Source organism: Cherax quadricarinatus, chromosome 19, assembly GCF_038502225.1.
Source record: "Cherax quadricarinatus isolate ZL_2023a chromosome 19, ASM3850222v1, whole genome shotgun sequence".
NCBI classification, from domain to species: Eukaryota; Metazoa; Arthropoda; class Malacostraca; order Decapoda; family Parastacidae; genus Cherax; species Cherax quadricarinatus.
This window is the reverse complement of record NC_091310.1, coordinates 46689830-46954829: the sequence shown is the minus strand read 5'-3', so window position 1 is coordinate 46954829 and position 265000 is coordinate 46689830. Positions and strand designations below refer to the sequence as shown.

At 40.5% G+C, this 265000-nt stretch overlaps 5 protein-coding genes across 20 annotated transcripts in view; 1 reads left to right on the top strand and 4 right to left on the bottom strand.

Annotated features, from left to right (window-relative positions):
* The window catches only part of LOC128688146 (serine-rich adhesin for platelets-like), a 134938-nt gene extending 78378 nt beyond the window's left edge, over window positions 1–56560 (bottom strand). For 6 of the 9 annotated variants that reach the window (XM_070086784.1, XM_070086788.1, XM_070086787.1 and 3 more), the window contains exons 1-10: window positions 56412–56560; window positions 48841–48980; window positions 44053–44190; window positions 30380–30486; window positions 27379–27455; window positions 23502–23682; window positions 22360–22514; window positions 11133–11385; window positions 8195–8297; window positions 626–735 (exon numbers count right to left, since the gene is read on the bottom strand). In XM_070086784.1, coding sequence (XP_069942885.1) covers window positions 626–735; window positions 8195–8297; window positions 11133–11385; window positions 22360–22514; window positions 23502–23682; window positions 27379–27455; window positions 30380–30486; window positions 44053–44190; window positions 48841–48965 — 1249 coding nt within the window. In that variant the 5' untranslated portion in view covers window positions 48966–48980; window positions 56412–56560. Of the gene's footprint in view, window positions 1–625; window positions 736–8194; window positions 8298–11132; window positions 11386–22359; window positions 22515–23501; window positions 23683–27378; window positions 27456–30379; window positions 30487–44052; window positions 44191–45338; window positions 45399–48840; window positions 48981–56411 lie in introns of those variants that run through there. The other 3 variants (XM_070086786.1, XM_070086792.1, XM_070086791.1) reach the window with 2 other exon arrangements.
* Window positions 56561–70655: 14095 nt separating this feature from the next.
* Window positions 70656–130537, bottom strand: LOC128688402 (uncharacterized). Of its 2 annotated transcripts, XM_053776259.2 has the most exons (6): window positions 130380–130521; window positions 127353–127488; window positions 96615–96866; window positions 93615–93723; window positions 93081–93502; window positions 70656–71333 (listed from the first exon to the last, which is right to left on the bottom strand). In XM_053776259.2, the coding sequence occupies exons 3-6, from the start codon at window positions 96845–96847 to the stop codon at window positions 70985–70987; spliced, it is 1113 nt and encodes a 370-aa protein (XP_053632234.1). In that variant the 5' UTR covers window positions 96848–96866; window positions 127353–127488; window positions 130380–130521; the 3' UTR covers window positions 70656–70984. The 2 variants fall into 2 exon arrangements, with proteins under 2 accessions (XP_053632234.1, XP_053632233.1); XM_053776258.1 differs by lacking the exon at window positions 127353–127488 and having other exon boundaries at window positions 130380–130537.
* Window positions 130538–130893: 356 nt separating this feature from the next.
* IntS4 (integrator complex subunit 4) lies at window positions 130894–166613 on the top strand. 2 transcript variants are annotated; one of them, XM_053776257.2, is made up of 14 exons: window positions 130922–131049; window positions 131207–131321; window positions 138593–138745; window positions 139806–139934; window positions 140680–140856; window positions 142466–142600; window positions 145628–145741; window positions 147381–147599; window positions 151946–152120; window positions 153220–153353; window positions 154214–154408; window positions 155484–155630; window positions 156104–156226; window positions 163940–166613. In XM_053776257.2, exons 4-14 carry the CDS (start codon window positions 139839–139841, stop codon window positions 165035–165037), a joined length of 2613 nt encoding a protein of 870 aa, XP_053632232.1. In that variant the 5' UTR covers window positions 130922–131049; window positions 131207–131321; window positions 138593–138745; window positions 139806–139838; the 3' UTR covers window positions 165038–166613. The 2 variants fall into 2 exon arrangements, with proteins under 2 accessions (XP_053632230.1, XP_053632232.1); XM_053776255.2 differs by lacking the exon at window positions 131207–131321 and having other exon boundaries at window positions 130894–131049.
* A 7565-nt stretch (window positions 166614–174178) lies between these two features.
* PIG-U (phosphatidylinositol glycan anchor biosynthesis class U) lies at window positions 174179–211910 on the bottom strand. 4 transcript variants are annotated; one of them, XM_070086782.1, is made up of 9 exons: window positions 211761–211898; window positions 208574–208729; window positions 198717–198819; window positions 189268–189364; window positions 183591–183795; window positions 181828–182053; window positions 181113–181381; window positions 176255–176397; window positions 174179–174898 (listed from the first exon to the last, which is right to left on the bottom strand). In XM_070086782.1, the coding sequence occupies exons 2-9, from the start codon at window positions 208698–208700 to the stop codon at window positions 174788–174790; spliced, it is 1281 nt and encodes a 426-aa protein (XP_069942883.1). In that variant the 5' UTR covers window positions 208701–208729; window positions 211761–211898; the 3' UTR covers window positions 174179–174787. The 4 variants fall into 4 exon arrangements, with proteins under 4 accessions (XP_069942883.1, XP_069942882.1, XP_069942881.1 ...); XM_070086781.1 differs by having other exon boundaries at window positions 211740–211890; XM_070086780.1 differs by lacking the exon at window positions 208574–208729 and having other exon boundaries at window positions 198717–198814; window positions 211761–211910.
* Window positions 211911–225610: 13700 nt separating this feature from the next.
* LOC128688398 (uncharacterized) overlaps window positions 225611–265000 on the bottom strand; it is a 216221-nt gene continuing 176831 nt past the window's right edge. For all 3 annotated transcript variants that reach the window (XM_053776251.2, XM_053776252.2, XM_070086779.1), the window contains exons 2-7: window positions 237153–238233; window positions 236745–236885; window positions 235193–235315; window positions 231869–232044; window positions 231038–231143; window positions 225611–227908 (exon numbers count right to left, since the gene is read on the bottom strand). In XM_053776251.2, the coding sequence (XP_053632226.2) occupies window positions 227066–227908; window positions 231038–231143; window positions 231869–232044; window positions 235193–235315; window positions 236745–236885; window positions 237153–237410 (1647 nt within the window). In that variant the 5' untranslated portion in view covers window positions 237411–238233 and the 3' untranslated portion in view covers window positions 225611–227065. The remainder of the gene's footprint in view (window positions 227909–231037; window positions 231144–231868; window positions 232045–235192; window positions 235316–236744; window positions 236886–237152; window positions 238234–265000) is intronic.

Genomic DNA, 265000 nt, shown 5'->3' with positions numbered 1-265000 from the left:
GAAAAATAAAACAGTTTATGGTAAACCTTAAGAGCTCATATATATAATTATATATTGTATATAACTCTATTAACCCTTAAACGGTCCAAACGTATATATATGTTCTCTCGCGTAGCGCCCCGAATTTTTTGAGAAAAAAAAAAAAAGTTTTTTTTTAATAGGAAAAAAGGGTATATGGTACCCAGGCGTCCCCAATTTTTTTCATATGGCGCTCAGTGAGAGCGCACACCCATTCTCTCATGTCTAGGCAACTCAGGCTTATCATGCCAATATTGAATGAATGACAAAGGAAACGTATATGTATATGTTTGGGGCGCTACGCAAGAGAACTTATATATACATTCACTACCGTACTGCCCCAACTTTTTTGAGAAAAAAAAACATTGTTGTTTTTTAATAGGAAAAAAGAGTATATGGTACCCAGGCATCCCCACTTATTTTAATATGGCACACAGTGAGTGCTCACACCCATTCTCTCATGACTAGGTGACTCAGGCTTATCGTGGCAATGTTAAATGTATGACACATAAAACGTATATATATGTTTAGGGCACTAGCGGTAAAAACGTATATGTACGTTTGGACCGTTTACGGGTTAAGGGTTAAAGTAATCTGCATGACCTACCTTTCATATTCTTTACAGAAAAATCAAACTTGTCAGCATCAACCGAATGTCCAGTTTCTTCTGAATAACGTAGGAGATCAGTTTTGCAACGAATCTTCTTTCCTTCAGGTCTGAAAAAGTAGAATAATTAGGGTAAGTATAAAAAATAAACAATCCATTTTTCAATACCTATGTCCATTTTGGATGGCAAATATCCAAAAAACTAAATTAGAAATCACTAGCTGTACATAAAAACTGCCTTACCCTATTTGACTAAAACTTGTTCAAAAATTTCAGCTTCAAGAAAGAATAATAGAGACTAATCTTTCTTTCAACACACCAGCCGTATCCCACCGAGGCGGGGTGGCCCAAAAGGAAAAACAAAAGTTTCTCCTTTCACATTTAGTAATATATACAGGAGAAGGGGTTACTAGCCCCTTGCTCCTGGCATTTTAGTCGCCTGTAAGTAGTAAAAATAAACAACCATTTTCAATACCTATGTCATTTGTGAGTGGCAAATATCCAAAAACAAATTATGAAATCACTATTGACATAAAAAACTCTGCACTTACCATTGGCTTGTTAAAACTTGTCAGAAGAATTTCAGCTGTCTACAACTGACATAATAGAGACTAATAATATAATAATATAATTTTTTTGTTTCAACAAACCAGCCGTATCCCACCACGGCAGGGTGGCCCAAAAAGAAAAACGAAAGTTTCTCTTTTTAAATTTGGTAATTTATACAGGAGAAGGGGTTACTAGCCACTTGCTCCTAGCATTTTAGTTGCATCTTATAACATGCATGGCTTGTGGAGGAAGAACTCTGTTCCACTTCCTCATGGAGATAAGAGGAAATAAACAAGAACAAGAACTAAAAAGAAAATAGAAGAAAACCCAGAGGGGTATGTATATATATGCTTGTACATGTACGTGTAGTGTGACCTAAGTGTAAGTAGAAGTAACAAGACGTACCTGAAATCATGCATGTTCATGAGACAAAAAAAAGGACACCAGCAATCCTAGCATCATGTAAAACAATTACAGGCTTTCGTTTTACACTCACTTGGCAGGACAGTGGTACCTTCCTGGGCGGCTGCTGTCTACCAACCTACTACCTATAAATAATATAATTATAATATAATAATAATAACAATAATAATAATAATAATAATAATAATAATAATAATAATTTTTTTTTAACAAGTCGGCCGTCTCCTACCGAGGCAGGGTGACCCAAAAAAAGAAAGAAAACCCCCAAAAAGAAAATACTTTCATCATCATTCAACACTTTCACCTCACTCACACATAATCACTGTTTTTGCAGAGGTGCTCAGAATACAACAGTTTAGAAGCATATATGTATAAAGATACACAACATATCCCTCCAAACTGCCAATATCCCAAACCCCTCCTTTAAAGTGCAAACATTGTACTTCCCATTTCCAGGACTCAAGTCCGGCTATATGAAAATAACCAGTTTCCCTGAATCCCTTCACTAAATATTACCCTGTTCACACTCCAACAGCTCGTCAGGTCCCAAATACCATTCATCTCCATTCACTCCTATCTAACACGCTCACACACGCTAGCTGGAAGTCCAAGCCCCTCGCCCACAAAACCTCTTTTGCCTCCTCCCTCCAACCTTCCCCTACAGATTTATATGCTCTCCATGTCATTCTACTTTCATCCATTCTCTCTAAATGACCAAACCACCTCAACAACCCCTCTTCAGCCCTCTCACTAATACTTTTATTAACTCCACACCTTCTCCTAATTTCCACACTCCGAATTTTCTGCATAACAGTTACACCACACATTGCCCTTAGAAAGGACATCTTCACTGCCTCCAACCGCCTCCTCATTGCAGCATTTACAACCCAAGCTTCACACCCATATAAGAGTGTTGGTACTATTATACTTTCATACATTCTCTTCTTTGCCTCCACAGATAACGTTTTTTGTCTCCACATATACCTCAACGTACCAGTCACCTTTTTTCCTTTATCAATTCTATGATTAACCTCATCCTCCATAAATCCATCCGCTGACACGTCAACTCCCAAATATCTGAAAACATTCACTTCTACCATACTCCTCCTCCCCAATTTGATATCCAATTTTTCTTTATCTAAATCATTTGATACCCTCATCACCTAATAATAATAATAATAATAATAATAATAATAATATAGACAGACTTGAGTCCTGGAAATGGGAAGTACAATGCCTGCACTCTAAAGGAGGGGTTTGGGATATTGGCAGTTTGGAGGGATATGTTGTGTATCTTTATACGTATATGCTTCTAAGCTGTTGTGTTCTGAGCACCTCTGCAAAAACAGTGATTATGTGTGAGGTGAAAGTGTTGAATGATGATGAAAGTATTTTTTTGGGGGGGATTTTCTTTCTTTTTGGGTCACCCTGCCTCGGTGGGAGACGGACGACTTGTTAAAAAAAAAAAAATAAATAAATATCTTTATTTCTACATGTACATGTACAAGGTATACAGGCCTAGCTGACATCAATGACATACTGCTATATAGAAAGCCGCTTGTTATGCAGAGCATTTTGGGCAAATTAAGTCAGTTTTGTCCCAGAATGTGACCCATACCAGCCGATTAACTCCCAGGTACCCATTTTACTGATGAGGAACATAGACAACTGGTGTAATGAAACATGCCCAATGTTTCTACCCTTGCCGGGAACTGAATCCAGACCCTCGCCAAGTGAAGTGAGAGCTTTAGCCACCACTAGTCACAAATGTCCAAGTTAAGGAGCAAAGTAAATATAACTGTCTATAGTTCACAATCTAATTTCTATATTGAAATTTGATTAAAGACCTTTCCTTTACAAAATAGCATTTTCAAAGTTCACTAAGTTTTTTTGTGTTTTGTTTTTTACTTGTGCAAATTGTAAGAAAGAGATTATAAAAGTCACAGCACAGTGGCTGGAACAATTTACAACTGACCCACAAGTTGGACATGAAACTAAATGACATTTCTATCCATCGTGGACCATTATCAAGCTGAAAGTGAGAAAGAAAAGATAAGCTAAGTCAGGTGACATCTGTACCCAAACAATATAAAAAACAGAAGATAACTATGCAGGAATAACAATTGGATAAACATATGCAAGTAGCTCAAGATGTTACATAAGAATAGAGAAACACTGCAATAGGCCTACTTACCCATGCTTGCCAGGTTCTACTCTCTACCAACAGTTACATGAGAATAGAGGAGCACTGCAGAAGGCCTACTGCCCCATGCTAGGTAGACTTTACTCACATCCAAAATGTGTGTGCTTAGGAGTGATTTGTAAAGAAAAGTATATTTATTTATGAAATGGAATTAGGCCAGAAATATCTGAGAGAGTTAGAGTTAAGAAAGGGGTAGCAATAATGTTGAAGAATCATTAAGGAAGGAAAAAGAGGGAATATAAATGAATAAATTCAAGGATTCCTAGGCAGCAGGTTGATAGACAGCAACCGCTCAGGGAGGTACTGCCGTCCTTCCAAGTTAGTGTGAAACGGAAACCTGTAATTGTTTTACATGACGGTAGGATTGCTGGTGTCTTTCTTCTGTCTCTTAAACATATAAGGTTTCAGGTACATCTTGCTACTTCTACTTACACTTAGGTCACACTACACATACATGTACAAGCATATATATATATACTAGGTTTTCTTCTATTTTCCTACTAGTTTTTGTTCTTGTTTATTTCCTCTCATTTCCATGGGGAAGTGGAACAGAATTCTGCCTCTGTAAGCCATGCGTGTCATAAGAGGTGACTTTTTAAAATGCCAGGAGCAAGGGGCTAGTAACCCCTTCTCCTGTATACATTGCTAAATTTAAAAAGAAAAGCTTTCGTTTTTCTTTTTAGATCACCCTGCCGTGGTGAGATATGGCCAGTTTGCAAAAAAAAAAAAAAAAAAAAAAAAAAAAAAAAAAAAAAAAAAAATCAAGAATTATGTGGATTGAGATAAGGGTCGGATGCAAAATGTGAGTTATAATAAGTGTGTATCAACCTAGAGAAGAGAGAAGTGTAGAGTAAAGAGATTCTGGGAGATTTTGAGTGGTTAGGAACTTTTGAATCAAATGAGAGTAATTGTGGTAGGGGTCCTAAAGACTAAAGTGGGAGAAATGGTTAGAGAAGGTATGGTAGGTAAGTTGGAGGTGTCAGGTGTAAATGATACTAGGGGGGATGTCTGTGATTGAACTTTGTCCAGAAAGGGGCTTGGCAAAGGGTAATATATTCTTTTCTTTCAACATACCGGCCGTATCCCACCGAGGCGGGGTGGCCCAAAAGGAGAAACGAAAGTTTTTCCTTGTACATTTAGTAATATATACAGGAGAAGGGGTTACTAGCCCCTTGGTCCCAGCATGTTAGTCGCCTCTTACAACACGCATGGCTTACGGAGGAAGAATTCTGTTCCACTTCCCCATGGAGATAAGAGGAAATAAACAAAAATAAGAACTAGAAAAAAAAACAGAAGAAAACCCAGAGGGGTCTGTATACATATATGTGCTTGTACATGTATGTGTAGTGTGACCTAAGTGTAAGTAGAAGTAGCAAGATGTACCTGAAATCTTGCATGTTCATGAGACAGAAAAAAGGACACCAGCAATCCCACCATCATGTAAAACAATTACAGGCTTTCGTTTTACACTCACTTGGCAGGACGGTAGTACCTCCCTGGGCGGTTGCTGTCTACCAACCTACTACCTAGGAAAAGTAATATTCTTTCTTTCTTTCAACACACCGGCTGTATCCCACCGAGGCGGGGTGGCCCAAAAGAAAAAACCAAAGTTTCTCCTTTCAAATTTAGTAATATATACAGGAGAAGGGGTTACTAGCCCCTTGCTCCCGGCATTTTAGACGCCTCTTACAACACGCATGGCCTATGGAGGAAGAATTCTGTTCCACTTCCCCATGGAGATAAGAGGAAATAAACAAGAACAAGAACTAGAAAGAAAATAGAAGAAAACCCAGAGGGCTATGTATATATACGCTTGTACATGTATGTGTAGTGTGACCTGAGTGTAAGTAGAAGTAGCAAGACGTACCTGAAATTTTGCATGTCCATGAGACAGAAAAAAGGACACCAGCAATCCTACCATCATGTAAAACAATTACAGGCTTTCGTTTTACACTCACTTGGCAGGACGGTAGTACCTCCCTGGGCGGTTGCTGTCTACCAACCTACTACCTAGGAAAAGTAATATATATTTTAATAAAAAAAAAAAAAAAAAAAGGATAAGTATACAAGATATGATAGAGAACAAATGACAGTAGTTTGTTGGACTATGTATTGGTAGATAAAAGACTGATGGGTAGACTCCAGGATGTGCATGTTCATAGAGGGGTCACAGATATATCAGATAATTTTTTAGTTGTAGCTACAGTGAGACTAAAAGGCAGATGGGATATGAGGAGAATGGAATCAGCAGGTAAGAGAGAGCTGAAGGTTTATAATCTAGAGAAGGAGGCATTTAAGTTAAGATATAAACAACTGGTAGAAGAAAGATGGGATAGTGAGAGTATTGGCAATGAGGCTATAGAGGTATGGGATAGATTTAACAATGTAGTGTTAGAGTATTCAGCAGACATCTGTGGTTACAGAAAAGTGGGTGTGGAAGGGAAGAAGAGAGATTGGTGGAATGATAAATAGTTAGCATATGAATAAATGATAAATAGTTAGCATATGAAAGGTTTTTACAAAGTAGAAGTGATACAAGGAGAGAGGAGCATATGGAGATAAAAAGAGAGGTTAAGAGTGTGGTGAAGCAATGTAAAAGGAGAGTAAATGAGAGAGTGGGTGAGATGCTATCAACAAATTTTGCTGAGAATAAGAAAAAGTTTTGGAGTGAGATTAATAAGTTGAGAAAGCCTAGGGAATGAATGGATCTGACAGTTAAAAATAGGAGAGGAGAGTTATTAGATGGAAAGTTAAGAGGTATTGGGAAGATGGAGGGAATATTTTGAGGAACTGTTAAATGTTGATGAAGATAGGGAAGCTGTGGTTTCATGCATTGCGCAGGGAGGTATAACATCATGTAGGAGTGAGGAAGAACCAGTTGTGATTGTGGGGGTGTCTGAGGCAGTGGGTAGAATGAAAGGGGGTAAAGCAGCTAGGATTGATGGGATAAATACAGAAATGTTAAAAGTGGCTGGGGATATAGTTTTGGAATGGTTGGTGCTTTTATTTAATAAATGTATGGAAGAGGGGAAGGTTCCTAGGGATTGGTAGCAAGCATGCATAGTTCCTTTGTATAAAGGTAAAGGGGACCTTTTGTCCCCTTTGCCTTTATACAAAGAGGTTTTGTGTGCAAGAGCCCCTGGACATGCAGCAGACATATGAGCATGTTAGATAGGAGTGAATGGAGACAAATAGTTTTTGGGGAATGATGAGCTGTTGATGTGTGAGCAAGGTAATATTTTGTGAAGGGATTCAGGGAAACTTGTTAGCCAGACTTGACTCCTGGAGGTGGGAAGTACAATGCCTGCACTTTAAAGGAGGGGTTTGGGATACTGGCTGTTTGGAGTGACATCTAAACCGTTATATCTGGGCACCTCTGCAAAGAGAGTGATTATGTGTGAATGATGGTGAAGGTGCTTGTTTCTTTTTTGGGTCACCCTGCCTAGGTGAGAGACAGCCGCAGTGTTATAAAAAAAAAAATAAAGCCTGTTGTACATACCTGGTAAAGTGTATGGCAGAGTTATATTGAAAGAATTAAGAGTAAGAGCAGGATTGCAGATGAGCAAGGAGGCTTTAGGAAGAGTAGGGGATATGTAGACCAAGTGCTTTTAGTGAAACATACAGGTGAACAGGATTTAGATAAGGGTAAAGATGTTTTCGTTGCATTTATGGATTTGGAAAAGACATATGATAGGGTGGATGAGGGGCATATGTTGCAAATGTATGGAATAGGTGGTAGGTTACTGAAAGCAGTGAAGAATTTTTATGAAGATAGTGAGGAAGATGGACCACTATCTAATGCAAATTCCTGATCAGTCAGGATATAATATCTATGTGGGCCAGTGGGCCTCTAGCACAGACTGGTTGCTTAAGTGGTCAACAAGAAAGTGATGCCTAAGGCTGGCTTGTGAGAGTAGAACACTTCAAACAAGTCATATGTATATCAAAGGTGAAAGTGATGCAGCGATTCATGTTATTAACTGAGGAAAGTTGAAGTACAGTAGAATCTCCATATCTGCAGATTCAGTTACCATGGTTTCATTTATCCCTGGTTTACTGTGGCCCAAAAATAACCCTTAATTTTGCTTAATAATGGCCCCAAAGTGCAAAAGTAGTGATGATGCCAGTTCTCCAAAGCCCAAGAGAAGCCATGAATTGCTTCCTATCAGTGAAAAAGTGGTAATTCTCGACTTATTGTGAATAATTTATGAATTAAACTTTATCATAGGTATGTATGTAAATGAAAAACACCCTATATATACAGTTCGCTATTATCCACAGTTTCGGGTACCCATGGTAGGTACTGGAACGTATCCCCAACAGATATGGGGGGACTACTGTATACTGGAAAACCAATATGGTTAAAACCTTTATTTTAAGATAGCTGAACTTACGCCATATAATACATATCCCATTTCCCTGCTGTTGTTCCATGGGTACGGCGGGTACAGCACTTCTTCCAGCCATTGTCTAGCTTAACAGTCACAAGGTTAGATGCTGTAAAAAACACTGTAATGTATTATTAAATTCCTGGTATTATAACAAATGCCATGATAAAATTTAATTATTTTTTAGAATAAATGCACCAAATTGCTTTTTAACTTCAGAATTCTATCCAACAAGGTATAGAATGTAAGCAAGTTATTTTATCCCCTATCTACATGGTATTTGCACAGAACAGCAATCTATTTAATCAGGATGTGATTCTACAAATGCTGATAAGAAAGAATACTGCAATTAGCCAGCATCTGAAGGCCAGGAAGATATATGATGAGAGTGGCCCTTTGTAAAGGAGCCTGCCATGCAGACATAATATTTATTAAAAACAGAATTATTCTTTGATTTAATGCTCAATTTTATAATGCATTTGAAGAGTAATATCTGTCCACTCCCTGCAAGAAAGCTACTGAATGGGTAATGATGTATTCCATTCTTTGGGCAACTCTACCATAGTGGGAAATAACTAATGTGGGAAATTTAATGGGTAAAAAAAAAAAAATGTATATATAAAGAACATAAAGGCACAATACAGCATATAAAGGCACAATGCTCCTATATGGGTGTGAAGCATGGGTAGCGAATGTTGCAACAAGGAGAAGGCTGTAGGCAGTGGAGATGTCATGTCTGACGGAAATGTGTGGTGTGAATATAATGCAGAGAATTCGTAGTTTGGAAATTAGGAGGAGGTACAGGATTACCAAAACTATTATTCAGAGGGCTGAGGAGGGGTTGAGGAGGTGGTTCAGACGTGTAGAGAGGATGGAACAACATGGAATGACTTCGAGAGTGTATAAACCTGTAGTGGAAGGAAAGCGGGGTAGGGGTCGCCCTAGGAAAGGTTGGAGGGAGGGGGTAAAGGAGGTTTTGAGTGCGAGGGGCTTGGACTTCTAGCAAGCATGTGTGAGAGTGTTAGATAGGAGCAAATGGAGGCAAATGTTTTTAGGACTTGATGTGCTGTTGGAGTGTGAGTACAGTAACATTTATGAAGGGATTCAGGGAAATGTGCAGGCCGAACTTGACTCCTGGAGCTGGGAAGTACAGTGGCTGCACTCTGAAGGAGAGGTCTTAATGCTGCAGTTTTATAACTGTAGTGTAAGTGCACCTCTGGCAAGACAGTGATGGAGTGAATGATGGTGAAAGTTCTTCTTTTTTGGGCCACTCTGCCTTGGTGGGAGATGGGTGATGTGTTAATAATAAAAAAAAATAAGGGCACAATATTGTGACTGGAACAATACATAAATAACACGCACTTAAGAAACTGAAACTTATGATGACATTTTGGTCCTACTTGGACCATTAACTAGTCACACAGAGAAGCACAAAAAAGAGCCCTTTCCTTTTCGTTTCTCTGTGTAACTAGTTAATGGTCCAAGTCGGACCGAAATGTCATAAGTTTCAGTCTTCTAAATGCAGGTTATTTGTGTATCTGTATTGATATATATACATGAAATACTTGCACTCTATTGTCTTTTTTTAGTTAGCTCAATGGACATTAATATTTTAATTTGTTATAAATATTTAACTCTTTCACTGCCTCTCACATAGATCTGTGTCACTGAGACCAGAGTCACTTACATAGATCTATGTCTTAATTAAGGTGCCCTCAAATATGCTGTGATTAGCAAATTTGGGCACAGACGTGAAAAAGTGGGTCTTTGCAGTGACTATGCACAGCACATGTGTCCCATGTTGTGTGTGATGGAAACAGTGAATCTCTGACCTTGTGTTTGGATTAAAATGCAGACTTGAGGAGTTTTCGTGTTGTTTTAATGGGTTTAATGGTAGACCTTAAAATAGAGGAAATATTTGATTTTTGGTGACTTTTCTAAGGAAGGGTACAGGTCCTGCAAATCATTTCCCCTGATCTGTCTGATGAGTTGTTATTAGGGTTGCTTCAGTTATTTGAAAGACCCAATTGATGACCAATCATCCTTGGTTATTGCATTAGCCAAGAAATGGGGTAAAACTTCAATATTTTGTGTGATGATGAATTCAAAATGGTGAGCATTACATAAGAGAGGCTTGGGGATGTGATTAATGAACAGACGAAATGCTGGTTTAGTGGCTGGAATGCCTACAGTGTTTATTTTGAACTCCTGTTTTTAAATTAGCATTCGTGAATTTTGTGTCAAACTGGCCAAATTCCCAACTTCTGGGCACTTTACAGGTTCTGATAGTTTAATGGGCATGTTCTTGTGCTCAGTTGATATCAACTGCTATCAACTGTTATTGTCTAAACTGTCATATATGAGCGCCTCTGCCAAGGCAGTGATTATGTATGAGTGATGGCGAAAGTGTTGAATGATCATGAAAGTTTTTTTCTTTCTTTTTGGGTCACCCTGCCTCGGTGGGAGACAGCTGACATATTAAAAAAAACAAACTGCTAGGACAGAAGGCAGCATACTAGTGAAACTTCCAGAAACTGGATTAGTTTGAGCAATGGAATTGCCATAAAATATACCTCAAAGAGGACGGAATTGCAATTATGTAACAAGCTACCTAACCTCCAACTTCACACCTGAGTAATTCCTTAAGTTTTCCATCAAATTTTTAATTTTTGGTATGATTACCTTCAAAAAAAAAGATTCTCTACCATTTCAGAAGAAATTTTTTATTAACCATGACACTGTCGGCACTTCTAATTCTGGAGTTGCAACAGTGAAAGTTTTAAGTTTACATTAAACAAGAAAAGGCATAGTAATAAAAATAATATTTATATGGGAGACCATTTTGTATTTCAATTTTTTTTTCCTTAACACTTTTTTTTTGCTAACCATTATTAAACCTAAACATAATCCCATTATACAACCAAAGAAGTGATTATTTACTCACAGAGAGATAATTCTGAGATATCACATGTAGCAGCATCAGGAGTCTCACTGGAAAGTGAAAAATCAGTTTGTTTCAACAATGGTCCCTCTTCCTCAGTGCCAAATGCAGTGTCTCGGCTTCTCTTTCTGGAGCTTGGTGTCCTCTTGGCTTGTGCAGAGTTAGCTGGGTGCTGGAGTCTTGGGGATGATGCGGTCACGTGAGAAGTTTTTGAATACTTAGGTGATGTTGGAGTATCTTCTTTTCTTCCATGAAACTAGGAAAAAATTATATGTAGTGGCTATGAAAAACAAAATTTTATACAGTACATTCAATTTCTGACTTTCAAGCAGTCTACAATAGACTAGAAGGAAAAAAATTTAATTAAGATCCCCATAATATGGTGAAAATAAATATAAATATTCCATTATTTTAACACACCTGCTGTCTCCCACCAAAGCAGGGTGACCTGTAATAGAAGCGAAAGTTTTTCTTTTTTTTACATTTAGCAATTTATAAAGAAGGGGTTACTAGCCTCTTGCTCCCAGCATTTTAGTAGCCTCTTATGACATGCATGGCTTACAGAGGAAGGATTTTTCTCTACTTCCCCATGGGGTATAAATAAATTCCATATACAGTGGACCCTCAGTTAACGCCTTTAATCCGTTTCAGAGAGCTAGGTTTTAACCGATTTAGCCTTTAACCAAATTCATTTTCCCCATAAGAAATAATGGAAATCCAATTAATCCGTTCCTGCTGTCAGGAGCTTGACAGAATAGTACTTCAATACGATGCTATTATCAACTCTACGGCATATTTATCTATCACAACAGATCTAATATGACATAATAAGCAATACATATTAATAACATAGAAACATGATATATACTCCAGAATGAATAAAATATGTCATAATGTATGTGAGGATAAGTGATGGAAGATTTGTTGTTGGGTTTATAATGGCCACTGAGAGAAGCCGTATAGGTTTCTGCCACCACCACTATCCACAAACAATATATGATTTTTTTTTTTTTTTTTTTCAACAAGTTGGTCGTCTCCCACCGAGGCAGGGTGACCCAAAAAAAGAAAGAAAATCCCCAAAAAGAAAATACTTTCATCATCATTCAACACTTTCACCACACTCACACATTATCACTGCTTTTGCAGAGGTGCCCAGAATACAACAGTTTAGAAGCATATATGTATAAAGATACACAACATATCCCTCCAAACTGCCAATATCCCAAACCACTCCTTTAAAGTGCAGGCACTGTAATTCCCATTTCCAGGACTCAAGTCCGACTATATGAAAATAACCGGTTTCCCTGAATCCCTTCACTAATATGATTGTAATTTATAAATAAGAAATATTTACATTTTAATTTATAAATAAGAAATATTTACATTATAATTTATAGGTAGTAGGTTGGTAGACAGCAACCTCCCAGGGAGGTACTACCGTCCTGCCAAGTGAGTGTAAAACGAAAGCCTGTAATTGTTTTACATGATGGTAGGATTGCTGGTGTCCTTTTTTCTGTTTCATAAACATGCAAGATTTCAGGTACGTCTTGCTACTTCTACTTACACTTAGGTCACACTACACATACATGTACAAGCATATATATATATACATACCCCTCTGGGTTTTCTTCTATTTTCTTTCTAGTTCTTATTCTTGTCTATTTCCTCTTATCTCCATGGGGAAGTGGAACAGAATTCTTCATCCGTAAGCCATGCGTGTTGTAAGAGGTGACTAAAATGCTGGGAGCAAGGGGCTAGTAACCCCTTCTCTTGTATATATTACTAAATTTAAAAGGCGAAACTTTCGTTTTTCCTTTTGGGCCACCCCACCTCAGTGGGATACGGCAGGTGCGTTGAAAGAAAGAAAGAAAGATTTACATTTTAATTTATAAATAAATAAGCTTATTCAGGTATACACAAATACAGTTATGTACATAGATTATCATACATAGCAGCATATGTGTAAAGTACCTAGGATAACCCAAAAAGTCAGAGTGACTTATGTATTTCCATTGAGGTCCTTTTATATTTACACTTTTATATTTACACTTACCTTGGAGGAGATGTTAGTTTAATTAGTTTGATGGAGGAGATGCTGGCAGAAGTTTAGAGTGGTGGAAGATACATAGCAGGCCGGCGTATGTTCAGTTGCCCGATACACATTCAACAACATTGGAGAGTTACTTTCGTGTCGTTTTTCTATCGCTTACTCGCTTAACTTACTTGCTACACTGTTAATTCTACATTTTATCGCTGGCTGGCACTATAGCTCTTATTGATACCTGCTGCTTCAGTATTATACATATTGTAGAATCACTGAATCAGTGCAGAAGGCACATTCACCCCTCTCTCTTCCTCCTCCACTTTGGTACTTTGATACGAGTTTTTTCTTGAATTTTATTGTGTTTCTTTCCCTCTTTATCACAGGGCTGGCACTAGAAACTTTCTTTGGGCCCATGGTGGCTTATTTAGCAGTTACAAGCACTAAAAAAATGGAATAATACAAAATATATCGCATGTATGCATGGAATCATCGAATCATCCTCAGTGGCTTGTAAACAATGGCACACTGGCTGGTACACGGGGTGACTGGCCAGGCCCACTCAGGGCGCTGTGCGGACACGTTCAGGATGAAAGCTCCTAGCTGAGTTTTTAGGTGTTATCCGAGCCAATTTTTTTATGTCAAAGCAAGGCGTTATCCGATTTTGGCGCTATCCGATGCAGGCATTAACTGAGGGTCCACTGTACTGTATAAATGCAGAATACATCTAATGCCTGATCTCTGCAAATTTGCTTTTATTGATCTCATGAATTTGTAGCACTGGGCTATTCATGCAAATAACTTTTTTGTTAGAGGCTCAAGTGTCTAACAATTAAAATATTTTTTAATCTTTTAACTGTCTAACCTTTGATCTACATTTTACTGCTAGCCCCCATGACGTCGATCAACGAACTATTTTTCCTGCCTTCAAATTTGGCACCAGAGGCCTGATAGGCCTAGGGAGTATAGAATGGGTCTTAACACTCAGTGTGTGCAGTATTGACAAAATCTGGAATCACTTAGTACCCTGTGGGAGCACTAGTTGAACTGAGCACCAGGTAGAGCAAACAGCATGGCAAACCCCAGGGATTCACTACTGCCATGTTGTATGAAGACTCCTTTTTTGAGGAAAGTGATGTTGACCCATGTTTAGTGGCTTTGAGATGAGTGTGGCCACAAGTGGTTGGGGAAATATCAAAAACTTAGACAATAGCCTATGTGCAACATTTATGCCACATCCTTTCAATTTAATGCAACTGGTAGTCATCCTGCCAGAATGTCCTATCCCTTATGCCCTAAGTAGAGAAAGAGAGAGACAATTCTGCAACATGTGTAATACATGCTCAGCTGGCTGGCTCTATCTCTATCTATTTCAGTCTATCTCTGTCTGCCTGTCTCTCTCTGTCTCAGAGAGAGCCGCTCATGAACCAGAATCAAGTACTAAGTAAGTATATTTAGGCACAGATACACATAAGTACAGTTATCATATATAGTGTAAATTACCCAGGATAACCCAAAAAAGCCAGACAAAGTGCTGTACTGTACTTGTAGATGTGAGGCATAAGCATGACTGTGGCAAGGAATATACACTTCTGCCACACTGGCCATTTCCCAATGAGGCAGGGTGACCCAAAAAGAAAGAAAAACCCACAAAGAAAAATACTTTTATTATCATTCAACACTTTCACCATCACTCATACATAATCACTGTCTTTGCAGAGGCGCCCAGATACGAAAGTTTAGAAGTCCTTCTAAACTGCCAATATCCCAAACCCTTCCTTTAAAGTGCAGGCATTGTACTTCCCATTTCTAGGACTCAAGTCCGGCTAACTGGGCTCCCTGACTCCCTTCACAAAATATTACCCTGCTCAAACTCCAACAGCTTGTCAGGTCTCAAAAACCATTCGTCTCTATTCACTCCTCTTTAACACGCTCACGAATGATTGCTGGAAGTCCAAGCCCCTTGGCAACAAAACCTTCTTTACCCCCTCCCTCCAACCTTTTCAAGGACAACCCCTACCCCACCTTCCTTCCTCTTACAGATTTATACACTCTTCATGTCATTCTATTTGTTCCATTCTTTCTAAATGACCAAACCACCTCAACAACCCCTCTTTGGTCCTCTGACTAGTACTTTTATTAACTCCACATCTCCTCCTAATTTCCACACTCTGAATTCTCTGTATAATATTTACACCACACACTGCCCTTAGACACAACATCTCCACTGCCTCCAGCCACCTCCTTGCTGCAGCATTTACAACCCAAGCTTCACACCCATATAAGAATGTTGGTACCACTATACTTTCATACATTCCCTTCTTTGCCTCCATAGATAACGTTTTTTTGTGTCCACAGATGCCTCAACGCACCACTCACCTTTTTTCCTTCATCAATTCTATGGTTAATCTCATCTTTCACAAACCAATCCACTGACAAGTCAACTCCCAAATACCTGAAATCATTCACTGCTTCCATACTCCTCCTCTCCAATTTGACATCCAATTTTTCTTTATCTAAATCGTTTGATACCCTCATCACCTTACTCTTATCTATGTTCACTTTCAACTTTCTACCTTTACACACCCTCTGTCACAGTTGTATCCTTCTAATTGTACAGATGTGATTATTCTGCAAGTTTATGTGTGTGGAACAGTGAAAACAAATAAAAAACATATGGCAAGGTTCAATGGGAGAAGTGCAGAAACAGCAATGTTGAGTGACTGCACCATCAGCTAAGTAGAGTGATACTGTCTGACACTGTGCTTCAAGGAGTTTCATATACTCTAGCACTTATAAAAACATTGCTGCGATCTATAAGTAATTTGTATATATTTCTAGACAAATGGCATGTGGCCAAGGCAGGCAAACATGTTCTCCTGTGTGTTTGTGACTGATTACTATTTCCGTAACTAATACTAATGTCAGAACAATGACTGGCTATGATATCACAAGATCTACTATAACTGTATTTTTTTTTTTAACACATTGGCCGTCACTGCCTCGGTGGGAAACGGCCGACGTGTTAAAAAAAAAAACTAAGATGGCAGAGTAAGAATTGTTAATAACTGGAATGCAGGACTTGTAGTATTTTAACCCCTTAACTGTCTAAACATAGATCTATGTTTACTCGCCCAGCACTCCAAATATTTTTGAAAAAAAAAAAAAAAAAAAAAAAAAAATTGTAAATGAAGAGGACTTTTTTTTACATAAAGCAATGTAAAAAAAAAATCTAGAGTCAGTGCTTAGAGAGATATAAAAGGCTGCAAAGTCGACACTTGTCGCTCACATGACGGCAACATGAAGCGCTGCCACTTACAGACACATTGCTAATATACCTTTTTTTCTCATATATTTTTTAATTTGTATAATTTTTGTTTCAAGGAAGTAGGTTGGTAGACAGCAACCGCCCTGGGAGGTACTACTGTTCTGCCAAGTGAGTGTAAAACGGAAGCCTGTAATTGTTTTACATGATGGTAGGATTGCTGGTGTCTTTTTATTCTGTCTCACACACATGCAAGATTTCAGGTACATCTTCCTACTTCTACTTACACTTAGGTCACACTACACATACATGTACAAACATATACATACACACCCCTCTAGGTTTTCTTCTATTTTCTTTCTAGTTCTTGTTCTTGTTTATTTCCTCTTACCTCCATGGGGAAGTGGAACAGAATTCTTCCTCCGTAAGCCATGCGTGTTGTAAGAGGTGACTAAAATGCCAGGGGCAAGGGGCTAGTAACCTCTTCTCCTGTATATATTACTAAATGTAAAAGGAGAAACTTTTGTTTTTCCTTTTGGGCCACCCCGCCTTGGTGGGATATGGCCAGTGTGTTGAAAGAAAGAAATTTTTATGTCCTGATAATTACAATTTGTAGCAGTTCTTCTGATTTCATAGTTAATCTTTGTTCTGACACTAATATTGTGATGTAGTTCAGCTGGGCTTGTGAGGTCTCTAGGGAGACCTAATTATATGGTCACCTTGCCTTGGCAAGTGGTTAAGCAGCCACGCATTTTCGGCTTAAGTCTCAGCATCACAGCATGGCCGCAGCATAGCAGCACTGCTACAGCATCGCAGCACGGTCCCAGCATCTCAGCATGGCCGTATCACAGCAGCACACAGCACGGCCACAGCATAATATAGTTCAGAGGACAGTTCACCACAGGAACTAAGCCACAGGTCCCAAGACCTATACAGCACAAGTACTGCTCCAAGCCAGTACTCTGCCCAATGTCTCCAACAGTCTCCTCCCGAGACTTCAGCAGCCTTCTCCCGAGCCCTGCAGCCCAGCAGCAGCTCCTCCTGAGCTATGCACACAGCAGCAGCTCCGCTCGAAGTCTCTCGATCATGCTCTTCCTTGGGCTTATATGGTGGTCCAAGAACCCTCCACAATGAGGTGTGCACCATGTGTACGACCTGATGCTGAGATCTGATGGCAGTGACGAACAAAGGAGGTGAGACTTAAGCCGAAAAGGCGTGCCTGCTTAGCCACTTGCCAAGGCAAGGTGACCATATAATTAGGTCTCCCTAGAGACCTCACAAGCCCAGCTGAACTATATCACAATATTAGGTACTGAAATAGTACTCAAATAGTCACAAACACAGTGACAGGTTAACATTTTCACCTGCCTTAGTCACATACTATTGTCTAGAAATATGTACATAGTATTTATAGGTCCCAGCAATGTTTTGGATACACGGGAGTATATAATTAATAATAATAATAATAATAATAATAATAATAATAATAATAATAATACCACTTAGGTAGTAGGTTGGTAGACAGCAACCGCCCAGGGAGGTACTACCGTCCTGCCAAGTGAGTGTAAAATGAAAGCCTGTAATTGTTTTACATGATGGTAGGATTGCTGGTGTCCTTTTTTCTGTCTCATGAACATGCAAGATTTCAGGTACATCTTGCTACTTCTACTTACACTTATGTCACACTACACATACATGTACAAACATATATATACACACACCCCTCTGGGTTTTCTTTTATTTTCTTTCTAGTTTTTGTTCTTGTTTATTTCCTCTTATCTCCATGGGGAAGTGGAACAGAATTCTTCCTCCGTAAGCCATGCGTGTTGTAAGAGGTGACTAAAATGCCAGGAGCAAGGGTCTAGTAACCCCTTCTCCTGTATAAATTACTAAATTTCAAAAGAGAAACTTTCGTTTTTCTTTTTGGGCCACCCTGCCTTGGTGGGATACGGCCGGTTTGTTTAAAAAAAATAATAATAATAATAATAATAAGTTCCCTTGTGATGAATGGTTTGAAAAATCGACAAGTTGAAGATTGAGACACTTATGCAACATATGAGAATCTTTATTCAGGAAACATTTCACCACACAGTGGCTTCATCAGTCCAATACAAAGCAGAAAAGTGTAAGGAGGGGAGAAGTTTGAGGTAATCAGTCCCTCAGCCTGGAGTCGATGTGATCAGTCCATCAATCTTGTAGAATGTACAGCATAGGGATGTAGACGTGGCTTATATACTGTAGTCAGGTGAGGTGAAGCAGGAGGAGGCGGGGTCATAGTGGTACCATCCACTAGTCGAAGTAGGTCTTCGTCCAAAGGTTGGACAAGTGTTGAAGAATTCTTTGTAACAAGATCCCATGATGCTGCACACAACTGTCAGACACTGCAGCATCATGGGATCTTGTTACAAAGAATTCTTCAACACTTGTCCAACCTTTGGACGAAGACCTACTTCGACTAGTGGATGGTACCACTATGACCCCGCCTCCTCCTGCTTCGCCTCACCTGACTACAGTATATAAGCCACGTCTACAGCCCTATGCTGTACATTCTCCAAGATTGATGGACTGATCACATCGACTCCAGGCTGAGGGACTGATTACCTCAAACTCCTCCTCTCCTTACACCTTTCTACTTTGTATTGGACTGATGAAGGCACTGTGTGGCAAAACGTTTCCTGAATAAAGATTCCCATATGTTGCATAAGTGTCTGAATCTTCAGTAAGTTTCCTTGAAGCATGATGTAAGACGTGTGTCACTCGTCTTATCTTATCACTCCACTAATGACAGTGGTGACATTTGATGAGCATCTTATCACTCCACTAATGATGGTGGTGACATTTGATGAGCGTACACTGCCTACACTTTATTTGTTTTCACTGTTAAGCATAAACATGTCTGTCTGTCTAGCTCTCTGTCTATCTGTCTGTCTAGCTTTCTATCTAGCTCTCTGTCTGTCTGTCTATGTGTCTGTCTTTCTGTCTGCCTATGTGTCTTTCTTTCTTTCTGTCTGCTTGTCTCTCTTGTCTCAGAGAGTTGCTCATGAACCAACAGAGATTACACACGATCACTATCTACAAGCATAGTAGAGCACTTTGTTTGGATTTTTGGGGTTATCCTAGGTAATTTACACTCTGTATAATTGTATTTACATATGTGTTCCTGTGAGATAGAGACAGAGATAGAGATAAAGAGACAGATGGAGATAGATACAGACAGATAGATGGAGATAGAGACAGCCAATCAGCCAGCCGCCAGCCAGCCTGTCGAACACGTATTACATGTTCCAGAATTGTTTCTTTTTACTTAGGGCACAGGTTATAGGACATTCTGGCAGGATGACACTGCCGGAGTACCAAAATCGAAAGGGTGTTGCACAAATGTCGCACATGGGTTATTATCAAAGATTTTGATATTTCTGTGACCACTTGTGGCCACATCAACCTCAAAGCCACTAAACTTGGGGTCAACATCACTTTCCTCTTAAAAGGGAAGTGTTAATATGACCTGATATCAGTGAATCCTTGGTGTGTGCGTGCTGCACTGTTTGCTCTAGCTGGCACTCAATTGAATTGGTGCTTCCACAAGGTACTAAGTGGTCCCAGATTTTTTTAATACTGCGCACACCGAGGACTAAGACCCATTCTATGCTGACCAGGCATCTTAGGCCAATTGTACCAAATTTGGAGGCAGGAAAAATAAAACATAGATCTATGTTTGGAGTGCTAGCGGTAAGAACGTAGATCTACATTTGGACAGTTAAGGGATTAAGACTGTATTTTGTGGTAGTGGAAGGCTAAGTGTACTCATGGATCATTGAATTAGACAACACACATAAAAACTTACAACAGTGACATTCCTTGAATAGAGAAATTAAAACCTAACAAATCCCCAGGCCCTGATGAATTGTTTGCAAGGGTTTTAGAGAAATGTAAAGAGGAACTTTGTAAACCTTTGGCTAATCTTTTCAACATATCACTACAAACTGGCATAGTGCCTGATAAGTGGAAAATGGCAAATGTAATACCTATTTACAAGACAGGTAACAGGTCTTGAGCTTCGAACTATAAACCAATAAACCTTACCTCCATAGTGGGAAAATTTATGGAATCAATAATTGCCGAGGCAATTCGTAGCCATCTTGATAGGCATAAATTGATAAATGAATCTTACCATGGTTTTACAAAGGGGTGTTCCTGTCTTACGAATTTACTAAATTTTTTCGCTAAGGTGTCTGAGGAGGTAGATCATGGTAATGAAGATGATACTGTGTATATAGACTTCAGTAAGGCTTTTGATGGAGTTCCACATCAGAGACTTTTTACTGGACTGGGTAGAGGCATGGTTGACAAATAGGCAGCAAAGAGTTTTCTTAAATGGAGAGAAATCAGAATGAGGGCACATCACAAGCGGTGTTCCACAGGGGTCAGTGTTGCACCCCCTGTTGTTCACAATTTACATAAACGACATAGATGAAGGAATAAATAGCGACATAAGCAAATTTGCTGATGACACCAAAATAGGCCATCCAATTCATTCTACTGAGGACATTAGTGCACTCCAGGATGATTTGAACAGATTGATGCAGTGGTCGGAGAAATGGCAGATGCAGTTTAATATAGACAAATGCAAAGTGCTAAATGTTGGACAAGACAATAACCATGCCACTTATATACTAAATAGTGTAGATCTTAATACTACTAACTGCAAAAAGGATTTAGGAGTTCTGGTTAGCAGTAATCTGAAACCAAGACAACAGTGCATAAGCATTCGCAATAAAGCTAACAGAATCCTTGGCTTCATATCAAGAAGTATAAATAATAGAAATCCTCAGGTTGTTCTTCAGCTCTGTATATCCTTGGTTAGGCCTCATTTAGATTACGCTGCACAGTTCTGGTCACCATATTACAGAATGGATATAAATGCACTGGAAAACATACAGAGGAGGATGACAAAGCTGATCCCATGTATCAGAAATCTTCCTTATGAGGATAGACTGAGGGCCATGAATCTGCACTCTCTAGAAAGGCGTAGAATTAGGGGGGATATGACTGAGGTGTATAAATGGAAAACAGGAATAAATAAAGGGGATGTAAATAGCGTGCTGAAAATATCCAGCCAAGACAGGACTCGCAACAATGGTTTCAAGCTGGAAAAGTTCAGATTCCCGAAGGACATAGGAAAGCACTGGTTTGGTAATAGAGTTGTGGATGAGTGGAAGAAACTCCCGAGTACCGTCACAGAAGCTATAACCTTGTGTAGTTTTAAAAATAAGTTGGATAAATACATGAGTGGGTATGGGTGGGTGTGAGTTGGACTTGACTAGCTTGTGCTACCAGGTCTGGTGCCATGCTCCTTCCTTAAGTGGAAGTGACCTGACTAGGTGGTCATTGTTCTAGGCCGGGGGGTGGCATGGACCTGCTTTGCATGGGTCAGTAAGCCTGTTGCAGTGTTCCTTCTTTCTTATGTTCTTAAAAAATGCATGATAGTAAGAATGGATTGCCTGGAAATTCAAACTTATGGTACGAGATGAAAAGTAATGTGAATAGCCAGACCCAAGCCAGAAGTGAGCACAATACGTACAAGTAAGAAAGATAATGACATACAGTGGAACTTCGGTATGCGACCTTAATTCATTCCAGAAGGCTGTTCGAGTGCCACTCCGTTTGAGTATCGACCAAGTTCTTCCCAATCAATTTTCTGTTTGGCTGGCTGTTATCACTATCGTCATAGGCCCCATGGTGACTTATTTGAAGAAGAAACATGAAATAGTTTACAGCAAAGTTCTGGCAGGCCACATTTGTGTGGTCGAGTGCTGAGCTTTGTTCGAGTAGGGAGCTGGTCATATACCGAGGTTCCACTGTACTATGCAAAAAAAATATTTTAATAAAATAAAAAACTGAATGAATTAATTTTTTCCCCTTACCTCATGTTTGCGCTTTTTCTTTAATGACTGAAAAAGCTCTTCAACAGCAGCTTTTCTCTTTGGTTTCCTCTTTTGGTCGATTATCTCTACATCAAAGATACTTTTTTTAATAGGTGTTGTTTCTAAGTCTGGCAGCTCCTCCTCTGAAAGATTCACTACAACTTATGATTGTAAATCTTTAAATCTGCCTATTTAAAATCTTATTTAATTAATAAAAATAAATATATTTTGCTTATTTACTCTTGCCAACAATAGCAATGTGCACATGAACCATTTGAAATTTTTTTTATTTAACATTTTAATTTGTTCTCTGAAACTATAATATATATCAATCTGCAGTCTTTTTAACATAAATAGCATTAAGTTGAATAATATGCTTACCTTGTTTTTATTTCTTATTTCATTAACCCTTAATCTGTCCAAACGTAGATCTACGTTTGCACGCGTAATGCTCTGAACGTAGATCTACGTTTTTTTGTTTCTTATGAAGAAAATCAACGTCGGAGCGCTATGCGCACAAATGTAGATCTACGTTTGGACAGTTTAAGGGTTAATGAATAACTATAAACATGATTTTCATATTCTCTGTTATCAATACTTAAACATCTTACGCTCAACATCTTAGCTATAGCTCTAAAATTAAAATTTCCTAAATTATCCCTCCCTTAACTGCAATTCCTAATGTTTGCATACATACCAAATGCTTTAACCACTATTAAATGATGTACAGTATTAAGGTCTGCATCTAACAATTCTCAGCTTAAGGAGAAGGAAATGTGCACCTGGGACCATCTAGTTTAACTGATCCTAAGACAGTACCTAACAGCCTTAATATGACTTTTAGTCCAGATTTTGTTTCTGATTATGCTTGCCTCTCTCAGTAGATTATAAATACTCTAACTTTCAGAACATGTAAGACTTGACCTGACCTTGACCATCTCTTAATCTTCCTATGCCATGACTATCTTGCTTTCTCCACTTTTCTTGATAATAGTCCAGGACAGTTATGTTGTGAATTATTCCAGAAATGTTATTGCAACTTATTCTGCTTAAAACTGATTATAAATTGTAGGACAATCAAAATGCTATACAAGCAGAGAATGCTAATAAAACCCTCTAAAAAGATGAATAATAATACCAACCTTTAATGCTATCTGTTGAGTGCTGATCTGGCTCTGGGCTTGAAGACCGTGAATCTGAAGAACTGGCAGTGGTAGCTGCTGGCGAGAGGAGCATCACCACCTCATCATGGGGTCCCAACTGTTTGCCCGGGCTGCAGCTACTGCTGCCAGGTTCCATGTCTTCACCTGTCTCATTTGTTCCCTGAGAAGACCATTAAATGCTCTTTAAAACTATGTAAGATAGATAAAATTATTAAAAGAATGATGTCATATCATACACACCAAAAATTATGCAGAAACTAGTTGCAGCAATGGATGCTGACCTCAAGCTTGGAGTGCCAGCCTTTGGCATAAATTAACATTGCAGATGCCATCACCTACGTCGAAAGTGCATGGAACAAAGTATCCCAATCAACATGAAATGCCAACTGGGGAAAGTTGTGGCCTAATGTGGTGAATACTTCCACAGGGTTTCCATCAGCTGAGAGCCAGGTCCAGGAAAATGTTCAGCTGGTAAGAAGATTGCCAGTGAGGGCTTTGAAGATATGCAGGAAGATGTGAGTGAACTGTTAGAAGATGATGAAGAAGAAAGAAGTCTAGAGAAAATGTTGGCAGAGCTCAATTCCCATATACAAGGGAGGCAGATAACAGATGAAAATGAGGAAGAAGAACCTGAACATTGCAACAGCTATGTGAGCAGTTCCATATTGCTGGTCAAGTAGCAGACATTTTCAGAGAAGAGGACCCTAACAAATCTAGAAGCACTGATCTGAAAAGAGGTCTGAGGAGCTGCTGTTGCCTTACTATCAACTGTATAAAGTACTGCAGGGTAAAACAGACCAGAAATGCATTACAGAATCCCTCAGTACACTAGTACAGTCATCAACATCAGTGCAAGACCCCTCAGCCAATGCTCCACAACCTTCCATGTCAACCCAGCAGTGCTACACCATCCCCCTCCTCACATTTTAACATCAACATACACCAACAACCAGAATTTAAGGCAAGAAATATTATTTATGTAACCTTTCACAGCTATAAATATTGGATTAATTATAACACATCACTACACTGACATACAGTTACATTATTATCACTAGTTTTACAATTTTCAGACCTAAAACAAATTGGGCTGGCTTTTATGGGGTCTAGGAAATGAAACTCTATTTTTCCTACATGTTCTTCAGTTCATTATACAAGATTCTTTTTATTACATGCCAATTTTTGGAATGTAGCTACTGTGCTAACCAATGGTCACCTATGTTTAGAAGCAAGATGATCTGATTCTAGTTTCCTCCATACACATTCACAATTTCCCCCAGCTGTTACATAAAGTACCTGCCATTCTAAAGCACTGGCTTCCACTTTTCTTCATCCCATATAACCCTTTCACTAAAAAAAACCCATACCATGGGCGGGGATAGAACCCGCGATCAGAGAGTCTCAAAACTCCAGACCGTTGCGTTAGCCACTGGACCCCCCCCGTGGTATGGTTTGTTTGCAATCTTGTCTTTACGATTTCATGAGTCAACCCTTTCACTATTGTAACCCCCCAAAATTAAAAGTGTTATCAGTGTCATGATTTAAAAAAAATAAGAATTTTTTCTTCTGAAATGGTAGATTTTTTTTCTGAAGGTAATGATAGCTAAAAGAGAAACTTTCGTTTTTCTTTTTGGGCCACCCTGCCTTGGTGGGATATGGCTGGTTTGTTGAAAAAAAAATGATACCTAAAAAATTAAATAGATGAAACTTATGGAATTACATAAGGACAAAGTTGGCAGTTTGAGCACAATTTACACTGGTGATTTCACTCACTTTGAGCCCTATTTAAAGCCAATTCCAATGCTCAATTTAACCAAATTCTGAGTTATTTCCATTCTATCAACTGAGCACAAGAAACAACACATTCAACTATCAGAATAACCTATAAAGTGCACAGAAGTCAGTAATTCGGCCAGTTTTATATGAAATTACAAATTTCAATTTAAAAAGAGTCCAAAATAAACATTTCACATTCACGTCACTAAAGCAGCCTATCTTCTGTTAATTAGTCACAGCCATAAGCCTCTCCTCACTTAACCCCTTCAAGGTCCAAGGCCAAAATCTGAAGTGGTGCCCCAGTGTCCAAGAATTTAAAAAAAAAAAATTTGTCATTTTTTCTTATGAAATGGTAGAGAATCTTTTTGTGAAGGTAATAAAACAAAAAGTATGAAATTTGATGGAAAATTGACGAAATTATGTTCTCGCGAATTTTGATGTGTCAGCGATATTTACAAAATCGGCGATTTTGCCGAATTTGACTCCCATTTTAAGCCAATTACATTATTCCAGTCGACCAAATTCTTAGCTATTTCACTAGTATTACTTCTATTCTATCAATTGAGCACAAGAAATCGCCAAGTCAACTGTTTCAACTACAAAATAAAGTGATCGGAAATTGGTAATTTGGCCAATTTAACACAAAGTTCGAAATATTCCAATTTCAAAATAGGGTCCAGAATAAACAATGTAGGTATTCCTGGCACTAAACTAACATTTCCTCTGTTCATTAGTTATATTTTGAGGCTTTACAAATAAATTCCATTTTGATTTTTTATTCACATAGTGAATTTTTATTCACACCAAAAAATAGAAGATTTACTGTTATGCCATATTGTAATAATTGTATAAATATCATCACCACTCAGTTTCAAGCCATTTCCAGTGCTAAAACCAATCAAAATCATCTCTATTTCTGTAATATGTCTTCTGTTCTATCAAATGAGACTAAGAAATCGCAAATACAACTATAAAAAACATACGAAAAAACACTGCAAAGTCGCTGTTTTAATCGAAAATCATGGTCTCAGTTTTTTCTCTCATTATACACAGTGTGCTGCAGGATTTGTTTTATGTGGTGCACACATATCACATAGATGTATTCGCTCATATCTAGGCCCAAACGTACCACTCACAGTTTATCAGAGTGAGCTGAGCTCACGGTGTAGATCTACAGTTTGGACCCTGAACGTAAAGCCGTAGATCTAGGGGACGGACCCTGAAAGGGTTAATGATGGAGTTCCATTCCTAAGACCATGTCGGTAAACAAACTCGTTGCTAAGTGAGGGGCATACTATAATGGTAGTGGGTTTGGGTCAACCATCGTTGATATTGCTTTAATGTCACCTTTGAACCATTTATAACATTTCTGGTATATTTTTAAATGTTTACACAGTAGTTTACTGTATATTTTAATAAACAGAATAGAGGAAATTAGCTCTAATATACATTATTTAGGTGTGCATACTGGTCAGAGAGCTCATCGTAAGTCCGAGTCATCGGTAAACGAGTATGTCGCAAAGTGAGGAGAGGCTATATTATGGAAAAGGACAATTATGTTCACTATGCCAAGTATATAATATCAAATAATATTAAGTTCCATTTTTATCTACTAAAAATATTCTGGATAATTAGGATTTTTTAAATATATGAAACAAATGTCACCTAATTTTGTAAAAATTATGTATGTTCTTGTTTGTCTGCTCGCTTGTTGCGCTCCTGCCATAAGGAATATGACACCATAGAATGGGTCATCATATGACAAAAACCTGAATCAGGTGATTTTTTTTTCCTGACAAATTTAAAAGCAACAAAGATTTCTATTCCTGTAGATGTATATAGATGGAAGAGGTGCCTGGGAGCCTCAAGCAGTCTAAAACAATAATAAAAAGTTAGAGAAAAATTTAAGAGTGAGAAATCATAACCAAATGAATGTAGCAGCCTATTATTCTAAACAGTGTACTGTAATGATTAAGTTTTCCACATCCCTATAAGAAAATAATAAAATAACTGTTGAAAGCTAATTTAATACATGAGGTAAAACATAAACCATATTTATTAAAAAACAAATCAACTTTACCTTCGGCTCAAACTTTGTGAGTGCTCCGGAGCGCACAACTTTGGTAACTCCATCAAAGAACAACACCTCATATTGATCTGAAAATATCCATATATCACCTTCAACCATTTACCACATCCATTTACTGTAAGAGAAATATACATAAATTTTTCATCACTATATAAAAATAATAAAATTATTACACTGTATTTTAAGTTAGATCTTTGAGTAGCTTTAACCCTTAAATTGTCCAAACGTAGATCTACGTTTGTGTGCGTAGCGCTCCGACCTTGATTTTCTCCATAAGAAACAATGTAAAAAAAGTAGATCTACATTCGGAGCACTACATGAGCAAACATAGATCTACGTTTGGACAGTTTAAGGGTTAAAAGTAAGGTGGATAGGTACATGAGTGGGTGTATTTGGATGTGAGCTGGACTTGCCTATCATGGATCAACAGACTTGTTGCTGTACTCCATGATTATTTCTTAAGAAACACTCTATTAGGGAATATAAAGGAAAGTTTATATTGAATGTAAGTAGAAGTTGGCAAGATTTGTAAACAATTCTGATGGCGTGGAATATATTTAACATGCTTCCATTTCAGCCCTATAGACAAGAACAGTAGTACCTTCCTAGATGGTTGCTGTCTACTACCTGCCTATGTAGCTATCAATATTTTATTGAACATGTCAACATCTCCCATCAAGCTATGGTGACCCCCCCCCCAAACAAAAACAAAAAAAAAGTCATCACTCAGTTTATAACTATCTTGCCACAAGATCTGGAGTCTACCTGGAGGGTGTTTCAGGAGTCAATGCCCCCGTGGCCTGATCCATGACCAGGCCACATGAAGGATCAGGGCCTGATCAACCAGGCTGTTACTGCTGGCCACACACAATCCAATATATGAACCACAGCCCAGTTGGTCAGACAATGACTTTATGTATCTGTCTGGTTTCCTCTTGAAGACAGATAGGAGTCTAATGATAATCCTCCTTACGTATGATGGGAAGCTGTTGAACAGTCTTGGGCCCTGACACTTATTTTGTTTTCTTTCCATGTACTCACGGTACCCCTGCTTTTCATTGGGGGTATGTTGCACTGACTGCCACGTCTTTAGCATTCATAGGGAATGATTTGTGTGTGCAAATTTGGGACCAGTTTCTTTAGGATTTTCCAGGTGTAAATTACGATGCACCTTACTCACCTGCACTCCAAGGAATAAAGGTCTAGGGCCTTCAAATGTCCTGGTAACTGAGAGTGCAGACACCATAATTCAAATGATCCTCCAAAATACAACATCCATGCCTCTTCCTGTGAATGCAGGGACTGTTCATCCCACCTCAAAGACTCAAATTCAGCTAACCAGTTGCCTCCAAATCCCTTCATAAATGTGATCTTGCTCACACCCTAACAGCATGTCAAGCCAACTCCTTCCCTCCAACCTTACCATTATACAACCACTTGGCCACACTGTTCTGCTCCAACCACTCTAAATGCCCATAACTCCACATCCAGGGGCTTTTAACAACATATATCAGGCCTATCTTGGAGTATGCAGGACTAGTATGGAAAACACACCTGAGGAAGCATGTTAAGAAACTGGAGAAAGTGCAGAAGTACACAACTAGGCTTGTTTCTGAGTTAAGAGGCATGCCTTATGAAGGGAGGCTAATGGAACTAAATCTAATGACATGGGAGGATATAAGAACCAGGGGAGATAAGATAAGAACATACAAAATACTCGGGGCTCTTTGAGAGATGAGAAATGGAAACTTGGGAACACAGCTAGTTAAAGATACAGATGAGCCACAGAGATGACAAAGTATTTCTCCAGTCTCAGGGTGGTCAAAAAATGGAATGATCTTGGTGAAGAAGCAGTGAAGGCAGGCTCTACACACAGCTTTAAGTGTAGGTACAATAAGACCCATGAGGCTAGGAGGGAAGTGAATCTGGCAAGCAGCAAGTTGAAAGACTGGGCCAGGAACTGAGACTCGACCCCTGCAGCCACATATAGGTGAGTATTGTCTTCTGTGAATATATTATCAGAAAAGGTGGCCCTGCTGCTGATCTGTTAAAACTCTCCACTCTGTGGCACCACCCATAGGATGAATCAAAGACCAACTGGACAGTTACACTAAACATGGTACCGGTATATCCTACAAGCACTAGGAATCTCTGGCTCCATGCTACGCCTCTTGACAGACTACCTTCAGTGTTGATCCCTTAGGGTAGCTCTTAATAGATTATTATTATTACACTGATGGGCAACCCTAAACTAGTAGGGGCCATACAGCACCTGGGGAAATGGAAGGTATCAGATTCGATTAAAGGAATTGGAGCACAGGTCCAATTTCTTTGATCAAGAGCCTCTACCCAGCATCAAGGAACCTCACTTGAAAGGAACTCTCTTAATGGAGAAGAGTCCAAATCATCATAACCAGTGTACTATGCATAAGTAGATGACGGCAGTCTAATATTTACTATGTACAAAAATTAAATCCTGTTTTCTTGTCTGTACAACTATTTTTAAAACCATTCTCAGCCACTTGTTACAACAGGTCAAGTAGTGACAGTATAAAATGCTTATGCTATCACTCAGAATGCTACTACATTATTATCTTTTCCACCAATAATTATTATCTCCATAGAGAAGTGGAAAAGAATCCTTCATCCATAATCAACACATGCTGTAAGAGGCAACTAAAATGCCAGGAACAAAGGGTTAGAAACCCCTTCTCCTGTATAAATTACTAAGTGAAATAAATGGACAAATGTGCAACTAATAAGAAATATGCTGCAAGCTACATCTTGCTCAACAGGAGCTTCGTCAAGCCAAAACAAACAATAGTCTATGAACATAGGATATATAAAGAAAGTTCAATGCACTGGATCTTTACACTGGGATGATATAGCTCCTGGTGGGCAAAATGTAGGCTCAGTATATGTCACATTAGGTGTTCATGTCCATTTATTTAATTACTGTCACCAGTTTTACCAAAAAATCATCAGTACTTACCATCTCCTAATACTTTAACAACTCTAGCTTGGTAGCGCTTGCCATCAGCTGCCCAGCGCGCTGTTACTCGATCTCCAACACGAAACTGACAGTTCTTTTTATCCTTTCTGTAATGGAATGATAAAATTCAGAGGATAAAAATAAATACAACATTTCTCGATAAATTTATTACAATAAAATAAACTCTAAATCATATAATTATCTACTGTTTTATTAATTTATAATAATACATCATTTTCCACTACCTATCAAGAAGGCTAACAAAGAACCTCTGAAATACTGTTAAAGGTTATGTTGATAAGGCACTTGTAAGTAAACCATGGTAATGTCTCAATAACCTTTAGGTTTGAGTGCTCACTTCAGGTAGCGAGGTGTTCTCACATTTATATCAGTTGGATCAGCAAAGCTGATACAATGTCTAGCCCTTAAAATTTCTATTACAAAGACTGAATTTATTAAATCCTTGCAAAACTGCTCAGTGAAAAGTCTGAAGAGCAGGACAACAATAAATACTTTACCGTATATGTCTTCATCTTGTAACAATCTCGAGTGGCTTTGTTGGTAAAGTTAATACTGTGAGTGTGGAAGCAGTCTCATGGCTGAAGGATTTGAGAAGGGAAAAACATGATTTGCAGAGTAGTGTCTACTTTGAAATTAGTGGATGGAGGAGCGAGTCTCCACCACTCTTTGCAATAAAGGACCCATATAGGTCTACTGCTTCCCATAAACATAATGATAATCTTTCGCAGGGCCTCTGTTCATGCCACCTTGAACAGCTCTGAGTAAGCCACATGAATAAAGTGCTTTTTAGTGGTTTGGGCCTGTAGAGAGGCTGGAGAGGAATAGGTGACAAAGAACACGAAAAAAAAGTCCAGGGTGGAAGGTACGAGAGAAAGGGGTCATCCCTGGAATGGTTGGAGGGAGGAAGTAAAAGAGGCTTTGAGTTTTAGGGGCTTGAGCACCCAGCAGGCTTGTGTGAGCATGCTGGATGGGAGTGAGTGGAGAGAAGTGGTTTTTAATGGACATCCTGTTGGAGTGTGAGCAATGTAATTTTTCTGAAGGGACTCAGGAAAACTGGTTAGCTTGAGTCCTGGAGGTGAGATAGGCAGTGCCTCCACTCTGAAGGAGTGGAGATGTTACAGACAGAGGTTAATCTGTCTGTGATGTAAGTAAATGCCTGGAAAGACAGCGAGTGAAGGAATGATGGTTAAATGTGTTTTCTTCTATGGGTCATCCTACCTTGATGGGAGAGAGCCGAGTTAAAAAAAAAAGTAACAACAACAACAATAGGAATAGCAACAACAACAACAACAACAACAACAACAATAATAATAATAATAATAATAATAATAATAATAATAATAATAATAATAATAATAATAATAATAATAATGGCTGTTTGGAGTGACATCTAAACTGTCATATCTGGGTGCCTCTGCAAAGACAGTGATTTTGTGTGAATGATGGTGAAAGTATTTTTTTTCTTTCTAACTGCCTTGGTGGGAGATGGCTAATATGTTGATAAAAAATAATAATAATAATAGCTGGGAGCAAGAAGCTAGTTACTCTTTCTCTATAAATTACTAAATGTAAAAAGAAGAAGAAGCTCTTCTTTTTCAGGTCACCATACCTAGGTGGGAGACAGATGGTGTGTAAAAAAACAACAGCAATAATAATACTTCCCGGTAAAAGTAGGTCTTAGACAGGGATGTGTAATGTCACCATGGTTGTTTAATATATTTATAGATGGGGTTGTGAAAGAAGTAAATGCTAGGGTGTTCAGGAGAGGGGTGGGATTAAATTATGGGGAATCAAATTCAAAATGGGAATTGACACAGTTACTTTTTGCTGATGATACTGTGCTTATGGGAGATTCTAAAGAAAAATTGCAAAGGTTAGTGGATGAGTTTGAGAATGTGTGTAAAGGCAGAAAGTTGAAAGTGAACATAGAAAAGAGTAAGGTGATGAGGGTATCAAATGATTTAGATAAAGAAAAATTGGATATCAAATTGGGGAGGAGTAGTATGGAAGTAGTGAATGTTTTCAGATACTTGGGAGTTGACGTGTCGGCGGATGGATTTATGAAGGATGAGGTTAATCATAGAATTGATGAGGGAAAAAAGGTGAGTGGTGCGTTGAGGTATATGTGGAGTCAAAAAACGTTATCTATGGAGGCAAAGAAGGGAATGTATGAAAGTATAGTAGTACCAACACTCTTATATGGATGTGAAGCTTGGGTGGTAAATGCAGCAGCGAGGAGACGGTTGGAGGCAGTGGAGATGTCCTGTCTAAGGGCAATATGTGGTGTAAATATTATGCAGAAAATTCGAAGTGTGGAAATTAGGAGAAGGTGTGGAGTTAATAAAAGCATTAGTCAGAGGGCAGAAGAGGGGTTGTTGAGGTGGTTTGGTCATTTAGAGAGAATGGATCAAAGTAGAATGACATGGAAAGCATATAAATCTATAGGGGAAGGAAAGAGGGGTAGGGGTCGTCCTCGAAAGGGTTGGAAAGAGGGGGTAAAGGAGGTTTTGTGGGCGAGGGGCTTGGACTTCCAGCAAGCGTGCATGAGCGTGTTAGATAGGAGTGAATGGAGACGAATGATACTTGGGACCTGACGATCTGTTGGAGTGTGAGCAGGGTAATATTTAGTGAAGGGATTCAGGGAAACCGGTTATTTTCATATAGTCGGACTTGAGTCCTGGAAATGGGAAGTACAATGCCTGCACTCTAAAGGAGGGGTTTGGGATATTGGCAGTTTGGAGGGATATGTTGTGTATCTTTATATGTATATGCTTCTAAACTGTTGTATTCTGAGCACCTCTGCAAAAGCAGTGATAATGTGTGAGTGTGGTGAAAGTGTTGAATGATGATGAAAGTATTTTCTTTTTGGGGATTTTCTTTCTTTTTTTGGGTCACCCTGCCTCGGTGGGAGACGACCGACTTGTTGAAAAAAAAAAAAAAAAAAAAATAATAATAATAATATGTAGATAGTAGGTTGGTAGACAGCAACCGCCCAGGGAGGTACTACCGTCCTGCCAAGTGAGTGTAAAACGAAAGCCTGTAATTGTTTTATATGATGGTAGGATTGCTGGTGTTTTTTTTTCTGTCTCATAAACATGCAAGATTTCAGGTACGTCTTGCTACTTCTACTTACACTTAGGTCACACTACACATACATGTACAAGCATATACAGTGGACCCCTGCATAACGATCAGCTCCCAACTCGACCAATTATGTAAGTGTATTTTTGTAAGTGCTTTTGTAGATGTATTTTTAGGGGTCTGAAAAGGACTAATCTAATTCACAATATTTCTTATGGGAACAAATTCGGTCTATAACGGCACCCAAACAGACTTCTGGATTGAAATAATATCGTTATGTGGGGGTCCACTGTACGTATATACACAAACCCCTCTGGGCTTTCTGCTATTTTCTTTCTAGTTCTTGTTCTTGTTTATTTCCTCTTATCTCCATGGGGAAGTGGAACAGAATTCTTCCTCAGTAAGTCATGCGTGTTGTAAGAGGCGACTAAAATGCCGTGAGCAAGGGGCTAGTAACCCCTTTTCCTGCATAAATTACTAAATTTAAAATGAGAAACTTTTGTTTGTCTTTTTGGGCCACCCTGCCTCGGTAGGATATACAACATATCCCTCCAAACTGCCAATATCCCAAACCCCTCCTTTAAAGTGCAGGCACCGTACTTCCCATTTCCAGTGCGAAAGTCCGGATATATAAAAATAATTGGTTTCCCTGAATCCCTTCACTAAATATTACCCTGCTCACACTCCAACAGATCGTCAGGTCCCAAATACCATTCGTTTCCATTCACTCCTATCTAACATGCCCATGCATGCTTGCTGGAAGTCCAAGCCCCTCACCCACAAAACCTCCTTTGCTCCCTCCCTCCAACCTTATCGAGGACGACCCCTACCCCTTCTTCCTTTCCCTACAGATTTATACACTCTCCATGTCATTCTACTTCGATCCATTCTCTCTAAATGACCAAACCACCTCAACAACCCCTCTTCAGCCCTCTGACTAATGCTTTTATTAACTCCACACCTTCTCCTAACTTCCACACTCTGCATTCTCTGCATAATATTTACACAAAATATTGCCCTTAGACAGGACATCTCCACCGCTTCCAACCGCCTCCTCGATGCAGCATTTACAACCCAAGCTTCACACCCTTATAAGAGTGTTGGTACCACTATACTTTCATACATTAACTTCTTTGCCTCCATAGATAATGTTTTTTGTCTCCACATATACCTCAATGCACCACTCACCTTTTTTCCTTCATCAATTCTATGGTTAGCCTCATCCTTCATAACTCCATCCGCTGACACGTCAACTCCCAAATATCCGAAAACATTCACTTCTTCCATACTCCTCTCCGATTTGATATCCAATTTTTTTTATCTAAATCATTTGATACCCTCATCACCTTACTGTTTTCTATGTTCACTTTCAATTTTCTACCTTTACACACACTCCCAAACTCGTCAACTAACCTTTGCAACTCTTCTTTAGAATCTCCCATAAGCACAGTATCATCAGCAAAAAATAACTGTGTCAATTCCCATTTTGTATTTGATTTCCCATAATTTAATCCCACCCCTCTCCCTAACACCCTAGCATTTACTTCTTTTACAGCCCCATCTACAAATATATTAAACAACCATGGTGACATTACACATCCCTAAGACCTACTTTACTGGGACATAATCTTCCTCTCTTCTACACACCCTAACCTGAGCCTCACTATCCTCATAAAAACTCTTTACAGCCTTTAGTAACTTAATACCTATTCCATATGTACTTGCAACATCTGCCACATTGCTCCACTATCCACTCTATCATATATCCATAAATGCAATGAAAACTTCCCTCCTTGCTCATTCGCAATCCTACATATTGTCTTACCTCTAATTCTTAGAATAATAACCATACCATACACTTTTCCTGGTATACTCAGTAAACTTTCTTTCTTTCTTTCTTTCAACACACCAGCTGTATCCCACCGAGGCAGGGCGGCCCAAAACGAAAAACCAAATTTTCTCCTTTTTTTTTTTTTTTTTTTTTTTTTTTTTTCAACAAGTCGGCCGTCTCCCACCGAGGCAGGGTGACCCAAAAAAGAAAGAAAATCCCCAAAAAGAAAATACTTTCATCATCATTAAACACTTTTTCCTCACTCGCACATAATCACTGTTTTTGCAGAGGTGCCCAGAATACAACAGTTTAGAAGCATATATATACATATAAAAATACACAACATATCCCTCCAAACTGTTAATATCCCAAACCCCTCCTTTAAAGTGCAGGCATTGTACTTCCCATTTCCAGGACTCAAGTCCGGCTATATAAAAATTACCAGTTTCCCTGAATCCCTTCACTAAATACATATTACCTTGCTCACACTCCAACAGCTCGTCAGGTCCCAAACACCATTTGTCTCCATTCACTCCTATCTAACATGCTCACGTATGCATGTTGAAAGTCCATACCCCTCGCCCACAAAACCTCCTCTACTCCCTCCCTCCAACCTTTTAAAGGACGACCCCTACCCTGCCTTCCTTCTCCTACAGATTTATACACTCTCAAGACATTCTACTGTGTTCCATTCTTTCTAAATGACCAAACCCCCTCAACAAACCCTCTACAGCCCTCTGACTAATACTTTTATTAACTCCACACCTTCTCCTAATTTCCACACTCCGAATTTTCTACATAATATTTACACCACACATTGCCCTTAGACAGGACATCTCCACTGCCTCCAACCGCCTCCTCGCTGCAGCATTTACAACCCAAACTTCACACCCATATAAGAGTGTTGGTACTACTATACTTTCATACATTCCCTTCTTTGCCTCCATAGATAACATTTTTTCCCTCCACATATACCTCAATGCACCACTCACCTTTTTTCCTCCATCAGTTCTATGATTAACCTCATCCTTCATAAATCCATCCACTGACACGTCAACTCCCAAGACACATTCACTTCTTCCATACTCCTCCTCCCTAATTTGATATCCAATTTTTCTTTATCTAAATCATTTGATACTCTCATCACCTTACTCTTTTCTATGTTCACTTTCAACTTTCTACCTTTACACACACACCCAAATTCGTCCACTAACCTTTGCAATTTTTCTTTAGAATCTTCCAGTATCATCAGCAAAAAGTAACTGTGTCACTTCCCATTTTGTAATTAATTCCCCATAATTTAATCCCACCCCTCTCCCGAACACCCTCGCATTTACTTCTCTTACAACCCCATCTATAAATATATTAAACAACCATGGTGACATTACACATCCCTGTCTAAGACCTACTATTACCGGGAAGTAGTCTCCCTCTCTTCTTCACACCTTAACCTGAGCCTCACTATCCTCATAAAAACTCTTTACAGCATTTTGTAACTTACCACCTATTCCATATACTTGCAACATCTGCCACATTGCTCCCTATCCACTCTATCATATGCCTTTTCTAAATTCATAAATGCAATAAAAACTTCCGTACCTTTATCTAAATACTGTTCTCATATATGCTTCAGTGTAAACACGTGATCTACACATCCCCTACCCACTCTAAAACCTTGCTCATCCACAATTCTACATTCTGTCTTACCTCTAATTCTTTCAATAATAACCCTACACTTTTCCTGGTATACTTTGTAAACTTATTCCTCTATAATTTTTACAATCTCTTTTGTCCCCATTCCCTTTATATAAAGTGACTATACACGCTCTCCGCCAAACCCTAGGTACCTTCCCCTCTTTCATACATTTATTAAACAAAAATATGTACCAACCACTCCAACACTATGTACCCCCCCTGCTTTTAACATTTCTGTCATGATCCCGTCAGTTCCAGCTGCTTTACCCCCTTTCATTCTCCGTAATGCCTCACGCACCTCTCCCACACTCACATCCTGCTCTTCTTCACTCCTAAAAGATGGTATACCTCCCTGGGCAGTGCATGACATTACCGCCTCTGTTTCTTCCTTAACATTTAAAAGTTCCTCAAAATATTCTCGCCATCTACCCAATACCTCCATCTCCCCATCTACTAACTCCCCTACTCTGTTTTTAACTGACAAATCCATATTTTCCCTAGGCTTTCTTAACTTGTTTAACTCACTCCAAAATTTTTTCTTATTTTCATTAAAATTTCTTGACAGTGCCTCTCCCACTCTATCATCTGCTCTCCTTTTGCACTCTCTCACCACTCTCTTTACCTTTCTTTTACTCTCCATATACTCTGCTCTTCTTATAACACTTCTGCTTTGTAAAAACCTCTCATAAGCTACCTTTTTCTCTTTTATCACACCCTTTACTTCATCATTCCACCAATCACTCCTCTTTCCTCCTGCCCCCACCCTCCTATAACCACAAACTTCTGCCCCACATTCTAATACTGCATTTTTAAAACTATTCCAACCCTCTTCAACCCCCCCACTACTCATCTTTGCACTAGCCCACCTTTCTGCCAATAGTCGCTTATATCTCACCCGAACTTCCTCCTCCCTTAGTTTATACACTTTCACCTCCCTCTTACTTGTTGTCGCCACCTTCCTGTTTTCCCATCTACCTCTTACTCTAACTGTAGCTACAACTAAATAATTATTATTTTTATTTTATTATCACACCGGCCGATTCCCACCAAGGCAGGGTGGCCCGAAAAAGAAAAACTTTCACCATCATTCACTCCATCACTGTCTTGCCAGAAGGGTGCTTTACACTACAGTTTTTAAACTGCAACATTAACACCCCTCCTTCAGAGTGCAGGCACTGTACTTCCCATCTCCAGGACTCAAGTCCGGCCTGCCGGTTTCCCTGAATCCCTTCATAAATGTTACTTTGCTCACACTCCAACAGCACGTCAAGTATTAAAAACCATTTGTCTCCATTCACTCCTATCAAACACGCTCACGCATGCCTGCTGGAAGTCCAAGCCCCTCGCACACAAAACCTCCTTTACCCCCTCCCTCCAACCCTTCCTAGGCCGACCCCTACCCCGCCTTCCTTCCACTACAGACTGATACACTCTTGAAGTCATTCTGTTTCGCTCCATTCTCTCTACATGTCCGAACCACCTCAACAACCCTTCCTCAGCCCTCTGGACAACAGTTTTGGTAATCCCGCACCTCCTCCTAACTTCCAAACTACGAATTCTCTGCATTATATTCACACCACACATTGCCCTCAGACATGACATCTCCACTGCCTCCAGCCTTCTCCTCGCTGCAACATTCATCACCCACGCTTCACACCCATATAAGAGCGTTGGTAAAACTATACTCTCATACATTCCCCTCTTTGCCTCCAAGGACAAAGTTCTTTGTCTCCACAGACTCCTAAGTGCACCACTCACTCTTTTTCCCTCATCAATTCTATGATTCACCTCATCTTTCATAGACCCATCCGCTGACACGTCCACTCCCAAATATCTGAATACGTTCACCTCCTCCATACTCTCTCCCTCCAATCTGATATTCAATCTTTCATCACCTAATCTTTTTGTTATCCTCATAACCATACTCTTTCCTGTATTCACCTTTAATTTTCTTCTTTTGCACACCCTACCAAATTCATCCACCAATCTCTGCAACTTCTCTTCAGAATCTCCCAAGAGCACAGTGTCATCAGCAAAGAGCAGCTGTGACAACTCCCACTTTGTGTGTGATTCTTTATCATTTAACTCCACGCCTCTTGCCAAGACCCTCGCATTTACTTCTCTTACAACCCCATCTATAAATATATTAAACAACCACGGTGACATCACACATCCTTGTCTAAGGCCTACTTTTACTGGGAAAAAATTCCCCTCTTTCCTACATACTCTAACTTGAGCCTCACTATCCTCGTAAAAACTCTTCACTGCTTTCAGTAACCTACCTCCTACACCATACACTTGCAACATCTGCCACATTGCCCCCCTATCCACCCTGTCATACGCCTTTTCCAAATCCATAAATGCCACAAAGACCTCTTTAGCCTTATCTAAATACTGTTCACTTATATGTTTCACTGTAAACACCTGGTCCACACACCCCCTACCTTTCCTAAAGCCTCCTTGTTCATCTGCTATCCTATTCTCCGTCTTACTCTTAATTCTTTCAATTATAACTCTACCATACACTTTACCAGGTACACTCAACAGACTTATCCCCCTATAATTTTTGCACTCTCTTTTATCCCCTTTGCCTTTATACAAAGGAACTATGCATGCTCTCTGCCAATCCCTAGGTACCTTACCCTCTTCCATACATTTATTAAATAATTGCACCAACCACTCCAAAACTATATCCCCACCTGCTTTTAACATTTCTATCTTTATCCCATCAATCCCGGCTGCCTTACCCCCTTTCATTTTACCTACTGCCTCACGAACTTCCCCCACACTCACAACTGACTCTTCCTCACTCCTACAAGATGTTATTCCTCCTTGCCCTATACACGAAATCACAGCTTCCCTATCTTCATCAACATTTAACAATTCCTCAAAATATTCCTTCCATCTTCCCAATACCTCTAACTCTCCATTTAATAACTCTCCTCTCCTATTTTTAACTGACAAATCCATTTGTTCTCTAGGCTTTCTTAACTTGTTAATCTCACTCCAAAACTTTTTCTTATTTTCAACAAAATTTGTTGATAACATCTCACCCACTCTCTCATTTGCTCTCTTTTTACATTGCTTCACCACTCTCTTAACTTCTCTCTTTTTCTCCATATACTCTTCCCTCCTTGCATCACTTCTACTTTGTAAAAACTTCTCATATGCTAACTTTTTCTCCCTTACTACTCTCTTTACATCATCATTCCACCAATCGCTCCTCTTCCCTCCTGCACCCACTTTCCTGTAACCACAAACTTCTGCTGAACACTCTAACACTACATTTTTAAACCTACCCCATACCTCTTCGACCCCATTGCCTATGCTCTCATTAGCCCATCTATCCTCCAATAGCTGTTTATATCTTACCCTAACTGCCTCCTCTTTTAGTTTATAAACCTTTACCTCTCTCTTCCCTGATGCTTCTATTCTCCTTGTATCCCATCTACCTTTTACTCTCAGTGTAGCTACAACTAGAAAGTGATCTGATATATCTGTGGCCCCTCTATAAACATGTACATCCTGAAGTCTACTCAACAGTCTTTTATCTACCAATACATAATCCAACAAACTACTGTCATTTCGCCCTACATCATATCGTGTATACTTATTTATCCTCTTTTTCTTAAAATATGTATTACCTATAACTAAACCCCTTTCTATACAAAGTTCAATCAAAGGGCTCCCATTATCATTTACACCTGGCACCCCAAACTTACCTACCACACCCTCTCTAAAAGTTTCTCCTACTTTAGCATTCAAGTCCCCTACCACAATTACTCTCTCACTTGGTTCAAAGGCTCCTATACATTCACTTAACATCTCCCAAAATCTCTCTCTCTCCTCTGCATTCCTCTCTTCTCCAGGTGCATACACGCTTATTATGACCCACTTCTCGCATCCAACCTTTACTTTAATCCACATAATTCTTGAATTTACACATTCATATTCTCTTTTCTCCTTCCATAACTGATCATTTAACATTACTGCTACCCCTTCCTTTGCTCTAACTCTCTCAGATACTCCAGATTTAATCCCATTTATTTCCCCCCACTGAAACTCTCCTACCCCCTTCAGCTTTGTTTCGCTTAGGGCCAGGACATCCAACTTCTTTTCATTCATAACATCAGCAATCATCTGTTTCTTGTCATCCGCACTACATCCACGCACATTTAAGCAACCCAGTTTTATAAAGTTTTTCTTCTTCTCTTTTTTAGTAATTGTATACAGGAGAAGGGGTTACTAGCCCATTGCTCCCGGCATTTTAGTCGCCTCATACGACACGCATGGCTTACGGAGGAAAGATTCTTTTCCACTTCCACTTCCTAAATAATGATCCGATATATCAGTTGCCCCTCTATAAACATGTACATCCTGGACCCTACCCATCAACCTTTTATCCACCAATACATAATCTAATAAACTACTTTCATTACGTGCTACATCATACCTTGTATATTTATTTAATCTCTTTTTCATAAAATATGTATTACTTATTACCAAATTTCTTTCTACACATAGCTCAATTAAAGGCTCCCCATTTACATTTACCCCTGGCACCCCAAATTTACCTACTACTCCCTCCATAACATTTTTACCCACTTTAGCATTAAAATCCCCAACCACTATTACTCTCACACTTGATTCAAAACTCCCCACGCATTCACTCAACATTTCCCAAAATCTCTCTCTCTCCTCTACACTTCTCTCTTCTCCAGGTGCATACACGCTTATTATAACCCACTTTTCACATCCAATCTTTATTTTACTCCACATAATCCTTGAATTAATACATTTATAGTCCCTCTTTTCCTGCCATAGCTTATCCTTCAACATTATTGCTACTCCTTCTTTAGCTCTAACTCTATTTGAAACCCCTGACCTAATCCCATTTATTCCTCTCCACTGAAACTCTCCCACCCCCTTCAGCTTTGTTTCACTTAAAGCCAGGACATCCAGCTTCTTCTCATTCATAACATCCACAATCATCTCTTTCTTATCATCTGCACAACATCCACGCACATTCAGACTTCCCACTTTGACAATTTTCTTCTTCTTATTCTTTTTATTCTTTTTAGTAATCTTTACAGGAAAAGGGGTTACTAGCCCATTGTTCCCGGCATTTTAGTTGACTTTTACAACACGCATGGCTTACGGAGGAAAGATTCTTATTCCACTTCCCCATGGATATAAAAGGAAAATTAATAAGACCAAGAACTATTAAGATAAAATCAAAGAAAACTCAGATGAGTGTGTATAAATAAATGTGTACATGTATGTGTAGTGTGACCTAAGTGTAAGTAGAAGTAGCAAGACATGCCTGTAATCTTGCATATTTATGAGACAGACAAAAGACATCAGCAATCCTACCATCATGTAAAACAATCACAGGCTTCGTTTTACACTCACTTGGCAGGACGGTAGTACCTCCCTGGGTGGTTGCTGTCTACCAACCTACTCCTTTTACATTTAGTAATATATAGAGGAGAAGGGGTTACTAGCCCCTTGCTCCTGGCATTTTAGTCGCCTCTTACAACATGCATGGCTTATGGAGGAAGAACTCTGTTCCACTTCCCCATGGAGGTAAGAGGAAATAAACAAGAACTAAAAAGAAAATAGAAGAAAACCCAAAGGGGTATGTATATATATGCTTGTACATGTATGTGTAGTGTGACCTAAGTGTAAGTAGAAGTATCAAGACGTACCTGAAATCTTGCATGTGTATGAGACAGAAAAAAAAAGACACCAGCAATCCTAACATTGTGTAAAACAATTACAGGCTTCAGTTTTACACTCACTTGGCAGGACGGTAGTACCTCCCTGGGCGGTTGCTGTCTACCAACCTACTACCTAGGACTCAGTAAACTTATTCCTCTATAATTTTCCCCCTGCTTTTAACATTTCTGTCATGATCCCCTCAGTTCCAGCTGCTTTATCTCCTTTCATTCTATGTAATGCCTCACGCACGTCCCCCACACTCACATCCTGCTCATCTTCACTCCTAAAAGATGGTATACCTCCTTGGCCAGTGCATGAAATTACCGCCTCGCTTTCTTCATGGACATTTTAAAGTTTTTTGGGGTCACACAGCACGGGATCTGAGGAAAGGCAGGGTAGCTCCACTCCCTTGGATCAAGAGCCCCTCGTTAGCCTCCAGGTACCTACTTAAAGGGAGATCCTTCACACCTACACTCTTTCTTTGTTTCATTCTTCTTCCGTTAGTGGTGTTTTTTCCTCTCATTTTCCCATTTCATCTAACATTTATACGTTCACTTTTGTTTCTCGATATACCTAAATCACATACCATCCAGCCATCTTTATTCTAATTCCTTCCAAAGCTTTTCCTACTTAAGCTTTTTTAACACACTGGCTGTATCCCACTGAGGCAGGGTGACCTAAAAAAAAAAAAAAAGTTTTTCTTCTTAAATTTAGTAATTTATACGGAATGGGTTACTAGCCCCTTGCTCCCTCCTACTTAAGTTATCTTTTATAAAAACTATTTCCAGTACTTTTTACTTTTTTTTGTCTATTATTACAACCACTGAGGTACAAAAACAAAATATTTTCCCTCACACAAACAGCAAAGTACTACTGTGCTGAATACAGAACTGTTTTTCAAGAACTGTTTATATACATACTCTGTGTAGTACCTGGCCCTAGTTGCTTTATAAAACACCATCAAATATCTCACCATTCATTCCTCCAAATTACAAATACTTCAGAATTTTTTTAAATGTCATTTTTCATTTTTTTACTTTCTGCCTATACTGCACAAGTCATTTCTTTATAATATTTTAGTAGTCACCACAAGATTTTTTTATTCATGTATTTGAACATTATCCTCTTACCTTTCTATAAAGTTTCTTTGCAGCAACTTACAGATTTAAAAAAAAAAAAAAACATTCACCATTCATTCAATAGCTATTTTGAATATGATAATTTCAAAACTTTAATTTTTTTCCATTAAATTGGAAGACATGACATTATAAATAAAATAAAATAATTATCAATGATCATGTAGAAAATACAAATGTAATAGGACCTTTGAGAACTGCGGACCAATGGTCGAATTCTTGTGGAGTCCATTTTGAGCCACTCATCAAAGCGATTAGACCAGCGTTCATAGTGAACCAGTATGTCCAGCTCACCCCAGTCCACCTCTACTATTTTGCATTGGTACCTGAAAATTTTGACAGCTTTAATTTATATACTAAATCAATAAAATTTTAATGTTCAAATATAAGGCCATTTAACCCCCTCTTCCCTCCAGAAGAATCTTCATCTAACATGTTTCACACATACATATATGCACACAAAACAGTGAAGGAGAATTGACGAAGGGCTGTCAGAGATGTCAGAGAGAAGGCAGTGCAATACATTCTGCAATGTGGTAAAAAAAACAAAAAAAAAAAAAACAAAGAGCCAGTTGATACTAATGGAGAGTTGAGAAAGCATTTAAATACCCAATACATTGCTGTGTTCATAATACTTGTAATAAAACAACAGGGTAGAAGTGGTATGGTGATACTGACAAGTTGTAGGACAAAGACATATATGCACTGATCAAGACAGTAAGGAAATGTTTTGCCACAAGTGGCTTCTTCAGTCTTAATACGTACAGATATAACTGAGAAACAAGTATATATAGTGACAGGAGTCAGATGGAGAGCTGTGAAAGGGTAGTAATAGTAGTACAGTTGAGGTGAGATGGGTTAGGCTTGAGAAAGACCTGTCTGCAGAGAAAAAACAGGTTAATGGTAACATTGGGTAAAAAGGTTGGACTAAGGTAAACATGACTTCCTAAGCATTCATGGTGAAGTGGTGCCATCTAAAGGCAATTTGTGCAGATGTAGGTGCCTAGAAGCAGCAATGATAACAATAACCAAAACCATGCTTCAAAAGTCAGGCAGCTATAGAATCCATTCTACAGCTGCCTGACTTTTGATGTATGGTTTTGGCTACTGTTATCACTGCTGCTTCTAGGCACCTATGTCTGCACAAATCGTTTTCAGGAATTATTAGTTTAGCTTCACTGAGCTGCATGATGTGTCCTGCTGCTCTATGTTGTATGCAGGTGTTCTGGTGTTACTGAAGTGTGAGTTCAGGCATTCTTGATGTTTCACCTAGGTACTTTTATTTTGTTACAACTTCCGCAGGCTACAATGTATACACCAGCCTTGTTGACGGTATTCTCTGTGGGCTTATTCTTATTTTTTACTAAATCTTTGATGGAAGCAGAAGTGTTGGTGGCTATTTTCATGTGTCTTTCTGACATTAGTAATGAAACACTGGAAGCCAGGTTACTTACCGATAAAACAATGTACGTACTTAGCTCGTGATCCTGTTGTGATTGTGTTGCTTCTGTTGAGGATGCTTGTGGCTCTCTTTCTGTAATCATTGATGTAATGTGGTGGGAAATACAACTAGGTAGGACTCTTTAAGGTATTCACATTCTTCTTCTATTTATTATAGGCAGAGATCCGAAAAGCTCTAAGAAAAAATCTTATCACAATACTTCTGTTAGTCCTCTTGTCAAGATGGGAATAAAAGTGTATTAATTTTAAGGCATTCTTTTATGTTGGTTTCCTGTAAACTTGGAAAAGGAGCCTCTCTCCTCCTGTGTTGGGTAATATGTACATCGAGAAATGGTAAGCAGTAGTCTCTCTTCTATTCTACCGCGAATTTGATGACTGGTTCCAGACTATCAATGGTGTTATGAATGTTTTGTATGTTGAGCCCCATCAGGACAATGACTAGGATATCTGTGTATCGCAACCATTTGACAGTTTTAGGAATGTTACCTTAAATATGTTACTCCTCACTGACAGGTCTCTCAAACTCAACCCACCTCACCAAAGTTATACATTGGTCCCTCGTTTATCGTCCTTAATCCATTCGTGGAAGTGGGACTATTATTGAAATAGACGATTTTCGAATCAATTTTCCCCATAAGAAATAATGTAAATACAATTAATCCGTTCCTGACACCCAGAAGTATTAAAACTAAAAATTTTTTTACATGAAATATAGATGTAGAACATAAACAATACAATGGGACATGATGAATGAAACATTAACAGCATAACACTTACTTTATTGGCGATTCTTCTCAGTGTATGGAAGACTGGAGGAGGAGAGAGATTGAATTACTGTTTGGAAGGGGAATCCCCTTCCATCAACACCTCAGGTACCAAGTGCTTTTCTGGGGTTACTTCTCTTCTCTGTTTCTTAATGCCACTAGGACCAGCTTGATTGTCACTGGAGTCCTGTCTCACAAAAAAACTGCCCAGAGAGCTCTGTTTCTGGCGTCTCTTTAAAGCTTCCCTAAAATGGGCCAAGACTCTGTCACTGTACAATTTGCCGATATGGCTTGCAACATCCTTCTCAGGGTGATGTTTCTCCATAAATCTTTCCATCCTACCCCACATTTCAAAAATCTCCTTAATTTCTGAAGAAGGCACCTTCTTCCATCTCTCTTCCTCCTCCTCTGCAGCAAGATTCTGAACTGCGATCTGTTGCTCTTCCTGCTGAAGCTCTTGCAGCTCCTCAGTGGTTAGCTCTTCGTTGTGGTCCTCCACCAACTCTTCCACATCCTCCAAACTCACATCCAACCCCATGGAACTCCCCAATGCCACAATAGAGTTCACAAAAGACATAGGCTCATCAGGGGCCACCTTAAATCCTTCAAAATCCCTCTTGTGGACACAGTCTGGCCACAATTTTCTCCAAGCAGAGTTCAAAGTCCCGGTAGTCACTCTGAGGTCACATTAAAGCACCTTTGAAACATTGCTTTGGTGTAGAGTTTTTTAAAGTTTGAAATGACCTGCTGGTCCATGGGCTGGAGGAGAGGAGTGGTATTCGGGGGCAAGAACTTTACTGTGATGAACCCAAACTCCTTCAGAAATAGGTCATCCAAGTTTGGAGGATGAGCAGGTGCATTGTCCATTATTAGGAGGCACTTGAGATCCAATTTCTTTTCCAGGAAGTAATTCTTCACACTAAGGCCAAACACTTCATTGAACCACTTGACGAAAATTTCCCTCGTGACCCATGCCTTATTATTAGATCTCCAAAACACACACAATTTACTCTTCATAACATTGTTTTTCATGAACACTCCGGGATTTTCAGAATGGTACACTAGTAACGGCTTCACTTTGAAATCCCCACTAGCATTAGCACAGAACATGAGCGTCAGCCTGTCTTTCATAGGCTTGTGTCCTGGAAGTGCCTTTTCCTCCTGAGTAATGTAGGCCCTCTTTCGCATTTTTTTCCAAAAGAGGCCTGTTTCATCACAATTGAACACTTGTTCAGGTTTCAGTCCTTCAGCCTCTATGTACTCCTTGAATTCATGCACATATTTTTCAGCCGCTTTCTGGTCCAAACTGGCAGCCTCACCATGCCTTATCACACTGTGTATGCCAGTACGCTTCTTAAATCTCTCAAACCAGCCTTTGCTGGCCTTAAATTCACTCACATCACCACTAGTTGCAGGCAATTCCTTTACCAAATCGTCATGCAACTGCCTAGCCTTTTTCCAAATAATCGACGTCATAAGACGTCATTTATCCACACTAATAATAACTTCTCAACATCTTCGAGTACTGGTGATCTCATTTTTGTCAGCATATTTACCCCCTTTGCAACAACAGCTTCCTTGATTTCCTTTTTCTTGGCCACGATGGAAGATATGGTTGTACGGGATTTGTTATACATCCTGGCCAGTTCGCCCACACGTACGCCACTTTCATATTGTTCAATGATGTTTTTCTTAAATTCAATCGTATTTCTCACCTTCTTTACCAAAGGCTTGGCACTAGGAGCTTTCTTTGGAGCCATGGTAATTTATTTAGCACTTGCAACCACTAAAATGAATGGAATGTTATGAAATATTTCGTATGAACAAGTGAGGGGACCGTCCCTCACTGGTAAACAATGGCACACTGGCTGGGAAGGGAGGCCAAGGCGGCTCAGAGCATGAATACGCATCCAGGACGAAAGACGATCAGCGAGTCAACGGGCCATTTGCGAGCCAATGTTTGGACGAAATAACGGGACGATTTCCGAAAAGGACGATTATCGAGCTGGACGATTGAGGGACCACTGTGCTACTGTTACTAACCTGTCACAGCTCGCCACCTGACTCCTGCCATTATATTTACTTGTTTCTTAATTATCTCTGTATTAGAACTGAAGAAACCATGTGTGTGTACTTATTAAATATCTTAATCAGTGCATAATGTCTTTTACCTACAATAAAACAATATTTTGCCAGTTTTAATTATCATGGAATGATAACATGGTGGCCAACTGCATGTTCAATGAATGTTAAATGAGCTATTTAGAAGAAAAAGGTATGAGAGAACATTAAAAAAAAAATTCTACAGTACAATTAAAAAATAAGAAACTTTATACTAAGAGAGAATCATTAAAGGGTAATTAAAGAGTGCTTCAATCACTATTCTTCAGGCACAAATACTTTCTTTGAAAGATATTTAATTCTTGGTTAAAGTACAAAAGAATTATAGAAAGAGAAACCAAGCAAAACTACATATAAGTAAAATTTCTTAAACACCATAGAAATTAACATACATTAGAATCACTGAGTAGAAAAACTGTGGTTAATTATCAATATAAATGTTAACTCAAATTAATTTCATTTTTTAGCAGTTATGCTAAGTTTGCTTAATAAAACATTCTTACTGAAATATGAAGTACATATTGTCTGTAGTTGTGATATTATGGAATAACAAAGTCTAACTCTCTCAATATAAAAAGAATGCTTCATAATTTTTTTCATATTATTAAATATTTCATTAACAAAGCTTACCAATTGTTATCCCTTGATTCCAGAACTTCTAGTCTTGCTCCAGGAACAAAGTCTATCCCCGGTTTGAAGACATGAAGCTGGCGAGCCATAGCATTGGCTTGGGCTACGTCAGCTCGGCTGATCATTACATCAGATTTACCCTGCAAGGTAATGTTATGTCATTTATTTTCCAATGTTTTTTTTGACACTCCAGCCATCCCCCACCAACGTAGGGTGACTTGACAAAAAGAAAAACACTTTTACTTACTCATTCAACCACTGTCTTGAAAGAAGAGTGAACACATAACAGTTCAGATGACTCTCAAAACTGCAGCATCCTCACCCCTCCTTCAGAGTGCTGGCACTTTACTTTACACCTCCAGGACTCAAGTCTAGCTAATTGGTTTCCTGAGTCCCTTAATTAATGTAACCATGCTCACACTCCGTCACATTAAATCATAAAAACCACTTGCCTTCACTCACTCCTTTGTGATATGTTCACAAAAACCTGTTGGATGTGCAAGTCCTGAGCACTCAAAACCTCTTTTACTCCCTCCTACCTTTCCTAGGAAAACCCTTACTCCTCCACCCAAGATTTATATGCTCTCCAAGTCACCCTATTTTTCTCCATCTTCTCTAAATATCCAAACAACCACAACAACCCCTCCTCAGCACTCTGAATAATACTTTTGGTAACTCAGCACCTCCTCCTAATTCCCAAACTCCAAATACTCTGCTTAATATTCACACCACACATTTCCCTCAAACACAACATCTCTACTGCTTTGAACCTCTTCCTTGCTGCAATATTCAAAACCCACACCTCACACCCATGTATATGTAGCACTCAGAAACCCAAACAGTATTGTAGGTGCCAAATTTACATGTAGCATTCTTGGCTTAACTTCCAGTAAATTCAAGAGCATTGTTAGACAGACCATGGTAAAGAATGAGGAGATGTAGAAGTATAGTAGAAGAATGTCTCCCTCTACTTTTGATAATGTTCCAGTTTGACAGTTCAGATGTGTGGCCAGTTTTCAGTAGAAAAAAAAAAAAGACTAACTTGGTGGTGTTCCTTCCAATAAGTAACACCCTCCCACACTCCATCAACTAGTATTGGGGTCTCTTACTGGACAAAATAAAATACCTTATCTCTTGCTTTTCTCTTACACTTTACAAGATAGTATAGTATCACCAAAATTTGTAATACAGTGGACCCCCGGTTAACGATTTTAATCCGTGCAAGAGGGGTAATTGTTATGCGAAATAATCGTTATGTGAATGAATTTTCCCCATAAGAAATAATGGAAATAAAATTAATCCGTGCAAGACACCCAAAAGTATGAAAAAAAAATTTTTTTACCACATGAAATGTTAATTTTAATACACACAAACTGAAAAAGGCATGCACACTTACATGACACTTACTTTTATTGAAGATCTGGTGATGATTGATGGGATGGGAGGAGGGGAGTGTGTCGAACTTATTGTTTAGAAGGGGAATCCCCTTCCATTAGGACTTGAGGTAGCAAGTCCTTTTCCGGGGTTACTTCCCTTCTTCTTTTAATGCCACTAGGACCAGCTTGAGAGTCACTGGACCTCTGTCGCACAACAAATCTGTCCATAGAGCTCTGTACCTCCCGTTCCTTTACGATTTGTCTAAAATGGGCCACAACATTGTCATTGAAATAGTCACCAGCACGGCTTGCAACAGCTGTGTCAGGGTGATTTTCATCCATAAAGGTTTGCAGTTCAACCCACTGTGCACACATTTCCTTAATTTTTGAAGTAGGCACAATGGATTCCACAACTGGCATAGGCTTCTCAGGGTTAGCCCCAAACCCTTCAAAATCTTTCTTAATTTCCATACTAATTCTCACCCTTTTTACCACAGGGTTGGCACTAGAAGCTTTCTTGGGGCCCATGGTCACTTATTTTCCAGAAACAGCACCGAAAACACTGTAATAATACGAAATATTCCGAGTGTATGCTTGGATGTTACCGCGGAGGCTGGCTGGTAAACAATGGCACGGGCGGCACATGTGAGGCTGGCTGAGGGCGCACATTGGACGCGTCTCGGACGAAAATCGGTGAGCGGGTTTTTAATCGGTATGCGCGGCAAAAATTTTGCGATTAAAGTAAGCGGTATGCGGAATAATCGCTATGTGATGCCATCGTTATGCGGGGGTCCACTGTACTAATTTTTTATATGCACTATTTCTGACACTCACAGACTGAATTGCACAACTGTTCTTGAAAACAGATTTATTAAAATAACATGATGTGTGCATATATGTAAATATTATCACTGAGGGGACTTCTTTAAAATTAAAATTCAAAGTTCTAAAAAATTTACCATGCCTTACTTTTGATTTGGCAATTTTAAAGACAATCTTGAAAATGTCTAACCATAACTGAAATCCAAATAGCATTAAACTAATGCAAAGCACCAATCCTGTGTGGACCATTCAATGCAAGGAATAGTGGAGGCTTGAAGCTCCATCTGCCAGTCTCGAGACAGACAGGCTACTCTTGTACTCACGTGAGAGTAGTTTTTTATATATACATATTTATCATGATGGTGAGTGTTGAGTGATGGTGAAAGTGTATCTTTCTGTTTTGGGTTGGACCCTGCCTTGGTGGGAGACAGCTGTCTTGCTAAAAAAAAAAAAAAACATACACTTCTTTAGGTTTTTGTATAAAAAAATGCGAAAAATTAAAGAAGTGTATGTACAAGGTTTGAACCAATGGAAGTCGACTGTCAATATGCATGTACATCAGGACCTCTCCTACAAGCCCAAAGTGAATCTTAATCATTATTTACCACACTCTATAATGGCAGCTCCAGGGCTAACTGTCCCCATGGCTTGTTCTCTGAGTTAAATGGGCAATCATTAAGTATAAAATTAAAGATACAAGAAATACTGTGTTCCTGCCAGTGACAACATGAAAAAGGTTACCATATGTAATGTGAAATCAGTCCCTGTTTCCTTATCTACCAATCCACATTAGACAAAGTGACTCACGAAACCGTAATGACATGATTGCAAACAAACCATACCATGGGTTTGTTTGCAATCGTGCCATTGCGATTTCGTGGGTCATGATAACGGTTTTGAGGGGACTTGAGCTAGAGTTCGTCACGGCCACACTAGCTGGAGATTCCTCTGTAAAAACTTGCATTTGTGGTCACAGTGGTGCCTATGCTAACCTTCCTATGGTGTAGAAATATACCTAGTTGGATGAATCTTATCGTAGCTAGCTGGTCCAGTGGCTAATGCGATGGTCTGGAGTTTTGAGACTCTGTGATCGCGGGTTCTATCCCCGCCCGTGGTATGGTTTGTTTCACATTGGACAAATACTGTCTTCTTATTATAATTTATTATGACTCACAAAATCACAATAACATGATTGCAAACGAGCCACAGAACACTTACCATGGGTTCGAACCCTGCCATCTTTGATTTATTTACTGTACTTACATAATGAAATAGATAATTATATATATAGAGTGTTTGGGAGAGGGGTGGGATTAAATTATGGGGAATCAAATACAAAATGGGAATTGACAGTTACTTTTTGCTGATGATAATGTGCTTATGGGAGACTCTAAAGAAAAACTGCAAAGGTGAGTGGACGAGTTTGGGAGCGTGTGTAAAGGTAGAAAGTTGAAAGTGAACATAGAAAAGAGTAAGGTGATGAGGGTATCAAATGATTTAGATAAAGAAAAACTGGATATCAACTTGGGGAGGAGGAGTATGGAAGAAGTGAATGTTTTCAGATATTTGGGAGTTGACGTGTCAGTGGATGGATTTATGAAGGATGAGGTTAATCATAGAATTGATGAAGGAAAAAAGGCGAGTGGTGCGTTGAGGTATATGTGGAGACAAAAAAGTTAACTATGGAGGCAAAGAAGGGAATGTATGAAAGTATAGTAGTACCAACACTCTTATATGGGTGTGAAGCTTGGGTTGTAAATGCTGCAGCAAGGAGGCGGGTTGGAGGCAGTGGAGATGTCCTGTCTAAGAGCAATGTGTGGTGTAAATACTATTATGCAGAAAATTCGAAGTGTGGAAATTAGGAGAAGGTGTGGAGTTAATAAAAGTATTAGTCAGAGGGCTGAAGAGGGGTTGTTGAGGTGGTTTGGTCATTTAGAGAGAATGGATCAAATTAGAATGACATGGAGAGAGTTTAAATCTAAAGGGAAAGGAAGGCGGGGTAGGGGTCGTCCTCGAAAGGGTTGGAGAGAGGGGGTAAAGGAGGTTTTGTGGGCGAGGGGCTTGGACTTCCAGCAAGCGTGCATGAGCATGTTAGATAGGAGTGAATGGAGACGAATTGTACTTGTGACCTGACGATCTGTTGGAGTGTGAGCAGGGTAATATTTAGTTAAGGGATTCAGGGAAACCGGTTATTTTCATATAGTCGGACTTGAGTCCTGGAAATGGGAAGTACAATGCCTGCACTCTAAAGAAGGGGTTTGGGATATTAGCAGTTTGGAGGGATATGTTGTGTATCTTTATATGTGTATGCTTCTAAACTGTTGTATTCTGAGCACCTCTGCAAAAACAGTGATAATGTGTGAGTGTGGTGAAAGTGTTGAATGATGATGAAAGTATTTTCTTTTTGGGGATTTTCTTTCTTTTTTGGGTCACCCTGCCTCGGTGGGAGACGGCCGACTTGTTGAAAAAAAAAAAAAAGTTTACTGAGTATACCAGGTAAAGTGCATGGTAGGGTTATTATTCAAAGAATTAGAGGTAAGACAGAAAGTAGGATTGGGATGAGCAAGGAGGCTTTAGAATGGGTAGGGGATGTGTAGATCAAGTGTTTACACTGAAGCATATATGTAAGCAGTATTTAGATAAAGGTAGGGAAGTTTTCATTGCATTTATGGATTTAGAAAAGGCATATGGCAGAGTGGATAGGGGAGCAATGTGGCAGATGTTGCAAGTGTATGGAATACGTAGTAAGCTACTAAATGCTGTAGAGGGTTTTCATGAGGAGTGTGAGGCTCAGGTTAGGTTGAGTAGGAGAGAGGGAGATTATTTCCTGATAAAAGTGGGTCTTAGACAGGAATGTGTAATATCACCATAGTTTTTTTTTTTTTTTTTTCAACAAGTTGCCTGTCTCCCACCGAGGCAGGGTGACCCAAAAAAGAAAGAAAATCCCCAAAAAGAACATGCTTTCATCATCATTCAACACTTTCACCACACTCACACATAATCACTGTTTTTGCAGAGGTGCTCAGAATACAACAGTTTAGAAGCATATACGTATGAAGAGACACAACATATCCCTCCAAACTGCCAATATCCCAAACCCCTCCTTTAAAGTGCAGGCATTGTACTTCCCATTTCCAGGACTCAAGTCCGACTATATGAAAATAACCGGTTTCCCATAGTTGTTTAATATATTTATGGATAGGGTTGTAAAAGAAGTAAATGGTAGGGTGCTGGGGAGAGGGGTGGGATTAAATTATGGGGAATCAAATACAAAATGGGAGTTGACACAATTACTTTTTGCTGATGATACTGTACTTTTGGGAGATTCTAAAGAAAAGCTGCAAATGTTAGTGGGTGAGTTTTGGATGGTGTGTAAAGGTAGAAAGTTGAAAGTGAACATAGATAAGAGTAAGGTGATGAGGGTATCAAATGATTTAGATAAAAGAAAAATTGGAAATAACATTGGAGAGAGGGAGTATGGAAGAAGTGAATGTTTTCAGATATTTGGGAGTTGACTTGTCAGCAGATGGGTTTATGAAAGATGAGGTTAACCATAGAACTGATTAAGGAAAAAAGGTGAGTGGTGCATTGAGGTATCTGTGGAGATAAAAAACGTTATCCATGGAGGCAAAGAAAGGAATGTACGAACCAATGCTCTTATATGGGTGTGAAGCTTGGGTTGTAAATGCTGCGACGAGGAGGCAGCTGGAGGCAGTGGAGATGTCGTGTCTAAGGGCAATGTGTGGTGTAAATATTATGCAGAGAATTTGGAGTGTGGAAATTAGGAGGTGTGGAGTTACTAAAAGTATTAATCAGAGGGCTGAAGAGGGGTTGTTGAGGTGGTTTCATCATTTAGAAAGAATGGAACAAAGCAGAATGACTTGGAGTGTATAAATCTGTAGGGGAAGAAACGTGAGGTAGGGGTCGTCCTCGAAAACGTTGGAGGGAGGGGGTAAAGGAGGTTTTGTGGGCAAGGGGCTTGGACTTCCAGCAAGCACGTGTGAGCATGTTAGATATGACTGAATGGAGACGAATAGTTTCTGGGACCTGACAAGCTGTTGGAGTGTGAGCAGGGTAATATTTTGTGAAGGGATTCAGTTAAATCAGTTAGCTGGACTTGAGTCCTGGAAATGGGAAGTACAATACCTGCACTTCAAAGGACGGGATAGGATATTGGCAGTTTGGTGGAACTTTTGAACTGTTGTTTCTGAGCGCCTCTGCAAAGATAGTACTCACCTATTTGTGGTTGCAGGGGTTGAGACACAGCTCCTGGCCTGGCCTCTTCATTGATTGCTACTAGGTCCTCTCTCTCCCTGCTCCATGAGCTTTATCATACCTTGTCTTAAAACTATGTTTGGTTCCTGCCTTCACTACATCATATGCCAGACTATTCCACTTCCTGACAACTCTATGACTAAAGAAATACTAAATAGCATCTCTTTGACTCATCTAAGTCTTCAACTTCCAAGTGTGACCCCTTGTTTCAGTGTCCCATCTCTGGAACATCCTGTCTCTGTCCACCTTTTCTATTCCTCTCAGTATTTTGTATGTTGTTATCATGTCTCCCCTGACCCTCCTGACTTCCAGTGTCATCAGGCTGCTTTCCCTTAACCTATCTTCATACAACACTCCCCTTAGCTCTGGAACTAGCCTTGTTGCAAACCTTTGCACTTTCTCTAATTTCTTGACATGCTTGACCAGGTGTGGGTTCCAAACTGGTGTTGCATACTCCAGTATGGGCCTAATGTACACAGTGGACAGAGTCTTGAATGATTCCTTACTGAGGTATTGGAATGCTATTCTCAGGTTTGCCAGGTGCCCATATGCTGCAGCAGTTATCTGATTGATGTGCACTTCAGGAGATGTGCTCGGTAATATACTCAACCCAAGAAATTTTTCCCTGAGTGAGGTTTGCAGTCTTTGGCCACCTAGCCTATGCTCTGTCTGTGGTCTTCTTTGCCCTTCCTCGATCTTCATGACATTGCATTTAGCCTGGTTAAATTCAAGGAGCCAGTTGCTGGACCATGTGTTCAGCCTGTCCAGGTCTCTTTGCAGTCCTGCCTGATCCTCATCTGATTTAATTCTCCTCATTAACTTCACATCATCTGCAAACAGGGATACATCTAAGTCTAACCCTTCCATCACGTTATTCACATATACCAAAAATAGCACTGGGCCTAGGACTGACTCCTGTGGAACCCCCGCTTGTCACAGGCACTCACTGTTGATGGTGATGGTGAAGTGTTGAATGTTGATGAAAGTATTTTTCTTTCTTTTTGGGTCACCCTCAGTGGGAAACGACTGATGTGTTAAGAAAAAAAATACATATATATACTATATCTATACACATACACATGCACACACAAAACTAACTTTTTCTGAAGATGGAGAAAATCCCAGAAAATCTTCTTCCTGCTTTGTTGAAGTTCTTCCATCTTTCAGCTCTCCTGAATGATCCCTCTCTGCCTTCTCAACTTTGGGAGAAGCTGAAATAATGTACTATACACATTAGATTTCACTGTATAATGTACAGCTATAATACAATTTGACTTTACTATAAAATGTATTATATATATGAGATTGCATTGTATAATGTACCATGATCAATAGAGCTAAAATATAATACTGGACTCAATGTTTAGTACCCATTATACATTTTCCATAAAACCACAACCAATTTTCCAGAAAGCTGTCAATACTAACCATTCCAAACTCTTTAAGGCATTTAGAGATTCTAATAAAATCAAATTATTAAAATATAAGTTTTATCATTTTATATGAATTGCCTTAACTTATTAAGTTTTGAAAATGCACTTGCTTTAGAGATTATACCACCACTCTTCCATAAGCTTAATACAAGAATTTACACACACGAGTATCTTAGTGTGGAAGACTCCTGAAAAAGAGAAGGAAGTGCTAAACACATAGCGGTTGTATACTTCATAAGGACCGAGAGGTAATAAGGTGTGATCCAAGGGAGGATAGGTCCATTTCCTTGGAACAAGAGGTTCTCACTGCATCAAAGCACTTCCCTTGAGAAGACAGGAAGGACTAAGTTTAAATGAATATAGTGAGTAAATTAAAAAAATATAATTAGTGTAAGAGATTGTGACAAATATTTTTAAGTTTGGTTAGGGTAATAAATATTGTCAAACTCTAATTTCACTTTATAGTCTCCCTTAATAAAGTTTTATTAATGCTTCTTAATTTTCGTTTTTAACATGTCAGCCATCTCATACCAAGGCAAGGTGACCCACAAAAAAGAAACACTTTCACCATCATTCACGCAAAATTACTGTCTTTGCAGGGGTGCCGAGATATGACAGTTCAGATGTCATTCCAAACAGCCAATATCCCAAACCCCTCCTTTAAAGTGCAGGCATTGTACTTTTCACCTCCAGGACTCAAGTCCGACTAAGCAGTTTCCCAAAATCCCTTCACATAATACAGTGCACCCTTGACCAACACTGGCATTGTATAACATTAAACCCGACTAGCGATACATTTTAATGCCAAAATTTTCCTCGACTAGCGCTAAAAAACTCGACCAACACGATTCGTTTCGTTCAAGATGCGTCCACTTTTTGCCTGAGTGCGCCTCACTTGTCCTGTGGCAGCCAGTGTTTACAAGCCAGCCAGCCACTGCAGTCCCATCCAAACGTACAATTGGAACATTTCATATTATCACAGCGTTTTTAGTGATTGCACCTGCAAAATAAGTCACCAAGGGCCCCAAGAAAGCTTCTAGTGCCAACCCTACAGCAAAAAGGGTGAGAATTACTATGGATATGAAGAAAGAGGTTAAGGAAATGTGTGCAATGTGGGTTGAAGTGCAAACTTTTATGGATGAAAATCACCCTCACACAGCTATTGCAAGCCATGTTGGTGACTATTACAATGACAATGTTGTGAACCACTTTAGACAAATCATAAAGGAACAGGAGGTACAGGCCTCTATGGACAGATATGTTGTGCAACAGAGGTCCAGTGACTCTCAAGCTGGTCCTTTGGCATTAAAAGAAGAAGGGAAGTAACCCCAGAAAAGGACTTGACACCTCAAGTCCTAATGGAAGGGGATTCCCCTTCTAAACACTAACACCATCCACACTCTCCCCTCCTCCCATCCCATCAATCATCACCAGATCTTCAATAACGGTAAGTGTCATGTAATTGTACATGTCTTCTTCAGTTTGTGTGAATTAAAATTAATATTTCATGTGGTAAAAAAAATTTTTTTCAATACTTTGGGGTATCTTGCACGGATTAATTTGATTTCCATTATTTCTTATGGGGAAAATTAACTCGACTAACAATAATTTCGACTAACAATAAGCTCTCAGGAACGGATTAATATCGTTGGTCGAGGGTCCACTGTATTACCTTGCTCACACTCCAACAGCTTATCAAGTCCCAAAAACCATTAGTCTCCATTCACTCTTATCTAACATGCTCACACATGCCTGCTGTATGTCCAAGCCCCTTGCACACAAAACTTCTTTTACCCCCTCCCTCCATCCTTTTCGAGATGACCCCTACCCCTCCTCCCCTCCACTACATATTTATACACCGTCCAAATCATCCTATTTTGCTCCATCCTTTCTAAATGACCAAACCACCTCAACAACCCCTCCTCAGCCCTCTGAATAATAGTTTTTGTAACTCTACACCTCCTCCTAATTTCCAGACTATGAATAATAATATTTAAAATCATAATTATCACAAAAAGCCCAGAACAGTGGCAGATGTTGCAAGTATATGGAATAGGTGGTAAGTTACTAAATGCTGTTAAGAGTTTCTATGAGGACAGTGAGGCTCAGATTAGGGTGTGTAGAAGAGAGGGAGTCTACTTTCCAGTAAAAGTAGGTCTTAGACAGGGATGTGTAATGTCACCATGCTTGTTTAATATATTTATAGATGGGGTTGTGAAAGAAGTAAATGCTAGGGTATTCGGGAGAGGGGTGGGATTAAATTATGGGGAATCAAATACAAAATGGGAAGTGACACAGTTACTTTTTGCTGATGATACTGTGCTTATGGGAGATTCTAAAGAAAAATTGCCAAGGTTAGCGGATGAATTTGGGAGTGTGTGTAAAGGTAGAAAGTTGAAAGTGAACATAGAAAAGAGTAAGGTGATGAGGGTATCAAATGATTTAGATAAAGAAAAATTGGATATCAAATTGGGGAGGAGGACTATGGAAGAAGTGAATGTTTTCAGATATTTGGGAGTTGACTTATCATCAGATGGATTTATGAAGGATGAGGTTAATCATAGAATTGATGAGGGAAAAAAGGTGAGTGGTGCATTGAGGTATATGTGGAGACAAAGAACATTATCTATGGAGGCAAAGAAGGAAATGTATGAAAGTATAGTGGTATCAACACTCTTATATGGGTGTGAAGCTTGGGTTGTAAATGCTGCAGCGAGGAGGCGGTCGGAGGCAGTGGAGATGCCTGTCGAAGGGCAATGTGTGGTGTAAATATTATGCAGAAAATTTGGAGTGTGAAAATTAGGAGAAGGTGTGGAGTTAATAAAGTGTTAGTCAGAAGGCTGAAGAGGGGTTGTTGAGGTGGTTTGGTCATTTAGAGAGAATGGATCAAAGTAGAATAACATGGAGAGTGTATAAATCAGTAGGGGAAGGAAGGCGGGGTAGGGGTCGTCCTAGAAAGGGTTGGGGGGAGGGGGTAAAGGAGGTTTTGTGGGCGAGAGGCTTGGACTTCCAGCAAGCGTGCGTGAGCGTGTTAGATAGGAGTGAATGGAGACGAATGGTATTTGGGACCTGACAAGCTGTTGGAGTGTGAGCAGGGTAATATTTAGTGAAGGGATTCAGGGGAAACCAGTTATTTTATATAGCCAGACTTGAGTCCTGGAAATGGGAAGTACAATGTCTGCACTTTAAAGGAGGGGTTTGGGATATTGGCAGTTTGGAGGGATATGTTGTGTATCTTTATACGTATATATACTTCTAAACTGTTGTATTCTGGCCACCTCTGCAAAAACAGTGATTATGTGTGAGTGAGGTGAAAGTGTTGAATGATGATAGAAGTATTTTCTTTTTAGAGATTTTCTTTCTTACTGGGTCACCCTGCCTCAGTGGGAGACGGCCGACTTGTTAAAAAAAAAAAATAGTAATAGTGTAGAAGTCAATAGTATGTTAAGACAAGTAGTGAGGCCAGTAGTTAGTACTGAATATCATATATATGACCCATTAAATTATTCAAATATATTTTTTTTCACAAGACACATCTCCCACTAAGGTATGGTGACCCCCTCCCCCAGAAAAAATGATGAAACAAATTCACTGTCATTTACTCAATTGCTGTCTTGCCAGAAGTGTGTTGACATCACAGTTCAGATGACCCTAAGAACTGCAACATCCCTACCTCTCCAGAGTCCAGGCACTGTTCTTCCCATTTCTTGGGCTCAAGCCCAGCTGACTGGTTCTTCCCTGAATCCCTTCATAAATGTAACCTTGTTCACACTCCAACAGCACATCACCAAAACCACTTGTACCATTCACTTTGATCTAACATTTTCAAAACAGCCAATGATATATCTTTATACCTTTGAGAGCTTTTCTACTCCTGGAGCCTGACCATGGTCCAGGCTCGTTTGGTACTTGCCTGGTCAACCAGGCTGTTGTTGCTGGTGGCCTGCTGCCCCCAGTGACGGCTCGTAATGCCAGTAATACCTATACTACTGTACCTCATCAAACTTCTATATTTAATAATTTTTTATCTCGTTTCAACAACAAAAAAAAAAATAAAAAAAATGGCTGATAAATACATTGAAAACAACATACAACAGATTTTTCCTGTAATATATTTGTCGGTTGCAAATTATTTTAGCGTAAGGTTGATGAAGTCATACGTCTGGCAGTGAGCATCTGGGGAGACTGCAGTTCTGCAGCTCCTATGGACAAGCTGCCACTGGCTGCCCCACTTATCCATCACAGCCAGGTTGATCTGGCACCTATGTTCAAAGCCATTAGCATTCAAAAACCTCTAATACCCACTCTCTTTAACCTTTCCTGGTATGATATCTTACTGTCCTTCCTTCCAGTTCAAGATTTATACACTGCACCCTCTTAATTATCCTATTCTGCTCCATCTTTAGATACCCAAACCACCTCAACAACCTCTCCTGAACCCTCTAAATTATACTTCTGATAATCCCACATCATCTAATCTTCGGTCTTCAAATTCTCTGCACAATATTCAAACCATATATCACCCACAACATGACATCTCCACTGCCTCCAGACTCCATTTTGCTGCAATGTTTGAGGATTATGCTTCACCCCAGCAAAACAGTGTTGGTACCACTATACTCTGATACATTCCCATTGCCTCCACGGATAAAGTTCTGTCTCCAAACATGTCTCTAACACACCATCCACTTTTTTCCTACCGTCTTTTCTATGGTTCACCTCAACTTTCATAGACTGATCTGCTGACAAGTCCACTCCCAAATAATAATTGAACACTTTTTACTTCCTCCATACTCACTCTCTTCAGTGTGATGTGTTTGCAACTTAATGATTAAACTAGGCTCATTAAAGTGTCTTCAGTATATCTAATATTTCATTGGCTAGATGTTGTTACTCTCATTTCCTTGTTCTTTCCCATGTCAACTTTTAATGTCCTTTTACATACTCTCTAAAATTTACCACCAACCTTTGCAACTTTTCAGAATTTTCCTAAAGAAATGTATCATTGGCAAAGAACAACTCTGAAAACTTTCACTTTGTACTGAATCATACTACAATCATGGGGCAGCCCTAAACTTACTGGGGTTAAATACTGTAGTGAATGAAAGGTAATCAGATTTGATCCAAGGAAGAGGAAGGTAGTTCAGATTCATTTGTACAAGAGCCCTTTACCAGCATCAATAATTCTTTTTTCCTGATTAATTTACTGAATCCAGTAGTCTGTTTTCATATTTCTCCTAAAATTTTCCTGTTTGATATATTACATATAAGTACAATATACCAATGCTGAGATACTATACATGCTGTTTCACCCTATTAAAGATGCCCTATACCTTTGTGTTAAGTGACCTGGGATGGGGTTGTTAGATAGGCTGAGTGCCTATGTATTACCTGTGTACTGCAGGGCTGTAAGTGAAAGTACCATATTAATCCCCCCCTCCCAAGTATGAGCACTGACTCCACCACACAGGTGTAGTGCTGAGGTCAGGCTAATGAGTTAGCTATTTTACCTCTCATCCTCCCATGTGTTGACCTATTTCTAATAATAGTAGATATACTCTATAGATGGTTTTACCTTCAGTTGATTTCTTGGGACACCACCTCCATGGTCTAGTGCCAGACCAGGCCTCCCATATTAATCAAAATTATATTATTATTAGTATTATAACCATAACTAAGCACTAAGCCCACAATACACATAAATGAATATATAATTTTGACTATGAGCCTGAAGGGTCACAGTTAAAATTATATATTCATTTAAGTTTATGTGAGAAATGAGCCACTACCTACACTCATTGGCCACTTCATTAGGTACACCTGCTCGTTAATGCAAATATCTAAACAGCCAATCACCTCAATGCCTAAAAGCATGCCAAGATGGTCAAGAGGAGCAATCATTCAGATCGAACATCAGAATGGGGAAGAAATGTGATCTAAGTGACTGAATGTGGAATGATTGCTGGCTGTCTCCCACAGAGGCAGGGTGACCCGAAAAAGAAACATTCTCACCATCATTCACTCTACCACTGTCTTGCCAGAGGTGTGCAGATACTACAGTTCAGATGTCTCCCCAAACTATACCAATATCTCCACCTCTCCTGCAGAGTGCAGGCTAATTGGTGTATTGAATCCCTTAAAATATTATCCTGCTCACACTCCAACAGCTTGTAAAGTCTCAAAAATCATTTGCCTTCACTCACTCCTAACACACACACACACACCTGCTGGGTGTCCAAGCCCTTTGCATAGAAAACTTCATTATCATCTGCATCCCATCTTTTGTAGGGCAATCCCTGCCCCACCTTTCTTCCATTACAGATTATGCATCCTTAAAGTCATCCATTTTGCTCCATCCCCTCTGAATGTCCAAACCACCTCAACAAACCCTCTGGATAATACTTTTAGTAACTCTGCACTAATCTCCAGTCTACTAATTCTCTGCATGTTTACACAACACATTGCCCTCAGCCACACCACCACTGCCTTCAACTGCCTCCTTGCTGCAACATTCACAACCCATGCTTCACACCCATATAAGTGTTAGTACCATTATACTTTCTTACATTCTTTAATGTTCTTTGTCTCCACATATGCCTCTGTGCACCACCCACCTCTTTCCCTTCATCAATTCTATGGTTCACCTTATCTTTCACATACTCATCCATCAATAAGTCCACTCCCAAATATCTGAACACATTTGCTTCCTCCATACTCTCTCCTTGCAATCAGATATTCAGTCATTTATTACCTAACTTGTTTGTTACCCTCATCAATTTGCTCTATCCTATGTTCACTTTTAATTTTCTTTTACATACCCTACCAAATTTGTCCACTAACCTTAGCTAATTCTCATCAGAATCTCCCAAAAGAACAGCATAAAAAATAGAAAAAACAACAACTCCATTTTGTAATAAATTCTGCATATTTTAATTCCACACCTCTCCTCAACACCCTAGCATTTGCTTCTTATACAACCGATTTATAATAATATAATTATAACTAATCGCTAAAACCATAAGGGTCATACAAAATCCCATCTATAAATATGTTAAACAACTTTGGTGACATCACACATCCCTAAGGCCTACTTTTACTAGATTATTATTATTATAATAAAAAAGAAGCGCTAAGCCACAAGGGCTATACAGCTACTTTTACTAGAAAATAATTTCTCCCTCTCCTACATACCCTAACCTGAGCCTCACTATTCTCAAAAACTCTTAACAGCATTCAGTAACCTACCACCTATTCTATACCTGGAAGTTGTTCTGGGAATCTACACCTCCATTGCCTGTCCATGACCAGGCAACATTAGCCACATCACTCCCCTATCACATGCTTTTTCTAAATTCATTGTTTTCACAGGAACCCCAATTCCTCTATTAATATACAAGGGATTTAGAGCAATACCAGAGTGAAGCTCCAGGCTTTCCAACCCTCGCCAGCAGAGACCATAAGTGGTAACATGCCTGCATTACATTTTAGATTAAAGTACAGGTGAAGTACTGTACTTACATAGCTAGTATTCATGGCATCTTGAAAGAAAAAAAAGATCTTCACTTATCTGCATGTTTGCTAGTTTGTCTGAGGTTGTTCCTGTGACTGGCTGCATTGCATCAGCAAGACAGACAAGCAGCTGACTTTTCTTGGACATTTCTACTAGGAATGATCATATTTAAGGCTAGAGAGAATGCCTTGCTGTGTAATAGGATCTTGCTGAAGTGGTCATCAATCAGTTACAGAGGCAAAACCAAAATGATACCGAGATTGTGACAATGCAGCGTAGTATTGTGGCAGAGTTATCCAGTGATGGCCCATATAAATGATAATGTAAGGTGTACTAACAGTGTAGATAAACATAAAAATTTAAGAGTTACATTCAGAATGCTGAGCAGTGCTTAAAATTAAATGACATTGTTATGCCTTGTATTATTACATTAATGTGAAAGTGCTAAACCCCTAGGGGTCATACAGCACCTGGGGAAATGAAAGGCATTCAGGCTTGATTCAAGGAACTAGAGCACAAGGCATCAAGGAACCTCCTTCGAGGGAATGTGCCTTGCATATTGTGTAGTCATCAAATTAAAAATTATAATATTCATGGAGAAGTGCTAAACCCAAAGAGGTCATATAGCACCTAAGGAATGGAAGATAAACTGGTATGATCTGAGAAAGGGGAAGGTAGTTCCAATTTTTTGGATTAAGAGCCCTTCACCAACTTCTAGGCACTCTGCTTTTAGGAAGTCTAGAATCTGCTTAGCAGAAATGGGCCCCAGAAAAATTAAGGCAGCAAGGCAAGGAGAGTTTGCAGGAGGAAATGATATTACATTTAAAAAAAAAATGATAAAAAATGTATATATCATTTGGCACTGCATAAAAAAGGGAACAAGTATTATGGAAGACGACCTGCAGAATGAAGCCAAGTTAGTGTAACAAAAGCAGATTCAGCTAGGTCATGGACAGTTCGCATAAATGTTGAAGGAGAAATCACTGATCAGTGTTGATACAAATGTGGCACCTGGTAGGGAACCTAAAGAACATCAGGGAACTGCAGGGAACCGAGTTATACAGTTTTGACAACCAGTAATCATCTAAATAAGACTGGTTAAAAGGTCAAGGCAGTCAAAAGTAAATTTCAATGCTCTGTTGGGAAATTTTTGGTGACCTCATGTAGGAAGACCAAACATCTCCACTTTTGTATTGTCTTGTAATATAAGCTGGCTGTAGAGATTCTCTTCATAATGCTCAAAGGGTTGTAGCATGGTAGTACAACTGTTCTTCATCATGAATTAAGTTGGGCATGATGGCAAACTGTAAGAGAAGTTATCTACTGTTTGCAACTTTAAGGGTTTCAGCTTAACATTCAGCAGACTAAATGTATGCAATGTACATCTCATTGTGAAAGATATGAAAAAAGGTCATGGGTCAGGGCAACCTCAATGTCATCTAATGCACCTATATCACTTCCTTTGACAGTAAACACATTTATTCATGTCTCAGGGTAAAATGTTCAAAAGGCAGGGAAAGCTGTGAAGGTCAAAGGAGGAACACTAGTTACCTCTGAGGGAAGAAAGGCAATAGGTTGGGAAGAAAGGGTCAGCAGCTGTATGACATACAAGGATAGGAAACCTGAAAGTTTAGTTGCCCACCATACGAGTCTTGAGAGAAGGACAATGATTAACATTACAATAATATATACTCAGTTCAACTTTCTATTCTATGCACCCTTCAACCCAACAAAACAAGTCACTAAAATACTAATGGCCCAAGTTAATATTATAATAGAGGGAAGCTTGAAACCCACAGGGGTCATGTAGCACTTGGGAATGAAAAGAATCAGGTTCGATCCAACTTAAGGATAGATCCACTTCCTTGGATCAAGAGACCCTTACTGGCATTTATGCACCTCCCTTGAGGAGCCTCAGGTTAATAAAGATATGCACAAGTAACCACCAATGTCTGGAAGAAGCTGTAGGACCAAAAGGATTCATACTGTCGGATACATGCTTGACTCAAGTCAAATACGACTGACTAATCTAGTTCAGTGGGGGCTACCACTGAATTTCTTCTCAATTCTATCTAATATCCAAATAGAAGGCAATCAATCATGTTTGATCTAAGTAAGAGAAGGTAAGGAAATATAAACACAAATGCAGTATAATGTGATCCTTTATTGACTACGTTTCGCCCACACAGTGGGCTTTTTCAAGTCACAAACAGAACTGTTTGTGACTTGAAAAAGCCCACTGTGTGGGCGAAACGTAGTCAATAAAGGATCACATTATACTGCATTTGTGTTTATATTTCCATTGTGTCTGTATTTTATACCATTTATTTCCAAGAGAAGGTAAGGTTGAATTCCTTGGATTAAGAGCTCACTAGTATCAAAAATACTCCCTTGAGGGGCCCTAAACAGTTTGGACAATGATGGGCCACAACTTCTGGGGCAGACTAAAAAATTCCAGGCAAGCAGAAATGAGGATCAAATAGTTACTGAATAAAATCTAAGCACCTGGTAGTGGTATGATTGTCAATAGCAGTCCCCCAAGAGGCATGTTTCAGTCAAGATGGCTCTAGCACGTGGTGACCACCAGGATATGCAATTTTTAAAACGCTTACCTGGGGTTTGTGTGATAAGGATTCCAACAGCTGGAAGAAGCGATTTAACACAAATGTGAAAACTCAAAAATGGAGGAGGTATCTGTGATAGAAGAAAAAAGAGGTATGTGGTTATATACCACACTGCTATAAAGAGTACAGATAAGGACAGGTAGAGGAATGATTAGAAAGAATAACAGGGAAGTGACACACATCTGACTGGCTGACTGACTAACTAACTATTGGCAGTTTGGGGGGATATGTTGTGTATCTTTATACATATACACCTGGAAAATCCTAGAGGGACTAGTACCGAACTTGCACACGAAAATCACTCATTACGAAAGCAAAAGACTTGGCAGACGATGCACCATCCCCCCAATGAAAAGCAGGGGTGTCACTAGCACGTTAAGAGACCATACAATAAGTGTCAGGGGCCCGAGACTGTTCAACTGCCTCCCAGCACACATAAGGGGGATTACCAACAGACCCCTGGCAGTCTTCAAGCTGGCACTGGACAAGCACCTAAAGTCAGTTCCGGATCAGCCGGGCTGTGGCTCGTATGTTGGTTTGCGTGCAGCCAGCAGCAACAGCCTGGTTGATCAGGCTCTGATCCACCAGGAGGCCTGGTCTCAGACCGGGCCGCGGGGGCGTTGACCCCCGGAACTCTCTCCAGGTAAACTCCAGGTAAATATATGCTTCTAAACTGTTGTATTCTGAGCACCTCTGCAAAAGCAGTGATAATGTGTGAGTGTGGTGAAAGTGTTGAATGATGATGAAAGTATTTTCTTTTTGGGGATTTTTTCTTTCTTTTTTGGGTCACCCTGCCTCGGTGGGAGACGACCAACTTGTTGAAAAAAAAACAAAAAAAAACAGGGAAGTGGTCACAATCATGGAGATCACTTATCACTGCCCAATCACAGTATCTTCACACAGAAACCAAGCAAATAGATACATTACTATGAAGGAATGTTAACATATCTACACGGGTCAAAGCCTTAATATTTAGAACATTTAAAGGGAAAAAAATTACAATTGGTTCCCATGAGTTACAAAGGGATTCACCCCCAAACATAATGATAGCATTTAAAATAAAAAAAAAGAAGTGTGGTTTAGGTAATAATGAAACTAGGGTGTCTGAAAATACAGGGAGAAGAGTACAAAGAACAAATTGCACACAATTTTTCTAATAAACAAGCTGTGCTATAAAGGAGTGGGGTTCCAACACAATTTGATATACTGAATATCAGTGCCACTTTCATCATAGGAGACATCAGGGTACAGATGGACAGACTGTAAAATAATGTAGCCAAAGATGTGAAATCCAGTAACTTGGCAAAGTTTAGTTTCTCAGACACAGGTATACATAAGAAAACTTGGAGATCAGTATCCAGAGCTCTCCTCAGATCCCTCTGTATCCTCTACTGTTCCAGTGTAAACAAGAAATAGCTAAGGTAAACAAAATTAAGTAAGAGTTATTTAGAAGAATGAAAAAATCAAGTATTTGTTGGTAGCGGGTAAGAATTCACTAAAACGCTCTACTAAGATTATCTGGGCAAGGATAAGTCTATGGAGGATTTAGAATTTACAAAGCAGTATCATGTACATAAGATGAAGTGACTTTTTACAGTTTCATCTGATGGGGAACAAAATGGGGATGCAGCAGTAGAAATGGTACTCTGGTAGAATGGAGTTGATTGTAATGGGCAGAAACAGGAAACTAAGGAGCTTGTATCTTCAACATTTTCATCATAAGGGTCTGTTGAGGACCTAGAACATTCACTGGGAAGTGGAAAAGGAGCTGTAGTAGCTTCCGAAGTGGCAGGAGTGTATAGGATAGATGCTCAGAGAAACAAGGGAAAAACTAAGTAGTGGAGCCTCAGTGGAACCAAAGATTCAATTGATGACATCCCCTACATCACCTAAGAAGCAAGGAGAACAGAATGTGTTATTTGTATGGAATCTGAAATTGAAGGAGCTTTACAGGAAAATTCTCGAAGTTCATTACATATAAATGGCAGAAAGTATGACAGAAGTTGAGAAGCCACAAAAATATACTTGTACGATATTCTGGACAAAGACCAGTTCTGCAAAGATGTACCATGGCCTGACCATATGACAAGCCTTCTTTTTCCTTTAAGAGGTATATTTCACATTAAGGAACACAGGGCACAAATAGAATAGGTAGGACGAACCCAGTACAATTTGGACATAAAAATGTAGATAAAGTAGCCTGCAAGGTTCCTCTCCACCAATCAGGAAAGCACAAGTGGAGCATTCTGCACATGAATAGCAATGTTTAACAGGGTATCCAAAATGCCAGCACTAATGACATGTTGTAGAATGGGTAAGAGCTCTTACTGTAGTTAACAGTTTCCTGCTTAAATCTTTCAGTGGCCATCACAAAGAACTACATTACTGAGGCCAGGGTTCCTCACCTCATTTAGACAAGCTGTGAATGGTAAATTTTGGTCTAGATATGAGAGAAAGTGTGTGTGAAATGAGTGTGAACAGCATAAAAAAAATCCTGCCCCATGTGGTGCATAACAGGAAAAACAACCCTGACTGTATGGATGGTTAAAGGGCTTTCTCAGATAGTTTTTATGATTTTATTGGCTGTTTCTTAGTATCATTTGACAGACTGGAAAACATACTACTGAAAAAGGTAATTCTGATCGATTTTAGGACCTGGAAGTAGCTTGAAACTGAGCTCATAGTAGTGGAATTGTTCGGTTTTTGCTGATATTCTTGAGGACAGGTAAGCCCCCCTACACCCCCAGTCTATTTTATGGGTTTTTTAACAGGTCTGATTCAATTAATGGGATACTGCAAACCATAACCAATCATTATTCAGGAAATAGAGTAAAACTTCTATTTTGGTATGAGGTACACACGATTGAGAACTACCGGCAATATGGTAGCATAGGACCAATACAGTGCCTGCTCCACAATTGTGGAGAATGATTAAGATAGATAAATTGATTGAGAGACTAGCAATGAGCCTCCTGTTTGACCTATATCACCTTACCAAAGAAGCGATTTACCCACCCAAGGGATTCAGCTCCACAGGCAAGCTAGACTACATGGAAAGCAAAAACAAGGAGTTTATGGGTCATGTGCATGGCAAATAGGGCACTGTTTAGTTTGATCATGGCTACCCCAAGTCTACCCAGCAAGCCTGTAACAATCGAGAAATATCAGCTGCACAGTTTTCTACCATGGCTTCATTACTGGAAAATAACATTCTCACAATCAATATGAACTTAAATTCTACCTGTCAGTTTTTGTGATTATCACATTTATGATATATTGCTAAACCCACAAGTCATACAGCACCTGGGGAATGAGAGGTAATTGAGTTTGGTTCAAGGAAGAGGGTAGCTTCAATTCCTTGGACCAAAAACTCTAAACCAGCATTAAGGCATTCCTTCAAGAGAATTCATTGATTAAAAATCATCTTGATCTACTGTAAATAGAAAATAGGTCAAATCTAATTTCTGGACATCACTGAATGGTCATAATCTAACCAAGATGTTCTTACAGTATGAACAAGCTACGTGAAACCTCGATAACTCAAAAAAATATGAAAAACTGGGCAAGTTTTACCAACAGCAGTAATTTAATATATCTGCCTTTCAATAAGAATCTAGTTACCGTTGAAATATAGTAAGGTTATCTCATGAAACTCAAAATAATAACTGATAAGTAACCAGCAGGCAAAAGCACAGAACCAGAGGGTGAATTGACGAGGTTTCACTGTGCTGCCATATCTTGGCTTAAGTTTCTAAGGAGTAATAAAACACACACATTGGTAAAGCTTTGTGGTTGTATTTTTGTAACCAGCTCATTTTGAAGTGCAATTTTACATGTGACAGTTATGAGTAATTACTACCACGGAACCAGAACTAAAAATATAGCCATGACCCTGAAGAGTGAAACCTTGTTAACTCAAGCTCAGTTCCATACAAACTGATATAAACAGAATAAGAAAGGAAGATTTACAAAAGAAAAGGTACAATAGTTTACTACGCTTTGATCAACTATTATGAAGTCCAGTTCATACAAGAAGGAGCTGTACAAGTTTGAACTTAGACTTTGTAGCTACTGGTGATATTTCCTCTCACCACCGTTCCTGGGCTAAAACAGGTAGACATCAAAGTCCATCAAGTCGCTCAGACTGAAATCAAGATCTGGAATGTCCACACTACTTTCAAACATACTTCCTGTAAATGACTGTTTCCTGGGACGTCCTCGTTGTCTTTTGGCTGGAGGTGGACCTGTATAGTCATCAGTAGATACAATCTCCGAGTGCAAGACCAGAGAAGGGATGCTACTCCCTACAGAGGCCAATCGAAGGTTAGCATCCACCTCCATACTGCCAACACTATCTAGGTCGCCCAGGGCTTCTTCTAAAGCCTCTTCCAGGTCCAAGATGGGCTCAAAGTGTTCCTCCTCTTCGAAGTCAACTGGACAACCACTAGACAAGCTGTAAGATAAAACTGCTTGAAATATGTTCTAATAAACATTAAATAATTGGGTCAATTTCCATTTCCAAGCCAGTGAAAAAAATAAATTCAATTTGTAATTAGGAGAAAATTCAATACAAACAATGAACAATTATCTAAATTTTTAAGCTTAAAACTAATATTGAATTTTGGGGGTCAAAATCTGTAGGTCAGTATATAAAATTCATCCCATTTAATTTACACAATATAGGAAGATGGCTAACAAGGTGACCTTGTGCCAACTAATTAAAAAAAAAATTCTTGGTCTAGACAATATGTATTACAAATAATATAGTTTTTAGACCTTATCACAATGCAATTAATTAGCTAGTTTCAAAAACAGTAGCAAGGGTCCCTGAATTTTGAATAAAACTTATAATTAACAGTTATCTTAGTGTCTAGGGCAAGAACAGCATTTACAAAGGATTATTGTTTCACACCCTTACAATAATTTCAAACAGAATTACGTACTAGCATTATGAAGAGCCAGCTAAGCTGGTGGACATGAAAAATTCTAACAAAGATTACATGTCTAGTGCTAAAAACTTGGTAAAGGCTGTTCTTATGTTAGCTTGTGCAAGGAATCAGACTTCTTTTGAGGATGATGAAGTGTGGTGGACCACATACCATTACTTTACATCAGTAAATAAAACCAGTGCACAAAAAGTCTAAATACAAACAGTATCACCACAGCTTCATAAACTGGAAATCAGATTCCATTTTCACATGCTAATAATACTGTTGGCTCTTTGTCAAACCAAAATCAGCTGCACAATAAGCCTGATCATTGGTGTTGCCTTTAGCCAATTTCTGCCTGCTCTGATACTGATTAAACTAACCATCTAGTTCACATACTTATCTTAAAATTAATGTTACTATCATTAACAATATATGTACCACTATAAGATGACCAAGTTCTGGACACCTACCCATGCATTAATACCTGAAAATAAATAACTGGTCATTTTCTATCCAAAAGATATACAAGAAAGATTTCATACCAATTTAGAGCAACTTCGGCAACAATAATCGAAATTGTTTAACAAAGAATTACTTCTATGTATGAAAATTTTAAAACGTTTTTCACTAAACTCAGAAGTTCAAAAAGGTCACCAAAGAAAAGTGAACGTACATCTAAATGAATGTGGTTTAGGAACGTGCAATGGGTATTGGGTTGATGTCGATTTAGATGTCAAAGGTTCAAACTAGTGATGAATCAGTCGACAATGAGATGAAGCGACCCACAAGTTCGCTAGCCACGTTATCGCCATCCCGACAACCGGCTACAGCCGAGATTTCTGAAATTGGGAATTTTGGCATAGGTATGGTTGCATGAGCAGGAGGAGAGCTGCCATGAAACTGCTGTACTCCGACACTGTCACATGTGAGGGGAACAGAGATACAAGCTTTGTCAGTTGAGTCCATAGGTTTTAAGCCTTTGCATAGCAAAATTAAGCTTGAAATCAGTAATATGGTCTCAAATTAGCTGGTCGTCTCACAAAGGGTTTTTAATGCCCGAACTAGAATGCCTCTTCGTGATCACTTGAAATGATCATCTAGCACTATATGCTTGCAGACTGGGAGGGACTACCTTAAAGTAACATTACTCTAACTATGCTAGCATTAAAACTATTATAATACAAATCAGAGCAGTGTTAAAAATACCTTAAAATTAATACACATGAAGCATTGCAAATTCTCCTCTTGTTGGATATTAACTATTTGCTATGATTCATGGGTAATAAACTTATGTTAATTATATATATTGGCTTGCTTTCTCTAACATTCAGCAAAACCCAAAGACAAAAAACATATTCACCATCATTCACTCAATCACTGTCTTTCCAGAAATGTGCTGACATCACAATTTAGATTACCCTCCAATAGCAAAATTCCCTCCCTCCCTCCTTCAGAGAGCAAGCACTGTCTCTCCCACCTCCTGTATTCGAGTTAGCCTAACCAGTTTCCTTGAATCCTTCCATTATATAAAAGTTACTGTGCTGACACTCCAACAGCAAGTCCAATAGACAGCTACTTTTCTCCATTCACTCCGATTTAACATGCCCAAACAAGCGCACTGGATGCACAAGCACCTAATAATTTAAACCTGCTTCACTCCCTCCCTCCAACACTTCCCGGGATGACCCACATCGCTTTTACCTTCCACCCCAGATTTATACACCCTTTATCAACTTATTCATCTCCATCCTCTTTACACTCCCAAACCACATAAATGCCTCCTCAGCCCTCTTAGTTATACCCTTGGTCACCCCACATTGCCTTTTAATTTCCATGCTCTGAATTTTCTGAATGATATTTGTACCACATATTGTTCTCAAACACGACATTTCCCCTGCCTCTAGCCTCCTCGCTGCAGCATTCAAAACCCATGCTTCACGGCCGTATAAAAGTGTTGGTACCACTATATTCTGGTACATAGCCTTTTTTGGACCCATACAAAAACCTTTCTTTCAAGAAGTTTCAACACACCTTTTACCTTTCACCTATACAATGACCAATCATCTGCCATGTCACTCTCAAATATCTAAATACATCCACTTCCTTCATTCTCCCTTCCTCCAATCTGATATTAAGACTTTTTGTTACCCTTATCACCTTGCTCTTTCCTACATTTACTTTTAATTTTCTTCCTTTACATACCCTCTCAAATTCATCCACCATCCATGCAACCTGTCTTCAGAATCCCCAAAAAAAACTTTCATCAGCAAAGATTAACTGTGATAACTCCCACTTTGTATCAAATTAAACATCCTTTGACCTCAGACTACTTTCTAACACCTTAGCATTTGCTTCTTTTACATCCCCTTCTATAAGTGTTTAACAAACATGGTGACATTACATATCCCTGTTAAAGCCCTACTTTCACTAGAAAATAGTCCCCCTTCCTCCTACATACCCTAAAACAAGTATTTCTTTCTGCATAAAACCTCTTAACTGCTTTAGGTAACTTACTGTACCTCCTATTCTATACATCTGCAACATCGGTTACATTGTTCAAACAGCACTTTACCCAAATGCACAAACAGTACTTTACCCTTATTTAAGTACTGTTCACTTGGTCTACACATCTCTACCCTTCTAAATCCTCCATGCTCCTCTGCGATCCTACTGTCATTCTTGAATGCTTTCAACAATAATTTTACTGTAAACTTTGCCTAGTATATTCAACAGGTTCATCCCCTAAAGATGAAAACTAGCACTATCACTCATTCAGCAGCTGATTTGCCAGAAGTGCAAGTAAATTACAATTCACCTGTTACAGTCCCCACCCATCTTACAGAGTACAAAAACTATACATTTCCCAAATTCAGAACTTAAGTATGCCTAAACAAGGTGGAGTGACCTAAAGAAATCACACATCACTTGTTCAATAGCTGTCTTGTCAAAATTGCACATGAATCATTGATCAATTCACCCATTATACTGTTAGAAACACTATACACTTCCTACATTGACCACCTAAGTACAACTGACTGGCACAAAATGGGAGTTAATTTCAGTTGCTCTTTGCTGATGACACTGATTCTGGAAGATTTGGGAGAGAAGCTGCTAAAGGATTCTAGAGTCCAGGAAGCTGAAAGGGAGCACTGAAAAGACTAAAATGTTGACTAAGAAAGTCTACTTAATGATATACTGGAAGGAGGGGTATGGGAAAGTAAATACATTTAGCTATTTGAACATAAGTATATAAGAATGGAGGAACACTGCAGCAGGCCTACTGGCCCATACTAGGCAAGTTCTTCTCAAAATCAAACCCTCTAACAAAAATATTTGTGCAACCCATTCTCAAGGCTACCCAATGAATAAGAGTTATTATTATAATAAAAAAAATAAGAGGTAAGGGTACCTAGGGTAAGGTACCTAGGGATTGGCAGAGAGCATGCATAGTTCCTTTGTATAAAGGCAAAGGGGATAAAAGAGAGTGCAAAAATTATAGGGGGATAAGTCTGTTGAGTGTACCTGGTAAAGTGTATGGTAGAGTTATAATTGAAAGAATTAAGAGTAAGACGGAGAATAGGATAGCAGATGAACAAGGAGGCTTTAGGAAAGGTAGGGGGTGTGTGGACCAGGTGTTTACAGTGAAACATATAAGTGAACAGTATTTAGATAAGGCTAAAGAGGTCTTTGTGGCATTTATGGATTTGGAAAAGGCGTATGACAGGGTGGATAGGGGGGCAATGTGGCAGATGTTGCAAGTGTATGGTGTAGGAGGTAGGTTACTGAAAGCAGTGAAGAGTTTTTACGAGGATAGTGAGGCTCAAGTTAGAGTATGTAGGAAAGAGGGAAATTTTTTCCCAGTAAAAGTAGGCCTTAGACAAGGATGTGTGATGTCACCGTGGTTGTTTAATATATTTATAGATGGGGTTGTAAGAGAAGTAAATGCGAGGGTCTTGGCAAGAGGCGTGGAGTTAAAAGATAAAGAATCACACACAAAGTGGGAGTTGTCACAGCTGCTCTTTGCCGATGACACTGTGCTCTTGGGAGATTCTGAAGAGAAGTTGCAGAGATTGGTGGATGAATTTGGTAGGGTGTGCAAAAGAAGAAAACTAAAGGTGAATACAGGAAAGAGTAAGGTTATGAGGATAACAAAAAGATTAGGTGATGAAAGATTGAATATCAGATTGGAGGGAGAGAGTATGGAGGAGGTGAACGTATTCAGATATTTGGGAGTGGACGTGTCAGCGGATGGGTCTATGAAAGATGAGGTGAATCATAGAATTGATGAGGGAAAAAGAGTGAGTGGTGCACTTAGGAGTCTGTGGAGACAAAGAACTTTGTCCTTGGAGGCAAAGAGGGGAATGTATGAGAGTATAGTTTTACCAACGCTCTTATATGGGTGTGAAGCGTGGGTGATGAATGTTGCAGCGAGGAGAAGGCTGGAGGCAGTGGAGATGTCATGTCTGAGGGCAATGTGTGGTGTGAATATAATGCAGAGAATTCGTAGTTTGGAAGTTAGGAGGAGGTGCGGGATTACCAAAACTGTTGTCCAGAGGGCTGAGGAAGGGTTGTTGAGGTGGTTCGGACATGTAGAGAGAATGGAGCGAAACAGAATGACTTCAAGAGTGTATCGGTCTGTAGTGGAAGGAAGGCGGGGTAGGGGTCGGCCTAGGAAGGGTTGGAGGGAGGGGGTAAAGGAGGTTTTGTGTGCGAGGGGCTTGGACTTCCAGCAGGCATGCGTGAGCGTGTTTGATAGGAGTGAATGGAGACAAATGGTTTTTAATACTTGACGTGCTGTTGGAGTGTGAGCAAAGTAACATTTATGAAGGGATTCAGGGAAACCGGCAGGCCGGACTTGAGTCCTGGAGATGGGAAGTACAGTGCCTGCACTCTGAAGGAGGGGTGTTAATGTTGCAGTTTAAAAACTGTAGTGTAAAGCACCCTTCTGGCAAGACAGTGATGGAGTGAATGATGGTGAAAGTTTTTCTTTTTCGGGCCACCCTGCCTTGGTGGGAATCGGCCGGTGTGATAATAAAAAAAAAAAAAAAATAAAAAATAAGAGTTTATAAAATGAATAACTTATGTTGTACAAGTCCCACTCAAATCCAACCCCTTATCTTCAATGACCTTGTTAGGTAGACTGTTCCACTCCTCGACTAATCTATTTACAAACAGTATGCTCTTACACCCTTTCTAAACCTACACTAATCCAATCTGAATTCATTATTTTGTGTTCTTTCTTGAAGAGACATCCACCTTATATTTATACACTTCAATCATGTCTTCTCTCATTCTAAGTCTAACAAGTGAATGTAGGTTAAGGGTTCTCAATCTACTTTCGTATGAAAGATTTCTCATGCAATGTACTAATTTTGCCAATCTCTGTATGTTCTCCAATGAATTAATATCCATTCTGTGGTATAAAGACAAGAACTGAGCTGCATAATCCAAGAAAGGCCTTACTAAAGACAAAGATGTAGCATCATCTCTGGACTCCTACTGCTTATACTTCTTGATATAAATCCCAGTAATCTGTTAGCCTTATTATGCATGAAGAGGCACTGCAGTCTTGGCTTCAGGATGCTGCTTACCAAAACTTCAAGTCCTTTCCACATTCATGAGCTTTAGGTCTGTGCCTTTTTTTTTTTTTTTTTTTTTTTAACACATCAGCCATCTCCCACTGAGGCAGGGTGACCCAAAAAAGAAACACTTTTACGATTATCTACATGTAATCAGTCTTTGCAGAGGCACTCAGATTTCACTCCAAACAGTCAATATCCCAAACCCCTCCTTTAAAGTGCAGGCATTGTATTTCCCATCTCCAGGACTCAAGTCCGGCTAACCGGTTTACCTGAATCCCTTCACAAAATATTACTCGGCTCACACTCCAACAGCTCATCAGAACCCAAAAACCATTCGTCTACACACACACACACACACACACACACACACACACACACACACACACACACACGCCTGCTGTATGCCCAGGCCCCTTGCACACAAAACCTTTTACCCCCTCCCTCCATCCTTTCCTAGAAAAACCCCTACCCCTCCTTCCATCTACTACAGATTTACACACCCTCCAAGTCATCCTAATTTGCTCCATCCTCTCTAAATGACCAAGCCATCTCAACAGCCCCTCTACAGCCTTCTGAATAATGCTTTTAGTAACCTCACACTTCCTCCTAGCTTTCCCACTACAAATTCTGTGCACAATATTTATACCACACATTGCCCTTAGACATAATATCTCCACTGTCCCCATCCTCCTCCTTGCTGCAGCATTTACAACCCATGCTTTATACTTTATATTTTTTAATAAATGTATGGAAGAGGGTAAGGTACCTAGGGATTGGCAGAGAGCATGCATAGTTCCTTTGTATAAAGGCAAAGGGGATAAAAGAGAGTGCAAAAATTATAGGGGGATAAGTCTGTTGAGTGTACCTGGTAAAGTGTATGGTAGAGTTATAATTGAAAGAATTAAGAGTAAGACGGAGAATAGGATAGCAGATGAACAAGGAGGCTTTAGGAAAGGTAGGGGGTGTGTGGACCAGGTGTTTACAGTGAAACATATAAGTGAACAGTATTTAGATAAGGCTAAAGAGGTCTTTGTGGCATTTATGCATTTGGAAAAGGCGTATGACAGGGTGGATAGGGGGGCAATGTGGCAGATGTTGCAAGTGTATGGTGTAGGAGGTAGGTTACTGAAAGCAGTGAAGAGTTTTTACGAGGATAGTGAGGCTCAAGTTAGAGTATGTAGGGAAGAGGGAAATTATTTCCCAGTAAAAGTAGGCCTTAGACAAGGATGTGTGATGTCACCGTGGTTGTTCAATATATTTATAGATGGGGTTGTAAGAGAAGTAAATGCGAGGGTCTTGGCAAGAGGCGTGGAGTTAAAAGATAAAGAATCACACACAAAGTGGGAGTTGTCACAGCTGCTCTTTGCTGATGACACTGTGCTCTTGGGAGATTCTGAAGAGAAGTTGCAGAGATTGGTGGATGAATTTGGTAGGGTGTGCAAAAGAAGAAAATTAAAGGTGAATACAGGAAAGAGTAAGGTTATGAGGATAACAAAAAGATTAAGTGATGAAAGATTGAATATCAGATTGGAGGGAGAGAGTATGGAGGAGGTGAATGTATTCAGATATTTGGGAGTGGACGTGTCAGCGGATGGGTCTATGAAACATGAGGTGAATCATAGAATTGATGAGGGGAAAAGAGTGAGTGGTGCACTTAGGAGTCTGTGGAGACAAAGAACTTTGTCCTTGGAGGCAAAGAGGGGAATGTATGAGAGTATAGTTTTACCAACGCTCTTATATGGGTGTGAAGCATGGGTGATGAATGTTGCAGCGAGGAGAAGGCTGGAGGCAGTGGAGATGTCATGTCTGAGGGCAATGTGTGGTGTGAATATAATGCAGAGAATTCGTAGTTTGGAAGTTAGGAGGAGGTGCGGGATTACCAAAACTGTTGTCCAGAGGGCTGAGGAAGGGTTGTTGAGGTGGTTCGGACATGTAGAGAGAATGGAGCGAAACAGAATGACTTCAAGAGTGTATCAGTCTGTAGTGGAAGGAAGGCGGGGTAGGGGTCGGCCTAGGAAAGGTTGGAGAGAGGGGGTAAAGGAGGTTTTGTGTGCGAGGGGCTTGGACTTCCAGCAGGCATGCGTGAGCGTGTTTGATAGGAGTGAATGGAGACAAATGGTTTTTAATACTTGACGTGCTGTTGGAGTGTGAGCAAAGTAACATATATGAAGGGGTTCAGGGAAACTGGCAGGCCGGACTTGAGTCCTGGAGATGGGAAGTACAGTGCCTGCACTCTGAAGGAGGGGTGTTAATGTTGCAGTTTAAAAACTGTAGTGTAAAGCACCCATCTGGCAAGACAGTGATGGAGTGAATGATGGTGAAAGTTTTTCTTTTTCGGGCCACCCTGCCTTGGTGGGAATCGGCCAGTGTGATAAAAAAAATAAAATAAAAAGATACCTCAATGAACCGTTCACCTTTTTTCCTTCGTCAATTCTATGGTTAACGTCATCCTTCATAAACTCATCTGCTGACAAATCTACTCCCAAATATCTGGACACATTCACTTCTTCCATACTCCATCCCTACAATGTGACATCCAATTTTTCTTTACCTAACTCATTTGATACCCTCATCACTTTACACTTATCTACGTTCACTTTCAACTCACTTCCTTTACACACCCTCCCAAACTCATCCACTAACCTTTGCAACCTCTCTTTAGAATCTCCCAAAAAGCAGAGTAACTGTGTCAACTTCCATTTTGTACTTACTTTTTATTAACACATCAGCCATTTCCCACTAAACCAGGGTGGTCCGAAAAAGAAAATCTTTCATCATCATTCACTTCATCACTGTCTTGCTAGAGGAATCCTTACACTACAGATATAAAACTGCAACATTAACACCCCTCCTTCATAGTGCTGGCACTGTACTTCCCATTTCCAGGACTCAAGTCCAGCCTGCCAGTTTCCCTAAATCCTTTCATAAATGTTACCCAGCTCATACTCCAACAGCACATCAAGTCCTAAAAACCATTTGTCTTCATTCATTCCTATCAAATATGCTCACGCATGCTTGCTGGAAGTCCAAGCCCCTCACACACAAAACCTCCTTTACCCCCCTCCCTCCAACATTTCCTAGGCCGACCCCTACCGTGTCTTCCCTCCGCTACAGATTTATACTCTCGAAAGCATTCTATTTCATTCCATCCTCTCTACATGTCTGGACCACCTCAATAACCCCCCTCAGCCCTCTGGATAATAGTTTTGGTAATCCTGCACCTCCTCCTACTTTCCAAACTATGAATTCTCTGCATTATATTCACACCACACACCGCCATTAGACATGACATCTCCACTTCTTGTTGCAACATTCACCACCCATGCTTCACACCCATATAAGAGTATTGGTATAACTATAGTCTCATACATTCCCCTCTTTGCTTCCACAGACAAAGTTCTTGGTCTCTACAGACTCTTAGTGCACCACTCGCCCTTTTCCCCTCATGAATTCTATGATTCACCTCATCCTTCACAGACCCATCTGCTGACATGTCCACTCCCAAATATCTGAATACATTCACCTCCTCCATACTCTCTCCCTCCAATCTGATATCCAACCTTTCGTCACCTAATTCTGTTATCTTTGTCACCTTACTCTTTCTTATATTCACTTTTAATTTTTCTTCTTTTACAGACCTTACCAAACTCATCCACCAACCTTTGCAACTTCTCTTCCGAATCTCCCTAAAGCACAGTGTCATCAGCAAAGAGCAACTGTGACAACTCCCACTTTGTGTTAGATTCTTTATCTTTTAAACCCACACCTTTTGCCAAACCCACACAGTCACTTCTCTTACAACCCCATCTATAAATATATTGAACAACCATGGTGACATCACACATCCTTGTCTAAGGCCTACTTTTACTGGGAAATAATCTCCCTCTCTCCTACATACTCTAACCTGAGCCTCACTATCCTCGTAAAAACTCTTCACTGCTTTCAGTAACCTGCCTCCCATTCCATAAACCTGCAACATCTGCCACATTGCTCCCCCCTATTCACCCTGTCATATACCTTTTCCAAATCCCTAAGTGTCACAAACACATCTTTACACTTATCTAAATACAGTGGACCCCCGGTTATTTTTTCACTCCAGAAGTATGTTCAGGTGCCAGTACTGACCGAATTTGTTCCCATAAGGAATATTGTGAAGTAGATTAGTCCATTTCAGACCCCCAAACATACACGTAGAAACGCACTTACATAAATACACTTACATAATTGGTCGCATTCGGAGGTAATTGTTATGCGGGGGTCCACTGTACTATTCACCTAAATGTTTCACTGTAAACACTTGGTCTGCACACCCCCTACCTTTCCTAAAGCCTCCTTGTTCATCTGCTATCCTACCCTCTGTCTTACTCTTAATTAATTTTTTTCAATAGTAACTCTACCATACACTTTACCAGGTACACTCAGCAGACTTATTCCCCTATAATTTCTGAACTCTCTTTTATCCCCATTGCCTATACACAAAGGAACTATGTACGCTCACTGCCAATCCCTAGGTACCTTACCCTCTTCCATACATTTATTAAATAACAGCACTAACCACTCCAAAATTATATCCCCACATGCTTTTAACATTTCTATCTCTATCCCATCAATCCCAACTGCCTTACCCCCTTCATTCTACCCACTGCCTCACAAACTTCCCCCACGCTCACAACTGGCTCCTCCTCACTCCTACAAAATGTTACTTCTCCTTGCCCTATGCACGAAATCACAGCTACCCTATCTTCAGCAACATTTAACAGTTCCTCAAAATATTCCCTCCATCTTCCCGATACCTCTACCTCTCCATTTAGTAACTCTCCTCTCCTATTTTTAACCATCAAATCCATTCTTTCCCTAAGCTTCCTCAACTTATTAATCTCACTCCAAAACTTTTTCTTATTTTCAACAAAATTTGATGACATCTCACCCACTCTCTCATTCGCTCTCTTTTTACACTGCTTCACCACTCTCTTAACCTCTCTTTTTCTCTCCTTGTATCACTTCTACTTGTTAAACCCTCTCATATGTTAACTTATTCTCCCTTTACATCATCATTCCACCACTCTTCTTCCCTCCTGCACCCACTTCCCTGAAACCACAAACTTCTGCTGAACACTAACACTAAATTCTTAAACCTACCCCATACATCTTTGACTCCAATGCCTATACTCTCACTAGCCCATCTATCCTTCAATAGTTGTTTACATCTTGCCTTAAATGCCTCCCCTTTTAGTTTAAAAACCTTCACACCTCCCTTGCTGCTTCTATTTTCCTTGTATGTCATCTACCTTTTACTCTCACTGTAGCTACAACTAAAAAGTTATCTGATATTTTTTGTACTTGATTCTCATAATTTAATCCCATCCTTCACCCCAAAACCCTAGAATTTACATCTTTTACAACCCCATCTATCTACACTGAACAGCATCTGCTACTTTTCTGACCATGGCATAAGCTTGTTTTCATCCTTCCGAAGTACAATGGCATATTCCTCCGAATCTATTAATCTGCCTATTTTTGCTGTCAATGAATTTACTATAACTTGTGATTCTGTCATCAAGGTCATTAATGAAAATTATGAATAACAATGGGCCTAAAAATGATTTCTGTGGGATGCCACTTGTGACTGATCCCTATTCAGATTTCACCCCACTTATGCAGACTGCTTCCTTTGGTTAGTCATGCTTTGATCCATGACAGGACTTTTTTTTCCCCAATACCATGGGCTCCCATTTTAGCACTTTTGTGTGATACTTTATGATTTTTTTTTTTTAAATTTAAATAAAAAAAAAACACTGTATTCTCTATCATGATCAACCCCCTCAAATGCTAAACTTATTAAAGTCAGTAAATTTGTCAGGCAGGAGCAGCTCCTTGTGAATCCATGCTGAATATGATGAATCAAATTATACAACCGAGGTCACGCTTACTAGGTGGTAATTTGATGGTAATGACCTATCCCAGCTTTGGGAGAGGTTTCAGCACATAAGAGCATAAGAAAGAAGGAATACTACAGCAGGCCTACTGGCCCATGCAAGGCAGGTCCAAGTCACATGGGGCTATATATAACAAGATTAATCATTGAATAAACAGTGTTGAGTCTACAAACAGTTTATCGATGAATGCAAAGAAAAAAAAGTCTGTAGTGGAAGGAAGGCGGGGTAGGGGTCGGCCTAGGAAGGGTAGTAAAGTAGGGGCTTTTCCAGACAAATAGGAGTTCAATGAATATCTGGTATGTGAGCAAAGTATGAAGTTCAGTAGTCCTGAATTAGAAAGACAATGTAGTGTGCACCCTTCTGAAGACAAATGGATGGTGACAAATTCAGGGATACGAAAAAAAAGTTGACGGTTTAGATGGTTCAGTAAATTAGAAAGGATGGAGCAATATTTCAAGTAAGAGGCTGAATAAATCTGTAGTGGATGGTAAAAGGTTGCATTGGAGGCAGGGTGAGAAAGATGTTTTGAGGATGGTCTTAAATTCCATCAGCTCTATCAGCATCAGCATGGTGGATCAGGTGACAGGACAACTGTGTCCTGGTCAAATCCATCCTAGTCATTGGCCACCCCTGGACATTTGCATTCATTTTTTTTTTTTGAGTCACATAAATGTGTCCCCCAATATTTGTATATTTCATATTAGATGTAATTTTTGGTTTTTATATCTTTGTGTCCTGAACACTATTTTTTTTTTTTTTTTTTTTTTTTTTTCAACAAGTCGGCCGTCTCCCACCGAGGCAGGGTGACCCAAAAAAGAAAGAAAATCCCCAAAAAGAAAATACTTTCATCATCATTCAACACTTTCACCACACTCGCACATTATCACTGTTTTTGCAGAGGTGCTCAGAATACAACAGTCTAGAAGCATACACATATAAAGATACACAACATATCCCTCCAAACTGCCAATATCCCAAACCCCTCCTTTAAAGTGCAGGCATTGTACTTCCCATTTCCAGGACTCAAGTCCGACTATATGAAAATAACCGGTTTCCCTGAATCCCTTCACTAAATATTACCCTGCTCACACTCCAACAGATCGTCAGGTCCCAAGTACCATTCGTCTCCATTCACTCCTATCTAACACGCTCACGCACGCTTGCTGGAAGTCCAAGCCCCTTGCCCACAAAACCTCCTTTACCCCCTCTCTCCAACCCTTTCGAGGACGACCCCTACCCCGCCTTCCTTCCCCTATAGATTTATATGCTTTCCATGTCATTCTACTTTGATCCATTCTCTCTAAATGACCAAACCACCTCAACAACCCCTCTTCTGCCCTCTGACTAATACTTTTATTAACTCCACACCTTCTCCTAATTTCCACACTCCGAATTTTCTGCATAATATTTACACCACACATTGCCCTTAAACAGGACATCTCCACTGCCTCCAACCGTCTCCTCGCTGCTGCATTTACCACCCAAGCTTCACACCCATATAAGAGTGTTGGTACTACTATACTTTCATACATTCCCTTCTTTGCCTCCATAGATAACGTTTTTTGACTCCACATATACCTCAACGCACCACTCACCTTTTTTCCCTCATCAATTCTATGATTAACCTCATCCTTCATAAATCCATCCGCCGACACGTCAACTCCCAAGTATCTGAAAACATTCACTTCTTCCATACTCCTCCTCCCCAATTTGATATCCAATTTTTCTTTATCTAAATCATTTGACACCCTCATCACCTTACTCTTTTCTATGTTCACTTTCAACTTTCTACCTTTACACACATTCCCAAACTCATCCACTAACCTTTGCAATTTTTCTTTAGAATCTCCCATAAGCACAGTATCATCAGCAAAAAGTAACTGTGTCAATTCCCATTTTGAATTTGATTCCCCATAATTTAATCCCACCCCTCTCCCAAACACCCTAGCATTTACTTCCTTAACAACCCCATCTATAAATATATTAAACAACCATGGTGACATTACACATCCCTGTCTAAGACCTACTTTTACCGGGAAATAGTCTCCCTCTCTTCTACACACCCTAACCTGAGCCTCACTATCTTCATAAAAACTCTTTACAGCATTTAATAACTTACCACCTATTCCATATACTTGCAACATCTGCCACATTGCTCCTCTATCCACTCTATCATATGCCTTTTCTAAATCCATAAATGCAATAAAAACTTCCCTACCTTTATCTAAATACTGTTCACATATATGCTTCAATGTAAACACTTGATCTACACATCCCCTACCCACTCTGAAACCTCCTTGCTCATCCGCAATCCTACATTCTGTCTTACCTCTAATTCTTTCAATTATAACCCTACCGTACACTTTTCCTGGTATACTCAGTAAGCTTATTCCTCTATAATTTTTACAGTCTCTTTTGTCCCCTTTCCCTTTATATAAAGGGACTATACATGCTCTCCGCCAATCCCTAGGTACCTTCCCCTCTTTCATACATTTATTGAACAAAAGTACCAACCACTCCAACACTATATCCCCCCCTGCTTTTAACATTTCTGTCATGATCCCATCAGTACCAGCTGCTTTACCCCCTTTCATTTTACGTAATGCCTCACGTACCCCCCCCACACTTACATTCTGCTCTTCTTCACTCCTAAAAGATGGTATACCTCCCTGACCAGTGCATGAAATTACTGCCTCTGTTTCTTCCTTAACATTTAAAAGTTCCTCAAAATATTCTCGCCATCTACCTAATACCTCCATCTCCCCATCTACTAACTCCCCTACTCTGTTTTTAACTGACAAATCCATATTTTCCCTTGGCTTTCTTAACTTGTTTAACTCACTCCAAAATTTTTTCTTATTTTCATTAAAATTTCTTGACAGTGCCTCTCCCACTCTATCATCTGCTCTCCTTTTGCACTCTCTCACCACTCTCTTTACCTTTCTTTTACTCTCCATATATTCTGCTCTTCTTATAACACTTCTGCTTTGTAAAAACCTCTCATAAGCTACCTTTTTCTCTTTTATCACACCCTTTACTTCATCATTCCACCAATCACTCCTCTTTCCTCCTGCACCCACCCTCCTATAACCACAAACTTCTGCCCCACATTCTAATACTGCATTTTTAAAACTATTCCAACCCTCTTCAACCCCCCCATTACTCATCTTTGCACTATCCCACCTTTCTGCCAATAGTCGCTTATATCTCGCCCGAACTTCCTCCTCCCTTAGTTTATACACTTTCACCTCCCTCTTACTTGTTGTTGCCACACTATTATTAATTAAAAAAGAGATAGCAGCATGCATTTTATTGATTAAAATTTAATTAACAAGTCCAAACTAAAAAGTATGCAAGCTGTCAGTAACCCCTTGGATGAAACTTAGGTTAGGTTTTTTACCCAGTAATACAGGTCCACATCCCTCTATCCAAAACCCTTGAGGCCAGTAGTTTCAAATTTCAGAATGAAGGAGAGGGGGTCTAGGGTAGCACCCCATGATCAAACATTAACACTGCAGCAAAAACGTATGAATACTCACACTAAATGAGATAAATAAAGACTACAAATACTACTATTCTTTATTTATAGAGTAATATATTGATAAATGAATAATGGGATAATTATAGACCAGGAACATGATTCTCAAGACGACTGACAGATGGTGTTTTTAAGACTTAAAGTGTCATCTGTCTTATTAACATAGGTTTCTGTCTAAGCAATCTCTCTTTAACTGAGTAAATTGCCATTATCTCTTGCTCACTGATAAATGCACATTGTTCAAGGCCAGAAATTAAATGATCACACATTTTCACCATATCATCTAGGGGAACTTTTTCACCTGTGTTCACAATGTCATCATCATTACTATTCTCATGCTTGTCTTTAATACCATTTCAGCAATTTCACCATCATTCAAGGAATGCACAACAGGTGCATCATTGTCAATGTCCAGCATTCTTCAATGTCAGCTTCCTGTAACTTATTTACACTTTTGTCCAATAAACTTTTAGCGTAAGTTACGAGGTTTGATATCATCTTGTACCTTTGCCTTTGATATACCTTTAAAGATTTTCGAGAGTTTAACTACTCTTAGAGCCCGGCCATGGGCCAGGTTCATCCGATGCTTGCCTGATCAACCAGGCTGTTGTTGCTGGAGGCCAGCTGCCCCACACATCTATCTGGCACCTGGTGAAGATACTTGTCCAGTTTTCTCTTGAAGGCTTCTACGCTTGTTCCAGCCGTGTTTCTGATATCTTCTGGTAAGATGTTAAATAGTCTAGGACCCCTGATGTTGATACAGTGTTCCCTTATTGTCCCCATTGCACCCCTGCTCCTCACTGGGTTTATTTTACACCTCCTCCCATATCTCTCACTCCAGTATGTTGTTATGGCAGTGTGCAGATTTGAGACCAGGCCCTCGAGTACTTTCCAGGTACAGTGGAACCTCAAATATCGAACTTTCTTCGGTCCAGAAGGCTGTTCGAGTGCCTTTACCGAATTAATTTATTCCCATCAGGAATAATGTAAATTAGATTAGTCCATTTCAGACCCTCAAAAATACACTTATAAAAGCACTTACAAAAATACACTTACATAATTGGTCGTTTTGGGAGCAGTTCGATTTTTGAGGTTCCACTGTATATATTACCGTGCATCTCTCCTCCGCTCTAATGAGTACATGTTCAAGACTTGAAGGCGTTCCCAGTAATTTAGGTGCTTTACTGGCTCAATGCAAGCTGTAAACGATCTCTGTATTTGTTCCAGCTCTGCTATTTCTCCTGCTTTGAACTGGGCTATCAGCACTGAGCAATATTCTAAATGATGGACCACTAGCAATTTGAAGTGTCACCATCGGCATTATTTCCCTTGTTTTGAAAGTTCTCAATACTCACCCAATCATCTTCCTGGCTGTTGTGATCTTTGTCTTGTTATGTTCCTTAAAAGAAAGGTCAGCCGATATAATTATTCCCAGTTTTTTTACGTGTTCTTTTCTTTTTCTCATCAGTGACACGAAATCCTTCAAAGTCTTCACCTGTAGGTTCATTTACATGAAACATCGTTTTAGGCCAAAGTCTGTACCAAACATTTGTTAATGTTGATTTATCAACATCCTCCCAAGTATTAACAAGTGCACTGTTACCCATAGAGATATCTGCAGCTCTTTTTGGCATTTTCACAGTGAAATTAGTCACAAAATAAAAATAAACAAAATATTAGCGAACAGCAGACGCACGTGTGAACACTACAAGCATTGAGACAACTGATGACCGCCACTCTGGCTGTCAGTGCTGGGTCACGCCACCACGTGGTGGTGTTGGAGTTAGGTAGAGATGACCGACGGTCCACACTCCACGAAAAAACTTCGTTTTTTAGAACTTTTCGAATTTCAGAATTTCGGATAAAGGGATGTGGACCTGTAGTTACATATAGTGGGATACCAATGACCAGGACACAAATGTCCAGGAATGCCAATAACCTGGATGCATCGAACAGGGACACAATTGTCCAGGATGCAAATATCCTTGTACCCGTGGATCAGTCAATGCAAACAATTTCTGGAGAGAATGTGATGTGGTGATAAGGTGCAAACTAGGCAACATCTATGAAAGAATGGTTTTGGGGATCAATACTTTTCATGCTCTGGTCTCAGACAAGGCCTCAAACCATAAAAAAAGTATTACGGGAATAAAAACTAATGCCCATGCTCTTCTGGAAAGACAGCCTAGGAATGTATGATGGTCAATGTGTTCTCTTTTAGTGTAAAACAATGTTAAAAAATTTATATATTTATATACATTGAGCAATAGCTAGAGTAAGAAGTACAAAGAGACTAGTCAGTGGGCAAAGAGAGAAGCACAAGTGAATTAATTAAGGAAAGTGACAGATGGAGGTATGAGCAATTGTGAGGATAAAAGTTGGCTCTAGCGACAAAGTGAAGGGGTCAGGTGCAGATGTAAGAATGCAGAAATCTAGTAAAGGAGACACTATATTAAGATATTTCCCAAATGTACCCCACAAAATACCTCATTTATTATCTTGTAACCTACTCAAGTAAATGCTGAAAATTGTCAGGAAGAATTCACAGACTATTAACAATGAACTTATTAGGAATAACTAACACCTGGAATTTTTTCAGTTGCCTAAATATCAAATATTTTCAGAAGCAATTCTTAAAATCTTTATGCCCTTTCCACTGACATGCAGTATATGTACAACTGCCTTCTCATCACTGAGAATGATAGTCCCAACTGTAAGAAACAATGTTTGTTTATTTAGGAAGTACACAAGTCAATAATTTTGACAATATATAGACGCTCTGGGAGCCAGGGGATTTGATATTCAAGAGATGTGCAAGAATGGAGGCAAATGGTTTTTTATGATTTGACGTACTATTTTTGTGTGAGCAAGGTACCATTTGTACGTTGTCTGAACTCTGAAGAGGTGGGGGGTTGTTGCAGTTCGGAGGGTCACCTAAGCTGTTACGTCAGCACACTTTTGGCCGAATGACTGTGACAGTGTTTCCTCTTCTTTGAGTCAACCTACCTCGGTGGAAGACAACCGGTGTGTTTAAAAAATGTATAGTTATTTTAATAAAATCAGATTTTCATACTACTTAACCAAATTATTTTTTACATTCAATACAGTAACAATTCCATTAGCTTTTTAGTTGTAATAAATACCAGATTATGACTAAGAGTTGTAATTTCAAGCATGATTACAATATCTTTTGGAGAGGCTGGAAAGGGTTGTCATTAGATAAGACCAGGAAACACTGTACAGGTCCACATTCCTTTATCCGAAATCCTGAAATTCGAAAAGTTCCGAAAACCTAAGTTTTTTCGTGAAGTGTGAAGCATCAGTCACTGACAGCCAGAGTGGCAGGTGTCAGTTGTGTCTCAGCACTTGTAGTGTTCACACATGCATCTACTGTTTGCTGATATTTTGTTTTTATTTTGTGACTGTTTAATTTCACTGTGAAAATGTCAAAATGAGCTGCAGATACCTCTATGGGTAACAATGAAAAAAGAAAAGGAAGCATCTGATGTTATCAATAATGCAGAAAGTAGAGTTACTGCAGAAGCTTCATCGTGGTGTGTCAGTGCAGCGTCTTACTGAAGAATATGGTGTTGGAACTACCACTGTTTATGATTTAAAGAAATGGTGTTAAATACAAATAAGCATGAGAATAGTAGTGATGATGATGATGAAATTGTGAACACAGGTGAAAAAGTCCCCATAGATGATATGGTGAAAATGTGTGATCAGTTCAGTCTTTATAAATGCCATCTGTCATAGTGCTGCTTCATCACTTGAGAATCATTTTCCTGATCTAAAATTATCCCATTATTTCATTTATCAATATATTACTCTATAAATAAACATTAGTAGTATTTGAAGTCTATTTATTCCGCTTAGTGGGAGCATTCATACGTTTTTGCTGCAGTGTTAATGTTTGATTATGGGGTGCTGCCCTAGACCCCACTTTCACTCTGAAATTCGAAACACTACTGGCCCCAAGGGTTTCAGATAAAGGCATGTGTACCTGTACAGTTAGAAGAAGCCGTAGATGATTGAGGATCAACTGAGCATGATGGAAGGGGTAAATCAAATGAATGAAATCGATGGAAAGGAAACAAAGTTGTTGAAAAGGGGGAAGAGGGGTACAGTTACAGAAAAGTTGGTGCATATGTTTGAATGTGTGTAAGAATATAATGGACTAAGTATACTGAAATATACAAGGTAAAATATGGTATACAGTAAAAGTATCCTCAAAAGAGTTATGGAAAAGGTGTGATGGCAGAGGAACAAAGCGAATTTAGGAATAGAAGGGAATGTGTGGATCATGTATTTGCACTTAAACATACATGTATGTAATACTTATAAAGTATGGAGCCTTTTGTAACAATTGTGGACTTGGGAAAAGCATATGATAGGGTAAATAGATAAATTGTGGCAAGTGTTGCAAATGTACGGAATATGTAGCAGGCTGTTAAAAGCTGTTAAGTGTTCTTAACCCTCTGAGGGTTTCGGCCGTACTAGTACGGCTTACGACCCAGGGTTTTTGACGTACTAGTACGCCTAAATTCTAGTGCCCTCAAATCTAGTGGGAGAAAGCTGGTAGGCCTACATATGAAAGAATGGGTCTATGTGGTCAGTGTGCACAGTATAAAAAAAATCCTGCAGCACACAGTGCATAATGAGAAAAAAAAACTGACCGTTTTTCTGGAATAAAACAGCGACTTTGCACTGTATTTTCGCATGGTATTTATTGTTGTATTCTAGTTTTCTTGGTCTTATTTTACAGAATGGAAGACATACTACAGAAATAGAGATGATTTTGACTGGTTTTACAATGAAAAGTACCTTGAAATTGAGCTCAAAGTAGCAGAAATGTTCGATTTTTACCAAAGTTCAAAAGTAAACAAATCATGCTGTGTGTCCAATACACGTCAATTGGTGACTCTAATATTCTTTCGCAAGTGCATCAATATTATTTATACCATTTTTTACACTAATGCAGTAGTCTGCATAACAGTAAATCTTCTATTTTTTATAGAATAAAAATTCAAAGTGGAAAGCAAAAGAATGTAAGAGGGGCCTTGAGACGTGACTAATGAACAGAGGAAATATCATTTTAGTGGCAGGAATGTCTTTCTTGTTTATTCTGGACCCTATTCAGAAATTGGCATCTTTTGAAATTTGTGTGAAATTGGCAAAATTGTTAAATTCTGACCACTGTGCTGGATAGTTGAAACTGATAAATGGGTGGTTTCTTGCACTCATTCGATAGAAAAAATGAAGTTCTAGCGAAATATCCATGTTTTTTATTGACTAGTACAGTGGAATTGGCCGAAAATGGGGCTCAAAGTGGGCAAAATCGCCGATGCGTAAACATCGCCGAGACCGCTAACTTCGCAAGAGCATAATTCCATAAGTTTCCCATCAAATTTCAAACTTTTGGGGTCATTATGAGCGGGAAAAGATTCTCTATCTTTTCATAAGAGAAAATTTTTTTTTTTTTTAAATTTGGCTGACCCTGAGAACGAGTCTCAGAGAGGGCCTGTCGACCCTCAAAGGGTTAAGGTTAGGGATGTAAGAGATGGGGAGTGCTTCTCAGTAAACACAGGCCTTAGAGCAGTGTGATGTCACTGGTTGTTTAGTGTTTTAATACATGAAGGTTGTAAAAGATGTTGAGGCACCACAGAAGGCTTCAGTTTGAGAGTGCTGAACATCCCACAGTTGTTAGGAGTGAATGGGAATAAGTAGTTTTTAATGGATGTGCTGTTGGTATGAGCAGGGTAAGTTTTACAAAGAGATTCAGGAAAAATAGCTAGGTGGATTTGAGTCCTGGAGGTGGGAATGGCAGTACCTGCACTCTGAAGTTGGGGTGGGGATGTTGCGGTCAGAGGGGTAATCTGATTGTGATGTTTGCACACTTCTGGAAAGATGACGATTAAGTGAATGTTGATGAACGGTTTTTCTTCTTTGGGTCACCCTGCCTTGGAGGGACATAGCCATTGTTTTACACATACAATCACACTTACAAGCACACACAAATGCGCCTACAGACAACACTTTTTCCATATTTCACACAAATTTAGCTGACACACTACAACAGTCAAAAACAGTAGTACACACTTTTAATATATAGAGTACACACATTGATACATAATATTCAAGTTAAGAGTAAGAGCAAGCCTCCTTAAATATTAAGTTATATTTTAGTAGTAGTATACAGTAGCAGCATACCTAGGAGAGATGGGTGAGGGTGGCAGGTACGTGTACTGATCGACGGAGTTATTGAGTGAACCCAGCTGATCAAAGGTGGTGGAGAGATCGGGAGAGCTCAAATGGTCAGGCGTATCTATGTGATCTGGGGAATCCAGCTGAATCACCTCTGCTTGTTTCTGCCGCAACTGTTGCTGTTGCAAATGTTGTTGCAACTGCAGCTTTAGTTGCTGCTGCTGTTGCTGATACTGCTGTTGATGCAGGTGCAGGTGGTGGAACGGAGACTGTCCCAGCTGAACATGAGACTCTGTGTGGTCCAGACGACTTTTTGTTTTATTAGTGCTACTGGTCACACGTTTGTTCACAATGTAACGGACGGGCTTTCGCACTGTTGTGCGGTTTTGAGTCTTTTTGTACAAACGCCTTGGCTCTTCATGCAATTTCTGAAAAGAAAATATTTTATGAGTACAGTACGTATTTAACAATAAAAAAATTGTGGAAATGGTTTCACATGCATAAATATAAATATCTCGCAAAAAAAATAGAGTATCTTACTTTGCCTGGTTCATGATTATGGTCATGACAAATCTCCTTTACAACAAGAGCTTGGCCATCAAGTGACGTTGACAACCGGACCTTGAATGGGCAACCTCCGGCTGATGTTCTAGAAATGTAATACGATTTTAGTTTTGCTTTAGCATGCCAGAAATTGGAGCTGATTTTCAATGAATTCATTAGTGAAACCTTTATTATTTTCTATGAGAACTATATTACTTATATTTAAGCAAGCTAGAAATTAAAACTAATGTTATGTTAATGATTTTATGAAGCTTATGACATTTATTTTGTGATATAAGAAATTGAATTGTTGATAATCTATCAACAGCCTAGTCAATTAGATATATGAAACTCCACTAGCAAAAATATTCAGCTGTGAGATTAAAGTGGATGCCTTGAAATATAGAAGACAAAAACACTGGCACCAAAGCAGTCACCTGCATAAAGCTTCCACTAAAGACAAATATTTTAAGAATATATGGAACACTCAGCTTAGGTATTGCTGCAACCTGTAAAGCATCTGATGCCCAAATTTAACAACTATCTGAAGCAGGGTTGGCTAGTTTAAACCAATAGTTATAAACCAAGCTTTAAACCAAACAAAACATTCTTTAATATATGCACTGTGTTATCTAAATCTGGCCTATTCAGTGGGTTGTTGAAATGGAAAAGAAAACAAATGATTGCTAAATCATCCTAAAATGTAATGTTCATGTTTAAAAGCATATTAAAGGTTATGTAAAGACTTATTGAAACCAATTTTTTTTTAACACATTGGCCATATCCCACCAAGGCAGGGTGACCCAAAAAGAAAGAAAAACCCCAAAAGAAAGAAACAGGTTTCATCATTCAGAAAGAAAAAGCTTTTATCATCATTCACCACTTTCACCATCACCAACATATTAACATTAAAACCAGGAAAAAATGTTTTTATTTTAACCAATGGTTTTTGTGAACCCTGATTTAAATGATAATATTTCACACCCTAATAGGCCAATACCAATACCCCAAACTGAAAAAGAATCCTTCAAGGCAGAGCATTAGCATCATGTAGATTTTATAAAAGCAATTGGAAACTAGTTAATTAAAAATATATTAAGTCAAACAATATTTTTAAAGCATGTAAATGACTACATTTTTTTTTTTAACAAGACTTCATATCTGGGAATTTTTCTATGGCTAACTGATCGAACATCTCTAAACTTTTCATCGTTTAAATAATTTCCCTAGTTTTTAACCACACCTTTTAACTTTTAAATTTTTTTTTTTATTATCACACTGGCCGATTCCCACCAAGGCAGGGTGGCCCGAAAAAGAAAAACTTTCACCATCATTCACTCCATCACTGTCTTGCCAGAAGGGTGCTTTACACTACAGTTTTTAAACTGCAACATTAACACCCCTCCTTCAGAGTGCAGTACTTTTAAATAGGATAATAAAATCTTTATTTCTTATTAGACATGCACAGAAGTTTAGAGTATCTGTTGATGATTCCAGTATTATAGGGCTAGGAGCTTAATCTCAGACCAAGCATCATAAATTGCAAAGGAAATATATTATAAAAATTAGTAGTATTACAAAACACAGGAAAGTAAAGCCACCATCTCACACATTCACACAAGCACAAGAGACCAACAATACAGAGCACAAAACAAACTTACAGTATACAACGGAATGGGACTACCTCCCTAGATAGTTATCTACCATGGAATTTAGCTAAGTGCAGCTTAAAATTCTGTGTTGTATGTGATAACATTCCCAACATTACATTATTCTTCAGAAAGAGAATAAACAAGTAAATAGTGTAAGGAAGATGTACCTACACTGGCAGAAAATACATAAAATATGAGAAGTGTGGGATAGCAATTTGCATAATGTTTTATGAATATTTGGGCATGCAGAGAGGACAGTGCACAAAAGAATAAATCTACAATATTGAACTAAGAAGTACTGGGGATTGGTAGGCAAGAAAGCAGAATACACAAGGTAATGATCTACGAGGGCCAAAGGATAATACAAATGCCTAACTGTTTATGTTTACATAAGGCTGGCTGCCTTGTAGGTCTGTTGTAGCCACTCACTGAGCAGGAGTTTTATTTCTGGTGTACCTTCCATTTGGAATTTTTCTCCTTTACTTATTCCTACTCTCATTTTATTTATGAAATGTTTCGAATTTTTTTTTTCCTTACTCCTATTTTCATATTATGAAATATTTTGTACAATATCTTAAAAAACTGACTTTTCATACTCTATCATTTTATTCTGCATGAAATGTCTTGCATTTTATAAATTATGATTTTTCACTGCATTTGATCATAAAAGACATACGTAATTATTGCTGCCAATTCTTTTAAACCATCAGCATATTTCATTAATATCCATGCTAACTTCTTTCTTGTATGCAGTTTAACCTTTTAAGATGTACATATTCAATTTTTATTTGATGTTTATGCTTATGCAGTTATCACGGATGGCAAGCCCCAAGAACTAGTAAAAAAAAAGTCAGTAGTCCACAGAATATCAGTGAATGAGGAACAGGAAACAAAGAATCTTACTTTGAATAAAAAAATAGTACTGTACTATACGGAATAAGAACCATTCATCAAACTCAGACAAACAAAAATTAATTATCTAACAAAAACTAAGTAGGTCATAATTTTAAAAATGTTATGAATCAAAATTATGGATGTCCATAATTCTGATTCTTCAGCTTAAAAAGTCTTGCATTATTCCTTCTAGTGCTGTTCAATTTTTTCAGATGAAAAGGAACACCTTAGAAACCTTAACATTCTTCATAAGAAATTTATAATCCCATAAACCCATTTTAAATAACCATGAACCTCAAAACAGTGCCAGGACCACAGTGTTTTCACATCATGTACTTCAGATATAAGTAACAAAGGATATTCCTGATCAGTAATCACACACTAATAATAATGACAATAAATATCTAACCTTTAAAAGGCATAAAAAAAAGATAAGGGCAAAAATACATACTGATTGTGACCCTTAGTTTGGTCCGAGGGTCTCCGCCCACCGAAGACACATGAATAGGTCAACTCGGCATATTTAAGAGCTGGGTTGAGGGACTTGCGGCGCGCCCTCTTAGCAGCAGCAACAACAGTCCTGGAATCGCGCACCCAAAGTTGTACTTGTTCAAGTTCTTGAAATTCCTCCAAACGACTGCTTAACTCATCAAATGTGTAGAACTTGCTGCCCACTTTGAGCATCGCCGCAGCCTCCACACCCCTGATTATCACAAGATGAGTGCATTTACACAAATGAAAGCCAAGAAAATTTTATTATAAAAGTAACCAGTTCCCATTCATTGACGAACCAGTAATGTTTGATGGTTGTTGGAATAAACCACTTAAAACATTCTAGATTCTCCTTTTACCTGTTACATATACTATCACTACATAATGTAATGCGGACCTAAAACCAATGAGTCAATTTATGCTAGCAGCAAGCAATGTCATGTTTATCCCTTAGAGAGCAATCTAGTAATTTTTAACTTACAAATGTACTCAACAGTAGCTTTCTTACATTTGAGGTACAATATCTATACCACTATGTTCTGGTAAGTTCAGGAGAGGATTAGGCATTCTATTTTTTTATGCTGGGATTCAATGCAATGTATGCAATATTTACATTACCCTCCTCCATTGCATTTTGTGCAATTTTTCTTGATCTCCACCCATAATTGAGGAATCTACACAACAGAACTATAAACACTATTATAGCCTCTCCTCACTTAATAACGGAGTTCTGTTCCTAAGACCACGTCGTTAAACGAATTCATCGCTAAGTGAGGAGCATACTATAATGGTAGCGGGTCTGTGTCACCATCGTTGATACTGTTTTAATGTCACCTTTGCACCATTTATAACATTTCTGGTATATTTTTAAATGTTTATACACTAATGTGCTGTGTATTGTAATAAACAGAATAGAGGAAATCAGCTCTAATATACATTATTTAGGTATGCATACTGGTCAGAGAGCCAGTCATAAAACTGAGTCATTGGTAAACAAGTAAATCGCTAGGTGAGGAGAGGCTGTACTTTATTATTATTATTATTATTATTATTATTATTATTATTATTATCATCATCATCACATTTTTAGGGAACATACTAAACCCAAATGGATTATACAGTGATCTGGAAAATGGGAGGGAGGCAATTAGGTTTGATTAAAGGGAAAACAGCTCCAATTCCTTGGATCACATCCCTTACCAGCACCAATGCACCTTCCTTGAGGGGTATACGGCAGTATACCAGTTTAGTTAAAAAAAAAAAAAAAAGCATAGGAGCAAGGTAAAAGTTGTGGTCACTGTAGCCGATAAATCATCTTAATACTTTTGCTTGTTTTGTCCCTTGTCCCATGCCAATAAACACAACAATGAATAATGAACTTGAAGTCAACACATGGATGATTACCCACAAAACCACCCTCAATATTGAAAAAAGCATTCTTTCAGAAACAAACCATGTCCAGAATTAGATATTAGAAGCAATGCTCAAGTAGCACAAAAAATAGAGAAAATTCATAGATGAAATAGAAGACAAACTGAAATTAATACTCAAATCCAACCAATATGAACAAAAGTTGTTAAGACAACTGGGATACTCTTCAAAAGTCATTATTATGTTGCACAACCCATATGCCTTATACTGTACTTTTTCCCCCTCATCTAAAATGCTCATGGAATCCTTGCCCGAGGGATTCATTTCTACAACATACCTCGAACCAATTATAACAAGCTCTCAGAACAATGACAAACTACCATTAGGCAACACACTATGCCCATATTCAAATCCCTAAATCTGTTCAATCTACACTTTTCAAACAATGCAATGTAATGCTAATGCTGAACTCAGGCAATCTCAAGAAAACTAACAGAATACATAGGCAGAAACACACAGACCTGTGATATCCCTCGTGTTCAACTGAACATTTACAGAAATTCTAAGTAAATTAAAGTACCAAAGACGTGGCATAACAACATAAAAATTGCAACATTGTTAATCAATTCAAAACTAAGCTAATGCAGGCACTCTGTCTAGATACTATAGTTCAATCATTCACCCCATCCCTATTTTTAACCCTTCTGAGGTCAGTGCCATAGATCTAAGAGATGAGCTCAGCTCACTCAAGCTGTGAGCAGTAAACTTTGGTCTAGATATGAGAGAGTGAGTCTATGGGGTAAGTGTGCAGCATATTAAAAAATCTTGCCACTATGCAATGCATGAGGGCAGTACATTTTCTGCATTTTTGGTTTAACCCTTTGAGGGTCCAAGAGTTTTCAAAAAAAATTTATTTTTTTTCTTATGAAATGGTAGAGAATCTTTTTACGAACGCAATGGAACAAAGTACGAAATTTGATGGAAAATTGACAAAATTATACTATAGCAAATTTTACTGTGTCAGCGATATTTACGCATTGGCGATTTGGCTCACTTTGACTCCTATTTTAGGACAATTACATTATTTGGGTCGACCAAATTCTTAGCTACAGTGAACCCCCGGTTATCGGCCAACTCGGTGATTAGCCGGTTTTTCGGCTCCCGGTTATCGGCCGTTTGGGATGCGTTTGTCCGCTGGCCCCAGCCGCTCGAGCGTCAGTTTGGCTGTCTCTCTGGGCGAGTGAGGAAGCTTCTTCTCATTCATCCAAACCTTTTGCTGTAATCCATTGTTTTTTTGTGGTTATTGATTGAGTGCAACTGCAAAATGAGCAACCATAGGCCCAAAGAAACACATTACATAGTATATAAAAACATGCAATGTTTATATGCAATGTATATTTAATAATAATCACTGGTACATTAAATGTCTTATTTTATGTTAATATAGACATTTTCACTAATCCATCTATTACATCATCTTCAAAATTATATAAGAAACACGTTACACAGCATAAAAACATGCAATGTTTATTATATGCGATGTATATTTAATAATCACTCTGACACATTAAATGTCTTATTTTATGTTAATATAGACATTTTCATTAATCCATCTATGATATTTTCTTCAAAATTATATAAGAAACACATAACATATCATGTAGCATAGAAAAATAGCATATAAACATGCAATGTTTATATATTATCGAGTGGAGAGTCGGATGGAGAGTAAACATTATGTTTTCTCTGATGCAGTGTTAGAGAAAACTGTGAATCTGGTGACTGGTGCAGTAACCGCCCTTCATGTGCGTTTGTTTACAATTCTCGGCACGAATTATTCATTATTTCTCCCTTTGTTTATGATGGCTTCTAAAGGTAGTTGTTAGAAATGATTAACCCTTTGAGGGTCGACAGGCCCTCTCCGAAACTCGTTCTCAGGGTCGGCCAAATTTAAAAAAAAAAAAAAAACAATTATTTTCTCTCATGAAAAGATAGAGAATCTTTTCCCGATCATAAAGACACCAAAAGTTTGAAATTTGATAGAAAACTTACGGAATTATGCTCTCGCAAAGTTAGCGGTCTCGGCGATGTTTACGCATCGGCGATTTTGCCCACTTTGAGCCCTATTTTCGGCCAATTTCACTGTACTAGTCGACAAAAAACATGAATATTTCGCTAGAACTCCATTTTTTCTATCGAATGGGTGCAAGAAACCACCCATTTATGAAATTCAACTATCCAGTACAGTGGTCAGAATTTAGCAATTTTGCCAATTTCACACAAATTTCAAAAGATGGCAATTTCCGAATAGGGTCCAGAATAAACAAGAAAGACATTCCTGGCACTAAAATGACATTTCCTCTAGTCATTAGTCACGTCTCAAGGCCCCTCTTATATTCTTTTGCTTTCCACTTTGAATTTTTATTCTCACAAAAAATATAAGATTTACTGTTATGCAGACTACTGCATTAGTGTAAAAAATGGTATAAATATTATTGGTGCACTTGTGAAAGAATATTAGACTCACCAGTTGACGTGTATTGCACGCTTGGCACGATTTGTTTACTTTTGAAGTTTGGTAAAAATCGAACATTTCTGCTACTTTGAGCTCAATTTCAAGGCACCTTTCATTGTAAAACCAGTCAAAATCATCTCAATTTCTGTAATATGTCTTCCATTCTATAAAATGAGACCAAGAAAACTAGAATACAACAATAAATACCATACGAAAATACACTGCAAAGTCGCTGATTTATTCCAAAAAAATGGTCAAAGTTTTTTTTTTCTCATTATGCACTGTGTGCTGCAGGATTTTTTTTAGACTGTGCACACTGACCACATAGACCCATTCTTTCATATGAAGGCCTACCAGCTTTCTCCCACTAGATTTGAGGCCGCTAGAATTTATGCGTACTTGTACGTCAAAAACCCCTACGCGTAAGACGTACTAGTACGACCAAAACCCTCAAAGGGTTAAACTCAGTGAACATGGTAATAATATGGCTGTGTAGTGTAATAATATGGCTGTGTAGTGTAATAATATACCTGTGTAGTGTAGCTCGGGGGGGGGGGGGGCTACATACATATACTGTACCTACATATACAGCTAAAGTAGGAGAAACTTTTAGAGAGGGTGTGGTAGGTAAGTTTGGGGTGCCAGGTGTAAATGATAATGGGAGCCCTTTGATTGAACTTTGTATAGAAAGGGGTTTAGTTATAGGTAATACATATTTTAAGAAAAAGAGGATAAATAAGTATACACGATATGATGTAGGGCGAAATGACAGTAGTTTGTTGGATTATGTATTGGTAGATAAAAGACTGTTGAGTAGACTTCAGGATGTACATGTTTATAGAGGGGCCACAGATATATCAGATCACTTTCTAGTTGTAGCTACACTGAGAGTAAAAGGTAGATGGGATACAAGGAGAATAGAAGCATCAGGGAAGAGAGAGGTAAAGGTTTATAAACTAAAAGAGGAGGCAGTTAGGGTAAGATATAAACAGCTATTGGAGGATAGATGGGCGAATGAGAGCATAGGCAATGGGGTCGAAGAGGTATGGGGTAGGTTTAAAAATGTAGTGTTAGAGTGTTCAGCAGAAGTTTGTGGTTACAGGAAAGTGGGTGCAGGAGGGAAGAGGAGCGATTGGTGGAATGATGATGTAAAGAGAGTAGTAAGGGAGAAAAAGTTAGCATATGAGAAGTTTTTACAAAGTAGAAGTGATGCAAGGAGGGAAGAGTATATGGAGAAAAAGAGAGAAGTTAAGAGAGTGGTGAAGCAATGTAAAAAGAGAGCAAATGAGAGAGTGGGTGAGATGTTATCAACAAATTTTGTTGAAAATAAGAAAAAGTTTTGGAGTGAGATTAACAAGTTAAGAAAGCCTAGAGAACAAATGGATTTGTCAGTTAAAAATAGGAGAGGAGAGTTATTAAATGGAGAGTTAGAGGTATTGGGAAGATGGAAGGAATATTTTGAGGAATTGTTAAATGTTGATGAAGATAGGGAAGCTGTGATTTCGTGTATAGGGCAAGGAGGAATAACATCTTGTAGGAGTGAGGAAGAGTCAGTTGTGAGTGTGGGGGAAGTTCGTGAGGCAGTAGGTAAAATGAAAGGGGGTAAGGCAGCCGGGATTGATGGGATAAAGATAGAAATGTTAAAAGCAGGTGGGGATATAGTTTTGGAGTGGTTGGTGCAATTATTTAATAAATGTATGGAAGAGGGTAAGGTACCTAGGGATTGGCAGAGAGCATGCATAGTTCCTTTGTATAAAGGCAAAGGGGATAAAAGAGAGTGCAAAAATTATAGGGGGATAAGTCTGTTGAGTGTACCTGGTAAAGTGTATGGTAGAGTTATAATTGAAAGAATTAAGAGTAAGACGGAGAATAGGATAGCAGATGAACAAGTAGGCTTTAGGAAAGGTAGGGGGTGTGTGGACCAGGTGTTTACAGTGAAACATATAAGTGAACAGTATTTAGATAAGGCTAAAGAGGTCTTTGTGGCATTTATGGATTTGGAAAAGGCGTATGACAGGGTGGATAGGGGGGCAATGTGGCAGATGTTGCAAGTGTATGGTGTAGGAGGTAGGTTACTGAAAGCAGTGAAGAGTTTTTACGAGGATAGTGAGGCTCAAGTTAGAGTATGTAGGAAAGAGGGGAATTTTTTCCCAGTAAAAGTAGGCCTTAGACAAGGATGTGTGATGTCACCGTGGTTGTTTAATATATTTATAGATGGGGTTGTAAGAGAAGTAAATGCGAGGGTCTTGGCAAGAGGCGTGGAGTTAAAAGATAAAGAATCACACACAAAGTGGGAGTTGTCACAGCTGCTCTTTGCTGATGACACTGTGCTCTTGGGAGATTCTGAAGAGAAGTTGCAGAGATTGGTGGATGAATTTGGTAGGGTGTGCAAAAGAAGAAAATTAAAGGTGAATACAGGAAAGAGTAAGGTTATGAGGATAACAAAAAGATTAGGTGATGAAAGATTGAATATCAGATTGGAGGGAGAGAGTATGGAGGAGGTGAACGTATTCAGATATTTGGGAGTGGACGTGTCAGCGGATGGGTCTATGAAAGATGAGGTGAATCATAGAATTGATGAGGGAAAAAGAGTGAGTGGTGCACTTAGGAGTCTGTGGAGACAAAGAACTTTGTCCTTGGAGGCAAAGAGGGGAATGTATGAGAGTATAGTTTTACCAACGCTCTTATATGGGTGTGAAGCGTGGGTGATGAATGTTGCAGCGAGGAGAAGGCTGGAGGCAGTGGAGATGTCATGTCTGAGGGCAATGTGTGGTGTGAATATAATGCAGAGAATTCGTAGTTTGGAAGTTAGGAGGAGGTGCGGGATTACCAAAACTGTTGTCCAGAGGGCTGAGGAAGGGTTGTTGAGGTGGTTCGGACATGTAGAGAGAATGGAGCGAAACAGAATGACTTCAAGAGTGTATCAGTCTGTAGTGGAAGGAAGGCGGGGTAGGGGTCGGCCTAGGAAGGGTTGGAGGGAGGGGGTAAAGGAGGTTTTGTGTGCGAGGGGCTTGGACTTCCAGCAGGCATGCGTGAGCGTGTTTGATAGGAGTGAATGGAGACAAATGGTTTTTAATACTTGACGTGCTGTTGGAGTGTGAGCAAAGTAACATTTATGAAGGGATTCAGGGAAACCGGCAGGCCGGACTTGAGTCCTGGAGATGGGAAGTACAGTGCCTGCACTCTGAAGGAGGGGTGTTAATGCTGCAGTTTAAAAACTGTAGTGTAAAGCACCCTTCTGGCAAGACAGTGATGGAGTGAATGATGGTGAAAGTTTTTCTTTTTCGGGCCACCCTGCCTTGGTGGGAATCGGCCGGTGTGATAATAAATAAATAATAACATCTACAGCTACCTACATTGACTTCCTACAAATAAATATTACTCACCTCTTGTCCTACATTAGGACTACAAATATTTTAAGGTAAGTAATGAATGTACTGTAGCAGTAAATGATAGAGATTAAAGAGGTGTGTGCAATGTGGACTAGGGTGCAAGTTTTTGTAGAGAAACACCACCCTGACCAAACTGAAACAAGCCATATCTGCAACATGTTCAGTGACAAAACCCTGTCCCACTTCAGGGAAATCTTAGAGAGATGCCAGAAACAGACCTCTATGGACAGATTTGTTGTACGACAGGGGTCCAGTGACTCTCAAGCTGGTCCTAGTGGCATTAACCCTTTCAGGGTTTCGGACGTACTAGTACAGCTTACGCACCAGTGTCCATGACGTACTAGTACGCATAAATTCTAGCGCCTTCAAATCTAGTGAGAGAAAGCTGGTAGGCCTACATATGAAAGAATGGGTCTATATGGTCAGTGTGCGCAGTATAAAAAAAATCCTGCAGCACACAGTGCATAACGAAAAAAAAAAACTTTGACCGTGTTTTTGGATTAAAACAGAGACTTTGCACTATATTTTAGTATGGTATTTATTGTTGTATTCTAGTTTTCCTGGTCTCATTGTATAGAATGAAATACATATTACAGAAATTGAGATGATTTTGACTGGTTTTACAATGAAAAGTACCTTGAAATTGAGCTCAAAGTAGAAATGTTCGATTTTTACCAAAGTTCAAAGGGAAACATCATGCTAAGCGTCCAATACACGTCAACTGGTGAGTCTAATATTCTTTCACAAGTGCGCCGATATTATTTATACCATTTCTACACTAATGCAGTAGTCTGCATAACAGTAAATCTTATTTTTTTTTGTGAGAACAAAAATTCAAAGTAGAAAGCAAAAAAAAAATGTAAGAGAGGCCTGGGGATGTGACTAATGAACAGAGGAAATGTTATTTTAGTGCCAGGAATGTCTTTCTTGCAGAGAATCATTTTCTGAAGGTAATAAAACACAGTACAAAATCTGATGGAAAATTGATGAAATTACACTTGCAAATTTTTTCAGTCAGCAACATTTATGCATCAGCAATTACCTTATTTTAGGCCAATTACATTGTTTCAGTCGACCAAATTCATTCTTAGCCATGTCACTAGTATGTCTTCCATTTTATTGATTGAGCACAAGAAACCACCCAAACAACTATTTCAACTACCCAATAAAGTGATAAAAATTAGTAATTTGGACTATTTCACACAAGTTTCAAAATATGTCAATATCAAAATAGGGTCCAGAATAAACACTGCAGACATTCCTTGCACTAAAATAACATTTCCTCTCTTCATTACTTACAGGCTTAGTTCATTAGTTCCCAGGCTTTACACATGAATTCCATTTGAATATTTATTCACACACAAAAAATAAGGGATTTACTGTTATGAAATATTGTAATATTTTTTTTTTATTATCACACTGGCCGATTCCCACCAAGGCAGGGTGGCCCGAAAAAGAAAAACTTTCACCATCATTCACTCCATCACTGTCTTGCCAGAAGGGTGCTTTACACTACAGTTTTTAAACTGCAACATTAACACCCTTCCTTCAGAGTGCAGGCACTGTACTTCCCATCTCCAGGACTCAAGTCCGGCCTGCCGGTTTCCCTGAACCCCTTCATAAATGTTACTTTGCTCACACTCAAACAGCACGCCAAGTATTAAAAACGATTTGTCTCCATTCACTCCTATCAAACACGCTCACGCATGCCTGCTGGAAGTCCAAGCCCCTCGCACACAAAACCTCCTTTACCCCCTCTCTCCAACCTTTCCTAGGCCGACCCCTACCCCGCCTTCCTTCCACTACAGACTGATACACTCTTGAAGTCATTCTGTTTCACTCCATTCTCTCTACATGTCCGAACCACCTCAACAACCCTTCCTCAGCCCTCTGGACAACAGTTTTGGTAATCCCGCACCTCCTCCTAACTTCCAAACTACGAATTCTCTGCATTATATTCACACCACACATTGCCCTCAGACATGACATCTCCACTGCCTCCAGCCTTCTCCTCGCTGCAACATTCATCACCCATGCTTCACACCCATATAAGAGCGTTGGTAAAACTATACTCTCATACATTCCCCTCTTTGCCTCCAAGGACAAAGTTCTTTGTCTCCACAGACTCCTAAGTGCACCACTCACTCTTTTCCCCTCATCAATTCTATGATTCACCTCATCTTTCAGACCCATCCGCTGACACGTCCACTCCCAAATATCTGAATAACATTCACCTCCTCCATACTCTCTCCCTCCAATCTGATATTCAATCTTTCATCACCTAATCTTTTTGTTATCCTCATAACCTTACTCTTTCCTGTATTCACCTTTAATTTTCTTCTTTTGCACACCCTACCAAATTCATCCACCAATCTCTGCAACTTCTCTTCAGAATCTCCCAAGAGCACAGTGTCATCAGCAAAGAGCAGCTGTGACAACTCCCACTTTGTGTGTGATTCTTTATCTTTTAACTCCACGCCTCTTGCCAAGACCCTCGCATTTACTTCTCTTACAACCCCATCTATAAATATATTAAACAACCACGGTGACATCACACATCCTTGTCTAAGGCCTACTTTTACTGGGAAATAATTTCCCTCTTCCCTACATACTCTAACTTGAGCCTCACTATCCTCGTAAAAAATCTTCACTGCTTTCAGTAACCTACCTCCTACACACTTGCAACATCTGCCACATTGCCCCCCTATCCACCCTGTCATATGCCTTTTCCAAATCCATAAATGCCACAAAGACCTCTTTAGCCTTATCTAAATACTGTTCACTTATATGTTTCACTGTAAACACCTGGTCCACACACCCCCTACCTTTCCTAAAGCCTCCTTGTTCATCTGCCATCCTATTCTCAGTCTTACTCTTAATTCTTTCAATAATAACTCTACCATACACTTTACCAGGTATACTCAGCAGACTTATCCCCCTATAATTTTTGCACTCTCTTTTATCCCCTTTGCCTTTATGCAAAGGAACTATGCATGCTCTCTGCCAATCCCTAGGTACCTTACCCTCTTCCATGTATTTATTAAATAATTGCACCAACCACTCCAAAACTATATCCCCACCTTCTTTTAACATTTCTATCTTTATCCCATCAATCCCGGCTGCCTTACCCCCTTTCATTTTACCTACTGCCTCACGAACTTCCCCCCCACTCACAACTGGCTCTTCCTCACTCCTACAAGATGTTATTCCTCCTTGTCCTATACACGAAATCACAGCTTCCCTATCTTCATCAACATTTAACAATTCCTCAAAATATTCCCTCCATCTTCCCAATACCTCTAACTCTCCATTTAATAACTCTCCTCTCCTATTTTTAACTGACAAATCCATTTGTTCTCTAGGCTTTCTTAACTTGTTAATCTCACTCCAAAACTTTTTCTTATTTTCAACAAAATTTGTTGATAACATCTCACCCACTCTCTCATTTGCTCTCTTTTTACATTGCTTCACCACTCTCTTTTTCTCCATATACTCTTCCCTCCTTGCATCACTTCTACTTTGTAAAAACTTCTCATATGCTAACTTTTTCTCCCTTACTACTCTCTTTACATCATCATTCCACCAATCGCTCCTCTTCCCTCCCGCACCCACTTTCCTGTAACCACAAACTTTTGCTGAACACTCTAACACTACATTTTTAAACCTACCCCATACCTCTTCGACCCCATTGCCTATGCTCTCATTAGCCCATCTATCCTCCAATAGCTGTTTATATCTTACCCTAACTGCCTCCTCTTTTAGTTTATAAACCTTCACCTCTCTCTTCCCTGATGCTTCTATTCTCCTTGTATCCCATCTACCTTTTACTCTCAGTGTACCTACAACTAGAAAGTGATCTGATATATCTGTGGCCCCTCTATAAACATGTACATCCTGAAGTCTACTCAACAGTCTTTTATCTACCAATACATAATCCAACAAACTACTGTCATTTTGCCCTACATCATATCTTGTATACTTATTTATCCTCTTTTTCTTAAAATATGTATTACCTATAACTAAACCCCTTTCTATACAAAGTTCAATCAAAGGGCTCCCATTATCATTTACACCTGGCACCCCAAACTTACCTACCACACCCTCTCTAAAAGTTTCTCCTACTTTAGCATTCAGGTCCCCTACCACAATTACTCTCTCACTTGGTTCAAAGGCTCCTATACATTCACTTAACATCTCCCAAAATCTCTCTCCCTCCTCTACATTCCTCTCTTCTCCAGGTGCATACACGCTTATTATGACCCACTTTTCGCATCCAACCTTTACTTTAATCCACATAATTCTTGAATTTACACATTCATATTCTCTTTTCTCCTTCCATAACTGATCATTTAACATTACTGCTACCCCTTCCTTTGCTCTAACTCTCTCAGATACTCCAGATTTAATCCCATTTATTTCCCCCCCACTGAAACTCCCCTACCCCCTTCAGCTTTGTTTCGCTTAGGGCCAGGACATCCAACTTCTTTTCATTCATAACATCAGCAATCATCTGTTTCTTGTCATCCGCACTACATCCACGCACATTTAAGCATCCCAGTTTTATAAAGTTTTTCTTCTTCTCTTTTTTAGTAAATGTCTACAGGAGAAGGGGTTACTAGCCCATTGCTCCCGGCATTTTAGTCGCCTCATACGACACGCATGGCTTACGGAGGAAAGATTCTTTTCCACTTCCCCATGGACAATAGAAGAAATAAAGAAGAACAAGAGCTATTTAGAAAAAGGAGAAAAACCTAGATGTATGTATATATATATGCATGTGCGTGTCTGTGAAGTGTGACTAAAGTGTAAGTAGGAGTAGCAAGATATCCCTGTTATCTAGCGTGTTTATGAGACAGAAAAAGAAACCAGCAATCCTACCATCATGCAAAACAGTTACAGGTTTCTGTTTCACAGTCATCTGGCAGGACGGTAGTATTTCCCTGGGTGGTTGCTGTCTACCAACCTACTACCTCTTGTAATAATTGTATGAATAATGTCATTGCATTCGTGAATGCATATCAGACTGACCAGTAGGACATGTATTGGACAAATGATGCGAATTGTTTACTCTGGAATACCAGCAAAAATTTATTATTTCTGCTAACTTGAGCTCAATTTCAAGCTACTTCTAGTCCTGAAACTAATTTCTATTTCTGTAATATATCTTCCATTCTATCAATTGATAGCAAGAAACTGAGAATACATCCATAGAAAACCATCTGAGAATTCACTGCAAAGTTGCTATTTTCAACCAAAAAGACAGTCACATTTTTTTCTCATTATGCACTGCATGAGACAGTATTATTTTCACATGGTGCACACTTACTGCATCAACCCATTCTCTCATATCTAGGCCCAAATTCACCACTCACAGCTTATCTGCATGAGCTGAGTTCACGGTGTAGAACTACGGCACGAACCCCAAAAGGGTTAATGAAAAGTGCACACATTTACATCCATCTTCACTATATTTATCTTACTTCTGCATGTTATTTTTTCAAATATTATGCCTCGTTGCCTGTATCTTTCTCATCATTACAAGTAAGACAATTTCTTATTCAATCAGTAATTTACTTGAAAAAAAATTATATTAATTTCAGTCTTCAAGAGCAACTTTCACAGATTACTCATCTACCCCAGAAATATAACCCCTGCAATTAAGATAGTGTGACTGACATTAAAATATAAAAAAGTTTATAGACATGCAACAAAAATAATTCCAGAATTGAAAAAATAAGAATTATAACAGATAAGAGAAGATATGGTAATTACGTACAAGAAATTCTTGCAAACAAAAGGGAAAACATTAAGCCATAAGTGCTGAAAACTTGTAATAAATACATGTAGTAATTCAATAACCCCCTGTAATGTAGTGGTAGAGCATTGGACTGACAATCTTAAGACTTCCAGACCATGGGTTTGAAGTGCCACACTCCACTGAAATGAGGTCATAAGTTTAAAACCACATTATGATTGCAGCATGGATACTGAAAACATTTCTTCATAAAAAGTGGCAGATGTCTAGAGGAGTTCCTGAACAAGACAACCAGTGCCTATCATCTCCAAATATCTTCAAATTTGGTTATCTTATGCTCTGAACTCAAACCTGTAAATCATAGCTCAGTTTGATCTATGGTTCAAGAGTTATGGCCTAGGTTATTTTGAAGTCACAAAACTTTTTTTATTTAGCAAAAATAGATACATCAGTGTTCTGCTGCTCTATTCTATATGAGGCACTGAGAAGTAAACTGATGAGCTTGCCAGTGAGCAATATGTGAGCACTGAGCAAAAAATTACATTTTCTATGCAAAAATGTTCATCAGCTTTTAAAATGGGACCAATTTGATCAAAACTGTATGGTTTGTTACAAACATATTAAAAATGTTTGTAGGTGATCCTCTCAAAAGTGAGATTTGGAGACTCAATTTTCTTTATACTGCAATGGTTTGTAGGCTATTTGCACATTTGGTGGGTTCATTGTTTTTCTTCTCGGCACCTCATATGATAGTGACAGTCAGAATACAAACTAACAGTGTTTCCCATCATATTTCATTCTGCAGGATGGGACTATTACAAAGTGTTGAAATCCATCAGCCTGAGCTGGAAGACTTGAGTAGGGCAATGAGGATATGAGGTTTTGTCCTGGCATAGCTGGAGTCTCTATCACTTGGGAACTGCCACTGTTCAAGATAGCCTAACCCATGCATAGGAGAAATGAAATTCATATGAAGATATCCCACCATACCAGAGTGGGAGCAAGAGAAATTATGAATAGGAGACTGAGGAGAGTACTGGGAAGGGGGTTTATGAGGTATCTGAATGTTATAATACATGTTAACTGTAGATAGGAGAGGGGGGGGGGGATTTTGGATGACAATACAGTGGTACCTCGAGTTTCGAACAGCTCCCAACTTGAACAATTATGTAAGCGTATTTTCGCAAGTGCTTTTTTAAGTGTACTTTTGGGGGTCTGAAATGGACTAATCTAATTTACATTATTCCTCATGGGAACAAATTTGTTCAGTAACGGCACTCAAACAGCCTTCTGGAACGAATTAAGTTCATAACTCAAGGTCCCACTGTATATATACATATATTTTTTTAACACATCGATCATCTCCCACTGAGGAAGGGTGACCCAAAAAGAAAATACTTTCATCATTCAACACTTTCACCTTGCTCATACATAATCACTGTCTTTGCAGAGGCACTCAGATATGGCAGTTTAAAAGTCAACCTCCAAACTGCCAATATCCCAAATCCCTCCTTAATTTAAAGTGCAGGCATTGTACTTCCCATTTCCAGGACTCAAGTCCAGCTAACCGGTTTCCCTGAATCCCTCCACGAAATATTACCCTGCTCACACTCCAACAGCTCATCTGGTCCCAAAAACCATTCATTTCCATTCACTCCTATCTAACACGCTTACATACGCTTGCTGTAAATCCAAGCTCCTCGCCCACAAAACCTCCTTTATCCCCTCTCTCCAACCTTTTCAAGGACAACCCCTACCCCGCCTTCCTTCCCCTACAGATTTATACACTCTCCAAGTCATTGTACTTTGTTCCATTCTCTCTAAATGACCAAACCACCTCAACAACCCCTTTTCATACATAATACATATACACTGGTGGATAACAATGCTATCATATTATGCCTAACAATAAATAATGGCAACAGCAGTCTTCATTTTTGTTTCTATAAAAATGGATACATCGTATCAGCAGAGGGTAGTTACTCCACTCTATATGATAATTACATATTATACATTCATAGAAAAGTATTTAAGCATACATGATTACACACATTTAAATGTCTACATGCCCATAATGCACAGTACCCCCTGCACCTGTAGGACAAATATTTATTTAGAAAATCATAAATAGGGTAAAAATCTTTATATTAAGGCTTTTCCATGTGATGCCATGTGAGATATACTTGTTGGTCATATTAGAGATGAAGCCATACTGACAACCACACCACTGCATATTGTAATTACAGTACATACATAATTGTAGCTGAAGGAGCACAGCTATCCTCAAGATGTCCTGTTTTCATTAATATGTTCATGAACCTGATAACTTATTTGACTGAACTTTAGCCCAATTAATTAATTCTTTGTACTGTCATGTACCATTTCATGCTTTTATCTTCTTACATATTCTGTACATCTGTGTCACATTCATTGAATTAATTTTATTCTGTGTATTTTTAATGACTTCACAAACATATACCATATGTAAAATATTTATTGTCTTTTTGGCCTAAGGGCAGATGCGGTCCGTGTTTTGTCGACATTTTTTTTATGAACCGATTACGTTCATTTTTGATGTACTATTAGAAGGTTATATCGAGTAACCTGTGCTGAAGTTTCAATCATATCGGCCAAAAAGGAAATGAAATATGCAAAATTTACGAAAAATTACATTTGGCAGGGGAGTCCTACTCAGTGGTACTTGGAAAAGTGGTTTTGACACTTGCTGCTGATAGAACACCTCTAATTCCATCAAATGTCGTTTTGAATTCTAAAATAAACCTTATCTTCATGCTAAAAAAAAATAAAGTTTCATAACTTTTTTGATATATTGGAAGATGTCGGCCTTGTTGTCCACATAAATCTAAAAATATTTTGGATAGTTCAGAAACATGAACGCTACCTTGTAAAGCAATCATTCTCCTATGTTTGTTGTGAAAATCAAGTCAATTCAATCATAAATAAAGATGGATTGCCCATAAATAGGTAAATAACTTACTTTCGAGATATAGGCCGAAGCGCGCGGCACCCCAGCTGCCCGGGAAATAATTTTTTTCCCCGAAAAATTCGCTTTATTTTACACTTTTTGCGCGACCTACGAGTGTTTATTACAGTTAACCATTGTAAATCCGTTTTCTCTCATCACTGATGAGAGAGGTCGGACCCTCTCTTCACCTTCAGGGGAAATATCGATAGAAATTTTTTCCTCGGGGCGTCATATTATGCTATATATTTTTTTTTAAGGTGTACTTTTTATGTTTATATGCTATTATTATATTGCATTATATCATAATAGATCAATTGTGATAGATAAATAAGCCTTATAATTGATATTAGCGTGGGTATGGAATATTTTGTTGGCTGGAGGTGTCGGCCATTTTGTGCACTATTCCCAGGGGTTCCCGATTGGTGCCTTGACCATATTAGCTCCGCCCGCTCGGGAATGATCTCAGATGGTGAATTTGTATTATATTAGACATAAAGATATAAGAAAACGATAAAAATAACACGGGGAAAAAACGTAAAACGTAAACAAAGCCGAGTCAGCGCTTCTTACGCAATATGTCGCGTCAGCGCTGTCACCATGCCTGTTATAAATGGCTGTAATTCCTTTTAGAAACATCGTACAAGGATAATAATTATACCAGAGTGTAGCCAGAAAGTTCAGCTATTTTTTGGTAACAATAACTCAATTTTCATATTTTTTCGAACTTTTTTTTTGCTCCGCGCGCAGGAACCCTGAATCCCCCCCCTTAAAGGTAGGCTAGGTTTAAGTGTACCAGACAGTTTTGCTCATGAATTGGTTGGTAGTGTCACAGTGTGTCTGGGATTGCTGGTAGTGTCACAGAGGGTTTAGGACTGATCCCTGATGGAGGTAATACACTGGGTACATTTCCCTCACACCTGCTGCTTGCCCTCCTAACAGTAAGTACAGAGTACCCTCTCATTAATGGGGGAGAGTGAGTGAACAATAATGGCAATTGTCTTCTACTTCCAGCTTATGAAATTAATGTTTCATGATTGTCTAGTTGTGTTTTGAAATAGTGGACTTGGTCCACTAATGCAGACAACCAGGGGGTGTGGGTATTGTAGCCTGCAGCACTACAGTACAGTATGGAAATTTTATAGTATGTACTGTACATAATTTATAATAATTTTACTTACTTTTATGTGGTGGAGATATAAGGTATAAACTGCCATGATTGACAGTAGCGAGCTGTAAGTAAAACTTCACTAGTGAAAATAATGTACTGGGCCGAGATGTAGATGGATGAGATGTTTAAAGAGAAACAGGTTTAAAGAAAGCATCCACCATCTAACTGTTTACCATGTTGATGCTAGTCCTTTATAATACACTACCTAGGAATTCATAAGCATGGATAACAGACCATCACTTCTCTTTTGTCCGAGCTCAGTGTACTAGACGAGATCATCAACTGCATCTCATTACAGACATTATTGTGACTTTTGCAAGTTCATCCAGAGATGCACTACAAGCCCCTCATCGTAAGTCTTCACATTACTAAAAGCCATAACAATTATGAAAGCACACAGCCAACCATATACACACACATACATAGGTGAGAGGCTTAGACTTCCAGCAAGTGTGCGTGAGCGTGTTAGATAGGAGTGAACAGACAAATGGTTTTTGGGACCTGACGAGCTGTTGGAGTGCAAGCAGGGTAATATTTTGTGAAGGGGTTCAGGGAAACCAGTTAACCGGACTTGAGTCCTGGATATGGGAAGTACAATACCTGCACTTTAAAGGAGGGGGTTGGAATACTGGCAGTTTGAAGTATCTGAACACCTCTGCAAAGACAGTGATTATGTATGAGTGATGGTGAAAGTGTTTAATGATGAAAGTTTTTTCTTTTTGAGTTTGTCTTTCTTTTTGGGTCACCCTGCCTCAGTGGGAAACAGATGATGTGATAAAAAAAGAAAATAGCCATCACCTGTTCCAAAATTTTATGCTCATATGCTCTGCTAGCCTTTGAGCAGCAAAGCAAATATCAACACCATGAACATTAACACCACCAGAACATTGCTGAACATACATTGCTTCAAGCTTTTATCATGGACTGTTTTCGTATTCTTTCAAAGACCAAATGTTGAACCTTTATGGCTAGTATCTACACTAAATTTAAGAATATAGGCTTTAGGTTCATTCTTGTTTCTATGGATATTAGATACTTTAACACCATATCCCCCACATACCCATGCCACTGACACCCCAGACTAACCTACTTTATTAATTAATTTGTTTCTTCTGAGAACCATGCTTCCTCTTGGCACCACTGCTTGCTTTAATTAAAAGCTACTGTTAATAGCACAATACTTAATATGTTAATAGTCACACAAGATCACCCCTTCTCCTGTATAAATTACTGAATTTAACCATTTCAGGGTCGGTCCCATACATGTATGGCTTGAGAGCCAATGTCAGTCCTGTATTTATACGCCAAAATTCTAGCTCCTTCAAATCTGGTGGAAGAAAGCTGGTAGGCCTACATATGAAAGAATGGGTCTGCCTGGTCAGTGTGCGCAGTATAAAAAAAATCCTGCACAACGTGGTGCATGAGAGAAAAAAAAAAACTCCGTGTTTTTAGTTTATAACAGCGACTTTGCAGTATTCTTGTTTTCTTGGTCTCATTTGATAGAATGGAAGACATATTACAGAAATAGAGATGATGTTGATTGGGTTCACGATGAAAAGTACCTTGAAATTGAGCTAAAATTAGCAAAAATGTTCAATTTTGGCCGGTGTTGAAGAGTAAACAAATCAAACCACGTGTCCAATACACGTCAACTGGTGACTAATATTCTTTCACAAGTGCGCTAATATCATTTATACCATTTTTACAATAATGCAGTAGTCTGCATAACGGTAAATTTTCTATTTTTTTGCGAGAATAAAAATTCAAATTGGAAAGCAAGAGTAATAAAAGAGGGGCCTGGAGACATGGCTAATGAACAGAGAAAATGTTATTTTGCCAGGAATGTCTGTCTTGTTTATTCTGGACCCTATTTTGAAATTGGCAACTTTTAAAAATTGTGTGTAATTGGCCAAATTGCCAATTTCTGACCACTTTATTGGGTAGTTGAAATTGGTAAATGGGCAGTTTCTTGTGCTCAATCAATAGAACAAATGGAGTTCTAGCGAAAAAGCTATGATTTTAGTCGACTGGAACAATGGTATTGGCCGAAAATAGGGCTCAAAGTGGGCAAATTTGCCGATGCATAAAAATTGCTGATACAGTAACTTCGCCAGAGTGTAATTTTGTAAGTTTCCCATCAAATTTCGTACTTTTGGTGTCATTACCATCGGGAAAAGATTCTCTATCGTTTCATTAAGAAAAAATCACTTTTTTTTTTTTATTTTTCGATCGGGGGTGTTGACCCTGAAAGGGTTAAAAAGAAAAACTTCCATTTTTCTTTTTAGGTTATCCTGCTTTGGTAGGATACTGCTGGTGTGTTAAAAAAAAAAGTATTTGTTCAATGTATGCATGAAAAGGGAAAGGGTTGGAGAGAGGTTTGGGAGTAAAAAAAATAATGATTCTGATAAAAAAAGAGTTGTCGTAGTTACTTTTTGCCAATAAGAGTTCTTTTGGGATAGTCTGAAGAGAAGTTGCAAAGAATGGCAGAGGAATTTTGGAGGGTCATGTAAAAGAAATAAATTTAAAATGAACAGAGGAAAAGAGCAAGATGATTAGTAAAAAAAAAATTTTTTTTTATTAACACATCAGCAGTCTCACACCAAGGCAGAACGTCCCGAAAAAAAGAAAAAAAATTACGCAATGAAAGATTGGATATCAGATTGGAGGGAGGGAGAATAGAGGAAATAATATAATGTTTTTAGATATTTGGGAGTGGACCTGTCAGCAGATGGGTTTATGAACCACTGAGACATCTGTGGAAACAATTAATTTTATTCATGGAGGCAAAATGGAGAATGTGTCAGAGAATAATAGTACCAATACTGTTGATGGGCATGAGGTACTGGTTTTAAACTGCAGTGAGGAATCTGGAGGCAGTGTGTGTTTGGTGCAAATGGGCAGTGGAGATTTGTTTGGTGCAAATGGGCAGTGAAGATGAAAAATGTTTGGTGCAAATACTATTGTGGAGAGAATTTGCAGCTTAGAAATTAGGTGTGGGTTTACCAAAACTATTATTCAGAGGGCTGAGGTGCTGTTGAAGTGGTTTGGATATTTAGAAATGGTGCAAAATAGGGTGGTTAGAAGAGTGCATAAATCTGGAGTGGATGGAAGTAGGGATAGTCCCAGGATAGGTTGGAGCAGGTAAAAAGAGGTCGAGTCTAAGAGTTTGGACATTCAACAGGCCTGTGTGAGCACGTTAAGACAGAAGCTGGGCAAGCGGCTTTTATGATTTGATGTGCTCTTCAATGCAAGTAGAGTAACATTTAGAGAGAGATTCAGCAAAACATGAGTAACATTTATAGTCAGCAAAACATGTTGGCCAGACTTGTGTCCTAGAGGTGGGAAATACAGTACCTGCACTTGGAAGGATGGGTTACCTGGAGGTTATTCCGGGGATCAATGCCCCCGTGGCCCGGTCCATGACCAGGCCTCCCGATGGATCAGGGCCTGATCAACTAGGCTGTTACTGCTGGCCGCACGCAGTCCAACGTACGAGCCACAGCCCGGCTGATCTGGCACTGACTTTAGGTATCTGTCCAGCTCTCTCTTGAAGGCAGCCAGGGGTTTATTGGCAATTCCCCTAATGCTTGATGGGAGGCTGTTGAACAGTCTTGGGCCCCGGACACTTATGGTGTTTTCCCTTAGTGTACCAATGGCACCCCTACTTTTTATTAGGGGCATTTTGCATCGCCTGCCCAGTCTTTTACTTTCGTAGGGAGTGATTTCTGTGTGCAGATTTGGGACCATTCCTTCCAGGATTTTCCATGTCTAGATTATGATATATCTCTCCCTCCTGCATTCCAATGAGTACAAGTCAAGTGCTTCCAAGCGTTCCCAGTAGTTAAGGTGCTTGACAGAACTTATACGTGCAGTAAAGGATCTCTGTACACTCTCTAGATCTGCGATTTCACCTGCTTTGAATGGAGATGTTAATGTACAGCAGTATTCCAGCCTAGAGAGAACAAGTGATTTGAAAAGGATCATCACTGGCATGGCATCTCTCGTTTTGAACGTTCTCATTATCCATCCTATCATTTTCTTTGCATGTGCGATTGTGGCACTGTTGTGATCCTTGAAAGTGTGATCCTCAGACATCACTACTCCCAGGTCCCTTACATTATTTTTCCGCTCTATTGTATGGCCAGAGTCTGTAGTATACTCTGTTCTGACTCGCAGGTTCAATCCCGGCCGGGGTATACTCTGTTCTAGTTATTATCTCCTTCAGTTTTCCATAACGGAGTAGTTGGAATTTGTCCTCATTGAACATCATATTGTTTACCGTTGCCCACTGGAAAACTTTGTTCATATCTTCTTGGAGGTTAACCGCGTCCTCAGCAGATGACAGCAGATCCTAGTATCATCCACAAAGGATGATACGGTGCTGTGATGTATATCTCTGTCTATGTCTGATATGAGGATAAGGAATAAGATGGGGGCGAGTACTGTTCCTTGTGGAACAGAGCTCTTCACTATGGCAGCCTCCGATTTAACTCTGTTGACCACTACTCTTTGTGTTCGATTTGTTAGGAAGTTGAAGATCCATCTCCCCACTTTCCCAGTTATTCCTTTAGCACGTATTTTATGGGCTATTACGCCATGATCGCATTTGTCAAATGCTTTTGCAAAGTCTGTGTATATTACATCTGCATTCTGATTTTCTTCCAGTGCATCCAAGGCCATATCATAGTGATCCAGTAGTTGTGAGAGGCAGGAGCGACCTGCCCTCAACCCATATTGCCCTGGATTGTGCAGATTTTGGGAATCCAGGTGATTTGCAATCCTGCTTCTTAGCACTCTTTCAAAGATTTTTATGATGTGGGACGTCAGAGCTATTGGTCTAGAGTTCTTAGCTAATGCTTTGCTGCCACCTTTATGGAGTGGGGCTATATCCGTTGTTTTAAGTGACTGTGGAATTTCACCCATGTCCAAGCTCCTCCTCCATAGTGTACTTAGGGCACGCGAGAGGGGTTTCTTGCAGTTCTTAATGAAAACAGAGTTCTACGAGTCTGGGCCCGAGGCTGAGTGCATGGGCATGTTGTCAATGGCTTTTTTGAAATCTATCGGAGTTAGGGCAATGTCGGAAATCTGGCATACATTTATGGAGTTTTAAGGCTCATTCATGAAGAAATCATTTGGGTAGTCGATCCTCAGACCGATTAGTGGTTCACTAAACCCAGAGTTGCACTGGGATTTCATTATTTCACTCATTTCCTTGTTGTCATCTGTGTAAGTCCCATCCTGTCTGAGTAAGAGCCCGATACTAGATGTGGTATTTGCCTTGTTTTTGGCATATGAAAAGAAATATTTTGGATTTCTTTCAATTTCACTAATAGCTTTAAGCTCCTCCTGCCTCTCCTGGTTCCTGTAAAAGTCATTTAACTTAAGTTCGATAGTTTCCACTTCCCTGGTCAGCGCCTCCTTTCGTGTATCAGATATTCTAGCACTCCTGAGGAGCTCAGTGACTCTTCGTCGTCTTCTGTAGAGGGAGCGTCTTTCTCTCTCCAGTTTACTCCTGCTCTTCTTCTTTCTCAGGGGAATATGCCTAGAACATGGGTGGAGATACTGCAGTTCAGATGGCCATCAGAACTGTGATCTCAGATTGTTTTTGGCATGACTGATTCAATCTGGGACATTTTTTTTTTTTTTGAGAGAGGAGATAGGGGGCACCCAATCTCTGTGGGAGACAGCTGGTGTTATAAAAAAAATAGTAGTACAGTAGGAATAACTAAGTGTGCATTAATAGTTTAAAGCTTTTAACACATCCTGGAAACAAAGGAAATTATCAAATGACACCCTATTTTCAATAGGAAATAAATTGTTTCTGCAAACTGTTTTTGATTTATAAGGATTGGGTGCCCATGTTGGACTGCTAAACATAATAAGAACTATATATGAGGTAGGAGCATGCAGTGGGAAAGTTATAAAATATCCTATATAACGCTCTCAAATGTTAAGATGGCAAAGTGTAGTAATTTACATCTTTCAGGCCATCAATTGAAATATCAAACCAGGTTTTAAGATTGACCTGAGGGCTGTAGCTGAAAGCATGAGCATCCCATAGTTAACACTCTCCAGTGTATTAAGAGAATAAAAATAAAAGGTATACAGGATGAAGAGGCTGATGAATTGTTTTCCATTAAAAATAAACTTAATCAAATCCATACAAAAAAATAAAAATATAGTAAATAGTTTTTAAGCTATAATAGGCTTAATCTTATTAGTAATTGTAGTATTATTCATTACTTTGCTACTGTGTATATTTAGCTGCTTATTCTTGCCTGAAACACAGGTTTATGAATAAATAAATAAATAAATAAATAAATAAATAAATATATAAATATATAAATAAATAAATATATATATATATATATAGATACACACACACTTCTACTTACACTTAGGTCACACTACACATACATGTACACGTTTATTTATACACACTCATCTGAGTTTTCTTTGATTTTATCTTAATAGTTCTTGGTCTTATTACTTTTCCTTTTACATCCATGGGGAAGTGGAATAAGAATCTTTCCTCCGTAAGCCATGCGTGTTGTAAAAGTCAACTAAAATGCCGGGAACAATGGGCTAGTAACCCCTTTTCCTGTAAAGATTACTAAAAAGAATAAGAAGAAGAAAATTGTCAAAGTGAGAAGTCTGAATGTGCGTGGATGTTGTGCAAATGATAAGAAAGAGATGATTGTGGATGTTATGAATGAGAAGAAACTGGATGTCCTGGCTTTAAGTGAAACAAAGCTGAAGGGGGTGGGAGAGTTTCAATGGAGAGGAATAAATGGGATTAGGTCAGGGGTTTCAAATAGAGTTAGAGCTAAAGAAGGAGTAGCAATAATGTTGAAGGATAAGCTATGGCAGGAAAAGAGGGACTACAAATGTATAAATTCAAGGATTATGTGGAGCAAAATAAAGATTGGATGTGAAAAGTGGGTTATAGTAAGCGTGTATGCACCTGGAGAAGAGAGAAGTGTAGAGAGAGAGAGAGAGAGATTCTGGGAAATGTTGAGTGAATGCGTGGGGAGTTTTGAATCAAGTGTGAGAGTAATGGTGGTTGGGGATTTCAATGCTTAAGTGGGTAAAAATGTTATAGAGGGAGTAGTAGGTAAATTTGGGGTGCCAGGGGTAAATGTAAATGGGGAGCCTTTAATTGAGCTATGTGTAGAAAGAAATTTGGTAATAAGTAATACATATTTTATGAAAAAGAGGATAAATAAATATACAAGGTATGATGTAGCACGTAATGAAAGTAGTTTGTTAGATTATGTATTGGTGGACAAAAGGTTGACGGGTAGGCTCCAGGATGTACATGTTTATAGAGGCGCAACTGATATATCGGATCATTATTTAGTTGTAGCTACAGTTAGAGTAAGAGGTAGATGGGAAAAGAGGAAGGTGGCAACAACAAGTAAGAGGGAGGTGAAAGTGTATAAACTAAGGGAGGAGGAAGTTCGGGCGAGATATAAGAGACTATTGGCAGAAAGGTGGGCTAGTGCAAAGATGAGTAGTGGGGGGGTTGAAGAGGGTTGGAATAGTTTTAAAAATGCAGTATTAGAATGTGGGGCAGAAGTTTGTGGTTATAGGAGGGTGGGGGCAGGAGGAAAGAGGAGTGATTGGTGGAATGATGAAGTAAAGGGTGTGATAAAAGAGAAAAAGGTAGCTTACGAGAGGTTTTTACAAAGCAGAAGTGTTATAAGAAGAGCAGAGTATATGGAGAGTAAAAGAAAGGTGAAGAGAGTGGTGAGAGAGTGCAAAAGGAGAGCAGATGAAAGAGTGGGAGAGGCACTGTCAAGAAATTTTAATGAAAATAAGAAAAAATTTTGGAGTTAAACAAGTTAAGAAAGCCTAGGGAAAGTATGGATTTGTCAGTTAAAAACAGAGTAGGGGAGTTAGTAGATGGGGAGAGGGAGGTATTAGGTAGATGGCGAGAATATTTTGAGGAACTTTTAAATGTTAAGGAAGAAAGGGAGGCGGTAATTTCATGCACTGGCCAGGGAGGTATACCATCTTTTAGGAGTGAAGAAGACCAGAATGTAAGTGTGGTGGAGGTACGTGAGGCATTACATAGAATGAAAGGGGGTAAAGCAGCTGGAACTGATGGGATCATGACAGAAATGTTAAAAGCAGGGGGGATATAGTGTTGGAGTGGTTGGTACTTTTGTTTAATAAATGTATGAAAGAGGGGAAGGTACCTAGGGATTGGCGGAGAGCATGTATAGTCCCTTTATATAAAGGGAAAGGGGACAAAAGAGATTGTAAAAATTATAGAGGAATAAGTTTACTGAGTATACCAGTCTGTAGTGGAAGGAAGGCGGGGTAGGGGTCGGCCTAGGAAGGGTTGGAGGGAGGGGGTAAAGGAGGTTTTGTGTGCGAGGGGCTTGGACTTCCAGCAGGCATGCGTGAGCGTGTTTGATAGGAGTGAATGGAGACAAATGGTTTTTAATACTTGACGTGCTGTTGGAGTGTGAGCAAAGTAACATTTATGAAGGGATTCAGGGAAACCGGCAGGCCGGACTTGAGTCCTGGAGATGGGAAGTACAGTGCCTGCACTCTGAAGGAGGGGTGTTAATGTTGCAGTTTAAAAACTGTAGTGTAAAGCACCCTTCTGGCAAGACAGTGATGGAGTGAATGATGGTGAAAGTTTTTCTTTTTCGGGCCACCCTGCCTTGGTGGGAATCGGCCGGTGTGATAATAAAAAAAAAACCAGGAAAAGTATACGGTAGGGTTATAATTGAAAGAATTAGAGGTAAGACAGAATGTAGGATTGCGGATGAGCAGGGAGGCTTCAGAGTGGGTAGGGGATGTGTAGATCAAGTGTTTACATTGAAGCATATATGTGAACAGTATTTAGATAAAGGTAGGGAAGTTTTTATTGCATTTATGGATTTAGAAAAGGCATATGATAGAGTGGATAGAGGAGCAATGTGGCAGATGTTGCAAGTATATGGAATAGGTGGTAAGTTACTAAATGCTGTAAAGAGTTTTTATGAGGATAGTGAGGCTCAGGTTAGGGTGTGTAGAAGAGAGGGAGAATACTTCCCGGTAAAAGTAGGTCTTAGACAGGGATGTGTAATGTCACCATGGTTGTTTAATATATTTATAGATGGGGTTGTAAAAGAAGTAAATGCTAGGGTGTTCGGGAGAGGGGTGGGATTAAATTATGGGGAATCAAATTCAAAATGGGAATTGACACAGTTACTTTTTGCTGATGATACTGTGCTTATGGGAGATTCTAAAGAAAAATTGCAAAGGTTAGTGGATGAGTTTGAAAATGTGTGTAAAGGTAGAAAGTTGAAAGTGAACATAGAAAAGATTAAGGTGATGAGGGTATCAAATGATTTAGATAAAGAAAAATTGGATATCAAATTGGGGAGGAGGAGTATGGAAGAAGTGAATGTTTTCAGATACTTGGGAGTTGACGTGTCGGCGGATGGATTTATGAAGGATGAGGTTAATCATAGAATTGATGAGGGAAAAAAGGTGAGTGGTGCGTTGAGGTATATGTGGAGTGAAAAAACGTTATCTATGGAGGCAAAGAAGGGAATGTATGAAAGTATAGTAGTACCAACACTCTTATATGGATGTGAAGCTTGGGTGGTAAATGCAGCAGCGAGGAGACGGTTGGAGGCAGTGGAGATGTCCTGTCTAAGGGCAATGTGTGGTGTAAATATTATGCAGGAAATTCGGAGTGTGGAAATTAGGAGAAGGTGTGGAGTTAATAAAAGCATTAGTCAGAGGGCAGAAGAGGGGTTGTTGAGGTGGTATGGTCATTTAGAGAGAATGGATCAAAGTAGAATGACATGGAAAGCATATAAATCTATAGGGGAAGGAAGGAGAGGTAGGAGTCGTCCTCGAAAAAGTTGGAAAGAGGGGGTAAAGGAGGTTTTGTGGGCTAGGGGCTTGGACTTCCAGCAAGCGTGCATGAGCGTATTAGGTAGGAGTGAATGGAGACGAATGATACTTGGGACCTGACGATCTGTTGGAGTGTGAGCAGGGTAATATTTAGTGAAGGGATTCAGGGAAACCGGTTATTTTCATATAGTCGGACTTGAGTCCTGGAAATGGGAAGTACAATGCCTGCACTTTAAAGGAGGGGTTTGGGATATTGGCAGTTTGGAGGGATATGTTGTGTATCTTTATATGTTTAAGCTTCTAGACTGTTGTATTCTGAGCACCTCTGCAAAAACAGTGATAATGTGCGAGTGTGGTGAAAGTGTTGAATGATGATGAAAGTATTTTCTTTTTGGGGATTTTCTTTCTTTTTTGGGTCACCCTGCCTCGGTGGGAGACGGCCGACTTGTTGAAAAAAAAAAAAAAAAAAAAAAAATATATATATATATATATATATATATATATATATATATATATATATATATATATATATATATATATATATATATATATATATATATATTATATATTTATAGATGGGGTTGTAAGAGAAGTAAATGCGAGGGTCTTGGCAAGAGGCGTGGAGTTAAAAGATAAAGAATCACACAAAGTGGGAGTTGTCACAGTTGCTCTTTGCTGATGACACTGTGCTCTTGGGAGATTCTGAAGAGAAGTTGCAGAGATTGGTGGACGAATTTGGTAGGGTATGCAGAAGAAGAAAATTAAAAGTGAATACAGGAAAGAGTAAGGTTATGAGGATAAAAAGATTAGGTGATGAAAGATTGGATATCAGATTAGAGGGAGAGAGTATGGAGGAGGTGAATGTATTCAGATATTTGGGAGTGGACGTGTCAGCGGATGGGTCTATGAAAGATGAGGTGAATCATAGAATTGATGAGGGGAAAAGGGTGAGTGGTGCACTTAGGAGTTTGTGGAGACAAAGAACCTTGTCCTTGGAGGCAAAGAGGGGAATGTATGAGAGTATAGTTTTACCAATGCTCTTATATGGGTGTGAAGCATGGGTGATGAATGTTGCAGCGAGGAGAAGGCTGGAGGAAGTGGAGATGTCATGTCTGAGGGCAATGTGTGGTGTGAATATAATGCAGAGAATTTGTAGTTTGGAAGTTAGGAGGAGGTGCGGGATTACCAAAACTGTTGTCCAAAGGGCTGAGGAAGGGTTGAGGTGGTTTGGACATGTAGAGATAATGGAGCGAAACAGAATGACTTCAAGAGTGTATCAGTCTGTAGTGGAAGGAAGGCGGGGTAGGGGTCGGCCTAGGAAAGGTTGGAGGGAGGGGGTAAAGGAGGTTTTGTGTGCGAGGGGCTTGGACTTCCAGCAGGGATGTGTGAGCTTGTTTGATAGGAGTGATTGGAAACAAATGGTTTTTAATACTTGACGTGCTGTTGGAGTGTGAGCAAAGTAACATTTATGAAGGGGTTCAGGTAAACCAGCAGGCCAGACTTGAGTCCTGGAGATGGGAAGTATAGTGCCTGCACTCTGAAGGAGGGGTGTTAATGTTGCAGTTTAAAAACTGTAGTGTAAAGCACCCTTCTGGCAAGGCAGTGATGGAGTGAATGATGGTGAAAGTTTTTCTTTTTCAGGCCACCCTGCGTTGGTGGGAATCGGCCAGTGTGATAAAATAATATATATATATATATATATATATATATATATATATATTATATATATATATATATTATATATATATATGCAATAAGATCACAGTAAACAGGTGATTTCAGAATATGCAAAACAACCACTGTGAAAGAATAGAGAAATTCCAAGTCCTTTCGTGACTACTCGCATATCAAAGAACATTAAAAGTAATGCATCAAAGGAACGCATATAAAGGGTCTAGACCACACCTCACTATCACATCCCACAACAAAGCAACACCTGACGTGCGACTCATAAGAAAGAGAACACTGCAGCAGGTCTTCTGGCCAAATTAGACAGGTCCTTCACGCAACCCACAAACTATTCTATCCAAGAATTAAGAATTTTAATTGTAAATGGATATAATTTATATAAATCAAAGGGAATATTCATATTATTCATAATTCTTAATTCTTGGGTAGAATAGTTTGTTTGTGGGTTGCGTGAAGGACCTGTCTAGTTTGGCCAGATGACCTGCTGCAGTGTTCTCTTTCTTATGAGCCACGCATCAGGTGTTGCTTTGTTGTGGGATGTGATAGTGAGGTGTGGTCTAGACCCTTTATATGCCTTCCTTTGATGCATTACTTTTATAGTTCCTTGACAATTTGAGTAGTCACGAAAGCGCTTGGAATTTCTCTATTCTTTCACATTGGTTGTTTTGCACACACATACACAAACACACATATATAATATATATATATATATATAGATATATATATATAGATATATATTTAGATATATATATATATATATATATATATATATATATATATATATATATATATATATACATACATATACATATATATATACATACATATACATATATATATACATATACATATATATATATACATATACATATATATACATATACATATATATATACATACATATACATATATATATACATATACATATATATATACATACATATACATATATATATATATATATATATATATATATATATATATACATACATATACATATATATATACATACATATATATATATATATATATATATATATATATATATATATATATATATATATATATATATATATATATATATATATATACATACATATACATATATATATACATACATATACATATATATATACATACATACATATACATATATATATACATACATACATATACATATATATATACATACATACATATACATATATATATACATACATACATATACATATATATATACATACATACATATACATATATATATACATACATACATATACATATATATATACATACATACATATACATATATATATACATACATACATATACATATATATATACATACATACATATACATATATATATACATACATACATATACATATATATATACATACATACATATACATATATATATACATACATACATATACATATATATATACATACATACATATACATATATATATACATACATACATATACATATATATATACATACATATACATATATATATATATATACATATATACATATACATATATATATATACATACATATATATATATACATATATACATATACATATGTATATATATATATATATAATGTATATATATGTATTTATATATATATATATATATACACATACATATATATATAATTAAATATATATATATATATATATATATAAATATATTATATATATATATATATATATATATATATATATTATATCCTCATTTTATTTTTTCAAATAAAAAATTAATGATCCTATACAAATAGTGCATGAATCAGACAACCCACAAATGTGTCATCTCATTTGTATAAATAAGACAGTGAAGATGCAAACTCAATTTTTTTTAAACTAATGTGTGTCGCTGTAATACTGTATACAGATTTTAGGTTGTCAAATACGAATGAGAAAGGTATCAACTAAGTTAAGAACATTTTTACCTGCAATAGTCATGATATCAGCAACCTATATTCAATAGCATTTTTCTCACTTCAACCTTAATGTGGGTTGTCAGGTTTATGTATGAGGCCGCAGAACTATATTTGCCCACATATTGAGGCAATTTCATGAAATGGTCTGAAATGCAGGATTAAAATGTTAACAATAAGTTTGATAAAAAATAGTAGCTATAAAATGTTTTATATGTGGCAAAATAAAGTAAAAAACGATTTAGATAAAAAAAAAAAAAATACTGCATAAAGACAGTTAAAATAAAATGGTCTTAATTCTTAAGCAAGGTCCACTGCACTACCAAGGAACATGTACAATATTTAAACTATAAATGCTGTACAGTAAATAAAAATAATCATCTTAAGCAATCGACTTGCCGTTTCCTCTTATAGATTTTCAAGCAACTCCCTCTACTGACATTTATGATTAAGTTAAATCAGTTAAACTGTTGTTTTGCAATCAAAATTAATCAATTATATGACATATCTGAAGGTCAATAAATGAAATTATAATCCAGGAAAAAAAAAGTTTTCTATTACCATCTTTTATTTTTTGCCTTCATTACAGTTTCATTTATTGGACTTAAAGCATTTTATAACTGGTTTATTCTGACTGCTTGACAACATTCTGGTGGCCTGGTGGCTAAAGCTCTCACTTCACATGGTGAATGTCCGGGTTCGATTCCCAACTAGGGTAGAAATATTGGGCGCGTTTCCTTACACCGGTTGTCTATGTTCCCTATCAGTAAAATGGCTACCTGGGTGTTAGTTGACCGGTGTGGGTCGCATCCTGGAACAAAACTGACCTAATTTGCCCGTAATGCTCTGCATAAGCGGCTTTCTATACAGTAATATGCCATTGACGTCAGCCAGGCCTGTATACCTTGTACATGTACTTGTAGATAATTATTATTATTATTACTGCACCTAAGTTATGAAATTTGCTGTTAAGACAATGGCTAAAAATACCAGGAGAAAACTAACCGTTTATAATCAACAGGAATTACAACTGATGCTTAGGAGAGCAAGCTGAAAAAATGAATGCTTGTGGTATTACTGATAAAAAGGGCTCCTGATCCTAGGAATTGGAGCTATCCTTTTCTTCACCAGACAGCTGAATATTCCAATTTTGGCCTTGTTTATATATTGTACACAACTTTTTCAGCATCTCTCCATCCATATGTGAAAACTATTTTATAATTAGTCAGTGAATCATATGCATTTATCACAATTTAATTTATTCTATATGATCTCTCGAAAATTTTTATTTAAAAACTCATAGATCACTACCTTCATATGATACTTCTAAAATTTTGTCACAATCTGTATTCTCACATTTTCATTACAGAGCATTTATCAACGTTAATTTCCATCATCCATCACTATTTACTAAAATGAAACAAATTGTAGAGTAAAAGATTTACAATAATTTTTGTTATACATTTATTTGGCAAAAGATTTTTGCAAATAAAATACATATACAGTGGAACCTCGGTTCCACTGTATGTCTGTTTTATTTGCAAAACAACTTAAAGGGAATAGACAGCTGTAGTACAGTGGAACCTCGGTTTTTGTATGCCCTAGTTTAAGTAAAACTATAGTTATTCTCTATAAAATGTATTTTTTTTTAATATTTCCCATAAGAAATAATGTAAATCCAATTAATCCATTCCAGACACCCCAAAAATATTAAGAAAAAATACGTTTTATAAAGAATAACTATAGTTTTACATACAGACTACGGCACACAAAAAAACGAGGTTCCATTGTACTACAGCTGTCTATTCCCTCTAAGCTGTTTATATAAGCATTAATTATAAACAATGGAGCACCTTACTTGTGTATTTTACTCAGGTATAAGCAATACTGCAGCTCAGGTCATGAAACTTAAACCTGTAAGTGTCATACAGCTCAGGGATTTGGGAACGAGTCAGGTCTGATCCAAGAAAGGGATGAGTAACTCACTCATTATATGAAGTCCTTAAGATGAAGGTACCTTCCCCATCAAATGATCAAACCAATGAAATTTCTCACTTTAAAACTAAAAGTCAAGAATTCCTACAAAATAAGATTCATGAACTCAAGTGATCCGGTCGAGTAGTATCAGTACAGGAAACATTCCTAGCAGTGTACAGACCACATACAAGCACACCCTGAACCTACTGAACAAAAACATCAACTCTACTGCTACCTATATGAAATCCTACAAAACGTTTTCCGTGAAAACCTGACTAGAACTGTCGTACAGCACTGAAAAAGCAAGAAATCAAAGCACAATTGCAAGGTTGGGTGCCTTAAATCTCATTATTACATTTGAAAAAAGTGCCAAATATATATCGTCCAATGTGCCTCCGAGTCTTGCCATGAAAGGACTGGATAGAGTTCAAAGGTTTTGTAGAGTAATTTTTTAATGGCTTGTAACTGGAGTTCTAATGGAACTTTTTTTAGAACTTGTGTGGTCATGAGTAGTTGGTGGCCGCCCACCCTGCTGGGCCCCACATGCACATGGTCGCTGGTGAAAGCAAACTAATTGCCCAATAACAGGGATGGCACTGGGCATCAACAGTACACTCAGTATACGCCCACTCTTATGCTTCTAACTGGCGATTACTGTGCAAAAAGTATATCGTATTTTTCGAGAATTTAGGTATTTATTGTCCCGCTTTCGTTTCAAAGAGAAATCATGCCATAATACATCGTTCAAGTTCAAGGTCATTACAGGAGACGATTTTTGCTCCCCCGCATTACTAAACTCTTAATCTTTTGCGGGCCATCAATGGGCAAAATAATCTTCTGCATCAATCTGTCATCATTACATACAGAAACTCAAGATAGATTAGTAAAAAAAAAAAAAAGGTAAACTGAAGATTCTTTTCCTACGAAACGAGGATTCCTCCAACATTCGCTCAGTGCCAGCCAAGCCCCCCTCCCTCTTTTTACCATCATTATCTCAACAAGTATGCAATATTACCCCTTCCAGGGCACCTCACATTGTACGCCGGGCCTTGCCCTCCATACCTTGCTTAATAGTTGTGTGTTGAATGGTGAACTGCTTCTTATTTACTCCATTTTGTTGTTTAGTTCTGAGTGCCTCGTGTACGCCATATCAACACACAACTATAGAGGACCTCGCCTGCCAGCCATGCTAGACACCAGACGACCACCTTGCGCAATTAACATTATACAATGATTTACTTACTTTTATCCTCAATACAACTGCATAAAAGTAAAGTTAAACTTCCCGTCGTTTAACCTCACTCTGTGACTTTCATAATTAAAGCTGCCGTGGAGCAGCAATCAAGTAATCCAACAGTTTATGTAGGCAGTATTATATTCCCTCCCTCTCTCACTCTGGTTATTATAACTGTATTACAGTTAACTACACTCCCCCATTATGTATTATGCCTCCATGGTTCATTAATTAAGGCCTCTAAAGCCAAGAAATTAAATAATTCCCCAGTTTGTCCAAGTGAGTGGAAACAAGGGTAATGGAATTGAGATTGTGTAAGAAGAGTGGATCCTCCTGGCAGACATTCTGAACTACTTATGATCCTCCTCCCCTGCCGTAAACACCTTTGAATGAGGCACAAGTGGCCACCAATATATTACTGATTTTGTGAAAACTAAATCTGCTATGGCGGCTCTGCTGAAGAAGAGAGCACTGGCAGAATACTGCCAGACTATTGTGGTAAATTATAACTATACAGTGTAACTTGGTTTACCTTATCAACCTGTGCTAGCTTAGAGTAATTTATGGTCAAAAATCACTTCATATGTCCGCAAACTTACATTTTTAAACTTAGTTTTGACAATTATTAATGCATGTATATATTTTATTAATCCAGTGCAACGCCAGAGTTTCTGTAAGAGACATGAGGGACCTAACCAGCAGCTATATTCCTGAAGTTATCTCGCTTCCTCTTGATCAAATTTCCACTTCCCAGGCACAATGATCTGTTAGTAAGTAAGTTTATTCAGGTATACATAAATACAGTTACATAGAATTATCATACATAGCAGCATATGTGTAGAGAACCTAGGATAACCCAAAAAAGTCAGAGTGACTTATTTGGTAAAAGAAGAGAAGCTTTTGTTCGGATTTTTAACCCCGGAGAGAGTTAACTACCCAGGATAACTCAATTAAGTCTGTGCCTCATCGAGGACTGTGCCTTATTTCCACTTTGGTTCTTTAATCATGTCCTCCAGGATGCAACCCACACCAGGTAAACAATATCCAGGTACCTACTTACTGGTAGGTGAACAGAGACAGCAGGTGTAAGGAAACATACCCAATGTTTCACCTGCGACAGGGAGTTCTGGTCCCTCATTGTGTGACTTGGGTATGTTATTAATCAAGCTCACAATTAAGACTTAGATCGAACCTTGATCGGGAAGAGACATGAACAGGTCAGCCAGCTCCTGCTGCCCATGGTACCTGGCGGTAAAACTGGAATTTCTGAAAAAAAAAAAAATATATGGTGATACCGACATGATGTGGAAAAAGACACGTTTCCCATAATATATGTCCTGAACTACATAAGTGTCTTTCCACATCTGGGGTTTCTAATCCAAAGGTTAGCTCATTCTTTTTTGATCATAATAATAATCTAATCCAAAGAAAGTTTTTTTTTTCCATGTGACTTTTATTTAGTATTCAACAAATGCAAATACTAAATATAATACAAGATGTAAAATTATGGTAATACATAACCATCATTTCATGTAACATTAAAGTCGAATGCAATGATGTACAGTATTTTTTATTTGTAAAGAACTCGTGTAATTTAAATTAAAATAAAATTCAGTCATTCAAAATGTATCCCACCATCATCACTCAGTTTGGGAGACAAGCTATTAGTTATGGCTCAGAGATTTTACATTAATAATTCACAAATTGGATTGATAAATAGTATGGTGATGCTAACAAGATGTGGAAAAAGATTCCTTTGTACAGTTCAGAACTTTTATTAGAGAAAATGTTATCTCTGTATTAGGACTAAAGAAGCTGAACATGAACCATTTCCTCTAATAAATGTCCTGAACTGTACACAAGTGTCTTTCCATATAAATTGGATTACGTATTATAATATTCACATTAAAGCACTAAACCCGTACAAATCATAAATTGCCTGGGGAATAAAAATTTGATGCAAGGAAGAGGGACAATAAGTTACAAGAATAAAGTACTCAAAAATAAGGCAGGTACTAAAGCGAGTATTCCACCATTCATGTATTATCACTGCAATATCACCTATCATTGCAACCGTTTAACCTACGTCTTACGAGGTACCGTGTTTGACGTATATATACTCATAAATTCTAGCGGCTTCAAATCAAGCAGGAGAAAGCTGGTAGGCCCACATGTGAGAGAATGGGTCTGTGTGGTCAGTGTGTACCATATAAAAAAAATCCTGGAGCATGCAGTGCATAATGAGAAAAAAAAACTCCGAAAGTAAAATGCCTAGTTTGTGGTCTATTTTTGTATAGTATTTATGGTTGTATTCTTGTTTTCTTGGTCTCATTTGATAGAAGGGAAAACATCTTATGGAAATAGAGGTGATTTTGATTGATTTTACTATAAAAAGAACCTGGAAATGGAGCTCAAAGTAGGGGAAATGTTTGATTTTTGCCAATGTTCAAAAGTAAACAAATGATGTCATTGTCCAATAAATGCCCAACTAGCCATTCTAATATGCAGTCATGAATGGGTTGATGTTATTTATACAATTATTACAGTATTGCAGTAGTCTGCATAACAGTAAATCTTTTATTATTTGTTTGAATAAAAATTCAAAATAGAAAGCAAGAGTAATATCAGAGGGGCCTGGAGACATGACTGATGAACAAAGAAAATGTTATTTTAGAGCCAGGAATGTTTGCATTGTTCATTCTGGACCTTACTTTGAAATTGTCATATTTTTTAATTTTCGTGAAATTGGCCAAATTGCAAATTTCTGACCACGTTATTGGGCAGTTGAAATCGGTAAATGGGCAGTTTCTTGTACTCAATCGATAGAAAAAAAAGGAGTTCTAAAGAAAAAGCTATGAGTTTGGTCGACTGGAACAATGGAATTAGCCGAAAATAGGGCTCAAAGTGGGCGAAATCGCCAATTTGTAAATATCGCCGGGGTCGCTAACTTCGCGAGAGCGTAATTCCGTCAGTTTTCCATCAAATTTTGTGTTTTTGGTGTCATTACAATCGGGAAAAGATTCTCTATAATTTCATAAGAAAAAATATTTTTTTTTTTTAAATTTTGCGACACCAGGAGACACTTCAGGATTGGGGGTTGCGACAGTCAAGGGGTTAATAAACGTCTTAAAACCCAAACTTTTAAGATAAGATATAAACAAATATGTGAAGAAGAGCAGGATGTGAGTGGGGGGGGGGAAGTGCATGAGACATTACTTAGAATGAAAGGGGGCAAAGCAGCTGGAACTGACGGGATTATGACAGAAATGTTAAAAGCAGGATGGGATATAGTGTTGGAGTGGTTGGTATTTTTGTTTAATAAATGTATGAAAGAGGGGAAGGTACCTAGGGATTGGCAAAGAGCGTGTATAGTTCCTTTATATGTTTACTGAATATGTTTACTGAGTATACCAGGAAAAGTGTACAGTAGGGTTATTATTGAAAGAATTAGAGGTAAGACAGAGAGTAGGATTGCGGATGAGCAAGGAGGCTTTAGAGTGGGTAGGGGATGTGTAGATCAAGTGTTTACATTGAAGCATGTATGTGAACAGTATTTAGATAAAGGTAGGGAAGTTTTCATTGCATTTATGGATTTAGAAAAGGTATATGATAGAGTGGATAGGGAAGCAATGTGGCAGATGTTGCAAGTATATGGAATAGGTAGTAAGTTGCTAAATGCTGTAAAGAGTTTTCATTTGGATAGTGAGGCTCAGGTTAGGGTGTGTAGAAGAGAGGGGGACTACTTCCCGGTAGAAGTGGATCTTAGACAGGGATGTGTAATGTCACCATGGTTGTTAAATATATTTATAGATGGGGGTTCCTTTGTATAAAGGCAAAGGGGACAAAAGAGAGTGCAAAAATTATAGGGGGATAAGTCTGTTGAGTATACCTAGTAAAGTGTATGGTAGAGTTATTATTGAAAGAATTAAGAGTAAGACTGAGAATAGGATAGCAGATGAACAAGGAGGCTTTAGGAAAGGTAGGGGATGTGTGGACCAGGTGTTTACAGTGAAACATATAAGTGAACAGTATTTAGATAAGGCTAAAGAGGTCTTTGTGGCATTTATGGATTTGGAAAAGGCGTATGACAGGGTGGATAGGGGGGCAATGTGGCAGATGTTGCAGGTGTATGGTGTAGGAGGTAGGTTACTGAAAGCAGTGAAGAGTTTTTATGAGGATAGTGAGGCTCAAGTTAGAGTATGTAGGAAGGAGGGAAATTATTTCCCGGTAAAAGTAGGCCTTAGACAGGGATGTGTGATGTCACCGTGGTTGTTTAATATATTTATAGATGGGGTTGTAAGAGAAGTAAATGTGAGGGTCTTGGCAAGATGTGTGGAGTTAAAAGATAAAGAATCACACATAAAGTGGGAGTTGTCACAGTTGCTCTTTGCTGATGACACTGTGCTCTTGGGAGATTCTGAAGAGAAGTTGCAGAGATTGGTGGATGAATTTGGTAGGGTGTGCAAAAGAAGAAAATTAAAAGTGAATACAGGAAAGAGTAAGGTTATGAGGGTAACAAAAAGATTAGGTGATGAAAGATTGGATATCAGATTGGAGGGAGAGAGTATGGAGGAGGTGAATGTATTCAGATATTTGGGAGTGGACGTGTCAGCGGATGGGTCTATGAAAGATGAGGTGAATCATAGAATTGATGAGGGGAAAAGGGTGAGCGGTGCACTTAGGAGTCTGTGGAGACAAAGAACTTTGTCCTTGGAGGCAAAGAGGGGAATGTATGAGAGTATAGTTTTACCAACGCTCTTATATGGGTGTGAAGCATGGGTGATGAATGTTGCAGCGAGGAGAAGGCTGGAGGCAGTGGAGATGTCATGTCTGAGGGCAATGTGTGGTGTGAATATAATGCAGAGAATTTGTAGTTTGGAAGTTAGGAGGAGGTGCGGGATTACCAAAACTGTTGTCCAGAGGGCTGAAGAAGGGTTGTTGAGGTGGTTCGGACATGTAGAGAGAATGGAGCGAAACAGAGTGACTTCAAGAGTGTATCAGTCTGTAGTGGAAGGAAGGCGGGGTAGGGGTCGGCCTAGGAAAGGTTGGAGGGAGAGGGTAAAGGAGGTTTTGTGTGCGAGGGGCTTGGACTTCCAGCAGGCATGCGTGAGCGTGTTTGATAGGAGTGAATGGAGACAAATGGTTTTTAATACTTGACGTGCTGTTGGAGTGTGAGCAAAGTAACATTTATGAAGGGGTTCAGGGAAACCGGCAGGCCGGACTTGAGTCCTGGAGATGGGAAGTACAGTGCCTGCACTCTGAAGGAGGGGTGTTAATGTTGCAGTTTAAAAACTGTAGTGTAAAGCACCCTTCTGGCAAGACAGTGATGGAGTGAATGATGGTGAAAGTTTTTCTTTTTCGGGCCACCCTGCCTTGGTGGGAATCGGACAGTGTGATAAAAAAAAAAAATGGGGTTGTAAAAGAAGTAAATGCTAGTGTGTTGGGGAGAGGGGTGGGATTAAATTATGGGGAATCAAATACAAAATGGGAATTGGCAGTTACTTTTTGCTGATGGTACTGTGCTTATGGGAGATTCTAAAGAAAAGTTGCAAAGGTTAGTGGACGAGTTTGGGAGGGTGTGTAAAGGTATAAAATTGAAAGTGAACATAGTTAAGATAAGGTGATGAAGGTATCAAATGATTTAGATACAGAAAAAATGGATATCTCATTGGAGAGAGGGATTATGGAAGAAGTGAATGTTTTCAGATATTTGGGAGTTGACGTGTCAGCGGATGGGTTTATGAAGGATGAGGTTAACCATAAAGTAGATGAAGGAAAAAGGTGAGTGGTGCATTGAGGTATATGTGGAGACAAAAAACTTACATTTTGAGGATAGGACACAGTAAGTACAGTGGACCCCCGCATAACGATGGCATCACATAGCGATTTTTCCGCATACCGATTACTTTTATCGCAAAATTTTTGCCGCGCATACCGATTAAAAACCCGCTTACCGATTTTCGTCCGAGACGCGTCCAATGTGCCCTCACATGTGCCGGCCGTCCCATTGTTTACCAGCCAGCCTCCGCGGTAACATCCAAGCATACACTCGGAATATTTCGTATTATTACAGTGTTTTCGGTGCTGTTTCTGGAAAATAAGTGACCATGGGCCCCAAGAAAGCTTCTAGTGCCAACCCTGTGGTAAAAAGGGTGAGAATTAGTATGGAAATTAAGAAAGATTTTGAAGGGTTTGGGGCTAACCCTGAGAAGCCTATGCCAGTTGTGGAATCCATTGTGCCTACTTCAAAGATTAAGGAAATGTGTGCACAGTGGGTTGAACTGCAAACCTTTATAGATGAAAATCACCCTGACACAGCTGTTGCAAGCCGTGCTGGTGACTATTTCAATGACAATGTTATGGCCCATTTTAGGAAAGTCTTGAAGGAACGGGAGGTACAGAGCTCTATGGACAGATTTGTTGTGCGACAGAGGTCCAGTGACTCTCAAGCTGGTCCTAGTGGCATTAAAAGAAGAAGGGAAGTAACCCCAGAAAAGGACTTGCTACCTCAAGTCCTAATGGAAGGGGATTCCCCTTCTAAACAGTAAGAAGATAATGCTCTCCCCTCCTCCCATCCCATCAATCATCACCAGATCTTCAATAAAAGTAAGTGTCATTTAATTGTGCATGCCTTTTTCAGTTTGTGTGTATTAAAATTAACATTTCATGTGGTAAAAAAAAATTTTTTTCATACTTTTGGGCGTCTTGCACGGATTAATTTTATTTCCATTATTTCTTATGGGGAAAATTCATTCGCATAACGATTATTTCGCATAACGATGAGCCCTCTTGCACGGATTAAAATCGTTAACCGGGGGTCCACTGTATAGCTTTAATGAATTACAGTGGAACCTCAAAAATCGAACATATCACATATTGAATGTTTCGAAAATAGGACCATTTTTTCGGACAAACTGTGTCCCTATTATCGAACGCGCCCCAATTTTCGGACCGCCGGGTACGGGACCTGTCTGCCGGCCCGCTCTGTCCGCATCCTCGCGCAGGCTCCGTGAGCAGTCTAGCTTTGTTTATGCTTGAGTGAACACTATCCTGCGCTCTCATTCACGCATTTTACGATTATTTCGTTGTGTTTAGTGCTTGTGGGACTGTGAAATAAGCTGCCATGGGCCCAAAGAAACTTGCTAGTGGTACCCTTGTGGTAAAGAAAGTGAGAAACACCATAGATGTGAAGAAGGAAATAATGCAGAAGTATGAGAGTGGTGTGAGACTTGTTGAGCTTGCAAGGATGTATGGGAAAAACAAGTCGGCCATCGGTTCTATCCTGTCAAAGAAAGAACAAATCAAGGAAGCTGATGTTACAAAAGGTGTTAATGTAGGGAGTGGATTAGGTGCCTTCTTCAAAGATTAAGGAGATTTGTGCTAAGTGGAATGATGTCCAAATGTTTGTGCAGAAGTACCACCCTGAGCAAGCTGAAACAAGCCATCTTTGCAACAAGTTCACTGACAGAACCATGTCCCGTTTTAGGGAAATGTTAAAGAGGCGCCAGAAACAGAGGACTGTGGACAGTTATTTTGTGAGACAGGGGTCCAGTGACTCTCAAGCTGGTCCTAGTGGCATTAAAAGACAGAGAAGGGAAGTAACCCCAACGAGGGCTTTACCTGAAGTCCTCATGGAGGGGGATTCTCCTTCCAAACACTAACCCCATCTCCCTCCCTCCTCCTCCCTTTCTTCCAGATGCCATCACCAATCTTCAATAAAGGTAAGTAAAAATGTTATTTTATATGTATTACTATACATAATTAAAAACTATAGTATTTGTTGTATGTAAAACTGTAATTAATCTCTATAAAATGTATTTTTTGTGTGAATATTTTTGGGTTTCTGGAATGGATTAATTGTATTTCCATTATTTCTTATGGGAAATATTGCTTCGAATTTCAGACTTTTCGAATTTAGAACTAGCTCCTGGAATGGATTAAGTTCGATTTTTGAGGTTCCACTGTATAGGCTTCTGGTGAAGGTTTAATAGACATGAACCTATGCTATTGCTTGATATAGGTACTGTATTTTTTTTTCTAGGAGGAGGCTCCAAAACCAGCTAAGCGGTTGCAGTTAGTACGACGCACCCGTACAATTGACCACATCGAGTTTAGTGTTTCATCATTGGATACAACAGATCCACAACAACTTCTCCCAGTACTAGTGAACCTTCATCATTCTCTCCCCATTTCTGTAAGCAACTTCATTTATTTCTGTAATGTTTTTCTATCTATAAGTAAAATTGGGCAAGGATCTTGTAATAATCCCTTACTTTACAGCATATGACTTCACACAATTTTGCTTTCTGATTAAACTGATGAATTATGGAACAGATTTTTTTTAACAATCATCTGTATTCTTGTAGTAGCTCTCCTAGGTGACTTCTAAAAACCTAGATTCACTTTTTGTTTGATGATACTTATCCCAAAAAGATGTACATTAAAATATATACGCTACCAGAAATCAGTTTTTTAATTAAAAACTGAGAAAAAATAACTCCTTATTGAGAATTTGCTATAAAAACTCGCTTAACAGTAGAGCCCCAACTTATGAATGAGATGCATTCCTGGAAATCGTTCATTTTTGGATCTTAGAACCTCTATCCCTATAGACACCCATGTTATACTGAAAGAGATGTTTTCAGGTACAGTGGTACCTTGAATTTCGAACAGCTCCAACTCGAACATCATTCCTTATGGGAACAAATTTGTTCAGTAACGGCACTCGAAACAGCCTTCTGGAACGAATTGTGACCAAAACTCGAAGTACCACTGTGCTCCCGTGTACTATTCCATGTCTTTTCAACGAATCGGCCGTGTCCCACTGAGGCAGGGTGACCTAAAAAAGAAAAACAAAAGCTTTTCTTTTTAAATTTAGTAATTTCTTTCATATATACATGTTAATTAAACAATACATTAATAAATACTCTCTTTAAAGATCTTACAACACAGGGCACAGAATTTGCCTTGATTGTTGACCCTGTTTGCTCATTTGAAGGGATGTTTCTTGCTTATTTTAGATTGGCTTAATTAGATTAATTAAGGAGTAGGTGACTAAATTGGTTGAGGAGAATCTGGAATTATCTAACGATTTTCCATTTCACTTATCAAACCGTTGCATTTTTTGTTGGATATCATTCTATGTACCAATGCAGAGTCTTTAACGTCTGCCCTGCAGTACTGTGTGACTCTTATGAATTTAACACTTTCATGAAAATAATTCTGCAATTCATTAATGTAAACATTTCTTTCAGGGTGAGGCTCAGAGTGAAGCAGTGCAAGGACTGATGAAGTTGGTTCAAAATGACTCCCATCCTCCTATCATCACCACCAAAGTGCTTTCTCTCCTGGCCAACATCATCACTACACATGCACAGGCACAGGTCCACACACACACACACACACATACACAGTCACACATACCTATAACTTTTTGACTTTTAAATAAACTGTTTGTGGTATATGGCATGTCTAGAATAATTGAATTCTTTATTATTTTTATGATTCTCTTTTATTAGCACATTTTGTATCTATATTTTTGATGCTGTTCCTTTTAAAAAACTATTTTTGGGTAATCATGTATAGACTCCTTCCTGGGCATTTCAGAATCTTCTAACTCCTGTAAACACTTCAAGGAACATCTGAAATATCAAGACTTTTATGGGAGAAAACATCTTTCTGTTGCACCTCGCATCCAAATTATATATTCAGGATTGGCAATGTTGCACAATATTATACAATGCTTATCATTTCCCACTTTTTGGTTGGGATGCCTTTTTGGAGAGAAACCTTGACTATAATTTGTAGCAAATAACTGAGTTCTCCCTATTCCTTTAGGATCGGGGTTATTACTTTTTTCTGTCCTAATACCATTTCTCAGTACCTGTATTTAACAGTAGTGTCATTACTTCCTAACTTGCATATTTAGTATTTTCCACATATGGTATCTTTGTGTACCAGATAACCACACAATTGATTAGAAACCAATCTGTACTTAGTGGTTGGAGGATCGAGCCGCCAGCACTCCTTTTGGTACATAGAATGATTCTCGTGGATTTAATGCTTAATGAAATTCATGTATACATTCATGATATTCTAATACTTAAAAAGATTGTCTCTAAATTTCAGCCTGTTTTTGAAGAAGTATTAGGTGTGACCCGTAGAAACAAGTCTCAGAAAGTGATTGCACAAGGGGTTCAAACTGCCTGTGCCTTGTCTCAGTGTATTCCCCAAGACCCTAAGTTACAGGACCAAGTTATCCAATTAGCACTTTCGCAGTTAAGCAACTCAAGCTATATCATAAAGGTTAGTGTTTGCATATTACTACTGTACATGTGTATTTCACAGGCAAGCTAATTTATCTTGTTGTATTGGGAGCTTCCTAATAAGCTTAAATTGAAAATTAATACAAATTTAGTAAATACGAATAGTAAATTCATATTTACTAAATTGGACACAACACATGAGCCCTATTAAACTGATGTTACCAGGGCCAGGAGCTTTCCAAAAAAATTATTAATTTTTTTACTCTCTTTCAAAAGAATATTGTACATAGTCTGTGATATATAGTACTGTTGATATAGATTAATCCTTTCAGTGGCTGTCGCATAGACTCTCCTCAATGTGGTGCATGTGTCAGCATAGTTGCTGATCCCCTGTATATGTATATGTTATCTGAGTATCATAGTACCGAGTATCATAGGCTCAGTGGCTACCATGTATGATGTCACGTGATGCCGCATGTGAGCGTTGGGCTCCCTGCCTCTTCCTCACTACACGCATAGACTTAAAGGCGACAGGACAGGCAGGTATAGCATAGTATGGTATGTCGAGACGGCATACGTAACATGACCGAGCTGTCAGAATATAGAAGTGTTACCACCCAACAAGTGTGTTTAACTCCAACCATCATATCTCCATGAATCCTCTCAACAGAAAAGCAAAATTCTGACAATGTGTTTGGTTTAAGATAGCGACTTCGAGGTGTTTTCTAGGATAGTTTTATTGGCAGTTTCTTAGCATCATTTGATAGAATAGAAAACATACTACTGAAATAAAGATAATTTTGGTTGATTTCAGGACCAGAAGTAGCATGAAATTAGGCTCAAAGTAGTGGAAATATTTGATTTTTGCCAATTTTCCTGAGGACAGGTATGGCCCCTTACACCCTTCGGTCTGTTTTATGGGTTTTTAATAGGTTTGATTACTTATTGGGATGCCGTAAACCATGACCAATCATTCCTGGCTGTATTTTATTATCTGGGAAATAGAGTGAATCTTCTGTTTTTTGTGTAATTATAAATTCAAAATAGAAGTCAAATGTAATGCAGGAGAGGCCTGGAGGCATGATTAATGAACACAGGAAATGTTATTTTAGTGCCAGGAATGTCTATAGTGTTTATTTTGCACTCTTTTTAAATTGGTAGTTTTTAATTTTGTGTAAAATTGGCCAAATTCCCAAACTTCTGTGCACTTAAAGAAGGGGTGAGGATGTTGCAGTTCAAAAGGTCATATGAGCTGTGATGTCTGCATACATCTGGCAAGACAGTGATTGAATGAATGATGGCAAAAGCGTTTCTTCTTTATTTTGTCACCTTTCCTGAGTGGGAGACTGTTGGTGTGCTTAAGATTCAAGGTAAATCTGAGGAAGTCTCAAAACCATTATTAATAAGAAAAGGTAGAAATATAAAATCTTTATATTATTTGACCTCATGAAGTTTTCTTATTTTTGTAACAATCACAGTCTGGACAAAAGAAGTATTTTACTGAAAGTCTGTTATGCCTGCTTTTCAACAACCAGATCTAGGTAATGAAAAATGCTGAAAACAAATGTACTTAGTACAGTATAATTGTTTAGGAACATCATAATTATTTATATTTTTTTATAAATTTCATGAAATGCTTGACTCTGCAGGTGCGGTCATTAGAAGCAGTTGGAAGCTTGTGTCCTGTGGAAAGCGGTCGTGTGCAGTCTGCTATAATGACAACTCTTATTGAACACACCTCACACCAGGACAACAGAGTCAGGACTGCTGCCTTCAATTCATTAGTTAGTATTTTTTGTTGTTGTTTATCGGTGGTCATTTTAATTACTGTTATTTCATTAATCATTGTAAACCTTTGTCTTAAGTGAATGTTTTTGTTTTATTGTAATTATTTATTTTTTTTTATTATCACACAGGCCGATTCCCACCAAGGCAGGGTGGCCCGAAAAAGAAAAACTTTCACCATCATTCACTCCATCACTGTCTTGCCAGAAGGGTGCTTTACACTACAGTTTTTAAACTGCAACATTAACACCCCTCCTTCAGAGTGCAGGCACTGTACTTCCCATCTCCAGGACTCAAGTCCGGCCTGCCGGTTTCCCTGAATCCCTTCATAAATGTTACTTTGCTCACACTCCAACAGCACGTCAAGTATTAAAAACCATTTGTCTCCATTCACTCCTATCAAACACGCTCAAGCATGCCTGCTGGAAGTCCAAGCCCCTCGCACACAAAACCTCCTTTACCCCCTCCCTCCAACCCTTCCTAGGCCGACCCCTACCCCGCCTTCCTTCCACTACAGACTGATACACTCTTGAAGTCATTCTGTTTCGCTCCATTCTCTCTACATGTAATATCTGTGATATTACAATGCCTGCACTTTAAAGGAGGGGTTTGAAATATTGGCAGTATGGAGGGATATGTTATATATCTTTATATATGCTTCTAAACTGTTGTACCTGGGCATCTCTGCAAAGACAGTGATTATGTATGAGTGAGGTGAAAGTGTTGAATGATGATGAAAGTGTTTTCTTTTTGGGGATTTTCTTTCTTTTTGGGTCACCCTGCTTTGGTGGGAGACTGCTGACTTGTTAAAAAAAAAAATCTGTGATACTAAGAAAATAGTTTTATCCAGTGCAGTGGCATTTATGATAAAAATAATTGTTTTCAGTACAATACTTCAGTATTACCACGAGTGTTTTGTGGTGCTCTATTCAGTTTTTTAACCCATTCTCAGTCTCTTACATAGATCTATGTCATTGGTGCCAGCAGTGCTCGCAAAGATTTGTGTTTTGAGCTCAGCTTCTTCAGATAAGCTGTGAGCGGTAAATTTTGACCTAGATATGAGAGAATGGGTCTGTGTGGTGACTGTGATGTAAAAATAAAAACAAAAAATCCTGCCCTACACAGTGCATGATGTAAAAAGCAAACCTCTGACCTTGTGCTTGGTTTAAAATAGTGACTTTGAGGTTTTTTCTAGGGTTTCTAGATGGTTTTTATGGTTTTATTGGCTGTTTCTTGATGTCGTTGATAGAATAGAAGATGTACCTCAGAATAAACTTATGCCAGCTGTAAAGGCTGGGTGTACTCACCTATTTGTACTTGCCTCTTGCAGGGGTTGATTCTCATGTTCTGACCCCACCACTTAAATTACCACATGCCAGATTTAATCCCTCGTAGTCTGGTGGGCTCTATCGTACTTGCTCTTAAAACTGTGTATGGAGTGTACCCCCTCCACTTCCTCATTGAGATCATTCCACTCCCTGACCACTCTTGAGACCAAAGAAGCACTTCCAAATACAGAAATACTTCTGTGTCTGTAGCTTCCAGCTGTTTTCCTGAGTTCTTGTTTCTTGCCTTGCAGACAGCCTGCCCCTGTCTACTCTATAATTATCTGGTTTTTCTGTCCTCCAAAGTCATTAAATTAGCCTCTTCTCATTGCTCATGCTGATAGCTCAGGAATAAGCCTTGTTACATGCTTCTGCATTTTCTCCATTTTCTGAATGTGCTTTTTCAAGTGATGGTAATCATATTCCGGTATACTACTGTAGAATTAAGGAAATTTTTGTGTAAAAATTAGTACTCTCTACAGGTTGATTGTATTGTCATTTTGTATATCACAGCTCTATTTTGTCAGTGGAAGGGTTTATGAAGGATGAAGTTAACCATAGAATTGATGAAGTAAAAAAGGTGAATGGTGCATTGAGGTATCTGTGGAGACAAAAAAAACTTCATCCATGGAGGCAAAGAAGGGAATGTTCGAAAGTATAGTGGTACAAACACTCTTATATGGGTGTGAAGCTTTGGTTGTGAATGCTGCAGCGAGGAGGCGGCTGGAGGCAGTGGAGATGTCCTGTCTAAGGGCAGTATGTGGTGCAAATATTATGCAGAGAATTCGTAGTGTGGAAATTAGGAGGAGGTGTGGAGTTACTGAAAGTATTAGTCAGAGGGCTGGCGAGGGGTTGTTGAGATGGTTTGGTCATTTAGAGAGAATGGAACAAAGTAGAATGACTTTGAGAACATATAAATCTGTAAGGGAAGGATGGCAGGGTAGGGGTCATCTTTCAAAAGGTTGGAGGTAGGGGGTAAAGGAGGTTTTGTGGGCGAGGGGCTTGGATTTCTAGCAAGCATGCATGAGTATGTTTGGAATGAATGGAGATGAATGGTTTTTGAGACCTGACAAGCTGTTGGAGTGTGAGTGGGGTAATATTTTGTGAAGGTATTCAGGGAAACCGGTTAGTCGGACTTGAGTCCCAGAAATGGGAAGTACAATGCCTGCACTTTAAAGGAGGGGTTTAGGATATTGGCAATTTGGAGTGACTATCTAAACTGTCATATCTGGGTGCCTTTGCAAAGACAGTGATTGTGTATGAGTGATGGTGAAAGTGTTGGATGATAATGAAAGTTTTTTCTTTCTTTTTGGGCTTTTCTTTCTTTTGGATCACCCTGCCTTGGTGGGAAATGGCGGAGGTGTTAAAAAAAAAAAAAAAGAGGCTTCAGCATCTAGTATGTATTTGTGAGCTTGAGTGGAGTGGATTTGTTGCGCTGTTGAAATGTGAGCATGGTAGTTCTGTACATAAAACAGGGATTAAGGAAAACCAGTTAGCCGATCTTAAGGTTAGGAGGCAAGAGGTTCACAGCCTTCACTTTGAAAGCTATATGGCAATATTGTGGTCAGGTGGGAAGGACAGCTCAAATGTTAGTGACAATGATAATGTGTTTTCTGTGTCACCTGTCTTGAGGAGAATTAAATGATGTTCTGTAAAACTGGATATCAAAAATTTGCCATTTAATAATTTTTTTTCTAATAGCTGGCTGTGCAAGATAAGGCAGTGAAGCTTCCTCCAGAAGTATATGACAGTGCATGCCAGGCACTTACTGATGATTACCAGTGTGTTCGAGAAGCGGCCCTTCTTCTTGTAAAGGTAGGTTATTCTAATTCTTTAACCACTGTATAAATTGGACAGTGTACAGTATATATTATTTTGGGAGGGAGGGGTAAGTTGCAGGGTATAGTGGTTAAGTGATGAAGAAAGAGGGATTGTGTTTGAGAGGGATTGGGGCAGTATGTAAATGTATTGTAGCAAGGGTGAAGGAGTTTGGCTGGGTAATGCTTTGGAAAAAATTGCATTTGTAAGTGGGAGTGAAGACTGGCTAAACAGCAAAATAAGGAGGGGGGAATGTTCTTGTGGTTGCTTTATAAGAAGTAAATTGGATACATATACTACCTGAAATGTGAGTCTTGTCTGTGAATTAATACCCTGTTCTTCCTCCACTGCTTAATTTTTTTTATTTTCATAAAAGGAAATGAAAATAAATAAAGCTTTTTTTTTTTAACACATTGGCCATTTTTCACTGAGGCAGGATGACAAAAAAAAAAAGAAAGAAAAACCCAAAAAGAAAAAAAATGCTTTCATCATCCTTCAACACTTTCACCATCACTCATACATAATCACTGTGTTTGCAGAGGCGCTCAGATACGACAGTTTAGAAGTCCCTCCAAGCTGCCAGTGTCCCAAACCCCTCCTTTAAAGTGCAGGACTCAAGTCTGGCTAACTGGTTTCCCTGAACCCCTTCACAAAATATTACCCTGCTCACACTCCAACAGCTCGTCAGGTCCCAAAAACCATTCGTCTCCATTCACTCATATCTAACATGCCATCTCAGTATACTGTAGCCAGCCCACTCCTATACCTATAAACTTTCCCAAATGCTAATCAATTTACACCTTTGGCATACAAAGACTCAAGGTTTGTAAATGGACATATATGCTGATTGTAACGCACTTGCTAAATTAAGGATATGTTTTACCCACCAGGAGGTTTATCAGTCTGGTACAGAGAATGAGTAAGGCAGTATAAATAGTGATGTATATCAGATATTGTGGGAGAAAAGGCAAGATTAAATGATGGCCTCATTTTGCTTGGCTAGAATGTGTCGTGTGAGGGCTTAAGAAATAATGGAGTTTCCATTATATTGAGCTATGGTGTTAGTGATAGCAATAAGTGAAGATTGGCTGCTTTAGTGACTAGAATGCATATGGTATTTATTTTAGATTCATTTTTAAATTGCAATTTGTTGAATATTGTGTAAAATTGGCCAAATTACTTAATGTTATGCACTTTATAGGGTGGTTTTGATGGTTGAATGAGTGGTTGCTTGTGCTCTGTCAATAGAACAGAAGGCAAACTAGTAGATAGCTAAGAATTTTTCAAATTGAGCAATGAAACTCATCGTGGGCAGAAATCGCAGGTGCACCCAGACCATCATCTTTTTGCCTGTGTAATTCCTTGAATTTGTTATCAAATTTTGTATTTTTAGTGTCACTGCCTGTAGAAAAAATTCATCTATTTCCGACAATTTTTTTTTAGTTCTCAACATTTTAAGCACTTTTAATTTCATTGGTCCTGACTAAGAAAAGGCTAAAATGTCTTAAATTTGTATATGGAGAAGAGTGAATTAGCTACATTTGTTATCCATTGATGTGCATTTAATTAAAAAATTTCTATAGATTAGTTACCCACTTAACAAGCATGATCACTAATTAAATCTGGTATTATACAGGTGGCAGCAGACAGTGATCCAGAACGATTAGTCCCCATCCCTGACAGTGACCACCATGTGCGCTTAGTTGACAATGCCTTCTCACAAATCTGTAATGTTGTTAATGACATTAGCGTAAGAGTGAGAACGCAGGCTGCTTCACTGCTGGGCAACATGACAAATGTTTCTGAGAGGTTCTTGCAGCAGACTCTGGACAAGAAGCTCATGTCCAATATGAGAGTAAGATTATTTAATAATTATTTTTTTAAACACCAATCTTCTCCCACCAAGGTACGGTGATCCAAAAAAAGAAACATTCACTCCATCACCATCTTAACAGAGGCTCGCCATTACTACAGTGCAGATGCCCCTCCAGACTGCAAATATCCCCACCCCTTCTTCAGAATGCAAGCACTGTAGTTCCCACCTCCAGGATTCAAGGCAGGCTAACCAGTTGCCCTGAGTCCCTTCATAAGATGTTACCTTTCTCACACACCAACAGTTCATCAAGTCCTTAAAACCATTAGCCTCCACTCTCCTATCTAACATGCTCTCACATGCCTGTTCAGTGTCCAAGCCCCTTGCATGCAAAAACCTTCTTTACCCTCTCCCTCCAACTTTTCCTAGGACAATCCCTACCTCTCCTTCCCTCCACTATAGATTTATACGCATTCCAAATCATCCTATTTTGCTCCATCCTCTTTAACCCTTTGAGGGGTCCATCTCGTAGTTCTACGGCTTTGAAGCCAGGGTCCAAACCGTAGTACTACAGTGGTCCCTCAATAATCGTCCGGCCTGAAAGTCGTCCATTTCGGAAATAGTCCTGTTTTTTCATCAAAATATTGGCTCGCAAATGGTCCGGTAACTCGCTAATAGTCCTAATAGTCCTTCGTCCCGGACACATACTCACACTCTGAGCCGCCTCGGCCTTTCCTTCCCAGCCAGTGTGCCATTGTTTACCAGTGAGTGACGGTCCCCTCACATGCTCCTACGAAATATTTCATAATATTCCATTGATTTTAGTGCTTGCAAGTGCTAAATAACCTACCATGGCTTCAAATAAAGCTTCTAGTGCCAGCCCTTTGGTAAAGAATGTGAGAAACACATAATTTATGAAAAAGTTTGTAGAAAAATACAAAGATGGTGGTGGTAGAGTGGAAGTAGTTGTGATAGTGGTTGATGAACATAAGAAAGGAGGATCACTGCAGCAGGCCTGTTGGCCCATGCTCGGCAGGTCCTTTACAATTCATCCCACTAACAAAACATTTTCCCAACCGAGTCCTCAATGCTACCCAAGAAATAAGCTCTGATAACTCTATCCACTCATTTGCAAGTCCCAAATGAGTGGATAGAGTTATCAGAGCTTATTTCTTGGGTAGCATTAAGGACTGAGTTGGGAAAATGTTTCGTTAATGGGATGAATTGTAAATGACCTGCCAAGCATGGGCCAACAGGCCTGCTGCAGTGATCCTCCTTTCTTATGTTCATCAACCACTATCACAACTAAGAGGAAATGGTATGATGATACCGACAAGATGTGGAAAAAGACACTTCTTCAGTCCTGAAGAAGCCACCATTTTAATGTTGGAGTTATATAGGGCTACAAAAACCACCGCCGCCTCAGCTGCTGTTTCACCACCATTATGGACGGCTTACGCTCAGTGGCCCTTATATACCCAACAACAACACAACACAACACCTCTCATGACATATGTAATGACTTATTTTATTCATTCTAGAGTATATTCCATGTTTCTATGTTATTAATATTGTTTATTATGTCATATTAGTTGAATTGTGATAGATAAATAAGCCATAGAGTTGATATTAGTGTCATATTCTCCAACAATAAACTTGCCATCCCTCCTTCACACAAAAATAGCCAATAAGAACATAACAATGGAAGAACACTGCAGGTCTACTGGCCCATACAAGGCAGGTCCTTATCAAAATGACCTCCACCCAAAGCTACCCAAGAATTTACTCTCGTACCCAATGACAAATCAAACTCAGCTCCTCCAACTCATATATTTGTCCAATCTCTCCTGAAAGCTACCCAAGGTCCTAGCCTCGATCACCCTACTGGTAAGTGTGATGTTAAATAAGAACTTAAAAAAGTAGGAACACTGAAACAGGCCTGCTGGCCCATACTAGGCCGATCCTTCACAAATCCAACCCACTAACAGAACAAATGCTACCCAAGCAATAAGCTCAGGTGCAAGTCTGACTCAAATCCAACCCCTCTCACTCGTGTATTTATCCAACCTAAATTTGAAACTACCCAATGTTTTAGCTTCGATCACCCTACTAGGCAGACCGTTCCACTCATCAACTACCCCTATTACCATAAGAACATAAGAAAGGAGGATCACTGCAACAGGCCTGCTGGCCCTTACTAGGCAGGTCCTTTACAATTCATCCCATTAACATAACATTTGCCCAACCCAATTTTCAATGCTACCCAAGAAATAAGCTCTGATGCGCAAGTCCCACTCAAATCCAACCCTTCTCACTCATAAGAACATAAGAAAGGAGGATCACTGCAGCAGGCCTGTTGGTCCATACTAGGCAGGTATGTTCATTTATACATTTTATTAGTGCCCTAGAGTCCTTATGGAGGGGGATTCCCCTTCCAAATAACCTCTCTTCCCTCTCTCCTCCTCCATGTCTTCCATTCATCAACAACAGCCTTCAATAAAGGTAACTGTCATGTTGAATGTTCATTCTTTTGTGCATGTAAATCTATCTTTTAGGCAAAAAAAAATTGTTGTTGATACTTCTGGGTGTCTGGAACGAATTAATTGGATTTACATTATTTCTTATGGGAAAAATTGATTCGAAAATCGTCCATTTCGATAATAGTCCCACTTCCAGGAACGGATTATGGACGATTATTGAGGGACCACTGTACGTCACGAGCTCAGCTTACTTAGATAAGCTGTGAGCGGTAAATTTGGGCCTAGATATGAGAGAGTGCATCTATGTGGTAAGTGTGCACCATAGAAAACAAATCCCCCAGCATGCAGGATTTATTTCACATTTGTGACAGTGTTTTTGGATTAGAACAGCGACTTTGTGGTGTATTTTCATGTGGTTTTTATGGTTGTATTTGCGGTTTCTTCATCTCATTTGAAAAATTAGATATGATTTTGATTGGTTTTAGCGCTGAAAATAGCTTGAAATTGAGCTCAAAGTAGTGGAGATGTTTGATTTTTGCCGATATTCAAGAGTAAACAAATCACATCACACGTCCAATACACATCAGCTGGTGAGTCTGATGTGCGTTCACGAATGCGCTGATATTATTTATACAATTATTACAATATTGTGTAACAGTAAATCTTCTATTGTTTGGTGTGAATAAAAGTTCTTTATATGAATAAAAAATAAAAATGGAATTCATCTGTAAAACCTGGAAACATAACTAATAAACAGAGGAAATGTTATTTTAGTGCCAAGAATGCCTGCATTGTTTATTCTGGACCCTCCTGAAATTGGAGTATTTTGAACTGTGTGTGAAATTGGCCAAATTGCCAATTTCCAATCACTTTATTGAGTAGTTGAAATAGTTGATTGGGTGATTTCTTGTGTTCAGTAGATAAAGTGGAACACATACTAGCAAAATAGCTAAGAATTTGGTCTATTGGAAGAATGTAATTGGTCAAAAATAGGTTTCAATTTGGGCAAAATTGCCAATGCTTAAATATCACTGACACAGTAAAATTCACAAGCATAATTTTGTCAATTTTCATACTTTTTGTTTTATTACCTTCAGAAAAAGATTCTCTACCATTTCAAAAGGGGAAAAAAAAAATTTTCTTGAAAAATCTTGGATCCTGTGGGGAATTTTCAGATTGGGGGTCTGGACTCTCAATGGGTTAAACATCCAGACCACCTCAATAACCTCTTCTCAGCCACTTTCTAATCTCAAAACTACGAATTCTCTGCATAATATTCACTCCACGCATTGGCCTCAGACACAACTCTGCCTCTAGCCTCCTCCTCACTGCAATGTTTAAAACTCATGTGATTATGTGTGAGTGAGGTAAAAGTGTTGAATGATGATGAAAGTATTTTCATTTGGGGGATTTTCTTTTTGGGTCACCCTGCCTCGGTGGGAGACGGCCAACTTGTTAAAAAAAAAAAAAAAAAAAACTTCACATCCATATAAGAGTGTTGGTACCAGTATGCCTTGAGACATTTCCCATTTTGCCTCCATGGATAACATTCTCTGTCTCCCTATTTAATCACTCTTGACATATTTTTTGGAAACTTGGAGTATGTAAACATTTTGATGCCTGGATAGTTAAAGATACTTTAAAAGATTTCCTGATATATAGGTTATGTCTCTAATTATAGTTGGAAAAGAGATTAGAATTTTTAAATTGAATACAACTCTTGCATGATAAACTCAACATTTTAGTAAAGCAAGATTTTTTTTTCCAATGCTTAACATTTAGATATTCTTAATAAGTACTTTTAGCTATGGAAGAGGCTTCAATATAAATTGATATTTAGTTTTAAATTATAATTCCCTGTCACCTTGGCAGAAATCTGTTTTTATGGTCATGTGCATAAACTTTCAGAGGAAAAGGTCAGCTCATGAACGTGCTCGAGCAATGGTGTCTTCTGGAGAATGGTCATCTGGCAAACGATGGGCAGATGATGCCCCTAAGGAAGAAGTGGAAGCAGAATCTGTGTCTGTTATTAATACTGGTTCTTGTGGAGCTTTTGTACATGGTTTAGAAGATGAGTTCTTGGGTAAGATATTGAGGTAGCAGAAATACTTTATTTTATGAACATCTGAACTGTCATATCAGTGTGCCTCTGCAAAGACAGTGATTATGTGTGAATGATGGTGAAAGGGTTTCTTTCATTTTTGGGTCACCCTGTCTCAGTGGGAGACGGCCAGCATGTTGAAAATAAAAATCTTATTAAGACACATAATTATATAAAAAATGGTAGAAGTATGCTGTAATGCTACTGGCATTGATAACTAGTGAAACAGTAATAATAAAATTAAAAAAGTGTAAGCAAAGAGTTATGTGAGCATGAACTGAAATCTTCTATATGTAGTAACAAGCAAACTTGTTACCCCTGCATTTCTGAGGGTATGAAAGAAGCAGAATAAAAATTTGGCCTAGTTTGTGCCTATTTAACTTCTTTACACATTTTTTTATGTTTACAATAGTTTGAAATCTTGATTTGCATTGATGTAAGTGAAGGCTGTATGGATTAAAAATTTACCTTATAACCTGAATGAAGCCGAGATGTGTGCATAAAGCTATTTAGGATATCAGTAGAGGCTAATTATGAGAAGACTTGGTTTGCTTCTTCTTACGTTCTTTTTAGGTGAGTGTTTGCACTATCAAAGCATTTTACCAGTCTAGGAATACATGGTCAGCCTATCCCTTTTCTTGTCTATCTCTGTTTATTATAGATTTGTGTTTATTATAGGTTTGTAAGATAAAAACTTTTATTTATGAATCCAAGCTGGTATTTGTGATGAATATAGCATTTTCAAATTGTTCAAGTTTCTGTCATTTTATATTATAATCATTGCATGTAATTCAGGGCTTCCTGCCTGTCACTTCTCTTGGATACTGTATTATGTTTACTGCCTTCCATTCACCTGGCACTTAATCAGTCATTAATGATTTGTGAAAGATCTTTAATGACTAAGTGTGTGTAATATTTCAGCTTTTCGTAATATCCATAATGATGCTTCATCTGGTCCTGATGTTTTATGTGTTAAATTTCTTTGGGAGTTCTTTGCTCTTGTGTTAAAGCGTGCAGTACTTTATATGCATAAATGTATAGCCCTTAAACTATATAATACTGAGGATTTTTTGTGTTTCAGAGGTACGGAATGCAGCCCTTGATTCTATCTGTGCCCTTGCTCTTAATAATGAGCAGTTTGCCAACCAGTCCCTTGATTTTCTTGTTGATATGTTCAACGATGAAATTGAGGAAGTTCGTCTTAAAGCTATTCAGGTATAATTTTTATGATATAAATATTAGTACTTGTGTACAATGCCTGCACTTTCAAGGAGTTTGGGATATTGGCTGTTTGGAGTGACAACTAAGCTGTCGTATCTGAGCGCCTCTGTAAAGACAGTGATTATGTGTGAACGATGGTGAGTGTTGAATGTTAGTGAAAGCATTTCTTTTTTGGGGATCACCTTGCCTCAGTGAGAGAGGGCCAACGTGTGGAAAGAAATAAGTTAGAAAATTTTATTTATTTATATTAAAGAGCATTTGCTATAATTAAGGAATCTGACATAAGCACTAGTCCCAAGGAATTTTAAAAAGATATGGAAAACATGTTTACTCACTCTTCACCGAGACTGGATTTGTGGTTTCCTTATTTGATTTTTCTGGGAGTAGAAAAACCAAAACTCATAAACAGTTTTGAGGTAAGTTGCCCTGTTTCTTATGGGAAAAAGTGTACAGGGTGCAGATAATAACATGAAATTATACGCTTGTCATGGCATAACAATTATACATTCCTTGTGCTCCCTTTCCGCTGTTGACTAGGATAGCTTTTTTTTTTTCTCTCAACACATCAGCTGTCTCCCACCAAGGCAGGGTGACCCAAAAAAAAAGAAACACTTTCACCATCATTCACATATAATCACTGTGGGATATATGCATGATTTTTTTTTTTTTTTTTTTACTGTTCATATTTATATGTATTGGTATTCCATATTTATGCAATAAAGACAAAATTTTCACTTGATTAAAGAGTATCTTTCGTACAAAATAGTAGAATATTTCAGAATGGGTAAAGTTCCAAAATTTAGCATTGGTATTTTATTATTTCTAAGGGATTTTATGGGAGTTCATTACTACAGGTTTTACAACAAGTAGCTGCTCACATCACTCTCCGAGCTGACCAGTTAGAAGAGATTCTTCATGCCTTAAAAGATACTTCTTTAGACATTCGTGAGTGTCTACATACTTTCTTGGGCACTACCATTCTCTCAACTATAGCATGTGTCAAACTGTGTGTCACAGGATTGCTTGATAATCTCCGCAGATACCCACAGGTAAGTCATTATCCCTCATAACTAAAAAATACGACAATAATTACAAAAATAAGCAGATAAAGTTGGTAGACAGCACCCACCCAGGGAGGTACTACCATCCTGCCAGGTGAGTGTAAAATGGAAACCTGTAATTGTTTTACATGATGGTAGGATTGCTGGTGTCTTTTTTCTGTTTCATAAACATGCAAGATTTCAGGTATGTCTTGCTACTTCTACTTACACTTAGGTCACACTACACATACATGTACAAGCATATATATACACACCCCTCTGGGTTTTCTTCTATTTTCTTTCTTGTTCTTGTTTATTTCCTCTTATCTCCATGGGGAAGTGGAACAGAATTCTTCCTCCGTAAGCCATGCGTGTTGTAAGAGGCGACTAAAATGCTGGGAGCAAGGGGCTAGTAACCCCTTTTGTATAAATTACTAAATTTAAAAAGAGAAACTTGTTTTTCTTTTTGGGCCACCCTGCCTCGGTGGGATGCGGCCAGTTTGTTGAAAAAAGAAAAGGAAGAGGATTGCTGGTATCTTTTTTCTGTCTCGTAAACATGCAAGGTACATTTTGCTACTTTTACTTACACTTAGGTCACATAACACTTACATGTACAAGCATAAATATATACACACCCCTCTGGGTTTTCTTCTATTTTCTTACCAGTTCTTGTTCTTGTTTATTTTCTCCTATCCATAGGGAAGTGGAACAGAATTCTTCCTTCGTAAGCCATGCGTGTCGTAAGAGGCGACTAACATGCCGGGAGCAAGGGGCTAGTAACCCTTTCTCCTGTATACATTACTAAATTTATAAAGAGAAACTTTCATTCTTCTTTTGGGCAACCCTGCTTTGGTGGGATACAGCTGGTGCGTTGAAAGAAGATATATATACTCAATGGCCACTGGCCTCAGTGACATATATTTACTTAGGAGACAGTGAAAGGGTTAATTGGAAACTTCAGCATCCACCATTAAGAAATATATTGACAAAATCTACTTGTCATGCATTCAAGTATAATTATAAATTATAAGGATCAAGTTTAAACCCCTCTCTCCTTCCTTATGGCTAAGAACAAATTTTTCAGGACCGACGCAGTATTCATCGATGTCTTCGCCGCCTAGGATCAAACCATCCTATTTTAGTACAAGCTTTAGTGCCTCAGTTGCTTGTCATACATCCTTATTTTGATGGCGTTGAGCCCAGTGTACAGGATGGAGAATACATTTGTAAGGTAAACTGAATCATTCATATGTAAGCAGTGTATCACAGGAGGAGACTTTTTAAGAACTTTTTTAAACCTTAAATAAAAGAGCTTGAAAAAGATAACAAATACTAGTCTTTGCGCACCAAAACCAATTCTGTACATGTTTTCTACTTTCTACAAAATTTTAAGACCTTTGGGATTGCACAGTGTTTTGCCAAAATGTTTGTGAGAAATGCTGCCAAGTATTTTACAGAGAAATTTAATCATCTGAAGACTTATCATACCCAAAGGGGCTCACCTAAAGATTCATCCTCTCAACTTACAATTCATCTTCTCATCTTACAATTAGTCATCCTTTTGACTTAATATTCATCCTCTCAAGTAATATTCATTTATTGAGTGGTAAAATATACTAATATATGTATTTAATAAAATACTGACTAGCATTAAAAATCATTTTTATAATTTAGTTTAAAACAAATTGTATTTGTTTCTCACAGCTCATACTGGTATTGAATGCAGCAGTACACTGCCCTACCATTTTGCCTCTGCTGGAACAACACACACTTCGTCATTATGCATATCTTCGTGATACAATGCCCCTGCTGGTTCCAGTTCTTAAGGTGAGATTTTTTATCATTGATAAGCTGTGCTGACCTTAAGTATAGTTATTATTGTGTGTGTGTGTGTTCAGTTCACTTGCTTTCACTATCCTCTCAGAAGATTTACTTTTTTTTTTTTTTTTTATTATCACACTGGCCGATTCCCACCAAGGCAGGGTGGCCCGAAAAAGAAAAACTTTCACCATCATTCACTCCATCACTCTCTTGCCAGAAGGGTGCTTTACACTACAGTTTTTAAACTGCAACATTAACACCCCTCCTTCAGAGTGCAGGCACTGTACTTCCCATCTCCAGGACTCAAGTCCGGCCTGCCGGTTTCCCTGAATCCCTTCATAAATGTTACTTTGCTCACACTCCAACAGCACGTCAAGTATTAAAAACCATTTGTCTCCATTCACTCCTATCAAACACGCTCACGCATGCCTGCTGGAAGTCCAAGCCCCTCGCACACAAAACCTCCTTTACCCCCCTCCCTCCAACCTTTCCTAGGCCGACCCCTACCCCGCCTTCCTTCCACTACAGACTGATACACTCTTGAAGTCATTCTGTTTCGCTCCATTCTCTCTACATGTCCGAACCACCTCAACAACCCTTCCTCAGCCCTCTGGACAACAGTTTTGGTAATTCCACACCTCCTCCTAACTTCCAAACTACGAATTCTCTGCATTATATTCACACCACACATTGCCCTCAGACATGACATCTCCACTGCCTCCAGCCTTCTCCTCGCTGCAACATTCATCACCCACGCTTCACACCCATATAAGAGCGTTGGTAAAACTATACTCTCATACATTACCCTATTTGCCTCCAAGGACAAAGTTCTTTGTCTCCACAGACTCCTAAGTGCACCACTCACTCTTTTTCCCTCATCAATTCTATGATTCACCTCATCTTTCATAGACCCATCCGCTGACACGTCCACTCCCAAATATCTGAATACGTTCACCTCCTCCATACTCTCTCCCTCCAATCTGATATTCAATTTTTCATAACCTAATCTTTTTGTTATCCTCATAACCTTACTCTTTCCTGTATTCACCTTCAATTTTCTTCTTTTGCACACCCTACCAAATTCATCCACCAATCTCTGCAACTTCTCTTAGAATCTCCCAAGAGCACAGTGTCTTCAGCAAAGAGCAGCTGTGACAACTCCCACTTTGTGTGTGATTCTTTATCTTTTAACTCCACGCCTCTTGCCAAGACCCTCGCATTTACTTCTCTTACAACCCCATCTATAAATATATTAAACAACCACGGTGACATCACACATCCCTGTCTAAGGCCTACTTTTACTGGGAAAAAATTTCCCTCTTTCCTACATACTCTAACTTGAGCCTCACTATCCTCGTAAAAACTCTTCACTGCTTTCAGTAACCTACCTCCTATACCATACACTTGCAACACCTGCCACATTGCCCCCCTATCCACCCTGTCATACGCCTTTTCCAAATCCATAAATGCCACAAAGACCTCTTTAGCCTTATCTAAATACTGTTCACTTATATGTTTCACTGTAAACACCTGGTCCACACACCCCCTACCTTTCCTAAAGCCTCCTTGTTCATCTGCTATCCTATTCTCCGTCTTACTCTTAATTCTTTCAATTATAACTCTACCATACACTTTACCAGGTATACTCAACAGACTTATCCCCCTATAATTTTTGCACTCTCTTTTATCCCCTTTGCCTTTATACAAAGGAACTATGCATGCTCTCTGCCAATCCCTAGGTACCTTACCCTCTTCCATACATTTATTAAATAATTGCACCAACCACTCCAAAACTATATCCCCACCTGCTTTTAACATTTCTATCTTTATCCCATCAATCCCGGCTGCCTTACCCCCTTTCATTTTACCTACTGCCTCACGAACTTCCCCCACACTCACAACTGGCTCTTCCTCACTCCTACAAGATGTTATTCCTCCTTGCCCTATACACGAAATCACAGCTTCCCTATCTTCATGAACATTTAACAATTCCTCAAAATATTCCCTCCATCTTCCCAATACCTCTAACTCTCCATTTAATAACTCTCCTCTCCTATTTTTAACTGACAAATCCATTTGTTCTCTAGGCTTTCTTAACTTGTTAATCTCACTCCAAAACTTTTTCTTATTTTCAACAAAATTTGTTGATAACATCTCACCCACTCTCTCATTTGCTCTCTTTTTACATTGCTTCACCACTCTCTTAACCTCTCTCTTTTTCTCCATATACTCTTCCCTCCTTGCATCACTTCTACTTTGTAAAAACTTCTCATATGCTAACTTTTTCTCCCTTACTACTCTCTTTATATCATCATTCCACCAATCGCTCCTCTTCCCTCCTGCACCGACTTTCCTGTAACCACAAACTTCTGCTGAACACTCTAACACTACATACATAAGAAATAATTAAAAGACAGAAAATAGGCTTGAGCATGGGAAATCCATTGAGCATATTTTGAATGAAATTATTGTTGGTTTGCAAATGAAAATGGACACCTAACTGGACAAAGTTAGTTTGTGCTGACACACAGTCAGGGTTACAAGGTAGCAAGATTTGTATTTACATGTTCTTAATGTGCACTTCAAACCAAACAAGACTAGCTGATTGCTTGGTCATGGAAGGAGAGTCAATGGGAGGAGGATATAATTATGCATTTATCTTTGGTATATTACTATATGTATGTTCATTTTGGAATAAAAATAAATAAAGAAATTAGATTTTTTTCCAATTTTGTATTGTACAGTCTAAGAAATGTGATTGAATTTTGGATTTTTTCATTTGTTTTTTCTACCAGATTCATTTCTTTTTTGTAAATGACCATTTGGTGCATGTGTGGCAAGCTCATATTTTTTAGTATGTTTACATTTGCCAAGAAATGGAGATTTCAAAAGTTTCTGTTTTGCATGTTACATTGGCTTTGCTTTATGCACCATAGGTTAGGAGACCATCTATCACATGTAAGGGAGGACAGGTCATTTCCACTAGTAATTTCTTTTCCCTACAAATACTTATCTGTAGATGGTTGTAGATTTTTTTTTTTTTTTTTTCAACAAGTTGGCCGTCTCCCACTGAGGCAGGGTGACCCAAAAAAGAAAGAAAATCCCCAAAAAGAAAATGCTTTCATCATCATTCAACACTTTCACCACACTCACACATAATCACTGTTTTTGCAGAGGTGCTCAGAATACAACAGCTTAGAAGCATATACGTATAAAGATACACAACATATCCCTCCAAACTGCCAATATCCCAAACCCCTCCTTTAAAGTGCAGGCATTGTACTTCCCATTTCCAGGACTCAAGTCCGACTATATGAAAATAACTGGTTTCCCTGAATCCCTTCACTAAATATTACCCTGCTCACACTCCAACAGATCGTCAGGTCCCAAGTACCATTCGTCTCCATTCACTCCTATCTAACACGCTCACACACGCTTGCTGGAAGTCCAAGCCCCTTGCCCACAAAACCTTTACCCCCTCTCTCCAACCCTTTCGAGGACGACCCCTACCTCGCCTTCCTTCCCCTATAGATTTATATGCTTTCCATGTCATTCTACTTTGATCCATTCTCTCTAAATGACCAAACCACCTCAACAACCCCTCTTCTGCCCTCTGACTAATACTTTTATTAACTCCACACCTTTTCCTAATTTCCACACTCCGAATTTTCTGCATAATATTTACACCACACATTGCCCTTAGACAGGACATCTCCACCGCTTCCAACCGTCTCCTCGCTGCTGCATTTACCACCCAAGCTTCACACCCATATAAGAGTGTTGGTACTACTATACTTTCATACATTCCCTTCTTTGCCTCCATAGATAACGTTTTTTGACTCCACATATACCTCAATGCACCACTCACCTTTTTTCCCTCATCAATTCTATGATTAACCTCATCCTTCATAAATCCATCCGCCGACACGTCAACTCCCAAGTATCTGAAAACATTCACTTCTTCCATACTCCTCCTCCCCAATTTGATATCCAATTTTTCTTTATCTAAATCATTTGATACCCTCATCACCTTACTCTTTTCTATGTTCACTTTCAACTTTCTACCTTTACACACATTCCCAAACTCATCCACTAACCTTTGCAATTTTTCTTTAGAATCTCCCATAAGCACAGTATCATCAGCAAAAAGTAACTGTGTTAATTCCCATTTTGAATTTGATCCCCCATAATTTAATCCCACCCCTCTCCCGAACACCCTAGCATTTACTTCTTTTACAACCCCATCTATAAATATATTAAACAACCATGGTGACATTACACATCCCTGTCTAAGACCTACTTTTACCGGGAAGTAGTCTCCCTCTCTTCTACACACCCTAACCTGAGCCTCACTATCCTCATAAAAACTCTTTACAGCATTTAGTAACTTACCACCTATTCCATATACTTGCAACATCTGCCACATTGCTCCCCTATCTACTCTTATGCCTTTTCTAAATCCATAAATGCAATAAAAACTTCCCTACCTTTATCTAAATACTGTTCACATATATGCTTCAATGTAAACACTTGATCTACACATCCCATACCCACTCTGAAACCTCCTTGCTCATCCGCAATCCTACATTCTGTCTTACCTCTAATTCTTTCAATTATAACCCTACCATACACTTTTCCTGGTATACTCAATAAACTTATTCCTCTATAATTTTTACAATCTCTTTTGTCCCCTTTCCCTTTATATAAAGGGACTACACATGCTCTCCGCCAATCCCTAGGTACCTTCCCCTCTTTCATACATTTATTAAACAAAAGTACCAACCACTCCAACACTATATTCCCCCCTGCTTTTAACATTTCTGTCATGATCCCATCAGTTCCAGCTGCTTTACCCCCTTTCATTCTACGTAATGCCTCGCGTACCTCCCCCACACTTACATTCTGCTCTTCTTCACTCCTAAAAGATGGTATACCTCCCTGACCAGTGCATGAAATTACCGCCTCCCTTTCTTCCTCAACATTTAAAAGTTCCTCAAAATATTCTCGCCATCTACCTAATACCTCCCTCTCCCCATCTACTAACTCCCCTACTCTGTTTTTAACTGACAAATCCATACTTTCCCTAGGCTTTCTTAACTTATTTAACTCACTCCAAAATTTTTTCTTATTTTCATTAAAATTTCTTGACAGTGTCTCCCATTCTATCATCTGCTCTCCTTTTGCACTCTCTCACCACTCTCTTCACCTTTCTTTTACTCTCCATATACTCTGCTTTTCTTATAACACTTCTGCTTTGTAAAAACCTCTCATAAGCTAACTTTTTCTCTTATCACACCCTTTACTTCATCATTCCACCAATCACTCCTTTTTCCACCTGCCCCCACCCTCCTATAACCACAAACTTCTGCCCCACATCCTAATACTGCATTTTTAAAACTTTCCAACCCTCTTCAACCCCCGCACTACTCATCTTTGCACTAGCCCACCTTTCTGCCAACAGTCGCTTATATCTCCCCTGATATGGTTCATAATGTACTAACAGCTGCTAATGAGGCCATGAGAGAGGAAAAACTGAAGGCATTGAGAACAGCATTGTATGGTCTGAGTGTCGACTGCAGCCTGTGGAGCCTGGAGTCTTCAAATATGTGAATACTTTCTACTGTTCCTGACTTTGACCCCCAAACACTAAGAATTTATCACTTTTGTTTTACTATATCATGCAGTACATTGCTACACACATGAATGTTCTATTCAATTTTTTATTTGTTATCCTTGTGGCTAATAATGTGGGATTCTTGCTCACCAGTCTGCAGATAATTTCTTGCATTTATTAACATTTATTAACAATTGTATATATGACTAAATGTTGCTGCTAATGAAGGCATGAAACAATAAATGATCAGAGAGCCACTGAGCTTGGGAGGCAGATTTCTCATTTAAGCACTGCTGCATGTCTCAGGCTTTTTCCTGGTCAAAATATGAGACTTAGCAATTTCCCTGTACATGTCATTTTTGTGAATATAATAATAATCAAGCTATCACACACTTTAATGGTTTTTCTGACTTCTGTTGATTATGGTCAAGGCCATTAATGTTGTGAAACACTTGACTGCTTCAGAGGGTCTTCCTGCATGGCACCCAGTGCTTTTCTTTTCATATTTTCTATTTTTACTTACATTTTACTGGTATGTGTTTGTTTTAGCAAGTGGTGTTGTACTAAAATTTTTGCCCCCACAAAATTCCACAAAAGAATGTAGTTTTATACATCTGCTAACCCTCAGCATGTTTCTATCTCTATTTTTTTTGCCATTTCTAGCATATTTACACTACTTACAAAGAAGAAGGCATAGTGTTGTGTCTAAAGACTTTACAGATATATTTTGTATCTTTGTGTTGTCAGGGTCTTCTCGTGGTGTGATCTCACACACATCTCTTCTGAGCATTTGTTTTCTTTTCAATAGGAGGAATTAATGCTTTGGACACAATGAAATTTTTTGGGCTGGAATTGTAACCTGTATGTTGGCCAGGTCTGAAGCAATATTATGGGCATTCCCGGTGTTAACCCTCACCCGCTTTTGTTTCATACCTATGGAACTCCACATTCGAATCACTGTCCTTATAGTTAGTGCCCCTAGGTTTTAACAGTAAGTTGTTAAATGTAGTGGGAGTGATGGATTCATGTCTGCAAGCCATAGTTCACAAAAGCTAAACGGGTAGCTGTTCCCATCGTGTTCTGAGGGGCAGAATTGTTTTGTGTACTCTACGCACCCATTCTCTAATGTTTTGGCCCAAATTTTGCCACTTGTGCTTCCAAATTTGCCTCATAATTCACAGTGTCTCCAAATTTGCCACAAGTGGCAAATTTGGAGGCATTGTGAATTATGAGGACTGGTAAGTCACTAACTTACTGGTATGTGACCCACAGTTGAAGGGTTGATTATTATTTTTTTTTAACAGCTTCTCCTCACTTAGCAACATACCCGTTTACTGACGACTTGGACTTACGACGGACTCTCTGACCAGTATTCATACCTAAATAATGTATATCAGAGCTGATTTCCTCTATCCTGTTGATTACAATACAGCCTCTCCTTACTTACCAACATACTTATTTACCGACTCCTCCGACTTACAACGGGCTCTCTGACCAGTATTCATACAGTACCTAAATAATGTATATTAGAGCTGATTTCCTCTATTCTCTTTATTTCAGTATATAGTACACTACAGTATAAACATTTAAAAATATACCAGAAATGTTATAAATGGTGCAAAGGTGACATTAAAACAATATCAAAGATGGTTGACACAAACCCACTACCATTATAGTATGCTCCTCACTTAGTGACAAATTCGTTTACCGACGTGGTCTTAGGAACGGAACTCCGTTGTTAAGTGAGGCACAATACCAAGTTTTTCCAGCATTATTTAATTTTTTGTTGCACTTTCTGAAACAGGTTGCAACAAAAATTGCATTATAAGAGGCTATCCTGTACTAAATTTATTAATTTGTAAGTGCATATAATATAGATAAAGTGGTTTATACACAACCTGCATGTAGGACAAATAAACTTTATGATGACGTTTCGGTTCGACTTGGACCGTTAACCAGTCTCTGCTAAAGTGGTTTGATATAGTTACAAGAAATTTTGTCTTTACCACAGAAGACAAATTATGTAAATCCTCCTATTCAAAAGCTAGACATGTACTAGTTTTATCTTAGTTTATTATGTTCATAAAAATAGACATTTTTTTCAGCTTGGAGAAGAATGGCAGCCAAGAGGGGAAACCGTCCCTACAAATACTCTTAGATTTCTCAAAGAATCCATGGAGAAGGTTGCATATTTGGATCGGTCCTCTACACAGCTACGTCTGACTGTCTACCAGACAGTTCATTCTGATTTGGTCAAGCTTGCAGATATTGATCCAGCACTGTCACCGGCTGCTCATTTTGCTGCTTTGTATACACAGTGTATGTTGTTGTTTAGCAAGATAATGTCAACAAGAAACTGGCTCAAACCATCCTCCCTTTCTGTGCAGCAAAGTGGTGCCTTGAAAAGTAATGTTGATCAGCTTTTAAAGAATACTTTTCGATTACGCCATGCTTTCACGAACTTAAGTCCAGCAGAGGAGGCCAGTATCAGACATCTTCGAGTGCGAACTCTAGCCCTTCAGTTAGTGTACGTTGTACATGGTTCTACTGGTTCTGCTTTAGGTCTGTGTGATAATTTCTTGGAGCACACTGAAGCTCTTCACAGATATCTTACCGATGAAAAATTAAGTGCCGATTCCTTCTTGGAAGCTGTGTTTGAAGAATTGAGCCAGTTGGAAGAACCTCGTCCTGGTGCAGTTGCTCGCATTCTACAACCACTTCTCCTTACTCATCCAGTTCCAGCTCTAGCTCCTATACTTAATCCTGCACAAGTCTGCATGTGTTCTGCAGAAATTATTGAACCCCAGCCAGATTCTGATGCAATTCATAAACTAAGTGCAGGATTAGTGGTTGGAGTACCTCTTGATGCTGAAATATCTCATATCCCAGACCCATCTACATTACGTATCCGTGTAGCTTACCCAGATCACTCCACACACCTTGTAGTTCCTCCTAAAAGTCACCTTCGTTTAGTCAGTTCTGGCACCTATAGGCTTTTGACTACTGTGTTAGTGTCTGCACAGGTATCATGGTCAGAAGCTTGTCACGTGGGACTATCATTAGTGCTGGATCTCAGTGATCAGGAAGTGCTGGCTGCACGAAGACATTGTGTTGTTAAAACTGATGATTCTGCTACCATTATACAACTTGTCAAACCAGTTAAGGTTCTTGTCTGGCCCAAAGCCATTAGAAAAGGAATATAAAAACCAGTATATGAATCATTGTATGTTTAAAATTGTTCATTTTGTCATATATTCAATATTCTTTCAACAAACCAGCCGTATCCCACCGAGGCAGGGTGGCCCAAAAAGAAAAACAAAAGTTTCTCTTTTTAAATTTAGTAATTTATACAGAAGGGGTTACTAGCCCCTTGCTCCCAGCATTTTAGTCGCCTCTTACAACACGCATGGCTTACTGAGGAAGAATTCTGTTCCACTTCCCCATGGAGATAAGAAGAAATAAACAAGAACAAGAACTAGAAAGAAAATAGAAAACTCAGAGGGGTGTATGTATATATGTGCTTGTACATGTATGTGTAGTGTGACCTAAGTGTACCAACCTACTACCTAGGATATTCAATAATATTAAGTTAAAAAGAGTTTGAGGTTAGGAGATGTGTTGACAGTACTGGATTATAATGCAATGTTTTAAGGTATGAAAAACTACTGTCTGTGGAAGGTTTCATGAATTATTTAGGAATAGCAAGTTGTCAGAAGACCTTTTATGCTAGTAAATGGACTGTTATCATTTTTTTTTGCCCGGTTCGTCATCTGTACCTTGTGTGTACCTGCACTCGCTCATGGTCTCCATCAATTTTACATCCTCAGTTTCAAGTTGGCGGTCTGATAAGGAACAGTCAACATAGGGAGGTTGCAGATAGGAAGTACTTAGGTTTGTCAGCTGTTGGGTAGTTAACAGTGGAATCAACTCATCTACTAGCTCTAGAAGTAGAAGGCTGAGTGATAAGACTTTATAAAACACTAGAGGTATTTCTAGACTTGTATAATACTATCATGTCGCTAAGCAATGTAAGAGGTCATTTAAGTGTTATACATAAACAACAATAGTGTCCTCTTGATTCCATATCACAATTTCTGCTGTTTCAGCTAAACACGCTGAAATTTTTTTCCTCTTAAGCACAACTTAGTGCCATATCTGTCACCATCTTCTGGCTTGGAGTGGTAACAAAATCAGATAGTGTTTTCTATGTGATGCCTTCTGTACTAAATTGGGTAGTCAGCTGAAGCTTGGGGCTTGCACAGTATATGATGTAGAGAAAATACAGTAATGCAGGTCCATTACCATAATGTATGTACTGATATGATAGGTCTGTTGGCAGGTTGTTTGCCTAGATGGCTTCTCATGGGAGGTGACTTAATGCTAGTGGGGGGCTTGTGATCCAGGAAACTGAACTTCTCCTCCCTTCCTTGGGCTGAACCTAAATGCTTTCCATTCTTCAGGTGCTATATGACCCATATGGGTTTAACACTTTTCCCTGATTAAAGTAAACCACACATGCCTAGATGGTTCATGGAACTTGAACAGAATTGACTTTACCAGTCCTTTAATGTTCTTTATTTTTTGAAAGGAATTCTTGATATGTCCTTAAAAAAAAAAAATTAGATGGGGTTTTTTGAACTGTTCCATAGATGTGTAATTTCTGTGATAATATATTTTTTAAATCTCTTGATATAAATAGCTTAAAGAAACCATTTATATGAATATCTTAGAAATGTATATTTTAAGTTAGTAATTATGCATAATAAAATTTTAAACCAGTTCTATAATGTGAAATCTAACCACAAATAATTTGAGCTGAGGTACAGTTTGGTACAGCACTCAACCTGAAATTATCAACATTAGAAGCATTCTGTTATGTAGACCTTTTATATTTACCAATATGTGATGATGTCATTGTTGAGTACGTATCATCTAGCCCAGTAATACATAATATACAACATTTATCACTTTTTTGTGTGTGTGTGTTTAGGGCTGACCCTTGTGGGTTTAGTGCTTAGTTATGATTATAATAATAATTTGTTTAGGGCTGAATGAACAATATTGGTTTAGGGCTTTTGGTGAACACTGAATAATAATAATTACATTTACTGTAACTATTAAACTATGTATTACCAGAAAGTGAACTATTTCATATTCAAATTGGAGACTGCTATATGAGGCAAATAATTTTAACATGCAGGAAGAGATAAGTATTATATGTATATTAGGCAGATAACTTCAATGTCCAATAAGTGATAAGGGCTACATGAAGCAGATGACTTCAATATCCAGTAAGTGATAAGGGCTACGTGAAGCAGATGACATCAATATCTAGTAAGAGATAAGGGCTACATGAAGCAGATGACCTCAACATCCAGTAAGTGATAAGGGATACATGAAGGAGAACGTCACCTTCTAGTGAGAGAGAAGTGTTCCTTGAAGTAGCTGACTCTTCAACATCCAGTAAGAGGTAAGTAGTATATGATTCCTCATTTCTTAAATTTCAGTTCGTTCTTTGCTATACTGTACTGTACTGCAGCCTATGTATTTGGACAATTATTATTATTATTATAATAAAAAAGAAGCACTAAGCCACAAGGGCTATACAGCATGTATTTGGACAAGTGGTATACAATTTGTTCTTTGTTTCTCCTTCAAGTCCCTTTAATTGCCAAGCAATCCTTAATTTTGTCTTTACGTATGCTACTGCTTTTATTAGTGATTTTTACTTTCCATACCTTGAATACTGATATTCCAACATGTCTAGACCTTCCCAGTCATACTCTCTTGTGTACAGATCTCTATTTATTCCTCTTCCATAGTATTGATAGAAATTGTTTTTGTTCTTATTCCCAGTCTTACACCCAACCTCGCTGATCCCAGTAGCAATTTAATCCTTTGGTGTCAGTCCCATAGTACTGTGTCATGAGTTCAACTCATATAAGCTGTGAGCGGTAAATTTGGGCCTAGGTATGAGAGAATGGGTCTATGCGGTAAGTGTGCACCATATAAAAAAATAATCCTGCAGCACACAGTACATGAGGAAAAAAGCTGCAACCATATTTTTGGTTTAAATTATAATAAAAAATGAAGTGCTAAATTTTGATTTAAAACAGTGACTTTGTGGTGTATTCCCATATGATTATATTCTCAGTTTCTTGGTCCTGTTTGACCTCTTCAAGGGGGGCTCCTTGGCATGGTGAAGAGGCTCTTGGTCTGAGGAATTAGCCCTGTCGGTCTTCTTCCTCAGACCAAACCTAATTACCCCCCATTCTCCCCTCCCCTATCCCATCCTCCCCTTTTTCCATTCCTCCTCCTCCCCACCCCTCCCTTTTGCCCTTCCTCTTTTTGGCCTTTGGGATTTCTCCCACAGGCGCGCTAGTTCCTAGGTAGGGGAAAGGACACCGGGGTCCATCCCATTCCGTTGAGGTTCTTGGTGGTGGCGTAGTTTGCCGTGGAATCTGGATTGCCTGGGGATGTCCCGATCCCTCTCCTGTATCCCGGAGTAGCTTTGGGTGTCTTTCGGGCGACGGGTGTATCTCTGGAAGCCACCTTTCGGATTCCGGGGGTGGTGGCCGAAGGAGGTATGCTTTGTGGCGGATATCCGGCCGCCCTCTCTTTTGTCCACCGAGGTAGCTCGGCAGATGTGAGGTTGCTATCCCGGATTGCTGGTTTACTGGCATGAAGGGTAGGGTATGGCACGGGTTCCATGCTGCATCTGCGCTACTAGCGGTGTTGAGGTCCTCTTGGGCGCGGAGGGAGATTTCCGGCCCTTTCATTCCTCCTGGGAACTATTCCTCCCCGCTCCCCCCTTTTTTTATTCTTTTTTTTTATTTTTATTTTCTTTTCTTCTTTCTTTTTTTTTTTCTTAAAAACAAAAAGCAAAGGAGTAACCTAACCATGGCAGCCCTAGTCCATGAACCCACTACCCCCGGGCCCCTTCTTGATACCGCACCCCATTCTGACCCTGCCTTGTGTTTAGATCACTCTTCGGACACTCCTGATGCCCCTGTACCTCTTGCTGGTGCTGTTTCCTCACCCGCTTCAGGTACCGGGGCTTCGACTGACTCCTTCGATTTGTCTGAACTCCGCTCTCCTTTGACTATGCTTCCGGCTTCTCCCTCTACGGTACGGCAATTTTCGAATCGCCCGCCCATTTCACGCCGGACCAACTCCGGTCCTACTCCTAAACGACAACGTCAATCTCCTGATGATGCTTCTTCGTTACCTTCCCATTCTACTCGGAAAAGACCGACACGTCAAGCACTCCCTCTCCACGCTCAGTTTCGGACCACACAATGGACTAAATTCTTTACTTTAAGACCGACTTCTTCTTCTGCCTACCTTTCTGACCATAGTATTGGCAAAGCTCTCCTGCGTCATGTTGGTAGAGATATTTCATTTCATGCTCTCAAGAGCGGTATGCGCATCGTCACTGTCCAGAATGCTACCCAAGCTCATGATCTTTCTCTCCTTTCGAATATCGATACTACTCCTATCACTATTGAAAAACATCTTTCTCTCAATTCTTGTAGTGGTACTGTCATTCTGCCCCATACCATAGTCCAACAGAATTTCCAGTCATGTGGCAATGACATTTTTGAACAGCTGGAACTCCAGGATCTCCCAATCCTCAAAGTAGACACTTATGTCCTTCCTGCCCGGGGGCGGAGACGTTACCCTTGCAATATGGCTCGTTTAACTTTTGACAGCCGAGAACTCCCGTCCTCTGTATATGTCGCGGGACATCGGTTACAAGTTCGAAAGGTGATACCTACACCGCAACAATGTAGAAATTGCTGGCGTTTTGGTCACCCAGCGAAATATTGCAGATCTATGGCCGAATGCCCAGTCTGTGGTGCCGACGACCATTCTAATACATCTTGCAGTCAACCGGAAGCTATTTCAGAATATATTGCAGAGACTAAACCTTCAAGGGAACCGATCTCCCTTCCTGTTCCTTCTCCCCCTCTCCTCCATTTTTCACAACCCCACCCCGAACGCCCGCCTTCGCTATTTTGAACGCCTTCCAATGCCACCCCCGTTGATTTTTCAAACCCCCTAGTCCGTAGGTCCCTTTTACCACAGTTTCCCCGGTATTTTTTTCCCATCGCCAATCGGCTCATTTACAGTGGAAACCCCACCCGGAATGGGGTGAGTTTCCCAGATGTTGTTTTGGGTTTTTCCGTTGGTGCTTTTTACAAGAACCAAAAATTACACTCTGCTGTTTTCCAACCCCATCTCAGGCTATAAAGGTTTTTAACCTTTTCCCAGATGGGCCCTTTTTAATGAAAGTGCCCTTTTTTACGCAAATGATATTCGATCGTAAACCCATTTGCCCTACCTCCCCCATTACACCCCCCCTGTTTCCTTTTTGAATTTTGGCTACAAATGTTCTTTATTCTCTCCTTCTCAAGCTTTTTTCATCCCAGACTTTGCCTTGTTTCATCCTTCCCAAACCACCACTTCTGTTATTTGGTGATTTTAACCCCCACCATTTCCTCGGGGGCCCAAAGGACTACGGGATCCATTTGGGAGGCTTTTCTCGCCTCCCCCCTCCATGTTTTAAATAGGGGTACTCCCACCCTTTTTGACCCTTTGGGACCATACTTCTTTGCATCGACCATCAGCTCCTTTCCCTTCCACTGCACTAGACTTCACCGGGTTCTTTCAACGATTTTTCATGACAGCGATCTTTTTTCCCGATCTTTCCCCACTCCTTCCTATTTCACTCCCTTTCCCAAAAAAACCCCTCGCTGGAAATTTTCTGATCGGGGAAAATTGGGGATTTTACTCATACCACCCCCTTTTAGTGGGGTTTCCCTTTCCCACCCTCCATTAGAGCCCCTTACACATTTTTCTCGACGCCCATTTTAACCGCAGCCATTCTATACCCCAAAACCCTCAGGAACTTCCTCAGAAGTGCGTCCCTTTTCTTGTTTGTGTCAGTACGTTGGGAAAGGGCTTTTTTGGGGGCAGGTCCCGACAATAAAACCCGGCTGAAAATTTCTTGTTTTTTAAGCAAAAAGGCTGATCGCCGCGGTTTTCATCCGTGAAGTTAAATGCCCCTTGTTGGGGATATGTTTCCCCTTCGCTTCTTCTATGAGGCAGCCCCGGAAAAAAAGTGGGGAAAATTTGGAGTGGTAAATATTTCCCCCGCCCCGGCCCGTTCTACGGTCGCTGGTGTTGATGTGGAAAACCCTTCTCGAGGGTTCCTTGAACTTGGACAATCCTGGCCCCGTTTTTCCCCAGGGCTCCATCATCCCCCTTGTTTCTTTCTCAAAGTCTCCCAGAGAGTTAGTACCCTTGATTTTTTCTTTTTCAGAGAAGAACAGTATAATGTCCCTTTTTACACTTCAAGAACGGGAGGCAACGCCAGCTTGCCGTTTTAATGGCTTGGGCCTGACCCATTTCATATTTCGGAATGTTACAAATTTTTACATCGGCCACCCCTTTGTAGCCCCTTTACCCCTTTTTTCAATCTTTTTTGGGGGCCAAGGATTTTCTTCCCGCTGTGGAAATTGCCATTGTTCTTTTCCGAAAACCCGGAAACCACAGGACGTGATGCCCCCCTTTTTTGTCCCACCCCCTTCCTTAGTGCATTTTGGGAAAAGTGATGGAACGCCTGTAAATTGACCCCATTGGGTATTTAGAGACACACAAAAAAGTTTTCCCGTTTAGTCAATATGGTTTTCGGGGTCGCCACCATAGCCCCCTTTTCCCCGTTTTGACACGATGCAGAATCCCTTTTGGTTAATCACCGGGTTATTGCCATTTTTTTTTGATTTTTGAGAAGGCATATGACAATTTTGGAGGTAAAAATTTTGGGGCCCAGGCCCATTTCTTGGGCCCCTCCAGGAAACCCCACCACCCTTTCCCTTTAAGTTTTTTAACTGAAGACTTTTCCCCGTGTTCAAAACAAAAAGCCCCCCTTCCCGCCCCGGCCCAAGCTGAAGGTGCCCTTTCGGGAGGGTTTTTCCCAAACCTTTTCTCCGTAAAATGAGGCCCTGTTTTTCCCAAACCCAATATTTTATCATTTCTATGGATGCCCCTTCGCCATTGCTTGTGCACGTTTGCCCGTCATTTTATTGCATTTTTCCCTTTCCCCAGCAGGGGTCCCCGGCCCATTTGGGGCCACCACAGGGGTTTAAATTTTCAAGTACCAAAACCGCCAAATTTTTCACTAGACGCCTGTTATCTCCCACCCTTTTTGTATTCTAGGGCCCCGGGTTTTCCCAACGTGATAAAATCATTTTTTGGGGCCTTCTTTCCCCCGGAGGTTATCCGGGAAACCCTTCCACATTACCTCTGAAAAAACTTGTCACACCCAAAGAAAACCTTTAAAACCCCTTTTTTTTTCCGGGGAGCTGATCTTTTAACTCTGTTTTCCACATTTACCCCCGTTTTCCCAAACCGACATGACCAGATTTTTCCACGCCCCCTCCTGCTACTCTTTTAGCCAATTTTCCATCACCGGATTACGTGCTTGGGTTTTGTTTTTTCGCTTTCCCCTTTTGGGAGAGCCCCCATACAAAAGTTTAATTTTCCCACCCTTTGTCTGATCGCCGATGCCCATTCCCTTTCCATTATGCACGCTCCCCATCTACACAATCCTTCCATTTATAGAATGGTCACCGTTATCAGTAGACATTCTTTATTGGGTCACCCTTTTGTTTTGGGCCCTTTCTTCGCCACTTTCCCCCCTTTTTGTCTTCCCTTCAGTTACCACCTTATATTTTCCCGGGTAGCATTTTAAATTTTCCCTTTTTCCCCCTGGGAAGTTCCAGCTTTTCGGCCTGTTTTCCCTTTCCCCGCTCAAAAGTCAACTGCCACGGTCCCTTCCCCCCCTTTTTTTTGGATCACCTAATTTAAATGCCACCGCTGTGTACACAGATTTTTTCTAAGTTTTCAGACGGGCCGGATTCGGAAGGTTTCCGACGCGCCGCAGGGGCATTTCAAATCCTTCAGCTAGCATTTTACTGCTGAACTGTATGCCATTCTTGCAGCATTTTATTCGGAACGCATCTATGCCTGTGTCATCATTTGAGTAGTTCAGACCCCTTAGTCCCTTACAGGCTATACGAAAATTTTGATACATCTCACCCCCTAGTTCTCCGGTTTCCCCCCCTTTTACGCCGATTTTCTACCAAACATAAAGATAGGTTTTTGTTGGGTCCCGGGGTCATGTCGAAACAGGGCAATGAACAGGCAAAATTGCCGCCCCGGTCAGCAGTACATGACCAAACCTTTTCCTATCGAGGTGTTCCATTTCGCCCTTTTTTTGCTGCAATAGTTACCCCCCTTCCGCCCCGCTAAAAACTTTAAATAACTTTTGCTGGGTAACAAACCATTCTTTTAAAACCCGAGCATAGGTTACTGGTCGTTTTTTTGTCATTTTTTGATTATAATAATAATAATGGTCCTGTTTGATAGAATGGAAGGTATATTACAGAAATACGGATGATTTTGATTAGTTTCAGGACTGAAAGTAGCAGAAATATTAGATTTTTTGCCAATATTCCAGGGTACACACATAAATGACATCACTTGTCCAATATGCATCCAACTGGCCAGTCTAATACACATTTAGGAATGCACCGACATTATTTATACAATTATTATGATAACGCAGTAGTCTGCATAACAGTAAATCTATTTTTTGTGTGAATAAAAATTCAAAATGGAAAGCAAGTGTAATATAAGAGGGGCCTGGGAGACATGACTAAGGAACAGAGGAAATGTTTTTTTAGTGACAGGAATGTCTACAGTGCTTATTTTGGACCCTATTTTTTAACCTTTAAACTGTCCAAACATAGATCTACTTTTTTTTTTTTTTTTTACATCTGAAAGCATATAAAATAAAATAGATCTATGTTCGGAGCAGTAAGTACATGAACATAGTTCTACGTTTGGACGATTTAAGGGTTAAATTGGCAGTTTTTTAATTTTGTATGAAAGTGACCAAATTACCAATTTCTGATCATTTTATTGGGTAGTTGAAATAGGTAAATGGGCAGTTACGGTATTTTATGCAGCACTTTATGACCCTTTCATGTTTAGCTCCTAACTAACTTGATTATAATAATATGGCATTTTTTCCACCAGGGACATTATAAAGTCCCTAGTGAACAAGGGACTTTATAATATCAAGTTAGGAGCTAAACATGAAAGGGTCTTCACAATAAAATGCCATAACTCACATTGTGTCTTATTTATATAATCAATATACTTTACCATTGTACTACCAGGTCTGCTCAGACTCACTAAGTGGCCAAGTTATGCTCACTGAGTGCCCTACTTGTACCCTTTTTTTTTTTTATGTCAAGGCACAAAATTTATACCCATTTATTTTTAAACTCATTTATTTCTGAAAAGAATGTCTATACACAAACTTGGCAACTGATATTAATTAAGGGGGCATGTTTACACCTTTGCCCAAAATCCTCTGCATAACCAAGGGCTTTCCAAGTGTACTATTAAATGTCATTTAACTTTGTTGTAAAAACTATTTATCTTGTAAAAATAATAATAATTATCTTTGGTAACATGTCCCATAGGAAATGAACTATGTACACATGAAAATACCTGACCATAACTTCTAACCTATAGGGCATATGAAGCTAATACAACAAGATATTCTGTGGCAATCAGCCATCACCTGTAGCAATTTTCACCAAAACAGATTAAGTGAGGAGGGTTTATACTTGATTTATCATTGGTCCACCTAGCTTGGAATGATGCATTATTTATCAGAGTATATAATTTTCCTTTCCCCATAAATTCAATTCACCTGAATTATGAAATAGAACTTTCAATGCATATTAAATTTCCTTTCCACTAGTCTTAATACTTGCCACGCTTTCCTTAAATGTGTACTTGAAATCAATGTTAAACAAAACACTTAATGTTGAAAATGTATCTATTATTTCACTTCCATTCACGCACTCAGTGGATCACTGTAGTGTTAGTCTGGCTGGTATTCCATTAACCTCCATCTTGGAGCCATGGAAGAGGTGATATTCTCGCTTTACATGAGCAAACAGAAGATCAGTAACAAGGAAAATCTGAAACATAAGTAATATACAGAACTAGAGTTAGCATACTGTTCTTTAAACATCAAGATAGCCCATTTACAGATGGGAAACCAATTTTTAGTGTGCAAAAGTAATATCCTAGTAGTTTCCTTTAACACATATAATACAATAAAAAAATGTAATGCAAGATGCAGTGGAACCTCAAAAATCGAACGTTTCGAAAACAGGACCATTTTTTCGGACAAACTGTGTCCCTATTATCGAACGCGCCCCTATTTTCGGACCGCCGGGTACAGGACCTGTCTGCCGCCCACTCTGTCCACATCCCCGCGCAGGCGCCGTGAGCAGTCTAGCTTTGTTTATGCTTGAGTGAACACTAACCTGCGCTCTCATTCACGCATTTTACGATTATTTCGTTGTGTTTAGTGCTTGTGGGACTGTGAAATAAGTTGCCATGGGCCCAAAGAAACTTGCTAGTGGTACCCCTGTGGTAAAGAAAGTGAGAAACACCATAGATGTGAAGAAGAAAATAATACAGAAGTATGAGAGTGGTGTGAGACTTGTTGAGCTTGCCAGGATGTATGGGAAAAACAAGTCGACCATCGGTTCTATCCTGTCAAAGAAAGAACAAATCAAGGAAGCTGATGTTGCGAAAGGTGTTAATATAGGAAGTGGATGAGGTGCCTTCTTCCAAGATTAAGGAGATTTGTGCCAAATGGAATGATGTCCAAATGTTTGTGCAGAAGTACCACCCTGAGCAAGCTGAAACAAGCCATCTTTGCAACAAGTTCACTGACAGGACCATGTCCCATTTTAGGGAAATGTTAGAGAGGCACCAGAAACAGAGGACTGTGGACAGTTATTTTGTGAGACAGGGGTCCAGTGACTCTCAAGCTGGTTCTAGTGGCATTAAAAGACAGAGAAGGGAAGTAACCCCAGAGAGGGCTTTACCTGAAGTCCTCATGGAGGGGGACTCTCCTTCCAAACACTAACCCCAACTCCCTCTCTCCTCCTCCTTATCTTCCAGATGCCATCACCAATCTTCAATAAAGGTAAGTAAAAATGTTATTTTATATGTATTACTATACATAATTAAAAACTATAATATTTGTTGTATGTAAAACTGTAATTAATCTCTATAAAATGTATTTTTTGTGTGAATATTTTTGGGTTTCTGGAACGGATTAATTGTATTTCCATTATTTCTTACGGTAATATTGCTTCGAATTTCAGACTTTTCGAATTTAGAACTAGCTCCTGGAACGGATCAAGTTCGATTTTTGAGGTTCCACTGTAAAACATTACAAACAAATGTAATTCTTTAAAATTAGCTACTTCCAATATGACATAGGCAGCATTTAATTGGTGGTATTAACTACAGTTTACCTGTGCAGTGTTGAAAGCCAGAGTAACGGCAAAGTAAAAATTGGCATTAGCTGATCCATTGAAAATCCACAGGTTGTACATAATTGGTCCCAGGACAGATGTTGCCACAAACATACACCCAACAATGAATGTCTGCCGCATAACTGGTGAAAAACAAAAGTGTAAGGACTTGATTACAGTTTTAAATTTTTGGAAGTTTTCCGTATATAATAATAATATATAATAATAATATAGTTATAGGTAATACATATTTTACGAAAAAGAGGATAAATAAGTATACAAGATATGATGTAGGGTGAAATGACAGTAGTTTGTTGGATTATGTATTGGTAGATAAAAGACTGTCGAGTAGACTTCAGGATGTACATGTTTATAGAGGGGCCACAGATATATCAGATCACTTTCTAGTTGTAGCTACACTGAGAGTAAAAGGTAGATGGGATACAAGGAGAATAGAAGCATCAGGGAAGAGAGAGGTGAAGGTTTATAAACTAAAAGAGGAGGCAGTTAGGGTAAGATATAAACAGCTATTGGAGGATAGATGGGCTAATGAGAGCATAGGCAATGGGGTCGAAGAGGTATGGGGTAGGTTTAAAAATGTAGTGTTAGAGTGTTCAGCAGAAGTTTGTGGCTACAGGAAAGTGGGTGCAGGAGGGAAGAGGAGCGATTGGTGGAATGATGATGTAAAGAGAGTAGTAAGGGAGAAAAAGTTAGCATATGAGAAGTTTTTACAAAGTAGAAGTGATGCAAGGAGGGAAGAGTATATGGAGAAAAAGAGAGAGGTTAAGAGAGTGGTGAAGCAATGTAAAAAGAGAGCAAATGAGAGAGTGGGTGAGATGTTATCAACAAATTTTGTTGAAAATAAGAAAAAGTTTTGGAGTGAGATTAACAACTTAACCCTTTGAGGGTTTTCGTCGTACTAGTACGTCTTACGCGTAGGGGTTTTTGACGTACTAGTACTCATAAATTCTAGCGGCCTCAAATCTAGTGGGAGAAAGCTGGTAGGCCTTCATATGAAAGAATGGGTCTATGTGGTCAGTGTGCACAGTCTAAAAAAAAATCCTGCAGCACACAGTGCATAATGAGAAAAAAAAAACTTTGACCATTTTTTTTTAATAAATCAGCGACTTTGCAGTGTATTTTCGTATGGTATTTATTGTTGTATTCTAGTTTTCTTGGTCTCATTTTATAGAATGGAAGACATATTACAGAAATTGAGATGATTTTGACTGGTTTTACAAAGAAAGGTGCCTTGAAATTGAGCTCAAAGTAGCAGAAATGTTCGATTTTTACCAAACTTCAAAAGTAAACAAATCGTGCCAAGCGTGCAATACACGTAAACTGGTGAGTCTAATATTCTTTCACAAGTGCACCAATAATATTTATACCATTTTTTACACTAATGCAGTAGTCTGCATAACAGTAAATCTTATATTTTTTGTGAAAATAAAAATTCAAAGTGGAAAGCAAAAGAATATAAGAGGGGCCTTGAGACATGACTAATGACTAGAGGAAATGTCATTTTAGTGCCAGGAATGTCTTTCTTGTTTATTCTGGACCCTATTCGGAAATTGGCATCTTTTGAAATTTGTGTGAAATTGGCAAAATTGCTAAATTCTGACCACTGTACTGGATAGTTGAATTTCATAAATGAGTGGTTTCTTGCACCCATTCGATAGAAAAAATGGAGTTCTAGCGAAATATTCATGTTTTTTGTCGACTAGTACAGTGAAATTGGCCAAAAATGGGGCTCAAAGTGGGCAAAATCGCCGATGTGTAAACATCGCCGAGACCGCTAACTTTGCGAGAGCATAATTCCGTAAGTTTTCTATCAAATTTCAAACTTTTGGTGTCTTTATGATCGGGAAAAGATTCTCTATCTTTTTATAAGAGAAAATAATTTTTTTTTTTTTTTTAAATTTGGCCGACCCTGAGAACGAGTTTCGGAGAGGGCCTGTCGACCCTCAAAGGGTTAAGAAAGCCTAGAGAACAAATGGATTTGTCAGTTAAAAAATAGGAGAGGAGAGTTATTAAATGGAGAGTTAGAGGTATTGGGAAGATGGAGGGAATATTTTGAGGAATTGTTAAATGTTGAGCTGTATAGTCCTTGTGGCTTAGCGCTTCTTTTTGATTATAATAATAATAATGTTAAATGTTGATGAAGATAGGGAAGCTGTGATTTCGTGTATAGGGCAAGGAGGAATAACATCTTGTAGGAGTGAGGAAGAGCCAGTTGTGAGTGTGGGGGAAGTTCGTGAGGCAGTAGGTAAAATGAAAGGGGGTAAGGCAGCCGGGATTGATGGGATAAAGATAGAAATGTTAAAAGCAGGTGGGGATATAGTTTTGGAGTGGTTGGTGCAATTATTTAATAAATGTATGGAAGAGGGTAAGGTACCTAGGGATTGGCAGAGAGCATGCATAGTTCCTTTGTATAAAGGCAAAGGGGATAAAAGAGAGTGCAAAAATTATAGGGGGATAAGTCTGTTGAGTATACCTGGTAAAGTGTATGGTAGAGTTATAATTGAAAGAATTAAGAGTAAGACGGAGAATAGGATAGCAGATGAACAAGGAGGCTTTAGGAAAGGTAGGGGGTGTGTGGACCAGGTGTTTACAGTGAAACATATAAGTGAACAGTATTTAGATAAGGCTAAAGAGGTCTTTGTGGCATTATGGATTTGGAAAAGGCGTATGACAGGGTGGATAGGGGGGCAATGTGGCAGATGTTGCAAGTGTATGGTGTAGGAGGTAGGTTACTGAAAGCAGTGAAGAGTTTTTACGAGGATAGTGAGGCTCAAGTTAGAGTATGTAGGAAAGAGGGAAATTTTTTCCCAGTAAAAGTAGGCCTTAGACAAGGATGTGTGATGTCACCGTGGTTGTTTAATATATTTATAGATGGGGTTGTAAGAGAAGTAAATGCGAGGGTCTTGGCAAGAGGCGTGGAGTTAAAAGATAAAGAATCACACACAAAGTGGGAGTTGTCACAGCTGCTCTTTGCTGATGACACTGTGCTCTTGGGAGATTCTGAAGAGAAGTTGCAGAGATTGGTGGATGAATTTGGTAGGGTGTGCAAAAGAAGAAAATTAAAGGTGAATACAGGAAAGAGTAAGGTTATGAGGATAAGATTAGGTGATGAAAGATTGGATATCAGATTGGAGGGAGAGAGTATGGAGGAGGTGAACATATTCAGATATTTGGGAGTGGACGTGTCAGCGGATGGGTCTATGAAAGATGAGGTGAATCATAGAATTGATGAGGGAAAAAGAGTGAGTGGTGCACTTAGGAGTCTGTGGAGACAAAGAACTTTGTCCTTGGAGGCAAAGAGGGGAATGTATGAGAGTATAGTTTTACCAACGCTCTTATATGGGTGTGAAGTGTGGATGAATGTTGCAGCGAGGAGAAGGCTGGAGGCAGTGGAGATGTCATCTCTGAGGGCAATGTGTGGTGTGAATATAATGCAGAGAATTCGTAGTTTGGAAGTTAGGAGGAGGTGCGGGATTACCAAAACTGTTGTCCAGAGGGCTGAGGAAGGGTTGTTCGGACATGTAGAGAGAATGGAGCGAAACAGAATGACTTCAAGAGTGTATCAGTCTGTAGTGGAAGGAAGGCGGGGTAGGGGTCGGCCTAGGAAAGGTTGGAGGGAGGGGGTAAAGGAGGTTTTATGTGCGAGGGGCTTGGACTTCCAGCAGGCATGCGTGAGCGTGTTTGATAGGAGTGAATGGAGACAAATGGTTTTTAATACTTGACGTGCTGTTGGAGTGTGAGCAAAGTAACATTTATGAAGGGATTCAGGGAAACCGGCAGGCCGGACTTGAGTCCTGGAGATGGGAAGTACAGTGCCTGCACTCTGAAGGAGGGGTGTTAATGTTGCAGTTTAAAAACTGTAGTGTAAAGCACCCTTCTGGCAAGACAGTGATGGAGTGAATGATGGTGAAAGTTTTTCTTTTTCGGGCCACCCTGCCTTGGTGGGAATCGGCCAGTGTGATAATAAAAATAAAATAATAATAATAATAAGGTACAATAAAATTTTACTGAAATATATTATTATTATAATTTAATACTAAACCCGAGTATTGAATTTTAAAAATCACACACTATCATTATTGTATATCCAGCTCTGTTTTGTACCTGCCACTCACTGAAACTATTATAGATTCCAAGAGCTGGATCTGAGAAGAGTCTGCCTAGCATGAGCTAATAGGCTGCACTGTATGACCCTTGTAGGTTTAGCGCTTTTTTTTTTATAATAATAATAATGGGATAGTAGGCTTACCGCTGAGCTTACATGATATGAAAACAATATGTATTGACTACTAATGTAGAAAAAAATAATTTATTCCCATCTGTGAAGCCTAAAAATATAACCCCTGCATCTTGTGCAGGGGTTAAGCAAAAATCTGATTGAGATAAAGTATAGCCCCTTGTCTTTGGCTGAGTGCAACTTATGGCCAATAATATATGGTAATTCTTATCAATGGCTCAGTTCTTACATCTACTTTCAATCTCCCCTAAATCCCTCAATCTGTATCCTTTTCCTTTAAATAATAATTCAGTAGCCTCTAACTCAGTGGTTCCACAATACTTGCTCATGCAAATATTCTTTTAATTTCCTTTCACTCTTTTATTCTTCATTGTTGCTCTGAAAAAAGTGATATACCCATAGTACTTACATGCACAAATGATAATGGCATCAGTACATGTTAATATATCTATTCACCTATTTGGCACATTCAAAATAGTAATAACTAAGAGATTCTAAATTCAATTTGCAGTGAGATACAATGCATCCTAAAAAAGAAAAAAGTATACACTATTCAGTATTTTTTAAACTATAAACAGTGTAGAACTCTCTTACACTTACATGGATATAAATGTTTCCACATTGGCAGGAGAGCCATGTAGAGGCCAACATCCCCAAGCGATGGGTAACTTCTAAATACTGCTGTAAATGCTAACAAAGCAGCTGCTAGTAAAACAGGGTCATTGCGCAGACGAATTGAAAGTGGTAGTACATAGACGAAAGCATTGATTTGAAATGTTGCAAGAAAGAAGAGACGAAAGTGTTCAAACATCTCAGTAAAGAAGTACCAGAAAAGGCCAATGTTTGGAGTTAGATCAGGAGCTGCAAGTCTGGAAATAGTTATAAACAAATTAGTCTTACTCAAGTTTTTTTTTTTTTTACTACAAAATATACGGGTTTAGTGCTCCCCATGATTATAATAGTACAAAATATCCTCATGTAAGGCTTTAAATTTTATTTGTTAGGTATATTTTATTAGTCTTATTCAAAATGTTGTATGTACTATGGACCTCACAAATAAACTAATTCCTCGCTATCCATACTTAATATATGGCAGTATTTCAATGTGAATAAACTTACTTGACTTTAAATTACTTTTGTATATAAAGTACTCACAAATTAAAGGAACAATCTTGATTTAAAATTGAAGTGCAGATTTTACTCTTAAGAAAAATGTGCTCACTGCTTTACACAATAATCAGCAATATCCTATAAAATTAGAATATTTACTGCCCATATGCACTACCTCTCAAACTGAAATTTAAGTGATACTTACATAAAACCATAAGTAGCTTCCAAGAAATCCCATCCACCAGCAATTTCTGCTGACATTACCATCAATAACCCCAGTGAAACAGTAAAGGACATCAAAAGTTTTGTCACAAAGATGGCTGGATTATTTCCTTTGGTGAAATGTAAGATCCCAGGTACTATCAGGCATATGGGATAGAAAGATTGGTATGTACACAATGCAACCAATCCTCCAAACAATGCAGGATAACCTGAAAAAATACCTTTATTATATATAAAAATTTAAAATTAAAAAAAAAAAAAAAAAAAAAAGACCCTTTGGCAGACATGACTCATGCACCCGCTTGAACGGGTTTTAAACATTGCAGCAAGGAGGTTGGAGGTAGTAATGTCATGTTTGATGGCAATGTGTGGTTTGAATATTATGGAGAGAATGATACACAAATCTGGGGTGGAAGGAAGAAGGGGTAAGGGCTATCCCAAGAAGTATTGGGAGAGGGGATAAAGGAGGTTTTGAGTGACAAGGGGGCTTAAAATCCAACAAGTTTGTGTGAGCACATTACACAGGAGTAGGTAAGTATTTACATCCTGATGTGTTGCTGGAGTGTGAGTAATGTAACACTTATGAAGCGATTCAGAAGGGTGGGAAGTACACTGCCTGCACTCTAAAGGAGGGGTGAGGATGCTACAGTTTGGAGGGCCATTTGAACTGCAATGCCAGCATGCTTCTGGCAAGACAGTGCTTGAATGAATGACAGCGAATGCATTTTTTTGGGGGGGGGGTCACCCTGCCTTGGGGAAAGATGGCAAGTGCACTACAAAATCTGTAAATAGGTATAAAATCCTGTAATTTTTTTATATGGTAGTAGGACTGCTGGTGTCTTTTTTTTTTTTTTTTTTTTTTTTTTTTTTTTTTTTTTTTTGTCTCATAAACATGTAAGATTTCAGGTACGTCTTGCTACTTCTATGCTGTATAGTCCTTGTGGCTTAGCGCTTCTTTTTGATTATAATAATAATAATAATAATAATAATAATTGCTACTTCTACTTCCACTTAGGTCACACTACACGTACATGTACAAGCATACATATACACACCCCTCTGGGTTTTCTTCTATTTTCTTACTAGTTCTTCATCTCCATGGGGAAGCAAAACAGAATTCTTCCTCCGTAAGCCATGCGTGTTGTAAGAGGTGACTAAAATGCCAGGAGCAAGAGGCTAGTAACCCCTTCTCTTGTATATATTACTAAATTTGAAAAGAGAAACTTTTGTTTTTCTTTTTGAGCCACCCTGCCTTGGTGGGATATGGCTGGTTTGTTGAAAGATGATGATCCAACAAATTGTAACAGAAGTACCAAAAACTGTGAACATGTTCTCAAAAGTCAGTAAATTACATGCGTACCTCAACTCTGCTTACTCTGTACTACACACTTATCTCTCCATATCATATATATGGTCTCTGTATATAGGGATCAACAACTGTAAACCATCTTAAACCAATTATAGAACAAAAGGTAGCCCATCAGATAGTATATCAAATGTTAGCTTTAGATATCATATTTGGGAGTGGACATATCAGCAGATGGATCTATGAAAGATGAGTTCTGGATGAGTATAGGAATTATCAAGTGTGAAAAGACATTTGAATGCAAGGTTCTTACTGTGAAGATAAAACATGACCTCAAAAATAAAATGATGCTTAAACCAATCAATCAATAATTCATGTCATCCATGCATCCATCCCCACAAACACTCACATCCTCTTCCATCTCAATCCACACCTCTTACCTTTTACCATGGAAGTAAATGTTGCAGCAAGCACAAGGTTGGCAAAAACAGTAGTGGTTTGGGCCACACATGAAGCTACTGTGTAGGGGCAGAAGAGATATGCAGCAGCAACATATGCTACACCAGACCAGAGAGACGATGATGTCAAAAGCAAGGGTGATGCATCCAATGCATACTTGCCAACCTCTTTTTTCTGAATCAAAAGCTGTTGAAACGGTTGTATATTAGCCTATTACCATTCAAACCTTAGATTCCAAGGTATACACAAACTCAATACACAGTAGGACCCACCGTACCCACAGGGGGATACATTCCAAGACCTACCATGGATAGTAGCGAACCTTATACAGTGGACCCTCGCCTAATGCTATTAATCCGTTCCTGAGAGCTCAACATTAGGCGAAATTATCGTTAGCCAAGTTAATTTTCCCCATAAGAAATAATGGAAATCAAATTAATCTGTTCCTGACACCCCAAAGTATGAACAAAAAAAAATTTTTTACCACATGAAATATTAATTTTAATACACACAAACTGAAGAAGACATGCACAGTTACATGACACTTTATTGAAGATCTGGTGATGATTGATGGGATGGGAGGAGGGGAGAGTGTTGATGGTGTTAATGTTTAGAAGGAGAATCCCCTTCCATTAGGACTTGAGGTGGCAAGTCCTTTTCCAGGGTTACTTCCCTTCTTTTAATGCCACTAGGACCAGCTTGAGAGTCACTGGACCTCTGTCACACAACATATCTGTCCATAGAGGCCTGTACCTCCCGTTCCTTTATGACATTCCTAAAGTGTTTCACAACATTGTCAGTGTACAGGTTGCCAACACAGCTTGCAATAGCTGTGTGAGGGTGATTTTCATCAAAAAAGGTTTGCACTTTAAGCCACATTGCACACATTTCCTTAATCTTTGAAGTAGGCAACTTCCTCAATTTCTCTATCCTCTCCTCCGAAGCAGTTTCCTCAGGTGTGGCCTCTTGCTGTTGAAGATGATCTAGCAGCTCATCAGTGGTTAGTTCTTCATTGTCCTCCTCCACCAACTCTTCCACATCCTCCCCACTAACCTCCAACCCCAAGGACTTCCCCATTGCCACAATAGATTCCTCAACTGGCATAGGATTCCCAGGGTTAGCCTCAAACCCTTCAAAATCCCTTTTGTCTACACATTCTGGCCACAGTTTTTTCCAAGCAGAGTTCAATGTCCTCTTAGTCACTTCCTCCCAAGCCTTACCTATAATGTTTACACAATTGAGGATGCTAAAGTGATCTCTCCAAAACTCTCTTAGAGTCAATTGAGTTTCTGAGGTCACTACAAAGCACCTTTCAAACATAGCTTTTGTGTACAGTTTCTTGAAGTTGGAAATGACCTGCTAGAGAGGAGTGGTATTAGGAGGCAAAAACTTCACCTTAATGAAGCTCATTTCCACAGAAAGTCGCTCTGCCAAGTCTGAAGGATGACCAGGAGCATTGTCTAATACCAGGAGGCACTTAAGTCTAGTTTCTTTTCAATTAGGTAATTTTTCCACAGTGGGGGCAAATGAATGGTGTAACCAGTCATAGAAAAAGTCCCTAGTGACCCATGCCTTACTGTTTGCCCTCCACAGCACACACAAATTAGCCTTGAGGACATTGTTTTTCCTGAACACTCTGGGAGTTTCAGAGTGATACACCAATAAAGGCTTCACTTTGCAATCACCACTAGCATTGGCACACATCAACAGAGTAAGCCTGTCTTTCATAGGCCTATGTCCTGGGAGTGCCTTTTCCTCCTGAGTAATGTACGTCCTGTTTAGCATTTTCTTCCAAAACAGGCCTGTTTCGTCACAATTAAACACTTGTTCAGGTTTCAGTCCTTCACTGTCTATGTACTCCTTGAAGTCCTGCACATATTTTTCAGCCGATTTGTGGTCCAAACTGGTAGCCTCACCATGCCTTATCACACTATGTATGCCACTACAATTCTTAAATCTCTCAAACCAACCTTTGCTGGCCTTAAGTTCACTCACATCATCACTAGCTGCAGGCATTTTTCTAATTAAATTGTCATGCAACTTCCTAGCCTTTTCACATATGATCGCTTATGAGATTCTATCTCCTTCAATCTGTTTTTTGTTTATTTATCCACACCAATAACAGTCTCTCAACATCTTCTATCACTTGCGATCTCTGTTTCGAAAACAAGTTGCACCTTTGGCAAGAACAGCTTCCTTGATTGCCGTTTTCTTGGCCACAATAGTAGCGATGGTTGATTGGGGTTTTGTGTACAACCTGGCCAGCTCGGAGACACGCACTCCACTTTCATACTTAGCAATGATCTCTTTCTTCATATCCATAGTAATTCTCACTTTTTGCTGTAGGGTTGGCACTAGAAGCTTTCTTGGGGCCTATGGTGACTTATTTTGCAGGTGCAATCACTAAAAAGGCTGTGATAATATGAAATGTTCCGATTGTATGCTTGGAAGTGACTGTGATGGCTGGCTTGTAAACACTGGCACCCACGGAACAAGTGAGGCAGGCTCAGGCCGCACGTGGACGCGTCTCGAACGAACCTCGTTGAGTGAGTTTTTTAGCGCTAGCCGAGGCAAAATTTTTGCATTAAAATGTATCGCTAGGTGGTTTTAACGTTATGCGATGCGTTCATTAGGCGAGGTTCCACTGTATATAAGTCATTTTTCATTTACATACATACCTATGATAAAGTTTAATTAACCCTTTGACTGTTTCAGGCCCCTCTCTGAAACTGTCATTCTATGTCGCTCAATTTTTGAAAAAAAAAAATTATTTTTTCTTATGAAATGATAGAGAATCTTTTCCCGATGGTAATGACACCAAAAGTTCGAAATTTGGTCGAAAACTCGTGGAATTATGCTCCCGCGAAGTTAGCGGTCTCGGCGACATATGCGTATCGGCGATTTCGCCGACTTTGAGCCCAATTTTCAGCCAATTCCATTATTCCAGTTGACCAAACTCATAGCTATTTCTTTAGAACTCTATTTTATCTATCAGCTGAGTACAAGAAACCTCCCATTTACTAATTTGGACTACCCAATATGGTGGTCAGAAATTGGCAATTTGGCCAATTTCACGCAAAATAAAAAAGATGCCAATTTCAAAATAGGGTCCAGAATAAACAAGGTAAACATTCGTGGCACTAAAATAACATATGCTCTGTTCATTAGTCACATCTCTAGGCCCCTCTTATATTATTATTGCTTTCTATTTTGATTTTTTATTCATACAAAAAAATACAAAATTTACTGTTATGCAGACGACTGCATTATTGTAAAAATGGTATAAATAATATCAGTGCACTAGTGAAAGAATATTAGACTCCCCAGTTGACGTGTATTGGACGTGTGGTGTGATTTATGTACTCTTGAACATTGGTAAAAATCGAACATTTCCGCTACTTTGAGCTCAGTTTCAAGGTCGTTTTCATCGTAAAAGTAATGAAAATCATCTCTATTTCTGTAATATGTTTTCCATTTTATCACCTAAGACCATGAAAATGCGAATACAACGATAAATACTATACGAAAATACACCTCAAAGTCGGCGTTTTATTCCAAAAAAACGATCAGAGTTTTTTTTTTCTCATTACGCAATGTGTGCTGCAGGATTTTTTTTATGTGGTGCACACTGACCACACAGACCCATTCTCTCACATGTGGGCCTACCAGCTTTCTCCCGCTTGATTTGAAGCCGCTAGAATTATTGAGTATATATACGTCAGAAACATTGGCTCGTAAGACGTATTTATACGTCGAAAACAGTCAAAGGGTTAATGAATTATGCAAAGCAAGTCTAGAATTAGCACTTTTTCACTGATGGGAAGCATTGTACAGCTTGACCTAGGCTCTGAAGAACTGCCAGCATCACTACTTTTGCACTTTGCGGCCATTATTAAGCATAATTAAGGGTTATTTTTGGATCACAGTAAACCATGAATACTGAATCTGTGGATAAGGGGGTTCTACTGTATTTTTAGAATTTACTAAGAGGAGAAAAGAAATTATGTACACTCCTGTGCTTAAATTCATAATTAATGAATGTAGCAATTGATTTATCATGACTCAAACATAGTAGTCTAGGATTTCCAACTTGTTGCCTTAACATCCTGCACCACGAAGAGATAATGTTAACCTCTATCAGAATACTGGGAAGATTGGTGATGGACATTACATGCAACCTGATTATAAAATTTTGTAGAGAAACTATGACTGTGAACAGCTAGTGACTAATTCTAGCTCTTTTCCATTTTAATCAATTGTCAATGTGCTAAAAAATTCACAATGAATATATTTAACAATTTCAATGCAGTGATCGGAATTCAAATAAGAGCATTGATCATTGATCATCTATTGTTTGGTGCTTTTAGGAAGGGAGAAGAGAGGCTGAACTGGATTTTAAAAAATAATGAACAAATGAACAATTTTCATATACCATTACTATATATTACTGGTCATAAGTTAACCCAAGAGATAAGACGAGGGGTACATTTTTCACTCCCACTGATCAGATTATTGCATAACCCCAGATATAAGTCGGAGTTATGCTTCCAGTCCTCACAGATGAGAGTCAATAAGTGTCTTCTACTTCAGCACTCAGCACATGCAGTGTTTTCATAAGTAAATTAATAAATAAATACTGTACCTTATTTATAAATTAAATAGTTTTACAAAATTGGATGAGAAACTAGCAGTACGCATGGAGAGCCTTGGTTATGTAGAGCATTACAGGAAAGCTTAATTAAACCTAACCTATGACTAACAGAACATAACAAAACATAAAAAAAAAAAATTACACATACATGTATTTTTTTTAAAATGCTGGCCATCTCCCAACGAGGCAGGGTGACCCGTAAAAGAAACACTTTCACCATCATTTACACTATCACTGTCTTGCCAGACACGTAGATACAGCAGTTTATATGTCATAGAAGTGGAGATGCCATATTTGAGAGCAATGTGTGGTGTGAACATTATGAAGATAATTTGGAGTCTAGAAATTACAAAACTGTGGACTGTGAACTTGCCAGAGGTATAATTCAGAAGGCTAAGGAGGGTTTGTTGAGTAGTTTGGGCATTTAGAGAGGATGAAGCAAAATATGATGACCAAGAGGGTTAATAAATATGAGGAAAGAAGAAAGGAGTAGGAATCATTCCAGAAAAGGCTGGAAGGAGGGAGTGAAGATGATTTCAAGTGCTAGAGGCTTGAGCTTCCTACATCATAGGGAGTTTGGACAAGTGACTTTTATGATAATGTGCTACTGGAATATGAGAAAGGTAATATAAAGGGATTCAGGAGAGACATCTAACTAAGATATCAGTGAAGTTCTGGTAAGACAGCTGTTGAACAAATGTTGGTGAATACCTGGAGCATACCTGGAGGGTGTTCCAGGGGTCAATGCTTGCGGTGGCCTCATCCATGACTAGGCATTGTGGTGGATCAGGGCCTGAGCAACCAGACTGTTACTGCTGGAAGCACATAAGCAGATACATGAATGTGTGTCTTTTTTTGGGGTCACCCTACATTAGTGTAAGACCGCCTGAGAGTTACCAACAAGAAAAATATACCAAAATACATGTTGTCTGAGGATAAAGCCTGGTGGGAAATGATTGATGTGTTAAAAAGTGAAGACAATGGATAAAAGCCCAAAATATGTTTACCAGTTGTTTGCTGTAAGCCGCAGCCACTGAGGCTAGAAGAGCAGCCGTAAGGAGGTCACACGCAACAAACAATAATGAGAGGTAGGCTTGCCAAGACCTGTGAAATATACAAACATTTATCAATATTATGCATGAAGATTCTGTAATACTAAAATATTATCATATTCATGGAGAAGCACTAAACCTGTAGGGCTCATATAGCCCCTGGATAATGGGAGGTAATTAGGTCTGATACATGTGTAGATACAAGGGGGCTGTCATATGCTTAAATAGCATTGCCACAAACTGGTAATTCACAAGTAGGAAAGGGAAGCTGAAGTAGCAGCAAATATCAAAGCAAACTGATACATGGCAAAATGTGGACTGCACCAGACTGACCAAACCCTGGTGACAGTTGCCATCATGAGCCTGGGAAGAAAAAAAAGAGACCACTGAGTACCATTAGATCGAGGATAAGGCAAGTTTACCCACACTGAAATATAGAACAGCACTAGGAATGTGCAGAATTCGTGAAGCATCTTATTGACTGTACATATACTGGAGGAAAACTTGTACTACAATTTCATTTGCCAGAGGATCTTGTAAATAACAATGCAGAACAAAGGGGAAGGGGTTCCCATCCAGAATGAGCAGACTTTGTGAATGATTGTTCCTTAACTTCACTAGCCCTGCACTAGTGGTAATACTGGCGAGATCTTGAGCAGCAATACAACATACTTATTCAAAAGTGTGATCCAAAGAAGCATTAATCTGAAAATTTAAACACCCGTTAGTTGCCCAAATGAATGGTAGATGAGTAATGCCATATCGATTAGTGGCTGGGCAGTTAATGGTGGTGGAGAACTGTAGCTAGAAATACAAACTGTTAGATAACCATTATCTACTAAGTGACAACTGTTTACAGCATAGATGAGTAGGTGAGAAAAACACTAAGGGTACACCTAACATTTACTAGAGCACACACATCTGTCAGTCTGAGAAAAGTACATACGTACATTCAATTGTCTTCTGAGCCACTAAACTATCAAAAACACTTTATTAGTGGAAGTCTCCCACTGAAATTCACTGGAACTGCAACTAAGCATATCAAACAAGGTAAACTTCATGAGCACAGTGTATGGGACAAACAAAATGTTTATATGTTGAGACAAGTTGCATAAAGCCAACAATTAAAGAAAAAGACAATTGCAAAGAACTTTATTAAGACATTTTGCCTGTGGAACAGGTTTCTTCAAACAATGCACAGGGATGTAAAACATGCAAATTTATTAAATAGTCTGGCAAGTGGCCAGGTCAGTGAGGTCACTGTGTGATCACTGACACAGACCTCACTCGTCTAGGGCACTGGAGAAAGCCTTCCGGTTCATCCGATGACCTACCATATTTTCCAGCACATAAGGAACACATTTTTCCCCATTAAAAGTCCTGGAAAATCACCCATACCTTATATGCTCAAGGGTAGGCTCTGGGTTATGCATTATCAGTTGTTTACTAATGTTACATTACAACTGCTTGGTATATATACATGTACAATGGTCCCTCATTGTTCGTAATTAATCCGTTCCTGGAGCTGTTACTATAAACGAAATTTACGATTTACGAATCAATTTTCCCCATAAGAAATAATGTAAATACAATTAATCCGTTCCTGACACCCAGAAGTATTAAAACAAAAAATTTTTTACATGAAATATACATGTAGTACATAAACAATACAATGGGAAATGATGAATGAAACATTAACAGCATAACACTTACCTTTATTGGAGATTCTTCTTAGTGTATGGGAGACTGGAGGAGGAGAGAGTGGATTGTTTATAGTTTGGAAGGGGAATCCCCTTCCATCAACACCTCAGGTACCAATTGCTTTTCTGGGGTTACTTCTCTTCTCTGTTTCTTAATGCCACTAGGACCACCTTGAGAGTCACTGGAGTCCTGTCTCACAAAATAACTGTGGAGAGAGCTCTGTTTCTGGTGTCTCTTTAACACTTCCCTAAAATGGCCCAAGACTTTGTCACTGTACATGTTGCCAACCTGGCTTGCAACAACCTTGTCAGGGTGATGTTTCTCCATTAAGCTTTCCATCTTACCCCACATAGCAAAAATCTCTCTAATTTCTGAAGAAGGCACCTTCTTCCATCTCTCTTCCTCCTCCTCTGCAGCAAAATTCTGAGCTGCGATGTGTTGCTGTTCCAGTTAAAGCTCTTGCAGCTCCTCAGTGGTGAGCTCTTCATTGTGGTCTTCCACCAATTCTTCCACATCCTCCAAACTCACATTCAACCCCATGTAACTCCCCAGTGCCACAATTGATTTAACAACAGAGATAGGCTCATCAGGGTCAGTCCCTAATCCTTCAAAATCCCTCTTGTCGACACAATCTGGCCACAATTTTCTCCAAGCAGAGTTCAAAGTCCTGGTTGTCACTCCCAAGCCATACCTATAAGGGTTATGCAATGGAGGATGCTGAAGTGTTCTCTTCAAAATTCCCTTAGGGTCAAGTGGGTGTCTGTGATCACAGTCAAGCACCTTTCAAACATTGCTTTGGTGTAGAGTTTTTTAAAGTTTGCAATGACCTGCTGGTCCATGGGCTGGAGGAGAGGTGTGGTATTCGGGGGCAAGAACTTTACTGTGATGAACCCAAACTCCTCGAAAATTAGGTCATCCAAGTTTGGAGGATGAGCAGGTGCAGTGTCCATTACTAGCAGGCACTTGAGATCCAATTTCTATTCCAGGAGATACTCCTTCACACTAGGGATAAAACACTTCATTGAACCACTCGACGAAAATTTCCCTCGTGACCCATGCCTATTAGATTTCCAAAACACACACAATTTACTCTTCATAACATTGTTTTTCCTTAACACTCTGGGATTTTCAGAATGGTACACTAGTAATGGCTTCACTTTGAAATCCCCACTAGCATTAGCACAGAACATGAGCGTCAGCCTGTCTTTCATAGGCTTGTGTCCTGGCATTGCCTTTTCCTCCTGTGTAATGAAGGTCCTCTTTGGCATTTTCTTCCAAAAGAGGCCTGTTTTGTCACAATTGAACACTTGTTCAGGTTTCAGTCCTTCAGCCTCTATGTACTCCTTGAATTCATGCACATATTTTTCAGCCGCCTTGTGGTCCGAACTGGCAGCCTCACCATGCCTTACCACACTGTGTATGCCAGTACGGTTCTTAAATCTCTCAAACCAACCTCTGCTGGCCTTAAATTCACTCACATTACCACTATTTGCAGGCAATTTCTTTACCAGATCGTTGTTCAACTGCCTAGCCTTTTCACAAATAATCGAAGTCATAAGAGTAACTCCTGCTAATTGTTTCTCGTTTATCCACACCAATAATAACTCTCAACATCTTTAAGTACTGGTGATCTCATTTTTGTCAGCATAGTTACCCCCTTTGTAACAACAGCATCCTTGATTTTCTTTTTCTTGGCCACTATGGAACATATGGTTGTGTAGGGTTTCTTATACATCCTGGCCAGTTCGGCCGTACTTGTGCCACTTTCATATTGTTCAATGATGTTTTTCTTAAATTCAATCACATTTCTCACCTTCTTTACCACAGGCTTGGCACTAGGAGCTTTCTTTGGAGCCATGGTAGCTTATTTAGTATAGTGGACCCTCAACCAGCGATATTAATCCGTTCCTGAGAGCTCATCGTTAGTCAAAATTATCGTTAGTCAAGTTAATTTTCCCCATAAGAAATAATGGAAATCAAATTAATCCGTGCAAGACACCCAAAAGTATTGAAAAAAAAAAATTTTACCACATGAAATATTAATTTTAATACACACAAACTGAAGATTACATGCACAGTTACATGACACTTACCTTTATTGAAGATCTGGTGATGATTGATGGGATGGGAGGAGGGGAGAGCGTTGATCTTCTTAGTGTTTAGAAGGGGAATCCCCTTCCATTAGCACTTGAGGCAGCAAGTCTTTTTCTGGGGTTACTTCCCTTGTTCTTTTAATGCCACTAGGACCAGCTTCAGAGTCACTGGACTTCTGTCGCACAACATATCTGTCCATAGATACCTGTACCTCTCGTTCCTTTATGACTTTCATAAAGTGGTTCACAACATTGTCAGTGTACAGGTTGCCAACACGGCTTGCAGTAGCTATGTCAGGGTGATTTTCATCAAAAAAGGTTTGCACTTCAAGCCACTTTGCACACATTTCCTTTATCTTAGAAGATGGCAACTTCTTCAATTTCTCTCTCCCCTCCTCTGAAGCAGTTTCCTCAGGTCTGCCCTCTTGCTGTTCAAGATGATCTAGCAGCTCATCAGTGGTTAGTTCTTCACTGTCCTCCACCACCAACTCTTCCACATCCTCCCCACTAACCTCCAACCCCAAGGACTTCCCCAATGCCACAATGGATTCCTCAACTGGCATAGGATTCTCAGGGTTAGCCTCAAACCCTTCAAAATCCCTTTTGTCTACACATTCTGGCCACAGTTTTTTCCAAGCAGAGTTCAATGTCCTCTTAGTCACTTCCTCCCAAGCCTTACCTATAATGTTTACACAATTGAGGATGGTAAAATGATCTTTCCAAAACTCTCTTAGAGTCAGTTGAGTTTCTGAGGTCACTACAAAGCACCTTTCAAACATAGCTTTTGTGTACAGTTTCTTGAAGTTGGAAATAACCTGCTGGTCCATGGGCTGCAGGAGAGGAGTGGTATTAGGAGGCAAAAACTTCACCTTAATGAAGCTCATGTCCCTAGAAAGTCGCTCTGCCAAGTCTGAAGGATGACCAGGAGCATTGTCTAATACCAGGAGGCACTTAAGGTCTAATTTCTTTTCAATTAGGTAATTTTTCACATTGGGGGCAAATGCATGGTGTAACCAGTCATAGAAAAAGTCCCTAGTGACCCATGCCTTACTGTTTGCCCTCCACAGCACACAAATTAGCCTTGAGGACATTGTTTTTCCTGAACACTCTGGGAGTTTCAGAGTGATACACCAATAAAGGCTTCACTTTGCAATCATCACTAGCATTGGCACACATCAACAGAGTAAGCCTGTCTTTCATAGGCTTATGTCCTGGGAGTGCCTTTTCCTCCTGAGTAATGTAGGTCCTGCTTGGCATTTTCTTCCAAAACAGGCCTGTTTCGTCACAATTAAACACTTGTTCAGGTTTCAGTCCTTCACTGTCTATGTATTCCTTGAAGTCCTGCACATATTTTTCAGCCGATTTGTGGTCCGAACTGGCAGCCTCACCATGCCTTATCACACTATGAATGCCACTACGCTTCTTAAATCTCTCAAACCAACCTTTGCTGGCCTTAAATTCACTCACATCACTAGTTGCTGGCATTTTTGTAATTAAATCGTCATGCAACTTCCTAGTCTTTTCACATATGATCGCTTGAGAGATGCTGTCTCCTGCTATCTGTTTCTCGTTTATCCATACCAATAACAGTCTCTCAACATCTTCTATCACTTGCAATCTCAGTTTCGAAAACATAGTTGCACCTTTGGCAAGAACAGCTTCCTTGATTGCCGTTTTCTTCCCCACAATAGTAGCGATGGTTGATTGGAGTTTATTATACAACCTGACCAGCTCAGAGACACGCACTCCACTTTCATACTTAGCAATGATCTCTTTCTTCATCTCCATAGTAATTCTCACCCTTTTTGCTGTAGGGTTGGCACTAGAAGCTTTCTTGGGGCCCATGGTGACTTATTTTGCAGGTGCAATCACTACAAAGGCTGTGATAATATGAAATGTTCCAGTTGTTGTATGTTTGGAAGCGACCGCAGTGGCTGGCTGGCTTGTAAACACTGGCACCCAAGGGACAAGTGAGGCACGCTCGGGCCAAAGTGGACGCGTATGGTACGGAACGAATAGCGCTGGTCGGGTTTTTAAGCACTAGTTGAGGCAAAATTTTTGCGTTAAAATGTATCGCTAGTCAGATTTATCGTTAATTGATGCCATCGCTGGTCGCAGGTCCACTGTATTATGAAATATTTCGCTGGAGAACGCGAGGGGACCTTCGCTCACTGGTAAACAATGCCAGACTGGCTGCCGCCCTGGCTCACGCCATGTGTACGCGTCCCGGACGAACTACGACTCGCGAGTCAACCTATGAAAAGCGAGTCCATGTTTATACGAAAATACCCCTATGATTGGCGAATTTTATGATTGCCGGGAACTACGAAAAGCGGGGGACCACTGTATTGCTGTATATATTTTATATACTAGAAAATACGGCATTTATGCAAAATGAATTGGGCTAAAGGTTCGATTAAATTGAAAGATCCTTGATTCTGTTGGATTGTAATTTGTGTATAGATTAGAGTAGCTTCTAGGCATCTACATCAAGGTTTGTCCATTACCTTGATGACTAGCTGGGCATCCTTCCCAGACATCAGGTATGCAGTCTTGTCCATATATATCACATAGGTGTTATTCATGTTGAAACTCCCACTGTACACTGGTGTTCCTATAACCTGATCTACAGGCTGCAAGATATTTCCCATGTATTTCTAGTCACAACCACTACATGGTTGTGACTAGAAATTATTGCATTATTGTGGCCTTGACAGTTGTCTTTTTGCCTGGTCAAGTTTTTGATGGTACTGGATATGATAGTGGCAACACCTATGTTGCCACTATCACTGTATCCTGTAGGAAGATGAGTATTTGGTGAGGGGAAGACTTTTTTTTTTATTAACACACAGGACGGAGAGATACATGATTATATACACCTGGAAAATCCTAGAGGGACTAGTACCAAACTTGCACACGAAAATCACTCTCTCTGAAAGCAAAAGACTCTGCAGACGATGCAACATCCCCCCAATGAAAAGCAGGGGTGTCACTAGCACGTTAAGAGACAACACAATAAGTGTCAGGGGCCCAAGATTGTTCAACTGCCTCCCAGCATACATAAGGGGGATTACTAATAGACCCCTGGCTGTCTTCCAGCAGGCACCGGACAAGCACCTAAAGTCGGTACCTGACCAGCCAGGCTGTGGCTCGTACGTTGGATTGCGTGCAGCCAGCAGTAACAGCCTGGTTGATCAGGCCCTGATCCACCATGAGGCCTGGTCACAGACCGGGCCATGGGGGCAGTGACTCCCGGAACTCTCTCCAGGTAAACTCCAGGTAAACATTGGTCGTCTCCCACCAAGGCAGGGTGGCCCAAAAAAGAAAAACTTTCATCATTCACTCCATCACTGTCTTGCCAGAGGTGCGCTTGCACTACATTTATAAAACTGCAAAATTAACACCCCTCCTTCAGAGTGCAGACACTGTACTTCCGAATGCGACCAATTATGTAAGTGTATTTATGTAAGTGCGTTTGTACGTGTATGTTTGGGGGTCCATATCCAGGACTCAAGTCTGACCTGCTGGTTCCCTGAATCCATTCATAAATGTTACTTTGCTCACACTCCAACAGCACATCAAGTCCTAAAAACCATTTGTCTCCATTTGTTTCTATCTAACACGCTCACACATGCTTGCTGGAAGTCAAAGCCCCTTACACACAAAACCTTTACCCCCTCTCTCCAACCTTTCCTAGGTTGACCCGTACCCCGCATTCCCTCCACTAAACTTATACACTCTCGAAGTCATTCTATTTTCTTCCATCCTCTCTACATGTTCGAACCACCTCAACAACCCCTCCTCAGCCCTCTGGATAATAGTTTTGGTAATCCCGCTTCTCCTCCTAATTTCCAAACTACTCTGCATATATTCACACCACACACTGCCCTTAGACATGATATCTCCACTGCCTCCAGCCTTCTTGTTCCAACATTCACCACCAATGTTTCACACCCATATACGAAGATTTATTTATGTGTTCAAATATTCCCCACAAACATCGTCTGGAATTGCAGGGACTGTGCACACAAAGGCTCACCTTTCCAAAACCAGAGAACACAGACAGAAGACTCATCTTCCTACAGGCTACACTACAGGATACATTACACTACTCTCACTTAGAGCAACATAGATGTTGCCACTATCACATCCAGTATCATCAAAGACTTGACCAAGAAAAAGTAAAAATGTCAGGACCACAACAATGCAGGTGTCTACATCATTCTACGTGGTGGCTGTGTCCAAAAATGCAGCCTAAAAATCAGGTTACAGGAATACCAGTGTATCTACAAATCTCAGAATATGATGTAAATGGTTTAGAAGACCAAGAAGTTGAAGAATGAGACACTTGTGCAACATTTGGAAATCTTTATTATGGAAACATTTCATCAGCCAGTGGCTGCCTCAGTCTATTACAGAGAATAATGGTGGAAAATGAGGAGGAGTTTGAGGTAATCAGTCCCTCAGCCTGGACATGATGTGTTCAGTCCATCAATCTTGAGAAAAGTACAGCATGTGCATTGGCTCTACCTTCTGCTGCTTCAACTCACCTTTCGACAGTATATAAGTCACTTCTACATGCATATGCTGTACTGAACACATTGTCTCCAGGTTGAGGAACTGATTACCTCTAACTCCTTATCTTCCAACATTCTTCTCTGTAATGAACTGAAGAAGTCACTGGCTGACGAAACTTTTCCGTAATAAAGATTTCCAAATGTTGCACAAGATGTCATTCTTGAAATCTCATCATGAATAATGCCTACATGACACATAGTGACAAAACTGCACACCTGATGTCTAGGAAGGATACCTAGCTGGTCATCACAGAAATGGACAGGACATGATGCAGGTGCCTGGAAGCTGCATTAATCTGTACACAAAATACAATCCAATAGAATCAAGGAACTTTCAACTGAGCCAAACCTTTAGCCCAACTCAGCCTATATAAACAGGTCATCTGTAGGGCCAGTAGACCTCCTGCTGCATCCTTATCTTGCAATTCAACCAACACAGTAATCTCATTGAGTTGGTCACTTACTTGAATATGCTTGTATAAATTTTCTTGTTTTGCATCCCTGTGTAGTGACTGAAAAAACGTTCCATGGGGAAAGCATTTCAATCCAGTTCCTCTCTGTAATTGCTTTTTCTCCAGAAGGTATACAGGCCACTGTCCTCCAGATCATATAAATGATACAAGTTTTTCATTTTAACAAGAGATCACTTTCAAGAAAAAGCAGACAGATAAATGGTGCTATGTTCCTGAGTAGTCTGAAGCACACTCAAGAGAAGTCTACTTGTGCTTCTGCACAGATATGATTGAGATTCTTACTGGGTGAAATAGTGGTTCATATCTATTACTGGCGATTTAGATTATGCAAGTCATCATTCCCACATTTTCATGCTCTCCATCTTCTTATAACCATAATTCCACTTTTGTCACTAAATAAACAGTATGTTACACAAATTTTATATTATATCTGTTTGCCTCTTCCTATATTCAAATAAAGCTGCAAAACCTGTTTAACATTACACACAAATATTTTTGTAACAGTCTTGCACACGGATCCTTTGAATTTGTCTCCCTACATGAAACAAGTGACATCTCACCTGACAAGGAAGCCACCAAAGAATAGACATAATGGTGTTTCATGGAAAACACCGCCACTGTACACAGGTATACCGTGGGAATGTAGGAAGACTCCCTCCTGCACTGCAAATAAACATAATATATAAATGACTTACATGCCAAACAAAAAGTTCAATCCTTATTATTCATATTCCTTATCAACATTTCAAGTTAAATGAAATATTTCATGTACAGTAATAAAATGTAATCAGAAAATAGAATGGAATGAAATAGGAAAAAAATTAAATTAATTTCAACTCATGTTCAAAAAAGACAAGATGGTTAAGAACTGGAAAGTGCCAATCAATATTGGTGGGTATCGACTATTTTTATGGTATATACTAGAATCAGTGAAAAAGTGGGCAATAACAATCGATACTTTTAAAAATTATAATTACATGTTTAAATATGATAAAATTAACACTGTACCTCATGATTGTTGAGCTACTCACATACACACCAGCACAGTACATACACTTTAACTGGTTATCCATGACTATGTTCTGAAGTAGAGAGTAACTAGACATCATTGCTAACTATAGACAAATAATGAGTCACTTTAGTCACTTTCCTGTAACCTGGAGTAAACTAGTGGCTCTTCAAAAACAAAATGAACAACCAAAACACAAGCTCATTCAAAATGTGCTTGAATAGCACTTATTTAATATTAAATGGCATCTGTGAACACTCAAACAAAAAAGGCCACTGCAATATATTGCTTAGATAACATACAGTTTCCATCACTTGATGAAAATAAATGGAACCTTATTGCCATGTTATCTTCTTTGTTGAAAATGTTTCATAAACCAAATGCTATACATCTTAGTGAAAGAAACTGTCTGGTCTCAGAAATGCTGCCTCCTGTACAGTACACTGTAGGTTGCCTGTACTCACTTCCGGAGGTCAACTCCCCACCCTTCCAGTTATTCCTTTTGTGCTCATTTTGTGTGCAATTAGCTCATGGTTAAACCTGTCAAAGGCTTTTGCCAAGTCAGTGTACACTGCACCTGCATTTAACTTGTATCCCAGTGTATCCAAGACCATGCTGATGATGCAGCAACTGCAAGAGGCCTTAGCAACCTGTTCTGCACCCATGCTGATCTGGGTTGTGCAGCTGCTAGAATTCCATGTGACTGACAATCCTGCTTCTTAAGAGCCTTTCAAAAATCTGGATAATGTTGGGCACCAGTGCTATCACTCTATAGTTTTTGCAATTGCTTTATCACCACCTCATTTCATCAACAAAGCTTTGAGAGATCCAAATTTCTCAGGCTTGGGCAGCATATTATTAGTGCTCCAAGTATTAAAGTTACACCAGTGGCTACAACACGATACTCATCACAAATCTAGATCTCAATATAAGAATACTTTCTTCAGTGCCAATGCTGCAGGCAAGTCATGTAAGACAAACCTTGACAATATTGAGAATCAAATGAAAGAAACTCAGGAGAGAATTCAGCAACTCAAGAACGCAGAGTGCAGTTGGTTTGCTAGCAGCAACAGTGCGTAAGATGTGCAACAGTTAGGTATCTATATTTCCGAAACGTTTCACTCAAACAATAGGCTTCTTCAGTTGTGAAGGATACATGAAAGATTTTTTGGGGGTCAATGCCTCTGTGGCCCAGTCCCAAACCAGGCCTCCCAACCAGACTGTTACTTCTGGCTGCACATAGTTCAGTGTATGAACTACAGCCTGGCTGGTCAGGCAATGATTTGAGGAACTTGTGAAATTCCCTCTTGAAAACAGCTAGAGGTTTGTTGGCATTCCACTTATGCATGGTGTCCCATGGTTTAGTGGGCAGAGCACTCAGCTCACATAATAAGTGTCCATAGTTCAATCCCTGGCATGAATGGAAATGCTGGGCATATTTCCTAACATCTGCTGCCCCTGTTCACCAAGCAGTAAGTAGGCACCTGGGTGTTAGTTGACCATTGTGGGTTACATCCTGGGAAGGCAAAGGGCAGTATACCTTAGGGAGGGATGGGGTTTTAAATGAGTTGAAGTGAGAAAGCTCTTACCCTGTAAAACTGATTTGTGTAAAACAAAAGTGGAGGATGTCACTGAAAAGATGAAGACCTCTTAACTTTCATTTAGTTCTCTCTCAGTGTACTCATCATACCCCTGCTATTTACTGGAGGTAATCTGCACTGTTTGCCAGGTTGCCTGTGTTCGTATAGAGTGATTTCAATGTGCAGGTTTGGGACTAGTTCCTCCAGGATTTTCTAGTTGAAGACAACAATACATCTTTCTCGCCTACATTCCAAGGAATACAGATGAAGAGACTTTGGGCATTCCCAGTAGTTCAGATGTTTGACCGAATGCATATAGGCACTAAAAGTTCTCTGTACATTTTCCAGCTCAGCAATCTCACCTGCCTTGAAGGGAACCATTAGTATACAGTAGTATTCTAGCCTGGAGAGAACAAGTGACTTCAAGAGTTATCATCATTAGCTCAGTATCCCTTGTCTTAAAAGTTCTAGTTATCCACCTATCATTTTCCATGTGGTAACAATAGCAAACTAAAATTCAATACACACATCTAGAACATTAAAAAAAAAAATCCAAAACATCAGCAATCCTCTTAAAAATACACTACTGTGTTTCCCAAACATCCCTGATCACTCTGCACTACTCTCTTATCTATCCATACCTTACCTACAGTAGCTGTGCAGGGATATTAACAACAGCTAATCACATTAAACCTGTTGTTATTTAGCAAAAATCAGTTCTCAGCATAATTACTCATTCAGCCTATTACTGATTAAAATTATGCTAATAGTATATATATATATATATGCACTGTCTATCTCCTTCAAGCATCAGCCAGTCAAAAAGTCTGTAAGTTACCAATAGTATACAGTGTTTCAGTGATTGTCAACTCTTTAGCTCCAGGTTTTTCTACCTGATCCTCATCTGTTATCTGCCTTCTGTCTATCTGGAAATTGAATGCCTCCAACATTTTCTCTGCAGTTTGTTCCTCATCATCACTGTCAAAGAGTTCATTTATGCCCTCTACCTACATATCTTCAAAGCCCTCACCTAGTATTCAACTTACCAGATCCACAATTTCCTACAATTTACTCTCTATGTAAAGAAAAACCTGTGAAATTATTCATTACACTGACCATAATTTTCTCCAGCCTGCATTTAGTGTTGAGTGGGGCACTTGGTCACATGTAGGTAATAAAAAAAAAAAAAAAAAAAAGAACAGAGTGAGATGGTTTGTATTCAGGAGGCAACTAACCATATGGGAGGCTGTTTACACCAGGAATCCAAGCTAACCCTTCCACTAAAACAATGGGGGTCACCTTAGAAGTGTTGAGAATATCTCCAACCATGTGACTGAGCTGGATTTCGTGTGAAATGTAATTTCTTCAGTTTTATGGCATGAACAAGAAGTTGTGCAAGACAGGTATACAATACATCCCATAACATCCCATATCATAAAAATCTTTGAAAGGGTCCTAAGAAGCAAGATCACCACCCATCTAGAAACCCATCAGTTACACAACCCAGGGCAACATGGGTTTAGAACAGGTCGCTCCTGTCTGTCTCAACTATTGGATCACTACGACAAGGTCCTAAATGCACTAGAAGATAAAAAGAATGCAGATGTAATATGTACAGACTTTGCAAAAGCCTTTGACAAGTGTGACCATGGCGTAATAAGCGCACAAAATGCGTGCTAAAGGGATAACAGGAAAAGTCGGTCGATGGATCTATAATTTCCTCACTAACAGAACACAGAGAGTAGTCGTCAACAGAGTAAAGTCCGAGGCAGCTACGGTGAAAAGCTCTGTTCCACAAGGCACAGTACTCGCTCCCATCTTGGTCCTCATCCTCATATCCGACATAGACAAGGATGTCAGCCACAGCACCGTGTCTTCCTTTGCAGATGACACCCGAATCTGCATGACAGTGTCTTCCATTGCAGACACTGCAAGGCTCCAGGCGGACATCAACCGAATCTTTCAGTGGGCTGCAGAAAACAATATGAAGTTCAACGATGAGAAATTTCAATTACTCAGATATGGTAAACACGAGGAAATTAAATCTTCATCAGAGTACAAAACAAATTCTGGCCACAAAATAGAGCGAAACACCAACGTCAAAGACCTGGGAGTGATCATGTCGGAGGATCTCACCTTCAAGGACCATAACATTGTATCAATCGCATCTGCTAGAAAAATGACAGGATGGATAATGAGAACCTTCAAAACTAGGGAGGCCAAGCCCATGATGACACTCTTCAGGTCACTTGTTCTATCTAGGCTGGAATATTGCTGCACACTAACAGTACCTTTCAAGGCAGGTGAAATTGCTGACCTAGAAAATGTACAGAGAACCTTCACGGCGTGCATAACGGAGATAAAACACCTCAATTACTGGGAGCGCTTGAGGTTCCTGAACCTGTATTCCCTGGAATGCAGGCGGGAGAGATACATGATTATATACACCTGGAAAATCCTAGAGGGACTAGTACCGAACTTGCACACGAAAATCACTCACTACGAAAGCAAAAGACTTGGTAGACGATGCAACATCCCCCCAATGAAAAGCAGGGGTGTCACTAGCACGTTAAGAGACCATACAATAAGTGTCAGGGGCCCGAGACTGTTCAACTGCCTCCCAGCATACATAAGGGGGATTACCAACAGACCCCTGCCAGTCTTCAAGCTGGCACTGGACAAGCACCTCAAGTCGGTTCCTGACCAGCCGGGCTGTGGCTCGTACGTTGGTTTGCATGCAGCCAGCAGCAACAGCCTGGTTGATCAGGCTCTGATCCACCAGGAGGCCTGGTCACAGACCGGGCCGCGGGGGCGTTGACCCCCGGAACTCTCTCCAGGTAAACTCCAGGTAATACCAACAAGATGAAAGTTGAAATTAAGACACACGTGCAACATCTGGGTACCTTTATTGTAGACGTTTCGCCATCCAGTGGCTTTATCAATACAAATTCTAGGACATAGCTTGAAGACAGTAGGACTATATACTGTCTTCAAGCTATGTCCTAGAATTTGTATTGATAAAGCCACTGGATGGCGAAACGTCTACAATAAAGATACCCAGATGTTGCACACGTGTCTTAATTTCATCTTGTCGGTATTATATACCATTCTTGCACAAGATGAAAGTTAAGACACTTGTGCAACATCTGGTTATCTTTATTTTAGACGTTTCGCCATCCAGTGGCTTTATCAATACAGATTCTTGGACATAATTAGAAAACAGAAGAACTCTATACAAAAGATGAGGTAAAGCCACTGGATGGTAAAACGTCTACAATAAAGATAACCAGATGTTGCACAAGTGTCTTAACTTTCATCTTGTCGGTATTGTATACCTGTCTTGCACAACTTGTCAGGCACTACAACATCATGGAATCTTGGTTCAGAGGACATCTACATGACCTTCTTCATGGCTACTACAAGTAACCCATCAATTTAGGTAGGACCTACTTCCACTGGGGAATCCCACCTACCAGTGACTATGCCCTCATCTGCTATACATCCCTATTCACTGACACCTATATAACCGCCAGTCTCCTTGCCTGTGCTTCAGAATCTCTACAACCACGGTGCTTTAAACATCACCTCCAAGGCTGAGGGACTGATTACCTCATCTTTTGTATATATTTTTATTTTTTATTATCACACTAGCCGATTCCCACCAAGGCAGGGTGGCCCGAAAAAGAAAAACTTTCACCATCATTCACTCCATCACTGTCTTGCCAGAAGGGTGCTTTACACTACAGTTTTTAAACTGCAACATTAACACCTCTCCTTCAGAGTGCAGGCACTGTACTTCCCATCTCCAGGACTCAAGTCCGGCCTGCCGGTTTCCCTGAACCCCTTCATAAATGTTACTTTGCTCACACTCCAACAACACGTCAAGTATTAAAATCCATTCGTCTCCATTCACTCCTATCAAACACGCTCACGCACGCCTGCTGGAAGTCCAAGCCCCTCGCACACAAAACCTCCTTTACCCCCTCCCCCCAACCTTTCCTAGGCCGACCCCTACCCCGCCTTCCTTCTACTACAGACTGATACACTCTTGAAGTCATTCTGTTTCGCTCCATTCTCTCTACATGTCCGAACCACCTCAACAACCCTTCCTCAGCTCTCTGGACAACAGTTTTGGTAATCCCGCACCTCCTCCTAACTTCCAAACTACGAATTCTCTGCATTATATTCACACCACACATTGCCCTCAGACATGACATCTCCACTGCCTCCAGCCTTCTCCTCGCTGCAACATTCATCACCCATGCTTCACACCCATATAAGAGTGTTGGTAAAACTATACTCTCATACATTCCCCTCTTTGCCTCCAAGGACAAAGTTCTTTGTCTCCACAGACTCCTAAGTGCACCACTCACCCTTTTCCCCTCATCAATTCTATGATTCACCTCATCCTTCATAGACCCATCCGCTGACATGTCCACTCCCAAATATCTGAATACATTCACCTCCTCCATACTCTCTCCCTCCAATCTGATATCCAATCTTTCATCACCTAATCTTTTTGTTATCCTCATAACCTTACTCTTTCCTGTATTCACTTTTAATTTTCTTCTTTTGCACACCCTACCAAATTCATCCACCAATCTCTGCAACTTCTCTTCAGAATCTCCCAAGAGCACAGTGTCATCAGCAAAGAGCAACTGTGACAACTCCCACTTTATGTGTGATTCCTTATCTTTTAACTCCATGCCTCTTGTCAAGACCCTCGCATTTACTTCTCTTACAACCCCATCTATAAATATATTAAACAACCACGGTGACATCACACATCCCTGTCTAAAGCCTACTTTTACTGGGAAATAATTTCCCTCTTTCCTATGTACTCTAACTTGAGCCTCACTATCCTCGTAAAAACTCTTCACTGCTTTCAGTAACGTACCTCCTACACCATACACCTGCAACATCTGCCACATTGCCCCCCTATCCACCCTGTCATACGCCTTTTCCAAATCCATAAATGCCACAAAGACCTCTTTAGCCTTATCTAAATACTGTTCACTTATATGTTTCACTGTAAACACCTGGTTCACACACCCCCTACCTTTCCTAAAGCCTCCTTGTTCATCTGCTATCCTATTCTCCGTCTTACTTTTAATTCTTTCAATAATAACTCTACCATACACTTTACTAGGTATACTCAACAGACTTATCCCCCTATAATTTTTGCACTCTCTTTTGTCCCCTTTGCCTTTATACAAAGGAACTATGCATGCTCTCTGCCAATCCCTAGGTACCTTACCCTCTTCCATACATTTATTAAATAATTGCACCAACCACTCCAAAACTATATCCCCACCTGCTTTTAACATTTCTATCTTTATCCCATCAATCCCGGCTGCCTTACCCCTTTTCATTTTACCTACTGCCTCACAAACTTCCCCCACACTCACAACTGGCTCTTCCTCACTCCTACAAGATGTTATTCCTCCTTGCCCTATACACAAAATCACAGCTTTCCTATCTTCATCAACATTTAACAATTCCTCAAAATATTCCCTCCATCTTCCCAATACCTCCAACTCTCCATTTAATAACTCTCCTCTCCTATTTTTAACTGACAAATCCATTTGTTCTCTAGGCTTCCTTAACTTGTTAATCTCACTCCAAAACTTTTTCTTATTTTCAACAAAATTTGTTGATAACATCTCACCCACTCTCTCATTTGCTCTCTTTTTACATTGCTTCACCACTCTCTTAACCTCTCTCTTTTTCTCCATATACTCTTCCCTCCTTGCATCACTTCTACTTTGTAAAAACTTCTCATATGCTAACTTTTTCTCCCTTACTACTCTCTTTACATCATCATTCCACCAATCGCTCCTCTTCCCTCCCGCACCCACTTTCCTGTAACCACAAACTTCTGCTGAACACTCTAACACTACATTTTTAAACCTACCCCATACCTCTTCGACCCCATTGCCTATGCTCTCGTTAGCCCATCTATCCTCCAATAGCTGTTTATATCTTTCCCTAACTGCCTCCTCTGTTAGTTTATAAACCTTCACCTCTCTCTTCCCTGATGCTTCTATTCTCCTTGTATCCCATCTACCTTTTACTCTCAGTGTAGCTACAACTAGAAAGTGATCTGATATATCTGTGATCTGATATATCTTTTGTATATAGTCCTTCTGTTTTCTAATTATGTCCAAGAATCTGTATTGATAAAGCCAATGGATGGCAAAACGTCTACAATAAAGATAACCAGATGTTGCACAAGTGTCTTAACTTTCAACAAGAAGTTGATTTCACTCAATGAGTACAGTAAGCTTGGGAACAAAATTTCAAGCATGACATGAGAAAAATGCAATGTGTAGTAGTGTGCAATGTGACAGTCTTATTGTGCATGAAATTAAATGAAGAAAACTGACACCTTAATTACAGTTGAACTACAGAGGAAATAAGTAGAGCATAATAAATAAAATGAAAACTATAATGGTTTATTTTGGTTATTACTATTATATTTATGGAGAAGTGCTAAACTCATACAATGCCTGAAGAATGGGAGGCAATGAGGTCTGAACTGAAGGAAAGAGTGACTCCAACTCCTTAGCTCAAGAGCCCTTCATCATCATCAAAGTAGTTTATTAATGATATACAGTGGAGCCCTGGTATTCGATGGCATCGGTATTCGATAAATCCGGTTTTCGATGCATTTTAACGCAAAAATTTTTCCTTGGTATTCGATTGAAAACCCGGTATTCAATACGATTCGTACGAGACCTGTCCACGTGTGGCCTGAACTGCCCCGTGTGTGCTAGTGTTTACAAGCCAGCCAGTGTGCACGCATCTAAGGATACATTCGGTACATTCCATATTATCCATATTATCACTGTGTTTGGTGCTTGTTTCTGCGAAATAAGTCACCATGGGCCCCAAGAAAGCTTCTAGTGCCAACCCTTCGAGAAAAAAGTCGCTAATGACTTATGAAATGAAGAAAGAGATAATTGCAAAGTACGAAAGTGGAGTGCATGTGTCGGAGCTGGTCAGGTTGTATAATAAACCCCAATCAACCATCTCTACTATAGTGACCAGGAAAACGGCAATCAAGGAAGCTGTTCTTGCAAAAGGTGCAACTGTGATTACGAAACAGCGACCGCAAGTGTTAGAAAATGTTGAGAGATTGTTATTGGTGTGGATAAATGAAAAACAGATAGCAGGAGATAGCATCTTTCAAGCGATCATTTGTGAAAAGGCTAGGCAGTTGCATGATGATTTGGTAAAGAAATTGCCTGCAACTAGTGGTGATGTGAGTGAATTTAAGGCCAGCAAAGATTGGTTTGAAAGATTTAAGAATCGTAGTGCCATACATAGTGTGATTAGGCATGGTGAGGCTGCCAGTTATGTTGTGCGACAGAAGTCCAGTGACTCTCAAGCTGGTCCTAGTGGCATTAAAAGAAGAAGGGAAGTAACCCAGGAAAAAGACTTGCTACCTCAAGTCCTAATGGAAGGGGATTCCCCTTCTAAACACTAACACCTCTCCCCTCCTCCTATCCCATCAATCATCACCAGATCTTCATTAAAGGTAAGTGTCAATTATTTTATTGTTATTGTAATTATTCTATTGCATTAAACTTAATATTTCATGTAGTAAAAATTTTTTTTTTCATACTTTTGGGTGTCTTGCACGGATTAATTTGATTTCCATTATTTCTTATGAGGAAAATTGATTCGGTTTTCGATATTATCGGTATTCGATGAGCTCTCAGGAACGGATTAATATCGAATACCGGGGATCCACTGTACTACTATATTGGATTATATTCCCTCACAATTACAGTTAACTAAGGTATGAAGAATGAATTATTCATACCTCTTTTCCAAGAGTTGAGTGGAGTCGACAGCTCTACACGTTTGGCAATGTACACAGCACTTGAGGTGCTCATCAGCCATAACCGCACTCCTGCTCCCAACAGATACATAATCCAGACTCCACCCATCCTCTGGTCGGTGTTTTACCCCCACACCTCTGGATGAGAAAACATCAACTTTATATCATGAACTGCAAATTAATTTTAATATAAATGAGTGTAGCACCTAAATAATATGTACTATACAGTATGATGTAGTGTGTCTTAAAAGTTATGTTTGCTGGATTTTGTACTTTAAAATCAAGTTATATTGCTTAACTTGAATTAAGCTACAGTACATTTTTCCCTTGCTTTATGTGTATTCACTATGTGCAATTTTACTTACATGTGGTGACTGCAAAACTGGTATCTATAGTTAGTGCTAGATGTCATTGTGTATACAAGAAAGAAAACTTTAACACTCATAACATGTGAGGACTTTGGTGCAGTTGTGAGGAAAATGATGGAGCTATACCTAGGCAAGGGACATAAACCATACGCAGATAATTAGCACACAAACCCTTCCCTTTGTGATTTCCTCAAGGTGAACAGTACAGACATGTATAGGACAGTGAGCAGAAATAGAAAAATATGCTGTATAAATGCATACAATTTGTTTCAGGCGAAAAAGGACAGAAACCCAAGTTAACATATTTAATTTATCCGTCATAAGACAGATAATAGAAAAATACCAGGTGAAGGCTCAGTCAACATGCTGTTCCCATGGCAGTGAAAATGGTCCATTTCAACTGAAGCCTGGTGCACACTTCCTTGATACTATTCCTTATACAGAGAAGAAGGCACAGAAACAATGTTATGCATGTCAGTACATGAGCAGAAAGCTAAGAAAGTGAGCACACACAATATATACATATGTAAATTGTGTTATTCCACTGTGCCTCAAGTTTTAATATGGCAATAATTACCTGTTCATAATATTCCATGCCAAAAACAATCATCAGATATATGATAAACCATGTTTTTATATGGATTTATAAATATGTACTGATAGTTTTGCCATGATGCAGTGTGCTTCCTGACCTATTTACAGTACAATTTTTACTTGAAATCAGGATATTTTCATTGCACAGTGTGTTACTTAGTGTTAACCAGTGCATACAAAAAAAATGAAAATCACACTTTATTTGGCATAAAAAAACTGGAAATAGAAATAACTAATTAAGGCTTTAGTGCAGATGTTGCCAACAGCGCATCAATTTCTGCCAACTTTAACACACCACAAAACAGTAAGGCTTTATCAGATTCCAATGATTTTAGTCTTATTTGATTTAGAAAAAAATGCACTTTTTGAAACTGTAAGAAAAATAATTTGTTTTTCAAAATCTTTCCACACACAATTTTTTTTCTGGGTAAGCCACAATTAAGAGATTAAGGACACTAGAAAGCTGCTAGACGACCTGGCTAGGTTGATGTTGTGGTCAGATAAAAAGCAGATCAATGAAGAAAAAAAAAAAGCTATATCACTCATAGGCTAAGAAAAGAATACAGGCACTCCTCACTCAATGACCGAGTTCCTTTCCTACAATTAGGTTGTTAAGTAAATTGGTCGATAGTAGTGGATTTGTGTCAACCATCTTTACATATTGTTTTAATGTCACTTTTGCACCATTTATAAAATTTTTAGTATATTTTTAAACATTTCTACAGTAGTGTAGTGTATACTGTAATAAACAGAATAGAGGAAATCAGCTCTAAAATACATTACTTAGGTTTGCATACTGGTCAGAGAGCTGGTCATAAGTCTAAGTGGTTGTTAAACAGGGAGGTCACTGAGCAGTGCCTGTATAACTATATCACTCATAGGCTTAAAAATGGAAATCTTAGAGAAAATGAATGTAAAGAGAATTCAGAAGTTCTGATTAGGAGAAATTCAAAGAGGTCACAATAAAACAAATAGGACTGTTGGCTTCATATCAAGAAGCATACATAACAGAAATCCTAAGGTTATACTTCAATTTTATATATCTTTGGTTAGGCCTCATTTTGTTTATGTTGCTCAGTTCTAACCTCCATATTATAGAATGAACAAAAATACACTAGAAAACATAAGGAGAAAGATGGTGAAGTTGCTCCAAAGTATAAGAACAAAATTAGGCTGAAAATACTGACACTGCACTCTGAAAAGATAGGCTGAACAGGTGACCTGCCTAGCACTGGCCAAAAGGCCTGCAGCAGTGTTCCACTTTTATGTTTTTATGTTCTTGTATCAAGAAATATAAATATTTAATTCTAAGGTTATACTTCAACTTAAAGTATATATTTTTTGTAAGGTCTAATCTAGATTATATTGCTCAGTTTTGGTCTACCTATTAGAGAATAGTCAAATACCCTGGAAAATGTAGAAAGAAGGATGACAAAATTAATCCCACGTATCAAAGATCTTTACTACAAAGATAGGCTAAAGACACTGAATTTGTACTGTCTGCAAAGGTGTAGAATTTAGGAAAAATGTGACTGAAGTGTACAAGTGAAAAGAGGGAATATACAAAGCATGCTGAAAATACCTAGCCAAGACAGAAACTTGCAGCAATGAATTCAAGTTGGAGAAACGTAAATTTAGAAAGGATATAGAAGGGCACTGGTTTGGCAGTCGAGTTGTGGATGAATAAAACAAACTCCCAAGTTGCATCACTGATGCAAGAAATTTGGATAATTTAAAAAACGGTGTGAGTAGGTACATGGGTGTTTGTGAACTTGACCTGTCTAGCATATACGACTTAGATATTCTCATGTCTGACTTTTTTGGGTTATCCTAGGTAATCTACACATATGGTGGTATGTATGGCAATTTATGTAACTGTATTTAAGTGTACCTGTACCGGAATAAACTTACTAACCTCCCGGCTAAAACGTACTAACCTCCCGGCTAAGACACCTCCAATACAAATATAAGAAAAAAGAATCCCAATGAAATAAATCAGTATGTGACTTTAAAGGCCGTCTTAGGTTACTTTACACATAAGTTACTAGTTAAGACAATTGTAAAGATTTAAACCTTTGTACTGAACCCGAAAAACAAACGTATCAAAGGCATAATTTAACCCATGTTCCAGTCCAGGTGGATTACAAATACTAATTTAGAATCTTCACTACAAGAGTGATATATACATATACACAAGGGTGAATGACCGTAGTCTGATATAGTTGTGGAGAACAAAGTATTTCCCTTCTTGACGAGGAGATCCAGCTCAACGTTGCTACAGTAAACCTGATTTGTTTACACTCTCGACCCGTCAAATTGTTCGGAGGGTGACACGTCTTCATTCGATTTTGTAATTTGGTTTATGGCAGCTTACTGGTAAAGGAAATGCACAGTATCAAATTTCATAAAACTATAAAATAAGCTGATGAAAAAAAAACACAAAATTTCTAATCGTACTTGCATTGTTGTTATGTACATACAGTAGAAGCTAATGCCCCATAACACATCTGAACTTCAACAGTTATACTCGGTTTTCTATGATAAGAATTTTAAAGAAAAAAAACGAAATTTAATGATAAACTATAGTTTACAAAATTATTACGTTCTTTTATTGATTTATATTTATTATATTTTCATTATGTTAAGCTTATAAATAATTAATATTGCTATATCTTGCGCGTAAAAATACAAAGAGGCTTATTTTTAATTATATATAGCATTAGTAAAACAGGTTCTAGCAATTAACTTAATATCTCAATTATACGCTCCCAACCTCTTCTGGAGGTACAGATATCCATAGAGGACCCAGGGACTCTGTACAAACATTCTCTTAACTAAGCAAGTTATAATAGTAATGAACTATTTACACGAATAATGGATTCATTTACAAAGTTAATGGATGAAAATAATGATTACGGTAGTGGGAAAAGACACTGAGGACGTGCCGGGCATGATAAGATATAACATTGGGATAATAGGATAAGATATAACATTGGGATAAGAGGATAATCAGATCGTGTACCTTCATCCTCTACACAGAGCTAATGAGTTGGTCAGTGCTTGGGCTGCCACATCTAGCTATGACAATTTCCCCATTACTACACAGACGAAATTAAAGCCAAACATGATATCAGAGAGGCTGATATGTTTTATGCTCAGCAAGGAAGATGACTTAACATTCCTTTCACTAAGTCTGAGCTCGATGCTGTACTAACTGAAGTGTTGTAAGTAATACCATCCTGGGGAGGATGGTATTACTTAGAACATACTCAGATTGTTATGTCTAGTACCAGGTAATCCTTTACTTGAATTATAAAACATGAACTACGTAACTGGGGAGCTCCCTAAATCGTGGACCAACAGCCTCATCGTTCTTATTCCAAAACCCAATCAAGAATATGCATTTTGCCATATATCTCCTACTTGCTGTTTGTGTAAAACATCTAGGAGGACGATTCTAAATCGTTTCGTGCACAGAATCAAACAATTTCTGTCTCCCCGGTTGTATGGTTTCCCACACAAGGAAGGAGTGTGCATCATTATATAACCAACTTCCTCACCCCCTGTACACTGGCAGCTCCTACGCTACCTGTCTTGACTTCAGTCCTCCACGGACGAGGAAACTTCAGTCTTCCACGGACGAGAAGACCTATAATCCTCCACGAACGAGGAAAGTTGGGGATGGGGGGGTTACGACGTTTGATCCAAATAAAAGGAGATGATAACCCCCAATGACTCGAAACGTTACAATTTACATATAAAAATTTGCAGAATTTCACAAAAAAATCACAAAAAAAAAATGGAGAAAATTGTAACATTTATGCGAGAGCTTTCACGACATCAGGATAGTCACTGGATGACTGACTATCCTGACAGTGACTATTCTGACAATGACTATCTTGACTAATTATCTTGACTATCCTAACAGTGACTATCTTGACTATTCTGACAGCGACTATCTTAACTATCTTGACAATGACTATCTTGACTATCCTGGCAGTGACTATTTTGACTGTCCTGACAGTGACTCTCCTGATAGTGATAATCCTGACAATGATTATCTTAACAGAGACTATCCTGCCAGTAACTATCTTGGCAGTAACTATCCTGGCAGTAACTATCCAGACAGTGATTATCCTGGCAGTGACTATCCTGACATTGACTATCCTGACATTGACTATCCCGAGATGACTGGACATTAAACCTCATATGAGGATAAGTCGCATCACAGACTAAAAAAACACTGAGCATTTATTTTTATTATATAAATAAGGTGAGGCGGATTAGCATGGCCAGACAGCACCAGAGTTCTTAACAAAGCAGTAACCACAGCAGAGCAGACGAGAGGAAATCGAAATAAGATGGGTGCACCTGATACAGGAAGTCTCCCTCAACAAAGGACCCTCCTAATGGCAGGGAACACAGCCCCGGGACACAGGTAACAGGTGTGGCTCTTTAGACAACAGTCTGTTGCAAAGAACAGAAAGGAACAGCTGCGTCTTACTGAAGCTCTTATTTCACGCTGAATGTTTACAGAGGTTCACACAGTTCGCTCTTGCATGAACATAGCGTTTACAGAGGTTCACTTTGTTCGCTCTTGCATGAACATAGTGTTTACAGAGGCTGAGAACACTGATATACTATACTTGAACAGTAAATTTTCAGAGGTTCTGGAAGCTCATTTTTTCATGAACGCTGAATGTTTACATGCTCAGATCATGTAAACATTTACTGATGTTCAGACTATTGGCATAAGAATACTTGCGTTCATGCATGCATGCGTGAGCGTGTGCGCACGTGAGCTCGAGTGTGTATCTATTGACCTATACTCACCAATACGTGGTTACAGGAGTAGAGTCTCGGGCCCCGGTCTCGTCTCTTCGCTGGTCGCTACTAGGTTATCCCCTGGCTTCGAGGGCCTAGTCGTACCTCTTCTTAAAGCCATGTATGAATCCTGATTCTACCGTTTCTTTCTCCAGGTTGTTCCACTTCCTGAGCACTCTAAGTCTGATGAGATACTTCCTGTACCTCAGGTGATGCGTGAGAGGTACACCTGTACCTCAAGTGATGTGTGAGAGGTACACCTGTACCTCAGGTTATGTGTGAGAGGTACACCTGTACCTCAGGTGATGTGTGAGAGGTACACTTGTACCTCAGGTTATGTGTGAGAGGTACACCTGTACCTCAGGTTATGTGTGAGAGGTACACCTGTACTTCAGGCGATGTGTGAGAGGTACACCTGTACCTCAGGTGATGTGTGAGAGGTACACCTGTACCTCAGGTGATGTGTGAGAGGTACACCTGTACCTCAGGTGATGTGTGAGAGGTACACCTGTACCTCAGGTGATGTGTGAGAGGTACACCTGTACTTCAGGTGATGTGTGAGAGGAACACCTGTACCTCAGGTGATGTGTGAGAGGCACACCTGTACCTCAGGTGATGTGTGAGAGGCACACCTGTACCTCAGGTGATGTGTGAGGTACACCTGTACCTCAGGTGATGTGTGAGAGGCACACCTGTACCTCAGGTGTTGTGTGAGAGGCACACCTGTACCTCAGGTGATATGTGAGAGGTACACCTGTACTTCGATGTGTGAGAGGTGCACCTGTACCTCAGGTGAGTGTGAGAGGTGCACCTGTACCTCAGGTATATGAACTAGAGGTGCACCTGTACCTCAGGTATATGTACTAGAGGTGCACCTGTACCTTAGGTATATGTACTAAAGGTGCACCTGTACCTCAGGTATATGTACTAGAGGTGCACCTGTACCTCAGGTATATGTACTAGAGGTGCACCTGTACCTTAGGTATATGTACTAAAGGTGCACCTGTACCTCAGGTATATGTACTAGAGGTGCACCTGTACCTCAGGTATATGTATTAGAGGTGCACCTGTACCTCAGGTATATGTACTAAAGGTGCACCTGTACCTCAGGTATATGTACTAGAGGTGCACCTGTACCTCAGGTATATGTACTAGAGGTGCACCTGTACCTCAGGTATATGAACTAGAGGTGCACCTGTACCTCAGGTATATGTACTAGAGGTGCACCTGTACCTCAGGTATATGTACTAGAGGTGCACCTGTACCTCAGGTATATGAACTAGAGGTGCACCTGTACCTCAGGTATATGTACTAGAGGTGCACCTGTACCTCAGGTATATGAACTAGAGGTGCACCTGTACCTCAGGTATATGTACTAGAGGTGCACCTGTACCTCAGGTATATGTACTAGAGGTGCACCTGTACCTCAGGTATATGAACTAGAGGTGCACCTGTACCTCAGGTATATGTACTAGAGGTGCACCTGTACCTCAGGTATATGTACTAGAGGTGCACCTGTATCTCAGGTATATGTACTAGAGGTGCACCTGTACCTCAGATATATGTACTAGAGGTGCACCTGTACCTCAGGTATATGAACTAGAGGTGCACCTGTACCTCAGGTATATGTATTAGAGGTGCACCTGTACCTCAGGTATATGTACTAGAGGTGCACCTGTACCTCAGGTATATGTACTAGAGGTGCACCTGTATCTCAGGTATATGTACTAGAGGTGCACCTGTACCTCAGGTATATGTACTAGAGGTGCACCTGTACCTCAGGTATATGTACTAGAGGTGCACCTGTACCTCAGGTATATGTACTAGAGGTGCACCTGTACCTCAGGTATATGTACTAGAGGTGCACCTGTACCTCAGGTATATGTACTAGAGGTGCACCTGTACCTCAGGTATATGTACTAGAGGTGCACCTGTACCTCAGGTATATGTACTAGAGGTGCACCTGTACCTCAGGTATATGTACTAGAGGTGCACCTGTACCTCAGGTATATGTACTAGAGGTGCACCTGTACCTCAGGTATATGCACTAGAGGTGCACCTGTATCTCAGGTATATGTACTAGAGGTGCACCTGTACCTCAGGTATATGTACTAGAGGTGCACCTGTACCTCAGGTATATGTACTAGAGGTGCACCTGTACCTCAGGTATATGTACTAGAGGTGCACCTGTACCTCAGGTATATGTACTAGAGGTGCACCTGTACCTCAGGTATATGTACTAGAGGTGCACCTGTACCTCAGGTATATGTACTAGAGGTGCACCTGTACCTCAGGTATATGTACTAGAGGTGCACCTGTACCTCAGGTATATGTACTAGAGGTGCACCTGTACCTCAGGTATATGTACTAGAGGTGCACCTGTACCTCAGGTATATGCACTAGAGGTGCACCTGTATCTCAGGTATATGTACTAGAGGTGCACCTGTACCTCAGGTATATGTACTAGAGGTGCACCTGTACCTCAGGTATATGTACTAGAGGTGCACCTGTACCTCAGGTATATGTACTAGAGGTGCACCTGTACCTCAGGTATATGTACTAGAGGTGCACCTGTACCTCAGGTATATGTACTAGAGGTGCACCTGTACCTCAGGTATATGTACTAGAGGTGCACCTGTACCTCAGGTATATGTACTAGAGGTGCACCTGTACCTCAGGTATATGTACTAGAGGTGCACGTAATGTTTTGGAAAGAAAACCAGAGAGTCGAGTCTTTGCACTCTGAGTCTCTTGCCTAAACAAAATTCTTCTTGATCGCATCATGAAAACTTTCAACCTGAAATTACGTGCTTCCTCTAGCCTTTGTCCCTTTGATTTTGTTCTTGTCAAGCGTTTCTATATTATCTGTTCCCCTCTGCCTTATTTCTATGGTCTACCTAAAACCCTTAAACCTGGTGCTCTTCAATGTCCCTCTCGCCTTTTATTTATTTATTTATTTGAACATGATACAGAGAAGTACAATGGAATACAGCTATTAAAGTGCAACATGCCAAAGCCCCTTGTATGCAGAGCATTATGGGCAGGCTTAAAATTAACTTAAGATTAACTAAGCAATGATACATTGTGGTAAAAACATTATTGTAAACAGATAACAATTTAGCACAAATGAGTATTACAAAGACAGGTCATATGGTCATTTACTGTGTTGCTGAGCATTCAATAGAATGGAGTATTCTGTTAAGTAATGCAATTAAAAAATAACAAAGTTTGACTGGGTCACAGGTTAGACATTTATGAGATACAATAATGAGAAACAATTATGAGATACAATTTATGAGATACAATTATTCAGTTTTTATTTAGTTGTGGGTGAGTAAGTGATTTTTGAGAAGAGACTTGAATTTATAAACAGACAGTGTTTCTTTTATATTCACAGGTTTACTGAGGTTTTTGTCTCATATTTTTGCCTCTTTTTCTTAGGTCTTTTCTTTTCTGTTCATCATCTCCGTCATCCCTTGTTGTCCTCAAGGGAAAGCTTGATAAGTTCCTCATACCAGTTCCTGATCAGCTGGGCTGTGGTTCATATGCTATACTGAGTGAGGTTAGCAGTAAAAGCCTGGTTGATCAGGCCTTCATGCACCGGAAGCCCTGACCGGGACCGGGCAGCGGAGGCGTTGACCCCCCCCCCCCTGAAAACCTTCTTCAAGTATCCTCTCAAGACGTGAGTGAAGGAAGGCGACCACAGTTCACCTTGTAAGACGGTAAGTCTTGGTGTAGTCTCTCGTCACTCAGGTTTCTCTTGAGGATGTTTTTGTATTTCTCAAAGTCAGTGAGAAGCTATTTCATCTCCCTACTCCTGTTAATGTCTTTCTTAGTTCGATTCATCTCTAAGTAGATTCCAACTCATTTTTTCCTTCAAGATTACTATTTCCAAGCTTTTGATGTTACTATGAACTTTATCTTATCCCATATACTTTCTAACCTTCACAGGTAATATTTCTAAACTGTCCTACTTGCCACCACTGGCGTGACCTTCTCTCTGACTTTCAATGTTCTTTGTGCTCTTTGTCCCCATGACTTTCTTGTTACTTTTAACCGTCTTTTTTTTTATCAGGTTTAAAGTTGATTGGGACTCCAGCCCCTTCCATGATGGTCGTGTCCACCGCTCTGTGTCAGTTATTTTTTATCTGTTTACCACACGCCTACACAGTGGCGTGTGCCTTCATTACCACGTAAATGTGTTAATTATTATTATTATAATCAAAAAGAAGCGCTAAGCCACAAGGACTATACAGGGTAAATGTGTTAAGAGAAATATTCTTGTTTATCTCTTCCTCAGAACTCTCCACATTTGTTATTCTCAGTTTCTCGATTCTGAAATTTCCATCCATGGCCAGTTATTCTCTTATCTTGACTATCAACTCTACATATAATTCATCAACTCTGTGTTTTCTCATGATAAACAAACATCTCCCTAAACCAACTTTCCCTGTGAAAATTCCTGCACTTTGCCTTCCCTCTTTTTTCTAATCTACAAAGTCTGAATAACACCTGTCGCCCTTCGGATATGAAATTTTCATTTCTTCAAACAAATACACTTCGTAATAAAAGAGCTCATATTATTTTTCAAAGTCTTCTCCCACCAGCACTTCTTTTTATGTACTGAAATGCGATAAAATTAATAAATTAAGAGACAACTCACTCAGAAATATTCAAGAAATATCAAAGTATTTTATCCACAGTGGTATTTTACTAACCATTCTGGAAAAATATTCTGACTTTGCTCATTGTATTATTATTATTATAATCAAAAAGAAGCGCTAAACCACAAGGGCTATACAGCTTGCTCATTGTAAATAACGCATTACCGCTTAAACATTTTTGTGTGTGTGCATAAATAATCCATTATGATTGTAACTTATTCAGGTATCAAAATTTTGCGACGCAGTCCCTGGACCCATTATGTAATATTTTTACTTTAGCCCAAATGATGGGTATGGGGTGTATAATAAAGGTATTAAACTTAAACCGTGTCTACTCTATTTCCTGTCCTCTCCAACGCTCTGATGGTACTGGCCGCTCCCTTTCCGGCAGAAATGAGGCGAATAAGAGAAGTGTTAGGCTTGCTGACATGGACAACGCTATTTATGTCATGTTAGGGACTATAGTCATTCAGCAAGCTGGTTTTTGCCACAAATGTGGTTGTTCTAACTCGGACCTTATATACAGCACTCCTGACAAGAAACTTAGTCACAGATTTATTTTGTTGGTGCTTACCTATCGAGGTACACTGTCAAATATTCTAATATTCAGAACACAAGTGACTTGACCTTGGGTTTTCTTCGCCTCTTAAAGATTTAAAGATTTAAGAATCTTCCTTCTGTTTGCTCCTCATATCTTCATCTGAAATATCTTTTTTTTCCCCTCGCCTTTTCAAATGACCCGAGTTCTTTTTTTTTTCTTTTTTTTCATTATTTTAACTCTCAGTTGTGACTCAGTCCAGTACGGACCGTAATGTTATTTGTGAAATGCTCTCCATGGGAGGGGCACTTGTCTCTCAGGTAATGACGGGAGGAGCACTTGTCTCTCAGGTAATGACGGGAGGAGCACTTGTCTCTCAGGTAATGACGGGAGGAGCACTTGTCTCTCAGGTAATGACGGGAGGAGCACTTGTCTCTCAGGTAATGACGGGAGGAGCACTTGTCTCTCAGGTAATGATGGGAGGAGCACTTGTCTCTCAGGTAATGACGGGAGGAGCACTTGTCTCTCAGGTAATGACGGGAGGAGCACTTGTCTCTCAGGTAATGATGGGAGGAGCACTTGTCTCTCAGGTAATGACGGGAGGAGCACTTGTCTCTCAGGTAATGACGGGAGGAACACTTGTCTCTCAGGTAATGACGGGAGGAACACTTGTCTCTCAGGTAATGACGGGAGGAGCACTTGTCTCTCAGGTAATGACGGGAGGAGCACTTGTCTCTCAGGTAATGACGGGAGGAGCACTTGTCTCTCAGGTAATGATGGGAGGAGCACTTGTCTCTCAGGTAATGACGGGAGGAGCACTTGTCTCTCAGGTAATGACGGGAGGAACACTTGTCTCTCAGGTAATGACGGGAGGAACACTTGTCTCTCAGGTAATGACGGGAGGAGCACTTGTCTCTCAGGTAATGACGGGAGGAGCACTTGTCTCTCAGGTAATGACGGGAGGAACACTTGTCTCTCAGGTAATGACGGGAGGAGTACTTGTCTCTCAGGTAATGACGGGAGGAGCACTTGTCTCTCAGGTAATGACGGGAGGAGCACTTGTCTCTCAGGTAATGAAGGGAGGAGCACTTGTCTCTCAGGTAATGATGGGAGGAGCACTTGTCTCTCAGGTAATGATGGGAGGAGCACTTGTCTCTCAGGTAATGACGGGAGGAGCACTTGTCTCTCAGGTAATGACGGGAGGAGCACTTGTCTCTCAGGTAATGACGGGAGGAGCACTTGTCTCTCAGGTAATGACGGGAGGAGCACTTGTCTCTCAGGTACTGACGGGAGGAGCACTTGTCTCTCAGGTAATGATGGGAGGAGCACTTGTCTCTCAGGTAATGACGGGAGGAGCACTTGTCTCTCAGGTAATGACGGGAGGAACACTTGTCTCTCAGGTAATGACGGGAGGAACACTTGTCTCTCAGGTAATGACGGGAGGAGCACTTGTCTCTCAGGTAATGACGGGAGGAGCACTTGTCTCTCAGGTAATGACGGGAGGAGCACTTGTCTCTCAGGTAATGAAGGGAGGAGCACTTGTCTCTCAGGTAATGACGGGAGGAGCACTTGTCTCTCAGGTAATGATGGGAGGAGCACTTGTCTCTCAGGTAATGACGGGAGGAGCACTTGTCTCTCAGGTAATGAAGGGAGGAGCACTTGTCTCTCAGGTAATGACGGGAGGAACACTTGTCTCTCAGGTAATGAAGGGAGGAGCACTTGTCTCTCAGGTAATGAAGGGAGGTGCACTTGTCTCTCAGGTATGACGGGAGGAGCACTTGTCTCTCAGGTATGACGGGAGGAGCACTTGTCTCTCAGGTAATGAAGGGAGGAGCACTTGTCTCTCAGGTAATGACGGGAGGAGCACTTGTCTCTCAGGTAATGACGGGAGGAGCACTTGTCTCTCAGGTAATGACGGGAGGAGCACTTGTCTCTCAGGTAATGACGGGAGGAGCACTTGTCTCTCAGGTAATGAAGGGAGTAGCACTTGTATCTCTGGTAATGAAGGGAGGAGCACTTGTCTCTCAGGTAATGAAGGGAGGAGCACTTGTCTCTCAGGTAATGAAGGGAGGAGCACTAGTCTCTCAGGTAATGACGGGAGGAACACTTGTCTCTCAGGTAATGAAGGGAGTAGCACTTGTCTCTCAGGTAATGAAGGGAGGAGCACTTGTCTCTCAGGTAATGAAGGGAGGAGCACTTGTCTCTCAGGTACTGGAGTAGCACTTGTCTCTCAGGTAATGACGGGAGGAGCACTTGTCTCTCAGGTAATGAAGGGAGGAGCACTTGTCTCTCAGGTAATGAAGGGAGGAGCACTTGTCTCTCAGGTAATGAAGGGAGGAGCACTTGTCTCTCAGGTAATGAAGGGAGGAGCACTTGTCTCTCAGGTAATGAAGGGAGGAGCACTTGTCTCTCAGGTAATGACGGGAGGAGCACTTGTACCTCTGGCGAATGTATGGGAGATTCAGATAATGAGGAACGCAGCACCTGTGCGGAAATACTAGAGGTGGGCGGCACCAAACAACACTCAGCTGTCTCACAGCGGAACTTCCTACCCGCTCACTTTTCTACTGCTGATGAGCACAAGTGTAAAGAACACCCTCGACTCGCCCTCAAGCGGAATACCTCATTCATTTGTTGGTAGTGATAATAGAACAGGAAATCAATGAAGGACCCTGGGACGCCCCGCTGTGGGTCTCCAGACCATGACCACTCAGGGGGACGCCTTCATTGAAAACACACGTTGCTTATCAAGTTCTTCAATCATCGTCTCACTCTGTCGGAATTTTACCATGCTTTGTCCCAGTAAAAGCTTGTTGGTCACCGTGTCTCTCGAATATTATTTGCAGTATTCCAGTTGTATCCAATGAGACTCGCTGCTGGAAGTTATCGTCCCTAACACCCCTTTTCCTGGATTAAAGCTGAGTAATGTACGTAAATAAGAGACGATATGCGGTTTATGGCACTCACTGAGACAACATTTCTCCACTAGCGATTTAGTCTTTGGTGGACGAAACGCCTTCTAAATGAATATCATAAACCGAACATTGAATCTTGCTTACATACATGTCCATACATTTTACCAATGATATACATGAACCTGATTAACTCCAGCACCCCCAGGCCCTATATAGCTCATACAGATTTAGCTCTTTCCTGTGCAAATGATAACTGCATTTTGAGCCTCACTGAAGGGCCCGGGACGTGACTACTGCTGCTCCTGCTGCTAGTATTATTGCTACTGGTGCTGATGCTGCTGTTACTGCTACTGCTAGTGCTACTGCTGCTGCTATTGCTGCTGGTGCTGCTGCTGGTACTACTGCTGGTGATGTTACTGCTGCTTGTGTTGGCGCTTCTTACAGTAATACACAGATGGTCACAGTGATCGCTGTCTCACCCCTTCGAAGGCCACACCATGCTAGTGATGGGATCTTGATCTAAAGAACTGAAACTATTACTCTCCCCTTCCTTGGATCAGACATGATTGCCTACCATTCCTTAGGTGCTGTATGACCCGCCAAGGTGTAGTGCTTTCCTATGATTGAAATAATAATCGACATAGCAACAACAACAACAACAACAATACCAGCAACCACAGCCGCCCCATACATTAAAATTACCTCCTTCCCTTCCCACAAAACTCATTAACTCACAGGTATGTTCGGGGGAGGGTGGGAGCAGGTGGGTGCAGGGGGGTGCTGGTGGGTAGGTGCAGGTGCCAGTGGGTGAACTTCAGGAGGGGAGGTAGACAAAAAAGATTACGCCAGAAGTGGGTAATAAGGGTGGTGTGCGTCAGGGACAAGGGTCTGATAGACAAAGGTAAGGAAGACAAGGGATCTAGAAGACAACGGTCTGGAAGATAAAAGTCTGGAACACGAGTGTCTGGAAGACAAGAGTCTGGAAGACAAGGATCTAAAAGACAAAGGTCTGGAAGATGAAGGTCTGGAAGAAAAGGGTGAGAAATACATGAGGCTGGAAAGTAAGGGGTTGGAAGGTAAGGAGCTAGAAGGCAAGAAGCTGGGAGGCAAGGGACTACATAACAGCAAGACCCCAGTCAAACCTAGCGCCGCCAGACCCCAACATTAGGTACAGTTTATGGTAGTTATCATCATTACACTCAGTTACATTGTATTCCAGACCTGTCTTGTGCTTCAGATCTGTCTTGTGCCCCAGACCTGTCTTGTGCTCCAGACCTGTCTTGTGCTTCAGATCTGTCTTGTGCCCCAGACCTGTCTTGTGCTCCAGACCTGTCTTGTGTTTCAGACCTGTCTTGTTCCAGACCTGTTTTGTGCTCCAGACCTGTCTTATGCTCCAGACCTGTCTTGTGTTCCATTTACAAAATGCGACATCTCTTAAGTGAATTGTCTCCCGAGAATACAAGGTCACTTATTGATCCCAATCTAGCATCTAGCATGTTTCTGGTCTCATACAGTTTGCCAGTGTATTCTAGTCCAGTTATCCCATAAATCATGTGGCTTCTCAATAACGCGTTTTGGATTGCAACTGGATGAATACAAACCAATCCAAATAAAAGTTGAGATCTTTAATAACAAAGGTGTCTGGGAGGTAATAATTACAGTTAATGTAGTTTGAATAATTAAGGAGATAAGCTCCTACACAACTCCTGGAGTATAACTTACTATACTTATATATCGTACTTATTTTGTACATATAATCATATGGTGTTATCGGCATATTTGATAAAATACTGTACTCATAATATGTACCGTCTTATACGTTGCTATGATGAGATGTACAGGAGTAATATTGTGTAAGTGTTTGTGTCTGTGTAAGTGCTCGGTATCTAGTCAGAATAATTTGACTTAGAATGTGACTGACAACGAAAAGTCCCTAAATAAGCTAACTTCTGGACCACTGAGGCAATCAAACAGCTTGCTTGAACAATATGACGACCCATTCGCCAAACAGCAGTAATGCTGGAAGCAACAGTGATCAGCACAGCGTCAGGCAAGGAATCAAGGAGACTGAAATGACCCTAACTGGAGACCTTCAGCAGATCCTCCCAAAAAAGACTAAACTCCCTTATTACTGAAACTTAGTTCAGCAATTCCAGTCTCCTGACTATGACAGTGCGAAGATGCCAGAAGACATATAGGTCGAGAGTTGAACTCGGGACCACAGATACAGTGTCTCCACGACACAACCTCTGAAAACGTCAAATACCACTAAGTCTATAAATAATGCTCTGTGAAATGAGTTGCACAGTTACAAGAATGCATGTCCCAGCTCACCATGAGAGACATACTCTACCAAAAACAGAGTCTAAATAACATGAGCTGAGAGAACAGAGATGTTTCCTCCACGAGCAACAGTGAGAGAGAGCGAGAGAGCAGTAAAGCCTGCAGATCCAGCGTCAGGTTACTCAGATACTCACACCAGCTTGAGTCTGACACAAACTGAGAAACAAGCGAGCAGGTAGTTTGCAGCATTGGCAGCCAATCAAAACTCTCCTCCAGCAAGCACAATGAGTGGTGTAGCTGTTACATTCTTCCTTCATACATAAGTTGAATATATAAGTCAAATAATAAAAAACACGATATTTTCATTTTAGCTATTAATGAAAACATCAGCAATATAAAATTATATGAAAAGGCAATTTATACAATATATTTATAGCGTCCTTTCTCTGACGTCACATTACTCCAGACCTGTCTTGTGTTCCAGACCTGTCTTGTGTTCCAGACCTGTCTTGTGTTCCAGACCTGTCTTGTGTTCCAGACCTGTCTTGTGTTCCAGACCTGTCATTTGCTCCAAACTCGTTTTGTGCGTCAGACTTGTCTTGTGTTCCAGACCTGTTTTGTAAGACTCTGGTCCTTCTTGTGCTCTGGCCCCTCCTTCAGGGCCCTTAGTCACCCCAGGGCCATTAGTCACCCCGGGGCCCTTCCTTTAGTGTCTTATGTGCCCAAGGGGCGCTTCCCTTAAGGCGTGTGGGGTCCCGGGGCCGTTCCTTAACAGAGAGAAAGAGAGAAAGAGAGAGAGAGAGAGAGAGAGAGAATGTTGGTAGTATGTGTAAGGGTGAACAGTAAGTTTATTCAGGTATACACAAATACATTTCCATACATTATCATACATAGCAGCATATGTGTAGAGAACCTGGGATAACCCAAAAAAAGTCAGTGACTTATTTCCAACACTTATTTCAACACTGTTATGTTATCAAAACAGTTTATTAACTCAGTATAATAAAATATATCACATTCCCGCCCCATGTGTTTAAAATTTCTTCAGCACAAAACCAGAGTTTTAATTAGATGCGCAAAAAGGAAAAAAAATATCCTCCTGAGATTCGGTCGCTTTTTATTGTTAGATAAGATAAGATAAGATTTCGTTCGGATTTTTAACCCCGGAGGGTTAGCCACCCAGGATAACCCAAGAAAGTCAGTGCGTCATCGAGGACTGTCTAACTTATTTCCATTGGGGTCCTTAATCTTGTCCCCCAGGATGCGACCCACACCAGTCGACTAACACCCAGGTACCTATTTGCTGCTAGGTGAACAGGACAACAGATGTAAGGAAACGTGTCGAAATGTTTCCACCCGCCGGGAATCGAACCCGGGCCCTCCGTGTGTGAAGCGGGAGCTTTAGCCACCAGGCGGGAGATAAGAGTGTTGTTCCACGACGTCTTGTTAGATGCTATTCCACGATTCTGTTAGAAGGTGTGATGTTCCAAGAGTTTCTGCTGGGAGGTCAGATGACATCTGGTCCCAAGACTATGTTGGGAGGTGAGATGACACCTGGTCCCAAGACTATGTTGGGAGGTGAGATGACACCTGGTCCCAAGACTATGTTGGGAGGTGAGATGACACCTGGTCCCAAGACTATGTTGGGAGGTGAGATGACATCTGGTCCTAAGACTATGTTGGGAGGTCAGATGACATTGGTCCTAAGACTATGTTGGAAGGTGAGATGACATCTGGTCCTAAGACTATGTTGGGAGGTCAGATGACATCTGATCCCAAGACTATGTTGGGAGGTGAGATGACACCTGGTCCTAAGACTATGTTGGGAGGTGAGATGACACCTGGTCCCAAGACTATGTTGGGAGGTGAGATGACACCTGGTCCCAAGACTATGTTGGGAGGTGAGATGACATCTGATCCCAAGACTATGTTGGGAGGTGAGATGACACCTGGTCCTAAGACTATGTTGGGAGGTGAGATGACACCTGGTCCTAAGACTATGTTGCAAGGTGAGATGACACCTGGTCCTAAGACTATGTTGCAAGGTGAGATGATACCTGGTCCCAAGACTATATTGGAAGACAGCAACGTAGAAAATAAACACTAGAAAAACGTAACCCAGAAACACTGGAGCGTGTTCTTTCTAATGAATACCAGACGCTAAAATATTCGTGGATGCAGCTACGTCTGATCTTCACTTTAATGTTGAAAATGGAAAGATCTTCATTCACAACAGAGGAAAAGAAACATTTGTCATCCCCTGCCAAGTTAACACAGTCGTACCTGTCTCACTGCACCAGAACCTGCCCATGGAAGCACCTGGTGGTCTGGTCCAGCAACGTGGTCACCATATTAACCAACTGGTTGTCTTCGTCACTAAACTCCGGCTCATTAATAATGTTCTGACATGCTGTTTCCTTCGATATGTCTGTAGTGTTTTGCGAAATGTGGAGCTCATGACCCTGTGTTCCTGAGCAGTTTGATTTGCCTGACTGACTGAGGGAAGCTAGTGTGGAGAACTTTAAGATAGCCGTTACAGTGGTTAGGTGCTCATGAAATATGTTCCGAAGCTGATGCTGAAGTTGTGTAATGTTTAATAAAGTCACATTGCGCTCCCTTATCCTCAGAGTGAATATAAGAACAGCCTGGGACATATGCTTGTTGATGCCTTGAGAGATAACTTTGAGGGACGTCTCCCACTCCTCCACAGTGTCCAGTACGGTGATAACGATCACAGCAGAGCACGATGTAGAGGCAATAAAATCATGTGAGACGTACAGGTGTTTTGAATTGTTCCTGAGTGAACTTTGCAGTGCGGCGAACACAGACAAGCACTCGATGCCACACTTGAGAGGCGCACCGACGTCAGGCTTGGTAAAATGAGATTCAGATCTGTTTCCTTGGATCCCCGAGTAATGGGAGCTGACAGGAACTTCACAACACTGAGCATTCTTATCAGCGCTGGATGTCCTAGTGTCTAGGAGTGATCCTAGAGGCGGGTGTTCAGCTGAAGACTGTGGATAGCTGTGGCAGGTGGGGGCTTTAGCAAGAGCACCACAGATGAGACGAACACAGCGAGTGTAGGGACCTAATACTGCCCGAGCCACAACCAGGTCCCGCTCCTCTGTTATCTGTAAAACAATTATACAAAGTAATTTATATTTAATCACAGCAAAAAAAAAAGAACTCATCTAGACGCCAGCTCAGAACAATTATAAACATGGTAAAAACTACTCAACTGCTTATATGGTGAACGACAGTAATTATTAACCTCGTCGTCGTCATCTCTGACAGCGCTGCTGGATCAACTCTTACCCCCCCCCCTAGTTATAACCAAAACTCGAAAAAATCTTAAAAAATCAGGAGTTCAACACTGGGTATCAACACACACTGAATTAGTTGTCCATATGTTAACACCTGGACTGGGAAACAAACCTGAATCAAATGATTAGTTTTCTCAGACTTATTCTTAACCACACTAAACGCAAATTACACATCATGAATAATATTCTAGATGCTATAAAATGAAACGTAAAAGCACATGGAGCGAACACAACGTAAAAAAAAAGATAAACGATGAATTTAAGAAACAAAAGAACAATGAACGTGACCAACATGACACCAGATCTGTCACAGGATATATACACTGAGATGTGTATATTTCTCAGTGTATTTATGCTTAGAGTTTACTTTAATCCGTATTTTAGAAATTAACGTATTCTCATCTGGTGCTGAATGGTTAAGTCAAACCTGAATGACCCTCGTGCAGTCGATAGGCTTTAAACTCCATTAACAAAGCAATCAGCCAGATTTGTGCTAGATGAAAGTTTGTGTATGGTACAGTAGGTGGTAACACTGTATGTACGGTACAGTAGGTGGTAACACTGTATGTATGGTACAGTAGGTGGTAACACTGTATGTATGGTACAGTAGGTGGTAACACTGTATGTATGGTACAGTAGGTGGTAACACTGTATGTATGGTACAGTAGGTGGTAACACTGTATGTATGGTACAGTAGGTGGTAACACTGTATGTATGGTACAGTAGGTGGTAACACTGTATGTATGGTACAGTAGGTGGTAACACTGTATGTATGGTACAGTAGGTGGTAACACTGTATGTATGGTACAGTAGGTGGTAACACTGTATGTATGGTACAGTAGGTGGTAACACTGTATGTATGGTACAGTAGGTGGTAACACTGTATGTATGGTACAGTAGGTGGTAACACTGTATGTATGGTACAGTAGGTGGTAACACTGTATGTATGGTACAGTAGGTGGTAACACTGTATGTATGGTACAGTAGGTGGTAACACTGTATGTATGGTACAGTAGGTGGTAACACTGTATGTATGGTACAGTAGGTGGCAACACTGTATGTATGGTACAGTAGGTGGTAACACTGTATGTATGGTACAGTAGGTGGTAACACTGTATGTATGGTACAGTAGGTGGTAACACTGTATGTATGGTACAGTAGGTGGTAACACTGTATGTATGGTACAGTAGGTGGTAACACTGTATGTATGGTACAGTAGGTGGTAACACTGTATGTATGGTACAGTAGGTGGTAACACTGTGTGTATGATACATCAGGTACAAACAAGAACTAGTACAACAGGTACAAACAAGAACTGGTACAACAGGTACAAACAAGAACTGGTACAACAGGTACAAACAAGAACTGGTACAACAGGTACAAACAAGAACTAGTACAACAGGTACAAACAAGAACTAGTACATCAGGTACAAACAAGAACTAGTACAACAGGTACAAACAAGAACTGGTACAACAGGTACAAACAAGAACTAGTACAACAGGTACAAACAAGAACTGGTACAACAGGTACAAACAAGAACTGGTACAACAGGTACAAACAAGAACTAGTACAACAGGTACAAACAAGAACTGGTACAACAGGTACAAACAAGAACTAGTACAACAGGTACAAACAAGAACTAGTACAACAGGTACAAACAAGAACTAGTACATCGGGTACAAACGAACTGGTACAACAGGTACAAACAAGAACTGGTACAACAGGTACAAACAAGAACTAGTACAACAAGTACAAACAAGAACTAGTACAACAGGTACAAACAAAAACTAGTACATCAGGTACAAACAAGAACTGGTACAACAGGTACAAACAAGAACTAGTACAACAGGTACAAACAAGAACTAGTACATCAGGTACAAACAAGAACTAGTACAACAGGTACAAACAAGAACTAGTACAACAGGTACAAACAAGAACTAGTACAACAGGTACAAACAAGAACTGGTACAACAGGTACAAACAAGAACTAGTACAACAGGTACAAACAAGAACTAGTACAACAGGTACAAACAAGAACTAGTACAACAGGTACAAACAAGAACTAGTACATCGGGTACAAACAAGAACTGGTACAACAGGTACAAACAAGAACTGGTACAACAGGTACAAACAAGAACTAGTACAACAGGTACAAACAAGAACTAGTACAACAGGTACAAACAAGAACTAGTACAACAGGTACAAACAAGAACTGGTACAACAGGTACAAACAAGAACTAGTACAACAGGTACAAACAAGAACTAGTACAACAGGTACAAACAAGAACTAGTACATCAGGTACAAACAAGAACTAGTACAACAGGTACAAACAAGAACTAGTACAACAGGTACAAACAAGAACTAGTACAACAGGTACAAACAAGAACTGGTACAACAGGTACAAACAAGAACTAGTACAACAGGTACAAACAAGAACTAGTACAACAGGTACAAACAAGAACTAGTACATCAGGTACAAACAAGAACTGGTACAACAGGTACAAACAAGAACTAGTACATCAGGTACAAACAAGAACTAGTACATGAGGTACAAACAAGAACTAGTACAACAGGTACAAACAAGAACTAGTACAACAGGTACAAACAAGAACTGGTACAACAGGTACATTATTATTATTATAATCAAGGGGGAAGGGCTAAACCCGGAGGATTATACAGCGCCTTGGGGGGGGGGATGTGGAAGGCATTCAGGCTTAATTCGGGGAACTGGAGCACAGATCCAATTCCCTAAATCAAGAGCCCCTCACCAACATCAAGGAACCTTCCTTGAGGGGTACAACAGGTACAAACAAGAACTGGATATAGCCTGATCCATCCTTCACTAAACTCATCACTCCGGCAGCCATAACTCCTTCACGTTGCATGTACACTTGACGGGCAGGTGCAAGAACCAGGAGCTGCAGCCAGCACCTACCTTCCAAAGGTGTGAGGTGCCAGGTACTAGCTTGGCCCTGATACCTGCGTGGTGGAGGGCCAGGGCCAGGCACTCCGTCCCGTGGTCCAGTTCATCCTCGCTACACCTGTTAGTGTTAGTTCTCTCAGGTTAGGATCAACACATATCGATGACGTCTTACTGTCAAAATAACTGAAAGAACTGTGATCCCTAAAATCACTTTGATCCCTAAAATCATTATGAAAGAAAACTCTCACTGTGCATATATATATATATATATATATATATATATATATATATATATATATATATATATATATATATATATATATATATATATATATATATATATATATATATATATATATATATATATATATATATATATATATATATATATATATATATATATATATATATATATAGATAAGCACCTCTCAGTATGTGTATTTTGTCGCTTTGTGTGTACATAAATGGTATACAAAACCGACAAGATGAAGAATTAGACATGTGCAACATCTGCGTATCTTTAAAGATACCCAGATGTTGCACATGTGTGTAATACTTGAAGTAATGAGTTACATTCACTGCAGTGTCCACGACAGCTTGCTCCATCGTATCCCAACATTAACAGCGTTTCTCTAATATCTATCGTAATTACATTACACCAATTACAGTTTTAAAAATTGCCACAAATTTTAACTGTGTACGTTAGTATGGGACTTAAATTTAACTACTGCTATTAATTATCATCGTTGTCATCATCATTATTTTTGTCTTGTGACTTTTTTTTATACTGCCCTAAACTGTGTAAGTTGACACCCTCGTTTTCTGTCCTGCGCTGCGGCTGACCTGCGGTAGGCTTCCCTCAGGACGTTGAACCTGAAGGCTTGCGGCATCTCCGAGTTGCGGTAGTGGCTCCTGACGAGGCTCTCCTCCAGGAAGTTCAGGTGGTCAGGTTTGACGACAGTGGAGACCAGAGGTCGCACCGCTCCTGCTGCTCCGTGACGCTCCGCCTCCAACACCACCTGCGTCACCACAACACAGTCATTGTGTTATTAACCCAGGATAACCAACACCACCACAACACAGTCATTGTGTTATTAACCCAGGATAACACCAACACCACCACAACGCAGTCATTGTGTTATTAACCCAGGATAACACCAACACCACTACAACACAGTCATTGTGTTAGTAACCCAGGATAACACCAACACAACATAGTGTTATTACCCCAGGATAACATGTGGAAGCCAGGTAGTGTTGGTCATCATGTATCCTCACAGACGGACTTTCAAGTGGTTGCCAGATTTTTTTCTTTTTCTTTTTTTTCCTCCAATTTTTCGTTATTATTTCGCTCATAACCCGAGGCCTTACATCTGTTCGGTTTTAAAATTTTCAGTGGTGGTGGGCGGTACTTAAAGCAAGAATATGGTAATAACCGGCATGTGCAGGCGCCCTGTGACCAAAGTTATTGAACACATTCCCAGTATCCCGGAATGGCTGCGATAACTTCCAAAAACCTCTGCGGTGCAGCTTTAAACATTGATAAAAGGTGTCTTCTGAGTCAACGACGACGGAGACAGAAACTGAGATGTGTAGGTCCACATCTGATAAATTTATGTGTAACAAAGTGTGGAACTTTGATTTCCGTTTAATCATGTTAAAAATATTTGAGTCTAGCTCTTATGAATGATTTTAACACGGACAGTAAAGTACAAATTTGTCAGTGTAATTAATACATTAGTTTATAAAACTTCGAATTCCTGGAAACCGTGTGATAACCGGATAATGCCTCTACTGATCGGGTTCAAACTTTCAGCCCTGGTGTGTTTTCAAGAATTAAGGTTCGCGTTGTTACTGAATGCATAAGTCACAGTCTGCCAAGTTTATTAAATAAACTGTAATACTGACTTCTATCAATAACTAAACAATGCCCCATTTTATCGCCTTCAAAATATTATCAATAATGCATTCCATAAGATGGTTGACGACTGATTACCTCCTCGTCTACAGTCTGCATTATGCCTCTCCTGTATTAGACTGATGAATCCACTGGTTAGTGTAACGTCTACAAAATAAAGATACCCAGATGTTACTTACACCTGTGTCTAATTTATCAACTTATGATAAGACACACATAAATATCTGGATGTCTTACTGTTGAAACGTTTCGCCTACACAGTAAACTTTTTTCAGTGAAATACAGAGGCCGCAGGTATGATAGCGAAGTAAAAATGAGGTAATCAGTCCAGTAACCCTGGAGAAATGGTATTTGAGGCAGTCAGTCCCTCAGCCTGGAGAAGAGTTCAGCTCCATGGTCTGGAACAAGGTGGTCAGTCCCTCAGCCTGGAGAAAAGTTCAGCTCCATGGTCTGGAACAAGGTGGTCAGTCCCTCAGCCTGGAGAAGAGTTCAGCTCCATGGTCTGGAACAAGGTGGTCAGTCCCTCAGCCTGGAGAAGACTTCAGCTCCATGGTCTGGAACAGGTTGGTCAGTCCCTCAGCCCCTCAGGAGAAGAGTTCAGCTCCATGGTCTGGAACAAGGTGGTCAGTCCCTCAGCCTGGAGAAGAGTTCAGCTCCATGGTCTGGAACAAGGTGGTCAGTCCCTCAGCCTGGAGAAGAGTTCAGCTCCATGGTCTGGAACAAGGTGGTCAGTCCCTCAGCCTGGAGAAGAGTTCAGCTCCATGGTCTGGAACAAGGTGGTCAGTCCCTCAGCCTGGAGAAGAGTTCAGCTCCATGGTCTGGAACAGGTTGGTCAGTCCCTCAGCCTGGAGAAGAGTTCAGCTCCATGGTCTGGAACAAGGTGGTCAGTCCCTCAGCCTGGAGAAGAGTTCAGCTCCATGGTCTGGAACAAGGTGGTCAGTCCCTCAGCCTGGAGAAGAGTTCAGCTCCATGGTCTGGAACAAGGTGGTCAGTCCCTCAGCCTGGAGAAGAGTTCAGCTCCATGGTCTGGAACAAGGTGGTCAGTCCCTCAGCCTGGAGAAGAGTTCAGCTCCATGGTCTGGAACGATGTGAAACTAAAGTATGAGAATGTAATCTTAAACAGTGTTGAAGGTGAGGTGTGGAAGACGTGTGTGCCCTCAAGACCACAGTTCATAATTCGTATATTACGAACACTAAGCTTATATAAAACTTACTTATTTACTGAACTTACTTTCTTACAAGTACATCAATCTTACCTAGTGAAAAGCTTCGAGTGATTTTGGCCTGGACTGTACAAGTTACCTTTTTGATTTGGAAGAATTTTAGAAAACTGAAATACTGCTTTTCATGCTATAATTTCCGAGTGTCGCATCTGATAAGCTTCAACCGTCAGTAACTTGATAATGCAACTTCTGAGCGGCTTCAACAGCATCCTAAAATGATTGTGCTTTTCAGGATGCAGGTCTCCTTTCTCTGCGAAGTTTGAATCACGACTGGTCTGTCTATGTCCTAATTTAACATTTCTACTGAAGAAATTTGGATATTAGTTTCCACATGATGACTTTTGAGTCTCTTCTGATTTCCTTCAAACCTTCAATGCTATTTATTTATCTGCATTACAAACTTACATCACTTTGTGCACAGCTCCAGCCGCCTGCACTGAGGCACAGTGGGCTGGGGTTGTGGAATGCAGGGATACCTTTCTTGGGTCGTGCAGGGACCAAAATACGCCTAGTTTCAACAAGGGTCTTTCCGGTTTGACCCAAGAATGTGACCCAAAACAGCCGAGACACTCCTAGGTACCTGTTTACTGGTAGGTTACGGGTGAGTCTACTTAGGAGGGAGGAGGGTGGAGTGGGACTCCAGACAATGTTGCAAGTGTTAGGAGGGAGGAGGGTGGAGTGGGACTCCAGACAATGTTGCAAGTGTTAGGAGGGAGGAGGGTGGAGTGGGACTCCAGACAATGTTGCAAGTGTTACAACTGATAACATTAAGCAAATATATGAAATTCCACACACAAGTTGAAACACCACGAGCATATTATTATATTTACTGAGAAACGCAAAATCTGTAAGGTCATACAACATCTGGGAAGTGGAAGGGGCGGGGAAGGTGAACCATGTTTGATCCCAGGAAAGAGAGATGGGTCCACTTCCATGAATCAAGAACCCTTCACTAGCTTCCAGACTCCCCCCCCCCTCCATCCACCCAGTGAGTGGATCACAGACAATGAGCAAAGTAGTACCTACTTCAGCCAAGGTGTTGAGGGGCAAGAGTGGTCGTACACCGTCGTGTACGACCACCACGTCAGGAGGGTCGTCTGCTAGAGCCTCCACACCCGCCCTGATGGACCTGTGACGGCTTCCTCCACCCTGCCACAGGAGATGCAGTTAGTAATATAAAAGAACACAAAATCTGTGATGATGATATCCTCATAAAATGTTCTTCTAGACAGATGGTAATCCTCAAGTAATAACAACTTCAACTCCACTGTAAGGAAACCCGTGAACCTGACGTACGTAGTCAACCCTCGGTGGGATATTTGACGATATCCTCGTCGACCTATTAAATATATCTCTTCTTAAACTGACATATTTCAGTGCCCCGTGTATGACACCATCCTGTGTGACGGAGTATGACAGGGAAACATAGTTAGGTGGTCAGTCCCTCAGGAACTGACCACCTCAAAACTACGTCTTCAAGTGAGATGGCCTAATTACATTGTCTTTATACCTCTACTGATACTGCTGCCTCCTCTGTACTAGACTGAAGAAGCCTACTGTGTAGGCGATACGTTTCGGAGTAAAGATACCTAACTGTTGCACATGTGTCTTACTTATCAGCTTATCTGTATTGTATGCCATTATCAAACTCACGCAGTTAGCGTTTGTTCCACCAACGTGGCTTATCACAAGAGTAAGGCAGCAGTGCACAGTTGTACGTAATTAAAACAAGTGTCACTGTTGCGATTAATCTGAGCATTATATTTTTTTCTAGCCATTTGTGGGGTTCATATGTTAGATGGATATGGTAATTTGTCGAGTCATACACCTAGAACCAAAAATTCTCAAAAAATCGTTGAGATAGACTAGTCATGATTGTTAAACTACAGGAGATGTAAACAAACCATACCACGGGCGGGAATAAAACCCACGATCAGAGAGTCTCAAAACTCCAGACTCTCTGATCGCGGGTTCTATCCCCGCCCGTGGTATGTTTTGTTTGCAGTCGTGTCATTAAGATTTCGTGAGTCAAGTTACAGGAGATGTGGCCGTCAAGACCGCATCTGGGTGGTAAATCGTGGAAAAGTTTCCAATTCCGAATACAGACAAATTCTGCCAATCTTGTTGAACCTTGAACCTGAAGTAAGAAAACTAAAGTTTCATTGTCACCTGACAGACTCGTTTCTTCCACGGTAGCGTCTCTAAAACCCACCCCGCTGCTGCTTCATCTGAACACACTTGGTACCACCTGGGATGCTTGATCAACAAACACACTGACATAGCCAGGTTACAACCCACAACAGATGACTGTCACCCAGCTACCTTGCTCGCGTTGACAGGGGTAACCAGAGAGAGCAAAACTCACCCACACCTCTCATCTGATCTCTGTAACTCTACTGTAACCAGTAGTAGAGTAGACTGGTATACAGCAACAATCCAGGCTGCAGCTATACTTCCTCACACACTACTAAAACCTCACCACACCCGTCACACTACAAACAACCTCAGCACACACCACACCCGTAACACACTACAAATAACCTCAGCATAAACACACCCGTCACACACCTGTTCTCACCTGTATGACAGTGACCTTGGAGAGGCGCTCCACCACGCCCTGCATCCTGACCAGGTCGTCGGCCACGACCACCACCCGCGCCACCCACGACACCTCCTGCAGCGCCACCAGGCAGTGCGTCACCAGTGCTCGCCCACATACCTGCCCACACACACACAAGAAACACGTCAACCCATGTATCGGAACCCACACACAGGCAGGGCACCAAAAGTCCCATGAGTATTGTGTATGCCGTGATTATGTCTCCCCTTAGTTGTTTTATCTTCTACATAATTTTTTGCTCTATGTAGAACTTTATTATGGCATGTTAGAGCTCTACATAGAGCAAAACATTGCCTCAAGAAAAGATCCACAGGTTACCAAACAAACTAACATAACTCTAACAAACTAACAGGGTGGTGAGCTTACCTCTAAGTATTGTTTGGGTGTTGTGTGTGCCATCCTGTGGCCACAGCCAGCTGCTGGCACTACTGCCATTACCCGGCACTCAGGTACCAGGCTCTCCTGGAGTGGTGGATCACTCTGCAGCTTCACAACCGGTTGTGGTAGTGTGGTTTGTGTACTGTGCATCGCAACCGGTTGTGGCATGGTATCCTGTGACTGTGGGGTCACAGCCGGTTGTGGCATAGTACCTTGTGACTGTGGGGTCACAACTGGTTGTGACATGGTACCTTGTGACTATGGCGGGCCCTCCCAGCCTCCCACACTGTGTGGGTATCCTCGTGTGGGAAAGAAATATGTATTTGGGTAGGACGTAGACAGCTGTCAGGTGTGTGGGGCGTAGACAGGTGTCAGGTGTGTGGGGCGTAGACAGGTGTCAGGTGTGTGGGGCGTAGACAGGTGTCAGGTGTGTGGGATGTAGACAGGTGTCAGGTGTATGGGACGTAGACAGGTGTCAAGTGTGTGGTTCGTAGACAGGTGTCAGGTGTGTGGGACGTAGACAGGTGTCAGGTGTATGGTTCGTAGACAGGTATCAGGTGTGTGGTTCGTAGACAGGTGTCAGGTGTGTGGGACGTAGACAGGTGTCAGGTGTGTGGGACGTAGACAGGTGTCAGATGTGTGGGAGGTAGACAGGTGTCAGGTGTGTGGGAGGTAGACAGGTGTCAGGTGTGTGGGAGGTAGACAGGTGTCAGGTGTGTGGGAGATAGACAGGTGTCAGGTGTGTGGGAGGTAGACAGGTGTCAGGTGTGTGAGAGGTAGACAGGTGTCAGGTGTGTGGGAGGTAGACAGGTGTCAGGTGTGTGGGAGGTAGACAGGTGTCAGGTGTGTGGGAGGTAGACAGGTGTCAGGTGTGTGGGAGGTAGACAGGTGTCAGGTGTGTGGGAGGTAGACAGGTGTCAGGTGTGTGGGAGGTAGACAGGTGTCAGGTGTGTGGGAGGTAGACAGGTGTCAGGTGTGTGGGAGGTAGACAGGTGTCAGGTGTGTGGGAGGTAGACAGGTGTCAGGTGTGTGGGAGGTAGACAGGTGTTCCTCAGAGCCAATACGTTACCTGAAAAAGAAGAAGTGAAAAAAGAACTAAATTTTGACAACATAAATAAACTCCTTTCAACTTCCACACAAAATTTAAAGACGAGACAAAAACTATATACCAGGTGTTGTAACACTGTGTGGGAATATACCAGGTGTTGTAACACTGTGTGGGAATATACCAGGTGTTGTAACACTGTGTGGGAATATACCAGGTGTTGTAACACTGTGTGGGAATATACCAGGTGTTGTAACACTGTGTGGGAATATACCAGGTGTTGTAACACTGTGTGGGAATATACCAGGTGTTGTAACACTGTGTGGGAATATACCAGGTGTTGTAACACTGTGTGGGAATATACCAGGTGTTGTAACACTGTGTGGGAATATACCAGGTGTTGTAACACTGTGTGGGAATATACCAGGTGTTGTAACACTGTGTGGGAATATACCAGGTGTTGTAACAGTGTGGGAATATACCAGGTGTTGTAACACTGTGTGGGAATATACCAGGTGTTGTAAAACTGTGTGGGAATATTACATATACGAGGTGTAAAAAAACTGTGGAAAGAGAGGTGATATGTTAGTAGGGTGGTAGATTGGTAATGTGGTAGATTAGTAGGGTGGTAGATTTGTAGGGTGGTAGATTAGTAGGGTGGTAGATTAGTAGGGTGGTAGATTAGTAGGGTGGTAGATTAGTAGGGTGGTAGATTAGTAGGGTGGTAGATTAGTAGGGTGGTAGATTAGAATAGTGGTATATTAGAGAATGGGAAATTAGAGGGGTGGGGTGTTAAAAGGGTGGGGGTTTAGAAGTTGTGAGATTAGAGGTTGTGAGAGGTGAGGTTCCTTGCACCTTGCCTACCCTGGTCTAGCACCTGGCAGGCAGCGCTTCATTCACCTGTGTCACCTGAGGCCGTGGGAGCCATTGCTCAGGACACCTGATACCTGATTACTCTCACCTTAGGGAAGGTAGAGATAGTCTCACTGAGGGAAGGTAGAGATAGTCTCACTGAGGGAAGGTAGAGATAGTCTCAATTTAACATATATATGGTTCTAAATTATTAACATTACCTCACATTTTAACAAAGTGTGCTTGACTTTAAACAAGTTTTAAGTGGTTATGCATTACTGAGTGTATCATCCTCTAACATTATCACCATTAAGTCCTTCATGCTTGTTTTTCACTCTGTTCAATGGTCAGAATTAGCTATATATTTTGTTCTAGCTTTTATTTTAATTTTTCTAATAACCGAAGTAACTGATATAGGCCCTCACTGAACATATTGTTTTCTGCGGCCTACTGGAAGACTTGGTTTGTATCATTATGGAGATTTGTAGTGTCTTCGGTGGCTGCGACCCTCATGCAGTGTCTTCGGTGGCTGCGACCTTCATGCAGTGTCTTCGGTGGCTGCGACCTTCATGCAGTGTCTTCGGTGGCTGCGACCCTCATGCAGTGTCTTCGGTGGCAGCGACCTTCATGCAGTGTCTTCGGTGGCTGCGACCTTCATGCAGTGTCTTCAGTGGCTGCGACCTTCATGCAGTGTCTTCGGTGGCTGCGACCTTCATGCAGTGTCTTCAGTGGCTGCGACCCTCATGCAGTGTCTTCGGTGGCTGCGACCTTCATGCAGTGTCTTCGGTGGCTGCGACCCTCATGCAGTGTCTTCGGTGGCTGCGACCCTCATGCAGTGTCTTCGGTGGCTGCGACCTTCATGCAGTGTCTTCGGTGGCTGCGACCTTCATGCAGTGTCTTCGGTGGCTGCGACCCTCATGCAGTGTCTTCGGTGGCTGCGACCCTCATGCAGTGTCTTCGGTGGCTGCGACCTTCATGCAGTGTCTTCGGTGGCTGCGACCCTCATGCAGTGTCTTCGGTGGCTGCGACCTTCATGCAGTCTCTTCGGTGGCTGCGACCCTCATGCAGTGTCTTCGGTGGCTGCGACCTTCATGCAGTGTCTTCGGTGGCAGCGACCTTCATGCAGTGTCTTCGGTGGCTGCGATCCTCATGCAGTGTCTTCGGTGGCTGCGACCCTCATGCAGTGTCTTCGGTGGCTGCGACCTTCATGCAGTGTCTTCGGTGGCTGCGACCCTCATGCAGTGTCTTCGGTGGCTGCGACCTTCATGCAGTGTCTTCGGTGGCAGCGACCTTCATGCAGTGTCTTCGGTGGCTGCGACCCTCATGCAGTGTCTTCGGTGGCTGCGACCCTCATGCAGTGTCTTCGGTGGCTGCGACCCTCATGCAGTGTCTTCGGTGGCAGCGACCTTCATGCAGTGTCTTCGGTGGCTGCGACCCTCATGCAGTGTCTTCGGTGGCTGCGACCTTCATGCAGTGTCTTCGGTGGCAGCGACCTTCATGCAGTGTCTTCGGTGGCAGCGACCCTCATGCAGTGTCTTCAGTGGCTGCGACCTTCATGCAGTGTCTTCGGTGGTTGCGACCCTCATGCAGTGTCTTCGGTGGTTGCGACCCTCATGCAGTGTCTTCGGTGGCTGCAACCTTTATGCAGTGTCTTCGGCGGATGAAAACTTCGTGCAGTGTCTTCGGTGGCTGCGACCCTCATGCAGTGTCTTCGGTGGCTGCGACCTTCATGCAGTGTCTTCGGTGGCTGCAACCTTCATGCAGTGTCTTCGGTGGCTGCGACCTTCATGCAGTGTCTTCGGTGGCTGCAACCTTCATGCAGTGTCTTCGGTGGTTCCGACCCTCATGCAGTGTCTTCGGTGGCTGCAACCTTCATGCAGTGTCTTCGGTGGCTGCGACCTTCATGCAGTGTCTTCGGTGGCTGCGACTCTCATGCAGTGTCTTCGGTAGATGCGACCCTCATGCAGTGTCTTCGGTGGTTGCGACCCTCATGCAGTGTCTTCAGTGGTTGCGACCCTCATGCAGTGTCTTCAGTGGTTGCGACCTTCATGCAGTGTCTTCAGTGGTTGCGACCTTCATGCAGTGTCTTCGGTAGTTATAACCCTCATGCAGTGTCTTCAGTGGTTGCGACCCTCATGCAGTGTCTTCAGTGGTTGCGACCTTCATGCAGTGTCTTCAGTGGTTGCGACCTTCATGCAGTGTCTTCAGTGGTTGCGACCTTCATGCAGTGTCTTCAGTGGTTGCGACCTTCATGCAGTGTCTTCAGTGGTTGCGACCTTCATGCAGTGTCTTCAGTGGTTGCGACCTTCATGCAGTGTCTTCAGTGGTTGCGACCTTCATGCAGTGTCTTCAGTGGTTGCGACCCTCATGCAGTGTCTTCAGTGGTTGCGACCCTCATACAGTGTCTTCAGTGGTTGCGACCCTCATGCAGTGTCTTCAGTGGTTCCGACCTTCATGCAGTGTCTTCAGTGGTTGCGACCTTCATGCAGTGTCTTCAGTGGTTGCGACCTTCATGCAGTGTCTTCAGTGGTTGCGACCTTCATGCAGTGTCTTCAGTGGTTGCGACCCTCATGCAGTGTCTTCAGTGGTTGCGACCTTCATACAGTGTCTTCAGTGGTTGCGACCTTCATACAGTGTCTTCAGTGGTTGCGACCTTCATGCAGTCTTCGGTGGTTGCGACCTTCATGCAGTGTCTTCAGTGGTTGCGACCCTCATGCAGTGTCTTCAGTGGTTGCGAACCTCATACAGTGTCTTCAGTGGTTGCGACCCTCATACAGTGTCTTCAGTGGTTGCGACCTTCATGCAGTCTTCGGTGGTTGCGACCTTCATGCAGTCTTCAATGGTTGCGACCTTCATGCAGTGTCTTCAGTGGTTGCGACCTTCATGCAGTGTCTTCAGTGGTTGCGACCTTCATACAGTGTCTTCAGTGGTTGCAACCCTCATGCAGTGTCTTCAGTGGTTGCAACCTTCATGCAGTCTTCGGTGGTTGCGACCTTCATGCAGTGTCTTCAGTGGTTGCGACCTTCATGCAGTGTCTTCAGTGGTTGCGACCTTCATGCAGTGTCTTCAGTGGTTGCGACCCTCATGCAGTGTCTTCAGTGGTTGCGACCCTCATACAGTGTCTTCAGTGGTTGCGACCTTCATGCAGTGTCTTCAGTGGTTGCGACCCTCATACAGTAGTTGCGACCTTCATGCAGTGTCTTCAGTGGTTGCGACCTTCATGCAGTCTTCGGTGGTTGCGACCTTCATGCAGTGTCTTCAGTGGTTGCGACCCTCATACAGTGTCTTCAGTGGTTGCAACCCTCATGCAGTGTCTTCAGTGGTTGCGACCCTCATACAGTGTCTTCAGTGGTTGCGACCTTCATGCAGTGTCTTCAGTGGTTGCGACCCTCATACAGTGTCTTCAGTGGTTGCGACCTTCATGCAGTGTCTTCAGTGGTTGCGACCTTCATGCAGTGTCTTCAGTGGTTGCGACCCTCATACAGTGTCTTCAGTGGTTGCGACCCTCATGCAGTGTCTTCAGTGGTTGCGACCTTCATGCAGTGTCTTCAGTGGTTGCGACCTTCATACAGTGTCTTCAGTGGTTGCGACCTTCATACAGTGTCTTCGGTGGTTGCGACCCTCATACAGTGTCTTCAGTGGTTGCGACCTTCATACAGTGTCTTCAGTGGTTGCGACCTTCATACAGTGTCTTCAGTGGTTGCGACCCTCATACAGTGTCTTCAGTGGTTGCGACCCTCATACAGTGTCTTCAGTGGTTGCGACCTTCATGCAGTGTCTTCAGTGGTTGCGACCTTCATGCAGTGTCTTCAGTGGTTGCGACCTTCATGCAGTGTCTTCAGTGGTTGCGACCCTCATGCAGTGTCTTCAGTGGTTGCGACCCTCATACAGTGTCTTTAGTGGTTGCGACCCTCATACAGTGTCTTCAGTGGTTGCGACCCTCATACAGTGTCTTCAGTGGTTGCGACCCTCATGCAGTGTCTTCAGTGGTTGCGACCCTCATACAGTGTCTTCAGTGGTTGCGACCCTCATACAGTGTCTTCAGTGGTTGCGACCCTCATACAGTGTCTTCAGTGGTTGCGACCCTCATACAGTGTCTTCAGTGGTTGCGACCTTCATGCAGTGTCTTCAGTGGTTACGACCCTCATACAGTGTCTTCAGTGGTTGCGACCCTCATGCAGTGTCTTCAGTGGTTGCGACCCTCATACAGTGTCTTCAGTGGTTGCGACCTTCATGCAGTGTCTTCAGTGGTTGCGACCCTCATACAGTGTCTTCAGTGGTTGCGACCCTCATGCAGTGTCTTCAGTGGTTGCGACCTTCATGCAGTGTCTTCAGTGGTTGCGACCTTCATGCAGTGTCTTCGGTGGTTGCGACCCTCATACAGTGTCTTCAGTGGTTGCGACCTTCATGCAGTGTCTTCTAGTATCGTCTGCCAAGAATTATATAGTGTTATATTTTATGTGCCTGAATATGTCAGATACGAGGACGAGGTAAAAGATGGAGGCGAATACTGTGTCTTGGGGAACTGTGACAGCCTCTGACTTAACTCTCTTAACATTACTCTTTCAGTTCTATATGTAAGAAAGTTAAAAATCCATCTGTCCCCCTTTTCCAGTTACATGAATTGTGTCTGTTGTTGCAACATGATTGCACTTGTTGAAGGCTTTTGTCTAAGTTTGTCTATACTAAATCAGCATTTTGTTTATCTTCCAATGCACCCAAGACCATGCAGGGAAGAATAATGTGAGAGTAAATGAGAATGATAAGAGGGAGGTAGAGGAAGGGAGGGAAGAAGGAAGGAAAAAGGAAGGCAGGAGGGAGGGAGAAAGGAAGGCAGGAGGGAGGAAGGAAGGCAGGAGGGAGGAAGGCAGGAGGGAGGAAGGCAGGAGGGAGGGAGGGAGGGAGGAAGGAAGGAAGGAAGGAAGGAAGGAAGGAAGGGGAAGGAAGGAAGGAAGGCAGGAGGGAGGGAGGAAGGAAGGTATGAGGGTGGGAGGAAGGAAGGAGACAGGAAGGTTTGCTGCCAAAGCAGCTAGTTTATTGTGCATCCCGTATCCAGCGCAAGAACATATGGATACACAAAAGGCCTAGAAACTAGGCCCCAAAAGGGTTTACAGGAGTACAGCTGACTTGATATCTACAGTTCACTTATCTATAGCCAGCAAATTTAGGAAATTTAAGCAAATTTGCTTAATAAGTTTGGCATCTTAATTTCAAGGTTATTATACTATCTCTAAATTCCTCAATAAGTGGAAAATTTAGCACATAGTGTTGAAGATAGTGACCACATAGCTGACTACATAGTTGAATTTTATTTGATCATTATGTGTGCGAGGGAGGGAAGGACGGAGGGAGAGAAGGAAAGAAGGAAGGGAGGGAGAGAGGGAAGGAGCTAGGAAAGGAAAACAGAAGAGACTTCTCAACAGGTCTCACGTTCTTAAACAGGAAATGTGACTTGTCAGGTGTGGCAGCACCCGTTACTAGTCTGAGATTAAGGAAGTGGAAGAGGGGAGTGGAGGGAGGGGAGGGAAGGGGAGAGGAGTTGAATGGAGTGAGTGGAATGAGTTAAGAGTGTGGGAGTAGTAACAATTTCCTTGCCAAGAATGCTCTACATACCTCGCCTAAACATATAAGTACAAGCTATGCTGATGACATCTTAATCCATACAACAGGACGTAAGACGATGAGTACCATTCTTAACGAGGTTCAGATTATTTCTAATCTACTAGGCCTCATCATATCTTCATCTGAAACGAAAATATTGACAAACAACATACCCGACCCATCTGTTTGCAGGACGAGAACATCTGTTACGTTAAATCTTATTAATATCTTTGTGTCGGTGTAGACATACCCATCGATAAGCCCACCATACAACAAGTAAATAACATGCAAAGATAGGCTATTTATTCCTTCTGCATACATTTTCTGCGCTACTGCATTATTATAATATAATAATATCTATATTTACTACAAGTACATATACAAAGTATACAGGCCTAGTTTATCAAAGTTGTGTATACTATACCCGCATTTTGTTGGTCAAATTACGAATTACAGACGATGTTTAGAGACATCAGTCATCGCTACCAGCAACACCGTAACTCAGGACACAGGGAGTTTCATCATACCCAAAATACTAGCAAAATATATTTAACCAGAGCCAGAACAGAACCATCACAAAGACCAGCTCATTACCTACCTCCTTCCTACCTACCTATCTACCTCCTACCTACCTACCGACCTCCTACCTACCTACCTACCTTGCTGCCACTCTTACATAACCTCCGTCACTACATAAACTCACACTCGTTGTTCTCTCTGCTGGACTAAAGTCATAAACTAACTTTATCACCATTACGATGGTAAACAATTCAGTTTACAGTGTAGACGCCCAGTTGTTATTTTTATGACTTACTCAACATACTTCCTATCGTTCTTATCTCCGGTGAAACTGTACAATAAACAAATATTTATAATTACTATAATATTAATCTCTGCTTCAATAATTCATTAAATATTGATGTTTGATGTTGTGTTGACTAATCAGATAAAATATATATTAATTATATTTATGGGGAAGCGCTAGATCCGTAGAAATCGAACAGCACCTGGAGATTAGTAGGTAATGACGTTCAAGCCATTATACCTATTGAAAACACCGTACCGTAACTACATATAACCTGGCCTATATGTTTGTTGGCGGTGTCATGTGGCCTGGTAGGTAACACGCTCGCCTCACACGCTGAGTGTCCGTGGTTCAGTCCCCGGCACGGGTGAAAACATTAAGCGCGTGTCCTTACACCTGTTGTCCCGTTCACCTAGCAAGTGAGTAGGTACCCGGGTGTTAGTGGACTGGTGTGGGTCGCATCCTGGAGGACAAGATTTAAGGACCACAATGGAAATAAGACAGACAGTCCCACGATGGCTAACCCAAGTTGTACTCTCCCCTCCCTCTCCAGCCGCAAGTTGTACTCTCCCCTCCCTCTCCAGCCGCAAGTTGTACTCTCCCCTCCCTCTCCAGCCGCAAGTTGTACTCTCCCCTCCCTCTCCAGCCGCAAGTTGTATTCTCCCCTCCCTCTCCAGCCGCAAGTTGTACTCTCCCCTCCCTCTCCAGCCGCAAGTTGTACTCTCCCCTCCCTCTCCAGCCGCAAGTTGTACTCTCCCCTCCCTCTCCAGCCGCAAGTTGTACTCTCCCCTCCCTCTCCAGCCACAAGTTGTACTCTCCCCTCCCTCTCCAGCCGCAAGTTGTACTCTCCCCTCCCTCTCCGGCAGCAAGTTGTACTCTCCCCTCCCTCTCCAGCCGCAAGTTGTACTCTCCCCTCCCTCTCCAGCCGCAAGTTGTACTCTCCCCTCCCTCTCCAGCCGCAAGTTGTACTCTCCCCTCCCTCTCCAGCCGCAAATTGTATTCTCCCCTCCCTCTCCAGCCGCAAGTTGTACTCTCCCCTCCCTCTCCAGCCGCAAGTTGTACTTTCCCCTCCCTCTCCAGCCGCAAGTTGTACTCTCCCGTCCCAATCTCCAGCCGCAAGTTGTCCTCTCCCCTCCCTCTCCAGCCGCAAGTTGTACTCTCCCCTCCCTCTCCAGCCGCAAGTTGTACTCTCCCCTCCCTCTCCAGCCGCAAGTTGTACTCTCCCCTCCCTCTCCAGCCGCAAGTTGTACTCTCCCCTCCCTCTCCAGCCGCAAGTTGTACTCTCCCCTCCCCTCTCCAGCCGCAAGTTTACTCTCCCCTCCCTCTCCAGCCGCAAGTTGTACTCTCCCCTCCCTCTCCAGCCGCAAGTTGTACTCTCCCCTCCCTCTCCAGCCGCAAGTTGTACTCTCCCCTCCCTCTCCAGCCGCAAGTTGTACTCTCCCCTCCCTCTCCAGCCGCAAGTTGTATTCTCCCCTCCCTCTCCAGCCGCAAGTTTACTCTCCCCTCCCCTCTCCAGCCGCAAGTTGTATTCTCCCCTCCCTCTCCAGCCGCAAGTTGTATTCTCCCCTCCCTCTCCAGCCGCAAGTTGTATTCTCCCCTCCCTCTCCAGCCGCAAGTTGCACAGCCGCAAGTTGTACTCTCCCCTCCCTCTCCAGCAGCAAGTTGTATTCTCCCCTCCCTCTCCAGCCGCAAGTTGTACTCTCCCCTCCCCTCTCCAGCCGCAAGTTGTACTCTCCCCTCCCCCTCCAGCCGCAAGTTGTACTCTCCCCTCCCTCTCCAGCCGCAAGTTGTATTCTCCCCTCCCTCTCCAGCCGCAAGTTGTACTCTCCCCTCCCTCTCCAGCCGCAAGTTGTACTCTCCCCTCCCTCTCCAGCCGCAAGTTGTACTCTCCCCTCCCTCTCCAGCCGCAAGTTGTATTCTCCCCTCCCTCTCCAGCCTCAAGTTTACTCTCCCCTCCCCTCTCCAGCCGCAAGTTGTATTCTCCCCTCCCTCTCCAGCCGAAAGTTGTATTCTCCCCTCCCTCTCCAGCCGCAAGTTGTATTCTCCCCTCCCTATCCAGCCGCAAGTTGTACTCTCCCCTCCCTCTCCAGCCGCAAGTTGTACTCTCCCCTCCCTCTCCGGCAGCAAGTTGTACTCTCCCCTCCCTCTCCGGCAGCAAGTTGTACTCTCCCCTCCCTCTCCAGCCGCAAGTTGTACTCTCCCCTCCCTCTCCAGCCGCAAGTTGTACTCTCCCCTCCCTCTCCAGCCGCAAGTTGTACTCTTCCCTCCCTCTCCAGCCGCAAGTTGTACTCTCCCCTCCCTCTCCAGCCGCAAGTTGTACTCTCCCCTCCCTCTCCAGCCGCAAGTTGTACTCTCCCCTCCCTCTCCGGCAGCAAGTTGTACTCTCCCCTCCCTCTCCGGCAGCAAGTTGTACTCTCCCCTCCCTCTCCAGCCGCAAGTTGTACTCTCCCCTCCCTCTCCAGCCGCAAGTTGTACTCTCCCCTCTTTCTCCAGCCGCAAGTGTGTGTGTGGCAAGGGTCACCCACTGAGAGGTGTTTGTGTGGCAGGTGTCACCCACTGACAGGTGTGTGTGTGTGTGTGTGTGTGTGTGTGTGTGTGTGTGTGTGTGTGTGTGTGTGTGTGTGTGTGTGTGTGTGTGTGTGTGTGTGTGTGTGTGTGACCTACTGACAGGTGTGTGGCCTGGGGGGTGGGGTAGCAGTGTACCCAGCAAGCATCTACCAGCAGAGGTGTGCGTGCCTCCAGGCCTCTGATTCCTATTTTGTAAATTAGAGATGCGAGGCCAGGGGCGGCCCGACACCTGGCGCCCATCTCACCACATATGACCCCTGATACCACTAGTCCCTGACACCACTAGTTCACGAGACCACTAGTCCCTGACACCACTAGTTCCTGAGACCACTAGTCCCTGGCACCACTAGTTCCTGACACCACTAGTCCCTGACACCACTAGTTCCTGAGACCACTAGTCCCTGACACCACTAGTTCCTGAGACCATTAGTTCCTGATACCACTAGTTCCCGAGACCACTAGTCCCTGACACCACTAGTTCCTGAGACCACTAGTCCCTGACACCACTAGTTCCTGAGACCACTAGTCCCTGACACCACTAGTTCCTGATACCACTAGTCCCTAAGACCACTAGTCCCTGACACCACTAGTCCCTGACACCACTAGTCCCTGACACCACTAGTCCGTGACACCACTAGTCCCTGACACCACTAGTCCCTAAGACCACTAGTCCCTGACACCACTAGTCCCTGACACCACTAGTCCCTAAGACCACTAGTTCCTGACACCACTAGTTCCTGAGACCACTAGTCCGTGACACCACTAGTCCCTGACACCACTAGTCCCTAAGACCACTAGTCCTTGACACCACTAGTCCCTGACACCACTAGTCCCTAACACCACTAACACCACTAGAGACCACTAGTCCCTGGCACCACTAGACACCACTAGTCCCTGACACCACTAGTCCCTAAGACCACTAGTCCTTGACACCACTAGTCCCTGACACCACTAGTCCCTAAGACCACTAGTTCCTGACTAGTCCCTATAGTCCCTAAGTAGATAGTGAGACCACTAGTTGACATGTGGTGACCACTAGTCCTTGTGATCATCCTGAGTCCCTGACACCACTACCTATGGTGATTGTGTTCATGTGGTGACTGGTGATCATCCAGGCTGCTGTTTGTAAGTTGGACCAGCAGTAACAGCCTGATTTATCAATTCTTGGTCCACCAGGCCACCTGGTCTTGGACAGGGACGTGAGGGAATTAAACCCAGGAGACATCCTTCAGGTATGTGATAAATGGTTTTGAAAACCGACAAGTTGAAGATTGAGACACTTATGCAACATATGGGAATCTTTATTAAGGAAACGTTTCGCCACACATTGGCTTCATCAGTCCAATACAAAGCGGAGAGGGGTAAGGAGAAGAGGTGTTTGAGGTAATCAGTCCCTCAGCCTGGAGTCGATGTGTTCAGTCCATCAGTCTTGCAGAAAGTACTTTCTGCAATAGTAAGAACCTCATTGTTCAACAGTAAAAACCTCATTGTTCAACAGCAAGAACCTCAGTGTTCAACAGCAAGAACCTCAGTGTTCAACAGCAAGAACCTCAGTGTTCAACAGTAAGAACTTCAGTGTTCAACAGTAAGAACCTCGGTGTTCAACAGCAAGAACCTCAGTGTTCAACAGTAAGAACTTCAGTGTTCAACAGTAAGAACCTCAGTGTTCAACAGTAAGACCCTCAGTGTTCAACAGTAAGAACCTCAGTGTTCAACAGCAAGAACCTCAGTGTTCAACAGTAAGACCCTCAGTGTTCAACAGCAAGAACCTCAGTGTTCAACAGCAAGAACCTCAGTGTTCAACAGTAAGAACCTCAGTGTTCAACAGTAAGAACCTCAGTGTTCAACAGTAAGAACCTCAGTGTTCAACAGTAAGAACCTCAGTGTTCAACAGTAAGAACCTCAGTGTTCAACAGTAAGAACCTCAGTGTTCAACAGTAAGAACCTCAGTGTTCAACAGTAAGAACCTCAGTGTTCAACAGCAAGAACCTCAGTGTTCAACAGCAAGAACCTCAGTGTTCAACAGTAAGAACCTCAGTGTTCAACAGCAAGAACCTCAGTGTTCAACAGTGAGAACCTCAGTGTTCAACAGTAAGAACATCAGTGTTAAACAGTGAGAACCTCAGTGTTCAACAGTGAGAACCTCAGTGTTCGACAGTAAGAACCTCAGTGTTCAACAGTGAGAACCTCAGTGTTCAACAGTAAGAACGTCAGTGTTCAACAGTGAGAACCTCAGTGTTCAACAGTAAGAACGTCAGTGTTCAACAGTAAGAACCTCAGTGTTCAACAGTGAGAACCTCAGTGTTCAACAGTAAGAACGTCAGTGTTCAACAGTGAGAACCTCAGTGTTCAACAGTAAGAACCTCAGTGTTCAACAGTGATAAACTCAGTGTTCAACAGTAAGAACCTCAGTGTTCAACAGTAAGAACCTCAGTGTTAAACAGCGAGAACCTCAGTGTTCAACAGTGAGAACGTCAGTGTTCAACAGTGACAACGTCAGTGTTCAACAGTTAGAACCTCAGTGTTCAACAGTGAGAACCTCAGAGTTCAAAAGTAAGAACCTCAGTGTTCAACAGCAAGAACCTCAGTGTTCAACAGCAAGAACCTCATTGTTCAACAGTGAGAACCTGTGTTCAACAGTGAGAACCTCAGTGTTCAACAGTAAGAACCTCAGTGTTCAACAGTGAGAACCTCAGTGTCCAACAGTAAGAACCTCAGTGTTCAACATTAAGAACCTAAGTGTTCAACAGTGAGAACTTCAGTGTTCAACAGTAAGAACCTCAGTGTTCAACAGTAAGAACCTCAGTGTTCAACAGTAAGAACCTCATTGTTCAACAGTGAGAACCTCAGTGTTCAACAGTAAGAACCTCAGTGTTCAACAGTAAGAACTTCAGTGTTCAACAGTGAGAACCTCAGTGTTCAACAGTAAGAACCTGTGTTCAACAATAAGAACCTCAGTTTTCAACATTAAGAACCTCAGTGTTCAACAGTGAGAACCTCAGTGTTCAACATTAAGAACCTCAGTGTTCAACAGTGAGAACCTCAGTGTTCAACATTAAGAACCTCAGTGTTCAACAGTGAGAACCTCAGTGTTCAACAGTAAGAACCTCAGTGTTCAACATTAAGAACCTCAGTGTTCAACAGTAAGAACCTCAGTGTTCAACATTAAGAACCTCAGTGTTCAACAGTGAGAACCTCAGTGTTCAACAGTAAGAACCTCAGTGTTCAACAGTGAGAACCTCAGTGTTCAACAGTAAGAACCTCAGTGTTCAACATTAAGAACCTCAGTGTTCAACAGTGAGAACCTCAGTGTTCAACAGTAAGAACCTCAGTGTTCAACAGCGAGAACCTCAGTGTTCAACAGTAAGAACCTCAGTGTTCAACATTAAGAACCTCAGTGTTCAACAGCGAGAACCTCAGTGTTCAACATTAAGAACCTCAGTGTTCAACAGTGAGAACCTCAGTGTTCAACAGTAAGAACCTCAGTGTTCAACATTAAGAACAATGTTAAATCTTCAGACCGGGTCTTCAGTCTTCATGGAATCTTCACTAGTATACCTGGAGGGTGTTCGAGGGGGTCAACGCCCCCGCGGCCCGGTCCATGACCAGGCGATGGTCCATACTGGTGAACCTGAACTCGTTTATTCTAGTAACCAGAAGTCCCCCAGCTGGACCTGGAGGAGTCACCCATCACTGTGTCACCCTCTGGAGAGTTACCTACCACCCTGAGAGTCACCCACCATACTGGCTGTCACCCGCATTCGGCCATCAGTGCCAGTTGAATCAGGAGCTGTCACCCAAGATTCTAACCATAGCAAATACTTATCGCCGGCCTTCTGCCGGTCACCCGCTGTCACTCAGCTGATCCAACCACTGTCACCCAGCTGCTGTCGTTCCCAGGGGTGCCTTTATCAAGGTGATTCGCCCGTTGATTGACAGCCGGAGTCACCCGTTCTCACCCAGTGATGGGAGACTGATATTCCGTTGACTGCCTGCTATGAACCCCTAGCTGCCCACCACCTGCCCACCTCCTACTGATACCAGCCATCCACCATTCATTTGCAACTGAGGTTGGTAATGGAACCTTTTGTCTAGACCCACCAGTAATCCCAGTACCTGTTGCCTGTGACCTTGCCTGTCCCCGACTCTGACTGTCTTTACCTGTGAGGTTGGGCTCGTGGTTAGGAAGTTGGGGTAGCAAAAAATACAACTGTGAACCGTTGTAGAGGCGTTGTATCCGTGGCGGAGCCCGGTCTGTCCATCTGCCTGTCCCCTAGGTCTAGTCGAGTGTCGTAGAGGAAGGGCTGTTAGGCACAGCCTACTTGCAAGGTACAAACGGGGTCACGTGACTTAAGGCTTAGTCAGGTAGCCTGCCTGTAGAATGGGGTTATCGCAGTTTACACTACACAAGCATTAAACTGTTAACATTCAAGATCTGTTGTTATGCAGCTCAGCTCAGCTCAGCTCATGCCGAAAGCTGTTGTTAGCTGGACTGCTGTTGTCTAGCTGTTGGTGGATATGATGACCATTATGTCGTGGAGGAGTACCATGGATGCTGGCAGGTGTGGTGGGGGTGTATTGCCTGCCACTCACGATGGCTAACATAGGCAGGGTGGACTGCCTCTCGCCAGCTGCCTTAACGCACGCCATAGTTATTACACCAACTATTTTAAATGGGGAGAAAGGGAGATGTGTCTCCGGTTTATGTCTGTGAAAATAGCCGTCAGAAATGCTAATCCGTTGATAGCCTGCTTTGGTCTGGGAGCTCTTGACAGCCTGCTTTGGTCTGGGAGCTCTTGACAGCCTGCTTTGGTCTGGGAGCTCTGACCCCCATGGAGACCACATGGTGAGTGTCTCACTGGTGCTGAGCTGTCTAGCCACAACTTACGTGGATGAAGGATGGAGTGCGGGGGGCAGAAGCCTTTATAAGTTCAGGGAAAGTAGCTAAGAGAATCAATAATTATAGAATGGTTGTAATTTATAACCATGATTTTTAAAGTGGTGGACTGGTAAGCCAGCGGAAGGCCTCGCTCAGTGACCAAAAGCTCCAGCTGCAAGCCATCATATGACTAAGGTAGGTAGTAGATTCGCCCGGCATAATCGCCCGGCCCGGGCCTTTTCCAAGAGGTGGCCCGGCCTTCGCTCCCTGTCGAGGGAGTGTCTCAGACCAATGTCTGCCATGGGAGGAGGTGCAAGTACCTCCTCGTCTTCTGGGACCAGGTGTCCCCAGGCCTAGCCGCATTCCCCGCCCCCACGGGGCTCGGAAGGAGAAGCTAGGCACCTTGGTCTACCACAAACCCTGCCCACACTGGACTCGAAGGGTGTGGCAGCTGCATAGCAGCAGACGATGTCAGGAAGTACAAAGACAGCAAGCACTACAGGATCCTTCTGGAGTCACACCCCAGTTTTGGTCATTAAGCCCGAGCGCTGGGGAAGCTCAAGAATGCCTCTTGCTGTGTGTGTTGCTGCTGCTACTAATACACATGTCCGTTGCACTCTGTCCAATATGACTAAGACCCGTGTCAGGAAACGCTTGTCCTGCTTCCCGACAAACATTACCTATGTTCTTATGTTCTTAATATTTTTGTTGGTGGGTTTGAGTCTGAGAAGGACCTGCCAAGTATGGGCCAGTAGGCCTGCTTCAGTGTTCATTTCTTATGTTCCCATGTAACCTAACCTAAGGTAAGAGAGAATCCTGTGGGTAGCATCTGCTGGGGCTGGAGAGCTGGCACTGTCCTGTGGGAGCTGGAGTTTGGATTATATGTCTTGTAGAAGGTGGACGGTGTTGTAGTTTGAGAAAGTGGATATTCAGCCTTGGCAGATAATTTTATTCCCTAATCTCAAGTATCTCACTTTGTCCCAGCTTCCTGAACATATGGTACTAGATCCCTGTCCCATTAACCACGTATACTATTGTAATGAGTAACTAAGCATTAAGTTGTTAGTCTTGTTCAGACCGAATATTACTGAAGTGTTGAGGACCTAGTTAAGTGCAAGTGGGCGATGTCCTCGATAGTGTGTGGTGAGGCGAGGTAGTGTATCACCATCGTGCTTCATTACTACCTGGAGTCTACCTGGAGGGCATTCCGGGGATCAACGTCCCCGCGGCCCGGTCCACGACCAGGCCTCCCGGTGGATCAGGGCCTGATCAACGAGGCTGTTACTGCTGGCCGCACGTAATCCAACGTACGAACCACAGCCCGGCTGATCCGGCACCGTCTTTAGGTATCTGTCCAGCTCCCTCTTGAAGACAACCAGGGGTCTTCCCGTAATGCCCCTTATTGCTGGTGGGAGGCTCTTGAACAGTCTTGGGCCCCGGACACTTATTGTGTTTTCTCTTACTGTACCAGTGACGCCCCTACTTTTCACTGGGGGTATGTTGCATCGCCTGCCAAGTCTTTTGCTTTCGTATGGAGTGATTGTTGTGTGCATATTAGGGACCAGTCCCTCCAGAATCTTCCAGGTGTAGATTATGATATATCTCTCTCGCCTGCGCTCTAGTGAGTACAAGTCAAGTGCTTCCAGGCGTTCCCAGTAGTTAAGGTGTTTGATGGAACTTATACGTGCAGTAAAGGTTCTCTGTACATTCTCTAGCTCTGCAATTTCACCTGCCTTGAATGGGGATGTTAATGTGCAGCAGTATTCCAGCCTAGAAAGAATAAGTGATTTAAAAAGGATCATCATTGGCTTAGCATCTCTTGTCTTGAATGTTCTCATTATCCATCCTATCAGTTTCCTAGCAGATGTGATAGTGGCATTGTTGTGATCCTTGAAGGTGAGATCCTCTGACATTACCACTCCAAGGTCTCTCACATTACTTTTCCTCTCTATTGTGTGATTGGAGTTCGTAGTATACTCAGTTCTAGTTATTATTTCCTCCAGTTTTCCATAACGGAGTAGTTGGAATTTGTCTTCACTGAACATCATATTGTTCTCTGTTGCCCATTGGAAAACTTGGTTTATATCTTCTTGGAGGTTAACAGTGTCCTCAATGGATGACACTCTCATGCAGATCCTAGTATCGTCTGCTAAAGATGATACAGTGCTGTGGTTTACATCTCTGTCTATGTCTGATATGAGAATAAGGAACAGGATAGGTGCGAGTACTGTGCCTTGTGGGACAGAGCTCTTCACTATGGCAGCATCTGATTTAACTCTGTTTACCACTACTCTTTGTGTGCGATTGGTTAGAAAGTTGAAGATCCATCTGCCTACTTTGCCGGTTATCCCTTTAGCACGCATTTTGTGTGCTATTACACCATGGTCGCACTTGTCAAAGGCTTTTACAAAGTCTGTGTATACTACATCCGCATTCTGTTTGTTTTCCAGTGCATCTAGGACCATATCATAGTGGTCAAACAGTTGCGAAAGGCAGGAGCGACCTGCTCTGAAACCATGTTGCCCTGGGTTGTGCAATTTTTGGGAGTCCAGGTTGTTTGCTATCCTGCTTCTTAGGACTACCCCCACACTGAGAGTAAGAAGGGCACCTCCTCGTCCGTGATATGACAACCATAACTACTCAGTAAAGCGAACTACAGTTGCTCAGCACAGAGAATAACAGTGGTCGGCAGGGAGAGGCACAGTGTTCAGCAGAGAGAGAACACAGTGTTCAGGGAGAACCATAGTGCTCATCAGAGAGAGCCACAGTGTTCATCAATAGGATGAACAATGTTAAGTATCACCTGCCCCACCTTAACTCCCCAGGCTACCAACACCAATTGAATTTGCCAAATATGTACGACCAAGATACTCCAGTGTTGGCCCTGAGGAGGTGGGGAGGTTCAGGGCTGGTGAGGGAGGAGTTAAACAAGGAGGGAGGAAGAGAGAGAGGTAGATGGAGGAGGAAAGGTAAATGGTAGGGAGGGAGGAACAACAGAAAAAATATATAGAGAAAGGTAGAGAGGAAAACGGCTTGGTTGATGGAAGTGCACTATGACGGTCATGGTGCACACTACGGGAGGTGAAGAGCCACCAACTGCAACTCCAAGCAAGATTTATAGAGATCTCATCTTATACTGTATTATATATATATATATATATATATATATATATATATATATATATATATATATATATGGATATTGTGCTAGCCCAGATATTACATTGTTGACATTGGTGCTGGCTGCACGCAGTCCAATGCACGATTCACGGCCCTCTTGAAGATAACTAGAGGTTTATTGGTAATCTTCCCTTATTTATGATGGGAGGCTGTTAGTCTTGGACCCCCTACACTTGTTATGTTGCCTCTCAGTGTACTCATGACACCCCTGATTTTCACTGGAGTATCCTGCACCGTCTACTAAGTGAGGTCCCCTGACATTATTACTCGTAAGTTCTTCAAATTAGTTTCTCGCTGTTTTGTGTAATCAAAATTTGCTTTGAATTCCGTTCTAGCTTTTATTTCCTGGATTTTTTCAAAACGGAGTTACTCAAATTTGTCTTCATTGAACATCATATGTTCTGTGACCCACTGGAAGACTTGATTTATATCCACTTGAAGATTTACAGTGTCCTCAGTGGATGACACTCGTGGAAATTCTAGTGTCATCTGTAAAGAATGATACGGAGCTATGATTTACATCTTTGTTAATGTCAGATATGAGAACGACGAAAAGAATGGGAGCGGGTACTATACCTTGTGGAACAGAGCTTTTCACCTGTGGCAGCCTTTGACTTAAATCTGTTTACTATCACTCTTTGTGTTCTATTGGTTAGAAAGGTAAAAACCCATCTGTCCACTTTCCAATTATTCCTTTCGCACGCATTTTGTTTGCTATTACACTATAACAGCAGCTGTCGAAGGCATTTGCGAAGTCTGTGTGTACTGCATCTGCACTGTCTTTGTCTCTCAGTGCATCCAAGACTATGTCATAGTAGTCGCAGGATTTTTATAATGTGGGACGTCAGTGCTATCGATCTATAATTCTTTGGAATTGCTTTACTGCCACTTTTGTGCAGTGGGGCAATATCCTTTGTTCTTAATGATTGTGGAATGACCCCCGTGTCTAGACTTCCTTCACAAGGTTAACGAGAAGGAAACCATCTTCCTCTTCGTTTTCTTCTCTAGTCACAAAATTAGCTTATCAATATTATCTTAAAACATCTTGGTGGTAACCGCAGAGCTTGTCAAGCTGTATATATTCACTCACTTAATTATTTGGAAGACTCATGTCAGGAGATACTTGTCCTGTTTCCTGACAGCAAATTAACACCACTTCTCTTTGTTTATGTAGGTGGTGAACACGTGCAAATGTTAGGACAATGACTGTAGGAGTGGCGAACACGTGCAGGTGTTAGGGCAACGGTCGTAGGGGTGGTTAACACGGTAGGTGTTAGGGGAGTGACTGGGGGGGGGGGGGTTATGAATACGTGCAAGAGTTAGAATAGTGATCACAGGGATTAGATTTAGATTTTGCTGCCGAAGCGGCAACTTTACTGTGCAAAAGACCCTATGGATACGCTGACCACATTACAATTAGTAGGATCATCATCAGTGCAGCTGCCAAACTACCAGAAGTACTTGTAACCAAGCCTAAGCCTGGCTACTACAACATCAGTCAGTCTGTTCACATTGAAAGTTACTCTATAATACCTACGTTCAGGTTATCATAGTGGGTTATAGATCCACTTAAGCTTCTAACTGCATTCATATAACATTCTGTTTCATTATTTACTTCTCTCCTAATATTACTCTTAATGCTAGACACAGACTTACCAAAGTTGTAGTCTACACTTCCCCTCAGGGAATTATTTTTGGGGCTAACGTGGGGCTAATCCAATGTATGACTGTATCCATAACAATTGTATATTTATTATTTTTTCCTGGATTTTTTGAGTACCTATACGTGGCTTCTCCAATGAGCATGTTGTTAAGAGTAATTATGTGCCAGACGCAGGAACATTTACACTCAGGTCTGGAGATTCAAGGGCTGTAGGTGCCGTGCAGTGGGCTGTGAGGTGGGCTGTGGGGTGGGCTGCGGGGTGGGCTGTGGGGTGGGCTGTGAAGTGTGCTGTGAGGTGGGCTGTGAGGTGGGCTGTGAGGTAGGCTGTGAGGTGGGCTGTGAGGTAGGCTATGAGGTAGGCTGTGAGGTGGGGCTTGAGGCGTGGGGCGTGAGGAAGCCATGGGGAGGAGGCTGTGTGTTCCCTCACACGGGTATCACTGTGACAACATCTGGTCACCAGCACCATACACCACTCTCACTACACCATACACCACTCTCACTACACCATACACCACTCTCACTACACCATACACCACTCTCACTACACCATACACCACTCTCACTACACCATACACCACTCTCACTACACCATACACCACCCTCACTACACCATACACCACTCTCACTACATACACCACTCTCACTACACCATACACCACTCTCACTACACCATACACCACTCTCACTACACCATACACCACTCTCACTACACCATACACCACTCTCACTACACCATACACCACCCTCACTACACCATACACCACTCTCACTACACACCACTCTCACTACACCACACCACTCTCACTACACCATACACCACTCTCACTACACCATACACCACTCTCACTACACCATACACCACTCTCACTACACCATACACCACTCTCACTACACCATACACCACTCTCACTACACCATACACCACTCTCACTACACCATACACCACTCTCACTACACCATACACCACTCTCACTACACCATACACCACTCTCACTACACACCACTCTCACTACACCATACACCACTCTCACTACACCATACACCACTCTCACTACACCATACACCACTCTCACTACACCATACACCACTCTCACTACACCATACACCACTCTCACTACACCATACACCACTCTCACTACACCATACACCACTCTCACTACACCATACACCACTCTCACTACATACACCACTCTCACTACACCATACACCACTCTCACTACACCATACACCACTCTCACTACACCATACACCACTCTCACTACATACACCACTCTCACTACACCATACACCACTCTCACTACATACACCACTCTCACTACACCATACACCACTCTCACTACACCATACACCACCCTCACTACACCATACACCACTCTCACTACACCATACACCACTCTCACTACACCATACACCACTCTCACTACACCATACACCACCCTCACTACACCATACACCACTCTCACTACATACACCACTCTCACTACACCATACACCACTCTCACTACACCATACACCACCCTCACTACACCATACACCACTCTCACTACACCATACACCACTCTCACTACACCATACACCACTCTCACTACACCATACACCACCCTCACTACACCATACACCACTCTCACTACATACACCACTCTCACTACACCATACACCACTCTCACTACACCATACACCACTCTCACTACACCATACACCACTCTCACTACACCATACACCACTCTCACTACACCATACACCACTCTCACTACACCATACACCACTCTTACTACACCATACACCACCCTCATTACACCATACACCACTCTTCACTACACCATACACCATTCTCACTACACCATACACCACCCTCACTACACCATACACCACTCTTACTACACCATACACCACCCTCACTACACCATACACCACTCTTCACTACACCATACACCACTCTTACTACACCATACACCACCCTCACTACACCATACACCACTCTTACTACACCATACACCACCCTCACTACACCATACACCACTCTCACTACACCATAGGCAGAATGCTCTTTGGTCAGTAATTAGGAGCCAAGAACCGTCCTTGCTGAGTAAATATGTATCTCACAAACCACTCCTTATCTTCAACACGATATCCACTTATCTGAAGGACACCTGAAGGATGCTATCGAGGTCAACGCCCCCGCGCTCCGGTCCCAGACTAGGAGGCCTCTTGGTCTACCTACCTGGAATCTACCTTGAGGGTGTTCCGGTGATCAACGTCCCCACGGCCCGGTCAATGACCAGGCCTCCCGGTATATCAGGGCCTGATCAGCCAAGCTGCTGCTGCTGCTGGCCGCACAGCCTGGTTGGTCAGGCACTGTCATTAGGAATTTATCTAGTTTCCCCTTAAAGACAGCTAGGAGTCTAGTGATAATCTCCCTTATGTACGATGGGAGGGTGTTGCACAGTCCTGGGCCCCTAACACTCAGTGTGTTTTCTTTCATTGTGCTCATAGCACCCGTGCTTTTACAGGGGATATGTTACACTGTCTGCCGAGATTTTTGCTTCCGTTCTGAGTGCGGATTTGGGACCAGTCTCACTAGGATTTTCCAGGTGTAAATTATGATGTATCTTTCTTGCCTGCGTACCAAGGAGTACAGGTTAAGGGACTTCAAACGTTCTTAGTAATTAAGGTGCCAGACTGTACTTATATGTGCAGTGAAAGTTCTGTGTTCACTCAACAGTCCTGCAATATGTCCTGCCTTGAAAGGGGTTGTTAAACGTGTACAGCAATATTCCAGCCTAGACAAAACAAATGACTAAGAGTGGATCATCAATGGCTTGGCATCCCTTGTTTCAAACGTTCTTATAATCCGTCCTGTTATTTTCCTGTTGGTTAGTGGATCATGTCCTGATCAACCATGCTGTTTGTAATGATTATCAAAGAGAATGGCTGATGGTTTGCCGAACTGCTTTATCTACATTAATTTAAAACCTCTGAAAGGAGTTCGTCAGGGCGCGGTGACTTGTCAGGCTGCAGTCAATGATCTTGTCTCAGGACCACGTCACTAGTGACACCTTAGAGTCCATGTTTATTGTGAAGGATGAAAGTACCAGCAAGAATACACGAGAGGAAGAAACTGTCGTGGGAGGGAAGAGGAGGGAACACACAGGCGGGAGCAGGAGGGGACACGGGAGGGAACAGAAGGAGGGAAAGACACGGGAGGGAACAGAAGGTGGGAAAGACACGGGAGGGAACAGAAGGTGGGAAAGATACGGGAGGGAACAGAAGTGGGAAAGACACGGGAGGGAACAGGATGGAGAGTCACGGGAGGGAACAGGATGGAGAGTCACGGGAGGGAACAGGAAGGAAAAACACAGGAGGGAACAGGATGGAGAGTCACGGGAGGGAACAGGATGGAGAGTCACGGGAGGGAACAGGAAGGAAAAACACAGGAGGGAACAGGATGGAGAGTCACGGGAGGGAACAGGATGGAGAGTCACGGGAGGGAACAGGATGGAGAGTCACGGGAGGGAACAGGATGGAGAGTCACGGGAGGGAACAGGATGGAGAGTCACGGGAGGGAACAGGAAGAAACGCGGGAGGAAACAGAAGGAACAGGAGGAGGGAACAGAACAACCGTCAGATGTGTGGAGGACAGCAAATATAGTCCACATACCTGGAGGGTATTCCGGGGATCAACGCCCCCGCGCCCCGATCCATGATCAGGCCTCCAGGTGGATCAAGGCCGGATCAACCAGGTTGTAACTGCTGGCCGCACGTAGTCCAACAAACGAACCAAAGCCCGGCTGATCCGGCACCGACTTTAAGTATCTGTCCAGCTCCCTCTTTAAGGCAGCGAGGGGCCTATTGGTAATTCCCCCTATGCACGGTGGGAGGCTGTTGAACAGTCTTGGGCCCCGGACACTTACTGTGTTTTCTCTCAGTGTAATTATGGCGCCTCTACTTTTCACTGGGGGTGTGTTGCACCGCTTGCCCAGTCTTTTGCTTTCGTCCCAGTTAAGAAAGTAGACAGACAGGCAACACTACACTACACTCCAGGTAGGTAGGTACACTACACTCCAGGTAGGTAGGTAGGTAGGTAGGTAGGTAGGTACACTACACTCCAGGTAGGTAGGTAGGTACACTACACTCCAGGTAGGTAGGCAGGTACACTACACTCCAGGTAGGTAGGTAGGTACACTACACTCCAGGTAGGTAGGTAGGTACACTACACTCCAGGTAGGTAGGCATGTACACTGCACTCCAGGTAGGTAGGCATGTACACTGCACTCCAGGTAGGTAGGTAGGTACACTACACTCCAGGTAGGTAGGCAGGTACACTACACTCCAGGTAGGTAGGTAGGTACACTACACTCCAGGTAGGTAGGTAGGTACACTACACTCCAGGTAGGTAGGTAGGTACACTACACTCCAGGTAGGTAGGTAGGTAGGTACACTACACTCCAGGTAGGTAGGTAGGTACACTACACTCCAGGTAGGTAGGTAGGTACACTACACTCCAGGTAGGTAGGTAGGTACACTACACTCCAGGTAGGTAGGTAGGTACACTACACTCCAGGTAGGTAGGTAGGTACACTACACTCCAGGTAGGTAGGTAGGTACACTACACTCCAGGTAGGTAGGTAGGTACACTACACTCCAGGTAGGTAGGTAGGTACACTACACTCCAGGTAGGTAGGTAGGTACACTACACTCCAGGTAGGTAGGTAGGTACACTACACTCCAGGTAGGTAGGTAGGTACACTACACTCCAGGTAGGTAGGTAGGTACACTACACTCCAGGTAGGTAGGTAGGTACACTACACTCCAGGTAGGTAGGTAGGTACACTACACTCCAGGTAGGTAGGTAGGTACACTACACTCCAGGTAGGTAGGTAGGTACACTACACTCCAGGCAGGTAGGTAGGTACACTACACTCCAGGTAGGCAGGTATGTACACTACACTCCAGGTAGGTAGGTAGGTAGGTACACTACACTCCAGGTAGGTAGGTAGGTACACTACACTCCAGGTAGGTAGGTAGGTACACTACACTCCAGGTAGGTAGGTAGGTACACTACACTCCAGATAGGTAGGTAGGTACACTACACTCCAGGTAGGTAGGTAGGTACACTACACTCCAGGTAGGTAGGTAAGTACACTACACTCCAGGTAGGTAGGTAGGTACACTACACTCCAGGTAGGTAGGTAGGTACACTACACTCCAGGTAGGTAGGTAGGTACACTACACTCCAGGTAGGTAGGCAGGTACACTACACTCCAGGTAGGTAGGTAGGTACACTACACTCCAGGTAGGTAGGTAGGTACACTACACTCCAGGTAGGTAGGTAGGTACACTACACTCCAGGTAGGTAGGTAGGTACACTACACTCCAGGTAGGTAGGTAGGTACACTACACTCCAGGTAGGTAGGTAGGTACACTACACTCCAGGTAGGTAGGTAGGTAGGTACACTACACTCCAGGTAGGTAGGTAGGTAGGTACACTACACTCCAGGTAGGTAGGTAGGTACACTACACTCCAGGTAGGTAGGTAGGTACACTACACTCCAGGTAGGTAGGTAGGTACACTACACTCCAGGTAGGTAGGTAGGTACACTACACTCCAGGTAGGTAGGTAGGTACACTACACTCCAGGTAGGTAGGTAGGTACACTACACTCCAGGTAGGTAGGTAGGTAGGTACACTATACTCCAGGTAGGTAGGTAGGTACACTACACTCCAGGCAGGTAGGTAGGTACACTACACTCCAGGTAGGCAGGTATGTACACTACACTCCAGGTAGGTAGGTAGGTAGGTACACTACACTCCAGGTAGGTAGGTAGGTACACTACACTCCAGGTAGGTAGGTAGGTAGGTAGGTAGGTACACTACACTCCAGGTAGGTAGGTAGGTACACTACACTCCAGATAGGTAGGTAGGTAGGTACACTACACTCCAGGTAGGTAGGTAGGTACACTACACTCCAGGTAGGTAGGTAAGTACACTACACTCCAGGTAGGTAGGTAGGTACACTACACTCCAGGTAGGTAGGTAGGTACACTACACTCCAGGTAGGTAGGTAGGTACACTACACTCCAGGTAGGTAGGTAGGTAGGTACACTACACTCCAGGTAGGTAGGTAGGTACACTACACTCCAGGTAGGTAGGTAGGTACACTACACTCCAGGTAGGTAGGTACACTACACTCCAGGTAGGTAGGTAGGTACACTACACTCTAGGTAGGTAGGTAGGTACACTACACTCCAGGTAGGTAGGTAGGTACACTACAGATCTGTGTCACTGACATGTATAGTATGTAACGTTATGGAGAAGATTACCAGAAGAATAGTGGAGCACCTTGGAAGGTACGACAACCAAGACATGACAACCAAGAAGGCTTCAAGGATGAAATATCCTGTGTCACACACACACACACACACACACACACACACACACACACACACACACACACACACACACACACACACACACACACACACACACACACACACACATAAAGTTGAGAACCAGTTGGTCTCTGGGAGTGTTGCCAAAATTAATGTTGCTGTTGTGGTGCTTCTAGTGTCATTACCCGCGTCCCACCTGTCAGGTGTGTGTGTGTGTGTGTGTGTGTGTGTGTGTGTGTGTGTGTGTGTGTGTGTGTGTGTGTGTGTGTGTGTGTGTGTGTGTGTGTGTGTGTGTGTGTGTATGTGTGTGTGTGTGTGTGTGTGTGTGTCCAGAAGTACGCTGTGTCAGAGACAAGGAACAGTACCTGGTCACCTCAGGCTGGAACACAACACTGTCATCAGGAAAAAACGTATCAATATATACTTGTAGTATCTGTCAAACCTCATGCACTACTGTATATGCCATCCTTGTATCATTAATGTATGTTTTAAGCTTTGTGTGCCATATTACGTGATTAAATATACCTGTTGGTGAAATAACATAAGCTGGGGTGGTAGAGGAAGTGGAATATTCTTGCAGCTTTAGGAAGAAATCCAAATATTTTCCCCTCGAAGCCTTTTGCCTTTTTGTCTACTGCGAGGCTCTGCTCCCCCAGTTTTCACTGGAGGTTCATATGTATATAGATGTATCTGCAAAATAACCACAGTGAAAAAATAGTGAAATTCCGAGCGTTTTCGTGATTCCTCACATGATCACTATTCCTTGATATTGTGAGAAATAACGAAAGTGTTTGGAATTTCACTATTTTTTTGTTGTGGTTATATTGCATATTGTGATATCACTTGTTTATTGT

Excerpts from the sequence above, each read along its gene's own strand:
- LOC128688402 (XM_053776258.1), bottom strand. The coding sequence starts at position 96,847 with ATGCTCAAAGTGGGCAGCAAGTTCTACACATTTGATGAGTTAAGCAGT. Across the intron at positions 93,724-96,614 it reads CAAACTAAGGGTCACAATCA|AACATCAGCCGGAGGTTGCC; the intron begins GTATGTATTTTT and ends TTACATTTCTAG. Across the intron at positions 93,503-93,614 it reads ATAATCATGAACCAGGCAAA|AAATTGCATGAAGAGCCAAG; the intron begins GTAAGATACTCT and ends TTTTCTTTTCAG.
- IntS4 (XM_053776255.2), top strand. The coding sequence starts at position 130,996 with ATGGCGGCTCTGCTGAAGAAGAGAGCACTGGCAGAATACTGCCAGACT. Across the intron at positions 142,601-145,627 it reads CTGCTGCCTTCAATTCATTA|CTGGCTGTGCAAGATAAGGC; the intron begins GTTAGTATTTTT and ends TTTTTCTAATAG. Across the intron at positions 152,121-153,219 it reads TTTAGAAGATGAGTTCTTGG|AGGTACGGAATGCAGCCCTT; the intron begins GTAAGATATTGA and ends TTTGTGTTTCAG.
- PIG-U (XM_070086780.1), bottom strand. The coding sequence starts at position 211,895 with ATGAAGACGTGTCACCCTCCGAACAATTTGACGGGTCGAGAGTGTAAA. Across the intron at positions 182,054-183,590 it reads ATTTACTTCCATGGTAAAAG|GTTATCCTGCATTGTTTGGA; the intron begins GTAAGAGGTGTG and ends GTATTTTTTCAG. Across the intron at positions 174,899-176,254 it reads TGGCTTTCAACACTGCACAG|ATTTTCCTTGTTACTGATCT; the intron begins GTAAACTGTAGT and ends CTTATGTTTCAG.